At 39.4% G+C, this 288,358-nt stretch overlaps 13 protein-coding genes and 1 long non-coding RNA gene across 26 annotated transcripts; 9 read left to right on the top strand and 5 right to left on the bottom strand.

The window, feature by feature from the left end:
- The first annotated feature begins 32,527 nt into the window (after nt 1-32,527).
- LOC143359791 (peritrophin-1) lies at nt 32,528-50,176 on the top strand. Its single transcript, XM_076798039.1, has 3 exons — nt 32,528-32,758; nt 47,234-47,644; nt 49,866-50,176. Exons 1-3 carry the CDS (start codon nt 32,710-32,712, stop codon nt 50,174-50,176), a joined length of 771 nt encoding a protein of 256 aa, XP_076654154.1. The 5' UTR covers nt 32,528-32,709.
- Nucleotides 50,177-52,536: 2,360 nt separating this feature from the next.
- Cpap3-d (cuticular protein analogous to peritrophins 3-D) lies at nt 52,537-61,176 on the bottom strand. Its single transcript, XM_076798040.1, has 5 exons — nt 60,965-61,176; nt 57,458-57,676; nt 54,356-54,623; nt 52,918-53,052; nt 52,537-52,834 (listed from the first exon to the last, which is right to left on the bottom strand). The coding sequence occupies exons 1-5, from the start codon at nt 61,017-61,019 to the stop codon at nt 52,819-52,821; spliced, it is 693 nt and encodes a 230-aa protein (XP_076654155.1). The 5' UTR covers nt 61,020-61,176; the 3' UTR covers nt 52,537-52,818.
- Nucleotides 61,177-66,247: 5,071 nt separating this feature from the next.
- Nucleotides 66,248-96,011, bottom strand: LOC143359793 (protein obstructor-E). Its single transcript, XM_076798041.1, has 4 exons — nt 95,944-96,011; nt 69,570-70,529; nt 67,077-67,494; nt 66,248-66,368 (listed from the first exon to the last, which is right to left on the bottom strand). Exons 2-4 carry the CDS (start codon nt 69,814-69,816, stop codon nt 66,341-66,343), a joined length of 693 nt encoding a protein of 230 aa, XP_076654156.1. The 5' UTR covers nt 69,817-70,529; nt 95,944-96,011; the 3' UTR covers nt 66,248-66,340.
- On the top strand, nt 77,926-113,346 carry Dsb (scavenger receptor class B member debris buster). Its single transcript, XM_076798034.1, has 11 exons — nt 77,926-78,856; nt 94,591-94,794; nt 95,096-95,392; nt 108,471-108,562; nt 108,723-108,883; nt 109,134-109,272; nt 109,357-109,560; nt 109,990-110,134; nt 110,397-110,651; nt 110,954-111,072; nt 111,376-113,346. Exons 3-11 carry the CDS (start codon nt 95,212-95,214, stop codon nt 111,799-111,801), a joined length of 1,722 nt encoding a protein of 573 aa, XP_076654149.1. The 5' UTR covers nt 77,926-78,856; nt 94,591-94,794; nt 95,096-95,211; the 3' UTR covers nt 111,802-113,346.
- Nucleotides 113,347-118,892: 5,546 nt separating this feature from the next.
- Nucleotides 118,893-122,367, top strand: LOC143359535 (lysosomal acid glucosylceramidase-like). Its single transcript, XM_076797517.1, has 8 exons — nt 118,893-118,995; nt 119,445-119,518; nt 120,032-120,365; nt 120,534-120,796; nt 121,046-121,477; nt 121,554-121,630; nt 121,841-122,115; nt 122,197-122,367. Exons 2-8 carry the CDS (start codon nt 119,473-119,475, stop codon nt 122,297-122,299), a joined length of 1,530 nt encoding a protein of 509 aa, XP_076653632.1. The 5' UTR covers nt 118,893-118,995; nt 119,445-119,472; the 3' UTR covers nt 122,300-122,367.
- Nucleotides 122,368-137,920: 15,553 nt separating this feature from the next.
- Nucleotides 137,921-142,056, top strand: LOC143359556 (lysosomal acid glucosylceramidase-like). The gene is made up of 8 exons (XM_076797548.1): nt 137,921-137,954; nt 139,150-139,223; nt 139,721-140,054; nt 140,223-140,485; nt 140,735-141,166; nt 141,243-141,319; nt 141,530-141,804; nt 141,886-142,056. The coding sequence occupies exons 1-8, from the start codon at nt 137,938-137,940 to the stop codon at nt 141,986-141,988; spliced, it is 1,575 nt and encodes a 524-aa protein (XP_076653663.1). The 5' UTR covers nt 137,921-137,937; the 3' UTR covers nt 141,989-142,056.
- Nucleotides 142,057-157,591: 15,535 nt separating this feature from the next.
- Nucleotides 157,592-161,746, top strand: LOC143359567 (putative glucosylceramidase 2). The gene is made up of 8 exons (XM_076797573.1): nt 157,592-157,643; nt 158,839-158,912; nt 159,410-159,743; nt 159,912-160,174; nt 160,424-160,855; nt 160,926-161,008; nt 161,219-161,493; nt 161,576-161,746. Exons 1-8 carry the CDS (start codon nt 157,627-157,629, stop codon nt 161,676-161,678), a joined length of 1,581 nt encoding a protein of 526 aa, XP_076653688.1. The 5' UTR covers nt 157,592-157,626; the 3' UTR covers nt 161,679-161,746.
- A 4,990-nt stretch (nt 161,747-166,736) lies between these two features.
- On the top strand, nt 166,737-168,594 carry LOC143360024 (enoyl-CoA hydratase domain-containing protein 3, mitochondrial). Its single transcript, XM_076798540.1, has 6 exons — nt 166,737-167,021; nt 167,298-167,384; nt 167,491-167,664; nt 167,765-167,952; nt 168,033-168,193; nt 168,274-168,594. The coding sequence occupies exons 1-6, from the start codon at nt 166,983-166,985 to the stop codon at nt 168,501-168,503; spliced, it is 879 nt and encodes a 292-aa protein (XP_076654655.1). The 5' UTR covers nt 166,737-166,982; the 3' UTR covers nt 168,504-168,594.
- Nucleotides 168,595-170,770: 2,176 nt separating this feature from the next.
- On the top strand, nt 170,771-173,207 carry LOC143359544 (uncharacterized). Its single transcript, XM_076797529.1, has 3 exons — nt 170,771-171,135; nt 171,786-171,938; nt 172,417-173,207. The coding sequence occupies exons 1-3, from the start codon at nt 170,949-170,951 to the stop codon at nt 172,632-172,634; spliced, it is 558 nt and encodes a 185-aa protein (XP_076653644.1). The 5' UTR covers nt 170,771-170,948; the 3' UTR covers nt 172,635-173,207.
- Nucleotides 173,208-173,469: 262 nt separating this feature from the next.
- On the bottom strand, nt 173,470-175,421 carry LOC143359543 (uncharacterized). The gene is made up of 2 exons (XM_076797528.1): nt 174,950-175,421; nt 173,470-174,666 (listed from the first exon to the last, which is right to left on the bottom strand). Exons 1-2 carry the CDS (start codon nt 175,205-175,207, stop codon nt 173,755-173,757), a joined length of 1,170 nt encoding a protein of 389 aa, XP_076653643.1. The 5' UTR covers nt 175,208-175,421; the 3' UTR covers nt 173,470-173,754.
- A 1,288-nt stretch (nt 175,422-176,709) lies between these two features.
- Shi (dynamin-1 shibire) lies at nt 176,710-209,558 on the bottom strand. 12 transcript variants are annotated; one of them, XM_076798618.1, is made up of 20 exons: nt 209,441-209,558; nt 208,556-208,775; nt 207,179-208,099; nt 205,944-206,017; nt 205,351-205,500; nt 205,074-205,277; nt 204,778-204,970; nt 204,484-204,693; nt 203,452-203,666; nt 203,204-203,349; nt 202,971-203,128; nt 200,016-200,042; nt 198,525-198,696; nt 198,204-198,449; nt 197,945-197,956; nt 196,998-197,204; nt 196,304-196,479; nt 195,381-195,569; nt 191,698-191,793; nt 176,710-179,427 (listed from the first exon to the last, which is right to left on the bottom strand). In XM_076798618.1, the coding sequence occupies exons 3-20, from the start codon at nt 207,340-207,342 to the stop codon at nt 179,364-179,366; spliced, it is 2,703 nt and encodes a 900-aa protein (XP_076654733.1). In that variant the 5' UTR covers nt 207,343-208,099; nt 208,556-208,775; nt 209,441-209,558; the 3' UTR covers nt 176,710-179,363. The 12 variants fall into 12 exon arrangements, with proteins under 12 accessions (XP_076654733.1, XP_076654734.1, XP_076654737.1 ...); XM_076798619.1 differs by lacking the exons at nt 197,945-197,956; nt 208,556-208,775; nt 209,441-209,558 and adding an exon at nt 197,515-197,526 and having other exon boundaries at nt 207,179-208,116; XM_076798622.1 differs by lacking the exons at nt 197,945-197,956; nt 208,556-208,775; nt 209,441-209,558 and adding an exon at nt 197,515-197,526 and having other exon boundaries at nt 203,452-203,651; nt 207,179-208,114.
- Nucleotides 191,801-193,349, top strand: LOC143360072 (uncharacterized). Its single transcript, XR_013083204.1, has 2 exons — nt 191,801-191,952; nt 192,197-193,349. It is a non-coding gene; the product is annotated as an uncharacterized LOC143360072 (long non-coding RNA).
- Nucleotides 209,559-210,117: 559 nt separating the features above from the next.
- Nucleotides 210,118-214,503, top strand: Ppv (Protein phosphatase V). Its single transcript, XM_076798630.1, has 7 exons — nt 210,118-210,435; nt 210,582-210,677; nt 210,808-211,015; nt 211,121-211,200; nt 211,280-211,385; nt 211,457-211,618; nt 211,707-214,503. The coding sequence occupies exons 1-7, from the start codon at nt 210,367-210,369 to the stop codon at nt 211,895-211,897; spliced, it is 912 nt and encodes a 303-aa protein (XP_076654745.1). The 5' UTR covers nt 210,118-210,366; the 3' UTR covers nt 211,898-214,503.
- On the bottom strand, nt 213,444-287,570 carry Hr4 (nuclear hormone receptor 4). Of its 2 annotated transcripts, XM_076798617.1 has the most exons (11): nt 287,357-287,570; nt 248,572-248,676; nt 238,323-239,486; nt 237,663-238,209; nt 234,506-234,716; nt 233,556-233,909; nt 225,345-225,479; nt 224,411-224,674; nt 222,947-223,139; nt 221,890-222,017; nt 213,444-221,621 (listed from the first exon to the last, which is right to left on the bottom strand). In XM_076798617.1, exons 2-11 carry the CDS (start codon nt 248,669-248,671, stop codon nt 221,541-221,543), a joined length of 3,177 nt encoding a protein of 1,058 aa, XP_076654732.1. In that variant the 5' UTR covers nt 248,672-248,676; nt 287,357-287,570; the 3' UTR covers nt 213,444-221,540. The 2 variants fall into 2 exon arrangements, with proteins under 2 accessions (XP_076654732.1, XP_076654730.1); XM_076798615.1 differs by lacking the exons at nt 248,572-248,676; nt 287,357-287,570 and adding an exon at nt 243,665-244,017.
- Between the last annotated feature and the right edge of the window lie 788 nt (nt 287,571-288,358).

The following is a 288,358-nucleotide window of genomic DNA, read 5'->3' as shown; positions in this document are numbered from 1 at the left end:
AAAGGATCACACAGCCCACCCCCCACCCCCTCCTTTCTCCCTTCGAAAAAAGACACAGTTATTTTCCCAAAACCGGATTTCCAATCGACGGTTCTAGAGCATACCTCGTCAATATCCGCCCCTGCGCGACTATGTATACATGCGTGTAGTATAGTTTTCTTAGACGGCCGGCTATCGGTGTTGCAAAACCACCGGCAAGGTGACCCAGTTGCGCCTTCGATCGAAGTAGGTTGAAGAACCTCCGGATTTTGTTAAACTCGTTCGTCCCCTTTGTTCTGTCTCCGAGGAGGACGTTGACCGGCTGTTTCAACATCCGAGAGTCGCGAAAATTACCGGTTGCACGCAAAAAATCTCCCCTCAGTCCTCTTGGGCTCGTTAAAAGGAAACTCAAATGAACGAGAAGAAGGTAGGGTAACGATTCGGTACTCAGCTAGGGAACGACATGGCTTATGGCAATTTTAAAACGATTTTGGGCATTTTTCTAATATTTATAATCTGGTCCATAGTTGTCAAAACCATGACGTTTCTTATTGTGAAGCAATTATTCAGTTCATTAAAAGGAAACTTCAATGGAAAACAAGCTATTATAGCACCTATTTTTAAAATTTGTTGCGCGCTAATCAACGGCGGACCTTTAATTTCGAAGCCCTGGGCTAACACTGTTTGGGGGCCTACACCCGAATTAACTCGAGTACCAAATATTGTTGTATAATTTTTTTTTTCTCAAGTTTTTAATTGAAATTGTTTTCGACCTCGAAGGGGGCCCTTCGGCTGAAGGGGGCCCTGGGCTGCAGCCCATAAAGCCCATGCCTTGATCCGCCACTGCGCGGATGATGTGTTTCGTGACATTTTTAGAACAATTTTACGACCTTTCCCAGAATATAATTAATACAAACGAACCAAGTAGAATAATTTCTGATCCAACAGAAAAATATAGTAAAGTCTAATATACTAGAATATAATATAGTAAAGTCTAATGTACTATAATATAATATAGTAAAGTCGAATATACTATAGTAAAGTCAAATGTACTATAATATACTATAGTAAAGTCTAATATACTAGAATATAATATAGTAAAGTCTAATATACTATAATATAATATAGTAAAGTCGAATATACTATAATATAATATAGTAAAGTCTAATGTACTATAATATAATATAGTAAAGTCTAATATACTATAATATAATATAGTAAAGTCGAATATACTATAATATAATATAGTAAAGTCGAATATACTATAATATAATATAGTAAAGTCTAATATACTAGAATATAATATAGTAAAGTCGAATATACTATAGTAAAGTCAAATGTACTATAATATAATATAGTAAAGTCTAATATACTAGAATATAATATAGTAAAGTCTAATATACTATAATATAATATAGTAAAGTCGAATATACTATAATATAATATAGTAAAGTCTAATGTACTATAATATAATATAGTAAAGTCTAATATACTAGAATATAATATAGTAAAGTCTAATGTACTATAATATAATATAGTAAAGTCTAATATACTAGAATATAATATAGTAAAGTCGAATATACTATAGTAAAGTCAAATGTACTATAATATAATATAGTAAAGTCTAATATACTAGAATATAATATAGTAAAGTCTAATATACTATAATATAATATAGTAAAGTCGAATATACTATAATATAATATAGTAAAGTCTAATGTACTATAATATAATATAGTAAAGTCTAATATACTATAATATAATATAGTAAAGTCGAATATACTATAATATAATATAGTAAAGTCTAATATACTATACTGTAATGTAGTAAAGTCTAATAGTATAGAATACTTCGTGCCGCAACTGTTTGCAACGCTGCAGCCGGTCGGCCATTTTACCCCGGCAGCGATGGCAAGGTGGAAAGGTAGGAAGAAAGGAATGGATAAGGAAAGAGGGAATCCGTGGAATTCGAGTCACACCTAGTAACAATGACTTCCAAGAGATATATACCTTTCGAAGGGAAAAAATGCCGCGGCGCGCAATGGCGGCTGCTGGTGGGCGAGGAAACGTAGAGGCGTCTTCATCCGTTTCTTTTTCGTTCCTTTTAGTCCAAGGACTTTCTGAGCCCGCGTGCTGCATGACCGGAGCTACGGGGGAACACGAACGGTCGTATCTCTATGCGCGAAATCTTCGTGTGCAACGTCGGTGTGTCACTCGCTAGAAATGCAGCTAGCCCGCCCACGTGGCTCCAGGCAACTCGGCCCTGAAACAATGTGTGTTCCTCGAGGGGTGCACCACCCAAACACCATGGAAACTGCGGGACTTTATAGCGAAATTTCTCTGGTTTCATTTATGGATATCTCTGCTGTCTCTTTATACTTGGATTTGTTTACAATTTTTTTTTGGCGGAGGAATTTCCGAATTTTTACTACACTCCTACGCGAGCTTCCAAGAATTTTAATTCTGGATAGCTAAGTTATTTTTATTTTAATATAGTATTAATTTAATTTATTTCAATTTAGTATTAATCGTTAGTTTAGAAAATAAGTTAATACTTTGTATTCAATTGTAAATATATTTTATTTTATAGGGAATCTGGATACATGGAATGAGGCAGTTATATTGAGTTTGTTACTTGAATCATTGACAGAATCATTTGGTACTGTAATGTTTAAACAGAAATTCCTTTTCGATCTCAATTTCTTTACATGGCCGAATAAAAAGTGAGGAGTGAAGAATGTTAAACGTAAGTGTTTCATCATCCAATTTATTAACTAGCTAAGGAAAGCTACTTTTACTGTCAACTCTCGTAAGTTTCAGGTTAGATTTATATAATATTCAACGATATAAATTATCCTCGCTAATTGTGCAATAATCTGTATTCGTTCCTGCATACGAATCCTGTTCGATCGAAAGTTTCGATTGATTTGATCGCTGCCGTCGAACCAATTTCTAAATTCGATGTTTCCAAAGATTGGATTAAAAGTTATACCGAGATCGCAGCTCATTGCGTTCATGAAATAGCTCCACATCTTCGTGGATGACAGAATGTTTGTCCAGATGAAAAAATTAATTTTGGCAAATTCTAAAATTGGGCTGGCTAAGTTGTCATAGAAAGCACCATAATTAAAACCAAAAATTCGCACAGAAGGATGGGAATTCGCGGAAGGCATTTTTCTCCAAAATGGCGGTCAGTTGGTCCCAATATTTAATTTTATCTTTTCCGGTAGAATTGCTATGCTCTACAACGTTAGACAAATAGTTCCCCGATAATGTAAGAAGTTGTTCCGATCTATTCTGGCCATGTGTTTGCCATGGTACACGTGAAACGGTTAAGTGACACGTCGATCATGCTCGTTCGAAGGTATGCGAGCGGAACACGTGTCCCTAGTGTGCTCGAATCCACGAATCTCGCACGTTCCCCAGGCCACCACGTAATCTACGCTCGTTTTCAAGCTTAACTGATTCCGAACCGGGAATATTAGTGCGAATTTATAGTCGACCGACACGTAGCTGCCATCACGTAATCAAATCATTGACTTCCTCCTTCTGTTTCGACCGAGAATCGCGCGAACGATGGAAAAATCCTAGCTGAAACTAGCCACCCGTAATTTTCCTCGTAAAACGGCCAATTAAAATGCACGGTTTTAACTTCTAACATAATCAGCGATCCTCTTCCTTTTCGTAATTATCGGCATCATGCGATCCACCGAATACGTGCTAACTGTTCAGATTATTCTCTTTACTCGAGAAATACAGTTTTCACGCTTTGTATAAAAACTTCACCTTCTGGGACCAAAGTTTTTAACTTTTTTTAAATATAATCCTGTCCATCTCGACGAGAAAATGCCAAAAATCGTAGTTTTAATTCGAGGAATTCACTCGTCTTCGGTTCAAAAACCGAAGAAACCCTGTTTTTGACAGGGAGAGGCACCGTCATGTGTTCTGGGCGTCGCGCCGCAAGCACGCGGTGATGTCGATAACGTAGATTTGCAAGCGTGGTCGCTTTCCGAGCCCCGATCATGAGAATCGACTATATTTTGCAATACTCGTGGCTCTATAGAATTTCCCTAGCAAAAGAACGTTGTCCTCAACCAACGATTATTGACGCGAGAGAAAGGAGCTGATGAAATTTCGCAGTGATAACCCGTAATTTTCTAATAGTTCATCCAACCCGGTCTCGTAAAAGTTAATAGACACTCGGTTGGCGCAAAGATCGTACAATGAACATCCTCGAAACATCTCGTTTATCCTCCGAGACGGCGAGGATCGTTCGCCATAAATCGAAAACTTTTCCGGAAAGGTCGAGGCCGTTCGCCGCGTTTCAGCTGTAACATCCTTTTCCGTCTTGGAGCTTCTTTAATAGCATAAACGCACGGTAATGATTGCGTTTTCTCCGCTTCGTGTGGTTACCATGGCACTTTTCCCGTGTTAACAAATAGAGAAAATGGAAGTGTACCCCCGTTTGTTGTATAATTGGTTAATTTACACTACAGCATTTTCTTCTCCATTCCTTTCCAAAGTTTCCAGCATTTGGTAATTTTGCGGTGATTCTACAAATTTTGATTTTTACGCGTGAACATTTACGCAATTCCAGGAACTGAAATTCACAAGAAAATTTCTTTTTTTCCATTAATAATTTTTACTTAACACGTTCACGGACAGTAAAAATTTCAGTGAGCTGCAAAAATAGACAGGCAATTTTTCTTGAAACTAGTTGTACTATCTGAAATCTGATTAGACATAAACAATAATAATAAGTTAACTGTCATCAGTAATGACAGTTGGTCATTACTTTGAAATGCATATTAATTACAAAAACTTGAGGTTATATAAAATTAAATGAATAATAATTGGCTTTAAAATTTGAATGCTATGGCATTCATGTCGTTTTGCATCACTATGAAAATGAATGCTATAGCATTCACGTCCGCGAACGTGTTAAATAAATTATAACGAAATTCATCGCGCTGAAATGGCACCAATGGTAACTTCCTCGAACATTTTGAATTTCTGACTTCCTCGAAGCAGTCGCGTGGATAAGGAAGGTGATTAATTTTCAAAAAAAGATTTTGAAATGCTGTTTCGAAGCGGAGAGTTTCGGTGTGAGATTGCGTTTACGGCGTGGCGGTTTCCTCTCGCGCCAGTTTCGTCCGGCGAATTTTAAGATATGATGCGTCCCGATTTTACGTTCCCGTTTTCTCCTTAATGAGCGAGGTAAAAGCCGTCCAAACTCGTCGGCGCTCGTGTGTATTATACTTCGGTGAGAATATAGTATCTAGTTCTTCGTTTTCGTTTTTTCTCTTCTGGCGGATAGTTAGTATGCACAGGAGGCCGCGCGTTCCGTTCAAGTTCGTACTAAAGTACGGTAGTCGGGCGTGGCACCATGAAAGCCGGGAAAGTGATATCTCTTTACTGTCAGTGTGCTCTGTTCCATTCAGGTACGGATTAACTATTCCGTTGCCCCTGCTGCCTTTTGTCACAGTCCCACGCGTTTGCTATCGTGGCCGTCGAGGTCCGAACACTGTTGCTTTAGAACACAAGGATTTAACTTTAAGTTAGTCAAAGTAAAATTATTTTAATAATTAATTGGCGGTCGGTGTGTTGTACGTCAATGTCTATGTTTATTCACAGAAGAAGGAAGCTCGTCCGAAGCTTTCCTTTACCAGAGGAATATTAATTAATATCTCAATTAATTCATAAGAGACAGAACCTGAGATTTGCAAAAGGGAAATGTGGAATTATTGAAAGCTTCATGTTTTGTAAATAAATTATTAATATCTCAATTCATTCACAAGAGAAGGAAGCTGAGATTTGCAAAAGGAAATGTATGTCTTATTGAACAATATGCTGTACGCTTTGTAAATAAATATATTAATTTAGCTTTGAGTTGTTCAGAATAGAATTATTCCAGAAATTGATCTATCAGTGTTATATATTACACGTGAATAACAAAGTTGATCGATTAAGTTTTCTAAACAAAGGGGCATAGATCTCAGGATGAATGTGGTTATATGTTTAGGAAAATTAATAGATTATCAGGGAACGCATTGATAAAGGGTTACGAAATTTTTAGGCGGTTTCATGAAACGCGAGTGTTTCCATGAACCAGTGATTGATCAACCGTGACATTCCAATTAAGGAGATAGCTTGAAAATGGTTCTGGTGTTTAATCGGAAGTGGCTGCTGACAGTTCTTGCGAGAATATTGTTCAAGGATGAAGAAAGGTTGAGTAAAAGATTATGTAAAAGCTTGAAGAAATCGACCATGCTTTAGCGTCTCAAAATGTATCGCAAGGACAGTGCTAAGAGATCAGTATACATTCTTCTTAATTGTCTTGAATAAAATTTCGTTCATTTTGAAAGACATTTGAACAATTGCGAAGCTTCGATGCAGCAGCTAATTGAACTACAGTATTTTAATTGTATTTGGTGTGCCTCAATTATTTACTTCTTTGCAGTATTTTTATATTGCTCACATGCTGCGAAAAATATTTTTATGATGTCCAATAATTTACTTTCTATTTTGTAAAATAAAGAAATGTTCAATGATTGATTGGAGCTACAAATGATAAATTAATAATTGAAACTGTTTGTTTAATGATCGCCAAAGGATTGTTATTAATTATTGTTAATATATATTGGGTTTAGTTATAAAAGTCATTGTTTATCGTTATTTTAGGGGTACCGTTTTATCAGTTCCGTTCTGGAGAACGTGGAGCTACAGTGTCGCACTCTTACGGTGAAGAACCGAACAGTCCACCATTTTCTCCATACGTCTCTTCGTTACCATCCAGAGGATAAATATTCTCGATCGATTAAAAATTGATATTGTTCTCTTTTATCATACTATATTCCGTTACAAGTGTTTAAGAAAAGAATTGTTCCTATTCAAGGCTTTTTGATTGTCCAGCCCTTTATTCAATTATTTTAAAAATTAGCAGTTTAAAAAGAACGAAAAAAACTCGAATTATCAGACAAGTCGATGCTTTATTTACGTTTAAAAGGTGATCGTACATAGTACAAAGCGTTAAATCTAGGTGACACGTTGATTAGCTGAAAAAGAAAGAGAAAAGAATACATTATTAAGCTGCATAATTTTTCCAAGGTTACAATGTTACAAATAAGTATCGTGGGAAATCTTCAATGTTCGAATTAATAGGAAATAAGAGGACTAAAAAATGAACAAAAATATATCATTGGTAGATCACTAGTCAATAATCTACTGTGTACACATTGACAATCTAAACAACATAATTAATTAATTAACAATTCTATAAAATCTATAATATAATTCTATAATAAATAAATTCTATAATATAAAAAGTAAAACAATTCTATAAAATCTACTACAGCTTCACCTTGTTCCTTCCTTACTAGTAACATGAAATCAACAATGAACTTCAGATTCTCTAAACAAAGTGTCCTCAAAAATTAAAATTTTCGCACTAGTCAACAACCTGTAACAAAATACTGTTGGGACGAGTGTACACACACCAAAGCGAGCGAACTCTCGATAAAGCTGTTTTACAGAGCACCTATGCACTGAGTATAGCCCTAAAAATCAGGTTTCAACATATCCTACTGGGCCCTATGGATTCCCCAAAATTCCTATTTAGAGATTAACAAAACAATAGAAATTACCATTTGGCAACAGAGATAGGTTCGCAAGCGTCCGACGATCTGTCGTACGCAAGTCCAGGCAAGCATTGCACCAGCTGCGGCCTGCCATTCCTACAAACCACCACATTGGTGCACTCATTGTTCAGCCTGTGCAGGTCTCCATTTTCGCAGGGCACCGTCGTCAGGCTCGCAGGAACGTTTTGTATCAAATTCCACGGGTTCTGGGTCTGGAGTTCGGGCTGAGGAGATCGGGCCTGTTGCTGCGAAGTGAACAATTCCTCATCATCATCCTCCTCTTTATCAAGGTCCAATGGCGAGTCCTCGGCTCGTCGCAACCAGGAGTTCTGATAGGAGGGATTAGTGTTGGTTGGGTAGGAGGGATTCGAATTCGTGGGATAGGGATTAGGATTAGAGTTGGTAGGATAGGTGGGGGATTGAGTAGACGAAGTAGCTTGGGCGGTTTGACTTGAAGACGAAGCTGTTGTCGATGTTGGTTTTGGGGTTGCTGCACCCTTGCAGTCCACGTTGTGAGGGTAGTCACACACGTTCACTACCTGCGACAGAGAAAATGCTAGTTTTAGAACATTGTTAAGAGGATTTTCTAAGAGCCAGTTTTTCAAGATTTGAATCTATGGCTTGTGGTAGAGAAATGTAATTTGATTCCTCTTCTTGAACTTATTTGATTATTTAGAAACGAATAAAATACATTTTACATTAGACACTTACATTAGGAATATCAGAAAAACTAAAATGGGTCTACGAAAAATTTCTTTTAAAAATATAATTTAATTGTTACGATGTTGTAATAAGTATAAATGTTATGATTGTGTTTATTCAGATTACGAAGTATCACGCTAGGACCTTTCCAAATTCTGTATTCTCAGATACCTTCGAATGTATAATTTAACTTGATTGTTGCAATTATCGGTAGCGAAGGTTAGCGTAAAGAAATTTTGATTTTAATTTATGAGAGACCTCAGTACACCCGGGTCAATCCACCTGTGTGCTATGAATCCTATGTTTTAGTCATAGCGTGAAGTTAGAGTACTAGAAATAGGCGAAAGATAACGTCGAATTTGATTTCAAGAGACGACGACGGAAGTCGCGGACGCGGCCTTTGACCGCGGACGTAAGTAACGTCACGAGTTCGTCCACGATCGCCGGCAGAGATTTCGCGATTTTAAATTCCACAAGTGTTCCACGGGCAATTTCAGAGTGGGTTTCTTACGTCATTATAGACCAGTCCGCGAGGGCAGCTGAACTTGACGGGCTTTCCGAAAACGCACACGTAGAATTCCGAGCAGTTCGTCGCACTCCTGTACCTGCCGTTCGGATCCGGGCAGAGCGTCGAGCCGTTTGGCAGCGAGGGTTCTGCACAAACAAACCAATTGTTTTAAACTGTCACCAATCTCCAATAATTTCCTTCCTTTTTAACCGTTTGATCATTTTCTTCCTAACTTCGGCATATTTTTCTAAAATATTTAATTTCATATAGAAATTCAGAACAATTTAGTTTCCAGAACATAAAACTTCTTGATGATATAAATGCCGTTAACTGTAATAATCTATAGAATAGTACTATCTGTAACTTCACAAAAATAGAATTCGTATTCGAATTCCAATGGTTTTGTTACTTTGCAATTAAATTCATGAAATTCTGAGCAGACTAAAATTGATTTAAAAAATTCTTGAATTTTTAAGCTGAATGATCGATAAAATTGTTTTGTTGTATTATTTGAATTGGGCTAGACAATGCAATTACTCACTCGACGTCGGCTTGGGTCGGTCACTGCAGTTCACATTGGACTCATAGTCGCAGACCAGAGTGACAGCATTAAACAGCAAACCCACGGGGCAGCTTTGCTCGATCACAACACCGTCCCAGCAATTCAGATAATTGGCGCAGTTCTTCGGGCTTGGGAACTGTCCACGCAAAGCCTGGCACCCTGGCGGTGGGTCAGAAGGCGTTATCGGTTTTATGGTCACTATGGGTCCTGGTAGCTCGTTCGAGTCACCGGGGTTAGTCAGACCCGGATAACTTTGTCTTCCGGTTAGTTTCTTGTTCCAGAAATCTGGGTTGTCCACCTTTTGTAGCTCCAACAGGTCCCACACGTTTCCTATAATAAATTATTAGTATTACGACCTACATTAATACTCCCATGGTTTGTCTGGTTTTGGTTGAACAAATAATATGTCGACTTTGGTCTAATCAAAATCATTCCCATTTCAATTAGAAACAATTATTTATTGTCCTTGAAGTAGATTTTATAATGTTGATTAAATATTATCGTTTCTTATGCAGCTTTCTTGTTGAACATTTTTGTTGGAAGATATTATCAATGTCTAACAAAAATTCTTTAAATAATGTCAGTCTTAGAGACAATGTACAAACTCGTTAAATAACAAGACAAAAATAGAAGAAGTTTTCTAAATTCTAGAAGGAATTAATTGTCCTAGAACGACTAATCCGTGGTGAAGTGGTGTAGTTAAATTGTTATACATAGTAGCCGGGAGACACTTTTATTCGCAAGATTTACTAATTCCAATTTTTGGATTCACATGTACTTAACTTTATACTTCACTTTCCACAATAGGAAAGTTTAAATAAAAATTTCTTACTGGAGCACACTAAACCTCAATAACCAGGATCAAATAAAAATTCCTCAAAGGACCAAGCTAAAATTTAACACAATCTCCAAGACCAAATGAAAATTCCTCAAAGGGCCATGCTAAAATTTTTCACAATTATCAGAATCAAAATAAAAATTCCTCGAAGGATCAAGCTGGACCAAGCCACAAGGATAATATTCAATTAAAATTCCTCAAAGGACCATGCTAGAATTTTTTACAATTAACAGGATTAAAATAAAAATTCCTCGGCGGACCAAGCTAGACTTATAGCCACAAGGATAATATTGAAGTACAAATTCCTGAAAGGACCTTGCTAGAATTTTTTACAATTATCAGGATCGAAATAAAAATTCCTTGGAGGACCAAGCTAGACTTATAGCCACAAGGATAATATTCAATTAAAAATTCCTCAAACGTCCATGCTAGAATTTTTTACAATTTTCAGGATCAAAATAAAAATTCCTTGGAGGACCAAGCTAGACTTATAGCCACAAGGATAATATTCAATTAAAATTCCCCAAAGGACCATGCTAGAATTTTTTACAATTATCAGGATTAAAATAAAAATTCCTCGGCGGAACAAGCTAGACTTATAGCCACAAGGATAATATTGAAGTACAAATTCCTGAAAGGTCCTTGCTAGAATTTTTTACAATTATCAGGATCAAAATAAAAATTCCTTGGAGGACCAAGCTAGACTTATAGCCACAAGGATAATATTCAATTAAAAATTCCTCAAACGTCCATGCTAGAATTTTTTACAATTTTCAGGATCAAAATAAAAATTCCTTGGAGGACCAAGCTAGACTTATAGCCACAAGGATAATATTCAATTAAAATTCCCCAAAGGACCATGCTAGAATTTTTTACAATTATCAGGATTAAAATAAAAATTCCTCGGCGGAACAAGCTAGACTTATAGCCACAAGGATAATATTGAAGTACAAATTCCTGAAAGGTCCTTGCTAGAATTTTTTACAATTATCAGGATCAAAATAAAAATTCCTCGGCGGACCAAGCTAGACTTATAGCCACAATGATAATATTGAAGTACAAATTCCTGAAAGGACCTTGCTAGAATTTTTTACAATTATCAGGATCAAAATAAAAATTCCTCGGCGGACCAAGCTAGACTTATAGCCACAATGATAATATTGAAGTACAAATTCCTGAAAGGACCTTGCTAGAATTTTTTACAATTATCAGGATCAAAATAAAAATTCCTTGGAGGACCAAGCTAGACTTATAGCCACAAGGATAATATTCAATTAAAAATTCCTCAAACGTCCATGCTAGAATTTTTCACAATTACCACGATCGGAGTAAATATTCCTCGAAGGATCAAGTTAAACCTAGCCACAAGGATAGTATTCGATACAAAATACCTCAAAGAACCATACTAGAATTTTTTACAATTGTCAGGATCAAAATAAAATTCCTCGAAGGACCAAGCTGGACCCAGCCACAAGGATAATATTCGATGAAAAATTTCTGAAAGGGCTAAACTGGACCCGGCCTCTAGGACAATATTCGATGAAAAATTTCTGAAAGTAGCTACAACGCCTACACCGAACGAAAAAATTCTGGAAGGACTCACCAGGATGCTGTCCCCGATGTTCGATCTGCCTCCCCTGGACGTCGTAGTCCGTGGCCGGTGTGGTGGACCTCCTGGCAGCGTCTCCCGTGGCTAGCGCGAGGGTCAGGAGTATCAAGATGAACTTCATGATGATCTACGATCGTGGTACAGATGACGTTCCTAGTGCACCGTTCCCTCTCGGCCGAAGATTGAACGTTGAACTCGCGAGGACCACGAGAACGAGACCGAATCACACAACAACGACAACAGAGGACGATGGCTGGGTGAATCCTTGCCCGATGTCTTGATGCTGGATGGTCTGGACCTGGAGGCTCGGGAGCTTACATAGGGCAATCCCCACCATCCAGACCCTCGTAGGGAGTAGCTGTTCTCGCAGGACCCCAATTACACGGGCGCAGGATCCTGCGGCGCTCAGGAAGTGTACGTTTCTGCACCGTGCTCTTCTTGTCTTCCTTTATCCATCCCCTCCATCCTTTGCTAACCTGGGGGAGTACGAGCGGAGGAGCAAGACCAAGAGAACAAGGACAATTCGGCGCGGGACGCGGGACGCGATTATGCTCGCTTATTGGAGGACATTTCGAATGACCGGTCACCAACGCGCACCTAATCCGGCGATGATTAGTCACCGCCAACTGGGACAAAACGCGAGAAAAGGTGGTGGCATGTCAAGGTCCAGATACAGAACCGATGTGCTCGGATATTCCAGATTTTTCGAGGATTATTCGGTAACGGTATAGCGCTGACGATGAACTGTCTTCGAGAGGTTCACGGTCGCACGTGTCCTTATGCAACTCGGGACCAGGCTGTGCGCAGCCGATGCTTGCTCTCTATGGATAGAAGACCCTTGCTTCCGTTTGATGAAGGATCATGTCTATTCGTTTTCTGTCGCTTGGTTCGTGAGGTCGCCTTAGTTTATTGTAAAAAATGAGATTTGGAACGGTTCTGTTGGCCTTTGACTTGCAAGAAATGATCCCGAACCCAGAAATTCAAAAAATTATGAAATATAAATATATGTAAAAATATACATAATAAATTATAAATATATTACGTTATTATTGTATTACGTTATTATTTTTGCTGAGCTAGTTCACTTTAAGGGGATCAAGTCGACCAGCACCGGTGCGAGACTGGTTAGGCGCGTTCCCCGCAACCCGGCGGCCCAGCGTTACAATTTACATTGAATTTCGGTGATTAAAGAAAAATTATATAATAATACTCAACCGTTCTATATAATATAATAATTTATTTAGAAGAGTTTTCTTTGGTTCGCACAATTTTTGAACTTGTCCCCGCAAAAGTTTACGCCGACCGCGGCCCTGGAATCGACCCTTGAAAATTATTTTTCGGTCTTGCGTTGTAACATAATTTCCATAATTTTAGAGAACCCCGCAATGATGGTGCTACATACTATTATCTCGATCATCCTCCATTTACATATTGCCATGAAAAGTAAAAAATGGTCTGTGGATTTTTATGTAAATGCAGATTTCTATGAATCATGATTTTTCCCGTGATATCAAGAATATTAGTCATCGCGTTGACCTCTACTGTGCGCGTAAGGGTCATTGAAATCGGCGAGGCTGCTCCGAATTTCGAAACGATACGTGTCAAATATTTTAAATTTCAGTCAGATCATTTATCAATCTGCATATCGTAGAGGCACAACAGCAGAAAATTCAATTGCAGAAGGTCATCGTTGAAATTTCGGCAGGAATTCAGCGAAAAATTCGCGATCCAGGAAGGATCAGGATTTCTTCGTGCCACGTAATTCAAGGAATCGTTGGTCCCGCGAGATTCAAAGCAGGAATGCGAAGGTAGATGCACTCTGGAGTGGGTTTCTTTCGCAGGACTCTCATTACCGAAATTCATGTTGATATGGGCGGGAGGGAGACCTGGTCCTTGAAAGTCTAAGTTCCCGATTCGTCCCCCGCCCACCCCCTCTCTTTTTCAGCCCTCTTGTTCGAGCGGGGAGGGGAGCATTGCGTGAATTTTATTCGAATTTTACGGTACTGGTTAGGTTGCCGGGTCCGGAGCTGCGAGGATCATCGACTTTTTTATTGTCCGGCAATAAGGAAGAGGTGATCCTTGGGACGCTGGTCGCCGCGAAGGAAAGAGAAAGAAAGGCTGCGGGCAAATTCTCGTAATCCCGAAATTCTGATATCCGGACTCCATAGGCCCCCATGGGTCCCTCGACTGTTTTCGGCAAGAATATCCGCGTACGGACGTGAGTCACGCGTGACCCCACTCACGGGTTTTCCATGCGTGAGACCATTTGCGTTTCGGGACGATACAGTTCAATGAGCTCTGCTTTGTGATTTTGGCGATGATAGCTGTGATTCGGGTTGCTACCCACCTGTTCGTGCTACTTAAATATTTCTCAGCGAGTCTTTTTACGAATTTGAATTTTTCCCGTGGTATTGCGTGGCTATGTGGTTATCTATTTTTATTATCCTTATTTCGTGCTTATCATTCAGGTGTTTCGGAACATTTGTTAAATCAGAAATATTAGTCATACACGACGATTATTGTTTGAAACTGCACTCACAAATTTTGAATCTGTGATTTAATAATTGGAAGATATAGGAAATTTTGCAAAGAATTTCATAGTGCTCTGTCTGCAATAAAAGGGATAACGAAATTATAGAAAATTGTTGGGAACTGTAGAAGTTCTAGCAGAGTCGTACCGCGGTTAGTAAAATGGCCGGGGAGATCTGCGAGCGCTGTCGTGCAGAGATAAAATGTGAAACACTGTACGTACTCGTGACAAGAATTCCCTGGTTGTTAGTCTCGTTTAAGGGTACGTTACATGCCTGTGCGAGTCCCGCTCTCGGAGGTACATCTACTAAACATTATTAACGACGAAGCAAGAAAATGATGTAAGTAAATACAAATACAATTACTTATAGTATCAGATAGGACCCACCTGATGGGATATGCACTGCAGATAAATAATATTTTAAGTGGGTAGATGCAAAAGGAACGGTACTTTTGTTAAAATAATCCAAAGCATTAAATGAAACATTTTAATCTCATCTTTCTACTTTATCAGTAAACTTTAGTACGCTACTAAAAATTTATTTGCTTGTCAAGTCAAACAGAAGCGTTTCAAAATAAAACTATTTTTAATGCTTCCTAAACGAAACACTGTTTTTACTGTTGTTACAACAAATATATTGTATTCTCAAAGTTACGCTTATAACGCATATTATTTAAAATAAAGTAGATCATTTATTTTTAGTCGTATATTAACAATACCTCATCAAATGTCCTCGGCAATTTCATGTAAAAGAAGAAATGCAATTGTAAACATTTTTTAGAGCGAACAGGATGTTTTATTTTTAAAGTAACATTCCTATGAAACATGCACATGTTTGTGAAAATTTCATGTGAAAACTTTGAAACATAAAAAAAAATTAAGATAACTGTGAATTAAAATCAGTTTCGTCGATTGAGGCTTCTAATAAACAATGTACAGACGAAATGTCTACAAAACACAAAAATCCACGGTCTACAAACAATATTATTACGTCGAATAGAATGGACTCTTCGCTTCTAATTGCTTGACATGAAATTGCAGCTAGTACCGCTCGGAAAGAAATTCTTTTCGCAGGATAATGGTATGTTGCCTGGACTCTATGTTTGTTTTATTCAGCTCGCGTCCTATTTGGTCCTTCCCACGTCGTCTCGAAGCCGGGGTCTCGTGGCCGCGCGCTCATATTTCTCTCTCTCCTCCTTATTTTTCGATTTCTTTCGGTTCGGAGGCCACGGGTACAGCTTCGTCCCGATTATCCAGCCTCATCTCTAGGTCTCCCTTGCCGGGCTAAAGGGACTTTTAAGAGGAAACTTGGCCGCGAACAAGAGCAACAGAAAGGACAACGAAGGAGAGAGAAACAGCGTGGCTCGCAGAAGAAGGACTGCTCCCCGGGCCGCAAAATGAAAACGATCGGACAGATTAATCGTGCCGTCGGATAAGTGATTTAACACTGTAAGCGTCCCGGGTACATGTCAGATTAGACCCCGGTGTCAGTTCGAATATTTTTGACCATGATTCTTATTTGGAACACTCGTCGCCGATTTCGGAGCTATATGCTGCGAAAACTATCCCTCGAACAGGGTGGCCTGGAAAGAGGGGAACTATAAGTATACAGAGTGCCCCAAAAATTAATTATTAATTACACTAATTCTTCGAAGACGAGGTTTATTTTTAAAGAAGCTATAGATTAGATAAATAATTTTTTAAAGTAGATTTGTGAAGGTCTCGCATAAAATAATGTTCACAGAATCGCCAAAAAATGTGTAAGTGCATTGTTGCCTGGAATAGCAACGAGCAATTGATTCGTCTGCAAAAATCCCCGATAGTGAATCTCGCATAACCAAGAAAACGATCTTTACCGGCGTGCTATAAAGTCGTGGAACGACTCCAGAAGTGTAGTTACAACGATGGAATCGGAAATTCGGCTCACGGACGCCTACGGTGTCCCAGGACCATAATCTTTTCTCCCCGCACACGGTGGACGTACGATCAGTGTCGCCGGATGAGGGGAGGGAGCACGAATCGAGGGGAAAAAAGTTACCCTCTCTCTGCCGGCGCCGGAGTATGCGCGACAGGGGCGTAACTCGTCACGTGACCCGGCCGCGGCGGAAGCGTGGGGGAATAACGCGGTAGAGGGGGAAGTTGGAGTGGGGGCACGAGTCTTGATTCGGTGACACTGGCGTGTAATTACAAGCGTAAACGAAACCGACGTGCCGCGAACCTGTTTAAACCCGATTCGAAGTAATCTACAACCCCGTTGCAGGTGTAAATCATTTAATCGCGTGTGTGTTGCGCGCTTTTACTTGCTGCATCGTTGCAGTGGTAAATTCGATGCTGCAGAAACTTGCCACTTCCTTGGTTGGACACTTCCACTGTGGACTGTTTGTAGTAAATTAGTTGCACAGAGTAAGAAAACATTAAGCAAGTTGCTAATAGCATTTCATTAGCTAGATTAGTTCATTTACTATGTAACAGCATTGCATTATTTTTTATTTGATAACTAATATTTTTACTTGCGCATACTGTTCACTACGTGTAATAATGACTGGAAAATTTATGTAGTTACTAATTATTTGATTGGGCGCAAGTTTATTGGGTATATTAAATTGAATTTAATTAAATGTCTCTTAAATAAGTACATCTTCCTCGGAGAATTATATTACGAATCAAACTCTTGAACACTGAACAAAAATTAAAAATTCATTATTAACCCTTGTTGATCCCTTGTTCTGCACAAGATTTGCATGGTTGCAGCTTCATCGGTTAAATGCAAAGTCTTCAGAGGGTTGAATTGTGAAATAAAAGTACATTAACTATTTCAGCTGGGAATCCTTCGGGCTAAGAATAAATAAAAGCTATTTATTTGCGCTAGTGGTCGATAAAAAGAAGAATAATTGGAGGTTGCTGGGGTCCAGGCTTCCGTACGATTAATTTCGGTGGCTGATCAGCAAAAGCGGCCAGCTAGATAATTACTGGACTATAAATTCGACGTGACTTAACGAGATCCACCACTCGGAGCCAAACAGGATGGCGATATCTCTCGAGAACGCATACTTAAGCGCACAGTGGTGCGGGTATCCTCTGCGAGAGTCCTTCCAAAGAAGGATGTCGTGATCATTTCATTTCCCGTGACACGTTTGGAAGCGTACTAACGACAAGAAGCAAAAACCGCTCGTTCGTCTCGGCCCTGGGAACTTATTATCGCGTTTAGGGCCTTTTTCTGCACTCGACCTTTGCGTCGTGATTGCTCGCCGAAGCGAGAAGGCAGGAAACAATACTACACATTACAAGGTCTCCTTCGAACATACATTTCTGCACGCCATTTTTCAGAAATTCAAGAATAAAGCGAAATTGGACATACAAAAATATTTAATGATTTTTTGAAAATTTTTACAAGTACACAAAGATGAAGAAACATAATAGTAATTAATATTTGTGTTGCTGAAGGTTTGCAAAGTTAGTGGGAATTATTGTAACAAAATTCCCGTGCTTTGTGCACTTTTGACTTCTACTAAAACGCGATTCAAATTAAATAGAAAAATTGAAAAAATTCCGAGCACTCGAATAATTTTAATAATTTCCCCAATAGAAATTCGCCGTAAGAAGTTCACGGTATGAATAAAGATCCGGAAGAAACCCAATTAAGCGCGCTCGACACGTGCGATTGGTCACAATTAGTCGGTTATTGAAGAATATTTATTTTTCTCGTGCCGGAAAATTCCTCTGATCGATAGGAGAAGTGGAACAGGTATAGTCAGACCACTTTTACCGGTTATGGCATGCCTGTGCTTTACGCTGCCATCGAAATGCGATGCAAATGATTTTTCCCCTTACTATGTAATTGGTGTCCGGTGCGACAGAACTTTAAGAGAAAGTGAAATTACAGTTTTCCTCGTCGAACTTACGTGAAAACTTGAATCTCGTAGGCGTAGGTTGTTGAACCGAGCATTAAAATTAGAAGCTGACGAACAGTATGCTTGCTAATCCAGAAAGAATGCGATTGTGTCGAATTAATTACAATTTTGGACGATCTTGCAGCCTTTTTTAGTAGTCGCAGCAATTTGTGTTTTTGGAATTACATTTTTCGTTGTTCCATTCTGATTATCTAGGATTATTTGATCCTTATTGTTCAATTCATTATTAAATTTAATTGTTACTTCTTAGGATTATTTTACCCCCATTCTTGAATTTATTATTTACTTCTGAACCACAAAAATCAATGCAAATCTTCATTCTTAATTATCGTGTAATTTTCAAAACGGACTTACAATATTTGCAACAATATAATTAATTTTAACGATCCACGGATCTTGCTGTCCTGACAAACCTTCGAATAACAAATATTCATTCAAATATCCAAACGATATTACAATAGATATTTTTATTTTTTATTATGACTAGACTGCGGATCTGTATACAAAATAAAAATGCTCTACATTGATTATAGGAAGCAGCAATTAGATAAAAATTAATTTCATCTTTTAACAGTTTTTATACATGGACAATAACATACCAATATTCTTAGATTTTTCTAATCTATTGTTTTATATTTCACTTTGAAAATTTCTTAAAAAATGCATTAAAATCTGCAGTCTAATCATGACCAAGAACCAATCCTTAGATGGCGGGGGATGGGTCCATATAGACCCAGAGAGTAAAAGTCGCCATTACTGTTCACTTTCAGTTTGAAGATGGTCCGCTATCTGAAGGTAAAAAGCACCGGAATACCACCTGAAAACGCAATGAATGATCCGTTCGGTTCACGAAACGCACTTTCGGCAGCAATTACCGAAAACACTGAGTCACCTGCAGCGATTGCGCTGAGTGCTGCTATCTCCTCTCGCAATTCATCCCCCTCCTGCGACGATGCACCATCAAAACCCCGAAAAAAAGCGAGAAAAACAACAACAACGATGGGTGTCCACCTATTTCATCCTTCCTTCGACCTACGCTTTTACAAGGACCTCTCTCCGGTGAATTTGAACGAGCATTACGGTATCCGGCCGCGGGTCCTGCATTTTCATCGTTCTCGGGCTCACGGTTTAGTCGATTACAAAGGGACAAAACGTCGGACAGCTAGCCCCTCTCGAAAGGGCATCGACATTAATTCCTCCGAAGGCGTCGCGTCGTCCTTCCGCGTGAATAACGACTCACTGCCAAATTCAATGGGCTCCCCGAGAGGAATTTACTTTGAAAACGCGCGTCGGACGTTGGAAATACAATCAATATAAATAACGCGGACGCTAAAAATAAATTTAGACGGATTTATCCGCGCCCGAACTCCAGCCCGAAACAGATCCGCCATTTTTCTTTTGCGGAGACCCGACGCGTTCGCGAGTTTTCGCTCGTTCCGAGCGTGCAACAATCGAGCCACCTTACGGGTTGTTTGAACCCTTCTCTGAAGCCTCGTAAACCTTCTGCGAATTTTTTTCGCGGTCTCAGGCTCGCGGAAGAATGCTGTTGTTGCTGTTTGGCTACCGCCTTTTGCTGTCGGACTCCTTTGTGCGATGCGCGATGGTACGGTGCTTATGGTTGCTCGAGGAAATCGCTCGACCATCTAAAAATCGGCACGGAAGAAAGTCGGTGATTTAGGGAAGTCTTCATTTTAGTTTTGCTCCGACATTAGATAGTTGCAATTTTGAACAGTAACGTTAAACAAACGCAACTTTTTTCTCAAATGAGCACTCATTGATCAAAGAATTCTGTCGATGAATTAGAAGTTTCTTGATTGTATTATATTTATTGAAAATTTCATTTTTCCGAATTGGTCGATGAAAATGTTGCATGCATTTGCAGAAATGTCTGCAACCTAGCCCAACCCACCTAACTCACCCACAGCTCGCAACGGACAACTCGAATATCCTTGAAGGGGAAAGCAAGAAGAAAAAAATGCAGTAACAATTTATCCGGTCTTGTTGTTCCCCTGGCAAGTCAGCGGATCTGTCAGTGGATCGTGTGCGGGGTTTCGGAAAATAAAAGGCAACCCCTTGTTAACAGCTTATTCGCGAGAGGGATTACAAGGTGGGACGCGTGCAAAATTACCGAGAAACACTTCAATTCCGAGAAGACAAACTCTCCCTCGACAGGAGAGCTACATTCCGGAGGTTGCACGTTGCGGTTTCGCCCAGGATCTACGCGCCGCGCCGGGGAGGATCGAGAGAGGATCGAGACAGGATCTCTTTGCTGCGGAACGCTCTGCACACGTTTCCTCTACTCCGCTGCGATTACCTGTGCACGCTTCGATCGCGTCCACGCCTTCCAAGGTTTTCTTACTATCGTCACGCGCCTCTGTACCGTTACCGCGTACGTATTACGCAATGCGTTCGCCGATGCGTTTGCATTGAACAGTGCAGCTCGCTCTGGGCACTCTAAGGGTAGCTGAATGGCAGAGAATTTCTCCCAACTTTGGAAATGTGCGTTTCACATTCGCGTTTCTTGGGAAACTCTTTTTCCCTTCTGGAAAAGTTGTGTCTCCATTTTTGGAAAAATCCTTCAACCCATTTTGTATGGTAAATTTTCTGTTATTATTCTAGAGAATCATTAGGATGATAAATGCTGTTCTAATTAATATCATTTATTCACAATAAGCTGTGGGGAAACAAGTATAAATGTGCATTTACAAGCTGTTAAAATAATTTTGATAACGGAAATGTCTTTAAATTCCTCGCAGGACCAAGCTAGACTTATAGCAAGGATAATATTGAACCACAAATTCCTCAAAGAATCATGCTAGAATTTTCACAATAATCAGGATCAACATAATAATCCCTGGAAGGTCCAAGCTAGACTTGTAACCACAAGGATAATGTTCAATTAAAAATTCCACAAAGGACCATGCTTGAATTTTTCACAATTATCACGACTGAAGTAAAAATTCCTCGAAGGATCAAGTTGAACCTAGCCACCAGGATAGTACGTGGAAAAATCCTTCAACCCTTTTTGTATGGTAAATTTTCTGTTATTATTCTAGAGAGTCATTAGGATGATAAATGCTGTTCTAATTAATATCATTTATTCACAATAATCTGTGGGGAAACAAGTATAAATGTGCATTTACAAGCTGTTAAAATAATTTTGAAAACGGAAATGTCTTTATTTAGTGGACAATAATTTCACACATTTGTACCAAAGCAAAAATAAATAAATTTGAAAATATCCAATCACAGAGAACAGCCAATAGAATTGCAGTAAACAATTTCCAAGCCGTTGAAACACTGTCAAAAATAGCATCGTCTTGATCGGACCCCGCGAGTCTGTTAATGCGAATCAAATTATGTAAATGCAACAAACAATCGAGGCACAATTTTGCAAACGGTGCGAACGAAAGTAAGGAAGGATACAATTCCTGCGAGTATCCGTTCGAAACGTTTAGGAACACCACGCTCGAAACGAGTCCTACGATCCAAGGATCACCATGGACCATGGCCACCATGACCACGGGGCCCCGGGATTTCCCATGGGTCGGTTACACGACCTAATGAAACGAAACGCGTTTTTTGGGCGTCGAGAGCGAGAGTCGGAGAGAGACAGGACAACAGATAAAAACAATTAAAAAGTGAGCGAAAGGACCAACGGGATGAGAGGATGCCGCAGGAGGGTCCGGCCACGGAGAAAAATAAAAGATAACAGCAGAAAATAAGAGGAGAGAAGAAGTGGTGGACTCGAACTCGTCAAGGACCAGAGGTCCTTGCTCTCCGGGTCATAGCTGCCCGCAGACTCACAACACTTTCTGCACATCAGACCGCCTCGGGTGGCTCCTCTTGGGTTTCTTCTATTTCTAACGACTGCGTTGTGCTGTCTGTGGGGCCCCGTGATGCACCGCGATCCTCCGAGGACGTCATCATCGAAATTCAGCCCAAGGACATTTCGATCCTATTTTTCAATTCAATCTTTCCCTCTGGGTTAAATTGTTCTTTCCTGTCGGATGGTGAAAATGGTACGACTTTGTACGACGAATAAAAAATCAGTTTTTGTGTTGCGTACAGAACCAAATTTTGCAATGATGATTTATGAATTTTGTTATTGAATAGTATGCAAAACCGTATTGTAAAAATGGAATGTTGTTTTTATTTGCAATAGACTTGTGTGTAGGAAAGATCTAATTGTCAAGTAGAAAATTCAATAAATTGATCATAGAATAAGTTAACTATTCGATAAATTAAAGACAGAGCAATTTAACGATCCGATGAATTATAAATTTTAATAGAGAACCGGGCAGACTATTTCAGCTGTTTCAACCGTGCCTTTCACGTCGCAAGAAATCCAGTAATGGATGTCTGACGTTTCAATTCAGGTAAATTGAAACGTCATCCTAATACGGAGGCGCCTTTAGGTTCTCCGCCTCTCGGCCGACCGACCGAGATAGCAGGGTGTTGATACATTAATCGCTCAACTGGTACAGAAGTGTGTAATGAAGTCGCCGATAAGGATTTGCCACTGCACTGGCCAGGAATGGTGTCACGACCATACCTCGTTCCGAGTTCATTCGAATCCTGAACCTTCATTCATTTCATTAGCATCTTCTGAAATTGCACAAATTAATTTTAAACACCGACATCAATTTCTGTGAGCTTCTGCAATCCTACAGCACGATATTAGCCATGTTTCCTATTCAACTTCGTTTGCATTTTTTGTATTTAACATTGAAAATAACTTTTTTGTAGTACCTTTAAAAGTTACTACTAAATTGCACTAAAAGAAAAATCTTGTATCTTTGTATTACCTTTCAAAATTGCAGGGTCTTATTTATCCAGATTTTGCCCGATTTCTATTTTAATATCAGAGAACACTAAATGAAAAATCTTGAGCCATTTATTTGGCTTACAGTGTAGAAATATTTAAAGTATTTTAAGTATACATTTTATGAATGTACTTTCTAGAGCAAACAATAATCATTCTGTTTGGCGATACTGTGTCACAGCTCCAACAAACGTGCGGATCGTTCACGCGCTAGAAATCACGTAAACATTTCCGCGATAATTGCCTCTCTCTGCTAATGCGTGTGACTTAATGGTAAACTTAATGATCGCCAGAACTGGATCACGGGAATACACGGTAATTTTTCGCAGAACAACGCGTTCGTGGCTTGTACGAACGATTTTTATTAAACAGTCTTTGTATCCGTTGAATTCGTGTGGAGCAATAGAAATTTTAGAAAATGATACACCTATTGCCTTTCATCTGCGATTCAGTCGATTCAGAGGAAGAAAAAGTTTCGCGAGAATCGTTTCTGCGAGAGCTGCGACCAGTTTTGCGCCGGTGCTCGACGGTTGCCTGCCTCCCAGGCGCGCGGAATTTTATTTTTACTCTTGGCCCCCCCAAAAATGATTTTCGGTGTGTATTTATTTTACCATCGATTACCACCGTTGATTAGTAAAATTGTAATTTACTATTGGAATATACTGCAATATTTTGCCGTTTTGTAAAAGTTCGACTGTTCAATGGATTTTGGATACTTACAATTTAATATAAATATTGCAGGCTGACTCGAAAGCCACTAGACCATATTTTGTTTCAATAATTTCGTTAATTTAATAATACAAAGACGCATATAAAAATTACTACAGTCAAAAGTAACAATTAAACCGCAAATAAAATTTTGCAAATATTTAACTAAAAACGAAACACAAGTCCCGTCGACTTTCTGAAATATTTTCCCTAAAATTTGTTCATAAATCCACAATTTCATAGTTAGCGAGCCACACGCCAAGTGACTTTTCGAAAATGTAGTACACGCGAAAGCATTGGATTAACCCTTTGCACTCGAAGCTATTTTAACTCCAAAACGAAACATTTCTAGAATATTTTCCTTGTATATATATATTTTTCATATTATACATTCGAAAATCGCGCAATTTACTCGTACAATACTGAAGTGTTTAGTAATTTATTAAACACAAACATATTTAATGATGTAAAAAATATTTTGAATAGTGATACAGCAATTTTTAATGGCGCCATTCGAGTGCTAAGGGTTAAAAAGTGTCAATGACGATTCCCGATGAGATCGCCAAGGCCACCGTGAAAGACGACCACCTTCGATCGACGGATTTTGCATAAAGTAAAAATAAGAAAATGAAATGGAAGGAAGATGATTTCGTAAGGAGTCGAACATGCACTTCCCGGAAGGAGGAATGGCTTTCAGACGCGGAGTTCAACAAGGATTTTCACCTTGTCGCCCGCCTTGTGCAAGAAAAGAGAAGGAACCTTGTTACCCAGACGAAGATTTATCACGATGCTCGGTGAGAATGGTCACAAGAGGAAACGAGACGCATAAGAATGAAAACAATGGCCGCCTGGTTTCGAAAGTCTCTCGCGACTAAACACCGACGATCCCTTCGATCTTACCCTCGTTCTGCCAGCTGACAGATAATTGTTCAACTCTTTCGTTCGCCGACAAACGAGCTGAATCGATCCTGACGAGGCCTGCTCTCTGCGAATTCAGTCATCCTTCATTCGCTTCTGCGAATCTTCCACCTAACTCCCTTGTCGGACTGCAACGAAATAAAAAAAAAAATACTACGATGCAGTATTTTGCTGGAATATGCATAATTTATAATTTTCTTCAATATATTTTCTACACTGTATATTTATGTAGAGGCTACTGTACACACTCAAAAACGCTTACAATCGCACAACTTTAAACACACATAACTTTCGGGCCAGTGAATTGCCAACATTAAAACTTGGATTTTCGGCATTTCCTTGTGAAAATCTGCAGGATTACATGAAAAAGAGTTAAAAATTTCTGGTTTCCTAAAGTAAAGTTTAGCTCTCGTGATATTTCTTACAATATTATGCTTGTTACGTTAACATATAAGGTTCACAAATTATAGAATACTTTTAATATGAAGAACTAAGTATTTCTAAATTTTATTAGAACATTTAATAACTTTTAATGAAATCAGAAGAAAATTTCATCGGGTTCTGAGATTAGTTTTTTGCTGAGATAGTAAAAAAGACTTCTGTTTAGCAACGTTTGTAAAATTATTCACTATTCGACATTGTTACAAAACAGTGAATTGCATTGCGATCTAAGGTCGTTAAGGTAGATTTCTGTCTAGAACGGTAAATGAACTTTCTTATCGCAGCAAAACCCGTTACTAGAAGCTTACAGGAGCATGAATTTTGCACCGAAACCTACTGATCGCTTTCAGTCCTCCGGTTTCCCATTTAAAGGGGCAGGTTGTGCAACTAAGTGGCCCGTAAAAGACACTTGCACCGTTTAGTATTATTATTAATTCCACGCGGTGGAATAATAGAGCGGTTTCTCCTTCCTCTCGGTGTGCTGTCCCTACTCTTCCGTTCCTTTCACTCGCTTCCAAACGGGCCTGTGAGAATTTTGCAAAACTTGCAAACAATGCCCACCGCATTATGTATTTCTGCAACTCGGCGAGCTTCGCTGAACAGTGGAAAGCATAATTTAACGTCCAAATTGGTCGACACTTTCGCTGATTTTGCAGTCCGAAATTCATCGACCATAATTGATAGTGATTAACCAACGACGACTCGGAATTTAGAATGATTTGTCAACTGCTTAGAAAGCGACCATACAGCTTGCTTCATAACACGTGACCGTTAATCGATAATTACTTAAAATGCAACGTTACAGTGGGGAAATCCGTTTCATCTGTAGAAAAAAAAACTCTAGGATTTACATTTGCAAAAAGAAAAACAAAACGACACGGACCGTTTAATAGAAAATTGTGCGTAATACTTTACGACTGCTTTCATTTTAATGGGGCTCACGGCGAACCATTTCATTTCCGTTTCGATTCCACGCACTATGGAACAGCCTGTACAAGTATGCGTCGAAAGATCGCAATGTTTAGCATGAGTTTAGCACTTTCGCTGCGGCTAACGGAGAAGAAATTTTTGCGACCAAGGTTACGACTAAACGAAGGTAACACGATCCGCGGAAACTGAAATCTTGGATCATAATCGATCGCGTACAAGAAAATACCGTCCACCGACAACGAAAAACTGGTCCAACTTAAACATTAGTATCAGCACGGAAACTAGGTTTTAATTTACGAGAAAGCAATTACAATCTTTAATAACGTCTCGCGTAGAAAACTTCGCCGGATAATGTCCGGTGAAGTCGCTTTTTAGAAAGATTTACGTTTGAAGAAACGACAAGTGTATACCGGTGCTTTTCTTTATCACTTTTGCGCAGATTGCATAATCGGTTTCGACATGATTGCGGTTAAAGAAGATTAAAAATCCGCGGTCGCAGATCGTTCCGCAATTTGTGCGATGTGAACGCGCTCCAATTTTAAATTAATAGTGCAATCGTAAAGAAATGCATTCCGATTATAATTTATAGAAAGCATACGAAGTTACAAAATATACTATTCCGATTCACCGTTCAGTTTCAAACAGTGTTGTAGCTGTACATACATTTTTAGAGTGAGAAATTAATGATTTATTCCACTCTGTAAAATTATTGTTTTGAATTTAGAAGAAAGAAGCTTGACAAAGTAAAATATTTTCAACTAGTTCAGTGGAAAACAATTTATATTTCTGACGAGATAACATAGAATGGGCTCGACAAATTGTCATTCGCATAAAGACGGGCCGATTAGGAGAAAATTCTATGCTCGCGCATCTCCGGCGCGTTTAGCGCGGACAATGAGCTGGTATTCGCCGTATCGGAGTGATCTTCGATCCAATATCTCGAAGATTTGACGTTATGCAAGATTAACAGCGATCGCATCTCGCCGGCTAACGACTCAGACCGTTTTTCATTCTTTCGAAACGGCCTCAGGGGCGTTCGTATCATTTGCTCGATACGAAGCCGAGATTAGGTTCGCTGGGATCGTTAGAGCGAGATCGGCGAGATCTTTCGAGTGATCCTCGTGCTAATGCTCGGCCAGATGATTTGAATAAGCGTGGCTGTCTCTCTTGACCGAGTCAGCTGGGTCCGATCTTGTTAGAAACGCCGTCGCGAAAGAAGGCCTTCACGGTTTCTTTCACCGGTTCGAGCCGCTTCACGCGATAACTCGGTGAAAATAGTGGTGAAACACGCTCTTGATTACCAGATGAAATCCGCGATCTTCTTCTTCGTGTTTTTCGCACAGCGACAACGTCACGATCCGCGCGCTCTAACGGCGGAAAAATTCACACGACGGGGAAGAGATTAAAAGTGTTTCGATCAAACGTGTTTATTGCTCGCTGCAGGACTTATGGTACATTTGTTCAACTCCATCTTTACCATTTCCATGCTTATCGGATATTTTTAAAAACACACTCGAGCGCACATTCATTTTTCCACGCGAAATTCGCGAGTAGACTGCGGGGCTTTGAGGAAAGTAAACATTTTTCGCGGCGATTGCAAACAATTATTGCTGAAGAAGGAAGTTCGGTAAAAAAGTGTTTCATTTCTTCGTAGTTTGAATGATGTGGAACTAATTTATAATTTTGATTATAATAAATATTATGATGAAACAGTGCTGCTCTAGTACCTATTATAATATTAATCATAGACGCGAGCTTCGAGCGAGGGACGCGGCTTCGGCAGGGAGCGCCGCCATTTTGGTTCACTCGTCGCGCGACAATATGGCGTCCACGAAACTTCACACCTTTGTAGTTTAATTTGCTGCGTACCATCTCGTACAAATTTTATATATGAAATATTGATTACTTACATTAAAATCGCGTACAATTTTGTCCCCGAAAAAATGTTGTCCACGTTAAGAAAATTTGAAAAAGATGCGGAACACTTGAGGAACAAAGGATGCTGTGTCTTCTATGGATTTGTTTCTCGCGAGTCGCGTTTTATTCGCCTGATTTGGTGAACCGGGGGAGAACATGGCGGAGCGAACATAATGGAAAACAGATCCCGGGAGATGACATAGAAAGTAGGAAGGATTTCTGCATACTATGCCCATAAAAGGGAAAGAAAACGGGAGTGAAACACGATCGCGAGCGATGATAGAGTCAACGCAATTTGCTCCCGGCGCGGCGCGGCGCGGCGCGTCGTCGTCGTTACGAAGTATCCGAGCGTGAACTATCGCGCGATAAATTCAATTACCTCGTTGTTAAATCATGCACAATGGAATCGGAACGACGGATCTGCCGTCTCTGTTTTGATTGGGATTGACGGGCATGAACTAATTACGGGTAATTGAACTGTACGGGAGAATTAACACCTCCGATGGTCGATCACCTGAAATTGAAACCGTTGTACTTTACAATCAATCACCCTTATGGACATATTGTTCTGTGACATGTCAGTAAGAATTTAGAAACAAATTTTAGTTGAACCTTCGTGTACCTAATTAATTTGATCCGAAAGAGGCCTTTGCTTTTAATTGCAACTTCTCTTGCAGACGTACACAAATTAATTTGAAGTATTGTATATTCTCTATTTAAGAAATATTTTCTATTTTCTATTTCTATTTAAGTTAAAAAGTCGATTTTGCGCAGAATTAAATGTCAATTGAACAGAGCATTAAGAAAACAGTTAAATAAAAATTATGTTTCAATACTCAAGTTGCAAATTTAAATGGTCCAATTGTCATGAATAAATTGAAATTGGTCTTCGAATGATAAACTATTATTTCCAACAAGAATTATTACAGTTATTATGCAAGTACGATTTTCAAGTTATTATACGATTTCCAATATTGCTTGTCTTTTATTTTTCCCAGTAATTATTTTTACAGACAGTAAATATGTCCTCGCTCAATAAAAACATCAACCGATAAATTAGAATCCTTAAGACTGCCAACACGGATTAATTAAAGTTCATTCAGGTGATGTAGACGCGACGTAATCGTGAAAGATAATTAATTTCCTACAATGTAACATTATCGTAGTAAGAATCGAACCTTCTCGGCATCGATGACAGTCATTTCTCCTTTACAATCACCTTTAACCTTTCGATCGTAAATTGATTGACCAACAACCAAGAAAAATGGCGGTCTAGAATTCCGTCAAGCAAAGACGGAAGCTTATCGCTGCTGGCCGAAGCACAACAAGTTTGCTTCTATCATTCGCACACGACCGACGCATAAATATCGGTCGATCCATTGTCTAATCGTCCGCAGTGTCATTCTTAGCTGGGAAGTCCCAGAGCTGCTCTTTGGGTGCTCCTAAATACGAAAGAAATAAATTAAAAATTGACAATTTTTTAAAAGTGAAGACAAGGTACTTCGTCAATCTGACTACGCGTCTGCCAACCAGACGGGATTGTTTAAACATTTTCTCCGGAGCCTTCCGGCAGCAAGGAATTTCGCTTTAGGGTAACTTTGAAACGTCTCGGATGATCCGAAGTCGTTCAGAAAGATTTGCCTGCAGTTCATCCGTGAAATGCAGCCGCCGCTCTTCCTGTTTGCAGTCAGAAGAAAATGGTAGAGCGGACAGCACCAATTTCCTTAATCAATCGCCGCGATAAATCAATTCTTCAATGGAAATTCCGCTTGTCATCCTGCGCGGATTCCCTGCATACCAAGCAGACAAAGCGGAAGAACGAAGAACGCTGAAGGACTCCACCTGGCGTGCAGTAAAAATAATTTTTTAGCATTTTCGCTGACTTTAAGAAAGCAAAAATTGAGTAAAATTACGTATTTTCACATATTACAGAATTCCATATTTCGTGAAGATTTTGAAGATTTTTAAATGCTATTTTACTTTCCTCGCCGCAATGAAAAATAAAATGTATAGAGTTGAACGATTGCCATGTTCTGTAAAGGTTTCGAAGATTTTTATATGCTACTTTATTTTCCTCGTGCTAGTGAACATTAAAATGTGCAGAATTTGCACCAACCACGAAGTTCGGTCTCCGTTCGCAGGAATCAGCTACGCACCATTTCATTGGTTATACTAATGGGCTGAAAGTTGTGCACGTTTTCTAACGCGAATGGATATCCATAATTGAAGCAATGAAAAGCGGATAGCGAATGACTGTTAAACTATTTCATCTCTTTCTGCCTGACACGCACTATATATCATGTTTAGACTGCGGAACTTTTGCTGCGGAAAAATTGTGGAAAGAATTCAATACAGTTTTTCACTTCATTTGTAGAACGCGCTGGCAATGTCGAAAGAAAATTTCATTCAATTTCCATCCGTTTCGATTCTCCTACGCGTAACACCGTGTACGCTTCCGCCTCCTTATAACAATTTTAACACATGTACAATGAAACGTAAATAGTGAGCTTTATATGAAATTATTTTTATATAAAATATGTGAATTAATTTTTTCAATCTGCGAAGCTTGCTTGCACCAAATAATTTTTGCGATAAGGCTTACTTATTCCATGAAATGGTCGAAAATTGTTAATAAACGTTTCGAACAAAGGATTTTATTTACCTTCTACTATCTGCATATCATAAAGGGATAGTAGAATTCACAGTGATTCAGCAAATGATATAAACATTATTTCTAGTCTTGATCGGGGCCAAATTGATACATTGAGTTCGCATACCACACAAAGGAGTTCGCTTTACAATAGTCATTCTGTGGAGTCATGACTTTCAATAATCGCGGGGGACTGCCCGATATGTAGGTGTGCTCAATTTAAATGGTTCGTTCCAATCAACAGAAGCTTATTAAAAGCTTATTCAAACAAAATTGATTTTTGGGCACACCATTCTATAGGGCTCCCAAAGAAACCCCTCTGTGAAAAGTTTCAAGTCGCTACCCCTACCACAAGGGTAGTCACAGGGTGAGCACGGTTTAACGAATTATGCTCCATTTCTTCTGCTCGGCTGAACAAAAAATTACGAAAAAATTCATGAACATTCTACCTAATAGCACACATGACAGTGAATTATTTCAGAATTTTTGGTTGCGAAACCGATTTTTTAAAAAATCGGGAAGCACAAAATTGCCGATTTTATATCGAAGTTTTCAGCGTACCACGTCTATATTATTATGTTGGTTTTATCGTGATTATTAATGTGTATTTTTTTCATATTTTTCGGACTATGCATGTTCAAAAAAAAATTGGAAGTCTCGAACAGTTCAAAGAAAATGCATATTTCGTACTGAAGTTTTGAAGATACCAGTTTCATAAAAATTCAATAACGTGATATTGTTGAAACCAACGTTCCTAATTTTTAGTCAGAATTTTTAACAAATTGCATCGTCGTTTAAAAAAATCAAAATCACTTTTTTCAATGCCTCTTTACCTTTTTTCGTGCAATAAATTAATTATTGAATTAAAATTTAATAATGTGATACTGTTGAAACCATCGTTCCTAATTGTTAGTCAGAATTTTTTACAAATTGCATCGTCATTTAAAAAAATCAAAATCACTTTTTTCAACGCCTCTTTACCTTTTTCGTGCAATAAATTAATTATTGAATTAAAATTTAATAATGTGATACTGTTGAAACCATCGTTCCTAATTTTTAGTCAGAATATTTTACAAATTGCATCGTCGTTTAAAAAAATCAAAATCAATTTTCCCAATGCCTCTTTACCTTTTTGGTGCAATAAATTAATTATTGAATTAAAATTTAATAATGTGATACTGTTGAAACCATCGTTCCTAATTTTTAGTCAGAATATTTTACAAATTGCATCGTCGTTTAAAAAAATCAAAATCAATTTTCCCAATGCCTCTTTACCTTTTTGGTGCAATAAATTAATTATTGAATTAAAATTTAATAATGTGATACTGTTGAAACCATCGTTCCTAATTGTTAGTCAGAATTTTTTACAAATTGCATCGTCATTTAAAAAAATCAAAATCAATTTTCCCGATGCCTCTTTATCTTTTTGTCGGTGTATTATGTAATGTTATTTTATGTACGCTCTCCGGCTGCGAATATTTTGGCCCTGGACTGAATCCCGCACCTAGTGATTTTTTTTTTGTTCTTTCATAATGAAAACCGTGCGAAGTTGAAGTGAATTCGACCTCCTTCTGGCCTCTACAAGGCTGAGACTGTTATATTTCACAAGTTTTCCGCCGGGTAGGAGGAGTTCAAAATGGAGGCTCCGATTTTGGAATTACCGGGCGAGTTACTCGAGGCGAGTGATCCGCGCAGCATCGGGACCCGCTCACAATACACTTGATCCCATCTCTGGCCGATAGAAGAAAACCAGGTGTGTTCTCCAGGGAGGCCTTCCTATGCGGCAGAGATCGGACCTGCCGGAAGAGTGGGGAGCTCATATAAGACACGAAGACAAACGCCTCTCCCAGTGACCAGTCTCGACACGAAAACTCATCAGCCGAGCTTCTTCGGTTCTTATAAAACAGTCTCTTCACGCTCGACTCGTCTCGTGTTCCTGGACGGTAAAACGGACCAGTTTCCTATCGAAATTCGAGGTAGAATCGAGTCCATCGAATCGGTCTTGGCCCGAAGGCCGTGCCAAACAGTACGCAGACAACGCACGATGCTGTCGCAGGCTCTATCGCTTCTGCTGGTGTTCCTTGCTGTGCACGGTGAGTTTTCGCATCTTTAATCTGTTTTTTTTTTCTTCACGCTGTCTCTTCTATTTTCTTCTTCCCTCGGTTCCCTATTTTTCACGACGCGTCACCGAGCGTCTTCTCCCGCTTTCACGCGCGTTATCCGTCCATTTTTCTTCGAGGTTCTCTTATTTTCCTTCTCCTCCTTCCTCTTCTTCGTTTTTCTATCTTTTTACGTCGTCCTCCCGTAACTTATTCCGCCTTCGTTCCACTCGTTCTCCGCGTCGCGTCATTTTGTTTCTTTCTTCGTTTTTCTATTTCTTTTTCTACGTCGTACGTCGCTCTCCGTTTCCGCCATTTTCTTTCTTCTTCTTCCACCTTTTCTTACCTCGTCCTCTTCCTTCTCTATTTTTCCCTCCGTATCGTCACGCACCGTGTCACCGCTTTTAATTCATTCGACGCGTCCTCCGTGTCACTCCTCATCTCCTCCACTTCGTTACTCTTTTATTTTCTTTCTTCTTCTTTCTTCTTCTTCTTCTTCTTCTTCCTCTTCGTCTCTTCTGATTCAGTGTATTTTTTCCATTTTTCTTGCTCCGCTGTCGCGCGTGTTCTTCGTGTCGCTCTTCGTCCTCTTCTGCTCTTCGAGATGTCCTTTTCGTTCTTTTGCTCCGGGACACCTCGTGACTGCTACGGCTTCTTCGGCGTCCTCTTCGTCCCCGTGTTATCGATGGCGTCTCCTCGCAGGAGATTTGCTATTACACCGCATCGTTACTCGCGAATCTGTTTTGTCGAGTCGTTCGAGAACCTCTTCGGGGTCGTCCGTGTAAATTCCACAATTTCGGGGGCTGGCTGAGGATTAGTCTCGTTGGTAGATGAACTGTTGATGTGTCTGATAGTTTGTTTACTTTTCTGAATGATGGGAGAATTTTTATGGGAATTGAACGTAGATTCTTTTGTGACTCTTCAGGCCCGAGATGGAAAATTGTATAGGAAAAAGTAATCGCAGATGAATATTTTCAAACTGAACACGAAATGATTAAACAATTCCTTCTATTGTTAGTCCTTTGAAATTGGGCTGGGTGTTGAAAATAGAAAATAGTATGAAATTGAAATAATAGTGAAGGATTGTGTCTAGAGGAAGATATCACAAAAATTTGTAAAAATTTTGCTTCGTAAAAATTAATTTGGCAGTCAAACGTGCATTATTTTATTGGTTGTCAACATTTATTTAGTGTGCTTAATGTTTAGTCTGGTGCATTTGTTAACTGCTAGAATATTTGCTATTAAACTATTTATAATGTTAAAATATTAAAAATGTTAAATATTCAAAATATTTATAATTTTAAAATGTTTACTATTATTGTATAGAACAAATTAGAAGCAAATTACATAACAAGAACAAGTAGGGGGAACACGAAACAGTAATTAATCATAGAAGAATTTTCCAACCCATTAAACCAATTAAGAAATGGAATGAATTTCTACTTTGCTCCAGCTTGCTGCGATTCAGGTAGAAATTTTTGTTTCGCCTAAAGATCTTCGGTAGGCTCGTTTGTTACGTTAATTACTGTACAAACTAGTCGAATGCGCCAAGAATCGGCCGACTTTTTCTTTCTAATGGCCGATCGGTCAGCAGTGGTGTAGATCAGGTACAGTGATCGGGCAAATGCAAGCGAAAACGGACTTTCTGTGATCAGACGAGCGCGCGTTTCTTGCGGCGCGGCGGCGGCGGCGGCGGCTGGATCAGAAAAGTGCGCGTTGGCTTACTTTCGCGAATAACCAGTAGCGTCCAGATGATCTCGTGTTCCACGGCGATGCTTCAATTAACAGCCGAAACGTGTCCCCCCTCCCCCCACCTCCCTCCACGCCGCGAAATCGATGGCGATTCACGGCGATCGGATCGAGATCGTTCCGCGATCGATTCGAACCGAATATTCTATTAATACACGCTCGTTCGTTTTCACCCGACCACCAGCAGAGAGAAATGAATTTCACTTTCTAAACTTGACTGGGTACACGTTAGTCGTGGTCCATGCTTGAATCTGCTCGAATTGCATTTCTCGTACACCCGTGATACAAATTTTTAATAAATTGCAAATTTCCTCTTCCGATTCGACGAGTGGTCGAAAAGAAATTTTTCCTATCTTTTGCTTAGGTTTATACCCAATTGTCTATAAAGTCTATATAGTCTATAATTGTAAGGCTATATTAGTTGAATTTCAATTCTCGCGACTCCCCATCAAATTTACAATAAAATAAGCAGCGAATTTTCTCTTCAAATGTCTTCAAATCAATGATCGAAGAGAAATTTTCCTCAGGTGTATAGCCAACTTTATTTCGTTTGATCCACCGATATTTCCCACTACAGTTTTCCTCCGATATAAGACGATGGCTCGGGACCGGCTTTCGCCGTATTTCGGATGAAGAAGAAAAAGGAAGAAGAAGAGGGGATTTTCTTATTTTGAAATAGAAAGCTTCGTCTTATATCGGAATAAAATTGTTCATATCGGCAGTAACAGTACATCGAGTATTACATATACGCCGAGGATCTTTAACTAACGATCGTTTGAAGTCGAGGATCGCTAATGACGATTAAGTCGCGAGTTATTGCTCCAGATTAGAGCTCTAAGGATTTATGAATAATATTTTCATCGGGATTTACCTTGTTACAGTTTTCACTCTCGGGAACGGTTTGAATGCTTAATTGCACGGTATACCGATAACACGCGTGTCCGTTAATTACACGGTAATTGAACACGGCAATTAAGAATTACGAGGCAAAAAGGATACACAAATGCGAAGATGAAACGCTTTTCATCGTGTCTGAATAATTAGGTACAGTCTGTGCTCCGTTGAACGTTAATTACTTGTTCTCTCGTTAGCAGAAAATGCTGCGATACTTGTCTTTCTTATCATGTTCCAAAAATCACGTTAATTAAGTTTATAAATTAAATTCTGATTCGAAGATCAATTCAACGCTCAAAATGTGATCTCAAATTAGTGATCCCGTGGCATTATGGCTTAGACTGCATAGCTTAATGCGAAATAAAAATTGCATTAATTGCGAGACGTAGGAATCGAATAGAAATTTGTTTCTCTCTTCGGTGATTTTACATAAAAAAATCTATTGATATTCTTAAATTCTTTTGATCTTTCGTTTTCAAACGTAATTTCAATTACCCTCGCCTATTTTTGCCATAAGTGTATACAATCTGCGTCCGACTATGTTTGCTGTAAAGAAGTCTCGAATCATATGAGGCTGTAATTAATTAATGCTCGCTGTAAAGAATTTGCAAAGGAAATTAATGCGGACAGAATGTATTAGAGGCTGTCGATTTATCGATCGCGATCTACCCTGCCGGTTTAGACTGGTTACCTACGAAGTACAAGACTCCTCGGCTTTTTTTCCTCATTACACAATCTTCATTAACGTTTGAGCAGCGTGTCCGTAACTTCGAAGAACACCCCCACCCCTGCGATTATTACACACGTCTCTTCGTAAGACAATGACGGCCATTCACCGGGTTTCACACATCTCGAGAACTTTCTCCCGCGTCTCGGGAGTGAAAATATGAAAGTAGCTCAGCAGACATATCTCTCTCTCTCTCTCTCTCTCTCTCCCCGTGGTTCGCGAAGTAAATCCATCTTTCGGTTCCTTGACTCCGAGACAAAATTTTTCCCCTGGATTCGTGAAAATTCGATCAAAAGCGCAGCTAATATTCATTGGTAGACTGAGGAATTTATAATAAAAATGGTCTGATCAAACATACAATCGTAAAACCGTAAAATTGAATGACGTCATATTATTTTCAACTTCCTAAAATTGTTAAAGGAGGAAGTCATTTCATCTTTCTCTTTTCAGTCATTTCCATTTAACTTCTGCATGTAATTAACTTGGACAATCTTTATTTTAGATCCGCAATCTTCTTATTAGATGAACGATCGTAGATTATGCATAATTAGTAACTATTACAAATGCCAATTCAGGTCATGGGAAAGAAACTATACTTTGTTGTTCACTGTACCGCGAATAGTACAAAGCGTGGAGATAAATAATAAATAAAACACAAGAAAAATTTTTTCCTCGGCGGATTGTTTCTAAGATTTTATGATGATATGAATGGGTTTAGAACGTGAGAATTTCAAAGAGATTAAAAGATTGACTATTGCAATATATACTAATGCACAAGTTTTTATTCTACATTAACCCCATTCATTACTCGACTTCAATCTGACTAGTTTAATTTCTTTATTTGAAACAAATCCTGAATGTCTGATGATCTCACAGATAATGAAAATTTCCATTCATACTTTTAGAACATGAGAATGTAGAGACTCGATTACAATCATCGCATAGTGTTCTATACATTTTGTGTAATTTTTTACAACCTACAGAATAACCATACAGAATATACTTCTATATTAATACTTCGACATTTTTAAAACTTCGTCCAGTCTTTTTTGTTAAAAGTGCATAAAATCCATAGTTAACTAATGGGAATTTTAACGAAACACAATAAATGAAACACTGCAAAATATTACAAAATGAATTTCCACGCGTTGGTGGTCAAAGGAAAAACATTTTCACCGTCGCGTTTCCTCCACTTCCGGTCTGTGATCGTAGGCAGCAGCTTTTCCTGCGTATTATGTCAGTCCTTTCGGATCGTCATGGTTGCTGCATGGTTCGTTATCGAGGCAACGGTACCCCGGATCCTTCGCTATCGCAGCGAATTCTGGAGTACTTCCGGTCCTCGCGGGAAAGCGTTTACGGAAACGGGCCCCGACTAAATAAACAATTACGGTATTACGTGGGACACCGGTTATCCGTTGTCGGCGCGAAAAAATAATCTCTATAATAAAACTGTGCGCCGCGGTAGAAAGTAGTATCGCTTACGTAAAACGTGGAACGAGGATCGAAACAGGATAGATGCAGGAGGAGCGAGTCTCTTTCGAGATACGTGACGTCTTAAATCGCGTAACGATCCGGAGCTTCCGAGAACGCGCGAGAGTAAAAGTTATGCTGATGAATATTTTACCAGCTGGACCACGTGTTCCGAGAATCGTTCGATCGCCAGGGTCGATCCGTGGATCCCCAAGGCGATTCATTACAAGCCTCCAAAATGCTAAAAATTTGCTTGAAGCAATTTTGTTCACACATTACCTAGCAATATTAGTAACATGTAATATCGTTAACTGCATACTTGCTAAATAGATCCGTGTCTGGGATTGAGGAGCTTAATAAATTTTTCGAAAAATCTGCAACGGCGTTCTTGACTGTAATAAAACTACAAATCGTTTAAGCGAATTTTGAAACACTCCCATTATGAAACAATGGAACATATTTCGTTTATCGTAGCTCCAGTATGAACGGGCACAGGGTGTCCCAAAATGTTGTACTTGAAACGGGCGACTCCTGAGGTTATTTGAAGTAACTTTTTCCTTTGCGAAAATGTTCTCCGCGGCTTCGTTAAGGAGTTATTAACGAAAAACACGAGCCAATCAGGATGCGGCAGCAGGGGACCGATTCCGGCTCGGCCAATGCCAACGCCACGTTCAGCGGGACCGAGGCGGAATCGGTCCCCTGCTGCCGCGCCCTGATTGGTCCGTGTTTTTCACGAATAACTTCTTAACGAAGCCGCGTAGAACATTTTCGCAAAGGAAAAAGTTACTTCAAATTACCTTAGGAACCACCTCCTTCAAGAAAGTACATTTTTGGGACCCCCTATAAAGTCAAACGTGGCGGGGAAAGGAAGAAATAATATTCAATCTGTTTTCTGTTTCCTGCAATCGATGCTGGCAATTTTTATTTATATAAAGACCTGCAGTTTTTGTCATAAATGCATATAATCCACAATTTACTCATTATGCAATACCAACCTCGTCTGTTAGAACAAAATAGGAAAAACGTCAAATATCATTTTAGCAAAGGACATTAAAGCATCCAAACATTGAGCGTTTTATAAGAACCACTTTACAACAATTCTTAGTAGACAGTCGCAGTCTGTAATGCTGTTTCTATATACCTCCAGGCTTACCGATTTTCTCATTCGACAGGAACAGATTAAAATTCGTTTCTGGCTGGGCGATAGAAAAATGGCACGGGTTCCTTTTCCGGAAAATGGCCGCGGAACCGGCAGCGCGACAAAATGCGAGTTGGAAAAGTGTACAGAAGTCGACAAGTAGAACACGCCGCGGCATAGTGCACGTTCCTTCCTGAACGTGGGAATAGGCGAATATCGGTGTCCTTCCCGGGACCGGTAGAGAGCTGCGAGTCGGCCGATAGTCGTTCGACAGTCGCTTGGATAGTGGGCCCCACCTTTGTCGCGTTCCTTCCGTAAAGTGCAACGTTCCGCGTCAAAAGTCGGCTCATGTAATAAACGTGCCACGCCGTTTACCAGATACGCCTAACTTCCTTTTCTTCCCACCATTTTCTGCACGAAACTGTTGCCAAAAATTATCGCAGCCACCAACATTCGCAATTTACAATGAAAATCCAAAAACCGTTAAAACATAAAATTTCTCACTCTCGAGAAATTGTCGATATTTAACCCGTTGCCGTTTCGTGAAAAACAATCGCAGAACAATAAATCTGGACTCTAAAGCCTGAACAGTCTACTTTCACGATTATTAATTTTCCGCTAAGATATTTTTACGCGATGCAGCAGATGGGAAATTGAAATTTTTGGAAATCAAAGACCCAAATGCAAACGTCTCCAGGAAATTCTGAAAATTTTTTTTTTTTGAATAAATCTTCCTCGGATTGGAAGATTGAAGATTCTTCTTTGCAACGACTCCTCGAAGTACGGTTTTCCTGGATGCATAATTGTCTGAGGAAATTTTTGAAACATTCTCGTCCGCAACGTGAACGTGCCCTAATTCAGCGGTGTTTGAGCATGATTATGGGACGACACTTTGTCGAATAGTTTATCGTTCTCTCGGTGCAGTTCTGCACCGTCGAACTTTCCACTCGTTGAGAACCACACGTATAGCTCGCGAGAAAGATCGCGTTCCCTCCGACCGGCAAAGAATCCACGTAATCGTAACGCAGCAGACGTGAAAACGAACCGGCGCGGCGCGAGAAAGTTTTCTACTTTCGTTCTTTAACTAACTAACCGAACGGTTGCCGGGTGACACGCTTTTTATTGGAGAATTTTTAATAACACTAAAGGAGAAACTGGAGCGAAGAGGGAAAGGAATCGCTGCTCGAAATAATTGGGGCCTCGAGGAAACGGAGAATCGCGAGGACACCGAGTCACTCAAATGATTCTTCTTCAGCGTCTCGGTTGTAAAACGTTCAAGCTTTCTTCGAGAGTTCCGTTTTGCTCTCCTGCGAGTTCTAGACCTACGCCGGAGTCATTTCTGACCCACACATTTCGCTACAGTTTTCATTCGAGACAAGGCGATGGCCCGGGACCGACTTGCGGCGTATTTCGGATGATGAAATGCGTCGTCTTATATCGGAATAGAATTTTCTCGCGGGCCGCGTGCGAATGGACGAGAGGGAGCGAATCGAAAGGCGGGTAACGTAATTAATAATAATTCTCAGAGCGCAGCATGCGGGGGCGTTATCTCGGGGAACGTAAACAATCCGAGAAGGATTTAACGTGGAAACGCTCTCGCGTTCGAATCTTATTGTTAGAAGTAACTGTTGACCTACTGCGAGCACTTAGGCTCTTTACAAGGAGTCGTAAAGGAAGGGAAAGTAACCCGATGCCACGACACTGCTAATAAGAGTCTCTGTTACATAACAGAGCTGCCTAACCGGGGGATGTGTCCACCTACAAAGTTGGCAGGCGACGATGTCTTAACGATTTCGACGCGTTTGGCGACGGCCGAGCTGTCGAACTAACTTATGACACTTCCATCAACTGTAACGACACGTTCGCATCGATCAGAATTTTTATTTGCACAGATCAATTGATTTGTTTCGGTTGACGAGACGTTAATTTTTTTAACTGCGGAAGGAGGCAATTTTAATTTTTTGAAAATGATTTTCTTGAGAGGTCACAGTACAATACAAGATCAAATTTTTTTAACTTCGGAAAGAGGCAATTTTAATTTTTTGGAAATGATCTTCTTGGCCGGACGTAGTACGATTAAAGTTCGAATTTTTTAAACTGCGGAAAGAGCCAATTTTAATTTTTTTTTAATGATCTGCTTGGGATGACACAGTACAATTAAAGGTCAAATTTTTTAAACCGCGGAAAGAGGCAATTTTAATTTTTTGGAAATGATCTTCTTGGGAGGACACAGTACAATTAAAGATCAACATTTTTTTAACTGCGGAAGGAGGCAATTTTAATTTTTTGGAAATGATTTTCTTGGAAGGACGTAGTACGATTAAAGTTCGAATTTTTTAAACTGCAGAAAGAGCCAATTTTTATTTTTTTTTAATGATCTTCTTGAGAGGTCACAATACAATTAAAGATCGAATGTTTTAAACTGCAGAAAGAGGCAATTTTAATTTTTTGGAATTGATTTTCTTGGGAGGTCACAAAAAAGTTCAATTTATAAAGAATTTGAAGACGAAACATTCTTTAATAGCATTTGGAGAAACTGTGTCATAAATTGAACAATAAATAGACTTTTTCAGCTGCAAACATTTAACGTTTGGTTAAAAATCCTCCGGACTGGAAGTAAAATTACAAAATTCATTGAACCGAAAATAAAATGAAAAATGCATTAGATCGAAACTGAAAGTTCATTGTATTGGAACTGAAGTTAAAAATTCGAGTAAAATCGAAACTGTAAATACGTGCATTGGAAAGCCGAAACGTACTGAAACGTAAAAATTCATTGAATCCGAGTGGTAATTAAACATTGATTCAATTAAAACTTCGTTGTACTAAACGTGGAATTAAGAAGGAGAAAGCAGTGGAATTTTCGAGCGATACTGGGCGATGAGGAGTGCGATGAATCGATACTTATTGTGCTTTATAAAAATTTGCATTTTGCGATTCTTGGAGGATTTTCGGAGCGTCTGAACGCACGGAGATCGGCAAAGAAATTATGATTGGAATATTTAGTGGAGGCGTCGACCATTAACCTTCACGCGTCGGCGCACAGAGATATCAATAACAGATACCAATAAATAGAAAAGAAAAGCGTTCGATGCTAGATAATATTGTTCATTCCGGCGCGGCGCTCGGCGTCTCGCTTTCCTTCCCTTATCTATCGGATCCAGTCGAGCGAGTGTGTCGGTCGGCATTTATTGCGTTAGCGTGGCGTTCCTAGATTTTTCGACGAGCAAACGGGGATTGCATACCTGAAGAAAAGCAACGGTAGCACGCCTGCAACTATCCGGAGCCTTTCGAAATGGATCGCCTTTCAGGAGTGCAGAACGGTCTAGATAGAATGCTGTTACCGCCGGGACATTGCTCGATTCGCATGATCGTTTCATTAACCCTCGGACTCCGAGTTCTACGCCTGTGCCCGAGTCATTTCTGACCCAAGCCGATATCTCGCTACAGTTTTCTCTCGATATAAGACGATGGCTCGGGACCAGCTTTCGTCCTATTCCGTATGAAGAAGAAGAAGAGACGATAGCGATTTTCTTATTTCGAGATAAAAAGCGCCGTCTTATATCGGAATAAAATTGTGCACACTGACGGTGGCTCGAACACACAATTCAGAAAGTCATCTTCGATGAGACTTCACATCGTTCCCAAAGAAGATAATGAACAAGTCCTTCCAGAAGATAATTTTTCAACAATCGCGAGGAGTATATCGATTTCTTCGAGTAATTCGATTTTTAAAAATAACCCTAAGAGCTCGACCACCTCGTCTTGTACCCTGACGATCCCCCAGATAAGATTATCCTGTTCTGCATAATTTAAGCCCAGGCATCCTTGACATTCAACGGTCTCCGAAAAACATGTTTTAAAGTAAAAAGGAAAGAAATCCGCACGGTTCATTAAAAAGTTACACTTCGAGACTCATTTGGGAAAATCACTCGACTATATCTGGACTTTCAACTCTCTCTTTCTTTCTCCCTCTCTCTCTCTCAATTTTTTTCTCTTCTATTTTTAAGGCTCGAACGTAGATAGCGACTAGCCCATCGCACCTTTCGCATTCCTAAGGAGGGAGGAAGAAATGCCATTCTTAATAAAACGATGACGCAAAACTCTAAAGACCAGCTTCCAGGAAAACAAATATTCCTCATAAATATCCTTTATAATTAAGCATATTACAAGAATTATATTAAAAACCAGTCGGTTGCACAGATAAGTCTTCCCCAATTTTTGACAATTACACACGTATTTTTATTGTCATTTATAAAATATAGCAGCAACTTTCATCTCTTACATAAAAACAGCACACTGGTATAATTAAAGTAGTTCCGCAATTCTTCATTTTAAAATTAGTAGAAACTTTTCTGTTTACCGCATATGAAAATTATAAAAAACAAATTCATGTGTTCACAGAGTGTTTCACACAGTACAGAATAAAATAAAAACCTTTTGTTTAATTTTCGTTTAAAAATTTCTTCAGGTCGAAATAAGACAAAAATACCATTAATCTTCAGATTAAAATAAAATAAAAATGCCATTAATCTTGATTGGTAAAATCTTTCCGGATTAAAATAAAATAAAAATGCCATTAATCTTGATTGGTAAAATCTTTTCGGATTAAAATAAAATAAAAATGCCATCAATCTTGTCGAGTATGGGCGTGTTTCTTTACAATGTTCATCTGTAGACTTTATTATTACATTATTATTACTTGAGCGTACTTGAGCGTACTTGAGCGTGCTTTCTTCAACTCGTATCGCTGATGGCAGGTCGCAATCGATGCCTCCACGAAGAAAGATGGGAACAACGTCGGATAAAACGTTGTGAATCGAATCTTGGACTTTATGGAGCATGGTAGTACGGAGGAAAGAGGTGCCTTGAAGGTTGCAAGTCAAGGCTAGACACTTTCACTTGGGAGCGAAGCGTGCTCTCTTGGGAGCGGGCTTCTAGCTGGCTTCCCACCTTACTTTACTATTTACTTTTCTACCTGGCCACTCCGAATAGAGACCGAATTACACCCATTAGGAACCCTCTTCCCCCTCCCCCCAAAGATATTACGTGTAACCCCCTGTGGTTAAAACATTGCGCCGCGTCGCGCCATATACAGACACGAGAGAACCCGCCACCATAGAAATTAATATCCTGCTACTCTGTGTTTAGCTCTTCTGGACTACAGTCTTTCTGCCACAATGACGTCAACCTTTCTGACGCGTCGGTTGCCTCGCACGAAGCGGCAATTCATTTAATGAAACAACCCGAGATTTGTTACAACGATCGCTACAGTGAGGATCTTCGTCCGTAGATCTTGTACAATCCAATGAAATGTTCAGGAAAATGTTCATTTTTCTTGGCTATAATTGAACCGCGGATTTCATGGGAAAGTTTATTTTGACTAATGTTTATTTTATCCTGAGGTTTCACGATTTCCGCCGAAACAATTAGAAACACTGGCGGCTATTTCCACTTGATATTATCGACAACATTAACCTCTTAAGCGCTGTACGCCACTATAGTGGCTTCCGTGGGAAGCATCAGTTTGAACGATACGCCACTATAGTGGCTTGCCGTGGAAAGTATCAGTTTGAACGGTAACGCCACTATAGCGGCTTTTATGCATGCGCGGCCAGGCGCGCCGTCCCTGGGAGACAGCGTTGCGGACGAGCGCGCCGTACCTGGGAGATAGAATTCCGGACGAGCGCACAGTGCTTAAGAGGTTAATATAATTAAAAAGTACAAAAGTCTTTGTATGGAACTGTGCGCTTCACAGTTCCAGCGGCGTGCTGTTCGACTGTCGTGCGCGTGCGCACATAAAAAGTTGAAATTTTTCTGGAGCAGCACCCTAATTTCAGCTACCAGTCGCCACTGATTAGAGGAGAAAAATTCTAATTCAAACTGTACCGTGATACGAAAAATCGCGACGAACGCCGAATTGAACGCATAAACGCAGGAACCAGGTTCGAATCATCATGCCCACCGGCTCACAATAAAACTTTCATAACACGTCCGGTCATTCTTGTTTCGCCGATTGTATCATTGTTTTCTCACGGCTCCACGACGATGGTTATAAGGAACATTAACGCCTTTCGAATCGCGGCTCGCGTCTGAGAAAGTATCGCACGGGGAATTGCATTCTGCGTTCGCGGCGGAGTGCATTAGCGCGGCTTGTCTTCGATTAAAACGCGTCTCGATGACGCGATACGGTGCGACGCATAATCATGGCGCAGCGCAGACAATTGAAAAAGGAACATGTATCGCCGCCCGAACAGGCTCGGTAACACAATAAAGAAGATACCGAAGCGATTCTCCTTAACACCTTCTATAATAGCCAGCCGGGAGGGTAATTAGAGTTACTTCATTGTTGAAACGACACCCGAGCCTTAACCTGAATCATTGCAATTTATAGACTATTGTGCGCTTTATTGAGACCTGGTTCGCGTAATTCTTACCGGAAACCGCCATTCCCGTTGGAGATTATACTGGTGCTATGTCGGACCCTGGAAAATTGCACACGGTGCGATTAATTCGAATTAATTAATCTAACATGTTCATCGTACCAAATTTTAGTAAAATTTACAAATTGCAGGACAGAAAAAAAGACAAAACCTTTCAATTTATACATTGAGACTATTTTACATAACTTTATAAAAGTAACAAGAATTGGTTTGTACAAATTTTTAGCCATTTTTTCAATAACATATGGTAATTAGGAACCTAGTAAAGCTAGTGTTAAATAAATTATGTTATGTATAAATGATACGTATAAATTATAAATTTGAGGTTGCAAACTCGCAGTCAAAGCGTCGACAAACTAACAAAATATGCAGCACACTTAGTTCCAATGTTCCTAAATCAATAAAAATTAGTATCTAAAGATCGTCGATCTCATTTTCACTTTCTCGGAAGGAGCACAAATTACCGAAGAAAACCGCGACTACGAACGCGCTATCCGTGATCGATGTGCCAATGAACGATGACTCACCGATCGCTCGATCGGATTCAGCAAGAAATCGTGCTACCGTCGCGTCGCTCATGGTCGTCGGGAATAACGTTCCTGCGGTGTCGGACGGAAAGAACTGTGCAACTTGATATTTAATTGCACAGTTGCCTTTCATAATGAAATTACGTTTAATTTCCTGTTTGCGTTATTCGAGACAGAGAGAGAGAGAGAGAGAGAGAGAGAGAGAGAGAGAGAGAGAGAAAGAAAAAGAACCTTTTAACTCAATCGTGTTCTAGCTGGCAACGAATGTTTGATCTACGGCCAAAGATTTCGTAATTGGCGTTCGTTAGCTGCTCGGGAGCTTGTCGCTCGGACTTCGAGGAAAGAATTTCTGACTGTAAATCACTTTTACGAGCGTTTTTTTTAAATTTTAAACGAGGCCCAATAGATTCTTTGCCAGAATCGACGGTGCTTACAGTTTCGCTTTACTTCGATGGACCTCCTGTTCAATTTTATGGGACCCGTGACGTTTACATTCTTGTAGTGACATTTTTTCCGAGACACTTTTATAAAGACATTTTTACAGTGACGTTTTTATAACGATATTTTTATAGTCACATTTTTACAGCAGCATCTTTCCAGTATGGAGTGCTGATATGTATATTACAATTATTGTTCTAATGTCAAGAATCTCCCTAAAATTGAATTTAAGTAAAATGATGTTGTTATAAAACAACATTGTTGAAGTAAAATCTATATGTATGTCACAATTATTGTTCTAATGTCATTTTTCGAAAATTAGTTGAATTTAAACAAGCTGGTGCTACCAAAAATGACATTATGGAAGATTGTGAAACATTTAGTGAAGTTGGATACTTAAATAAATACTTAAATATTAAATAAATACTTAAATTGGACACTTAAATAAAATTATACTGATATAAAACAACATTATTGACTGTTTAAAAATTTTCTCATAACTATGAAAAATTGACGTATCCTAAAATTTGTTGTATTTGAGAAAAATCACGCCGTGTAACAAATAAAATAATTAAAGATTGACTAATAGAGGTAATTGAAAAAAATTGGTGACTACAATAAAAATGTCCCAGACTAGAATTAAAATTATTGTTCTAATGTCAAGAATCTCCCTAAAATTGAATTTAAGTAAAGTGATGCTGTTATAAAACAACATTGTAGAATTAAAATCTATATGTATGTCACAATTATTGTTCTAATGTCATTTTTCGAAAATTAGTTGAATTTAAACAAGCTGGTGCTACCAAAAATGACAGTATGGGAGATTGTGAAACATTTAGTAAAGTTGGATACTTAAATAAATACTTAAATTCGACACGACATGTAAAACAACATTATTGGAGACTGTTTAAAAATTTTCTCATAACTATGAAAAATTGACGTATCCTAAAATTTGTTGTATTTGAGAAAAATCACGCCGTGTAACAGATAAAATAATTAAAGATTGACTAGTGGAGTGAAAAAAATTGGTGAGTGCAATAAAAATGTCCCAGACCAGAATTAAAATGGCCATCGTTGTTTCAGGTTCGCAGGCTCAGAAGCAGCAGCAGGAGGACCCATGCCAGACAAAATCGCGCGTGGTGGGTGACATAGAATATTGCGATCGTTACTGGGAATGCGTGAACGGTCGTCCAGAGCTGTTCGACTGTCCGAACGGTCTGGTGTTCGCCGGGAAACATAGAGGCGTGACCGAGGGCTGCGATTATCCTTGGAGGGCGAATTACTGCGACGGCAAACGGCAGGCTAACCCTCCGATCCCTGCCGACCATTGCGACTGGCTTTATGGCATTTTCGGACACGAGACGTCCTGCACGAGGTATTGGACATGCTGGAATGGCACCGCCACCGAGCAACTTTGCATCGGCGGCCTCTTGTACAACGAGAGAGCCAGGTCCTGCGACTGGCCCGAGAATGTCGAGGGCTGCCAGAAGCATCGTGAGTAAATTCAATTATTCCACAATGGAATTTGTTCAAAAGAAAATTCAGTTTTAATCTTTTTGATGATCCACTGCAGAATTTTGAGCAGAGATTCTTTCTTGCCCATTCGGGGAACGCTTGCTTAATGAACGAAACTGACGACTACAGTAAAGCCTCGACCTAAGTCGAACGAAGCTACGCGATCTTAGTTAGCCTGTTCGCCTATCCCCTCCACTGGGGGGGGGGGGGGAAGTACCCCGCGAGGGACCGAGAAACTCGAGCTGCCTCTAACTCAATTACAAAACTTCTTTATTTTTTGTAGGACTTTCGCCAACATATTCGTGGCATTTTTCTGATTAAAATGACACAAAACACGATATTTCTTTTCTACGTTCGGAGCGGTCGACGCGATCACAAGAAAATAGTAGCTCTACACGATCTATGTCACAGCTCGGACCCGAGGATTGGGCTTAAATCAAGACTTTACTGTAATCCTCTTTGGTAGTTTTTAAGTAATTTTTCTTCATTGCTTTGCTTAAAAAAAAATTAGAATTTCGTTGGAACCATCGAGCAGCTTTTAGTCGAATTCACGGTGGAGTGAAAGCCTCGAAATTTCCGCTTAGCGATTAATTTTCTGTAAACAGCTGTTCTCCGGAGGACTCTTACGCAAAACGCATTTGCCCCGGAGCTATGTCCGCGATCATTCTCACTTTCGAAAGCGGCCACGCACGGGAAGGAACGTGAACGCGTGTACACGCGGCTTCTCTTCGGCTATTTTTTTTTTCTCTTCTTTTTCGCTGCCAGTGCCGAGAAACCTCGAAGTCATTGCTCCCTGAGAGGAAAAAGAGGCGAGCCGCCTAATTAGCATTCGAAGTGAGCACTCGTCGCGCCCCACGCATTACCAATGGTGATCGAGAGGATGTCTGACTCCTTGACTTGCCATTGATCACTGTGGCTCATGCAATCTTCGCTCTGCGACACTAAACGTCTTCATAGCCGTTCAAAACTATGGTTGTCGGTCTGCGGATCTTCACGTTGAATTTTCTAATTTTTCTTAGCCTTTTTGCTACCTGAAATTGCACATTTTATAACAAGAAAATAATTTTTATTTCAATAAGTACAGCTTTAACAATTGGTGTACTGAAGATTGAAAAATCGTTTTTGTTGAAGCACTGCCTGGTTTTTAAAAAATTTAATTTAGTTGTAAACGTTGCTAGGAGTGTTTATCCTCTGGTTCGTTATCGGACTGTTTGTTATTGTACTTAAAAATATTATTGCTTTTTAAAAGTTCAAAGTTGGTTGGTTTGATTCTATGTGAGATGCGGTAACATTTGATTTGACTCTGGGAATAGCTATCTAGAAAGTATTTATAGTTCATCGTCGATTTGTATTCCCTCGATGCTGAACTTTTCTCGACGCTCGATGAATATTCATTTGACGCAGGAATCGATAAATTATTTATAAACGCCTCTCGGATCATTGAATAAATCATATCAGGTTTCAGGTATCAGAGTCACATTAGCCTTGATGCATTTAATCCCGCATGTGTCCCTGAAGACTGCTTTTTGCGTGTGTTCTTAAAATGAACAAGAATATGAATATTCCTTTAAAAAAAAAACAACACTGCCAATTGAATGCTTAATTTTTACAAAAAAAAAAAAACGTACACACCAGCCGCATCTCGTGTTTCGGTACGGGCAGTGTTAATTAAATTCAAGAAGTGAGGCCTCGGACAAGCTTCAAAATGGCGAGTAATCTTCTGGGTTTCGTTCCTCCCAGTTCCCATTTCGCTTCACTGACCCAGAAGAATGGCTTCTTCGTTCGAACTTAGACACTTCTCTCCAAGTTTAGAATCGTTTCGTAAATTGAACCATAAACCCCTGAGGATCTACTATTCACTGTACATGTTAAGCTATGTCCACACTCAAGCAACATCGAGCAACATTGTCGTCTCTCCAGCATACAGTCCATCCAGCTTGTTAGGATGCAATCGAAATTGTTGGATTACGAATGAAATATTAAACAGTCTCACAGTCTTCAGAACAAGAAGAAGAAGAAGAAGGCGACAAATGGTGCTCGATATTGCTTCGGTGTGTGCATAGCTTCGCTTTTGGGCGAACTCGAGGGCCGACTGGTTCGGGTTCAAGGTCACCGGATCGAACCGGAACCCGAGCCAAGGCTCCACTGTGTCGGTTACATCAAGATATCCGGTTACACGTAATCGAATCTTTCTCGACAGCTCTGTGCAACGACGACGCGAACGGAAACGTCCCGCTGGGCAAGTCCTGCAACCGTTACTGGCAATGTCAAGGTGGTTACCCGCGGCTCCAGAGGTGCCCAGCGATGCTGGTCTTCGACCGAAGGTCGTTGAGGTGCGTGGTCCCGCCCACGGAAGACTGCGACGTGCCCACGACACCGCCGAACCTCGATGGCGACCTTCCGGAAGGCCGAAACGAGCAAGAACCTGAAGAAGAGAACCTGCCGCCCGGTGTACCTCCGCTACCAGCCGGCGCACTGCCGATTCCTCTTCGACCCCGTCCTAGAAACTAGATCCTCCGAGTAGCTAGCAATGGTTCGGAAGCAACGTGATCGAAATCGATTCGATTCACGGGTACAGAAACCGAGAACAGGACCAGCTCGCTGCCAAAAATGTTGGTAGCGTCTCGCCGATCTCGCGAGAGGACTGTCGACGCGTTTCGCAGCCTGACGTTAGCCCCTTTCACTGGAACGAATGTAGCTGGTCATCGTTTCTTTGAGAAGTACAGTGATTTCTCTATATATGTCGCCAAGACCTGGATGGTAAATGTCGCGGAATTATCCCCACTACCTCGGACGCCGAGGAGTGTAAACATAACACGGTGTTGCTGACATATATCGAGAATTCATTGTAGTCTGTGACGAGCTGCAATCGTTGGGAATTTAATGGATACCTCGAATAATGGTCTACGTTGCATGTATTATTATTATTCCATTTATATGTATTGCACATGCAACGTAGACGATTATCCGAAGTGTCCATTCGATTATCGAGGAGCCGTTTAATGCTTGAAGAAAAAATCTATATGTCCCTGAATTGATCACTGCTGTTCCAAATTAACATGATTTGTATCCTAGTGTAGAGCTACAGTCTTTGAAAATTATTGAGGAAGCATATTGAATAACCAATTGCTTGAGGGAACAATCTGAAAGTTTCTAAGTTGCTGTACAGAACCAAGAAAAATTAAATTTGGTGCGAAGACAGTACATATTGCAGTGCGAAGGATTAATATGATTTCATAGCGTAGAGTTACAATCTTTGAAAATTATTGCGGAAGTATATTGAATAACCAATTGTTGAAAGGAACAATCTGAAAGTTTCTAAGTTGCTCTACGGAATCAAGAAAAATTAAATTTGGTGCGAAGAAAGTACATATTTCAGTATGAAGGATTAATATGATTTCATAGCGTAGAGTTACAATCTTTGAAAATTATTGAGGAAGTATATTGAATAACCAATTGTTGAAAGGAACAATCTGAAAGTTTCTAAGTTGCTCTACGGAATCAAGAAAAATTAAATTTGGTGCGAAGACAGTACATATTGCAGTGCGAAGGATTAATATGATTTCATAGCGTAGAGTTACAATCTTTAAAAATTATTGAGGAAGTATATTGAATAACCAATTGTTGAAAGGAACAATCTGAAAGTTTCTAAGTTGCTGTACAGAACCAAAAAAAATTAAATTTGGTGCGAAGACAGTACAATTTGCAGTACGAAGGATTAATATGGTTTCATAGCGTAGGGTTACAATCTTTGAAAATTATTGAGGAAGTATATTAAAAATCCAATTGCTTGAGGGAACAATCTGAAAGTCTCCAAGTTGCTCTACGGAATCAAGAAAAATTAAATTTGGTGCGAAGAAAGTACATATTTCAGTATGAAGGGTTAATATGATTTCATAGCGTAGAGTTACAATCTTTGAAAATTATTGAGGAAGTATATTGAATAACCAATTGCTTGAGGGAACAATCTGAAAGTCTCTAAGTTTCTCTACAGAACGAAGAAAAATTTAATTTGGTGCGAAAACAGTATTTTCTATGAATAAATTGCAGTGCAAGGGATTAATCACCCTGATCTAGAGCTCCGAGTAATATTCCTCAAGCGATTGTCAATCACTGATTGAAGATCAAGACTTTAGAGTATCGAATGATCGTGATCGAGTGACAGGGTTTGCAATCAGAGCGAAACGCGTTGAACCGAGTACAGTGAATTCTCTATATATGTCGCCAAAACCTGGATGATAAACGCCGCGGAATTATCCCCACTACCGCGAGGTCCCCGTGAGGGACCTCGGACTCCGAGGAGCGTAAACATAACACGGCTCGGGTATGTCTCCTGGACGATACACGACGCTGGCAAGACCCGTGTTGTTGACATATATCGAGAACTCACTGTACTCTTCTTTAACGCGTCTTGCATGCCGCTTCGTTACAGCATTTTCGTAGTCGACTGGTCGGGAGGAATATTATTTTGGTCCGTTTCGTTTCTCCTTTTGTACTCTCCTCGGTTGGCTGACCGTTTTGCACGTAGGCTAGGAGGATCTTAATCGTAAGGAACACGTTCTTCTTTTCTCGCGAGGATCGCTTCCCATCACCATCCGTTCTGTATCATTCTTATAGTCGAAGTGTAAATAATACCCTCTACCCCCATCCCCCCTTTTCTTCACCCTTACCCTTCGCTGTTAATCGTAAGACTCTTTTACTATCGGAACGTTCACATATGTACGATTGTAGACTCGTTGAAATAAAGTGTACGTTGTATATGTTTTTTGTTTCGTACTGGGGTGTCCACATTTTATTCGAACTCGTTCGTTTTGTACAGATCGTTGACCTTTTTTTTTTCGTTAAAATAATTTACGTTCCTTTAGAATGAATATTATACCGCTGATATAAATATTATCGATTTTAGTATTTCCGTGTGTATACAGACACATTTTGGTACACAGAATTTGACAAATATACTTTTTGATCAGAATATAACGCGAATATTTCTATCGCTTTTCAGACATACTTTTTGATTCAAGAGAGGATCGTTGTTTGTTGGGTAATCTTGTTTTCCAAGAGAATGTTTAAAATTACCGGTTGAAGAAACTATCGGACTTCCGGGAGCTTACGATTCGATGACGAGAACCGCTCTATTCACTTCCCTATGCTATTTAGAGATCATTGGCACTGAAAAAGAAAATTTTACGTATCGTAATTGTTGGTTTAGGGAACGTTTACGTAAGAGGATGATGGTAAGATTGATTAGGTACCAGTGAGGCAGTTCTTCAGGCTCCAGACAGGCCAGGCTCACAGAGTCGAAGAGTTTTCCGTCGCCGCAGGTCAACAGACGCGGATGACCATCGACGCAGGTGATCAATCTTCCGCAATCACCAGGTACTGGGAATCTGACGAAGAAAAATTGCTTAGTGCTCGTAATATTCATAAGCGAACCTTTCTATTTACACAACTTTCAACGAAGCAATCAATTTTCGCGCAATATTACACAATTTCTTTAGACGCTTGAAATCCAAGATGGCGGCGACACTTACGTACCTAAAACAATCTTCTCCCAAATAAATCCCTCTGTGCGAGCAGTTTTAATTTTATTTAAACTTTTCCAAATATAACACTATTTCTATTGGTTACTTCGTGAAAACCAAGATGGCGACAAGACTTTGGAGCGAGTAGCCAGTAGAAGGACAAAAAATTACCAACGCATTTCCGAATTTGTTGCAAAATGAGCTTAAACACTCATCATCCTCTAGCACGTACCCTAACACACACACGACAGTTGTTTAAAGCCGTGGAAGCGATTGCAAAACTCGTAAACAGTCTCTCAAATAGCGAAATAAATCGCGAGACAAGCCGTCGCTAAATTTACGACAGCAATAACATTTGGACACGGCGTTCGCCGGTTACCGAAACGACAGTATAAAACGAGCGGACAATGCGTTTGTTAAACGATAAATTGGACAAACGGCTGTACGGCAAGACACGTGTCGCCTCCCAGCGGGCGCGCAGTCCTCCAAGATGGTGGACCGGTTTTTAATTTGCGGGCAAACGTAAATCGGCCGATATTTAAGGACTCTCGTGCTCGTTTTGGTTTTTCAGGCGAGCGGTATTTTCGAGCGGTTAGGCTCTTTCACCGGGCACGGTTGTTTATCGAGAAAGGCTCCTCGTCGACTTTCACACGTTTATGCCTTTTTGCCGGCGCGGCGCGGCGGTGCAAGAAGCCGACGATAAAAACCGCGATCTGGCGACCGATCCCGGGAATTCTTAAATGAACCGAGAGCCAGTCTTCCGGCTCTTGCAGTTGATAAAACATGCGATGAGTAGATGCTTCCGACGCGGCTGAATAAAGATTGTCGCGATGAGCCTTTCGGGGGTGGGGGGGTCGAGTTGTTGATTGCTCGGGGGACGCTGCTTATCTCGAGTTAACGAGAAATCTCTTCGTTAACGCTTTTGAAATTCTCAATATTAGAACCTCATGCGAGTCCTCTTCCCACTCCTGGGGCCCCCTACCATGATACTATGGAGTATGGGAGAAGGGGGCGAGGGGTTAGGTACCTATATAGGAGGTTGTCTCCAGGAGAGATCAAAGCACGGTAGGGTTAGTGGCCAGTGGTGGGGGAACCTGTGTACTAATTGTAGGGGTTAACGGCGAGGAAGAATTTGCCCCCTCCCCCCTGGTGTGCATAGTGTACGTACCTAGGGTAAGGCCAGTATTTGGCAGCAGCGCTGTGGGAAGGCACTTTGTGAGGGCATTTGAAGCCAACAATGTCCTCCGGGTTGCAGTAGGGCAACAGTTGATCCGGCCAGACGCAAGTGTGACTCTTTTCCTCGTATACTAAACCAGCATCACATGGGGTTTCCTTAGGAATACCATGGACACACTTGATGTATGTGGTGCTGCACGAGTCGCTGATAGGGTACATGCCGAATTGGTACTCGCAGCCGGGGCTGCTTATTGGAGTGACTGAAAAAGAATTTGCATAATGTTACAGGCGTTTCATTTATTCGCACCGGCACACAGTGCGGACAAGTCGGCACATCTCACAACATTTTTAATTAACGATGCACGAAAATTTCTTTTGGTAGAATTGCATATTAGCAGGAAATTCATATTATTATTCATTTAAAAATCATTTAACAATTTTTTTTATGCATAAAAATAATTTTTTTTTCAACTTATTAATTTTATTGTTAAATTTAATTTTTTGTGGCTAATTACCATTACACATGCATTAGTAACCAAATTTAGATTTTTGTAGAAAAATTTGGCCATGGAGGCACTCTCTAAAGTGCCAAAAATCGAAAAATATTATAGTAACTGTAAATGAGTGTGCAATAATAATTCTGTGTAATGGAAAGTGCTTACCAAGGAATATGCATTCTTTATACATTTAATACAGTAGATTTATTTTTTGTACAAATTTTCAACGGTGGTTTTATTTGTTAATTGCATATAAAACTTCAAATTAACATAAAAGAAAAACGGCAAAATATATCCTGAGATTCATGCATATTCGGATACATTACTTATTATAGTTTAAGAATTTCATAGTTTTGTCTGCGACTTTTTGCGACTCTCAATTTTATAAACTTTTTAAGAAATGTCCATACCTTTCCTTTAGGATTTATCGTGGAAAATTTGTTATTTTCTTTTTAAATGTATTAGTTATATTGTTAAATTTCATTTTCTGTGAATAATTAACAATAAGTATACATTTGTAAACAAATTTGGTTGAAAAAATTTTGCCATTTGTTCGCCACAGTTACAGTGGGGAATTTACTGGGAAAGTTCAATATTCGTGTATATCATGATATGAAATACATTTCTTTTGCAAAACATGCGTATTAGGATGGAAATTGTTAATAATAATCATATAATAATCATTTTTATGCATAATACAATTTTGCAATAATTATATATCAATCATTTTTATGTATTTTTAATTTGTTTTTAATATATGTTTTAAAACTATTGAAAAAGTAATAAGAATGTAAGGGTAGATCGAGATGTGCAAGATCACGAGAGTCAATGATTTTGGGTCGCAATTAAAGTACTGAGAATGACTCGGATAGCGAATAGCGTTTTGTTAAGTTTATTCATTTTATTCACTAGTATTATAATTTGTTTAAGTTTATTATTGTTAATTTTACATATGGCTCATTTATTATTAATTTTATTCCAAACTTGTTAGTTTTTAAAAATAAATTTGTTAATTTTTAATAATAAATTTTTTTTTCTGAAATTTTATTTTTGTTAGAATTATTAACTATATTGGTAAATATAATTGTCTGTAAAATATTTCCTCTATATATACATTAATAACCAAACTACGAGAAGTGCCGAAAACAGGCCTTTTGCCAGCACTGTGCGGCACCGCAAATATGTTTATTGTACCCAATTATTTTTCTGTAGATCTTGAGTGCTACACAATTGAACCAACTGTGCAAATACTATTCAATTATTTTTCGTTTCTTAAATACCATTTTTTTTATTTTTATAAAGAACCATTTAAGTTTTATTAAGATACGGACAAGTTAAATGGGGAGAGTGTAGTATAAATAGTAGGGGTATGCGTGAACCCGAAATATCGTGAACCCGATGGTCGGGGCGAGTCGGGATGAGGTCGGGTCGGGTCGGGTCGGGTCGGGTTCCCGAAAGAATCGGGTTTCCCGAAAATTTCGAGAATATAACATATGACACTCTTGAAAATAATTCGTGATGGACTTTCAATTTACAATAAATAATTATACTTATTATTTAGTTGTGCCCCATTCCTATTCCACATATTCCGAATTGTATAAAATAATAATTAATTAAATAAGTAAAAAGTACAATAACGTAATTTGCCGAAAACACCTACAATAAAATAATCCAAAATCATGAATGTATTCATTAAAACGAATATAAATGGTTAGTGGGTTCTCGGAATTTTCGGAAATCACGATTCTTTAGGGAATCCCGATTATTTCGAGAATCCCGACTCTTTCGGAAATCCCGACTTTTTCGGGAATCCCGACACTTTCGTGAATCTCGAAATTTTCGTGTTCCCGACCCGACCCAATATTTTGGGTTTTCGCACATCCCTAATAAATAGTAACGAAGGCGATGAGGAGCTAATTGACTGCTAATTAACTACAGAAACGAAGCTGTCTGCTATGAAAATACGACACATCGAGGGAACAAATTATTGGAGAAACTAGTTTGCAATCAATCATAATGTGCTTTCGCTTCGAGATGAATGATACAGTCGTGGCACACTGAAGCAAGGTTACCAAAATTGTTCAGTCATGCAACTTTTACTTTCTGGCACACGTGCTACGCGTAGACATAAGTTCCTCAGAGGTCGCTTTCTCGGTACACGAAAACGAAACTTTTACTTCGGACCTCCGACTTCGAAAGATTTACGAAAACACACCTCAAAGTCCAACACATTGTTTTCTACTCTCCTACAAATACACGAATAACAAAAATCAAATAATTCTGACCAGAATTGTTTAAAAAATACGGAAAATTAACGAGCAATGAATTTTTTTGTGATGTAAGAAACCTCATTTTAGCCTTAAAAATTAAAAGACAATGACTAAAATAATTGTGGATGCCTGCGAGTGTTCTCTCGTTATTGATTCAATGTGGGGTATTGAAAATTAGAAGACAATGACTAAAATAGTTGTTATGGATGCTCGCAACTGTTCACTCTCGTTATCGATTCGATGTGTATAAAAATGCATGTTTCCAAGTGAAAGACGAGCCCTCGCACACGTTTGTTATGGCACCGCAATTCGCAACGCGATACTTACGGTCAGGCTTGCGATCCCCGCACTTTACGGCCCAGTTATAGTTGCAGTGTTCATATACAGCTCCGTGGCCGTCGAAAAGCAATCCGTTCTCGCAGTGTTCGAGGGTCAGGGTGCCATTTGTGCAGAGAAAATAGGTGTTGCAGGACTCCGGATGAGGATAAGCGTGGACACCCCATGGGTCTGGGCATGGCGGTGCTCCCAAAAGAGTTGCTGCCTTAGCTGTGTACGAAATTGAACGAAAAAATTAGGCGACCTGGACACTGAACATCGGTTCATTTACAATAAATGGCGCCAACATTCGCCCACGCTTTAATCTGATCTCCGTGTTCATTAACTTTACCAGAAAACCATATAGAGAATTAAGATTAAAATTAAGATTATTGTAACGCTATAAACTGCAGGTCTTTATGCAAAATATTGTAAAATTTGTTGAGCATTATTTATGGAAGCTAAAATTCTTATAAAGGATTCAGTTCAATAAATCAAGTATTTTATAGCTGGCCAAAATATTGAATTTGATGGGACCGTGTTCCTGACATTCGTATTTACTAAAAGTATGTCACACTACTTTATAAAAATAACAAGAATGCATCCTTTAGCCATTTTTTAATGAAAAATAGCCAAAGAAATAAATTTGTTGACTAATCCCCCCTGGGTGCGTCTTCACAATCTCAATATGTATTCATAAATTAAAAATATTAGATCCCGTCGTTTTGACCAGTAAACCTAGCGTCAATATGAACGTGCGCAGTAACAAATTGATATTCAGAGCATGTTGGAAACCCGGAAGGACCGGTCACAAAGTCGAATAAATTTATAAGGACAATAAACCCGAGACAATGGACAATGGAACGCGAATAAAAAGCAATGTCTTCGGCCGGAAGCGTAGCGGCGCCATTTTATTCCGCATGGCGGAGCACGGTCGCAGAAGACGCTGAAAAAAAGTGAATCGCAATGCGTTCATGCACCATCGAATAATCGAACGCTGTCGGTTCTCTGCGCGAAGGAATACCTACGTGCATTGAGCGAAATAGAACGACATAAAAGTCGTCTGTCTTCGATAGCGATGGCGGCCACAATAGAAAGGACGTGGACTAGGAGCGAGGTATAGGGAGAAAGGGAAACCGATCTAGCGTGTTAATAAAAAAGAGAAACTCGTGAACGTAATATTAGTATTCATGACTGGAGGCTTGGACATTTGTTCACACGTAAATTGTTACGGCACTGTAAACATTGCATCGTTCGAACGTATCGAACGCGGCGCTGCTCGACTGCGGGTCTTTGTGCAAATTATTTTATAAAATGCAGGATGTTTTGTAAAAGTCGGAATGAACGGAGAATTTATTTTACAAGGGAAATTACTGCAATAAATAATAAATAGAATAATATTTTAGCACAAGGAAATTTCTTGAAATTAATGAAACATTCTGAAATTAATTGCAGCAGACGTCCATTGCGAAACTGCGCATCGTCGTCGAGATAAACTAGACGCAACCCATTTAATTATCCAAATTATCATAAAAACTGCGGATGCTAGATAACTTTGTTGGTGTTGCAGTTCGCATAACAGATAGATACAATCTGAGCACTTATTGCAAAATTGTATGGCCGATTGTCCTAATCAAGCTGTACGTAAACTATTTAATTAACTGACACGAAAGTTGCTAGATAAATTATGTCGAGCGATGCAAACAAAAAAAAAAAGGGAAAGTATTCTATGATCTAGATAATCAGACATGGTCGAACAGATCTGCGATCCATTGAAACTTGTAAGAGGACCAGGAAACGGCATTGATCACGAAGAAGCAACCGATCCGAGATAAACGAATCTGCGCAGCAAAACTATAAATACTATAGTGGATAATACCGGCGAGATAACAGGTGAGAACGGTAGTCGTAAATAACCATGGCTAATTGAATACAGAAACCACTGTGATCCTCTCGTGTGCAAAATCGTGGAGATCCTGAGGAGGAAGAGGACTTGAATGGGCAATAAATCACATCGGTAGAACAGAGACGTAGTCGTTAACCCTCCGTACACTGTGCCGGAGTCATTCGTGACCCGTAGCGGTGGGGATAAGCTCTAATACGTACAATTTTATTCCGATATAAGACGACGCTTTTTATCTCGAAACAAGAAAATCGCTATCCTCTCTTTTTCTTCTTCTAAAGCCGGTCCCGAGCCATCTAGAAAACTATAGTGAAACATCGGCGTGGGTCAGAAATGACCACACCACGTGGTGCTATTGACAGTAAACAAGTAAACCAGCACGCAGAATTGTACAATACGCGATGAAAAAAGAAATTGTTTATTAAGACGTATGCATTTTATACGTCAGCAATTATGAGATATAAAGTAAGGAGCAAAACTGATTACACACTATTTGAAACAGCATAACTTTTTTCAAATTAGTCCAAATAACTTTAGTATTTTTGAGAAGTTAGAAGAATTAGTTTATTAGACGAGGTGTGAAAAATTTTCCAACTTTTAATCGTTTATAACTCGTAAACGAAGTAACCGATATCGGTGAAATTTTCAGGATGAATATAATTTCAATACAGGCTCAGATAAAAAAAGCTGAAAAAACAACTTTTACTATTTCTTTTGCGATTCTGACCAATTCAAATTTTTTCAAAAATTTTTTACACCTCGTCTAATAAACTAATCCTTCTAACTTCTCAATAACATTCAAGTCATTTGATCTAATTTTAAAAAAGTTATGTTGTTTCAAATCAGTTTTGCTCCTTACTGTATGTACTGCAGAAATTACTCAAGAATATTATACACTGCCACAGAAGATGCGTATGCACAGTAAAACAATTAATAAACAATTTCTGGATGGTGCATCGTTCCAAACTACGGCCCTGGTAAAATTAAAAATTAACATTCGTTTCCGGACAAAATTCTCAGAAACTGATGGTGACGAAGGGACTAGCAACTTTCATGATCACCCCCACACAAACATTACAATCAGCTCCGTCGCCGAGATTGTCGTTAAACATGATCGATAGCATATTTTCCCGAAGCCCGCTAAACAGAGGCGTCGCTCGTCCAATCGGACGCGGTAAAGACGCAATCGAAATCGTCGCAAAGGCCAGCCTAAATCTAACGCGCGAGGAAGGCGTAAACGCCGCGAGTACTGTAGCGAGTACTATCACCGCCATGATATCATAGGTCGCCGCGCCGTAACCATATGGCGCGGAAAGAGCGTATCGCCGGGGCCGTTAGTGAAAGCTATTGAAATTCTGCCACGTGGGTGTCGCAACGGTGTGCACGGTGCACACGAGGTGACAAGAGCCCGAGAGAAAGATGATACGCCTGTCGGGATGCAGCCCGGAGAACGGCGATGCGCCTCGAGCAGACGCGTCGTGGGGGTCGAAAGATGCAACGGTCCCGACGTTAGTCGCGTTCGCGAGGGAGCGCAGAGGATCGACGGCGACGGCTAATGGGGCACGGGTTAGGCGAACGCGGTGGTTGCTGCGCCCATGGGCGGGAAAAAGACTTACCGCAGGCCAGGAAACCAGCCAGGGCCAATAAGGTCGCGATCCTCGGATAGCTCATAGTGCACACGGGGCTTCGGGCCTCTTGATCCGCCACGGGTCGACTCTGACTACTGACACTTAGTTATCGACCTCGGGACACGGAGCTTCTCTCCCTTCACTTGCGCTCTCGGTCTCGGTGCACACCTGGCCGCACGGTCTTTTGCCGTACCCCACCAGGATCACGCGTTCCCCGAGACACCTCGTTCTCGCGACGACGATTCGTGCCCGCTCGGCTACCACGAATAGAGCCGAGCCGCGAGCCGCTTTCCGTTTCTTTTTCGGAGAGATCGGATCGGATCGGATCGGCGGATGTGCATGATTCGCACGACTCTTGCTCGAGGTTTGGCCGCGGAGATGGGCTTGGGATATGCTCGGATTTCGAGATTCTCTTTTGAAGCATGAGAGACTATAACAGGACACGTTCTTTCACGTCTTTAATGATTTTCTCAATTTGAAAAATGTTTCAGATACATGGCAAAAATCCTCACGGGCCACAGACGTTATTTACAGTGACTTAAATTTTTTTTAGGAGTTACAAACAATTGCCCCAGGTTTGGCCGCGGAGATGGGCTCGGGATATGCTCGGATTTCGAGATTCTCTTTTGAAGCATGATAGACCCTAACAGGACACGTTCTTTCACGTCTTTATTGATTTTCTCAATTTGAAAAATGTTTCAGATAGATGGCAAAAATCCTCACGGGCCACAGACGTTATTTAGAGTGACTCCCATTAATATTCGGAGGCTCATAAAAATGGCATAACTTTCTCAATATTGGACTATACTACTTGAATTTTTTTTTAGAAGTTACGACAATTGGATCGCTACATAACCGGAAAAAAATGTTTGAATAAAATTGCAATTGGTCGAAATTGCAAAGAAAATACTGAAAGTTGTATTTTTCAACTTTTTTATCCGCGCTTATATTAAAAATTTAAAAAGTTCGTTTTGTACATCTGTATGAATTACACATATTCTGAATATTTCATCTAAATCGGTCAACGTTGTAATGAGCTACAAACGTTTCCCGATGAAAACTTAACCCTTAGCACTCGAATGGCGACTGTAAGGCGCCACTAAAAATTGCTGTATTATTACTCAAAATATTTTTTACATTATTAAAGTTGTTTTACATTAACAAATTACTAAACACTTCAGTATTGTACAAGTCAATTGCACCATTTTCATATGTATAACTTGAAAAAAAAATATATGGAAGAGAAATAGTCTAGTTCGGAAGAAATGTTTCATTTTGGAGTTAAAATAGCTTCGAGTGCAAAGGGTTAAGGGTGAAAATCACAGAATTTTGGCCTTGTCAGGGAATTTCGCCCTTATGTGATCATTTGGGAACATCTGCAGCTCATTGCAACGTTGACCGATTTTGATGAAATTCCCAGAATATGTATAATTCATACAGATCTACAAACCGTACTTTCTAAATTTTCAATGCAAGTCCGCATAAAAAAGTTGCAAAATACAACTTTTTATATTTTCTCTGTAATTTGGACCAATTGCAATTTTCGTCACAAATTTTTTCACTTTATGTAGCAAACCAAATCTGCTAACTTTTAAAAAAAATCGTAGTCGTATGGTCCAACATTAACAAAGTTATGCGATTTTTAAAAGCGCCCGAATATCAGTGGGAGTCACTGTAGCTCTTTTATTTATTTGTATATTGATTTTATAAAATTGAGGAAAAATTATTAGGTTGTTGTTAGGCTAAAAAATTTGTTTGACGTTCTTCCTCGGTTTCATTTTGTGCGGGTGTAGAAAAATAGTTGAGAGATTTGATCTTTATCTTCCTCGATGCTTATGCAACTCGGTGCGAGCAGAAGAACCCCGTTTTCCTGACATTTTAGAACACGAAAGAAGATCTGTCCGTTGCCCCTACGGTCCGGACAGATTACATAATGAAACGAAAAAGTCTTTTCCCATCACGAATCCCACTATGTAATCGCTCAGTCGATTTAACTTGTTTCATATCGAAGAATCGCATTCCGCGACGATAGTCCCCGATTAGCTGAGCAACCGATAAATGACGTTTTATAATGTAGCCATAAGGATTTCCTTCTAGTCAACATTTCCCGACGCGTCTCTCTCATGTTTACGGACAAGCGGAATTTCAAGTTGCAATTATTCAAATAAACGAGATTTACGTAATCGCTCGGATCATCGGTATTTTAATGGTAATCACAGTGTACGACGAACTATTAACCTGTCTGTAAACACAATTTTTAATAAACCGGGAATTTTTCATTTATCCAATGGACTCTCTGGTATTCGAACTCGACCGTAACCTGTACTCTGTGATAACACCAGTTCTATAAATATTGGGTTAAAAATTGTTTGATTATTGTAATTTTAGATACAACAAGTACCTTTTTCCATTTCTTTTTTTTTGTAATTCTAAGTTTGTTTAATCGATGTTGATACGGTACTCGTTCAAATTTTATTGAAATTAAAATGAGATTGAATGTAACAAATTTCATGAATTTAATTTTCTTTTTTTTTAATTTAATTGTTAATTTCCCGGAAAAGTACCCGATACTTTTTCCACAATTACTGTAACTTTTAGTTTAACGTTCGGTCTCCTGCGAGTTCTAGTCATTTCTGAGGACCACGGTTTTCATTCGATATAAGGCGACGGCTCGGGACCGGCTTTCGTCCTATTTCGGATGAAGAAGAAGAAGAGGGGACAGCGAGTTTCTTATTTCGAGATAAGAAGCGTCGTCTTATATCGGAATAAAATTGTACACGTTGACGGTCGCTCGAGTTTATCCCCACCACTACCTCGACGGGTCACGAATGACTCCGGCATAGGGGGGTTAATCAATTTCAGAATCTGTGCGAAATTTCCATGGAGGTGACGGGCTTTCTTTACAGTCGCTGTAATTTTAGGTTCGCGTGCAGTCAATTTCGATACAGTACCTGCGTGAAGTATAGTTATCCATCGCATAACCGGACTTATGCAACAGTCATTGCAGCTTCGGTCCCGAAGCAGGGAACCAGATCTCCCAGCATGGACAGTGAAAGCCAACGAATACCAACGATCTCGATACCCGCGATCGGTGTATTGTTGGTAGACCAGTCGGACAAACGAAATAAATACGTCACGGTCATATGCGTGTCTGATGGATCGCCGGAGACCCGCCCTCAACGAGACCCGAATCAGAAAATGGCCACGGCGAGCAATTACCGAGAGAAAACACGAGCTGACCTCTTTTTTTTTGCTGCGTTTCTTTCAAAATACTCCGGCAACAATAAATTGGCAATTTTACGATCCGAGTTCTTAATTGCTCGATATATTATTGCAGGTTTTATTCATTCTGCTACGTTGGCGTAATTATTAGCCCGAAGCTGTATCAGCCTGGAAGTTGCACAAACAGTGCACAAATTTTCATAATTAGACAATTTTCTTCTTGTTCAGATAATAATTCGAAGATTGTGGTGTATACATATTCGTACGGTTGCAAATATGTCCTATCTTAATTAGTTGTGACTAGACGTTAGAAGAAGTTAAGAATATTTTTGCATTATTTTCAGCTCTTCAAGATGGCTAAGAGAGAAAATACAATTTCATTTAAATTCGGTTTTTCACAATTGACTTGGACAATTTTTAATTTGCATAAAGATTCGCAATCTATGACCGTGATTAAAGACAACCCACTTAGCGGTCAGGCAACGTATAGTGCGGACCAGTATTTGATTTAAAATGTAGAATTTATTTTGTATTTTGTATAACATGAAAATATTTCATTGAAAATGTAGAATTTATTTTGTATTTTGCATAACACGAAAATATTTCATTTAAAATGTAGAACTTATTTTGTATTTTGTATGACATGAAAATATTTCATATAAAATATAGAATTTATTTTGTATTTTGTATAACATGAAAATATTGATTTAAAATGTAGAATTTATTTTGTATTTTGTTTGACATGAATATATTTCATTTAAAATGTAGAATTTATTTTGTATTTTGTATAGTATGAAAATATTTGATTTAAAATGTAGAATTTATTTTGTATTTTGCATAACACGAAAATATTTCATTTAAAATGTAGAACTTATTTTGTATTTTGTATGACATGAAAATATTTCATATAAAATATAGAATTTATTTTGTATTTTGTATAACATGAAAATATTGATTTAAAATGTAGAATTTATTTTGTATTTTGTTTGACATGAATATATTTCATTTAAAATGTAGAATTTATTTTGTATTTTGTATAGTATGAAAATATTTGATTTAAAATGTAGAATTTATTTTGTATTTTGCATAACACGAAAATATTTCATTTAAAATGTAGAACTTATTTTGTATTTTGTATGATATGAAAATATTTCATATAAAATATAGAATTTATTTTGTATTTTGTATAACATGAAAATATTGATTTAAAATGTAGAATTTATTTTGTATTTTGTTTGACATGAATATATTTCATTTAAAATGTAGAATTTATTTTGTATTTTGTATAGCATGAAAATATTTGATTTAAAATGTAGAATTTATTTTGTATTTTGTATAACATGAAAATATTTGATTTAAAATGTAGAATTTATTTTGTATTTTGTATGACATAAAAATTGACGGAAGGCGAAGTTTAGCGAATTATTGTTGCAGACTGGACGTGTTTTCTTAGCTGTTAAGTATCGAAATGGGCGAGCTAGGCTCGGCCACAATGTAAATCATTGGACAGGGTCGCCAGAGCGCGTTTCATCGAGCACATCGTAAAATTACGTAAAGAGAAAGGTTGCAATCAGGCGAATTAAGTGAAATTGTGTGGCAGCCCGAGGAACCATTACGCGCCGCTTATTGTATTCAAACAAGATCGATTTTTCCCCCGAGATTTACATCAAGAACCGCGATTGTCTCCTACTCGTAGATACCTACTTTCTTTACAATCGAACAGCCAGCATTGTTCTCTGCGGCTTCCATCAATACAACACAAATGATTTGTTCCCTTTTACAATCTGCTTAGTCGTTTCGAGGAGAATTCTTTTTATTTTTCCTGGTTGCACGTCTGGACGTTCACAAAAGAGAAACATAGAAAATTATGTTCATAGATTTAAATGTAAATCGTTCGCTGAGATCTATAACAATTTATATAATGATCCAGAGTTCGCAAAATCCACTGCAGCAACAAAGTTGTCGCCGGTCATATCTGCAACAGTTTACATAAGGGGAAAGGTGTAATTATCGTGGGAGGTGTATGCAAATGCCACTCGTTTACGTAAGTGTATCACGGGTGTTTATTGTTCCTAAGTATAAAAAAAAAACAGAATTAAGCGTTATAGATGCACCGCCCAGCAACTGACATCTTGTCTTTACTTAGTTCTTGTTCTTGTAGTAATCCTCGCTGCAACAAAAACAATACAATTTTTTCTTGCTCTGTCTTTGAATAAATAATTTACAAAACTAAGAATCTTTACAAAAATTCACGCAGTCTGTTTCTAAAGTGACGAGAATGGAAAATCTTACAGAACATAGTAGAAGAATGAAAATTAATTGGAATCTGAATTGAAATTTTTCCTTTCTCTGTCTCTCAATAAATAATTTACAAAACTGAGAATTTTTACAAAAATTCACACAATCTGTTTCCGAAGTGACGAGAATGGAAAATCCTACAGAACATAGTAGAGGAATGAAAATTAATTGGAATCTGAATTGAAATTTTTCCTTGCTCTGTCTCTCAATATATAATTTACAAAACTGAGAATTTTTACTAGAATCCACACAGTCTATGTCCAAAGTGACGAGAATGGAAAATCTTACAGAGCATAATAGAGGAATGAAAATAAATTGGAATCTGAATTGAAATTTTTCCTTGCTCTGTCTCTCAATAAATAATTTGCAAAACTGAGAATTTTTACAAAAATCCACGCAGTCTATGTCCAAAGTGAAGAGAATGGAAAATCTTAAAGAGCATAATAGGAGATCGAAAATTAATTGGAATCTGAATTGAAATTTTTCCTTGCTCTGTCTCTCAATAAGTAATCTACAAAACTAAGAGTTTGTAACCAAGATTTGTAGTTGACATAATGTAAATAAAAAATTGTTAGCTTACCATCCAGGCACATTTTCGGGCTCGGTACATCTGAAGCTGTCCTCGCTGTAAACAGTGCCAGCCTCGCATTGTCCTTTCTGCGGCACGACACCATTTTTGCAGATGTAGAATTTAGCGCAGTCCTCAGGATGAGGATACGTGGGGTGCGGCAGGACCCTGCCGAGGGGTCCTGCGACGTCTCCGTCGGGGCAGACGAAGCCATCGTCGAGGACGTCCCTTTTGACGTTCTCGCAGAGCCTGCTGGCATCCACAGCCCACACGCAGCTCGACATCTTGTCTTCGTAGATCAAACCGGGAGGACAGGGCAGAGTTTGTGCAACACCGTCGATGCAGTTGACGAAACGGTCGCATGCAGTCGGGTCCTCGTGCTTGAAGTAGCCGTTGGCTCGGGGACATCCTTTGCTTGGCTGTGGTTCCTCTGAAGAGACACATGTTCGTGAAGGAATGTACAAGATATGATAATGGTTGTTATTTGTAAATGGTAAAGAAAGATTTAAGATGTGATAGATCAAGTTCTAGGCCTATGCCGGAGTCATTTCTGACCTACACCACGCCGATGTTTCACAACAGTTGTTCTTCCGATATAAGGCAATGGCTCGGGACCGGCTTTCGTCGTATTTCGGATGAAGAAAAAGCGTCACCTTATATCGGAATATAATTGTACATATTGACGGTCGCTCGAGTTTATCCCCACCGCTCCGCTTATAACAAGAATTAATAGATCAAATACAAAATAATAAAAACATTTAAAGAATTTGAAAATACTGGTGTATCACTTCCGACTAATTAAAATTATACAGAGAAGAAATAAATGTTTATGTAGCTCCTATGTCTTGCAATTAAGACAGACAATGTTCATTTTGCATAAACATCCACGGTCGCATGATAAAGAAGCATTTAAGACATGATAGATATAGATGCACTGCTATTTGTAAACAATTAGGGTACACTGTCATTTATAAGCATTCGTCCTCGCATTAATCGTAAGACTTGGGACTTAGGACCCATTTGGGCCCAGGCTTACAAACATTAGCTAAATTTTAATTTTCTAATAGCCATTTTAAATTATTAACAATTTATCTTAGGTTCAAAAATATGAATCTAACCATAGATAATTTCTCAATGAACGAATATAGAATCGCTTGTTAGAGAAAATAAGCTTTGGAAATTGATCTGATACAGATGGACACATCGAGTAAGTAGAAACGGTTGCTGGTGATCAGACACGATAGCTAAATCCTGTTCGATAGCACATACCTAAATCAAATTCGAATTCACTTTTTATGAATTTAATTTAATGGCCCAAGACAAATTATTTCGTAGCAGACGTTTTAAACAATTATTTGTTATGGTGGATATCTTCACAACATTATGATTTTTCAGTGAATTAGGATTATTTAAGCATCCCTAATTCGCGAAAATGAGAATCACAAGAAATCATTGAAAATAGTGATTCATTCAGACTCGATAATGGTTGCATTCCTATCCCTTGTCGAAAAGAATTCTGGGACCTGTGAAAACGAGGGGGATTAGCATATGCAGATTCGTTCTCGGGGAGAAAAAATAATCTCCTCGAGGAAAGTAAAACGGCCGCAGAAAAATCGAAAGGCCCGAAAACGAATTTGGCGAAGAATGCACAAGGGAAACCGGTTTACCCTAATTTATCACATCTTTGCCAACACACCACGACCCGGTCTAATCGTTGCTCTTTGGTCGTGTGTCTGCGAGCAGAGAGACAAGACCAGAATTCCATTTTTAGAACTTCGGGACCGGGTAAACATTTTCTGTGTGTCCCTCTTCTGTCCACTTATGTCAACTAATAGATTAATTAACAGTGTTGACTGTGAATTAAGACTAACACTCTAGACAAAGGTACAACTTCTGCTTCCCTAAAAACCATTAAATAAAAAAGTGTGAGAGGGTTGTTCTTCCTGCATCCAAAGAAAAGAAGAAGAAGAAGTCTTCTGCAGCCCCCTCCCCTAAATCTCAAAGAATCCCGATAATTTGACAAGGTTATTCTCCTTGGAACCAAGAAGAAGAACAAGAAGAGGCCTTCTCCAGCTGTCCAGTAAATGCAACTAATTTCCTAAAATTTGACAAGGTTATTCTCCTTGGAACCAAGAAGAAGAACAAGAAGAGGTCTTCTCCAGCTCTCCAGTAAATGCAACTAATTTCCTAAAATTTAACACTGACATTTCTGCAGAAACCAAGAAGAAGAACAAGGAGAGGTCTTCTGCAGCTCTCCCCTAAGTCCCACAGAGTGCCTAACATTGAACATAGTTATTCTGGCCTGAAACCGAAAAGAAAAGATCTTCTGCAGCCCTCCCCTAAATCCCACAGAAACCCCACAGTTTAACGTAATTATTCTGCCCTGAAGCCAAAAAGAAAAAGAAGAAGAGGTCTCCCGCAAGTCTCCCCTAACCACAATGGAGTCCCTGAAGTTAAGCAGTAACATATTTGCTGAAACCAAGAGGAACGAAACATGTGACTTACGAAGAAGAGTTCTGTCTCCGCAGGGCACATTGGCAGGAATATCGCAGAGCTCCTTCTTAGGGTTGTCGTCCCTGAAGACGAGGCCATCCTTGCAGAGCTTCTCTTCCGCTTTGCCGTCGAGACAGACGTAGTAGAGGTCGCATTGCTCCGGGTCCGGGAAGAAGCCCTTCAGTTCCGGGCACCGAAACTGTGCCCTGCTCAAGGTCACCGCACTGACCAACAAAAGGACGAACACACGATGGAACATGGTCCCTGTATCTTTTTGTAACCCTTAAAACTCGAAACCACAGTCGGCGAGAGAGCACGATGCTTCTTTTTTCTTGTCCCCTGTTGCCCTTTCTCCTCTTCGTCCTCTTCGTCCTTCGCAGTTCCTCTGTTCTTTCGTTCTTCCTCGATGCTCCTCCGAGTTTAGGCTCGTTCTACGGCCGGTTCCTCGACAGCACGCAGGAACGTGGGTATAACGTGAGTGCAGGCCTGAAACTGGTCCTGATTCGTTCTGTCGGCACACCACCACTGCATCCTTCCTTGCATTTCACAACACCCCACCCCCCTTTCGCCGAAACTCCTTTCTCGCTTGCTCTCCTAGCGTTTTCTTCGTGTCGACGCACACACGCGCGCGCGCGCCGTATGCTCGAGAGACTCGACTCGACCCAACTTTCCGTCCACGCGTGTTACGCGCCCGACTCCTTATTTTTCTTCGCTTCTCTCTCTCTCTCTCTCTCTCTCTCCCTCTCTCTTTCTGTCTACCTTTCTCTTTGTCTCGCTCTCTTTGTGGATAATATCGATACCGATATTTCTGCACGCTTCCGGGTCTCGGCGAACCCACCCTCGCCCTCTCCGCGAACGAACTCGACGACTCTTATCGTTCCGCGGTGCTTCCGGTTGAAATTCGTTTCTTTGTTCATCAAGGGAAACTGGACTTTATCAGCGGGTATAAATATTTACCGGGAGCACCACTTTCTGCAATGCAAAAGCCGTTTTGTTGGAAAAGTGCTGATCGGAAGAGTTATTCGCGTTTTGGGGATGTTCAGGGTCGCGGAGCGTATTTCAACTCTTGCCGCATGATTTTCTTCGTAATTAGAACATTTAAAACTTCTTTATCTGCCGATAATTTACTAGACAGGAAAAGGAAGAATAAATGTTTACTAATTTGTCGCAAAAAGGCGGTATAGTTGCAGTATGCGTTTTGGACTGTGGGACTGTTTTAACCGCTTGTATAATTTTTGTACGCGTGTATTTCGTGTGACAGTAAATAGTAAACGTGAAAAAGATTTTCTTAAAATGACAGGATATTAATTTATCAAAGATTCTCAGTCCGTTTATCAGAATGGATGGCTATTAATTGCAAGGTTAATGTTCTCTTGTTTGCCATAAAAGACAGTATAAGGTATTTACATCGGTTTACTCGAGGAATTTACAAAGAATCGCGGTTTCAGTGAAAGGCTCGGCAACATTATTTAATCAATGAAACGGTTGCGTAAATGGATATTATTTAATCAATGAGAGCGAGATACAAAAGCGATAGCCTCATCCACGGACGGAGGACGACTCGACGCCGGATTCGTTGATCGTTGAGAAGTGGATCGGAATACATTATTTAGATCAATCGGGATCGGCGTCTACGATTTCACGCGCGTTTGTGAAATTATATTTGCGCAACGCTTGCGAAAGTGTCCGTGAACGTTAATATCGTTACTTCTGTGCACACGTTCTCTTCCGGGTGCTTTGAATACACGTATCGCTTTCGATCGGGCAACATTTACTCTTCATTTAATATCGGAGAATTTTCTGGTCTCCGAATCGACATTGATCGCTGTTGCTAATCACAGTGTTCACTAGTATTAATTCTGAGTTTCATCACTTGACATTCACGGTTAAATTTATAATTTTATTTATAGTTAAAAATAAGGAGTCCAGATTAAAATAATGTCTATTTTGTCTTTTTTTTTTTTTTTTGACAAATCATTTGGGGAAAATTAGTTGATAATCCGATGATTTATTCTCTATATTTTGCTCAGCAGGGTAGAACATGTTCTACTCTGTTTGGAAGGCCGTATCTTTTGCGGATTAATTAGTAGGCTAAGAGAGGATTAGGGCGCTAGGGTGCGCAGACTTTCGACAACGGTTTGACTTTCGACGATTTGAATAAAAATGCAATTTCACTTTCTTCTTTCATCAAACGATCGTTTTTTAAACGACGCCCGTGACGAATCCACGGGAAAGCAGAACAATTCGGAATCACGTTTGATCGAACATAGCGTGCGTATGCAAATCAAAGAGAAAAGAAGACACGCGACACATGATGTACACGATCGTGTGAATTTTAATGAATTTTTACTGAAATTTTAACGCTTGCTACATTTTCTTCTTTATATATCATAAATCCTTACAACTGTCTTGGTAAAATGCAAGATCCTATATTCTACAAACTGAAAAGTATGTTAATTTTTGCTAGATAGCACGGCAAAAGACAATGTAATAAGATGTAGTTGAACGAAACGCCATATCATGGAATAAAGACGAATATCAAAGGTGAACATTCTGAATTCCTTTTACGTTGGGGTGCATTATGTATTGTTAAAGGTCATAGAACTCCGCCTTCAGAGTACACGAACACTGCAGAGGTAATTTCCTTTGAAATCTTTATGTCGAAAGAAATTAATAAATAATTCTACAATTTACAATTTCTACATGAAACAGAAAAATCGGTACTCATTAGAACCAATTTTCTGTATTTTAGTTTATGCTAGATTATTAAAATGAAATATTGTAGGAACAGCCGATCGCGCGACGTGTCACCGAGCGCCGAAATGTACACGTGTGCTCGGCGGGTGAGATGATGTGGGATCTGATCCAGGCTAAAAGATGATGTGGGATCTGATCCAGGCTAAAAGATGATGTAGGATCTGATCCAAGCCACCGACGAGATATATATAAAGACTGCCAGCCTTACGGGAGAATGTGTCGCTCGAAAAATGCGGTGTTTTCTACCGCCCTCTAGGATAGATTTTGGCTGGAGTAAGAAACAGAAGGCCAACGATGGTATTTCGTCGGTGCAGAAGACCACTAAGGAAATTCTCGTCGGTGAGAAGGTGAATCATCGCGGACCCATATCGATTATCAAATGTTACATTCTCCGACCAGAGTTGGGCAAAATATTTATCTAAATAAAAATTTCGAATAACGAATAAAAGATAAAAAAATTTTTATTTCCTTATTCGAAGGTTCGAATAAAAAAAGTATCTTTATTCGACGAGTATCGAATAAATCATTTTATTCGACGAAAATTTATCCGACGAAAAAAGATAATTTTTTTTATTCGAAGTGGATTTATTCGAACTTCGAATAATTTTTTCATCTTTTATCTGTATTTTCTATTCGAAGGATTCTAATAAATCTTCGAATTACTTTTACCGAGCGCCGAGATTCAAAGACCCAGCGACGACAAACGACATACAGTGTAAGCGGATGAAGAATCGCGCACGAATGAAAGTTTAAACTTTTAGATTTATCAATATATCCTCATAAAATTGTGACGAGCGAATGGAGCGAATTTTTCTGATGAAAATGTGGTCAAATTCGAGTGTAATCGAACAAGTTTCATTGATACGTAATGTTACGATACAAATTATAATTTCATTAAAGACAGTCCAAATGGTGTCGTGTTTGGACTCATTTTGATCGGGATAAGCTCTAAAACTCATTCTGAGACTCGCAGTTTAACACGGGGGCTGGCAGTCTTTATATATATCTCGTCGGTGTCCAAGCTAAAAGATGATATGGATTCTGATCCAGGTTAAAAGATGATGTAGGATCTGATCCAAGCTAACAGATGATATGGATTCTGATCCAGGCTAAAAGATGATGTGGGATCTGATCCAGGCTAAAAATTAGAGTACGGATTTCTAATAGGAGAACATGATACCAAAAGAGGTGGCATGAAATTTCGTGATTTTCGGCAGTCTGAAATATTTGCGCAATTCTCGGATTGCTTTCTGGAGGTGATTTTCGTGGATCTAGTTCCAACATTTATCATTTGACAGTGCAGAGGGCGTAAAAAACGAATTGTGTGAGATACGAAACTCCATATGATAATTGGTCTACTCCTATGCCTCGTCTGTGGTCGGGCCGATCTGGCGGCTAGCCTACACGAACCTAACCCCGTCAAACCTTCACGCAGCTCTGCTTATTGGACGATGTCTGAGCACATACCAATATGGCGGCGCCCTTACCTATCAAAAACGATTAAAACCGGCCAATTTTAAACACGCATAGCTTTTGAACCAGTGAATTCCTAACGTTAAAACTTGGATTTTTGGCATTTTCTCATCTAAATCTACAAGATCATATAAAAAAAGTGAAAATTTTTGGGTCCCGTAAGTGAAGTGCACCCCAATAGTGTACTACTATAATAGTAAGACAAATATAAATGACAATATGATTTTTATTATAATAATTTTATTGTATCCATTATATTATAAAATATACAACTGCTACCCTTCATCAATATTCTTTAGTATAAATTTATGAAGAAAAATAATGAATACTTGGTTCAACTACCTATCCCATAAATTCTTGGAAAAATTTTTCAAGAATTTCTTCAAAATTGTCAGTATATACTCCTAATTTCATTTCAAATATTGAACTTCTTATAAAGAAACGACATAGACAACAGCTTGTTACACAACTTCAAAGTTACACATTTTCTGGTTAAAATTTGACGATTCTTCCACGAAAGGCTTTATTAGGAATACGCCAAAAAATGGCTAATGTTGATTTAAAAAATAATGATGAAATATTTCATGGAAAAACAAGTTTAAAACTGCTTCACCGATAACGAATGGCGTCTTGATTACACATAAATCTTTTGATATATGCACTAAACTATAAAGATGCAATTTATTTTTTGTTTGTACAAGAGTAAAGAATAGTCTACTATTATTTTGTTCGAATTCTTGTTATTTTAATAAATATTGTTTAATGTCAGAACGTGTCTAAATTGCATATACTTTTAATGCAAGGCTTTGTATCTATTATTATAAAATTACAAGTACATACCTTGTATTTAATATACCTTGTAAACACAAACTTGAAAATTTTCCGGGAAACAGATTCTTTATTGCTAAATTACATTACTTTTATGTACCAGATGATGCATTCATTTTCAAAGAAATTCTTCTGCTGACTGTTTCTTTACGAAAAGCTAAAATATTACGGTGACGAATGGGTTTTACGCGCGTATGTACTGACACTTTTGTTGATTCAACAAGTATACACTGGGGTATGGTTATTTAATTAATGCGTGTTTCCGTCATCGAGAGACATTTATGTTTTGAAGAACAAAAAAATAATGTCTTTTGAACAGTAAACATTAAATTTCACAAGTCTCCGACATTCCATTTTATATACGTACGACCTATCTTACTTAACGAAATCAACAGAAAAGAAATAATTTTCAGAAATGCGTCAACCGGACCTCAAAAGAAATATATGTGGTGATAAATAAATTTAAATTTACTCATTTAAATTTTAATGACCATTTGCTTACACTATTGTAATAAAGTAATGGTAGATCTGGATGCACTAATACTAATTAAGCAAGAAAAAGGAGTGATACTTACGGGTCCCCTTCCCCCGAGCGAGTTAGGGAGTCGCCACAACCACGTGTTTCGCGAACTGGGGTTCGCGGGGCCCAGCCGAGCGGCCCTCCGGGAAGGGGGCCACCAGGTGGGTGACCCGTGCGGTGCCCTACTAAATTAGGCATTGGGAGAGGGGAAGCTTTACTTCTCCTGAGGTGTCATTATTGGACAGGGGGGCGGCGAGTTGTCTTCAATACGAGTTCCTCTCCATCTCACGTTAGCTCAGGGAGGTCATCGTGGTGGAGTTAGTGGGTATATCCCTTCGGGGAGGAGTCCCACTTATCCCCCTCTCTCCCCAAGGGAGGGCGAGAAATCCGTAATGGGGAATTCGTAACGGGGAGTCCACCACGTAAAAAAAGAAAAAGAAAGTTCACGGTAGTAACTGGTACAGGGGGGGGGGGCTCCGTCAGCAGAATTTTTATTTCGACGACAACACGACTTCAATACAAGAATGTACAAGTTGGATTTTTCTCTATTATAATAATTGAGAATAAGTTTTCATAAAAAGTGCAGTTATATTTGTTATATTGATCCTAACTCAAACTCAAAATGAAAGCAACAAACTTAAGAAATATTTTGCGAATACGTAAAAAACGAAGGCCGAGCGACGGTAACATTTATAAGGAAAAAGTTTTTCAGAATGATGAACTTAACAACATATTTCAAAGTCATCCAAATTGAAGGGGAACCGCTAATCTGCATAGTTACCGTTACTTTTTATGAACTGTCAAACGCAAACGCAAAAAGTCGCAGGCAAAATATATTAACTTGAACCTGCATAAATGTTCGCTGAACGAAGAAACAACTACTTCGGTTACTTTTTACTGTCTTCTGTTTTTATTAATCAAGAGTCCAATCATTTATTTTCTCGTGCAGTGAAGATATAGACAGTCCTAATCGTTAAGATTTTTTACAGTGAACCGTGTTTCTTGGAAAGTTACCGTAACATTTCGCTAACATTTGCAGATACCAGTTCGAGAAAGCCTTAGATCTCGACTCAAATTAGATTCCTCTATCTCTTGCTTGTATGCGTGTTTCATACAAGTAAGACGTAATATACATATACAAGAAAAGAGACGTCAGACAGAATCGTTGTCATGGTCAGCACTTGTTCCGACCCAAGAAACACCTGTCATTCTTCAGACACGTGGTACTTTACGTTCGGAAAAACCGACATTTTGTTCGATAAGCGAAACGGCAAGCGAGGAGCAATTCACGCATGCACTGCTTTCGATGTACCGTTAGGCTCGTCTCGCAAAGTATTACTGCAGAAACCGCGACCCCTGCCAAACATGTTCGGCAATCTCTGAAGCAACCTTTTAAAATCATTTTTGTAAGTAGGTCGAGAAATTTCGCATCAGATTCCGTGTAAGAAAGATTCGGCCACTGATCGGCACAGTCGATTAATTGTGTATTTCGAAGTTTATGTTTCATAAGGTACACTCCAGGACAGAAAAATAGCACATGCACATTAGGATTTAGATGATTTTAATTTATTTTCACATTGCAACTAAAATTCGTTTCTACATACTATTTCAAGATATGTTCAATAATGTATACACATAAGTGAAATCAAATTGCATTTACCAACCTGTTCAGTTTTATTTGACAGAAATAACATTTCTGCTCAAATCTGCGGGGCAAAATTATTTCGCATCAGGTTCGCCTGAGTCATCCAACCTCCCAGCGGCTCCCTAATAAGTTTCGCACCGGGTTCGTCTGCGCTTGACTTTAATCCTAGAGGCTCCCTGACTTCGCGTGAGGTTCGTCCGTGACGTCTATAATCCTAGCGGTTCCCTAATTTCGCATAAGGTTCGTCCGCGTACCTAACTAACAAATTGAAACCATACTCCTGGGGTAATAACCCTTCGCCGACCTCCCGCTCGCCTATTGAAGCAGACTGCGCACGAATTTTGCGCATCCGCTTGTGTCCAGTACAGGGTGTCCTAAAAATATTGTACTTCCTTGAAAGGAGAGGCTCCTGGGGTCATTCGAAGTAACTTTTTCCTTTGCGAAAATCTCCTCCGCGGCTTCGTTTAGGAGTTATTCACGAAAAACGCGGACCAATCACAGCGCGACTATAGCGGACTGACTCCGGCTCGACCAATGCCAACGTCGCGCTCAGTGGGGCCCACCGCCGAGCCGGAGTCCCTCCGATGTAGCCGCGCTCTGATTGGCCCGTGTTTTTCGTGAATAACTCCTAAACGAAGCCGCGGCGAAGATTTTCGCAAAGGAAAAAGTTGCTTGAAATGGCCCCAACAACCTCCCCTGTCAATAAGGCACAACATTTTTGGGAGACCAAAAGTTGAATGTAATATTGGACATCGAATGTAATTGAATTGTAATGTTTGCGTTGTAGCTACAGATTTACGAAGTATAACAAAATGATCGACATAAAGGAGAAAGTGATAGACTCTCGTAGATCGTTGGCGTGACAGTTGAAGGGTTCGTGATTGAAACATAGTTGAAATGTAGGTTGCCATATCCTACCTAATGGAATTTTCACTGGATATCGGTGGTCATAGTTAGTCGGCAGAGTCGAACGATCAGAGTCATTCATTTTGCGAAAGAGAAGCCAGCGGGAGACGAGAGGAGACGAGACGAGGCGCGGCGAGACGAGGCGAGGTTCGATGCGAGCATACGGACGTTTCTGAGGACGTACGTTTACCTGTGTCCCTACCACTTTCTTTGGCCGGTTGGTGGGTACCGCGTTCTCGTTACCGTGGTCCACGCTGCACTACCGTTCTACTGTCTCCTCATTCACTTCGTGATTCGACAAGACCGAAGAACACGCGCGGATCTGGACTCACCTTCGAGCTCGGTCACTTGAGCTTCCGAGAATGAGCAGACTTCCGTTCGGGCGTAACCCGTGATCCATGGTGCGCGAACATCGATAAAGGCAGCATTGAATTTTTAATTCACTGAATAGCACCGCAGTGATTTTGCTTTTGCTTTTCATTCTGATTTTCATTCGATAATCTGATCAATCGTCCGTACACGGCAGGCGAGTCCTTGAGTAAATCCGTTCAAGTCCTCTCGAAGAAGAGCAGGCGCAGAGGGGTACAGTTCTGAACGTTGTCGAATTATGAACGAGTCTAAACAAATCTGAAAATTAGTCTTCCTCATCGCAAAGTTATCGCTGGGACTTGTCGAGCCGGTCGAGTGTCAGCAACCATCACGCTAGTTGAATGTCCGTTCGTCATTAATATTCGCACGATCGACCACGACTTACGAGGGTGGCAAATTTGTTTGGTTTGGTGCTGATTATTATTGAAAAGACCGCGGTAGATGGTGTGATCCTTTATCGACGTGTACCAGTGATTACCCGCCTATCAAGCGCCGCGGCTAACAGTACCGCAGAGGCCGTATCCCATTGAAACGTGAAAACTACGCAAAGTTGCTGAAGAGGAAATACATACATCAGGGATATCGTGGCCGAGGGAAATGGCGACCACATTCTAATTGCGTACGACCAACAAAATGTGCGTGTAGCACCTTGCCGATAGAGAAACTTGTCTCGCGTGGTTTTCTTCCTTCCATTCGCTCGCCTCCACCAAACTGTTGTGTGTTACATAAAGACGGATTTTACTGGTCAGTTAATGAACCCGGCTGTGCGCGCATATAGGCTACGTCTGTCAGCGACCTTACGTAAGTAAATATGAATAATTTCTTATTTGAAAGCGGCGAGGAATGTGGCCATTGTGCCTAGTTCGAGCTGGAGCAAAGAATACGATCATGCGTGTACGACAACTATCCGTAAATGACACTCGCATCATTTTGTTCTGATTGCTTGGACGTACGTACGTATATCGGCCGCGGTGTCATTATTGCGGTAACATTATTAACCTGAAGAGACTCAATCTTGAGACTGAGCACGCTATCCATATACGACCTGTGCCATTGCTGCTACATTACCCATGATCCTTCATTACCAATCTTGAAAATTTAAACAACAAAAAATTACTCCCTCTAGTTATTCCGGACGATGGAAGCACCTACTACGTTTCTACATTTTGCGACTGATAGTCCACAGAAGTTCTCCTCTTATTGTTAGTTAGTCATCTCAAGATTAATAGAGACGTTGAACAACTAAACGCATTTTTATTCCCATCTCCAGTACGCATTGATTTGTAAGGCATTTAGACTTCCGACTTCCAAAGACCAATTCTTTCCTTTATTTGTATTTATTTTTTCTTCTTTAAACATTTCCTGTTTTGCGAAACGAGTAATCCTATCTGAATTACTTCCCCTTCCTCGAAGGTCAATCGGATGAAACAAATAAATAATGAAATGCAGAGTTCAATATTTAGGTATCAGTTGTCGTATTAAAAAATGGACGTGAAAATGTATAAGATAGGAAGCATTTGTTATATATTTTTTTTTCTATTTTTCGAAATAATTTTCCTCGAATGGTATTTGAATTCGTTTTAACGAGAACAGCGATTAAAAGGAAATATCAAATTCGAAATACTTCAAAGTTTTATCTGGTTTGCTCAAATTAATCTTATTTCGCAACATATCCTAATTTTACAATCCCTAAGTGGTTTGAATTAAAATGTTTCAATGCCTATACCTGTAATTCGATTGGATTCGAAAAATATATTTACGTACAGTATACGATAAATGCGCAAAGCACACCCTACGCGGTGGGCTCAGAACACAAGAAACCTTGTTAAAAAATTTTGAAAGTTGTGGTAGCGGCACCGCTTAACGGGTTCCTCAGTCACTAAAGGGGGAACGTATCCTTAGTGTCAAACTTTCAGTGATCCTGTGAAAGTAGGTGATCACCATGTGTCAGGTCAAACTGATATTAATCGACTCTGATCTTACTACCCTGGCAGCGTGTGTTCAATTAAAATTTTTCATTTTTGACTACGGAATCAGTTGTTTTAGCAATAATAAATTATTTCAAATACTTTACTATTTTTATTCGATAAATAACATGAAAAAGTATTTTTATTTTGTACTTAATTCGAATCAAGTATTTTCAAATATTTTTTATTTCAGACACAACTCAAATAAAATTACAAATAATTTTACATAAAATTTGGTCTTGATTGAATGAATGGTTATGGTAACTTTAACTGATAACCAGTTATGTATGTGTGAGATACTATATCGAGACATCTATATATTTCAGACGCAGTTGATAAGATAGAATTAAAAAGTACTTGAGATTTTATTTGAAAAGATAATGAATCAAATGAACAATAAAATGAAAATTTATTTCCAATAACGAAATGATTTAAAGAAAAATAGTTTGAAAATTATTTCAAATATTATAACATGTTCCCCAATAAAATAATATATTATCTTAACTATTACTCTTTAAATAATTAATTTGGATAATGCCAAATTTGATGCGTTCTAATACATATTTTATGGGGTGATAGAGTAGAAAATATTTTATTTCCATTTTGAAATAACAACACACCACGATGTTCGCATGATTATTTCGATTATTCTAATAATAAGACAAACACACTCAAATGGTCTAGGTCACAATTGTTGACCTAGACCTATGTATCTCGCTGTCAGCTATTCGAGTAAGCGACGTGCGTTTTGCAATGTCTTAGGTTTTCACGAACGGTACATCTGCAACTGTAATAAATAAATACGATTGTTGTGTTGAAGTTTTCAGTCAGGAAATGACAAATATCGTGTATCTCATCATTCTACAGTACGAACTATGTCTCCGCAAAAACATAGAAATACGACATTATGATGGTTTCGAACAAATTATAAGTGAATCATCCTTGAGCAATTTGAAGTTGTTTTAACAAAATAGAGTAATTGTTATTAACTATTATAATCCAAATTAAATTTTGATCTTCATGTATTTGGAACGTAGCAGTTTTAAATAACAGAGAAAAGATAGTGTAAGACTGAAAAGAAGATGTATATAATTATTTTCTTCACTCGTAAAGAAAAGTGTTTTGCGAAAGTACATATGTTCTCCTCGAAATTGATCTACTTCTATAAGATTCGTTCCGCTCTTTTAGGATTGAGCTCTGAATAATGAGTGTTAGGTGCAGATTGAAATATTGTGCTACTGCACACACAGGGGAGACAACCTTTCACCTTATCGAATACCGTATAGTTCAAGTAAAATTTCCTTACGCTTACCTGTTGCGTACATACTTTTCTACTATGCTGTGAAATTCCTGCACTATTGTATTTGCACAGATGTAATGAGAGAACGCTTTAATTCGGATAAGTGCGCTCTCTAAATTGTTCAATCATTGATGTAAGTCTCGAATTGGGAGAGTAATAGAGCTATTAATTTTAAGTGTGCCAATATTGTTTTGATACACTATGTATACCTAAAATAATGCAAAATAGAGTAAACTTTGACGATTTCTTTTTTAGACGACCTTTTTAGTAAAATATCATTGTCATATACGTTGAAGTATGTAATTTATAAATTCTGTAGACCGTATTGAAAAATTAAGAGCACTAAAAGTGTAGATGCAATTTTTCAAAATATTTAATAATAATTTTTCAAAATGCCTCAAATTAATTAAGGAACTATTTTTCTCGCACGAAACATAAGAAATATGAACTTTTCACTTTTTAGCATTTCTATACAGATATAATAATATTTATTAGAAAATGAGCTATGGCGTTAAAAGATTCTGCGAACTCTACTTTGAGAAACATAATAATTCACTCGTCTTATCGATTCTTGGACCGTGTCTAGAATTTCTCGATTTAGTTATTTTTTGCAATTGAGATTGTATCGAATCCATTATAATGATATAATATTTATAACAATTTCTACCGTTTCACTTGTAACAGTACCCGGTGGCGGTAGCGAAACATTATAGTGTTTTGCTCGGATTTTATAAGAAACTATCGAAGCACGCTTTCCTCCTTATTGTTTCACCTGGGCACATTTTGCGCCACTATTATTACACGGTACGTTGAGTCGGACTACTGGAACTATCCTCTGATATTTAGGGCAAGTTCAACTGTTTCCCAATGTTGTTTAGTCACTGTCAATCACTTTAATATCAAAATAAATAGTCGATATTTCAGTTTCGAAATGGTAAAAATGTTTTCAATATCACAGTTTTTCTTACTATTTAGAGTCAATAATAGCAACGTGTGCTTGCTTGTATATCAATTTACAACACAATTTTATTCTGTACAAAGGAACACTTTTCATTCATTCTAATAACAATGTCTAATAAATTTTTCAATTTTATTTTCTTTTTCTACGTTAAATTAGTCGAGACGAGATCGATTAGAAAACAACGATGGCGATAGAGTTATATGAAGCGTTTCAACTCACAATTTTTTAAAGATGCACTTTCTCTTTATAATTTCACCTTAGTCTTTTACGTGTCAAGCAATTTAGAGCAATTACAACTTTTTAATTGTTTTCCTTTTCGTTCGCGTACACTAAAAAGTTGGTAGAATACAGGGACATTGAGTTAGCCAATTATCATGTAGGAGACTACTAACTGGTTCAGTGCTAAATAATAAATGTCATCTCAGAGCTTGCCACAAAAATCTTACTAACAGTGACATTACATAAACAGAGATGGATAATTTTAGAGGTAAAGAAATACATATCCACTCTGACGAAAAAGAAACTAAACTTTCTCTTTATTTTCAAGTATTTCAGCAACGTCCAACATTTTTAGACCTTTCATACTTTGGGACGAAGTGGTTTCTGACATGTTGAAGTACGTTTTTATGTAATCTTGAACACAGAAATGAGTAAGTGATTACTTAGCAGGTGTTTAACATCCGATCGTGTTCTTTTTACAATTCTAGAATTAACGACCACTAAAACTTGTACCCATCACGAAAAATTCGTTTATTGCAATTCTGTACTGATTTCATAATTTCTCATCGAAGCATGTTTACACCATTAATCGTAAAAAATGAAATCAGGCTGAGCCATTTTGTTTCGCCCCGTACTTCAGCGGTCGAGTATGCAAATGATATGGACTTTGTCTACTTTCACACTCACAGAATTTTCAATGAACCAAATAATATAGTTACAAGTCAACCAGCAGACGTGCAATTGCACATGGAAAATTCAATTTGCGACTTAGCAAATATTTATACTGGAAATTAGTATGCACACGGTACAAAGGGTTCGCCATGCTATTGGGACAAACTATATCTCAAATTTGGTCAGAGGCAAGAAAATTATAGACTTCACATTTTGTGTTCTATTTGTTTAGATTTTTGTGGAATAAAAATGGTAAATACTCCGAAATATCTGTAGTAGCTTAGCGGCGTAGATGTAGTAGGAACGGCGTTATTGAGAGATCTTATGAAACGCTTCTGCTTTCTAGAAAAAGACTATTTTGATTGCTATTGCAAATACGCGCAAACGCAGGATCAGCCAAATGAATTACTCACTGATGAAAGAGATCATTGATTATTCTGGAATTTCACAACGTAAGACACAGAAATCGAGTGAAGTAACGGAAATTATGTGACAGTCGAGCAGGTTGATAGATCTCCCCGTTGAAATGAACCTGCTCGAACTGTTTCTATTGTCATTTATAATACAATCAATATTTAATAAGCGTTTCAAAGTAACATTATTCGAAGAGACGTACAACATCGAGGAGACGTCACATTAAATATGACAATATCAAATAGCTCGAAAGAGTATTAAAACCTTTACAACAATCCTTTGCAATAAATTGCGTGATAGTGTCTTATGAATTTTAGTGAAACCACCAGCCTAAAAACAATTTTTCTTTTGATCATATAACAGTACGTGAAAGTATATATTAAATAAGTGATCCTTTACAATGCAATGATAAAATTTATTTCCCGTTTATTCTTGGTATCCTGGAAATTTAACAAAATCAAATATAGTATTATTGCTTTTATATAATTCGAATGATTTCGTGGAATTTGAGCATTCCAGCTTACTAATGATATATTAATAGCTCATATTCCAGCTTCGCGGAGCTGAATTTTTTTGCAAGCACGCAAGAGTTTTCCACGCAGAAAAAAAGCAACGTCCTTCGTCTGTAAATCTATCTTTCATTACTGATTACTCTAACTTGTCAGTCGTAATTACATTGAAACATCATACGGTAATGAAGGTTTTATGAAGAGCACAGATCTGACGTTCCTTGATTTAATTCTGCAAGATCCGATCTATTTAAGATCAAATCCCCAAGCCCCCTAGACTTTAGTCCTCCTAAATCCCTAGATTTTTGTAAGATGCTGTATATTTACAGAAATATTATTATTATCACCGTCGGTATACATTTACAGAAATATTATTAGCGTTCCAAAATATTGCGTACACGTGATTGATATTTAGAGAATTTACCGATATTGCGGTTTGGCAACGAAACCGCAGGGTAAATACTTCCGTATTACTCCTATCCACAATGCATGAAATTCCTATCCCTCCAACCTGAGTTACTTCTGTGTAGTAGCATCGAAGTCGAGTAACATAATGGTTTTATAAAATAACATTGAACTTTCATATTATTAACATAAAACTTTCTTTCTCGCGTGCACATATATAATAACAGTACTAATTGTAAATGTACTAATTCTACAGGAAACTAAAAAATACTTACTACGAATTTATTGAAAGAGTTTCATTTCTTATAATATCTGAATAATAAAGGAGAAAGTTAGTTTTGATAAATTGATTTCTAAATGAATGTTTCTTTGCCGAACGTGTGGAGAAGCTAACATTTCTTATGAATGTTACTTGAATTATTAATTTGAAAGTTTACCTAATTTCAATTTATAATGAATCAAAAAAAAAATCGAATGAATTAGAGATAAATTAAGTTTTCCCTAAATAAATTAGAAGCATTAGTTCTTCATAAACAGAAAAATGTCGTTTACCCGTCCTTAGTTCTAACAAAACTAGTTTACAAAAATAACGTTCCTTATCTGTGTTATTAAATGAATACCCCAATCTTTTCATTATTTTTTTTTTTTAGAATTGTTATGTTTTAGCCATGCGGTTACATGCAAATTCAATAATTTTTCCTCCCAAAAAATATACATATAAATATAACAAATGTAGATATTTGACTTATATTAATATTAAAATTATATAATCTTAAGAAGACTTTAATATAAAAGGCTTTAATATTAAAAAGACACTTGAACTATTTCCACCGATTCATATGTAATGTATGTATAAGATTTATGACATCTATTGCGAGATGCTTTGTACGCCTACTAGAATACAATCAGTTATGGTTTCGAGATATTGAAAGTACCGTATATCGAGATTCATGTAATTTCGTGAGAAGCGATCTATAACGTGCTTTTAGAACGTTTCATTTTTATCGTTTGCGATAGGATTCCGAGTCGCATCAAAGACTGTACCGTAATGTGTACATCAGACCAGATTATTACTGCAACCTGACGTATAATTTACCGCACGGTAGCACGGATGGATGCTAATACGTGATGCAAATTAGATGTCCGATTGGGCCAATAGTCAAGTGAAGAATGCATGACGATATACTAGCTAAGTACGAAATTTGAGAGATCAGCTATTTGCATTGTTAATTTCAAATATCGTCGAAGGATTAAATCTTTCATTCCCTTACAGCCTTTAAATTAATTAAAGATATTTAGTCCTAATATTCTGTTCACATAGATATATAGATACTATTTATACACGTCAAATTTTTTATAGTTCGTCTTATAGTAAGTCAAACAAGAAATTGTAATTTTTTTACTTCCCACAGATTTTCAAAAAAGTCTACTGGACTCTTAATAACACTCTTACAGTTATTTTTTACCTACAGAAAAAATATTCTATAGACTCGCTAAAACTATTCGTGCAATTCCTAAACTAAATAATAATAATAATTCCTTCATTAAATGTCCAAAACGTCACAAATTACTTTATTACATTTTTCGAATGTGTATATAATATGTGTTTTTTATTTTTTATAGAAAATTTCTTTTTCGCTCTCACTCTTTTCTATTACACGTAATTTTCAAATTTTATAAAGAAACTTGAAGTTGCGATATAATGAATACAGGTATAGGAAGTACAGGTAATAAGGAACATTGTAATAAAGAAGCAACGAACTCTAAAGGTAATTATGTATATTAGTTTGCCAGGGGCAATAGACGCCAACAGCTGAGCATCAGGCGAGCATTCGTTATTGAAAGAGAAATGTACATACATACATTTACCCAATAACCACAATGCCTGATTTTAAAATTTTGTCAAAAGTAAAAGAATTTATTTATCTTTTTTAGTAAAACAATTGTACTTACGTTTCAACAAATGTAAATGCTTTGAAGTTATAGTAAAAAAAAAGAAACTGAAAACGTTTTATTCATTTCAATACCACAACTAACAAGTTTTAATTGTAAATGTTCGGGCACACTCCATATTGCGACCCTAGGAAATTACAAATTTCACGAAAGAAACACCTAACGGATCACCTAATTTGATCACCTCAATTACTTTTATTACTAGCGGACCAATCAATATTTTTTTTCTTTGTAAGTTTTTAAGGTCACTTTCAATTTTTTTTTATGTATCACACTATAATTTTCGTGCCCATCAATTAGTAGACAACGAATTCAGCGAATTCGAATAAAAGCATTCTTTTTACCTAATGGAAGGTTACAGCAACAAAAACCTTCAGGCGAAAAGTAGTCCAAGTGAGATTGAAATTTGAGATTGTGAATATGGCATGTCATTCGGTTTGTACAGGGTTTCAACATTTGCACATGTTTTTCTCGCACCTTGCAATGTTTTATTCGAGAAAGGCGTTTTTCAGCAAAACTCTTTAACTAATTTTGAGCAGAATAAGATATCAAAATAAAAAGGATTCCCATTGTTTTCTTAGCAGTTCACCCCAGACCTGTTATACAAGAAGTATTCCATTTCATTAATTCTCATACACTGTTTAGCAATAGTTACAACAATAATATTTAATCTATTTTCGCTTCACATTTGAATTCAAACAGTTATGTTTTATTCATAAAATATTTATATTTTAAATATATTTAATAGCAGAAATCAGTTAGTAAATATTCTTTTTATTTTCTATGATATTAGGTAAACCTTCAATTAATATGTGAACATCTTTCTTCGAGTGCGTAGATTAACAAAGAAAACATAGACCAGAACTTTTATTGTCAATTTGTTAATCTTAGACTTGAGATCCAGGTGGATTAAAAAATGTGAACATTAACGAAACCGAGAAGCTGTATATTTCAATAAACTGTTATTATTGTAAAAGAGCCACATTTGTTTGTAACATACGAAAGCACCGTTTACCTTGACGCTCCGCTGGCATTTTCGATTTGTATTCATTTAATGGTTGAATTTTCTACTTGATCACTTCAGATTACTATACAGATTTGATCTTGTCAGTTACGTTCAGTAAACGGGTCCGTTCCACTTAACGGACAATGATTTCCTCGATAATGTTTACATCGACATTATTTCACCGCTGTATGTTTTCATTGACATTCTGATGTCACCGACATTAGTTTTCATGGACACTATGTTTTCATGGACACTCTGTTTTCATTGACATTCTGATGTCACCAACATTAGTCTTCATCGTCAGTTTGTTGTGATAAACGTGTTCCATTCGTGAACGACTCGTGGAAGTTCTGAAATGTCGGTGACAATAAAGTGTCGGTGAAGACTGATGACTATGAAATCAAAATGTTCTTAAAAAGTAATGTCGGTGACATCAAAATGAAAACCGATGGCGACGAAATTAAGAAGTAGTGTCAATGTAAACATTGTCGAGGAAATTATTGCCTGTTAAACCGAACGGACCCCACTAAACTGAAGCGCCATACTAATTATAAGAAGGTTTATAAGTTTAGTGAAATTACAGCACGAAACGGGTCTTCCGCTTGTGAACATAACCCCACATGATTTCACTTCTTTTGGAAACGTCGAAAGGTTGTGAAAGCACAATGTGGTTTAAGTTCTCGGTGCAGTAATAGCAAGAAATGTGCGTCATACTTGTTTCTATCCCTCCCTCCTGACGCAAATGGAAAGTCTAGAATCACAGTTCCTCCTTCGTAAATGCGCGGCCTGTGAACTCTATGTCGGGCAGTCCATTCGTCCTTGAGGTTATTATGTTTCCGTAAACTCGGGTACTACCGGGGACAAAACAATGCGACTCTAGTCGCAGGGATGTTAGTATGAATGTATAGATTTTTTACGGGATTTCATTCCTTATCTCTGTGAATTAAATGAACCATGAAAAATGATTTATTAAGTCTCCCGACAGCTGAGAGTACAAACAGAACACAAACTATTATAATATACGCACGTATGCCTAATATGTACTCGTTATTATTTCATAGTTTGTATAATAAATTTATTTACTAATAAACGGATGTCTATACGTATAAAAAAAGAAACCATTTTTTGTCCTGTATTAAATTAGTACATATATATTTTTACTTCATTCTTTTGTTTACTGTTTATTTTTGTTTCTGTTCTTTTTATTCCCATTACTTAGAATACAACGATAAATATTTAAGGTAATATATAGTGCGTTTGAGTCAGCAAATATAAACGAAAATGATTGCACAAAATGAGGGTTCTTGCCAAATTTCAGAAATCGTTTACGCTCCAAATACCGAAAAAATGACAGGAGCCAAACGCGTCCATGCGTTACCACTTTCTCTTGAACCTTCGATACGATCAAAGTGAAATAGTATCGGTATCATTTTATAGTGAACCATTATGTATGTCGTGACTTATGCCTGCCGATTGTAAAAATGGACATACGATTCTTGTGTCCGTTAGTATCGTCGACTAACAATTCCACTAGTTTATGAAATTGTCCTTACGCAACGAAGATATTGGAAGGATTACAATCATTACAACACATTAACACATTGCAAAATAATGGCTTTTTAGTAAAATACCAAATTTTTCGCGAATATGTGCAATTTCAGCACTTGCACTCGTATATGTGTTTAATCATGTTTAATTATACTTTTTGATTACTCTTGCGCTGTCTATAATAGGATATACAGTGAATCCTCGATTTATGTCAACAACACGGGTCTTGCCAGCGTCTAGTATCGTGCAGGAGACATACCCGAGCAGTGTTATGGTTCCTCGACGTCCGAAGCCTCTGGAGCTTCGCGGCCCCTCACGGGGTATACCCCGCGGTAGTGGGGATAATTCCGCGACGTTTATCATCCAGGCCTTGGCGACATATATAGAGAAATCAACACAATTTTTCCCGTGTGAAGTGTTTTTAATCACGATGGAAATGTTCCTTCGATTCGGTCTAATATATTCTCCCGTCAAAAAGGCGGGAAGCCCAACGTAAACAGCGTCGCTTTTTGTCATTAATTAAGGGTATGCCATTATTGGATAGATTGACGTAAATATGCTATTATTGATGAAGTGTGCGTCATTACTCTTTTAATCGCTATACGCGCATATATTTTTTCCTTGTCAATTACAGTATTTGTTTTTCCATGTGAAAATTGCCATATAAAACCTGATAGCGAAAGACGAAAGTTTACGTGAAAAATATAGTTACCAATCAATTTTTCTTTCATAACTACAGTTTCTATGCAAACCATTACATTCGCCTAATACAAAAATAAATAATGAAGCTCAGTACGGTTACAGGTGTGGTACTTCTGTTTGTGTCTCTAGCACTTCAGGAAAAAAGAAAACCGCAACAATCAAATGTCAACGTTGATATCGTACGTTGAACGTACGTCATAGTACGAGATCTCGCTTTAGCATTGTCATTCAAAAAATAGCAGATGGTATTTAAAAAAAAATAAATGTGACATCATTGTTAGTGTGAATAATGAAATAGTGCAAAATGTCGGAATTCTTCCGTAGAAAAGTGAACTTGCTGTTCACAAGATCGTAAATGTCACTGAATCTAATAGGAAGATAACATCAGAGTTCAGAAAAACTTTGTTATTATCTAGTTAGTCGGAACCGGGTGTTTTTATAGAGCACAAATCAACGTTTTCAACTCTGACAGATCAAAATAATTAATGCTATACACGTGCCATGCCTGGGAATCGCAAAACAATGCGTTACAGTAAAAATTCTTCTTTATTTATGTATTATTTATACTTCTATTTATACGTTTTTATTCTTCTTTATTTATTTATTCTTAAACTTTTACTGAGTTGAAATTTTGGGAACCATTTGGGAGATAATATACAGAATGATCGATTTCATAACAGTATAAATTAAGTATTTATATATAAGTTAAATATTTATAATGTTGACTTTATTTCACTACCGAATGCTAATTAAAAATAATAATGTTTCATACTGATAAATATTTTACTACAATATAAATAATACTAACAATTAAAATAATAACGTGTATCATTATGTCAAATGAAGCGACAGATGTTCCTGGTAAAGATTTCCAGTTAGGTTTAATTGCGGCTGGAAATCATTCTAAATGTTACTTACAAACTTCTTTCGTGACTTATGACTATTCAAATGGCACGTTAGTATTTGACATTAATTTCGTGTGTTCATTACGTAAATGTCAGTTCTGTTATTTATCTAATATCAATTAAAATTGCTCCTGTTTTATATAAAGGTAATCGTTGTTTAGCTCATGATATGCTTATGCAAATTCAAAGAATTGCACTTTATACGGTGCAATCACTATAGGAACGTGTTGTTTATTCTGCAATGTGATATTTACGTTTCTTCTAACCATAACCATCTTCTGTATGACACATTGACATAAATGTCAGTCTAATAGCAAACGATGTAGAACGAAACAGTCAATAAACATATTATTATTGAATTACAGTTGTAGAATTATTTTAATGTTCTAACGCAAATGTTTTTTTACAGATTTAAACTGAATTATAAGAAACTGTGTTGCATAGAAAACAAACAGCACAATTAGTTTTCTTTTTTATCAATTGGAACAATCCTTGGGGTTGCCGCAAAAAATTGTCTTCGAGAGTAAATAAGAGCTATCGGAGTATAGCTATTAACTACCGGAAAAAGCCCGTGAAGAATCTTAGATCAAATTCTTTTTTTTTTAATGTAGTTCTATTTAATCACCATTGACTTTGATGAGCCGTTTCCAACGTTTCACAAGATAATACATCCCTTTATTGCAAAAATCACAAGTTCTACTCGCAATAAATAAGTTAATTGCCGTTTTGACGTTGGTAATTACAAGGTAACAGATCAGGGCTGTAAAGAGAGTGAAATAAAACTTTCTTCGCTAATGTGTTTCCTATTTTAAACACGTGAAGCGAGAAATCACGAGTTTTTAACTTTTCCCTAGCCATTTTTAACCTCATATAAATAACAGAATTAATAACAGAAAAGTGATCGAAAGTTGTACGTCATGTATAGCGTATTACACCGACATAAATTTTTAGGAAGAGAGTACATAATATTACGTCCAAGAATTTCGAGATTAGTTGCATATCTTTTCGAACAATCAATAGTACTTTCATTTCTAACATAAAACTAAAGGAAGTCAATTTTTAATACATATGAAAGTGTTAACGATGCATAATCGAGGAAACATAAATAAATGCAATGCAAGAGGAATAACATTTATTTCGGAAAAAGATATTATCCAACTCAAGATGTAGTAAATAAATATTATTCAAAATACAAATTCAAGGATGCTTTTATCTTTTATTGGAATCTTTCAGTTTACAGAGAAGAAGCAAAAGGGAAATAAAAAATGCCATTTTTTCGAATTATGCGAGGATGTCTCAAAATGACTTTCCTCAAACAAGATTTGGGACACCATAGGTTCGCTTTGTGTCAGTATAAAAAGAATACGATTCTCCCCATGTAGTAAATGGTATAAATTATTGCACAGTCCAGACACAAACATCGCTGCGTTCCACGAAAGACAGATGATATAGTGACATTTTTTGTTCCGTATTTCGCATAAATTGTAGGATACGTTGAGTGTCAACAATTCTATAGCCAAAAAATTAATATATGTAAAATTGAAATTCATGCAAAAATATAACGGTGAGATAGTTAACATGTACTTTACTTTATATTTTATTCTGATATTCAGCGATAAGGGACGATGCAAAATTTGCAACGTCACAATTCATATTCAAAAATATCTAGATAAAGTTATAAATAACGTAAAGTTTAAAAAAAAATTTTGATGTATTACCTTCAGTTTATTTAAATTATTAATGAAAAAGAAGTTACCGTTTGACACCCATTTATCATAACCGATAAAAACAATTTTAACTTCGTTATGTTCTATTCGTCATGTTCATGACCATGATTAAATCGTGTTGGTTAGCCTTTCGTTTCCTTCTGTAAATCAGCATATCTCGTTGTTTATCTAATAGGAAGAAATGAGCTACTGGGCACTAGTTGTTTGCCGTCCAATATGTGTATGCACATAAGTCCTTGCGGTTTTACGGTGCGTTAATTGTTACCGAGAATAATTTACGAACTCTCCGTTTCTAGTTAGAATTTCTCCTAGCAGTAAATGTAAATAGTGAATGTTATGAAGTGATGGAAAGTTGTTAAATAAATAATAGATCCTTTTTTTTTGTATTCAAGTGTTATTTTTATTACAATATGTGCTTGAATGAAGAGAATTATTTAATAATTTCTAACAGAAGCATCTTTGTAATTTCAATAATTCGAAAGTAGAAATTTGAAACCGGTAATTTGACCAGTCGAGAGAAGATTAGTATTAATGATGTATAATTATTGTTAAGTGGTTACAAATGAACAAGTATTACAGATAAGCCGCGATAACAAATAAATTTAAATGCACAAATGCTAATAGCGTACTTAATGACGCTACTGGAAATAAGTGTGAGCGCATTTAAATTGTAACGTATGGCATACTTATCGTAGTAATAGAATTTTATATTTAAAAGACCCCCGACTCTGCTAATTGCGAAAAGTGACAAAGATAAAAACTGACGTGCTGTAAATGTTTTATGACCAATCATTGTCTCCATTATCCAGTAACGGTTCATTGTAATCAAAATCAGCGACAGGCATGTAGATGTAGGAGAGAAGTACATATATACGTGTATATGTGTATATACTTCTCTCCTAGATATAGACTTTACTGCTATTCGAAAACGAAAACAGTAGCAGTAAAAGCAACTAACCAATGGACGTTGACTATATTTAAATAATGTCTGCATAAATGAGTGAGAGGGGCCTGAACTTGTTCTATGACACTGCAAGGACGTATGCAAAATAGAAAATAACAGTATCACGTGATGAATTAGAATGTGATATTGCTTCATACGGTCATTTATTTTTATTTCGTTCAAATTTGATTGATCAATCCCCCTACAAAATTTTCCAAAGAACAATCAATATTTAAATTAATTGGCTCTGGTATATACCATACATATGTAGGTGCATTAGGGTGGATCTTATTTTCGACTTTTTTACGGCACCCCCAAAATATTACACCCTCGTAAAATAATAATTTTCTGACAGAAATAACTCAATATATTTTTGTATATAAAATATACAATGAAACTAGTTTGAAAAGTAACGACACCAGATTGCGGGCCTCCAAAACCATTTACTTTTTATCTGAACTATTTTTTTATATAACAAGTATTATTCAAGTAATTGTCATTGAAAGATTAAAACCGGTCACCTTGTATATTAATATCCCGGTATATTCAGTATATTGTGATATTATAATATAATCAAGAAAGTAATTTCTGTGACTTTCTCAGATGCGGAACTATCTCCTATGTATGTAGGACGTGAGTAAACACTAAGTACTTGTGCTAATAAGTAGTGAAAGTGTAAGTGCTACCAGTTTTCGTAGTTCGATCTTTTTTGCTTCAAATTCTTCGTGTTATATCGTTTCACTGACCTTTATTCCCGTAACGTCTTTCCAACTAACAAAAAATCGTTTTCATACAGATTTATCACGAAAAAGCTATTACGCTTTTCATGGTTTTACGATTTAAGTTAATTCTTCATATTGTGACGCCACCAGTTGTGGTTGCTTTCAATTAGCATTTTTCTCGTTGAAACTATAATGCCCACAGTAGAAAGTATTTGTCGGATGACTCACAGACGAACCTGATGCGAAATCAGGGAGCTGTAGAATGTGGTCGAACCTGATGCGAAATCAGGGAGCCGATAGGACGGTATAGTTTTCCTGGACGAACCCCATGCGAAATTGGGGAGCCATTAGTTTGGAGAAATCTCAGTTGGACTATGGTATTTCGCGAACGAACCTGATGCGAAGTAAGCTAGTCGCTAGGATGGTTAGTAGGCCTCGTAACAAGTGTAATTTAATTGACACAATCCGAAATTAAATTGATGTTATTGACACAATCACTAGATGAGGATATTGGACAATAATTAAGGATTTTATTGAAATACATATGAAATTCTTAGTATTTCTTTTTTTTTTATGTTTCAGGAATGACAGCCCATTTTGAAAAACCAGCGCACAGGACTTAAACGTATACCATGGGGCATCTTTATAACCGGTGACGTAAGAGAATGAATTATCAGATTTGAGAGAAAACGAGGTGGTAATTGAAAATAAAAATAGAAACTGAAATAAAAGTTTCAATTGCATCAACGACGGGGAAGGAAAATAAAGAAAACTGAAGAATTACTAGTGAGTATTGATTCGATTTGACAGAAAGAACAACGTATGCCCGCTGGCAACGTTTCAAAGATCAGCCCTGTCCATTTCCGAAAACGATGTTCGGAGAAGTGACGTGAGATAACACCTTCCTCGCGTTACACATCGTAGATTATCTACGAGGAGATTTCTACGGTGCGGTGACGACAAACAGAGCTCGAAACGTCCAATGAACTTACATGTCCTGTTTCACCAGGAGAACGCAATTTAAAAGAATAATTGTAATATCGTTCCTATGATCTTGAATATTACGGGTTATCTTAAATCATTGCAGTGTGAATGGTACCGCAGGGCTTTCACAAGAATACGCTTATGAACCAATTAGTCGGTGTACACGTTTGAAGAAAATTGAAAAACTTGCTTGACGACCGAATTCTCAAAAAGTTCACCATGAAGTTCATAGGGTCGTTGTTTGGGATCAGATCGCCCAAGATAATGGGCAAACAGTACATGAAAGTGGGAAGGAACGCTCTTTTCGGTGTAAGGACAGATCAACACGATAGCCTCTGCACGGACAAAGTGCCCAAACCTCTATCATTTCTGCTCACCAAGAATGGGAAGCTCAAGCACGGTAAGATTTCTCTTATTAAGTAAATTTAGTAGTTTTTAGCTCACGCTAAAAATCATCCATTGTTTATAATACATTTGTTTATATAAAATACAGTAAATCTCCGGTCACGGTAAATATGGAATTTGGTGGGAAACAATTATACATATTTGTAACTTTCTGGTGTCTAAAGCAATTCCTTATATATTCACATTCCCAGTATGTAAATACATACATATTCAATAACGTATTTATATGACAAACGTTCGTGATTGGCATTAGGTTACAAAGAATTTTACAAACTCAGGAACGGTAGCACTTTATTATGTTTCCTACGTCGTCGTCTAAATAGTAATACATATTATATGGATAGCAATAAAACAATTGGCATCTTTACTCCCTTCTTGGAGGGGAGTATTGATCTAGGTCCTGGACTCTAGGTTGAGAGGTAACTCACGTCTTACTTAACGTCACCCTCGACTTCGACACTGCACAGCCAGACCCTCCAAGAACAACATCCACACGCGTTAGGCAATATAACGTCGAGCTACTTATCATTCCCAACTTTCACTTACCAGTCTCTTGTAAATATTCACGCGACAACCGATAGTTGGATGACCCGACGTGGTCACCAGCAGCTGAGGGTGGGACTGAAACTTGTGCAGGGAAGTTTATGCACCATCCGCGTCTCATAACGTGACACTTGGGACGGCGCAGGGGCAAGGAGAGCGAAGTTCACCAATGGGAGCGATCCGACATACCTGAAGTTAGGGACATTCATAGAGTAGGGTCGTTTACGTTTCCAGCGTGCACTGTGTAATTCATAGGCAACATTCGGCATGAATCAAAGAATAATTTTTCCTATCCGACCCTCGCCAGAATCGTGTAGTGGACTTGTATAGGGAATTTACGGTGATAAAACTCCTTTTTCAATCGCATAATCCGTACCCTACATTTAGGTTGGTGTACCTGTTCCAATATGAGCCATGCTTCATGCGCACTGACTCGATCTTCAATGTGCACTTGTTGTTCCGCACTCACGTTTGATCCGTACGATGCGCTTTATTTTCATCTGCCGAGGCTTCTTCATTTAGCTCCACCTTTTGTAGCACGTGTTCCAATAACCCTTTACCTTTCAGGGACCATTTCATTTCGATCCTCCAAGATCGATCATTATTTTCCGACAATTTTGTTATTTTTGTGTCGGTTTGTATGCCTACGCTGATCTTGTAGTACGTGTGAGATGCCGTAAGTATTATAGTTGTGGTACGAACCTCATTGCGTTGTCCACCGACTTTCTAGGTTATGTTTCGTTTAGCATCGTGGGCCGATAACCAACGTGACTCGGGAAGGGAGAGAAGGTTATCCTTAATAATTATACATAAAACACTCGGCTACACTTATACATATTATATACTAAATTGATAAGGAAAGAAATACATAATATTCGTTTAACTACGCGGTCCACAAGCAGGAATAATGTAATCAAGTCATCAGAAAACCAAATGACTGGGGCAGAGCGTAGCGCCCTCCGAAAGCGTGGACGAATAGAGGAACTTCCATCGTGTTTCCTACAGGAAAGAATGTAAGCAAGTCTAAAATATACTTTGACTGCGTTGTATTCAATGTGTCAGAAATATTGGACTATTTCGATTTGACGTAATTATTTAGAAATACGGAATTGCAAAGCTAGATAGAAACCATTGTTTTTCGCAAAATCAGACATCAATTGCGATTCATGCTACAATATTGAACGTTGCAATAGCATCAACTATGCGGACGACTTACCATTTACGCTTGCATTTCGAAGAATACGTTAGATTGGAAAGCTTACTACAGGGGGATTATAGGAAATGGAGGGGAACATCGGAATGCGCCGGTGAAACTTAGTTAGCCAAGTGAAGGCGTTAAGGCAATTTCAAGATCCATTCAATTTTTTCAAACGGCACATGGTGCACATTTTCCACAGAAAAGCAGGGCGTAACGAGATGAGGTCAATGTTCTCGTCCGTCCTATGATTTTAAGGTTAAAACGCAACGTTATACCACACACCGCTTGATAAAAGTATTTGGCATAGCAATCGTCTGTCCGCGGTCCAATATTAAAAATGTGATCGTCCTTTTCAAAATGGCCGAATATTACTCTTATTCACTGTATGTACGTGAAATGTGAGTGGAGACGTAAAGCTTTCTATAAAACTTTGTGTCCGTTTCCTCTCTAATCAGAATAATCATACTTCCTTCCTTCTTCCTGCATTGGGATCAGGAAGAAATTCTTAACTCTTCTAGAGAAACTTGTATTATCATAAGAAATTCTCGTTTTCTCTATCCTAAGGAATGCACTTGTTACCTGGTTTCAGCTCTATCTCCGCTCGAACTAATAGGCTTGATTGCCGATATAAAGCATTCTTTCAGTGAACTTGAAATCAACTTTTTCTTTTATCCAATGGTTTGCTATACTATAGAGTTCTTGAAACAGTTAATTTTTCAGCGAATGCGGAACATACGAAAACGCATAACGTACTAGCATTTTAATTGAAACTATTATTTGGGTTATCTAGAATAGATTTTCTATGCTATGAATGCCGCTATTGTAAAATATGTGACTTGTGTGTAAATATAATGCACATTTGGCAAAGACATTAACCTCAAATCGGAATTCATAGTAAAAATATTCTTTATGTATTTTTATATTACAACGTTCAGCTTTCACGGCTTATTAATATGCTACAAAAAAGAAAACAATAACATTTCAAATATATATATATATTTAAATAGTACACAAGTAATTGTCATTTAAAGATTAAAACCGGCCACCCTGTGTATGTGTTTCCATTATTGTAGAACTGGTAGGCTCGAGAGATCCCATGTCGAAGGTTTACCTCTAAGGTTAGTGATACATCCGTGACAAGTTGCCGTATACTAATTCAGCCTCATTGACAAGTGCCAGTTCGAACGATTCCTTCAATGTCGCTGATAAATACCTTTCTACTTCTTCAATCTCACCATACCAGACTGATTAGTCGCAACTATCGCCAAGAGTTTCTCTCGGCTTGGGCGACTTGAAAAGTTTCGAGAGAACGGATGCAATCTCCGTTACCACCTGCGACACTGTATACCCCGTCACTTCGCCGGTGGAAACAGTGATAGTAACCGTGAAGCGTGTTTGTGATAGTAAGGGACCAGCAGGAAAGATGCGCAACGTATAATAGTGGGGTGACCTGCCTTCTACCACCTGTTCTACTAACCCACTGCACTTCAACCCACGTTATCATATATTACTGCCAGATCAAGTATTGTTGGATTGACACGCGTTTCGCCGTTTCACCTACGTAAACTTAAGAAGAAGTCGCATAATCAACCTCTAATGCTACCTCTCCTTTGGTTATATGAGTTAAATTGTAGATAGAGGACTATAATTTTCTTCTACAATGTCAGCCATTTTAGATTTGGATTTTATACTTATAACGACCTTCAACATAATTTAAGTCAATATACAATTTTCTGAGAAAATGGCGCTTATCTAATCGCATTGCAAGGCATTGTTGTTTCTAAACTAATTTGACTTCCGGATAACTTTCTTTTGCCAGGTTTAAGATACATATACAGATTATATTTAATTGGATCTGCCATTAAAAATGTATTTATTCAGCGAAAGTGCTTCAAATATTTTTGTTATTTTTTAAAATCCTTAATGTACCGTGCTTACGGCATTCTGTTCTGACGATTCGAATAATACAGATGAAAGCAACGGTATTAATAATTAATCTAACGAAGAGCAAGCGTTGAAGGAGAACACACCGCAAACATAGGAAGTGAAAAGCCGCACGTCTCTCAAGTTTCATCTCTCAATCCCGTTATCGTTGCGGCCCGAGTGTGGTTGTAATTCAAAATTTTGTTTGTTTTTTTCTTGTGTTTTTTCGCAGAAAATAATTAATGATTTCAAATCTGATATATGTTGTTTCAGGAAATTCAGTATTTTTCTACTAAATTTTGAGCATCCGTGGTGAAAGTTACTTTTAACGATATAAAAGATAACTCCTACAAGAAAAGTTAGACCACTAGACGTATTGAGCTTGGAAAGTTAATATTACAACGTTCGATTTGAAACTGTAAACTACGCGTGTCGATTAGAACTTTCTCTAATATGCGTGTAGCCTCTGATACAGTTTTGCTTGTCTGTTAGTATTCAGAAAATACGTTCCCTTTCAACCATGATTTATTACATTCGATACTGGCGATGTTTAGATACCACCATCCAATTGATTAAGTCAAGATGGGATAATCGACGCAATTACAATTCGCTGAAAAAAAGAAAAAGTATTACGCGTGTGTAAAACTTTAGTGCACGTTAAATATTTTTTGCACTGTCATTTCTGTTGTTTCTGTCGAAACACTATGTTCCTCGATTTTCAAGCGTAATGACTTCCAAGAATGCAGGTTTCGATCTCGCACCTGCTAGAACGCTTGCTTGTTTTCGTAGCGTAATCGTACTTGATGAAGGACAGAAGCGTGCTTTGAGCAAGACAATTATAAAAATATTATAAAAATAATTTTCTTAAAAATAACTAGACTATACAACATATTTTGCAAACTTAACAACATGAAACTGAAAAAGTGTTACTAGTTACTGGTAACAATATAATTAATTACTAGTAGTATATTAATGACTATTCTTTAAGTGTCGTATTTTTCTAAAAGCTGACGGTAACTGTATTCAAAATAGACACGGACCCTGTCTTGTCGCCTCTGTTTCCTCATCACGTGTCTGGGAGATGCGTGTAGTCGCTGTAAAACACTGTGACGTGTCCTCTATTATGAAAGAATTATATAAATATAATTGCTTTAATTAAAATTGCTCGTTATGCGTACAACTTTCATCGCTCAGGGACCTTGTTGAATAGCCGTACTAGTGTTATTAGTGTGTGACCAAGGTTTCATTCGACATTATTTTATTCACTAAGCTACTCTCAAGCGCCCAGGAAAAATTCATGTCAATCTATTAGATATCTCCAAAGTATTGTTCTTTTAACTGTATACGTACACTATTGGTGAAAATACTCTGTACTTCGGTATGTTGTATGGAGTTTCCATTCATTACTGAGAGCTGAGGTAATTAAATCAATGATAAATTGCAAGACTTTTACCAAAACATTTCATTTATTTTTATCTTGCATTTAGTATTAAAATGTAAAGATTGCAGATATTCGAATGCTACTGTTCAGCTTATCTTACTATACTTTCACTCCATTTGTCATTAGTCTACACATACCGACGTACTCGGTTTAGATTTTCTTTTCCCCTATCACTGTGGTCTGAAAACGCGATTTCACTGGCCAAAGGTCAACGATCGAAGATTTTGAAAACCTTTTTGCCATGAAGTAACAATACACTTGAAAGTGTCTCTTTAATTTTGACCACGAATAGCGAGTTTCCAGACCGTATGTGCATAGAATTGAAACCGCCATTTTGAATTTTTGGTGTCAGCTGTTCTATCGACTTTTTTCTTCTTCTTGACAAAACAAGAAATGGAATAGGAAAGAAACGTAATAAATGGACTGAAGCTTTGTTTGCGTACAGTGAGAATTTTAGAAAACTACTTCATGCGATTTAATTACAAGAAACATTTGATTTGAAAAACTGAAACTGCTTGCGCACATGGAGAATTGGTCTTACATTCATGCAAATACGAATGCACGTGCTATAATGAGAGTACGATCTCTATTTACAAGCGAGTGTAACGGCATTAACGACCACCTTTTTTCTTGCAAAGCAAAAATTTCACCTCATTAATCACGGACACTCTCACGACGCTCTCGTACCTGACCGTCGTCGGACCCTTTCGTCGGAATGCAGTCAGGGTTACAAAACCACACCTGTCCAAACATTTTTATCGGTGGTGGATTGCAAAACGTAGAGGCAGTTATTTATGATGTATAACGTTGCGCACACACCGAAACCGAAGGGGCACTCGTGTGTGCGTGCTCAGACAGTTTCGAGATCACTTTCACTCGCAAACGTTCAGAAAAACGCTGGAAGAAGCACGGTCCAGTCTGACGCAGGATTTTTGGCCCGATTCACTGGCTTCGTCGCGTTTTCGATATTACGTGTTCCAATGGCTATTAGGCAATCGTGTCGATGAGATAACATCAGGACCATGCAACATCGACCACCGATGTCCCCTCACCTCGGTGTTATTACATTAACCCTACCCACCTCGTGATTTCGTTAACCCAGCGTGAGTCAAGAGGAGAATATTCCACTCCGGGACAAAAAGTTAGCGCACATCAAGATTTGCATGATTTTAATTCATTTCCATATTGCAAGTGACTCCTTAACACTAGCTGTACAGGACACGTCGAAACAACGGGTTCTAGTATTTTGAATTTACAATTATTAAGATCCTAAAGATACATCCATGAGGAATGATTCAAAAAATTTATTTTCTTCGGTATATGTTATTAAAAAAAAAATGGCTAAAATTTGGACAGCACATTCTTGTCGTTTTTATAAAGTAATGTAGAGTAGTCACTTTTAGTGCTCCGGAAACCTACTGTTAAACATCTCAGCAAAAGGTATTGCGACAACATTTATATGGTTATGAACGAACAAAACAAAGTGTTTAACGAAAAAAAAATCACTAACAAGAAGACATCGCGACCTTCGTAACACCGATGGTGTTGAAACTTTGCACACTTAGAGATCTCGTTCTCCTGTTTACGAATGTATACTTCATTTTAATTTTTTGCTGTTGTTGCCATTTCAAATATTTACGCCAAGACTATTCGAATAAGATTCATTAAGAAATCTGAGTTTAATTCATAGTAGAATTTTAGTGAAAGTTTTATGTCGCGTATTTGTGGGATATAAAGAATTTAATTATAAAGGAAAATTCATACGTAGAAATGACAAAGATATATTGTTAATGTTAACAATATAGTTGAGAAATACTTGAATAAATAACGCAAATGATTAGGCATTTGCGAAAGGAATAAATGTTTTCTGAACAAAAATAAAGAAGATGCAAGATATTTTTATCACATTTTTTTATTGTAGTTTCTCACCCATAACCCAATAACATACTGAACTAATTTTGCGTTCCGATACTTTCTTCAGTCTAATACTGATGCATTGGAACGGAGAGATTGTGGATGCAAGAAATGTGAACATTCACTGATACATATTTAATCATCTCTAAAAGACCTTATCTAAAATCTCGTGATAATCATTAAATTAGTGGTCTTCGAAAACAAAGAAAAATTAAAATATCTTCTCCATTTTAATAGACTTGATTACTGTCAATATTCCTGCTGTTAAATTAGAACATTCGTGCGAAACCGTTATTCGTAATGTTTGTTACCTCTAACGGTGGTTATCGTACTCGATAACACTCTGTCGAATGGAACGCAATGATGATTACCGGTTTTGATTTCACTTCACTACACAGAGTATCGTGAATACGCTGACAATTTAAATTTCTAAAGAAACCTCGCGTATACATGGAACGTGCATTTTTTAAACGAAACTTATCGTAACCTCTAGCAATTAGTATACACTGTGCTCAGTTTAGATATGAAAGTGTGATATCAAGGGGCACATATCATAGTCTCATTTATTTAATCTTGCAATGACCTTGATACGTCCCATGAACACAAATTAAAATGTTTTACTGAAAGCCTGCATTTTTCTGATATCGAGTCGTTTTTAAAGTATTAAAGTATTATATTTAAAGTATTAAATTATTTGTGTCTTGTATATGCTCTATTGTCCAAATATAGTTTACCAATTGTTTTAAAATTTGAAAGGTTTCGTCTCGGCAACAGGTTGTGCAGAATCTATAACAAAATATATATGTTTCCACTTAAAAATTCAATTGCAACCATCGCAAGACGTTTCATGGTTACTTTCTTCGTATCATTCGTGTTTTTCGAAATTAACATATTTGAGCGTTCCGCTTTAAATGGACACTTGCAAGGCTGCAAAGTTGAAAAACAATCGGCATGGTCGGGTTACCGAAGGTCGCTTGCGAGTGATCCAAATGAAATATGTATGCACCGTTGAGTCTTTCGTATTGACGAATAATGAATAAATTATAACGAAAAACATAGAAAGTTTCGTGATTTTCGTTACTGGAATAGTAGTTTTCAGACCGTGAAGAAAAACTAACGCAATCGTGCAGCGTGTGCAAGAACTGACTGCCTGATGCCATTGTGTGCATTTACCCAATTTCTCTTTCCGTTTTGTTCAGTTAATCTTCATCAGCTTCGATAAAAGTAGTTTGGGAAATATTTATTAGACATGAAGAATTTATGTGCTCACGTTTAATTTGGAAAATATCGGTTTTCTAAGAATAAGAATCAAGTACACAGTACTGTGATCATATTGTGCATTTGTACCTTCTACTGACAATTGGAAGATAACTGTACATCTACCTACACAAACAGGAAATGACACATGACCACTTTGAGGATATTTCTCATTACACTTGTTTTGTAGGGAACTACCGACGCAATGGTCATCAGAGTATTATCGAAGTTTCATAACAGTGTACATGTTTGTATATGCTTAATATTTCTTTCATTCATTTTCATCATTCACATTCTTCCGCGTTAAAAATGATTGCACGTGCAATTATCGTATAAACATTATATTGCCACAAATTAATAGTAAAACTAGTTATACATATGTAAAATACGGGCTTCGATTTACTGGAATGAGTACTTAATTAAAGAATTCAATTTATTAGCTCTAAAAGTATTTGGTTTATTTTAAAGGAGCGTATAGCACTCTCTTTGAAAACGCAAGATGAAGATTATTGACATTTTATGGTACAAATTTTCCTTTGAAAATTGCAAAGTGGTACAGTACGTTAAGAAAAACGGGGAGGAAGAGGTAGCGCACGCGAGGGAAAAAGAGAGGGAGAGAGAGAGAGAGAGAGAGAGAGAGAGAGAGAGAGAGAGAGAGAGAGAGATAGAGAAAGGGAGAAAGAGAGGCGAGAGAGGAATTGATTTTTTACAAAGACTACATTCATTCAACGGCTGGGAGGAAAGAATGTGCAAAGAAACATATTAGAGTAACGTAATAGCATTGGTGAAAGTTCACATTAATGACTGTATCGCACAATCAGCTTTCTTCCACCAAAAGTGATTTGATATGTGTACGCGATAATGTGCATGCACCTTCAAAATTAACATAAACATATAGCGAACTTCGATTCTGAAGAATGGAAATGTTAACTTTTCATTATTGAATTAATTGTAAACCTCCTCGGCGTCCAAGGTCTCTCGAGCTTCGTGACCCCACATGAGGTGTACCCCGCGGTGGTGGGGATAATTCCGCGACGTTTATCATCCAGGCCTTGGCGACATATATAGAGAAATCCTTCTGCTAGGAGTCTAGAAGGTTCTCGACCCCGCGGTCTGCTCGAAGGTTCGTTAGTAGAAAATTATTTTCATTTAGATTTTCATACTTAAGAAAAAGTAAACATAACACAATTATTTTGAAAGCCATAGTTTATTTTAGAAACATTATTTCCGTATGTCCAAATATCTTTTCTGCATTATATAAAATCTTCTCCGAAAGACAAATACTAATTGAAGCAACTTCTATAGATACTCCTAGTATATTTAAGGGTGACATAATAAAGTTCGAATGTACTATACGTTTCATTCCTTGGAGATCATTCCCCTTTGCATTATAGGAAAGATGATCGCAATCATAGCTTCCTCTCAGCGAACCTTGACGAGTGAGCAGTTTTTACGAAGCAACGTGATTATTCTCAACTCGAGGGCTATACTCAACTTCTATTCTGTATGCTAACTTTTCATGGAAAAATATTTATACTGTTTGTAAAAATTTTTGGAACAGTCGCTTAAATCCCATGTTTTGGACTTGGGCGATTTTTATTTCAACTATTTTCTCTTTGTGCCCCCAATTTTTTTTTTAAGTTATTACATAAAAGTTCCGATAGTGTGGTATTAAGAAAGTGGGCTTAATTCGCTTGTCAACCAAGGGGCTCAATTATTAATGCATGTGTTGCAATACGAAAAGAAACGATTACACTTGCGATCAACCGTGCATTTCGCAACAGGCTACAAAAATGCATAAGAGCTACAGGTGGACATTTTGAACATGAAACATGAAACACACTGGCAAGATGTCGATTCCTGTTTGTTTGAAAAGTTGTTCGTTTTTGCAACCTTGTATGACCTCAAGGTCATTTCAAAGACGTATGCTGAACTTGTTTTTTGTCTGTACTTTCGTAATATCACAACAAAAATATGGCATTCCATTTGAAAAACACGAAGTGACCCTGAAGTAACCTTGAAAAATAAAGACAACAATTTGATTTCTCACAATGACATTCTATACATAGAAAATTATGATAAAAGTCCCCCTACATCTTTGCTCTATTATCGTATGAGTTTTTTACGTAAAACAAACGGTTTGCGGAAAAATTGAAAAAAATTTCAAACCAAAATCAAAAAATTTTTTGAAATTTGAAAACTGAAGTGTATTTTCATTATCTTTTATCAATAAATTTCTTTTTAACTTGCGGAACTTACTTTTCTTTAATTACATATTGTTTTGCAGGAAATTGCATATTTTTTTTTTGTAAGTCAACAAAATTTTCAGGTTCCACTTTAAAAGAAATAATATTATGTTTCTATTTCGAGATATAATAGTTTTGTTAAAACAGGTATTCGAACATATACTTTCAGTGTGTATGTGTGTCTGGAGTCTGGAGATTACGTTGAATTATTCATATACGTAACAACACTTAGTGACATAATATCGAATTGATAATGAAATTACCAGTATAAGAGAAAGCATGGTAATGAAGTATGTGTAGGTATATGTGTTTCAACCAATATATTCAACGGTTGCATACAACATCTCTGCCATTCTGATCTTGGTAATAACGGTGCATTGACCTACATAAAACCTCAATTTCACTCATGTCCTTCATCTGGTTAACACAAAATTATAAATGCCTAAATATACACAATTCGAAATTGAACTTTCAAATTGTTAAAATATTTTTAAATATTTAAAATCGATCAGAACGAGATTAATTAGAATGTGATGTCAAAATAAGTCAGTTATGTTATTAAAAAATGTGGGTTGGACTGTAGAACAGCTGTGTCCACAGCACAAGTTGTCACAAGTTACAAAAATTTAAAGATGGCGAAAATTCGTGAAAATCGCAGTTCTTCACGATTTTCAACCTGAAACTGCAATCGATCTAAAGATTCTCACATCTTTCGATGCTTGTCTTTCTCGTTTTTATAAATATGCATTACCAAGGATTTAATTAAATGGTTGAATTAGTGATACCGCAAACCATTTTTTATGAATCTATAACGAATGTGCACGAAAGTGAATTTGAATGTGAACCACTGCCAGATTTTCGGTATTCCCACTTATCCGAGGTCACACGAAGAAAGCGAATTTTAACGGAGTTGGTCAGCGCTGATCTCCGAGAAAGGAGAGATCGTAAAATTATGTAATGGGCGTCAGTATAATGCTGATGATTAACGAATATCATTGAACCGCTACTTGCGCAGCAGCAGCATTTCTCCTGAAAAATAATAAGTATTATTTTAAATTAGTCCTTTAGTCAGTAAACATATATTATTTAAAATTTTGTTAGCATCCAACATGCATTTTATCGTGCGAAATATTTTAAAAAGTAGGTCATGTTATTATAGGTTTGCGATATATTTAAATCGCAGTTTCTCAGTTTCTGCCATTTTAATCATTTATGGCACATAACAATGTTAACCAATTTCGATGAAACTTTATTAATTATTTTAATTATTTTAATTTTATTAACTATTTATTAATTAAAAGCACAAAGGAATAACAGTTTTATTATAATGAGCCAAGCTATGACACATCATTTAGTGGAATGTCTGTCTAATGGAGTATTCTTGGTATGATTTGTCAACCGAGATTTCTAAAATATTTCGATCAGATCGATCAAGGCGATATGCTGAAATCCAAGGTCATAAGAGCTTGATAGTATCAAGTTGATACATATGTGTATATATATTCAGAAGAGTGTCAGACTAATTCAGAGAATCACCCAAAACGGGTATCCGGTGACTAAACGTTATATGTCGTATCTCTGTTCTTAGAATTCTGTCCTTCAACCTTGAAGTAAGAGAGAAACTTTCGAAAGATATTTTAAAAAGGGAAACGTACCCAACCGGATTTTTCGTCATGGAGCCACACACATTTTAAAAAATCACACTTTGCATCACGTAATTTGAAAACGATTACGTATACGTGACTTTATTTACAATACATTATTGAAGATACTGATGTCCTTTAAATGTTAAAATTGCATATACATGTTACCGAAAATAAGTAAAAACTTAGGAATTTAACATTAAATTATATAAACAAAATCTTTAATGTAATCTTTGCCAATTATTATTTGTTTCCCTAAAAATATTCTTTTCTTATATCAGATGAAAATTATTTTCATAATTTTAATTATTCCTGGATTATCACCTACATTTGCATCTGTTATAGATATATATGTTAGTTGTCCTCTTTTCCCACTTTAAATTTTAAATGAGCACACAGGGTCAACGTAATTGCATCGACGGATCCTCATTACGTACTTTCTTCGTATCATCCTACTTTACATGCTACATCAATTCGGAATGAACTCTTTCGAGCGTATCCTGTCGTTATCGCGAATCTATTCATTTTGTAATTTTGACACCTATCGTTTGCTTACTTACTTATCAAAGAATTTTATTTCATTGGACATTGGGTACAGATTTTGAAAACCTTCGTGCTTTAGGTATACAAATGAGTAATGCTGATCTTCCCTGGATTTTTCTATTTTGTAATTTTTATATGTATAAGCTGTACCGTTAAACATCACCTTGACAACCCAGACATTTTTAACTTTTCTTTATAGAATACTGTAGATCTCGACGAGAAAATGGCAAAAATCGAAGTTTTAATGCGAGGAATTCACTGGTTCAAAAGTTATGCGTGTTTAAAGTTGAGCGATTTTAACACGTTAAGCGCGGAGCTTGTATCTAACATTTACATTTCATTCGAATTTATTTTCTCTGTTACAGGAAGAATTTCGGCACTCCTTATAGGTATCCTGACGCTAATAATTGGCATTATCTTAAGCAGTATACCTTGGGTGGACTACATTATTTTGAAGGTAAATAAAATCTTTTATATTTGTTTTATGTTAGAGTGATTGGTTTAAAAAAAGTACTGAATGAAGTGAATAATTCATATGTTGATTTTAATTATAGTTCACGACAGTATTTCGCGGTGGATTAAATTAAGCACTGATATGATTGTTTTACTTTTTTCAGCAATTACGGCTATGGAATGGCTCGCTTTCTTTCCAGTATTGGCAAAAACCCGGCGTGGTACGACTAACCAAAGTGTACATATTCAATGTAACGAATACTGAAAACTTTTTGCAATTTCACGAGAAACCAAAATTGCAAGAAGTTGGACCATTCGTTTATAGGTATGTTTCGAAAAAAATGGAAATACCTATATATATATACCACTTATTTGGATACCCAGCACTATATATCCAAATAAGTATCCAAATAAGTAGTATTATATCTAATGTCAATTTAATACGGTATAATTAATTGTAATACATATTAATGTCCTGACACAATCTTTATCTCAAATTCATTCTTTTATTTATTGTTACTGTCAGTGTTTTCTTAAAAAAAAAAAACAATTACTAATATTTTTATATTCTACAGAGAAGATATGGAAAAAGTGAATATTGTGTTTCATACTAATGGTACTGTAAGTTATCAACATAAGAAGATATTAAACTTCGTACCAGAATTGTCACAGGACAAGGACATGCAATTAATGGTACCAAATATTCCATTATTAGTGAGTAACACAATTACGATACTTAATTCATGCATCCGCATTTCTTTCTTTAATTTAACGTATCGATTGTTTCGTATGTTCCAGACTCTTTCAACGCAGAGTAAAGCTCTACCTGGATTTATTACTACAACTTTATCTTTATTTCTACGTGGAATGCACATGAGTTCGTTTGTTCCTGTAACTGCTCAACAACTTGTTTTCGGATATGATGATCCGCTAGTTAGCATCGCACATCAATTTTTTCCAAACACAAGACGGCCTATGAGTCAAATGGGACTTCTTCTTGGAGTAAATAATAGATGACACTACAGTTTGTGATACAGTGAATTCTCGATACATGTCAACAACACGGGTCTTGCCAGCGTTGTGTATCGTTCAGGAGACATAACCGAGCCGTGTTATGTTTACGTCCGAGGCCTCTCGAGCTTCGTGGTCCCTCACAGGGTATACCTCGCTGTAGTGAGGATAATTCGACATATATAATTCTTGGCGACATATATACAGAAGTCACTGTATACATATACATACACATACATATACATATATACATATACATATGTATATATAATATAAGAGATTTATATATTATATAAATATCTATCTTATTATATCTTATATTTATTTATATATCTATTTAGAGAATTTCATTCATCATGCATGCACCAAATCTCTTTTATCTCCAATAATGAACTATAGTAGAATTATCTACAATTACAGAGAAACGGTACGATAAACGAAGTATCTACCATTTTCACAGGCCATACTGATATGAAGGAATTTGGATTGATAAATCGATTAAACGGATTAGATCATTTACCTTATTGGCCGGATGCTCCATGCAACTCTATTCGAGCTTCAGAAGGTAAATATAAGTAGTCTGTATAAGACGTTATAAACATTTATCATTTTTACAAATAATTAATTTCGGTAAGACCGAAAATAAAGAATTTATTATTATTATTATTGGAAGAAGATTCAAGATTATAAATGACTCGTGTTGTTTATTTAATTAATATACATATAGTCTGCGTCCAATTTATGTGTAGTTGCTACTACAGAAAAAAATAATAATAACAATTATTACATTTTTAATGTATTGTTTTCACTGAAACGTTTACTTCTAGGATCTTTCTTTCCACCACGTGAACAAACTGGTGCCGATACCATCCATCTTTGGGACAAGGATATCTGTCGCACTTTGCCTCTACAATATCGCGGACCTACGGAAAAGTCAGGAATTAAGGCGGATTATTATTCTCCTCCTGACATGGTGTTTGGACGACCAAACGAAATAGCCCCAGGAAATAAATGTTTTTGTTCTGATGATATGTCAACATGTCCTTCGGATGGCCTGCAAAATATTAGTCCCTGTCAATATAGTAAGTATGACCTCTATCAATTCTATCAAAGAAAAATTACTATATTACTTCTAATGAAAAGTATTCGATCAAATAGTAGCAAATTAAATATTAGTATAAAAATAAATATATTTATTCCTTCATGAAATACACAATTCAAAATTTCATACTGTTTGAGGGAGTGTCTAATATACTTTATCCTATCCTTTTCGGTAAACTAAACACGACGTATAACGAAAACTGTTTTGCACTACTGAACTAATGTTATATATAGAAAAACAAACTGTAAAGACAATTTTATAGAAATTTTTCGTATTTCACAGCTGCGCCAGTCTATCTCTCCTTTCCACATTTTTATAAAGCGGATCCTAAACTGCTAGACGCGGTTGAAGGTTTGAGCCCAAACCAAAATAAGCATGAAACGTACTTCAAGATTCAATCGGTATGTATAGTTTCAGGGAAAAATTTTAAACATTTTTTCAAAATAAGCATATGTTGCATGTACATTGATAAATATTTAATAATTCAGTATCTGAGTAAGAAAATAGTTCCAATAAGTTTGATAGCACTCAGAAGAAGAATTTTTCTACTATATTTAAATTAGCACTATGCAGAAGAATTTTTCTACTATATTTCAATTAGCGCTCTGCAGAAGAATTTTTATACTATATTTAAATTAGCACTCTGCAGAAGAATTTTTATACTATGTTTAAAATAATATTTATCGTTTTGTCGTGTTCCATAGAAACTTGGAGTGCCGTTAGAAGGAAAAGTTCGTCTACAATTAAATTTGAAAGTTGAGCATCAGCCAAATATCGGCGTGGTGTCGAAATTTCCGGACATCGTTTTCCCAATTATGTGGGTGGAAGAAGGCATCGAGGAACTAACACCTCCAATCCGCAGGTGGATCTACTTAGCAACGACATTCAGCGATATTGCTGTGCCTTGTACCTCTTATGGATTAATTCTAGTCGGTATAATAATCATAATTACCGTTTGTGCGAAAGTTTACAACAACACTGTATTCACACACGAAGCGATAGAACTAGGCAAACGAACAATCAGAAGGGGTTCGATGTTGCTGGTGAATGGACAACACAGATTAATAGTGACGCGAGATACGTACGTGTTGCTGAATAACAGTAGCAACGAAGAGAGGATAAGGGTATAGGTCTCTTAGTGATTATTTTTACAAATAATACCTGAGATACATACATTAAAGCGTGTACATTAAAGTGTGTTGCGCAACGACGAATCATCTCACATAGTTTTTACTCGTCTTAATACCGTACACCAAAGTTGCTTTTCCAATTACCTGAAGAGAGATGATTTCGCGTAACAGTTCATAATGTCATGTATCTGGCGGAATTTCGAGTATTTCCTACATGAATCACGTTCGATGTGGCTGAATTTCTACTCTTAACTGTGATTTCACCTGTAATGACTTATATCATCAATATACAGCGAATTCTCGATATATGTCAACAACACGGGTCTCGCCAGCGTCGTGTATCATCCAAGAGACATGCCCGAGCCGTGTTATGTTTACTCTCCTCGGCGTCCAAGGCCTCACAAGCTTCGCGGTCCCTCACGGGGTATAACCCGCGGTAGTGGGGATAATTCCACGACGTTTATCATCCAGACCTTGGCGACATATATAGAGAAATCACTGTAATTGCAGTGCGACATAGATCGTGCTTGGACAAACAGAAACGGGTAATTGATGATCAAAGACAATAAAAAACATATCCCAACATAATAAAAATTTCTTCCTTTTGCAACATGTGGTATATACCGTGTGCCCCAAACTTAAACCTTACTTACACCTAAAAAGCATAACGAGTAACTTTCTTTTTTTTTTAGACGTACATTAAGCCCTCGCAGTTTTGTCGTTCACGTTTGAGGCACCCTGTGCATTATGGCGGCTTTTATTTAGTTTTTACTCCACCCCTCTGGATTGTTCAATTAATAAAAACAATCTGTGCAAAGTCTGAGCTGGATCGAATAACGGGAAAACGTACCCCCGGGCCCTTAAACATTAAAATAATTGATTAAATACTCATAAAATTGTTTTTATCGAATATCTTTGAAAATATTGACTGTATCAAAATTTTTTTTATTAAATAGAACAATTTTGAAAGGTGGCGTAAAACAAAATTCAAATGTCGAAAAGGAGAGCCACTATACTGTGCATGGTATACGGACATTATTACTCATTGTTGCTCTATGGACAGTTCATACACGATCGAAATCTAGCGCAATGTTAATCCTACATGTATATTAGGTATTAATACGAATGATTTCCAAGCAAAATGATAGCTGTAATTTAATGTTTGTAATTTGTGTCTAAAGGTCGCATTTATACTCTTAGAACGAAACTTGGTGAAGTTTTCGAGTGAAGCCTGTCTTATATCATATCGAGTACTCCAAGTTTGGTGACCACTAAACTCTACTCAGGATATTTAATACTAAATATAAAAACAAGTTAATTCCTCTATTTTTTAGTATATCTTTTAGGAGCTAAACGTTAATTAAAATTTTTATATTGATAAAGTGCGTTGATTGTGGTATTTGATTACGATTAGATTGATATAACATTTAATGTTTATACATATGAAGTTTATAATAAAAACAATCATTCTACTCAAAAAATGTATTTCAAAAGATTTTATGTATAACGAGAAAATGATTAAATTGAGCAGTGTGATGTCTAGTAGATTATGACAGTACGCTCATTTTGCGTCTCCATAGATTTTAACATTCATTGTATGATAAGGAGGTAATTATAGCTGATAATAAAATTGAATGCTGAAACATGTTGGATAACTAGCTCTTTGTATTTTCATTAACTTGTTTCCTGTATAATGTTCACTATCTACGAAGCGAGTTGCCTCTTTTATCATTATTGTCAGTCCGGCGTGTATCTCAAAATAACCTGTACTTTCTCTCTTTAGTATTCATATTAACTTATAAAAATTAGGTAAATTTAGAGCTCTCAAGATTTCCACATTAAGAAATCATATGGTATTGCCACTGGATCATGCTTTGTGCCGGCTGCATCCAGCTGGGGCACAGTCATCCCTTCTATAAACAAAGTCGTCGATTAGGGCGTTTATACTCGTTATAGGTTATGTGGTGATATGACCAGATGAGCTCCGGGAGGGCACAGGGGCAAGAGGGGACTTCGCTAGCATCCAATGGTTAGGCTTGACGTCACACATTTTAGCCAGTACAGTAAATTCTCGATATATGTCAACAACACGGGTCTTGCCCGCGTCATGTATCGTCCAGGAACCATACCGGAGCTGTGTTATGTTTACACTCCTCGGCGCCCGAGGCCTCTCGAGCTGCGTGGCCCCACACGAGGTATACCCCGCGGTGGTGGGGATAATTCCGCGACGGTTATCATCTAGGCCTTGGCGACATATATAGAGAAATTACTGTAATTGCAGTACGACATAGATCGTGCTTGAACAATCAGAAACGGGTAATTAATGATCAAAGACAATAAAAAACATATCCCAACATAATAAAAATGTCCTCCGTTTGCAACATGTGGTATATCCAGCGTGCCCCAAACTTAAATGGGTCTTCATGTTCAAAATAAAAATTATCTGCATCGATTGCAAGAAACAGAAGCAAAATAGAAATTACATTCTTATTATTCATTTCTTTCTCCTCGAATTCTTTTAATCTCTCCGCAGTTTCCAATTTCACCGACTCACTTTTGTCGCAAGTGCATAAAATCCGCAATGTAGAGGTTTTCAAGTTCCTTACCTCTTAACCGTCGCGTCGAAATGAATTATTTTCTGTCAACAATACATCTGAAAAATGTGTTCCACAGTCGTTTCATATGCATAGCGATATGCATGACTTGTCATGTTTCGCATAAGGCAAGTAAAATTAATTCTGTACACGCTGCAATTTAAAATTATAATATTTACACAGAATTTATGGTTCTTTCTTGTCCTTGTAATTATATCGAATATTAAACATTTTTTTATTCAATCGATTGTTTAAGTGGACTCAAGTGTTCGATAAGACTCGAGTCGAGTAAATTTTCTGGCACATGGATAAATCGATAGCAATAAATAATCTGTGTAAATGTATATGCAAATTACCGCTTTCACAAATCATTTTCTAAAAATCAGACTCAGCGTACAATTTGCTCCTCGTGTTGGAGGAACCTAATTGAAATGCAATAAAATTCACAATTCATTGCGATCGATAGAGACGCATCTTTGTACATACTTTCCGAATGCAAACATCACGAGTGAACAAAGATCCGCGTTTCAGCAATAATGACACATCGTTGCTTATCAATATGTCATTTGGAGTATTAAACTTGAACGCGGGCCACGTTTTGTCATAATCGAACGTGTGCGAATATAAGTAATAGTTATTGAACATGTATTCTTATTCGTTATCGTGGGTACGTTGACAACAGGGTTTACGTATCTACGCAAAAAGAGTATCATCTGAATATGTATATGTACAAAAATATGTATATAAGTATTTATCTAAAAATATTATTGCCGCATGTGTCAATGAACAAATTATAACAAGGGCTAGAAAATCCTTTTAAAATTGTTTACACAAAGGTATCGATGTCAATAGACACGCTTTTGCACATTTCTTATAAAAACAATGTCATCTTTCATTTAGACAAATGTTTGGGAGCCCTGCTTATTCCTTTGGCAATTAGCCTGAACAAAACTATCTGCACACTAAATGCCTCCTAGGAGATTCAATTTCCTAAACAAAAAAAAAACGAAGTCAATGTCTTCATCAGATTTTAAGAAAACAACTTGCTGCGCTTTCTTTTCTGCAACCTGCAAATACAGTGAATTCTCGATTTATGTCAACAACGTGGGTCTTGCCAGCGACTAGTATCGTCTAGGAGATATACCCGACTTACCCGAGCCGTGTTATGTTTACACTCCTCGGCGTCCGAGACCTCTCGAGCTTCGAGGCTCCTCACAGGGAATACCCCGCGGTAGTGGAGATAATTCCGCGACGTTTATCCTGGATGATCCAGACCTTGGCGACATATATAGGGAAATCACTGTACTTTTGCAGCATCAGCCGTATCGGTACACGAATCAGTCGGAATAAAGCATTAACCCCTTAACGCACAGTTTTTTTTTTTAAAACCGTCCAAAAAAAATCAATTTTTGATATACTGCGCTTTTGTTCCATGGAAAAAGGCTATATTTTATTCTTGAATAAATAAGTGTTATAGCTTACAATCCCATGTAAACGATAAATATAAATTAAACGATTTTTTTTTCTTTGCTTTCACATTGTTATTTTCAATTCTCGATTATATTCGACTGTGAAAAATTATAGCAGCATAAAATACAACGCCTCTCTAATTATCTCGAGTGTGCACAATTTGGCCTGTTTAGCGCGCCCGAATTAAGTCGAGCGTACAAGTTACGGGGTTAATGTTAATAAATGTGCTGCTTCGTTCGATGTCAGGACTTTCAATTTTACCAGAGTGATTGGCAATTGTGCAGAATCTTTACACTCGAAAAATGCAAACATCCGTCTCGTAACGCTTGCGACGCATTTACCTTAGGCCTTAGATAATACGGTCGATCCATTAATTGCATCGTCAACAGTACGCTTCTACCTGAAACGTGTAATTCCGGGGAGAGGTATTATACATATATACATACGTAATGCACAACAGAGCAAACTGCGAATGCGTTTACTAAAGAAGTAAACGCCCTCCTTTGCTGAATAACGCGAAGGGAGTGTCTGATCTCGCGGCATAACAGCTAAATCAAACATTCTTATCTGCGTTGTTTAAATATTGAAAAATGGCGAGCGCCCAGAGCGCTTTACTGAACGACAGGTATCGCCCAGGATTCTCCGAATTAAGAAAAAAATAATCTGTGCAAAGTTTGAGCTCGCTCGGGTGACGGGAGAACGTGCCCCCGGGCCCTTAAACATTAAAGTAACTGATTAAACGCACACAAAATCGTTTTATCTTCTAAATTAATTACTGTATCGAAAAATATGTTAATCAAAACCTGTAGATCTGGACAGCCTACGTCTTTTATGTAGGATAAAATTTAGAAAAATGTCGGAACAAAATCAAACTATTTTTCCTGAAATTTGAAAACTGAAGTGTTTTCATTATGTTTTACAAATAAATGTTAATGAAAAATGCGTTTTTGTTTGGGCTTGTGGAATTTACTTTTTTTTAATTGCATATTATTTTGAAGGAAATTGCATATATTTCCTTTATGTCGCGATTTGCGGAAAAATCTATTTCTAAATCTGGACAATACTGTCCAATCTGTTTAATACAGTTTATTAATGGAAACGAGTGACGCGGTTATTTACATACTATGAAAAGAAAAATGAGATTTTTTTAATACCTGTTTGCGCAGCAGTAACACATTTATAGTGTAATTTCTACACTGTAGCACAATCGAATCACTTCCCTCGAGATTAAAAGAACGCAACAATAAGCCTCCGTTATTTATCAGACTATCATTCATTGACAACTTGGTATGTTACGCATCTAAAGTGTCTTTCTAAGGTTTTCTTAATAAACTCATTAATAGCAACAGCAATATCAGTCTCGAGTCAACAAACATTACCTAGTAACACAATCTAGCAGTCTATTCTTGGATTATTATCTTAAAAAAGATTTTGAAGCTTCTTGTTGACATTCGACCGTCATTCAAAATACACCAAGGTAAACACCATGATTATCATGTTTACCAAACTTGCAAATAAATTTTTCAAGTGTCCATAACAAGCGTCTACGCTAATTTTCATTGCTAAAAAATCAACTGATTTCGATCGATGACTAACTTTAAACTAATAAAAAAATATAAGCAAATTATTAAGATCAAGTGTAACAAATCCCAAGGGATACCAGTTTATCATTTATTACAATCATATAATATGCTGATTCTTAATTTTTTCTTATTTTGAGCCGTACTATCTCTATGACAGACTGCAGAAGTTTATGCACGATAAATATGTAACATGCATTTGACATTTATGCACGAAAAATATGCAAAATATGCAAAGTACATAGGTATGTATAAAATGTAGTATAAGTAATATATTAGTATGTTACAGAATATTCACTATATACACATATATAAAATACTTTTCACAATTATTCCGATACATTATAGTTCGCGTGACAATAAACTAAGAGCATAAGCAATAAATAAATACGAGCAATTATAAGTTATTATAATTTGTACCATCAATCGAGGCCCACTGTGTACATTTTAATAACGACAACGTTTAACAGCGGCATGAATGACCGTCTACATAACAGTGAATATGTAAAATCAAAATTCAATTCTTTCACCTGGTTAGTGGAATCACATCTGTCGAATAGACACACTCGTTAGAGGATTGACGTGGGTCCTAAGCGCGTCTGGACGCAGTGTTTTGCGATCCTGGGGCCTTTTATACTGAATTCGTGAAACTTCGTCAGAAGCATGCGACTGCGTCTTGGTTTTCCTAAGCGCGTCTGCGTCTAGGCGTTTTCTTTTCTCTTCTCCAGTGGGGGCTCGTGGCTAAAATTAGTGGGGGTGCTGCTCCAGAAATTTTCAGCTTCCTATTTGCGCATGCGTACAACAGTCAAACACCACGCCGCTGGAACTGTGAAGCGCATAGTTCCATGCAAAGATTTTTCTATCTTTTTATTATATTAAATGTTATCGATAACATCAAGTGGAAATAGGGGGTGCTGCAGTTCCACAGTGCCTATACGCGAGCCGCCATTCATTGGCACGTCTCTGGCACGTTATCTAGATTCAGGTAATTGTAAGTGCACCAACCGTCATTCAGTTGGCTGGCTTGGAAAATCAATACGCCTTGTACTATGGATGGTATTAATTATTAACCTTCAGACCCTGTCCAGAAGAGACGTTTTACGCGCGTAATACTCCTCATCGGGACAGGGTCTTACTGTACACTCGGAGTGCACGACACCCCAACAACAGTTTAGGTTATAAACTGACACCCCAAAACAGTTTAAGCGTCCTCTTATTTCAGAATGTCTAAAGAATCTACCACAATAATTTATCAAATTCTAAACATTCGAACGGGATGATTTATGATATGCACTGTCGAAAAGACATGTAAAAATATGCACAAATGTGCATAAATGCACTGCTATCTCGGTTCAGTTTGCTCTATTAGTCGCCCCATTTGTAACCAAGGTTAGATAATTCCACGAATGACGTTATCGCGGAATATTTCAATGCATATATACGTTCGTAATACCCGACCGAATGCTGTTAAGAATAACAGTGCTCTCCTAGCCGAGTAGTCAATCATTAGTATCATCTCATAGTGGTTGAGCGACGTTGGGTTCCATCGAGTGAGTAGCCGGATGTTGTATAGTGTTGCAGTAATGTGCACCGAAACATCGTTAACCTCTAGACCGCCGGAATTTTTCCATTAAAAATATAATATATTTTTCCGGAATATTTCTACATAAATCAGTTTATTTCGGTCGTCTAACGTCTAAAGCGACTAGTTCGAAGACACTTGTTCGACTCTACATCGCGGACAGTTCCCGGAAAATTGGAAGTCTATCAATCATAGCCATTCGCTATATATTCATCGTACACTCCAAATAGTGGAGCAAGCATAAATTATGTAAAATGGCTGACCGCACCAATAAGAATGCCAACTTTCTCGTTATCGCCGACGATGATGGATAAGTGTCCGGGCGGAGCGTGTTAGCCATCCTCGCGATATAATCGGATATAAATAGAGTGCGTGCACAGTTGGCTGCCAGAAATACTGACACAATCGTTGTTACAGGTGCCGCTGTAAAGCGATTCGTCTAGTTATGTGGAAGATTGTACTGTTCTTTGGCTTCCTTCTCCTGGCCGAAGGTATGTATCAGCGTTTTCTTATGTATTTCAAACAGTAGAGTAGACCGGAGGAAGTTGATACAAAGAAATTATCTGGACACTGAAGACAAGGGATATTGTATCATACTTTTTGCTACGTAATTGATTCAAACAAGAATTGCACAAATGAAAAACTGAAAAATATACAATAAATTCTTGATATAAGTCCACTACACGGTTAGTATTGGTCTCCTGGTCTCACACCGACATACCCGACCGTGTTAAGTTACTCTCCTCGGCGGTGGCGGCCTCTCACGGTGTGTACCTCGCGGCTGTGTGGGTAGTTCAGGGACCTTTAAACGTTAGGCTTGTAGGGACTTATATCGAATTTACTGTATTTCCATTTCAAAACTTCGCGCTCAATGTGCCGCGCCTGGAACGCGCATGTTCAAAATGTCATAGTTAATAAGGTAAAGATAAGGTCCACGCTAATGTACACACGAGGGAGGGAACAAATGAGAATGGTTGATATTTATGCAGAAGTGTGAATCATAGGTCAGTCGGACGGCTGCGTTCCTAAAAGTTATGGTCACGATAAGATAGTGTGCGTTTGCAATGCAACCTACTGTGACGAGACGCCGGAACAAAATCCAAAGGTGCCGGTGCACGGAAGCTTCTACTGGTATGTTTCGGCGAAGGACGGCCGACGAATGAGCTTCTCGGAAAAACAATTCGGCGATTGCCCAAATACACTATTTGGCCCGCTCACCTTGAACGTGGACAGCTCGGAACAATATCAGAAGATCCTAGGGTTTGGCGGCGCGTTCACTGACTCTGTTGGCATCCAACTCAAGAAGCTGTCGCAGCCTGTTGTGGACAAACTGTTGTGGTAAGTTGCACAGCGGAGTAATAAGCGTTTAATCGGTCAAAATAAAGCGAAGTACAGTAGAACCTTGTTCCCTGCGTACAGTCAGTCTTGTAATTCACAACACTCAATTTAAATCAGAATAAGTTTTTTACAAATGATAAAGATACTGAATTGGTTAACTGTTTGCAGTGCATACTACTGCAAAGAAGGAAGCAGATACTCGTTGGGTCGCTTGCCGATCGGCGGTACCGATTTTTCGACGAAACCCTACACGTACGACGACCACGACAACGACCTTACTCTGAAGCAGTTTTCCCTTGCACCCGAAGATTACAATTACAAAATACCATTCATTCAGCAAGCTCAAAAGTTGAATCCTGAGTTGTTATTGGTTAGCGCCGCGTGGTCCGCTCCAGCATGGATGAAGAGCAACGATAAGATTAACGGACACGGTGAGAATATCCCTATACAGTTTTCTTTAATAAATAAGACGAGGATGTATTTTTTTATAACAAGAAAATCTTTACCCCGCTCCTTCTTTTGAAGTTGCCCTTTCTCTGCCATTACCCTATTAGTCACGCGACATTGTGACACATGAACCTGCGTGGGGGAATAGCGTCGTAGAAGGAGAAGGGTAGAGCTATGATCCTGCGATGTCGAGAAGACATGCAAATAACAATGGTTTTTCAATGATTCGTCAGGTTTCTTGAAGACTGAGTATTACGATCTCTACGCCGATTACATATTGAAATTTTTGGATGCGTACTACAAGAATGGTATCAATGTATGGGCAGTGTCGACTGGAAACGAACCAATCAACTCCTACATACCGTTCGACCCGCTGAACAGCATGGGATGGACGTCAAAAACCGTTGGTGCCTGGGTTGGCAACAATTTAGGACCAAAGTTGGCAGCGTCTTCGCGCAACAATACAAAGATCCTGCTTCTCGACGACCAAAGGATTTTCCTGCCTTGGTTCATCGAAAAAGTTTTTACTAACGAAATGGCGTTACATTACGCCGCTGGTGTAGCTGTCCACTTTTACGCCGATATTATTTCCTCGCCCAATGTCTTAACCCAAACGCACAACGCTTTCCCGGACAAATTCATTCTGATGACCGAAGCATGCACAGGTACAAACGTCGATCACTGCGTTACCAGATCGAGGGATTTCTCAGATAAATAACACACTTAATTTAATATGAATAGGAACTGGACCGTTTAATAAACACGTTGACCTGGGATCGTGGGATCGAGGAGAGAGATATATGTCGAGCATATTGGATGTGCGTAGCACTATAGTACATAAATATATTATAATAAATGAAAAGTTTTTGGCATTCTTACAATATTGCATTCTAAATTTTCGTTATCTTGTTTTCACGGCGTAATTTATCATGTTAAAGAGCAATTGGAACTAATTGAAATTTGGACCGGAAATATGAAATAACGTCGACTGCAAAGAATTAATATTTGTATACCATGAACTTTTTCAGTATGTGAACAACTGGTCGGTTGGTTGGATTGATTGGAACCTAGCGTTGGACGAGACCGGTGGACCGAACTGGATCCACAATTACGTCGACTCGCCCATTATAATAAACGCGACATCCGGCGAGTTCTACAAGCAGCCAATGTATTACGCTCTGCATCACTTCAGCAGATTCCTCGAGAGAGGTTCGACCAGGATTGCCATCACCGATGACATCCAGGTGAAATCCACGGCGTTCGTTACGCCCTCGAACGAGATTGTCGTCGTGCTTTTCAACACGTAATGTTTCATAAGCTCTAACCTGGTATTCTCTGTGAAATTTGCCGAACTGTATTTTATCGTACTTCCCATGCGTTACAGATGGGATATTCCGAGGAACGTTGTCGTCAACGACAGGAAGAAAGGGAAGCTATGCGTGGAACTTCCGCCACGGTCTATGCACACTATTATCTATGGGAATTGAAACTGTTACTGACCATTCTATACTAAACATATAGAATACAGCTTAGAGCAGACGTCATATATTAAAAATTGTGCATTTTTATCCCATCCACTTTCTTTGCGCTTTCACGTCTTATTCGAGACATTTCTGGATTATTATGAGACCATAAATGATTATGCAAATTCCCATTATCGTAGCAATATGCCTCTGAATTTCGACAGCTCTGGAAAACAGGAAAGAAACCGCTCGAACGCTTTCGATGCGAGCATCGACGGTTTTTGTATGAATATAATGTGACAACATTGCACTTATAAAGCTGACAACGCTGTGAAATCACAGACGAGGTACAAGAGTAGACCAATCACCCAATGTATTTTTTTGTCTCACGTCCGCGGGGCTCTAGAGCCCCCTTACCATTTTTGTGTCACATCCTACCGTATCGGTCGGAACTAATATTGTGGAACTAATGTCACAGACGAGATGTAGGAATAGGCCAGTTCAGTCTTTCCATCTTTTGCTGTTTCGTGTCGCACGACATGAAATACCGTGAGAATGTTCATGGTTTACAAGTTATTCTGTACCTTGAATTCTATTACCTACCTTTTCTAAGAAATTAGATGGCAACATGGTCAAAGGAGTGATTGTCGGCATCATTGAAAAAAGAAGTTGTTGTAAACATTACACAGCGAGAAATAAGAAATTTATCAGTCTATTGTGCTCGATAATTTAATGCGTGCGAATATTAATGGTTCAAAATTTATTCTATATCTTAAGTTCTATTTGTAGCGGCTAGCTGGGCGCCGGAAGAGAAATCTTCAGCGCACCAGCGCCAAGAAAGATTTATGGTTTGCACAGCATAAGACGCTATTTGTGAGAAAACGTCTTTAACGTTTTTGGCCATTTAGCGGACAGATGTGTCCTTGTAGTTCCTAGCGACGAACTCAATAGCGCAAGTGGACGCCATAAATTTTGGGTAGTCTAAGGGTCTCCAGCCTAGAGTGTCCCAGCGACCCGTGCCTGGTTTCTATCACCCGGGAAAGCTGGGCCCGTTGACGTAAGCCAGCAGTCACGTACCGCACTTGGCACGGGGCCCGGAATACACCCCGCTGCATCACCAAAATTAGTTTTTAACAAAACGACGCGCTCACCCTTCTCACGCACGAGAGGCGTGGAACGGGGGCGTGTTATGCAAAATGCACGGATTGGTGAAAGTTCCTCGCAAGGACTTCCACCAATCAGCCGACAAGCATTTTCGAGGATATAAGGCAGCAGACTACCGACGCGAGCAGTCAGTCACGAAGTCTAGACACAGCCGATTATCCGCCGAGTCACTTAGAGTCTAGTCCGGTCGTTGCTAAGTCGCAATAACAGTTCAACCGCGAGTCGAAGTGAATCGCCTGTTTTAGTTGAACCACGCCGGACGCTCTCGCGACATCACTCCTATTGCTAAATAAACGACTCAGCCACGAACCTGATTTTGAACACTTATTCTAAGGCACACGCCTTACATATCCCTGTTCCTTCATATTAATTATTTTTTCTAAATAATTAGATGGTAAGGTGGTCAAGGGAGTGCTTATTGATATCATTACCAAAAGAAATTGTTATAAACATTAAACAGCCAGAAATAACAAATTTATTTATAATTACTCCCGGCGATCGAGATCTACCGAAATGAATAGGGGTGGGAGAGTTGCGCACCGCGCACCGCGCAACTGATCTCGGCGGCCGCGCTCAGTCAGTCAGTCGAGGTGCGCACTCAGAAGGGAGTGGAAGTGCTGCGGGACCAGAAGGGCGTAGGACCTTGGAGCTGCCCTGGCCCACCCTGACCACGCCGGCCTACTCTTGCCTACCTTCCAGTTGACCAGGGATTTTCCAGAGCTGCACTGGACATCACTGGCCAGCCTTGATCTACCTTTATCTAGCTTAAGGTGGACCAAGGGTCATTTAACACTTCCCTGGTCCACCTTAAGCTAGCTCGGGGTAGGCTTCTTGAAAGCGGCGAGGTTCTTAGAAGCTTTCACCGCTCACCTTGGTTAACTTTCAGCAGCGCTTTGTAAATAACAATTCAAATATACACTTTCTGTTTTGGAATTCGTGTTCATTCAACAAACGTCGTCAATTATTATTTCTGTGTTTCTAATTCGAATTTGCGCGCGTCGAGACATTTCAAAAGTTTCTCTCCTTGAAATTATATTATATTTTATTTTTGACATAAAATTGATATTCCTCCGATCGGAGGTCCCCCAGGGGCTCACTCACGGGTACGTCCCGTGGGTGAGTACGGGTATTGGCGAACCCGGGGCGCCCCGAGCCTGTACGTCGTTGCGTCCCAATTTCGCTTGATTTATTTTTTATTGGAATTGTTCATCTTTCCAATTGAAAATTACTTCTGAACTTTCACAAGTTCCTATTCCAAAATTTTTAAATCTGATTTAAAATTGGTTTTCCTCCGAACGGAGGTCCCTCGGGGGCTCACTCACGGATGGGGCCGTGGGTGAGTACGGGTATTGGCGAACCCGAAGCGTCATTTCAGTAGTTTGAAGTTCTGACTTCAACTACTCTTGTTGAATTCTTGTCTCTCTTGGCTCTCGTGAGCTGGATAGATTTCGCACTCTTGTGCATGTTAGGTAGGCCGCACTCGTGTGCGGGGTTTAGAGTTGTTTCCGAAAGTATTTTCATCGTCATCGTTTGGACTTCTTCTCGTTGTCTTCTTTTATTTTTGTACCTCTATGGAATTGTGACTAATTATGATTTGTCTGCTTCAGCTGGAGTACGATAGCTCATCATCTTTGTCATCGACGGAGGACAACACATCGACCGAAGACATCAACAATATCGACAACGAACGAAGACATCAACAACATCGTGTCCAATTATTGTTAGTCTGTTTCAGCTGAAATCCAACAGCTGTGAGCATCTTGGTCGTCGAACGAAGAGACTACATCAAACAACACATCGACGAAGACATCGAAATAATTGCAAGTTAGAATTAGTTTAATTCTTAAGATCGTCGTTGTAAATATGTCGAGTAACTATTGCCCTAACTTCACTTTGCTCGACCCGATTGTTAACTCCGACACAGCAGAAGGCTGTGTCGGACCTTGTTTGGAAGTTTTGAACCGGTCGACGTTGCGATAATCGGCGTGGATGCACTGGGAAATGATGGTCAGGGAGCAGTACTCGCCAGGTAGGACCCTTCCTTCGTAAAATGTCTGCCTAAGTCATGTCAACGCTGGCGTGGCTCGCGCCGGGAGCAGGGGTTTCATTCCCCATCAGTCTCTTCGTCGCCTTGTTGCGTCAGCGTTGCTCGTGGCGAGTAGTTGGGGTTAGGTTGATCTACCAAAAGGTGGAGGCGTCCCTGGTCATCATTCTCCGTGTGGAGCGTCGGGTATCGTATACTGGTCAGCAGAAAGCTCTGCAAACATTGTACGCATCGCGCCACCCTCGAACCAGAGTCTTCTGCTCTGGTTCGGTTTTGTTTCTCTCTTTGAAAGAATCAGAGCCTTCTGCTTGATTCGATTTTGATACCTTTTGCCCCGCAATAATTTCTCGACATACGCTAAATGGAAAAGCGAACTTTTCTTTCTGTGGAAAAGTGACCTTTTTCATCTAGCGATCTGCGAAATTTAGTTTATAAGATTGTAAATCGTCGTTGTAAGATAGGGAGTCAGAAGGAGGCGTATTGAATTCCTTCTGGTTTCCTTTCGGGTCTCTTGTGCAGCAACCTCCTCATGGGGAGACCTGGGCAATCGGTATTATTCTCTATTTGTAAGAACTTCAAGTAATCTTACCAATAGAGAATAATATCGAGCTAATAGCTGCTTATTTATAATTTCCGATAATAGAATTTAAGACTTACTAATTATAAAAACTTTTAGTTAGTTGTTTGAAGTTCTGACTTCTTCTACTCTTGTTGAATTCTTGTTGGTTAGGCCGCACTCGTGTGCGGGGTTATTAGCTTGGCTCTCGTGAGCTGGGGTTAGGTTTTGCTTAAAGTTGTTATTCTTCCGTTCGGAGGTCCCTCCATTTATTATAGATATATGGTCTAAGCTTCTCGTGGATCTAGTTGCAACATTTATCGTTCGTCAGCGTAGAAGGCGTAAGAAATCTAGTTGTTGTTAACGATGTCGGTATTTCAGATCGTGAGACACGAAACCCCATATGGTGATTGGTTTACTCCTATACCTCATCTGTGGTGAAATCTGGCTTCCTTAGACACACACTTTTTGTGTTCCAACGTCATGTAGTTCACTAGCTGACTGTTCCAGGTCGACAGAGTCACCGACGAGATATATGTATATAAAGACTGCCAGCCCCCGTGTCAGACTTGCGAGTCTCAAAGTGGTTCCCAGGTGGGTACTGGGAGCGGTCGGTAACGGCCCCAATGTCGAGATAGTCTCGTCGGTTGTGGAACTAAGAACGTGGAACTATCACTGATCTCAAATACCAACATCGCTAAACATGCCGCGCTCGCTACCTAAATAGAACATTTGCTCGTGTATTACGGAAGAAACGTCAGTGACATAGGCAATAAATAAACGTATAATGCGTAGAATGAAAATAATTATTTTTTATTGTATAATTTCATTACACTGTTATTGCCTTCTTATTTTCCATATTATTCACCATTGTAATCATTATTTTATAATCGATAGTTTATAGGTGTAATTAATTAATTTGGAACTTATTGCGATATTTATAAAATAATGATTATTCAACAAAATATATTCTGTAATAGTTATAGAATTAAAAAAAAAGAATAAATACAATATTCAAGAAATGACAAAATTCAATCGTTCTTATTGTGATCCGTAGTAAAAAACAGAAAATTAATTTTTTTACTTATTTAACCGATAATACCACTTCTAATGCTGGACTGCAATTATTCAAGTAAAGGTAGTAACGAAATAAAAGTGTTATGTAATGAAACTAACTTTCGACGGATCTTATCCATATAAAGCTATTTGGTGGCAGTATTATTGCTATTTGTACAAACACACAGATACACAGATTCTTATATCTTGCAATGCACGTTGTTTTTTTCTCCGTCAACCGATTTCGATGAAATTTCAGTTTGTGTATCACTAACATAGAGGTAGAGATAAAAGTTTTGAAAAGTGTCTGTCATTTTAAGTTTTAATTATAATTGTATTGTTTGCTATTTTTTATACTGTCACGGGTCCCTGGTTTTCCGACCCGTCCGACGGAAGAAGACCGGGGCCACGACGGGTTAGGCACGTTCGGCCGCGCGGAACGTGTTTCGCCCGGTGACAAACGGTATCCCGTAGGTTCGACTTTTTCCCCGACGGAAGACTTTACCAGGTTCGGGACTCAAAACGGGCGCCAGACACTCGCAAGTGTCACACGAACAATTTCGAAGATTACGCGAGACGCTAATTATTCTGCCGAACCTACGAGAACCGCGCGAGGGCCTGAATAGCGGCAGCCAGGATTCTACGCGGAGGGAATGCGGGACGTTTCCCGCGGCGGAAAGGTTTCTCACGAAAGAAAGATAGACGAGAATGGGCTTCGACTTTACATTTATTAATCTTGCTGATTACAGAAGGCTGCCGGGGCGACCCGGCAGCGATGGAAACGAAGCCCGCGCGGTATTGTACAATGATTCGACAGTTGGACGGTCGCTCGCGCTTATTTCTCCCGATTCTACTTTCCTACGCGTCGAACCCGATCGTAGGCGCGATGTACGGCAGCTACGAGTGGCAATTAGCCGGTCGAGGAGCGACCGGGTTCCGATGGTATACGCGGCAGCAAATTCGAAATGACTGTGGCCGTCGGAATTAGCCGGAAACAGCGATACGGTTTTCGTCGCGTCGTCCCACCGTGGGACGTCCCCAGATTGGATTCGCCAAAAATCGGTAACGATACGGGCCCCCCGTCCGTTCACCGACCGACGGCCTCACCCCCTTCTCGATTCTATTCTGATCGCGATTCACGGCGAGCGAGGTTACGTCTTAAATTCGACTCGAAGTCCGGCCGATTCGCAAAAACGCTACCGAGCCAACGCGAAAATTATAATGGTGCGGATAAACCTGGTCGGCACTTACCACGCGGCACGTGGCTTCCTAGTCGCTTCGCTCTCTCTGGACGGCAGCTCTGGGCTCCCTAGCGGCTTGTATTCTCCGGAATTCGGCAGCTCTTTCAATGCCTACCCTCGGCAGCGGTGACGATGTTCGAAAGTACTTTGTAATCGACGCACTGGTAAAGTGACTAACCCGGACTAGATTCGGCAGCACAGTGCCCTACTTCGCGAAGACTCGCCAACGCGGAAGCGAGGCGTCCCCCACTATCCTACTCTTCCCTGCTCCCGCGCGACGCTCGAACCTATCGCTAGCTTTCGCGCGTCAGGGCCGCGTCCGGCGGTACGGGGCCCTCGGCTACGGATCTATCGGCTAACGCTTTCTTGGTGACGCGCGTTGATTGGCCGCTTCCCTTGGAGACAGACCGCGTGCCATTCCCTCGACGGGTGCGTGTAGCTTTTCGGGACGAGGCGGCGACGAGGTCGAGAAGATGTACGCTTCAGACCCGTAATTCCTCGGCGGCGCCTCCGGGTTGGTAGGCCCGGGCTCGGTGTCCTTCTCGTTGGCTTTCTGCAGGGCGTCCTCCGTAGCCGTCCCCTGAACAGTTTCCCTCCGGATTTTCCGCGTTCCTGTGAGCTGGGAAAAGGATCCGGGATGCCCCCTGGGACCCGGCCACGGTCCTGCAACTTCGTGTCGCGCCAAGTGGCGCGGCATTCAAACCGCGTCAATATCCGATCTGGGATCTCGGACGCTCCCAGGGAGACCGATCACGACCACCGTTATCGCGGTGGTGCTGCCAAAGGGCGGCCCGGTCTTTCGATCTCCGATCTGAGGGACGTGGACAATTTTGCCACGTCACAACTCCTCCTCCCCCCCCCCCCCCGGGGAAGACCGGGCCATGCCGGTGGCAGCCACCGACCAGGCTTCCGCAGGCTCGGCAGCGCAATCTCAATCTGGGAGTGTCCGCTGGTTCACACAAAAAAAAAATGAATCGTCACAGACAAATACCCATCACCAATACTATCTATGACAAATACTTACGAAACAGATCACAAAGAGTCGGGCGAGACTCCCGCTTCCGGCCGGCATCTCCTTAGTTCTGTTCGCGCTAAATCGGGTCGCGAAAGGGGGGAGTTCGAGGGGTTATTTTCGCGCAAAATTGAACAGTCGAGTTTGTGGTTATGTTCGAAATATTGCTTTTATTATTCCGGGGAACGTTTGTGCCCCCGGCAGCCTTATAATCTCTTTGGTATCGTAGTGGTTCTATCACGGCAACTGACTTACTAACTAACTTAACCTAAATTCTATTCTGCTTCTCGCGCTTTCACACCTTTCTCACCCGGCAGCCACTCACGCACTCACCCATACTTTAAAGAAAAAAATATATATATCCGCTTGATGTTTGGCGCTCTGCCCTTAATCTATAGCTCAAAATAATGTCTGTTGCCCTTTGGCGTAAATTCTGGTTCCTTTGGCCTTCTGGGCTTTTGGGGTATTTTTATCGGCAGCGAAGACAAGGGGAAAAAAAACAAAACCTATCCCTTATAGGGACCACTTCTGATTGTAACCCTTGGCAATTTGGTGGGGCGGGGTGAGGGTGGATACGTCCTCCCCAACCGGTTCGGCAGCGATGGTGATAGGAGGGCCCCTCGCTCGCTCTGGACCGCGATTTTCCGCGTGGGTGGCGAGGGACTATAGGCACTGGCCCCGGCAGCTCGGAAATGCGAGGGGTTTACCCCCGTGGCTCCTTGTAACCCCAAGGATGGTGTGGCCCGCCTGCCTTCCACGTCTGACCACACTTCGGGCACGATTTTATCGTATACCCCAGGCGGCCACACCGGAAGCAGTATGTTGTTTCCGGGCCCGGGCAATACCGATGTTTGTGGTCCCGGGCACTACATCGCCAACAGCCGTTCTGCCGGTCTTTGACACAGGCGTCCCACGGGCCGGCCCTTTTTTGTACGGCAGCTGGTGGGGGAGTCACTTTCGGCAGCTCTAACAATGTTGCCATCCGAAGCGGCTCTGCGGGGAAAACGTAGGGGCGCGGTTCCTTAGGGGCCTCTGCCAGGCTCCTCCGGCGTCTCTCCGCGGCCTCCTCTTCAGCCTGCCGGCGCTGGAAACGCTCCAGCGCAAATCGATGTTGCTCCTCAAAGCGAGCGGTCCCCGAATTCTCTCGGGCGGGGGTGGTCGAGGGTCCGGCAGCTTTCTCGTTATCGTTATAATGGGGTCCACGGCAGTACTGAAATAGAACCTTTCCTGTTAGGTTTAGTCCGTGCATTCTCGTGATGGAATGAACGCCTTTAGATCGCTGACGTGGACTTTGCCCAGATCCTTGCCGGTTTCCGTCGCTACGTAATATACTACCGGCGAGACCTTTTTCGTTACTATTACTGGCCCTACGTATTTCGGAACTAGTTTCGCCGCAATATGCTGTGCTGCCGATGATAAAACGCGTTGCCGTTTTAGAACTCTATCCCCCACCTCGAACTCCCGATCGCGGTGTCGCAAATTGTAATGACGCGACTGTCGGTTGTACGCGTCCTCTAAATTTTCGATTACCCAGCTCCTCAACGTCGGCAGCTGGGCAACTCGCTCTTTCCACTTCGTCGTGGAGCCTACCTCGAAGTCGATAGGCGGTTCCGCTTTCGCTCGCACGCATTTTGCCGGTCGCGGTTCTCGCCCGAAGTTTAAAAAGGCTGGGGAAGCCTGTAGCACTGAATGTCGTGCCGTGTTATACGCGAATCGAAACTGCGACAAATTCACGTCCCACTCTCTATGGTCGCTTCCGATATAGGCTACAATCATTGTTTTTAATACTCTATTGACGCGTTCCACCGGGTTCGCTTGCGGGTGGTACGGGGGTGTTGTAGTAAGTCGGATTCCGTACTCTTTGGCGAGGTCGCGCAAACATTTATTCGCGAATTCCGTGCCGTTGTCTGTCAATAGCACGTCGGGGGTTCCCCATCGGGAAAATACCATCCCCTCGAGAACCTCGGCAATTTTTGGACCGGTCGCACTACAGGATGGGAGAGTACGAAGCAATGGTATCGGACGCCCAGCAGCCCAAGAGAGGACAGGGGTTGCACCTGGACGCCCTCGGGATACATGGGAGAGGACGGCCATGAAGGCCGGCCGCCCGCCGAGAGGAAAGAACAGGGTAGCTTCCTGGCCGCCTGAGAGTAGGGACGCCTGGTTTCTCTGTACGTTTCGGAGAGGACAGCCATGAAGGCAGGCCGCTGATCGGACATGAGAAAACCGGCGAAAACGCGCCGTCGTCGTATTCCCAGAGGGAGAGTACGGTTGAAATAAACCGGACGCCCGATGGTGTGGTATCGCGTATTATATAAAATCTTTTCTTAAATTATTCGTTGCTAGCTTTTTCTCTCACTCTCTTGAAAGAATCTATTTTATAACAAAACCTATCTCTCATCGTTTGTACTAACATTTTTGAAAAATATATTCTATGTCTCCAGATATTCCAACTCCTGTCATTCCACAACCACCGCAATCCTTTACGTTACAATATTTAAATTAGCACTCTGCAGAAGAATTTTTATACTATGTTTAAATTAGCACTCCGCGGAAGAATTTTTATACTATATTTAAATTAGCACTCTGCAGAAGAATTTTTATACTATGTTTAAAATAATATTTATCGTTTTGTCATGTTCCATACAAACTTGGAGTGCCGTTAGAAGTGAAAGTTCGTCTACAATTAAATTTGAAAGTTGAGCACCAGCCAAATATCGGCGTGGTGTCGAAATTTCCGGACATCGTTTTCCCAATTATGTGGGTGGAAGAAGGCATCGAGGAACTAACACCTCCAATCCGCAGGTGGATCTACTTAGCAACGACATTCAGCGATATTGCTGTGCCTTGTACCTCTTATGGATTAATTCTAGTCGGTATAATAATCATAATTACCGTTTGTGCGAAAGTTTACAACAACACTGTATTCACACACGAAGCGATAGAACTAGGCAAACGAACAATCAGAAGGGGTTCGATGTTGCTGGTGAATGGACAACACAGATTAATAGTGACGCGAGGTACGTACGTGTTGCTGAATAACAGTATCAACGAAGAGAGGATAAGGGTATAGGTTTTTTAGTAATTATTTTTATAAATAATACCTGAGATACGTACATTAAAGTGTGTTGCGCAACGACAAATCATCTCACATAGTTTTTACTCGTCTTAATACCGTACACCAAAGTTGCTTTTCCAATTACCTGAAGAGAGATGATTTCGCGTAACAGTTCATAATATCATATATCTGGCGGAATTTCGAGTATTTCCTACATGAATCACGTTCGATGTGGCTGAATTTCTACTCTCAACTGTGATTTCACCTGTAACGACTTATATCATCAATATACAACGAATTCTCGATTCTTGTCAACAACACGGGTCTTGCCAGCGTCGTGTATCATCCAAGAGACATGCCCGAGCCGTGTTATGTTTACACTCCTCAACGTTCAAGGCCTTTCGAGCTTCGCGGCCCCTCACAGGGTATACTCCGTGGTAGTGGGGATAATTCCACGACGTTTATCATACAGACATTGGCGACATACATAGAGAAATCACTGTAATTGCAGTGCGACAAAGATCGTGCTTGGACAAACAGAAACGGGTAATTGATGATCAAAGACAATAAAAAACATATCCCAACATAATAAAAATTTCTTCCTTTTGCAACATGTGGTATATACCGTGTGCCCCAAACTTAAACCTTACTTACACCTAAAAACCATAACGAATAACTTTCTTTTTTTTTAGACGTACATTAAGCCCTCGCAGTTTTGTCGTTCACGTTTGAGGCACCCTGTGCATTATGGCGGCTTTTATTTAGTTTTTACTCCACCCCTCTGGATTGTTCAATTAATAAAAACAATCTGTGCAAAGTCTGAGCTGGATCGAATAACGGGAAAACGTACCCCGGGCCCTTAAACATTACAATAATTGATTAAATACTCATAAAATTGTTTTTATCGAATATCTTTGAAAATATTGACTGTATCAAAATTTTTTTTATTAAATAGAACAATTTTGAAAGGTGGCGTAAAACGAAATTCAAATGTCGAAAAGGAGAGCCACTATACTGTGCATGGTATACGGACATTATTACCCATTGTTGCTCTATGGACAGTTAATACACGATCGAAATCTAGCGCAATGTTAATCCTACATGTATATTAGGTATTAATACGAATGATTTCCAAGCAAAATGATAGCTGTAATTTAATGATTGTAATCTGTGTCTAAAGATCGCATTTATACTCTTAGAACGAAACTTGGTGAAGTTTTCGAGTGAAGCCTGTCTTATATCATATCGAGCACTCCAAGTTTGGTGACCACTAAACTCTACTCAGGATATTTAATACTACATATAAAAACAAGTTAATTCCTCTATTTTTTAGTATATCATTTAGGAGCTAAACGTTAATTAAAATTTTTATATTGATAAAGTGCGTTGATTGCGGTATTTGATTACGATTAGATTGATATAACATTTAATGTTTATACATACGAAGTTTATAATAAAAACAATCATTCTACTCAAAAAATGTATTTCAAAAGATTTTATGTATAACGAGAAAATGATTAAATTGAGCAGTGTGATGTCTAGTAGATTATGACAGTACGCTCATTTTGCGTCTCCATAGATTTTAACATTCATTGTATGATAAGGAGGTAATTATAACTGATAATAAAATTGAATGCTGAAACATTAAATGCTATGTTGGATAACTAGCTCTTTGTATTTTCATTAACTTGTTTCCTGTATAATGTTCACTATCTACGAAGCGAGTTGCCTCTTTTATCATTATTGTCAGTCCGGCGTGTATCTCAAAATAACCTGTACTTTCTCTCTTTAGTATTCATATTAACTTATAAAAATTAGGTAAATTTAGAGCTCTCAAAATTTCCACATTAAGAAATCATATGGTATTGCCACTGGATCATGCTTTGTGCCGGCTGCATCCAGCTGGGGCACAGTCATCCCTTCTATAAACAAAGTCGTCGATTAGGGCGTTTATACTCGTTATAGGTTATGTGGTGATATGACCTGATGAGCTCCGGGAGGGCACGGGGGCAAGAGGGGACCTCGCTAGCAACCAATGGTTAGGCTTGACGTCACACATTTTAGCCAGTACAGTAAATTCTCGATTTTGATCAACAACACGGGTCTTGCCCGCGTCATGTATCGTCCAGGAGACATACCGGAGCTGTGTTATGTTTACACTCCTCCGCGCCCGAGGCCTCACGAGCTGCGTGGCCCCACACGAGGTATACCCCGCGGTGGTGGGGATAATTCCGCAACATTTATCCTGGATGACCCAGGCCTTGGCGACATATATAGGGAAATCACTGTACTTTTGCAGCATCAGCCGTATCGATACAGGAATCAGTCGGAATAAAGCATTAACCCCTTAACGCATAGTTTTCTTTTAAAAACCGGCCAAAAAAATCAATTTTTGATATACTGCGCTTTTGTTCCATGAAAAAAGGCTATATTTTATTCTTGAATAAATAAGTGTTATAGCTTACAATCCCATGTAAACGATAAATATCAATTAAACGATTTTTTTTCTTTGCTTTCACATTGTTATTTTCAATTCTCGATTATATTCGACTGTGAAAAATTATAGCAGCATAAAATACAACGCCTCTCTAATTATCTCGAGTGTGCACAATTTGGCCTGTTTAGCGCGCCCGAATTAAGTCGAGCGTACAAGTTAAGGGGTTAATGTTAATAAATGTGCTGCTTCGTTCGATGTCAGGACTTTCAATTTTACCAGAGTAATTGGCAATTGTGCAGAATCTTTACACTCGAAAAATGCAAACATCCGTCTCGTAACGCTTGCGACGCATTTACCTTAGGCCTTAGATAATACGGTCGATCCATTAATTGCATCGTCAACAGTACGCTTCTACCTGAAACGTGTAATTCCGGGGAGAGGTATTATACATATATACATACGTAATGCACAACAGAGCAAACTGCGAATGCGTTTACTAAAGAGGTAAACGCCCTCCTTTGCTGAATAACGCGAAGGGAGTGTCTGCTCTCGCGGCATAACAGCTAAATCAAACATTCTTATCTGCGTTGTTTAAATATTGAAGAATGGCGAGCGCCCAGAGCGCTTTACTGAACGACAGGTATCGCCCAGGATTCTCCGAATTAAGAAAAAAATAATCTGTGCAAAGTTTGAGCTCGCTCGGGTAACGGGAGAACGTGCTCCCGGGCCCTTAAACATTAAAGTAACTGATTAAACGCACACAAAATCGTTTTATCTTCTAAATTAATTACTGCATCGAAAAATATGTTAAACAAAACCTGTAGATCTGGACAGCCTGCGTCTTTTATGTAGGATAAAATTTAGAAAAATGTCGGAACAAAATCAAACTATTTTTCCTGAAATTTGAAAACTGAAGTGTTTTCATTATGTTTTACAAATAAATGTTAATGAAAAATGCGTTTTTGTTTGGGCTTGCGGAATTTACTTTTTTTTAATTGCATATTATTTTGAAGGAAATTGCATATATTTCCTTTAAGTCGCGATTTGCGGGAAATCTATTTTTAAATCTGGACAATACAGTCCAATCTGTTTAATACAGTTTATTAATGGAAACGAGTGACGCGGTTATTTACGTACTATGAATAGAAAAATGAGATTTTTTAATCCATGTTTGCGCAGCAGTAACACATTTATAGTGTAATTTCTACACTGTAGCACAATCGAATCACTTCCCTCGAGATTAAAAAAACGTAACAATAAGCCTCCGTTAATTATCAGACTATCATTCATTGACCACTTGGTATGTTACGCATCTAAAGTGTTTTTCTAAGGTTTTCTTAATGAACTTATTAATAGCAACGGCAATATCAGTCTCGAGTCAACAAACATTACCTAGTAACACGATCTAGCAGTCTATTCTTGGATTATTATCTTAAAAAAGATTTTGAAGCTTCTTGTTGATATTCGACCGTCATTCAAAATACACCAAGGTAAACACCATGATTATCATGTTTACCAAACTTGCAAATAAATTTTTCAAGTGTCCATAACAAGCGTCTACGCTAATCTTCATTGCTAAAAAATCAACTGATTTCGATCGACGACTAACTTTAAACTAATAAAAAAATATAAAATACTGATTCTTAATTTTTTCTTATTTTGAGCCATACTATCTCTATGACGTAGACTGCAGAAGTTTATGCACGATAAATATGTAACATGCATTTGACATTTATGCACGAAAAATATGCAAAATATGCAAAGTATATAGGTATGTATAAAATGTAGTATAATAAGTAATATATTAGTATGTTACAGAATATTCACTCTATACACATATATAAAATACTTTTCACAATTATTCCGATACATTATAGATCGCGTGACAATAAACTAAGATCATAAGCAATAAATAAATACGAGCAATTATAAGTTATTATAATTTGTACCATCAATCGAGGCCCACTGTGTACATTTTAATAACGACAACGTTTTACAGCAGCATGAATGACCGTCTACATAACAGTGAATATGTAAAATCAAAATTCAATTCTTTCAGCTGGTTAGTGGAATCACACCTGTCGAATAGACACACTCGTTACAGGATTGACGTGGGTCCTAAACGCGTCTGGACGCAGCGTTTTGCGATCCTGGGGCCTTTTATACTCCATTCGTGAAACTTCGTCAGAAGTATGCGACTGCATCTTGGTTTTTCTAAGCGCGTCTGCGTCTAGGCGTTTTCTTTTCTCTTCTGCAGTGGCGGCTCGTGGCTAAAACTAGTGGGGGTGCTGCTCCAGAAATTTTCAGCTTCCTATTTGCGCATGCGTACAACAGTCAAACACCACGCCGCTGAAACTGTGAAGCGCACAGTTCCATGCAAAGAATTTTCCATGTTTTTATTATATTAAATGTTATCGATAACATCAAGTGGAAATAGGGGGTGCTGCAGTTCCACAGTGCCTATACGCGAGCCGCCATTCATTGGCACGTCTCTGGCACGTCATCTAGATTCATCATTAGACCGTCATTCAGTTGGCTGGCTTGGAAAATCAATACGCCTTGTACTATGGATGGTATTAATTATTAACCTTCAGACCCTGTCCAGAAGAGTCCTCATCGGGACGGGGTCTTACTGTACACTCGGAGTGCACGGCACCCCAACAACAGTTTAGGTTGTTGTAAACTGACACCCCAAAACAGTTTAAATAAATAACATCTCGCGTCCTCTTATTTCAGAATGTCTAAAGAATATTCAGCAGTTCTATAGACCCGAAACAAAGATGCTTCCAATCTATCACAATAATTTATCAAATTCTAAACATTCGAACGGGATAATAGATTTATGATATGCACTGTGGAAAAGACATGTAAAAATATGCACAAATGTGCATAAATGCACTGCTGTCCCGGTTCATTTTGCTCTGTTAGTCTCCCCATTTGTAACCAAGGTTAGACAATTCTACGCGAATGACGTTACCACGGAATATTTCAATGCGTGTATACGTTTATAATACTCGACCGAGTGCTGTTAAGAATAACAGTGCTCCCCTAGCCGAGTAGTCAGTTATTAGTATCATCTCATAGTGGTTGAGCGATGTTGGGTTCCATCGAGTGAGTAGCCGGCTGTTGTATAGTGTTGCAGTAATGTGCACCGAAACATCGTTAACCTTTAGACAGTCGGAATTTTTCCATTAAAAATATAATATATTTTCCCGGAATATTTCTACATAAATCAGTTTATTTCGGTCGTCTAACGTCTAAAGCGACTAGTTCGAAGACACTTGTTCGACTCTAGATCGCTGACAGTTCCCCGAAAATTGGAAGTCTATTAACCCTTTCGTTACGGGTTCCGACTCTAGTCGGCGTTCGCGAGACAACCTGTGTGTACAGGTGCCGACTATAATCGGTACAAAATGTACATACAAGACAATCACAAAGTAGCGTTGAAAGACATAAGTCCGAACATCGAAATATACCGACATGCAAAGTGTACACTTCGCGGGACGGTGACCCGTTCAGTGGCGTCACTCCAGCGGAGCGGGCTGCCGCACAGTGGGCAATTTGGACGAAATCGGATTCAAAATCAAAGAACTTTCGATAGAAATGAGGTAGAGCGATGAAATTTTTTTTAAATTAAAGCTGCAACTTTGTAGAATATGGGAAAAATAGAAAGATTATTACCATCCATTCATTTCAACTAAAAAATGACTTCATTAGTTTTTGTCACAAAAATCTATTTTTTGCAAAATCCTGAGGTCGTAGACAAATTTTGAGACCAGATTTGAAATCAGCGTGAAAAAATCTATGGGAAATGATGTATAGCATGTTATAAAAAAATTTTTTCCGCGCGTGGTATTGGAAAAACTAAAATTTTCTTGAATTTGTGCGCGTTTAACGAATTTTCTCGAGGTTGAAAAGCGTTCGTACCACAATCTCTCTATTTTTCCCATATTCTACAAAGTTGCAGCTTTCATTTAAAAAAAATTTCATTGCTCTACCTCATTCCTATCGAAAGTTCCTTGATTTTGAATCCGATTTTGTCCAAATTGCCCACTGTGTGCCGTAAGGAAAGAGTTAACCATAGCCATTCGCTATTTATTCTTCGTAGACTCCAAATAGTGGAGCAAGCATGAATTATGTAAAACAACTGACCGCGCCAATAAGAATTCCAACTTTCTCGTTACTGCTGACGATGATGGATAAGTGTCCGGGCGGAGCGTGTTATCCATCCTCGCGATATAATCGGATATGAATAAAGTGCGTGCACAGTTGGCTGCCAGAAAAACTGACACAATCCTGGTTACAGGTGCCGCTGTAAAGCGATTCGTCTAGTAATGTGGAAGACTGTACTGTTCTTTGGCTTCATTCTCCTGGCCGAAGGTATGTATCAGCGTTTTCTTATGCATTTCAAACAATAGAGTAGATCGGAGGAAGTTGACACAAAGAAATTATCTGGACACTGAAGACAAGGGATATTTTATCATACTTTTTGCTACGTAATTGATTCAAACAAGAATTGCACAAATGAAAAACTGAAAGATATACAGTAAATTCTCGATATAAGTCCACTACACGGTTCTGGCGATATGAGTTGGTTACTGGATTAGTAGTGGTCTACTGGCCTCACACCGGCTACCCGACTGTGTTATGTTACACTCCTCGGCGGTGGCGGCCTCTCACGGTGTGTACCTCGCGGCTGTGTGGACACAATTTACTGTATTTCCATTTCAAAACTTCGCGCTCAATGTGCCGCGCCTGGAACGCGCATGTTCAAAATGTCATAGTTGATAAGGTAAAGATAAGGTCCACGCTAATGTACACACGAGGGAGGGAACAAATGAGAATGGTTGATATTTATGCAGAAGTGTGAATCATAGGTCAGTCGGACGGCTGCGTTCCTAAAAGTTATGGTCACGATAAGATAGTGTGCGTTTGCAATGCAACCTACTGTGACGAGACGCCGGAACAAAATCCAAAGGTGCCGGTGCACGGAAGCTTCTACTGGTATGTTTCGGCGAAGGACGGCCGACGAATGAGCTTCTCGGAAAAACAATACGGCGATTGCCCAAATACACTATTTGGCCCGCTCACCTTGAACGTGGACAGCTCGGAACAATATCAGAAGATCCTAGGGTTTGGCGGCGCGTTCACTGACTCTGCTGGCATCAACCTCAAGAAGCTGTCGAAGCCTGTTGTGGACAAACTGTTGTGGTAAGTTGCACAGCGGAGTAATAAGCGTTCAATCGGTCAAAATAAAGCGAAGTACAGTAGAACCTTGATCCCTGCGTACAGTCAGTCTTGTAAGTCACGACACTCAATTTAAATCAGAATAAGTTTTTTACAAATGATAAAGATACTGAATTGGTTAACTGTTTGCAGTGCATACTACTGCAAAGAAGGAAGCAGATACTCGTTGGGTCGCTTGCCGATCGGCGGTACCGATTTTTCGACGAAACCCTACACGTACGACGACCACGACAACGACCTTACTCTGAAGCAGTTTTCCCTTGCACCCGAAGATTACAATTACAAAATACCATTCATTCAGCAAGCTCAAAAGTTGAATCCTGAGTTGTTATTGGTTAGCGCCGCGTGGTCCGCTCCAGCATGGATGAAGAGCAACGATAAGATTAACGGACACGGTGAGAATATCCCTATACAGTTTTCTTTAATAAATAAGACGAGGATGTATTTTTTTATAACAAGAAAATCTTTACCCCGCTCCTTCTTTTGAAGTTGCCCTTTCTCTGCCATTACCCTATTAGTCACGCGACATTGTGACACATGAACCTGCGTGGGGGAATAGCGTCGTAGAAGGAGAAGGGTAGAGCTATGATCCTGCGATGTCGAGAAGACATGCAAATAACAATGGTTTTTCAATGATTCGTCAGGTTTCTTGAAGACTGAGTATTACGATCTCTACGCCGATTACATATTGAAATTTTTGGATGCGTACTACAAGAATGGTATCAATGTATGGGCAGTGTCGACTGGAAACGAACCAATCAACTCCTACATACCGTTCGACCCGCTGAACAGCATGGGATGGACGTCAAAAACCGTTGGTGCCTGGGTTGGCAACAATTTAGGACCAAAGTTGGCAGCGTCTTCGCGCAACAATACAAAGATCCTGCTTCTCGACGACCAAAGGATTTTCCTGCCTTGGTTCATCGAAAAAGTTTTTACTAACGAAATGGCGTTACATTACGCCGCTGGTGTAGCTGTCCACTTTTACGCCGATATTATTTCCTCGCCCAATGTCTTAACCCAAACGCACAACGCTTTCCCGGACAAATTCATTCTGATGACCGAAGCATGCACAGGTACAAACGTCGATCACTGCGTTACCAGATCGAGGGATTTCTCAGATAAATAACACACTTAATTTAATATGAATAGGAACTGGACCGTTTAATAAACACGTTGACCTGGGATCGTGGGATCGAGGAGAGAGATATATGTCGAGCATATTGGATGTGCGTAGCACTATAGTACATAAATATATTATAATAAATGAAAAGTTTTTGGCATTCTTACAATATTGCATTCTAAATTTTCGTTATCTTGTTTTCACGGCGTAATTTATCATGTTAAAGAGCAATTGGAACTAATTGAAATTTGGACCGGAAATATGAAATAACGTCGACTGCAAAGAATTAATATTTGTATACCATGAACTTTTTCAGTATGTGAACAACTGGTCGGTTGGTTGGATTGATTGGAACCTAGCGTTGGACGAGACCGGTGGACCGAACTGGATCCACAATTACGTCGACTCGCCCATTATAATAAACGCGACATCCGGCGAGTTCTACAAGCAGCCAATGTATTACGCTCTGCATCACTTCAGCAGATTCCTCGAGAGAGGTTCGACCAGGATTGCCATCACCGATGACATCCAGGTGAAATCCACGGCGTTCGTTACGCCCTCGAACGAGATTGTCGTCGTGCTTTTCAACACGTAATGTTTCATAAGCTCTAACCTGGTATTCTCTGTGAAATTTGCCGAACTGTATTTTATCGTACTTCCCATGCGTTACAGATGGGATATTCCGAGGAACGTTGTCGTCAACGACAGGAAGAAAGGGAAGCTATGCGTGGAACTTCCGCCACGGTCTATGCACACTATTATCTATGGGAATTGAAACTGTTACTGACCATTCTATACTAAACATATAGAATACAGCTTAGAGCAGACGTCATATATTAAAAATTGTGCATTTTTATCCCATCCACTTTCTTTGCGCTTTCACGTCTTATTCGAGACATTTCTGGATTATTATGAGACCATAAATGATTATGCAAATTCCCATTATCGTAGCAATATGCCTCTGAATTTCGACAGCTCTGGAAAACAGGAAAGAAACCGCTCGAACGCTTTCGATGCGAGCATCGACGGTTTTTGTATGAATATAATGTGACAACATTGCACTTATAAAGCTGACAACGCTGTGAAATCACAGACGAGGTACAAGAGTAGACCAATCACCCAATGTATTTTTTTGTCTCACGTCCGCGGGGCTCTAGAGCCCCCTTACCATTTTTGTGTCACATCCTACCGTATCGGTCGGAACTAATATTGTGGAACTAATGTCACAGACGAGATGTAGGAATAGGCCAGTTCAGTCTTTCCATCTTTTGCTGTTTCGTGTCGCACGACATGAAATACCGTGAGAATGTTCATGGTTTACAAGTTATTCTGTACCTTGAATTCTATTACCTACCTTTTCTAAGAAATTAGATGGCAACATGGTCAAAGGAGTGATTGTCGGCATCATTGAAAAAAGAAGTTGTTGTAAACATTACACAGCGAGAAATAAGAAATTTATCAGTCTATTGTGCTCGATAATTTAATGCGTGCGAATATTAATGGTTCAAAATTTATTCTATATCTTAAGTTCTATTTGTAGCGGCTAGCTGGGCGCCGGAAGAGAAATCTTCAGCGCACCAGCGCCAAGAAAGATTTATGGTTTGCACAGCATAAGACGCTATTTGTGAGAAAACGTCTTTAACGTTTTTGGCCATTTAGCGGACAGATGTGTCCTTGTAGTTCCTAGCGACGAACTCAATAGCGCAAGTGGACGCCATAAATTTTGGGTAGTCTAAGGGTCTCCAGCCTAGAGTGTCCCAGCGACCCGTGCCTGGTTTCTATCACCCGGGAAAGCTGGGCCCGTTGACGTAAGCCAGCAGTCACGTACCGCACTTGGCACGGGGCCCGGAATACACCCCGCTGCATCACCAAAATTAGTTTTTAACAAAACGACGCGCTCACCCTTCTCACGCACGAGAGGCGTGGAACGGGGGCGTGTTATGCAAAATGCACGGATTGGTGAAAGTTCCTCGCAAGGACTTCCACCAATCAGCCGACAAGCATTTTCGAGGATATAAGGCAGCAGACTACCGACGCGAGCAGTCAGTCACGAAGTCTAGACACAGCCGATTATCCGCCGAGTCACTTAGAGTCTAGTCCGGTCGTTGCTAAGTCGCAATAACAGTTCAACCGCGAGTCGAAGTGAATCGCCTGTTTTAGTTGAACCACGCCGGACGCTCTCGCGACATCACTCCTATTGCTAAATAAACGACTCAGCCACGAACCTGATTTTGAACACTTATTCTAAGGCACACGCCTTACATATCCCTGTTCCTTCATATTAATTATTTTTTCTAAATAATTAGATGGTAAGGTGGTCAAGGGAGTGCTTATTGATATCATTACCAAAAGAAATTGTTATAAACATTAAACAGCCAGAAATAACAAATTTATTTATAATTACTCCCGGCGATCGAGATCTACCGAAATGAATAGGGGTGGGAGAGTTGCGCACCGCGCACCGCGCAACTGATCTCGGCGGCCGCGCTCAGTCAGTCAGTCGAGGTGCGCACTCAGAAGGGAGTGGAAGTGCTGCGGGACCAGAAGGGCGTAGGACCTTGGAGCTGCCCTGGCCCACCCTGACCACGCCGGCCTACTCTTGCCTACCTTCCAGTTGACCAGGGATTTTCCAGAGCTGCACTGGACATCACTGGCCAGCCTTGATCTACCTTTATCTAGCTTAAGGTGGACCAAGGGTCATTTAACACTTCCCTGGTCCACCTTAAGCTAGCTCGGGGTAGGCTTCTTGAAAGCGGCGAGGTTCTTAGAAGCTTTCACCGCTCACCTTGGTTAACTTTCAGCAGCGCTTTGTAAATAACAATTCAAATATACACTTTCTGTTTTGGAATTCGTGTTCATTCAACAAACGTCGTCAATTATTATTTCTGTGTTTCTAATTCGAATTTGCGCGCGTCGAGACATTTCAAAAGTTTCTCTCCTTGAAATTATATTATATTTTATTTTTGACATAAAATTGATATTCCTCCGATCGGAGGTCCCCCAGGGGCTCACTCACGGGTACGTCCCGTGGGTGAGTACGGGTATTGGCGAACCCGGGGCGCCCCGAGCCTGTACGTCGTTGCGTCCCAATTTCGCTTGATTTATTTTTTATTGGAATTGTTCATCTTTCCAATTGAAAATTACTTCTGAACTTTCACAAGTTCCTATTCCAAAATTTTTAAATCTGATTTAAAATTGGTTTTCCTCCGAACGGAGGTCCCTCGGGGGCTCACTCACGGATGGGGCCGTGGGTGAGTACGGGTATTGGCGAACCCGAAGCGTCATTTCAGTAGTTTGAAGTTCTGACTTCAACTACTCTTGTTGAATTCTTGTCTCTCTTGGCTCTCGTGAGCTGGATAGATTTCGCACTCTTGTGCATGTTAGGTAGGCCGCACTCGTGTGCGGGGTTTAGAGTTGTTTCCGAAAGTATTTTCATCGTCATCGTTTGGACTTCTTCTCGTTGTCTTCTTTTATTTTTGTACCTCTATGGAATTGTGACTAATTATGATTTGTCTGCTTCAGCTGGAGTACGATAGCTCATCATCTTTGTCATCGACGGAGGACAACACATCGACCGAAGACATCAACAATATCGACAACGAACGAAGACATCAACAACATCGTGTCCAATTATTGTTAGTCTGTTTCAGCTGAAATCCAACAGCTGTGAGCATCTTGGTCGTCGAACGAAGAGACTACATCAAACAACACATCGACGAAGACATCGAAATAATTGCAAGTTAGAATTAGTTTAATTCTTAAGATCGTCGTTGTAAATATGTCGAGTAACTATTGCCCTAACTTCACTTTGCTCGACCCGATTGTTAACTCCGACACAGCAGAAGGCTGTGTCGGACCTTGTTTGGAAGTTTTGAACCGGTCGACGTTGCGATAATCGGCGTGGATGCACTGGGAAATGATGGTCAGGGAGCAGTACTCGCCAGGTAGGACCCTTCCTTCGTAAAATGTCTGCCTAAGTCATGTCAACGCTGGCGTGGCTCGCGCCGGGAGCAGGGGTTTCATTCCCCATCAGTCTCTTCGTCGCCTTGTTGCGTCAGCGTTGCTCGTGGCGAGTAGTTGGGGTTAGGTTGATCTACCAAAAGGTGGAGGCGTCCCTGGTCATCATTCTCCGTGTGGAGCGTCGGGTATCGTATACTGGTCAGCAGAAAGCTCTGCAAACATTGTACGCATCGCGCCACCCTCGAACCAGAGTCTTCTGCTCTGGTTCGGTTTTGTTTCTCTCTTTGAAAGAATCAGAGCCTTCTGCTTGATTCGATTTTGATACCTTTTGCCCCGCAATAATTTCTCGACATACGCTAAATGGAAAAGCGAACTTTTCTTTCTGTGGAAAAGTGACCTTTTTCATCTAGCGATCTGCGAAATTTAGTTTATAAGATTGTAAATCGTCGTTGTAAGATAGGGAGTCAGAAGGAGGCGTATTGAATTCCTTCTGGTTTCCTTTCGGGTCTCTTGTGCAGCAACCTCCTCATGGGGAGACCTGGGCAATCGGTATTATTCTCTATTTGTAAGAACTTCAAGTAATCTTACCAATAGAGAATAATATCGAGCTAATAGCTGCTTATTTATAATTTCCGATAATAGAATTTAAGACTTACTAATTATAAAAACTTTTAGTTAGTTGTTTGAAGTTCTGACTTCTTCTACTCTTGTTGAATTCTTGTTGGTTAGGCCGCACTCGTGTGCGGGGTTATTAGCTTGGCTCTCGTGAGCTGGGGTTAGGTTTTGCTTAAAGTTGTTATTCTTCCGTTCGGAGGTCCCTCCATTTATTATAGATATATGGTCTAAGCTTCTCGTGGATCTAGTTGCAACATTTATCGTTCGTCAGCGTAGAAGGCGTAAGAAATCTAGTTGTTGTTAACGATGTCGGTATTTCAGATCGTGAGACACGAAACCCCATATGGTGATTGGTTTACTCCTATACCTCATCTGTGGTGAAATCTGGCTTCCTTAGACACACACTTTTTGTGTTCCAACGTCATGTAGTTCACTAGCTGACTGTTCCAGGTCGACAGAGTCACCGACGAGATATATGTATATAAAGACTGCCAGCCCCCGTGTCAGACTTGCGAGTCTCAAAGTGGTTCCCAGGTGGGTACTGGGAGCGGTCGGTAACGGCCCCAATGTCGAGATAGTCTCGTCGGTTGTGGAACTAAGAACGTGGAACTATCACTGATCTCAAATACCAACATCGCTAAACATGCCGCGCTCGCTACCTAAATAGAACATTTGCTCGTGTATTACGGAAGAAACGTCAGTGACATAGGCAATAAATAAACGTATAATGCGTAGAATGAAAATAATTATTTTTTATTGTATAATTTCATTACACTGTTATTGCCTTCTTATTTTCCATATTATTCACCATTGTAATCATTATTTTATAATCGATAGTTTATAGGTGTAATTAATTAATTTGGAACTTATTGCGATATTTATAAAATAATGATTATTCAACAAAATATATTCTGTAATAGTTATAGAATTAAAAAAAAAGAATAAATACAATATTCAAGAAATGACAAAATTCAATCGTTCTTATTGTGATCCGTAGTAAAAAACAGAAAATTAATTTTTTTACTTATTTAACCGATAATACCACTTCTAATGCTGGACTGCAATTATTCAAGTAAAGGTAGTAACGAAATAAAAGTGTTATGTAATGAAACTAACTTTCGACGGATCTTATCCATATAAAGCTATTTGGTGGCAGTATTATTGCTATTTGTACAAACACACAGATACACAGATTCTTATATCTTGCAATGCACGTTGTTTTTTTCTCCGTCAACCGATTTCGATGAAATTTCAGTTTGTGTATCACTAACATAGAGGTAGAGATAAAAGTTTTGAAAAGTGTCTGTCATTTTAAGTTTTAATTATAATTGTATTGTTTGCTATTTTTTATACTGTCACGGGTCCCTGGTTTTCCGACCCGTCCGACGGAAGAAGACCGGGGCCACGACGGGTTAGGCACGTTCGGCCGCGCGGAACGTGTTTCGCCCGGTGACAAACGGTATCCCGTAGGTTCGACTTTTTCCCCGACGGAAGACTTTACCAGGTTCGGGACTCAAAACGGGCGCCAGACACTCGCAAGTGTCACACGAACAATTTCGAAGATTACGCGAGACGCTAATTATTCTGCCGAACCTACGAGAACCGCGCGAGGGCCTGAATAGCGGCAGCCAGGATTCTACGCGGAGGGAATGCGGGACGTTTCCCGCGGCGGAAAGGTTTCTCACGAAAGAAAGATAGACGAGAATGGGCTTCGACTTTACATTTATTAATCTTGCTGATTACAGAAGGCTGCCGGGGCGACCCGGCAGCGATGGAAACGAAGCCCGCGCGGTATTGTACAATGATTCGACAGTTGGACGGTCGCTCGCGCTTATTTCTCCCGATTCTACTTTCCTACGCGTCGAACCCGATCGTAGGCGCGATGTACGGCAGCTACGAGTGGCAATTAGCCGGTCGAGGAGCGACCGGGTTCCGATGGTATACGCGGCAGCAAATTCGAAATGACTGTGGCCGTCGGAATTAGCCGGAAACAGCGATACGGTTTTCGTCGCGTCGTCCCACCGTGGGACGTCCCCAGATTGGATTCGCCAAAAATCGGTAACGATACGGGCCCCCCGTCCGTTCACCGACCGACGGCCTCACCCCCTTCTCGATTCTATTCTGATCGCGATTCACGGCGAGCGAGGTTACGTCTTAAATTCGACTCGAAGTCCGGCCGATTCGCAAAAACGCTACCGAGCCAACGCGAAAATTATAATGGTGCGGATAAACCTGGTCGGCACTTACCACGCGGCACGTGGCTTCCTAGTCGCTTCGCTCTCTCTGGACGGCAGCTCTGGGCTCCCTAGCGGCTTGTATTCTCCGGAATTCGGCAGCTCTTTCAATGCCTACCCTCGGCAGCGGTGACGATGTTCGAAAGTACTTTGTAATCGACGCACTGGTAAAGTGACTAACCCGGACTAGATTCGGCAGCACAGTGCCCTACTTCGCGAAGACTCGCCAACGCGGAAGCGAGGCGTCCCCCACTATCCTACTCTTCCCTGCTCCCGCGCGACGCTCGAACCTATCGCTAGCTTTCGCGCGTCAGGGCCGCGTCCGGCGGTACGGGGCCCTCGGCTACGGATCTATCGGCTAACGCTTTCTTGGTGACGCGCGTTGATTGGCCGCTTCCCTTGGAGACAGACCGCGTGCCATTCCCTCGACGGGTGCGTGTAGCTTTTCGGGACGAGGCGGCGACGAGGTCGAGAAGATGTACGCTTCAGACCCGTAATTCCTCGGCGGCGCCTCCGGGTTGGTAGGCCCGGGCTCGGTGTCCTTCTCGTTGGCTTTCTGCAGGGCGTCCTCCGTAGCCGTCCCCTGAACAGTTTCCCTCCGGATTTTCCGCGTTCCTGTGAGCTGGGAAAAGGATCCGGGATGCCCCCTGGGACCCGGCCACGGTCCTGCAACTTCGTGTCGCGCCAAGTGGCGCGGCATTCAAACCGCGTCAATATCCGATCTGGGATCTCGGACGCTCCCAGGGAGACCGATCACGACCACCGTTATCGCGGTGGTGCTGCCAAAGGGCGGCCCGGTCTTTCGATCTCCGATCTGAGGGACGTGGACAATTTTGCCACGTCACAACTCCTCCTCCCCCCCCCCCCCCGGGGAAGACCGGGCCATGCCGGTGGCAGCCACCGACCAGGCTTCCGCAGGCTCGGCAGCGCAATCTCAATCTGGGAGTGTCCGCTGGTTCACACAAAAAAAAAATGAATCGTCACAGACAAATACCCATCACCAATACTATCTATGACAAATACTTACGAAACAGATCACAAAGAGTCGGGCGAGACTCCCGCTTCCGGCCGGCATCTCCTTAGTTCTGTTCGCGCTAAATCGGGTCGCGAAAGGGGGGAGTTCGAGGGGTTATTTTCGCGCAAAATTGAACAGTCGAGTTTGTGGTTATGTTCGAAATATTGCTTTTATTATTCCGGGGAACGTTTGTGCCCCCGGCAGCCTTATAATCTCTTTGGTATCGTAGTGGTTCTATCACGGCAACTGACTTACTAACTAACTTAACCTAAATTCTATTCTGCTTCTCGCGCTTTCACACCTTTCTCACCCGGCAGCCACTCACGCACTCACCCATACTTTAAAGAAAAAAATATATATATCCGCTTGATGTTTGGCGCTCTGCCCTTAATCTATAGCTCAAAATAATGTCTGTTGCCCTTTGGCGTAAATTCTGGTTCCTTTGGCCTTCTGGGCTTTTGGGGTATTTTTATCGGCAGCGAAGACAAGGGGAAAAAAAACAAAACCTATCCCTTATAGGGACCACTTCTGATTGTAACCCTTGGCAATTTGGTGGGGCGGGGTGAGGGTGGATACGTCCTCCCCAACCGGTTCGGCAGCGATGGTGATAGGAGGGCCCCTCGCTCGCTCTGGACCGCGATTTTCCGCGTGGGTGGCGAGGGACTATAGGCACTGGCCCCGGCAGCTCGGAAATGCGAGGGGTTTACCCCCGTGGCTCCTTGTAACCCCAAGGATGGTGTGGCCCGCCTGCCTTCCACGTCTGACCACACTTCGGGCACGATTTTATCGTATACCCCAGGCGGCCACACCGGAAGCAGTATGTTGTTTCCGGGCCCGGGCAATACCGATGTTTGTGGTCCCGGGCACTACATCGCCAACAGCCGTTCTGCCGGTCTTTGACACAGGCGTCCCACGGGCCGGCCCTTTTTTGTACGGCAGCTGGTGGGGGAGTCACTTTCGGCAGCTCTAACAATGTTGCCATCCGAAGCGGCTCTGCGGGGAAAACGTAGGGGCGCGGTTCCTTAGGGGCCTCTGCCAGGCTCCTCCGGCGTCTCTCCGCGGCCTCCTCTTCAGCCTGCCGGCGCTGGAAACGCTCCAGCGCAAATCGATGTTGCTCCTCAAAGCGAGCGGTCCCCGAATTCTCTCGGGCGGGGGTGGTCGAGGGTCCGGCAGCTTTCTCGTTATCGTTATAATGGGGTCCACGGCAGTACTGAAATAGAACCTTTCCTGTTAGGTTTAGTCCGTGCATTCTCGTGATGGAATGAACGCCTTTAGATCGCTGACGTGGACTTTGCCCAGATCCTTGCCGGTTTCCGTCGCTACGTAATATACTACCGGCGAGACCTTTTTCGTTACTATTACTGGCCCTACGTATTTCGGAACTAGTTTCGCCGCAATATGCTGTGCTGCCGATGATAAAACGCGTTGCCGTTTTAGAACTCTATCCCCCACCTCGAACTCCCGATCGCGGTGTCGCAAATTGTAATGACGCGACTGTCGGTTGTACGCGTCCTCTAAATTTTCGATTACCCAGCTCCTCAACGTCGGCAGCTGGGCAACTCGCTCTTTCCACTTCGTCGTGGAGCCTACCTCGAAGTCGATAGGCGGTTCCGCTTTCGCTCGCACGCATTTTGCCGGTCGCGGTTCTCGCCCGAAGTTTAAAAAGGCTGGGGAAGCCTGTAGCACTGAATGTCGTGCCGTGTTATACGCGAATCGAAACTGCGACAAATTCACGTCCCACTCTCTATGGTCGCTTCCGATATAGGCTACAATCATTGTTTTTAATACTCTATTGACGCGTTCCACCGGGTTCGCTTGCGGGTGGTACGGGGGTGTTGTAGTAAGTCGGATTCCGTACTCTTTGGCGAGGTCGCGCAAACATTTATTCGCGAATTCCGTGCCGTTGTCTGTCAATAGCACGTCGGGGGTTCCCCATCGGGAAAATACCATCCCCTCGAGAACCTCGGCAATTTTTGGACCGGTCGCACTACAGGATGGGAGAGTACGAAGCAATGGTATCGGACGCCCAGCAGCCCAAGAGAGGACAGGGGTTGCACCTGGACGCCCTCGGGATACATGGGAGAGGACGGCCATGAAGGCCGGCCGCCCGCCGAGAGGAAAGAACAGGGTAGCTTCCTGGCCGCCTGAGAGTAGGGACGCCTGGTTTCTCTGTACGTTTCGGAGAGGACAGCCATGAAGGCAGGCCGCTGATCGGACATGAGAAAACCGGCGAAAACGCGCCGTCGTCGTATTCCCAGAGGGAGAGTACGGTTGAAATAAACCGGACGCCCGATGGTGTGGTATCGCGTATTATATAAAATCTTTTCTTAAATTATTCGTTGCTAGCTTTTTCTCTCACTCTCTTGAAAGAATCTATTTTATAACAAAACCTATCTCTCATCGTTTGTACTAACATTTTTGAAAAATATATTCTATGTCTCCAGATATTCCAACTCCTGTCATTCCACAACCACCGCAATCCTTTACGTTACAATATTTAAATTAGCACTCTGCAGAAGAATTTTTATACTATGTTTAAATTAGCACTCCGCGGAAGAATTTTTATACTATATTTAAATTAGCACTCTGCAGAAGAATTTTTATACTATGTTTAAAATAATATTTATCGTTTTGTCATGTTCCATACAAACTTGGAGTGCCGTTAGAAGTGAAAGTTCGTCTACAATTAAATTTGAAAGTTGAGCACCAGCCAAATATCGGCGTGGTGTCGAAATTTCCGGACATCGTTTTCCCAATTATGTGGGTGGAAGAAGGCATCGAGGAACTAACACCTCCAATCCGCAGGTGGATCTACTTAGCAACGACATTCAGCGATATTGCTGTGCCTTGTACCTCTTATGGATTAATTCTAGTCGGTATAATAATCATAATTACCGTTTGTGCGAAAGTTTACAACAACACTGTATTCACACACGAAGCGATAGAACTAGGCAAACGAACAATCAGAAGGGGTTCGATGTTGCTGGTGAATGGACAACACAGATTAATAGTGACGCGAGGTACGTACGTGTTGCTGAATAACAGTATCAACGAAGAGAGGATAAGGGTATAGGTTTTTTAGTAATTATTTTTATAAATAATACCTGAGATACGTACATTAAAGTGTGTTGCGCAACGACAAATCATCTCACATAGTTTTTACTCGTCTTAATACCGTACACCAAAGTTGCTTTTCCAATTACCTGAAGAGAGATGATTTCGCGTAACAGTTCATAATATCATATATCTGGCGGAATTTCGAGTATTTCCTACATGAATCACGTTCGATGTGGCTGAATTTCTACTCTCAACTGTGATTTCACCTGTAACGACTTATATCATCAATATACAACGAATTCTCGATTCTTGTCAACAACACGGGTCTTGCCAGCGTCGTGTATCATCCAAGAGACATGCCCGAGCCGTGTTATGTTTACACTCCTCAACGTTCAAGGCCTTTCGAGCTTCGCGGCCCCTCACAGGGTATACTCCGTGGTAGTGGGGATAATTCCACGACGTTTATCATACAGACATTGGCGACATACATAGAGAAATCACTGTAATTGCAGTGCGACAAAGATCGTGCTTGGACAAACAGAAACGGGTAATTGATGATCAAAGACAATAAAAAACATATCCCAACATAATAAAAATTTCTTCCTTTTGCAACATGTGGTATATACCGTGTGCCCCAAACTTAAACCTTACTTACACCTAAAAACCATAACGAATAACTTTCTTTTTTTTTAGACGTACATTAAGCCCTCGCAGTTTTGTCGTTCACGTTTGAGGCACCCTGTGCATTATGGCGGCTTTTATTTAGTTTTTACTCCACCCCTCTGGATTGTTCAATTAATAAAAACAATCTGTGCAAAGTCTGAGCTGGATCGAATAACGGGAAAACGTACCCCGGGCCCTTAAACATTACAATAATTGATTAAATACTCATAAAATTGTTTTTATCGAATATCTTTGAAAATATTGACTGTATCAAAATTTTTTTTATTAAATAGAACAATTTTGAAAGGTGGCGTAAAACGAAATTCAAATGTCGAAAAGGAGAGCCACTATACTGTGCATGGTATACGGACATTATTACCCATTGTTGCTCTATGGACAGTTAATACACGATCGAAATCTAGCGCAATGTTAATCCTACATGTATATTAGGTATTAATACGAATGATTTCCAAGCAAAATGATAGCTGTAATTTAATGATTGTAATCTGTGTCTAAAGATCGCATTTATACTCTTAGAACGAAACTTGGTGAAGTTTTCGAGTGAAGCCTGTCTTATATCATATCGAGCACTCCAAGTTTGGTGACCACTAAACTCTACTCAGGATATTTAATACTACATATAAAAACAAGTTAATTCCTCTATTTTTTAGTATATCATTTAGGAGCTAAACGTTAATTAAAATTTTTATATTGATAAAGTGCGTTGATTGCGGTATTTGATTACGATTAGATTGATATAACATTTAATGTTTATACATACGAAGTTTATAATAAAAACAATCATTCTACTCAAAAAATGTATTTCAAAAGATTTTATGTATAACGAGAAAATGATTAAATTGAGCAGTGTGATGTCTAGTAGATTATGACAGTACGCTCATTTTGCGTCTCCATAGATTTTAACATTCATTGTATGATAAGGAGGTAATTATAACTGATAATAAAATTGAATGCTGAAACATTAAATGCTATGTTGGATAACTAGCTCTTTGTATTTTCATTAACTTGTTTCCTGTATAATGTTCACTATCTACGAAGCGAGTTGCCTCTTTTATCATTATTGTCAGTCCGGCGTGTATCTCAAAATAACCTGTACTTTCTCTCTTTAGTATTCATATTAACTTATAAAAATTAGGTAAATTTAGAGCTCTCAAAATTTCCACATTAAGAAATCATATGGTATTGCCACTGGATCATGCTTTGTGCCGGCTGCATCCAGCTGGGGCACAGTCATCCCTTCTATAAACAAAGTCGTCGATTAGGGCGTTTATACTCGTTATAGGTTATGTGGTGATATGACCTGATGAGCTCCGGGAGGGCACGGGGGCAAGAGGGGACCTCGCTAGCAACCAATGGTTAGGCTTGACGTCACACATTTTAGCCAGTACAGTAAATTCTCGATTTTGATCAACAACACGGGTCTTGCCCGCGTCATGTATCGTCCAGGAGACATACCGGAGCTGTGTTATGTTTACACTCCTCCGCGCCCGAGGCCTCACGAGCTGCGTGGCCCCACACGAGGTATACCCCGCGGTGGTGGGGATAATTCCGCAACATTTATCCTGGATGACCCAGGCCTTGGCGACATATATAGGGAAATCACTGTACTTTTGCAGCATCAGCCGTATCGATACAGGAATCAGTCGGAATAAAGCATTAACCCCTTAACGCATAGTTTTCTTTTAAAAACCGGCCAAAAAAATCAATTTTTGATATACTGCGCTTTTGTTCCATGAAAAAAGGCTATATTTTATTCTTGAATAAATAAGTGTTATAGCTTACAATCCCATGTAAACGATAAATATCAATTAAACGATTTTTTTTCTTTGCTTTCACATTGTTATTTTCAATTCTCGATTATATTCGACTGTGAAAAATTATAGCAGCATAAAATACAACGCCTCTCTAATTATCTCGAGTGTGCACAATTTGGCCTGTTTAGCGCGCCCGAATTAAGTCGAGCGTACAAGTTAAGGGGTTAATGTTAATAAATGTGCTGCTTCGTTCGATGTCAGGACTTTCAATTTTACCAGAGTAATTGGCAATTGTGCAGAATCTTTACACTCGAAAAATGCAAACATCCGTCTCGTAACGCTTGCGACGCATTTACCTTAGGCCTTAGATAATACGGTCGATCCATTAATTGCATCGTCAACAGTACGCTTCTACCTGAAACGTGTAATTCCGGGGAGAGGTATTATACATATATACATACGTAATGCACAACAGAGCAAACTGCGAATGCGTTTACTAAAGAGGTAAACGCCCTCCTTTGCTGAATAACGCGAAGGGAGTGTCTGCTCTCGCGGCATAACAGCTAAATCAAACATTCTTATCTGCGTTGTTTAAATATTGAAGAATGGCGAGCGCCCAGAGCGCTTTACTGAACGACAGGTATCGCCCAGGATTCTCCGAATTAAGAAAAAAATAATCTGTGCAAAGTTTGAGCTCGCTCGGGTAACGGGAGAACGTGCTCCCGGGCCCTTAAACATTAAAGTAACTGATTAAACGCACACAAAATCGTTTTATCTTCTAAATTAATTACTGCATCGAAAAATATGTTAAACAAAACCTGTAGATCTGGACAGCCTGCGTCTTTTATGTAGGATAAAATTTAGAAAAATGTCGGAACAAAATCAAACTATTTTTCCTGAAATTTGAAAACTGAAGTGTTTTCATTATGTTTTACAAATAAATGTTAATGAAAAATGCGTTTTTGTTTGGGCTTGCGGAATTTACTTTTTTTTAATTGCATATTATTTTGAAGGAAATTGCATATATTTCCTTTAAGTCGCGATTTGCGGGAAATCTATTTTTAAATCTGGACAATACAGTCCAATCTGTTTAATACAGTTTATTAATGGAAACGAGTGACGCGGTTATTTACGTACTATGAATAGAAAAATGAGATTTTTTAATCCATGTTTGCGCAGCAGTAACACATTTATAGTGTAATTTCTACACTGTAGCACAATCGAATCACTTCCCTCGAGATTAAAAAAACGTAACAATAAGCCTCCGTTAATTATCAGACTATCATTCATTGACCACTTGGTATGTTACGCATCTAAAGTGTTTTTCTAAGGTTTTCTTAATGAACTTATTAATAGCAACGGCAATATCAGTCTCGAGTCAACAAACATTACCTAGTAACACGATCTAGCAGTCTATTCTTGGATTATTATCTTAAAAAAGATTTTGAAGCTTCTTGTTGATATTCGACCGTCATTCAAAATACACCAAGGTAAACACCATGATTATCATGTTTACCAAACTTGCAAATAAATTTTTCAAGTGTCCATAACAAGCGTCTACGCTAATCTTCATTGCTAAAAAATCAACTGATTTCGATCGACGACTAACTTTAAACTAATAAAAAAATATAAAATACTGATTCTTAATTTTTTCTTATTTTGAGCCATACTATCTCTATGACGTAGACTGCAGAAGTTTATGCACGATAAATATGTAACATGCATTTGACATTTATGCACGAAAAATATGCAAAATATGCAAAGTATATAGGTATGTATAAAATGTAGTATAATAAGTAATATATTAGTATGTTACAGAATATTCACTCTATACACATATATAAAATACTTTTCACAATTATTCCGATACATTATAGATCGCGTGACAATAAACTAAGATCATAAGCAATAAATAAATACGAGCAATTATAAGTTATTATAATTTGTACCATCAATCGAGGCCCACTGTGTACATTTTAATAACGACAACGTTTTACAGCAGCATGAATGACCGTCTACATAACAGTGAATATGTAAAATCAAAATTCAATTCTTTCAGCTGGTTAGTGGAATCACACCTGTCGAATAGACACACTCGTTACAGGATTGACGTGGGTCCTAAACGCGTCTGGACGCAGCGTTTTGCGATCCTGGGGCCTTTTATACTCCATTCGTGAAACTTCGTCAGAAGTATGCGACTGCATCTTGGTTTTTCTAAGCGCGTCTGCGTCTAGGCGTTTTCTTTTCTCTTCTGCAGTGGCGGCTCGTGGCTAAAACTAGTGGGGGTGCTGCTCCAGAAATTTTCAGCTTCCTATTTGCGCATGCGTACAACAGTCAAACACCACGCCGCTGAAACTGTGAAGCGCACAGTTCCATGCAAAGAATTTTCCATGTTTTTATTATATTAAATGTTATCGATAACATCAAGTGGAAATAGGGGGTGCTGCAGTTCCACAGTGCCTATACGCGAGCCGCCATTCATTGGCACGTCTCTGGCACGTCATCTAGATTCATCATTAGACCGTCATTCAGTTGGCTGGCTTGGAAAATCAATACGCCTTGTACTATGGATGGTATTAATTATTAACCTTCAGACCCTGTCCAGAAGAGTCCTCATCGGGACGGGGTCTTACTGTACACTCGGAGTGCACGGCACCCCAACAACAGTTTAGGTTGTTGTAAACTGACACCCCAAAACAGTTTAAATAAATAACATCTCGCGTCCTCTTATTTCAGAATGTCTAAAGAATATTCAGCAGTTCTATAGACCCGAAACAAAGATGCTTCCAATCTATCACAATAATTTATCAAATTCTAAACATTCGAACGGGATAATAGATTTATGATATGCACTGTGGAAAAGACATGTAAAAATATGCACAAATGTGCATAAATGCACTGCTGTCCCGGTTCATTTTGCTCTGTTAGTCTCCCCATTTGTAACCAAGGTTAGACAATTCTACGCGAATGACGTTACCACGGAATATTTCAATGCGTGTATACGTTTATAATACTCGACCGAGTGCTGTTAAGAATAACAGTGCTCCCCTAGCCGAGTAGTCAGTTATTAGTATCATCTCATAGTGGTTGAGCGATGTTGGGTTCCATCGAGTGAGTAGCCGGCTGTTGTATAGTGTTGCAGTAATGTGCACCGAAACATCGTTAACCTTTAGACAGTCGGAATTTTTCCATTAAAAATATAATATATTTTCCCGGAATATTTCTACATAAATCAGTTTATTTCGGTCGTCTAACGTCTAAAGCGACTAGTTCGAAGACACTTGTTCGACTCTAGATCGCTGACAGTTCCCCGAAAATTGGAAGTCTATTAACCCTTTCGTTACGGGTTCCGACTCTAGTCGGCGTTCGCGAGACAACCTGTGTGTACAGGTGCCGACTATAATCGGTACAAAATGTACATACAAGACAATCACAAAGTAGCGTTGAAAGACATAAGTCCGAACATCGAAATATACCGACATGCAAAGTGTACACTTCGCGGGACGGTGACCCGTTCAGTGGCGTCACTCCAGCGGAGCGGGCTGCCGCACAGTGGGCAATTTGGACGAAATCGGATTCAAAATCAAAGAACTTTCGATAGAAATGAGGTAGAGCGATGAAATTTTTTTTAAATTAAAGCTGCAACTTTGTAGAATATGGGAAAAATAGAAAGATTATTACCATCCATTCATTTCAACTAAAAAATGACTTCATTAGTTTTTGTCACAAAAATCTATTTTTTGCAAAATCCTGAGGTCGTAGACAAATTTTGAGACCAGATTTGAAATCAGCGTGAAAAAATCTATGGGAAATGATGTATAGCATGTTATAAAAAAATTTTTTCCGCGCGTGGTATTGGAAAAACTAAAATTTTCTTGAATTTGTGCGCGTTTAACGAATTTTCTCGAGGTTGAAAAGCGTTCGTACCACAATCTCTCTATTTTTCCCATATTCTACAAAGTTGCAGCTTTCATTTAAAAAAAATTTCATTGCTCTACCTCATTCCTATCGAAAGTTCCTTGATTTTGAATCCGATTTTGTCCAAATTGCCCACTGTGTGCCGTAAGGAAAGAGTTAACCATAGCCATTCGCTATTTATTCTTCGTAGACTCCAAATAGTGGAGCAAGCATGAATTATGTAAAACAACTGACCGCGCCAATAAGAATTCCAACTTTCTCGTTACTGCTGACGATGATGGATAAGTGTCCGGGCGGAGCGTGTTATCCATCCTCGCGATATAATCGGATATGAATAAAGTGCGTGCACAGTTGGCTGCCAGAAAAACTGACACAATCCTGGTTACAGGTGCCGCTGTAAAGCGATTCGTCTAGTAATGTGGAAGACTGTACTGTTCTTTGGCTTCATTCTCCTGGCCGAAGGTATGTATCAGCGTTTTCTTATGCATTTCAAACAATAGAGTAGATCGGAGGAAGTTGACACAAAGAAATTATCTGGACACTGAAGACAAGGGATATTTTATCATACTTTTTGCTACGTAATTGATTCAAACAAGAATTGCACAAATGAAAAACTGAAAGATATACAGTAAATTCTCGATATAAGTCCACTACACGGTTCTGGCGATATGAGTTGGTTACTGGATTAGTAGTGGTCTACTGGCCTCACACCGGCTACCCGACTGTGTTATGTTACACTCCTCGGCGGTGGCGGCCTCTCACGGTGTGTACCTCGCGGCTGTGTGGACACAATTTACTGTATTTCCATTTCAAAACTTCGCGCTCAATGTGCCGCGCCTGGAACGCGCATGTTCAAAATGTCATAGTTGATAAGGTAAAGATAAGGTCCACGCTAATGTACACACGAGGGAGGGAACAAATGAGAATGGTTGATATTTATGCAGAAGTGTGAATCATAGGTCAGTCGGACGGCTGCGTTCCTAAAAGTTATGGTCACGATAAGATAGTGTGCGTTTGCAATGCAACCTACTGTGACGAGACGCCGGAACAAAATCCAAAGGTGCCGGTGCACGGAAGCTTCTACTGGTATGTTTCGGCGAAGGACGGCCGACGAATGAGCTTCTCGGAAAAACAATACGGCGATTGCCCAAATACACTATTTGGCCCGCTCACCTTGAACGTGGACAGCTCGGAACAATATCAGAAGATCCTAGGGTTTGGCGGCGCGTTCACTGACTCTGCTGGCATCAACCTCAAGAAGCTGTCGAAGCCTGTTGTGGACAAACTGTTGTGGTAAGTTGCACAGCGGAGTAATAAGCGTTCAATCGGTCAAAATAAAGCGAAGTACAGTAGAACCTTGATCCCTGCGTACAGTCAGTCTTGTAAGTCACGACACTCAATTTAAATCAGAATAAGTTTTTTACAAATGATAAAGATACTGAATTGGTTAACTGTTTGCAGTGCATACTACTGCAAAGAAGGAAGCAGATACTCGTTGGGTCGCTTGCCGATCGGCGGTACCGATTTTTCGACGAAACCCTACACGTACGACGACCACGACAACGACCTTACTCTGAAGCAGTTTTCCCTTGCACCCGAAGATTACAATTACAAAATACCATTCATTCAGCAAGCTCAAAAGTTGAATCCTGAGTTGTTATTGGTTAGCGCCGCGTGGTCCGCTCCACCATGGATGAAGACCAACCATAAGATTAACGGATACGGTGAGAATATCCCTATACAGTTTTCTTTAATAAATAAGACGAGTATGTATTTTTTTGCAACAAGAAAATCTTTACCCCGCTCCTTCTTTTGAAGTTGCCCTCTCTCTGCCATTACCCTATTAGTCACGCGACATTGTGACACATGAACCTGCGTGGGGGAATAGCGTCGTAGAAGGAGAAGGGTAGAGCTATGATCCTGCGATGTCGAGAAGACATGCAAATAACAATGGTTTTTCAATGATTCGTCAGGTTTCTTGAAGACTGAGTATTATGATCTCTACGCCGATTACATATTAAAATTTTTGGAGGAGTACTACAAGAATGGTATCAATGTATGGGCGGTGTCGACTGGAAACGAACCACTCACCTCCTACATACTGTTCGGCCAGCTGAACAGCATGGAATGGACGTCAAAAACCGTTGCTGCCTGGGTTGGCAACAATTTAGGACCAAAGTTGGCAGCGTCCTCGCGCAACAATACAAAGATCCTGCTTCTCGAAGACCAAAGGATTTTCCTGCCTTGGTTCATCCAAGAAGTTCTCACTAACAAAATGGCGTTACATTACGCCGCTGGTGTAGCTGTCCACCATTACGCCGATTTTATGTCCTCGGCCAATGTCTTAACCCAAACGCACAACTCTTTCCCGGACAAATTCATTCTGATGACCGAAGCATGCACAGGTACCAACGTCGATCACTGCGTTCCCAGATCGAGGGATTTCTCAGATAAATAACACACTTAATTTAATAGGAATGGGAACCGGACCGTTTATTAAACCGGTTGACCTGGGATCGTGGGATCGAGGAGAGACATATATGTCGAGCATATTGGATGTGCGTAGCACTGTAGTACATAAATATATTATAATAAATGAAAAGTTTTTGGCATTCTTACAATATTGCATTCTAAATTTTCGTTATCTTGTTTCCACGGCGTAATTTATCATGTTAAAGAGCAATTGGAACTAATTGAAATTTGGACCGGAAATATGAAATAACGTCGACTGCAAAGAATTAATATTTGTATACCATGAACTTTTTCAGTATGTGAACAACTGGTCGGTTGGTTGGATTGATTGGAACCTAGCGTTGGACGAGACCGGTGGACCGAACTGGATCCACAATTACGCCGACTCGCCCATTATAATAAACGCGACGTCCGGCGAGTTCTACAAGCAGGCAATGTATTACGCTCTGCATCACTTCAGCAGATTCCTCGAGAGAGGTTCGACCAGGATTGCCATCACCGATGACATCCAGGTGAAATCCACGGCGTTCGTTACGCCCTCGAACGAGATTGTCGTCGTGCTTTTCAACACGTAATGTTTCATAAGCTCTAACCTGGTATTCTCTGTGAAATTTGCCGAACTGTATTTTAATCGTACTTCCCATGCGTTACAGATGGGATATTCCGATCAACGTTGTCGTCAACGACAAGAAGAAAGGGAAGCTATGCGTGGAACTTCCGCCACGGTCTATGCACACTATTATCTATGGGAATTGAAACTGTTACTGACCATTCTATACTAAACATATAGAATACAGCTTAGAGCAGACGTCATATATTAAAAATTGTGCATTTTTATCCCATCCACTTTCTTTGCGCTTTCACGTCTTATTCGAGACATTTCTGGATTATTATGAGACCATAAATGATTATGCAAATTCCCATTATCGTAGCAATATGCCTCTGAATTTCGACAGCTCTGGAAAACAGGAAAGAAACCGCTCGAACGCTTTCGATGCGAGCATCGACGGTTTTTGTATGAATATAATGTGACAACATTGCACTTATAAAGCTGACAACGCTGTGAAATCACAGACGAGGTACAAGAGTAGACCAATCACCCAATGTATTTTTTTGTCTCACGTCCGCGGGGCTCTAGAGCCCCCTTACCATTTTTGTGTCACATCCTACCGTATCGGTCGGAACTAATATGGTGGAACTGATGTCACAGACGAGATGTAGGAATAGGCCAGTTCAGTCTTTCCATCTTTTGCTGTTTCGTGTCGCACGACATGAAATACCGTGAGAATGTTCATGGTTTACAAGTTATTCTGTACCTTGAATTCTATTACCTACCTTTTCTAAGAAATTAGATGGCAACATGGTCAAAGGAGTGATTGTCGGCATCATTGAAAAAAGAAGTTGTTGTAAACATTACACAGCGAGAAATAAGAAATTTATCAGTCTATTGTGCTCGATAATTTAATGCGTGCGAATATTAATGGTTCAAAATTTATTCTATATCTTAAGTTCTATTTGTAGCGGCTAGCTGGGCGCCGGAAGAGAAATCTTCAGCGCACCAGCGCCAAGAAAGATTTATGGTTTGCACAGCATAAGACGCTATTTGTGAGAAAACGTCTTTAAGGGGGCCGGCAGGCATTTGGCCTTGACTGTCACGCTATGTTATGCTATGCCTTTTTTTCTAGACATTTTACGTCTTAAATAAGTAAGTAATCAATGAAAAATGCGTACCACCGTGTTTGTACAAGTCTTTGCTATGCCTGTATAGAGCCCTTTTTTCGATACGAACACTAAATCTCGCGAAATTAAGAGAATCTCTCAGCGGCAGCCATCTTGTGACGTCATACTTGCTTCAGAATTCGAATTTTCTGCCAAATATTACAAATTACTCCACGGTGAGGTAGAAATTCGCAATTTGGGCTCTATACAGACATAAATTGGACTTTTAGGAAACACAATTGACCACTTCTAAACTGCTCATTGCAATATTGAAGCGATAGTTTGAAAAGGTTTTGACCCATGCATACGTATATGGATTTCAAACCCTGCCGGCCCCCTTAACGTTTTTGGCCACTTAGCGGACAGATGTGTCCTTGTAGTTCCTAGCGACGAACTCAATAGCGCAAGTGGACGCCATAAATTTTGGGTAGTCTAAGGGTCTCCAGCCTAGAGTGTCCCAGCGACGCGTGCCTGGTTTCTATCACCCGGGAAAGCTGGGCCCGTTGACGTAAGCCAGCAGTCACGTACCGCACTTGGCACGGGGCCCGGAATACACCCCGCTGCATCACCCAAATTAGTTTTTAACAAAACGACGCGCTCACCCTTCTCACGCACGAGAGGCGTGGAACGGGGGCGTGTTATGCAAAATGCACGGATTGGTGAAAGTTCCTCGCAAGGACTTCCACCAATCAGCCGACAAGCATTTTCGAGGATATAAGGCAGCAGACTACCGACGCGAGCAGTCAGTCACGAAGTCTAGACACAGCCGATTATCCGCCGAGTCACTTAGAGTCTAGTTCGGTCGTTGCTAAGTCGCAATAACAGTTCAACCGCGAGTCGAAGTGAATCGCCTGTTTTAGTTGAACCACGCTGGACGCTCTCGCGACATCACTCCTATTGCTAAATAAACGACTCAGCGACGAACCTGATTTTGAACACTTATTCTAAGGCACCCGCCTTACATATCCCTGTTCCTTCATATTAATTATTTTTTCTAAATAATTAGATGGTAAGGTGGTCAAGGGAGTGCTTATTTATATCATTACCAAAAGAAATTGTTATAAACATTAAACAGCAAGAAATAACAAATTTATTTATAATTACTCCCGGCGATCGAGATCTACCGAAATGAATAGGGGTGGGAGAGTTGCGCACCGCGCACCGCGCAACTGATCTCGGCGGCCGCGCTCAGTCAGTCAGTCGAGGTGCGCACTCAAAAGGGAGTGGAAGTGCTGCGGGACCAGAAGGGCGTAGGACCTTGGAGCTGCCCTGGCCCACCCTGACCACGCCGGCCTACTCTTGCCTACCTTCCAGTTGACCAGGGATTTTCCAGAGCTGCACTGGACATCACTGGCCAGCCTTGATCTACCTTTATCTAGCTTAAGGTGGACCAAGGGTCATTTAACACTTCCCTGGTCCACCTTAAGCTAGCTCGGGGTAGGCTTCTTGAAAGCGGCGAGGTTCTTAGAAGCTTTCACCGCTCACCTTGGTCAACTTTCAGCAGCGCTTTGTAAGTAACAATTCAAATATACACTTTCTGTTTTGGAATTCGTGTTCATTCAACGAACGTCGTCAATTATTATTTCTGTGTTTCTAATTCGAATTTGCGTCGAGACTTTTCAAAAGTTTCTCTCCTTGAAATTATATTATATTTTATTTTTGACATAAAATTGATATTCCTCCGATCGGAGGTCCCCCAGGGGCTCACTCACGGGTACGTCCCGTGGGTGAGTACGGGTATTGGCGAACCCGGGGCGCCCCGAGCCCGTACGTCGTTGCGTCCCAATTTCGGTTGATTTATTTTTGATTGGAATTGTTCATCTCTCCAATTGAAAATTACTTCTGAACTTTCACAAGTTCCTATTCCAAAATTTTTAAATCTGATTTAAAATTGGTTTTCCTCCGAACGGAGGTCCCTCGGGGGCTCACTCACGGATGGGGCCGTGGGTGAGTACGGGTATTGGCGAACCCGAAGCGTCATTTCAGTAGTTTGAAGTTCTGACTTCAACTACTCTTGTTGAATTCTTGTCTCTCTTGGCTCTCGTGAGCTGGATAGATTTCGCACTCTTGTGCATGTTAGGTAGGCCGCACTCGTGTGCGGGGTTTAGAGTTGTTTCCGAAAGTATTTTCATCGTCATCGTTTGGACTTCTTCTCGTCGTCTTCTTTTATTTTTGTACCTCTATGGAATTGTGACTAATTATGATTTGTCTGCTTCAACTGGAGTACGATAGCTCATCATCTTTGTCATCGACGGAGGACAACACATCGACCGAAGACGTCAACAATATCGACAACGAACGAAGACGTCAACAACATCGTGTCCAATTATTGTTAGTCTGTTTCAGCTGAAATCCAACAGCTGTGAGCATCTTGGTCGTCGAACGAAGAGACTACATCAAACAACGCATCGACGAAGACATCGAAATAATTGTAAATTAGAATTAGTTTAATTCTTAAGATCGTCGTTGTAAATATGTCGAGTAACTACTGCCCTAACTTCACTTTGCTCGACTCGATTGTTAACTCCGACACAGCAGAAGGCTGTGTCGGACCTTGTTTGCAAGTTTTAAACCGGTCCACGTTGCGATAATCGGCGTGGATGCACTGGGAAATGATGGTCAGGGAGCAGTACTCGCCAGGTAGAACCCTTCCTTCGTAAAATGTCTGCCTAAGTCATGTCAACGCTGGCGTGGTTCGCGCCGGGAGCAGGGGTTTCATTCCCCATCAGTCTCTTCGTCGCCTTGTTGCGTCAGCGATGCTCGTGGCGGGTAGTTGGGGTTAGGTTGATCTACCAAAAGGTGGAGGCGTCCCTGGTCATCATTCTCCGTGTGGAGCATCGGGTATCGTATACTGGTCGGCAGAAAGGTCTGCAAACATTGTACGCATCGCGCCACCCTCGAACCAGAGTCTTCTGTTCTGGTTCGGTTTTGTTTCTCTCTTTGAAAGAATCAGAGCCTTCTGCTTGATTCGATTTTGATACCTTTTGCCCCGCAATAATTTCTCGACATACGCTAAATGGAAAAGCGAACTTTTCTTTCTGTGGAAAAGTGACCTTTTTCGTCTAGCAATCTGCGAAATTTAGTTTATAAGATTGTAAATCGTCGTTGTAAGATAGGGAGTCAGAAGGAGGCGTATTGAATTCCTTCTGGTTTCCTTTCGGGTCTCTTGTGCAGCAACCTCCTCGTGGTGAGACCTGGGCAGTCGGTATTATTCTCTATTTGTAAGAACTTCAAGTAATCTTACCAATAGAGAATAATATCGAGCTAATAGCTGCTTATTTATAATTTCCGATAATAGAATTTAAGACTTACTAATTATAAAAACTTTTAGTTAGTTGTTTGAAGTTCTGACTTCTTCTACTCTTGTTGAATTCTTGTTGGTTAGGCCGCACTCGTGTGCGGGGTTATTAGCTTGGCTCTCGTGAGCTGGGGTTAGGTTTTGCTTAAAGTTGTTATTCTTCCGTTCGGAGGTCCCTCCATTTATTATAGATATATGGTCTAAGCTTCTCGTGGATCTAGTTGCAACATTTATCGTTCGTCAGCGTAGAAGGCGTAAGAAATCTAGTTGTCGTTAACGATGTCGGTATTTCAGATCGTGAGACACGAAACCCCATATGGTGATTGGTTTCCTCCTATACCTCGTCTGTGGTGAAATCTGGCTTCTTTAGACACACACTTTTTGTGTTCCAACGTCATGTAGTTCACTAGCTGACTGTTCCAGTTCGACAGAGTCCGCTATCATACCAGAGCATTTCCTACAGAGTCGGTAATTCAGAACCGTAGACACAAAAATGTATTGCATGTAATGTTTCCTTACGATGTAGGATCTGATCCAGGCTAAAAAGATGATGTGGAATCTGTTCCAGGCTAAGTAGATGATGTGGGATCTGATCCATGCTAATAATTAGACTAGAGAGCAGCACTACCAAATCCTAACAAATTTTGCGAAATTATGCGGAGTGACCAAGCTACCCCAGTTTAACCAATCTTATTACTTTACTGTCGTCAAAATCGTCGCGCATGCGCGAGAAAAACCGTCCAATGTCAATGCCCTATGGTGCCCTACCATCAATGCCCTGTGGCATAGACAAAAAACCCATAAGATGCAATATCTGTGCCCTAGATAATAAATTCAATGAATGTATCATTCAATTCATTAATTTGTAATTACATTCTACTTTTAAAAACTGCAATGAAGAAATACAAATAATACTTATAAATATGTATTACAGTAATATAGTACATATTTATGTAATATAGCCAGCTTGAAAAATTAGATTAAAAAGTGTGCAAAATTTAGTCATTGGAGTTTATACAATAAAATATTGAACATTTCATACGATGAGATTCTTGATGACAAATGTGTTTGCTTATTCGCAGGTATTCTATTTGTCTATTTTATTACGTAAATATGTTACAAATAAAATGTGAATAATATAACCTATAACTTTTAATGGTTTTATATAGATGTACTCCTTTTTTTTTTAGAAAGGAATCTGCCTTTAGTTTATTTTTCTTTATACATACATTAAAATAACTTGAACGCTATTGATGATACAATATTTTGAAGAACAATCGAAATTTCACAATTAAGATCAAGGATAAGCCGCGCGACATTTAATGCATCATTTGTCGATTTACTTATAAATGTTTCAGGTCATACAATGTATTACAAGAACCTTTTCAACTAACAGGATGTTGTCCTCGGATGAGAAATATTTAGATGTAACGGAAAATAATGGTGTAAGTTATAAGCAATGAAACTTTTGTAATTCAATAAATTTTGCACACCAACTTTTGTACGTATATCTCATATAGAATACTAATCCATTTTAATCTTTATACTTAGGTGCGAACATTGACATTAAATCACCCTGCAACACGTAATTCTTTATCCATGGATATGTTAAAGTCTCTCTACGAAAATATTAAAAATGGTGAAAATGACAAAAATCTCAGGTCTATTATTATCAGAGCTGCTCCAGGGAATGTATTTTCAGGTGGACATAACTTGAAAGAATTGGTTAGTTTGTAAACCAAGAACCAGACACCATAAGGGTATTTGTTAATGTAGTAAGGATTTTACGTTCATCACAGAGAAATGATTGGCTTGCGTCGTTTAGACTGCTAATAATGAGAAGCTCCACAAGGAAATCTTTGAAACGTGCTCAGGATTGATGAATTCGATTATGGAGAGTCCAGTGCCTGTGATAGCTGCTGTTGATGGTTTAGCTACTGCAGCTGGTTGTCAATTGGTAGCTGCATGCGATGTTGCTGTTTGTACCGAAAGGAGTTCATTTGCTACACCAGGGTATGCCTCTCTACAGACTCTCTACGTGCCTCTCTTTTTTTCATTGCTTAAACTTTGATTTTGTTACAATTATTTTTTAGTGCCAATCTTGGAATATTTTGTTCTACTCCGGGCATTCCATTGGTTCGAAATGTACCCAGAAAGATAGCAATGTATATGCTTTTCACAGGTTTCTCCATTAGTGGAAGAGAAGCATACGAAGTAGGTCTTGTGAGCAAGGTAGTGCCTAATGATAAACTTGGTGAGTCATCACAAGATTTAGTTACGGAAATATTTTGTAATTATAAATTAATATGATTGTATATGTTATTCTAAATACAGAAGAAGAAATTAATAAAATTACCGCGGCCATAAACTCAACAAGTCGCTCAGTAATACACATTGGAAAAACGTTTTTGTATGAACAAATGGACCTCGACATGTCGACTGCATATTTTCTGGGAACTGAGAAAATGGTCAATAATTTGAAGATGAAGGATGCCCAAGAGGGAATCAAAAGCTTTATCGAAAAAAGAAAGCCCGTTTGGAATCATGATTACGATAAAGACTAATTTACATTGTGTAAGATAATTTTTATACCAGTTGCTATCAGCAATCCTATTGTCTTCCATTTGTATATTAAATAACTGTTGTTTATTAAAAGGGACTTTTCATTGATAAAAACATTACCTTTCCTGTTACTAGAATTAATAATTGATTGAAAATTCAATTTAGTCTCTCAAATGATATTTTAATCTACAATATTTGAGAGTAGTTAAATTACTTTATACCAAATAGACGAAATTTGATCAATTAGTATTGTAATTTTTAGTAAGATCTCTAGATTTATATAAGACTGTTTCAGTTAGGCATGTGTACGTGGTATAAAGCATGAATTCAGATCACACTAAATCGTAACGCCCATGCATCATAATGTGTAATCAGGTTAAAGTATGTTATCGTATGACGAAGTTCACTCACTAAATGGAGGTTTAATAGATAACCTTTCGAAATAAAAATATGCGAATAACACTCTCTGTGCTTAAGAGGACCTGTGTACACTTGAAAAATTTTCACACGCAGCACGAACACATGGTTGCACATGCAATCGTTAATAATCTACAATTAAACATCTTTTACATTATAGAAAACAACCAAATCATTTCAGGTCGTGTAGTATGAAATGTCGGATTTCTAATCATTCTGCTCATCAGAGTGTAGGAAAGTTTATTTGTTCGAGTTTGAAAATTCGGCGAACATGCAGGCTATTGACTAGGAATCGTCCGACGTGTCTGATCATGACCTACTCATTCTACTTCTTACAAATGTTAGGCATGAATACTTGACGGATCTTCAAAGTCGATTTTCTCGAAAACAAAGCCTCAAACGAAAAAAATTTATTCCGTATTTTCGACTCCGCCAGGGTCTACCATCAATACTAGGACACTCTGTATTAAAGTTTCTTTAATATAATCGCATCAACTCATTTTTGTCATAAACGCATCAAATCCGCAATTCGTTCATTATTGTCCCTTACCATTCATTTTTACATCTCTATATTCTCTCTGTTCTTTGTGCTTATTCTCCACTCTTATCCTTGTACTCAATAGCTCAATGTCTTTTGTTTGCAGATTGCACTCCACCCTACCTTTTATTACTCTCACTGCCTCTGACAGTGATTACTCATCTAAACTCTCTCTCATGACGACCTGAAAATGAAAAGTTTCCGGGACAGATATCGCCATGACCTCTTTCAACATATTCTCCAATTTTTACGACATTCTGTTCTATACTTCTCTAATCTTTTCCATTTGGTAAATATTTGGTCGTCTCTGGTCTTCTATTTTTCCGATTTTTATTAACTATTTATACGCTTTTACTTTGACCTCTATCACCAAGTCTATATGTCTTGTTTCTAGTTACTGTACTGCGAATGCTGTGCGTCTATGGCAAAAATTAGTAGGTGAAATATAAAATGACGAATAGATATTAAAAGAACTTAAGAGTATCAACATATTTGTTACTGCCGTGGACAATAGGCTGGCCCTTAGCTGTAGGGATCAAAATTTTGTGTACAATATGGCGGCGCCCTTACCTGTCAAAAACACATAAAATCGCTTAACTTTTGAACTAGTGAATTCCTAACATTAAAACTTGGATTTTCGGCATTTTTCGCCAAAATCTACAGGATTGCATAAAAATAAGTTAAAAATTTCTGATTTACTCAGGAAAAGTTTAGCCTATTTAATGATATTTCATAACATATAATTCAATGTAATGTATAATTCATTTTTCCGTATTTCATATTTCCTTTTACTGGTATAATTTGCATTGGAACGACACTTTTATAACAAATACATCGTCGATGAACTACTGAACAATGGTCGCACCAATGACCTTGAAGAGACGCTTCCTTATTTCCACTTGGTCCAAACTTGGTCGCGCGATAAAAAAAAGAAATTATATCTTAGAATTCCTCATGCATCATCAATTTCGTAATTAACCAAATACTTTTATCGCCGGTTGACTAATGTTTACATGCCGACAGTCAATTTGTTAAATAACCTAGATATTTTCTAACTGGAAAAATGTATCGAAGAGACGCGGAGATATTGTGCCTTCGCGCCGTGTGGGTTATCTACAACACATGTGCAGATATCCCCTTACAAAGGAGACGCGTATACTGCCATGTACGTTTTGAATCTGGAAGGTCTAGCCAGATAAGAGAGTCGTGGTGGTCGTCACCGATATCACTTGTCCCGTCAGAAAAATCTTCTCTTTTTTTTCTCCTATTCTCGTTTTGTTTGCGGTCGAACCTATCTCCCCACTCGCTGGTCAGCCGAGTTTATATAAATTCGAACCAATATTACAACGTAGAATCAGTGTAACGCTGTTATTCTACGCGACGAACACGCGACACGCAAGAATCAGTGAAAAATCGGTTTTTCGTGTTTCCGAAATTTGAGCTGCTCAAGAACGAACAATCTCGACAGAGATTTGCTATTTGGATCCGTTTGATGACAATTCTGCACGACTCTGATCGCGGCTGTATGAGGTTTCGGGCAACCAGACACCAAACTCGAAGATCCAAAAGGCTTGGTAGCGAAGCTCGACTACGGGCAGCCGAAACCATTAGCGTTGCAAAGACGAAAAACATCATCACCAAAAGGGAAATCGCTGAGTTGCTCTTCGAAACCTGTACTGGTTCGTGTTTTTCTAAACTCTATCGTCGTTGAGGATTTGTGTTAATAAAATTATTCCATCGTGTCCATCCTCGCACTTTTTAAGACTCGATAAAGAGTCGGCGAACAAGAAGACTGTTACGTCACAAACATTCGCGTTAGTCTGCCGAGCTCCATTGTTTCTCGTACCTTCATTCTGTCTCCATTCATTCCTCCTCCTTCTCTTTATAACGTTCAACTACTTCATCCAGGCCTCCCCCCTCTATCATCCCTCTTCCTAGATTTTCATTGACAGAGCTCTACACCAATTTTCTTCTCCTCATCTCGCATTTCCCTTTTCCTTCCTGGAATCGATATCTTTCCCCTCCTGCTTAGTTTCTTAATCAAAGTGCAGCTGCACTAATTCCTCCTTCATGTGGCCCCTAATTGTTTCTTGTTAGATCTTGTCGTATCACCTCCATATTTCACCCCCTTTAACATCTTCGATCTCTTTTAGCATGTTTCGTACCTTCGCATCGAAGAATCTTCCAATTTGTATATCTTCATGTCAATAATGCCCAATTATCTCTGCAAACAATATCTTTCTTAGCATTTGCAATTATTGTATTTCTTTTTCTCCTATAGTTATATCATTCTGAGAAAAATTTCTAAGTCCAGAAAGTTCTGTTGCAGACTGTAAAAAGATGGCCGCCATACCGCAAGGTGCATTCACAGCGTGCAAAGTTCGATGCAATCTCGAACGGGACAGTATGATAACCCACTCGATGGACCAGAAAGAGAAAGCGGGCAAAGAAGCCCTGTTCAACGCAAGACTCTCCGAAGAAGGTATTTATACTATAATTATCGCAGTTACATAAGATGCATTTTTATTTTTAGAATTGATAAATTTGTTGATAAGATCCACGCTTATCAATTTACTATAAATAGTCTCTTAATGTGCTTTGCACAAAGATATGCTAAAATAGTATCAGGCTGAAACATAAAATTAGAAATTTAATCAAATTAAATGAAAAGTAACTCCTTAATAAAACCGCGGAGAACATTTTCGCAAAGGAAAAAGTTACTTCAAATGATCTCAGGAACTATCCCTTTCAAGGAAGTGCAACAATTTTGGGACACCCTGTATATTTTCCAAATGCATTTTCACCTTGTGCACAGTTTGTTCAGACGTGAAAGATTAATCGTATTAGTAGTATTACCTAATATTTTGTGTACAACTAGTTCGATGTAGGGAATTAGTTTGTGTTGAAATTTACCACTTTTTCGGTTTTCATGAACTTTGTGATAACAATTGATTTTGCAGGTAGAGAGCCAACGCCGATGAAGTACAGCAGCAAACTAATGAACAGCATCTGGGGACTTTACAATCGTTATTCTGTGCACAACTTTAAGAAGAACACCGATGCCAACGACGACGGGGTGCTTCGATCGTTCGTGGCGGTTTTGGGTGCAGCTTTCGACAGCCACGCACCCGCCGCGAACAAAATGGCTGCAGCTGCAGTCGCCAAGAGTAATTCTTAAAGAAGAGAAACCAAAGACCGATTTACAATTAAGCTTTCTTCTGTTTTATCCATTTGTCGATTATTTCGGACTAACGAATGTCAATCGGAATATATATAGAATGATCAATGATGGCACGGAGGCTTGAAGATTTTTATTAAAAAGTATTGTTGGCAATACTTATTGCTAGACCGCGATGTTTAAGCGCGTGATAATATACAGAACACAGTGGGATGTAAATCTTAATAAAGACGAGCACAGACTCTATTTTAACAAGCTGCATACATAGCAGATAAGAGTCGGTTACTTTGATTCAGGTCTCTGTGCAACATAGCGAGACGTTGAATTTGCGTAAACATTCGCGGTCTACTCGTTAAGTTTACTATCTTTCAGGCATTTTTTCGCCGCGAAGATAACGAGGAGAACATATTATTTGAACACGAAACGACTGAAACGATATTCGTTAATTAAATGAACTGTTAAAGATAATCTAAAGACGTCTTTCACGAATGAGAAAGTATATTTTATATTCTACGATACTGTCCAACGAACTTGGAAATGAAATGAGCGTAATAAAATGCTATAGATATATCATATCGTGTGTTTTCATTTTAAACGTTAAGTAACGGCCAAACATATTCCGAACTGCTGTACACGTTGAAGAATTTTTTAACTCTCTACAGTCAGAATTTTAGTTACGTTAAATAATTTATGTAACTTGAAAACAGCAAGTGTTTTCCTTTAGACACAAGATGTATGTATGATTCATTGTCGTATAATTTTCTTCACAGTTATAATGACTAATAGACAGCGGATTTGATTGGAAAATACTAATTTTGCATGACGAACCGCTATCTAATAATTAAAATATTTTGATTGCTGATAATATTGTAGAAGAAAAAGATACTTTGTATTTTGTCGTGTGTCTACTTTTACTTAATTACATAAATATTCTTGTACAATGTCTGGAACATAGATGGGTACTTTATTTATTCTCAAATTGAATTCACAGTTTTAAAAAAATATTGAAAGTACTCTGACGCTTGTTTTTTTTTTTGATATTGTAGATAAAAATAATATTAGACCGAAAGATACGGACACATTAGCACACGATTTGAAAATTGCATGGAGCTACAGAGGGTTAAGCTGACAAGCCGTGCGAGGACAAAGTTAAACCGGAAGTCTGGTCTACGTAAGGTGTTTTTTCATAGCGACTGTTCTGAGTATGTTTCCCGGACGGTTTTCTTATCGTGTATGTTCTTGGTTTCCTCTGTGGATGATATTCTTCGAGTTTACCGGAACTATCGGAAACGTCTACTTCCAAATTCAAGGAAATGGACGTCGAGGACGTTACTTCCGATTCTTCTTCAGTGGTGGAATTCTCTTCTACGTGGTTCTCGATCAGAGGCAACTTATTTCTCAGTCTTCGAACGTCGTTATTTAAAACGAAACTATTTTCACGACTGATCGCTTCGATGTTATCATTTCCCTTCGTTCTGAAAGAGTCCCCGTAATTTTGTTTGTTTAAATCAGGATAATTTTCGAGAACAACTCTTCCACAGACCGTGAACGTGCTTTCACTTGGGTTTCGAATAATTTTCTTTGTGATCACAGCGTTCTTAATTTTCGAGAAATAAAAATTTGGGCGTTTCGAATAGAAATTGAAACTCTTGCGGTTTCTTCTTGGCGTTTGCGAGTCGGTCTGTGTGCACACGGTTGTCAATGATTTGTCATCGTCTAATAAACATAGTTCTTTGCCTTGTGCGCTGTTTTTCGCTCGAACAGCACGCACGTCTAACGTGGAATCTATCACGTGCGTATCTAGTTCGCAACTGATTTCGGAAAAATTTCGATAATCGTTTAGCTGCTTTTGGGGGGATGTTGTCTTGTCGAGTCTACGCGAGGAATTATTTTTATTGGATAATTGATCTGTTTGACTGCTCCCATCTTTCGAATATGGAATTTGTAGAGCTTCTTTCTTTTTTCCAAAATGGAACATGTATTTCAGAGTGGAAAATAATGATGCCTCCTGGATTGAATGATGACAGGAAATCTGTTGATAAAATGTTAATGAAGTAGCACACAACGATAATTTAAAACAGCTATAATTAATCCAGCTACGGTCATTAAGACGATAAACGTTTAGAAAAAATTAGGGATTTTAAATGCACGTCAAGTAGTAAGTGATTTCATAAAAAAATTTACAATATAAATATTTATTTATCTAAGCCATAAAAGATTGTAATTAACTATTTTTTAAAATATTTCTTAAAAATTAAACGAAAGTGAAAACTACTCAGCTTATAGTGTAATAAATAATATATATGTATAAATACCTCTGTTTCCTTTGCGGGTCTTTTCCCATTTCCTGGGAAAGTTAGTCCAGTTGTTTTTATAGATTTTCCTAATTTATATAAAATATATGGTCTTTCTATTTTCTTCTTGGTCAATGTTTTCTCATTATTCGCAAGATAATTATTTCGTAGCGTGCCAATTTCCTCTCGCAAATCATCCAAATTGTTGGCGAGCACTTTGATCTGATCGATCACTTGCATCATTTTTCGTTGATCGCGTGCACACGTTTGAATCGACATACTAATTCATCTGATTTACCAAATTTTTTGTCAGTTATTACTAATTTGTGTTACAGTTGATTACACTATAAACGTTTAGCGTTACAATTTATTTTCGAAAGAGGGTAAAACAATAATCGGCTTTTTAAATTGCAGTTTTATAAGCGAAATTGTTTTAGATTGATTGTAGATGGCGATACACGATACTGGAAATATTGATTATTATTTTATATAGTAAAGTAACGAATTTGTTATTGAAATGTCTTGTAGTTTTCTGGTTATATTGAATAAACGTTATGATTTCAGTGTGAAAATGAATACACAAATTTTATTATAACAATCTAAACTATGCAATAATGCTGGACCGAGTATATTTGTTAACTGCAATTAACCCTATACGCTGATCAGAAATACTTGCATACAAAATCCTGGAATAATATTTCAAATAGCGTTCCATTTTAAAGAAATACATCTCACAACACATACAGGAACATATCAATCATTTTTAAAAAATCGATTATTCTTTTACCCAATTTTGAAAATAACAATTTGGAACGTTAGCAGGAACATCACATAATACAATGTTACATAACCAAAAACAAGAATTTACGTCGTAAAAAACTCGATTCACACTGAATTTTCATTAATAGAGAATTTCAAGGCGATAACCAATTTTTGGATGTGCAATATCTCAATTAGAAAACCGCAATTTAAACAAAAACAAAATAATAAATCCGAAACCACAATAATCCATAAATTCATAATTATCCGTAACTATTATTTATTCACGAAATAATTATCTGTAACTTGCAATTAAATAACATCATTATATTTATCTCACGTAAAGACGAAACACGTCAGTGTTATTCTGCGAAACACAACACTTTTAGAAAACATACATTGGCGTTTTGATAAGCGTACCGACTTTTCGAGACCGCGACAGTTCTTGGCTAAATCGTTTCAATTTTGCCACTTTTTAACAGCATTCATTTCGAAGATAGATTAATATAATGTATTAAAAAATGCATGCAAAGTCGCTCATGTCGTTAGCATGCATTCAATTTTTTCATCAAATAGAGCGTGTTGGAAAAAAATTTGCATCGATTACTTCGTCAAGGATTGTAACACTGAAATAATAATTTCAGAAAACAATCTTAAAAATACTGAACATTAAGAAACTGTGTTTCTTATTTGTATCACAGATACATCCGACATAAACAATACTTGTAATATTTTTCAATTAAAAAAATCACCTTTCATGGTAAATTTATCAAAACGCTTAAACTAACAGATTAAAACTTGAAAAAGACGATTGTACCTTTTCAACAAATTGGTTTTCTTATTTGAAACATTGATACATATGATATAAGTATTATTTGTAATGTTTTTCAATTATCTTTCGTGCTAAATTTAGGAATCGTTCAACCCAACCGATTGAAACCTAAAAGTAAACGAAAAAGTCGAAAAGAACGACATTTTGTTTTCGAAAGTTCCGAGGATGTCGGGGGAATCACACGGGGAGATTGTATTAAATATCATTTATTTCGTCAGTCGGTGTCGCGTATCATAGCAGATTGGCTATCAGCGTGTGAAGTTTGGTAATACAAAAAGAAGTCCTTCCCTCCAAGCACGTACATCGACACATAATACTATACTCGTATTTGATTTTTTTTTATGTACACATTACAACATTGGTTTCCGTTTTTGTTAAAATAATTATCATCCTTCCGAGGGACATTCGCAGATATCGGGCTCGCCGGTCCCTCCGGTGAAAGCGTTTTTCCTATCACAACGGCTAAACAGATTTTTCGTTGATCATGCAGAAATGTGACCGTGAAAACCGATAAAAATGAAACAACACGCCGCGCCGGCGCGTTTATTTTTACACACCGATACAGAATTTTTTCGGTTTCTCGCTCGCGTGTTTACGTGACAGAAACACCGTGTGTGTGTGTGTGTGTGTGTGTGTGTGTGTGTGTGTGTGTGTGTGTGTGTGTGTGTGTGTGTGTGTGTGTGTGTGTGTGTGTGTGTGTGTGTGTGTGTGTGTGTGTGTGTGTGTGTGTGTGTGTGTGTGTGTGTGTGTGTGTGTGTGTGTGTGTGTGTGCGCGCGCGCGTCTGCGCGGGCCATCGAATTTCGTCCTATCTATATTCGTTGTTCGATCATCAAATTTCGTTTCTTACAAAACCCGAGCTGTAAAATGGCATCGTTCATCGTACTTGAATAAATTACTCGTACAAAAGAAGGGGGGGTAGCGTTTCACGACGAACCGTCGCAGAATCGTACTTCCGGTTTTCGCGGACAAGCGGTTTCTGGAATGCTGTTGTCGGTCGCGTGCGTGTTTGTGTGTGTGTGCATGTGTATGTATATGTGTATGCGTGTGTGCACCGGCTCTAAAACGTTAGGGCAGGCCACGTACTTTTGATCTAGTAAGTTCTTCTAAAATCGAGGTAATCGGGTTGTATTGTGGCGGCACCAGCTCGCCATCAGGGAGCTTGCGACCGGATGACACTACCATTTTCGCAAGTACCCGATCCGTTATCGATCACTATACCGTCCTCTTCCGATATTCCAGCGTCTAAGGCAAGCATTACCGACAAGTCCTCTAGCAGACCCCGGACACGAAACGCTACTTTTCTTTTGCCTCCTCTCACAGATTACAGACCCCCATGTGATTGTATACCTTTCCATAGCTCAGATGAAAGCTTGCATGAAACAAATGTTCAGCCTCTGAAGTTGCTGCGGACCCCTGTCCTCAGCTATCTCTACAGCTGTATATGGTCTATATGCTCAAACTCAAACTATACTGGAATTACATTGTATCGCTTCAGAATACTTGAGACACCACCTTGAGTGGAGGAAAAATAACGGGAGCGTTACGTGTCCTGGATCTACTAGAGGACTCAGTGGAGCCATCTAGCCAAGCCTGCCAAACGCTGAGATATCGGAAGACGATTCAGCAGGGTATACAGTGTTTACTCTATATATGTCCCAAATGCCTAGTCGATGAAAGTCCCAGAACTATCCCCAAGAAGCTCGAGAGACGTCGATCGCCTTTAGAGCTTCGCTGTCCTTTCCTACGTTCGACGTGGATCAAAGAATAGTATCTCCTGGCCGATATATGTCTCTGGCTAGACCCGTGTTTCGGACATACATCGAGTAAACACTGTATACAAGGATCGGTGACGGGTCGGGTGGTTGCGAGAAAAGTAGTGTCACCTTGATATAAGACCCCTGGTGGCGAGAGTGTAGAGATGCCGCCACAGTATAATATATACCGTCCACGAATCTCGCTCCAACAATATCATATAGACACGAGTCTTCGGACAAGAAGTCGGGTTCCAGTGGCTACCGAGCAATTTTCAAGTTCAACACGGCTACTCGAAATGTTAGCGTCCAACGAATCGAAACGATAGGAACAGCAAGCTTTCTAAGCTGAACGAAGCTGCACGTGCACCGTCGTGATATCTCCCCTCTTTACCTATAATACTGACAGCTCTAAACGAAATCGAAATTTGCCGAGAACAACACTAGCCACGCGATTCCTGTCGGAAGACCCATCTTATCACCGAATACGAGCTAACGAATGAATCCGTTCCTCCGGAGTTGATCGCGCGCATCCAGCGGCGTTGAACGTTTAATACTTAGCAGCTAAACGTAACTAAACGCGTTTAACGAATTATATAAATAACATAGAAGACGAAAGTATGTCGGAGAAAGAAGAAGTTAGAAGTGACTGATTGAATCTCTGGCTGCTGGTCGTCGAGACACAGACTAGACCCCCGGTTGCTGGTCGCGTCTCATCGTCTGCCCTTGTTTCTTGGTCCCTCTTTCTCTTCCGTTTTTATGTTTTCTGGCACAGCCTTGTTCCTCCTGCTCCATGGATCGTCCCGTTCGCGATCCGCGAGGATGATAAATCGACGCGATCTCCGCGCACCTTCAGAGGCGGGGGCGTGGGTGGGGTCGTTGCGGATCCGAAGCTGACTCGTCCTGGTCCTGGAGAGGATTCCCACCCGGGCAATCCGATGCTGCCCAGGTGACGGATGATCGTGTTCCTGTTTTGTCCCCCAGAGCTCTTCGTGTCCCGGCTCCCGGTCATCGGCTTGTTTCGCAACGAATTTCTTCGAACAGTCTCGGGCGTGGTTGCGCACAGGTGTCGTGTGCTTTCCGTGGACTAGCTCAGTTTAATCGGCCGTAGTACGGTCTGTCGGGAATTCGGGGAGGAATATTGGGTACGGGACGCCTATAACATACACAGTGATTAAATACTTGGTGATTTTGTCAGTCGCGACGATTGGACGCGCCGAGATAAAGAAAGAAAAAGCGGCGGTGACGCTTGTGTGCGTGTGCGAGCTTTACCAACCTTCCGATACGAAACGGAAACGAGCTTTCAACGAATTTCAACAGTTTCTTTTCTGCTGGTTTTCGAAAACAGACAAAACTACTTCTTGGGGCCAGAAATTATTTTCTCTGTAAAATAATATTCGGTATCAACCGACGGAAATAGAATTATATTCTATGCATTAGAGATTTGAAAAATGAGTATAATTTTAGAATTTTTGTTCTTCGAAATTTATATCTCGTTGCATAGAAGGAATTAATGATACAGCGTTTTCTCGATATATGTCAACAATACGGGTCTTGCCAGCGACAAATATCGCCTAAGAGATACGATTCTTTGATCCACGCTGAACGTTGTTGTTATGGTTATACTCGAGGCTTCTCAAGCTCCGCGGCCCCTCGCGGCGCATACCCCGCGTTAGTGGGGATAGTTCTGCGACTTTTATTGGCCAGGTATTTGCGACATATATCGAGAAAAGACTGTAACTGAATTGGTGTGTATTAGTGTTTCGTATCCGAAGGGTGAAACATGAGATGATATTCCGACGTCCAATTAAACTTCAGTCGACTATACCGCATTCTGAACTCGACTTCGGTATAATCAATTTCAACTTGAGAAATATCTTCATCGCGCGAAGCATGTATCTTCGGGAAAGAAAGAGAAACTTAATTGAACCCCGCGAGCACTTAATTTATCCATTGGATAATGAACATGACAAATGAGTACAATAAAACGGAATATCTCTTCATTGATGTCACATTTCTAACGAGGAAATGTAATAATAGTAACATCAAGTACGTGAAAAGTGACGAGTGAAATTGCCTTAGCTATACGAAAAGAGATAGACTGCGGAGTTCATACAATTTGTGGAAGATGAAATATTCCGGAGCTCTAAATTTTCATAGTCCGATTCTTCTAATTTATCAACTAGAATCTAGAGCGAAGTATGTGCGTAAATATCGTTTGACGATGATTTCTATTTGCATAAATATCCGCAGTCCGAATTTCTATAACGAACAATAGCGATGATATGAGGTGAAGTGCGTGTGTAATAGAAAAATACATATATAGATATATAAATGAACAAAAAGAGTAACACAACAAAAGGAACGCGGATATGGGACGATGAACTGCCAAGGAAATTCAAACAGATTTGCAACAACATGCTCAAGCGGTAGCGAAAAAAAAAACACATGCACAAATGAACGTACGGAAAGCACACGCTCGAACCTTTCACGCCTGAACCTAACCCATTTGTTTCGCGGCATGAGAACAATACTGTAGAAACAATATGTATATCGAAAGTTTCGAGCGTGTTTCGAGCGCACGGTAAATATGGTAAATTTGATTGACATTACTTTACAAGTAAAATCCTGGACACGTGGCGGTGGTAGGATAGTAAAGGTCAGCGTTGTGGTTCGTTCAAAGAAAAAAAGAACGCAGAAACGCGAATACGCATTCCAGCGTGCGGGGAAAATCAGATTTTCCCGCGTTCCCAATTAAAACAAAAACGAAAATAAACGTTATAATCACACGCAAGGTTAAACGAAAGCAAAACCAGACTGAATTAGTGTGGAAGGTTAAACGACCAGTGTGTAGGTACAGCAACGTCTCGATATTTGTGGCGACTTCAGAAATGCCATTGTTTACAGGCAATATTCTTTAATATTTTTAAAATTATTTATTTATGATACTTGTAGCAACACAGTCGTGGGATTATTCTGATTGAAACGACACCAAACACGACACTGCTTGGATCCGATTTACTCGTTTAATCCGCGATACAGTGGAACCTCGATTATCCGAACTCACCAGTGGAATCATATTAAACTACAGTGTTAGTTAGATTTATATAGATTTCTTGCTATTTTACTGTCGTATACGGATTGGTTTAGACTGAATTCTGTGCATTTGAAATACGTGCTCGGATACAATGGAGAGTTCGGATAATCGAAGTTCCACAACATAGTGAATTAAACGAGTACACGTGATCCTAACGGTATCGTGTTTGGACTCATTTTAATCAGAAAAACATGGCGAATGCGACGGTCAAAGTTTCACAAAGAAATAATTAAAAATAAAAGAGTATCGTCATTGGACTAGTATTGTCTCGCCAGTATATCTAATCCTGGCGTTCCATTACACATTTCTGCGATCGATAATGACGCGAAGTAAATGATCCACAAATATTAGACATTACTGTATGTATATAATCAACAATCGAGATCGTTTAGCAACACAGGGATCCGACCAGCGAGATATTTCGCTGGCAAAAAAAAAAAGATAGTCCCCGGTGCGGAAATGCGTTTCCGGTCGTCAGATAGCTGCAGGCTTTCTCTCGAATTCTCATTCTTTTATATATAGAGATATATATATTTATAATCTATAACATGTTATTCCCTATATACACATTTATATTGCAGCAAAACAGTGTTACGTGGTGTTTACCGTAAATCGTCGTTTACGATAGTACAACGGTGTGTGAATCGTGTGTGAGGTGCATAATCCGAAAAGTGGATTCTCCGGCGAGCGAACCCCGTCAAACAACTGGCAACAATGCATATTCCGGCAAGAGCGAACGCTCCTCCCCTCTCCGCGAAAAGGGAATTCTCGGTTGTTATAAAAATCATACGGTTAAATAAGTATCAAAAAGAATCATCTCGGAACGATTCTACGCAGCTAACGAATCGGAACAGTGACGTTGCCGAACAACGTGTTAGGGTACTCCTTTTTTTCAGTTTGCCGAGGGTGTTTTGCTCTCGTCTCGCTTTCACCTTTCGGATCGCCCTTGGGTTGTCCGGTTTCGACGTCGGCGTCGGGCTCTTAACACTTTATCTACCGGAAGCCTCGGCTTTTCAATAATTGTGCTATACCAAGTGGGAGCTTACAAATCTTCTTTTACACAATAATTCCAAACGAAATTATTATATTACGCTATTGAGGGTGAGTTGCTGGTTCATGATAGAAGTTTCTGATGCTCTAGAAGGATCTATTTAGAAGATCCTCAGCCATGGGCCACAGACTTCCAAAATTATGGAATAATCGGCCCGGAGATAATGTGTTAATAATAATGAATCAACTATCCGGGCGCGACGTCGACGCCAAATCCCGACGAGAGAGTCGTGGTGGTCTCCGTTGGGTTTCAGCTTATTGTTACATTATTCGTCGACCTCTTTCGCCCTGTCTGTCGTCGTTCAAGGTTCGCGCGTGTGTCTTCGTCGGTCATCGGCCCCGCGCGCAAAACAGGATGTGATGGTCGCACGTGTACGTGTATGTATGTATGTGTGTGTGTGTGTGTCGCTCGGTTTTCTCTTGCGTTACACAGTCTGCAAGCTTCGGTAACTAGGGCTCTTTTTCGTTCGCTAGAGTTAAGGCTTGTAGATGGAAGCATGCGTGTTAATGATCGCAAAAACGACGCGTCACGCGGCCACGTGTTTCCGGTCGCGCGCTCGGTTTCTCTTGCTCTAGCGGAATGCAACTGACTGCAGGACTCTGATGTTCGAGGGACTTGTAAAAAGAAATATATATAAATAAATAAACGTCGCTGGTTCTCCTTTCAAAACGCAATTCCTAGGGAACTCGAGGCGCCCGCTGGGTTACAATACGGGGACACTTGAGGGAGAGGCTCGTGTCTAAAAATCAACCTTTTGTCTTTCACTTTCGCAATTTTGTATCTTTAGAACGTTTCAAAATATAGTGTTTACTCTATACATGTCCGAGATGCCTCGCCGATAAAAGTCCTGGAACTGTCCCCACTCTAACTTCGGCGTGGATCAAAGAATCATATGTCCTCGCCGATATATGTAGCGTGTTTTGGACATATATCGAGTAAACACTGTATTCCGAGAATCGCGATTTACCGATCGAATTGAATAATTTCGTGTAAATTCTGAAAGTTATCAGTAGACTGCGGATCACTTTTATAGTTATATTAAATTGTGAAAATGTGTTGTCAAATTCTCCCACTGTTATATAAATTACAGCCACCCGTTCTTGTCATAAATTCACAAAATCCGCAGTCCAGTTATCAGTTTTCTTGGGAAAAGTTGTGAAATCATTGACATACTTTATTTCCTGACACGAAGTAGCCCCCATCAAGCACGAACTAATTAACCGCGATGCCATTCCCGTTGCCACAAAGTGGAAAGTACAACGACAACGGTACTTCCAACATTCGCGAGAGAATCGACCATCGTTCCGTTCGCAAGATCAGGATGCATACCCACGGAAAGCCAAGTGTGTTTGCCTATCGAAGATCAAATTTAGGCTCGCCGCGCGAGTGTTGTTGCTGATCGCACGGTACAAGTACAAAAACAAACTGTTGCGAGGGGCTCTTTTCCGGAACGAAACGTTAGTTAATCGGTTTAATTGACGGGCATGAAAGCGATGTACTTGTCGAAAATGTCTCGCGATTCAGCGAGCACCGTTTAATTCGCTAATTACCTTTCGTTGTAACATTTGTGACGCGGATATTCCACCCGGACTAAACCGTTCGACGGTTCCTAAAAGTTTTGTTCTTTTCTCTCTCTCGGCGTTAATTGGATGTAAAAATCGAATTGCGTACAGAGTGTCCTTAACGAGCAAACAAGAAATGCGAAACGATCCACGTTGAGACTTTTTTAGCACGACTGTTGACGTTTAGAAAGTAGTAACAGAAAGAACTAAAATTTGATTGGCAATGTTATATAAATTTCGTTTATTATTCAATAGTAAAACTGTTTGCCTAAATAATAATAAACGATGTACCCGTATTCACGAGCGGTGGAGATTCTACAATCGTTTCCCGAAACTATACGCATGCATGAAATAAAATTGAAATCATTGTGGAAGGGTCAGGCACCCTTCCAGAAGGAACAGCCTGCATACTTGAATAATGAATTTCGCGATTCAGAGTTCTCGCGGTGATCTAAGGAGCAAGGAACCGAGGTTGTGCAAAAATGTCGAAGGGTGGAACCACCGGAACGCTCTCGACGAGCATCATCAAATTGTCTGGACACACCTCGAGAGAACGATCGTCTTCTGCTAGTGTAGGTATTCGCTACTTTGATATGCCCAGTTGTTGGGACAACGCTACGCCTCGCAGAATGTTCGTACACCTACGCTTACATAACTATTCTTCGTCGCCTCTGTTTCTTTTTTTCGCGACAACGACGAGCACCGTCATCGAAACGGACAAGGCTGAAACGGTCGCCTTCGCGAAAACCGAAAAAGTTGCTCACGACCTACCGAACATGGAACATTACGGCGCTACCAAACAAACAACGTCTCCTTACGCCCTATACAGTATATCTAAATATAATTAATAATTCCCATTAATCATAATGTAACGATAATACCGTAATCGTAATTAGTTCAACGCAGAATCTATTCACCAAAATTCTGGCGTTTTACGGGTGCATAAAATGATTAGCACGTGTGGTTGTATACGTACATACGTATGTATATGTATATATATATAGATATACATAGATCTGTACAATAACATTACAACAATACTACCTTTTGGCTTGTTCGCGAGTTTTTCCTAAACCAGCGATGGGCACGGATGTCTGCCGCAGACAATGCGCTTCCCCCACCAACGTCGTTTTCGTGCAGCGCGCATCTTCGCTGCGCAGCGGGGCACGAAAGAGACGTTGGTGGGGGAAGCGGGCAGCTTAGGGGCCCCTACCGTGCCCATCGCTGTCCTAAACAGTACAAGCGACGTGCACGGTTGTTTCTTTCGGTTCTCATTTCGGTGGAACAACTATATAATATTGGATCTGCGACCACGATCGCGACCGTAACCGCGAAACACGGTGTTCGCGTTCAGTATGAACAATGAGCGACTCTGTTCGTCTCGCGGGAGCGACGCGCGTTCGCGAGAGAAATACCTAATCTCGCACCGTTGTCTCCGGGAAACGTATCCACCGAGACGCGGATACAGCGAAACCATAAAATTCATTTCTCACAGGAACTCAAAAAAGTTCCCAGGATCGCCGTAGAAAAAATGGTCTCGATTCAATCACTATTCAGCCAGTTTAAAAAATTGTACAATGCGGCAATCGTTAGACCGCGAATTTTATACATTTATAAGAAAAATGGATAGATCGGGTATAAAACTGAGAAGTCGTTGGAAGGATCGCATTATCTTCGACCTTTGAAGATGATTGAAAAATAAAAATTTTCATTTAACTTCCCCGTTTCTTACAATCGACTTGGACAATTGTTGCACAAAGATCCGCAGTCTACCGATTGTTATTACAACGTCGTAGATTGTTGCTTTTCGTTTCGCTGTATCGCCTGTACACCAGATTGATTCGACGCAAAGCGACCACCGCAGAAATGATCAAACATTTGAGGAAGCAAATAGAACGTCCGGGAATCGATAGAATTTACAGTCTTTCCTCGATATATGTCCGAGATATCTAGCCGATAAAAATCCCAGATCTATCCCCACTGCCGCGAAGTGTACCCCGTGAGGGGCCAAGAAGCTTCGCTGTCCTTATCAAAGTATAGTATCTTCTAGCGGATATATGTGGGTAGACACGTGTTGCGGACATATATCGAGTAAACACTGTATTTAGTAAGGTTTAGGCCTTCGAGACATCGGAACGCGGAAACCGGGGTGGACACACGGTTCGTTCAATTTCAAAAAGCACTGTCCTTGGAACTTGACCTTCGGGACGACCTTTTGCGAGAGCACCAATCATTTGACTTTTTCGAGAGCCGAGAAGGGAAAGCGACGTGGATGCTCGAGGGTATTACAAGCACCTGAGAGGGTACTTTCCGATGCAGGCAACCGGAGAGAGGGGACCCGTTATGAAGTGCTGTATACATACCTGTGGCAATATGCCAAGGCAAGAGGGTCGAAAGGGAGATGGTTCTGACGGGGACATAACTCTATTTTCAATTTGTTGTAGGAAATAATTGGAAATTTTGTTCATACATCCACAAGGCACAGTGCATGCACATCAATGCATTCTTCAGCAGCGAAGAAATTCGAGGAAAAGCGTTTCTGGAGCACACACGATGGTGACTCACGTTGACGTAAGAATCCAGTGACCTCGTTACACTTAATTATGCCTCTGGCGAGGCTCATGGATCTACCCAAAGATCATCTCCAGCGAAGGCAAGAATATAGAAGATGGTTTCCACTGGTACCGAGTATGCAGTTTGGCTGAACATGGGAAACTGGAAATGTGATCTTACTTGAACATCTATTTCTGGTGAATGTTACAGGAAAATGGGTACATGTAACCGGAACAGTATCGTTGCCCTTGGCTACAAATATCAGACCGATCCAAGAGTTATACGCATCGATCATGTGTACGCGACCGGAAGAGGGTCGTTGCTCTTGGTTACAAACGTTGCGTCGATCGAAGAGATCTGGATTATGCATATGCGACCAGGAGAAGATTGTTGTCCTAGAATATGGAAGTTAGGCTGATTAGGTTGTAGCCTTGTCATCAGAGAAATTCTAGCTCTCAGTTACAGTTGTAAAACTGAGAAGGGGGTTAGAATTGTTACCCTACATCACCGTGCTACTACCGAGAAGAACATTGACGTGATAGAAATCTGGGGCATTTTGTCGTTTCAAAAGTCAGGATTTAAACCGAACCGTATCTCCTCCAGATATCTGAGAACAATCAAACCAGCAAACCAACTAGGAAAAATGACTGAAAGTTGAAAATACAGTGTTTACTCTAGATATGTACCGAATGCCTAGCCGATAAAAGTCCCAGAACTATCCCCACTGCCGTATCCTTTTCTACGTTCGGCGCGGATCAAAGAATAGTATCTCCTCGCCGATATATGTCCCTGACTGGACCCGTGTTTTGGACATATATCGAGTAAACACTGTATAAATTAGGCCCTGCCCGACACCGCGTTCTAGGCCAGAGGACAGTTTCTCAATAACGAAGGGCAGTCATTCTTCGCAGAATCGTCGACAGAAACCAACGGTGGAGATTACACACGCTCACTCTAATAGCAAAATTGTTGTAAATGTTCCAAGACTGACCAGGTAGAACCGTCAACTCGCCTGGGTCGAGTTTTCCGATCATCGTCTCGTCTTTGACTGTCTTTTTTTCATTCTTTTCTCTTTCTCTCTCTCTCTCTCTCTCTCTCTCTCTCTCTCTCTCTCTCTCTCTCTCGTGTGATCGAGCGATCGATAGGGAACGAACACGAAGGCGCGCAGTGACACGGGAAATGCGAGTCCATCGTCGTCGATGCTCTTCTAAAGCGATTATCTACCCAGGGAGATCTTCGACGGTTTGCTGTAACGAAAAATAATATTTTCTTTTTGTAATTGCACTTCGATCATTGCCCTCGATCTTCCGCGCGTCACTGCGCAGAGGCATTCGACGAATCAAACCTCGAGTTCTCTCGCGTAGTATCGCTTTTGCCGCGACCGTTTTAATTGCGCGAACCCCGTCGTCGCCTTCCGATTAACGATCATCATAATTATAGAACCGTTCGTCGGGGCAACAGATACGGGGACGCTCTGCAGGGAAATCGTGGTGGAAACGGAGCGCAAACTCGAGCTCTATCTTTTGCTTCGGCGCGACCAGATTTTGCGGATTGATCTGCGTTTTTATTAGACAAGATACCGATTCGATGTGACCCTCTTGCGAGACATCGGGGTCACCATATTTCTAGACTGCTCATGTTTGTACAAATTCAAATCTTTAGACCGTGATTCAAGCAAACAAAAATTATCATTTAGTTTCACGTACTTCAACGAGAGACGAATATTCTTATTAAACGTTATAACAAATTTTTAGAACATCATGTTTCGTATGAACTACCTTTATGTATAATTAAAAAGACTGAACACATATTTTATCACTTAAAACATTGTAAGAGATTCTCAATAGAAGATCAATTGTAAGAGATACTCATAAAACATTCAATATTTACTAAATAAACGTATGGAAGAGGAATGCATTATATATATATAAAATTATAAAAAATTAATTATTATCATGTACTTATAGAGAATTCATGTAAAAATATTTTAGATGCTGAAAGCTGTATTATAAAATTAGTTCTAAAGTAAAAATCATACGTGATCTCTAAAAGAATACAATAAATTATAAATCTAAATGGAAGTTATATTTTCATATTATCTCCAATGTTTCCTAACCATTATTACAAGAAATAGTTCTTATTCTTGTTAAATAGTCTACAGAAATCTAAATTTGCATAAAAATGCGGAGTCTAGGAATAATTGTCACCGTTTGTTTGGATCGTATAAATAATACAATATAAAAAAGAATGTACACGTTTCTAAGCATTTTATAAATCAAATTTCATTTATATGCATGTACTTTTATATTCTTCTTAATTATTTTTCTTAGATTAATTTACTAATTGATAAGTAAAAAGCATATAAATACTGTCAAATTAATCTCGAATTTTTAGTATTAGAATTCTGGTTATCGTGCATTTCAACTGTGCTGCCCTTCATGCAATTTCTCTAATTGAATTCGCCGATGCGTATTCGTCTTTTGCAGCTTTCGTAAGAACGTCTTTATAATTTCATTACTGTTGTTGCTCATAGAATACGGATTAGCGAGTATGGGCTTTCTCTTGACGGTTTTCTCAGAGGAATTTTGTACGTGACCGGTTTTATGCGATAGCTATAGTTTTTTTCGTCGGTGGAGAGATTTTAAGAGAAACAAAATAAAAATTTAGTCCGTATAAATCAGTCCGTTTTAGTCGACTTTCAGTTTCAGTTCGAACACCACTTCAGCTTGAATTTTGTTTAAAGATGTACAGTGTTTACTCTATATATATCCGAAATGCCTAGACGATAAATGATAAAATGAGGGACCCTGAACCGAGGCCTCTAGAGCGAGAATATTATCTCCTGGCCGATATATGTCCCTGGATAAACCCATGTTTGGATTTGGAAATTACATCGAGTAAACACTGTATTTCGAATACTGTTTCTCACATGTAATAGTAGATAAGCTGTCAATTTCAATAACGTTAATGTTTAGTGCCATTTACGGTATAACACAATTCATCAGTAGAACCTGATTCGTGTAAAATTGAATGACAACAGGAGTTCGTAGATGCATGCCTACTTCATACATAGCATCCAAATACAAGAAACTAAAGGGACGTTCCTTTAAAAAATTCTACGGAATTTCACCAAAAATATCACAACTTTTCCATAACCAATCTCAACAATTAACAAAAAATATACTAACCCATACGTTGTGTTAGCCACACGAAAATAACTAACTACTCCGTCTCCCGCCAAGTTCCCTTACAAACAATCTTATCTAAAATAATATATTCACACATTAACGAAACCTACTTATACATAATTATATAATACACAACGGTAAGTCGACGTGGGTGTACTACGCGAAATCGGAAGCCCGTCGCTCCGCGAGACGTGGGAACGCGTTCGATTAGCAAAAAACGTGATCGATACGTATCGCATAATCTTTCGTTATGTATACAGACAGTCAACTAACTATAAACCGCCCAAATACGGCCACGGAGCCTATGAAGCAACGAAGTATCTCAAAATCGGTATACAATTAGTGCTCCCGAACGGCCGCCGCGTGATATACACTCATTACACACTGTTTAACGATACACGATTAACTAATTAAAATTACTCCGACCCGATCTTTCTCCTTAAAATTACTCACGATCTGATTCTTTCTTTAATTTTCTTTGTTTCGTTTGTTAGACCTATTCAGAGATAGATAGATAGATAGATAGAGAGACAGAGATAGAGAGATAGGGAGAGAGAGAGAGAAAGAAAGAGAGCGAAAAAAGATGGTTCGCGACTCAGGATTTTCATGCAAAATCCTCGAAGCATATCTACGCTATATCACATCCTATGTCTGAGCACGTGTTTCTTATTTTCTTGCTGTTTGCTGTCGTTAATTATTCTGTTAGGTAATTTAACTATTTTATATATATATATTTATTTATTTATATTTAATACGGTGGCTTTAATAGGTCTAGAACGGAACTAAAACACGGTGAACATCTTAAGAGGTAGAGAAACAGTGACTCGGTACTCGGCGTTACTTAAAAATAATTATTCGGTCGCATCGAACGCATTGCTGGCCCGAATATCATTGTATTCTCGAATTCGATAATCGATTAAACGAAACGAGCGTTCGACTATATCCCAACAGCATGACATTTCTCTTTTTGTCTCAAGAACAAACGGATTCTCAAGCGTTGGCCGATATGGAAGATATCACCATCAACGTTCTCGTCGCGATTGTACAAAATTCATTTCTCTCTCTCAACAATCCGACGCTCCCGATAATCGAAACACCATTTTCTTTTTGTTGTTCTTTTCTCGATCGCATTGCAGGGTTGCTTTTCTATTTTTGGTAGACTTTCCAGGACAGATTCGCTGGATTCGATCTAGGGGAGGGGGGGTGGATAACGTTCCATACGTTTCTTTACACGGGGGTCTAGACGGCAAGAAGATGGCGCGCGTCTTCGGGCGCGGAACGAGAGGGATCAGACACCGCGTTGTGTCTCTTTTGTACACCGTACATATAAAATATCATACTCGTCGTAAAACTCGACACGGCGGAGAAGCATGGTCTCGCCTATCTCATTAACGCGCTCTACTACAACAATATATGCGCCTGTTGCCGACTGCATTGCTTTGTCTTACAAATATACAGAGTTATATCCTTAATCACCTACGGTGGGCGTTATGCAACACAAGCGCGCGCGTACCAACACGTGCGCACACGGTACACGTGTCCGTTCGATTGCTTCTGTATTATGTGCAGGGTATTTATGTTCAATAATATATCATCTTCAAAGGCATCATCGCTGTTAATTCAATTTTCTCGGACCATGCAAGAGAGATATATAGATATACATAGAGAGAGAGAGAGAGAGAGAGAGAGAGAGAGAGAGAGAGAGAGAGAGAGAGAAAAGAGTGAAAGGAAAATACACAACGACCACGCGGAACAATGTTGTTATTCCAAACGTTCTATTATCCGGGTAGGGAAAACAGTAAAGACATCGAATTAGTGTTCATTCGCAACCCTGAACAGTCTACCGATCTACTTGCGCAACTTAACAAGGAGTTACCAATCGAATAAATCGCAAATCGTGGTTAGAAGAGCGAAGGACGTGTGTAAAGATATATGCCGGTCATAGAAAAGTATGGACAGCTATGGTTTTGTTTACTTGATCTTGAATGCATCCATCAGCTCGTTCACGGCGGCATTTGCAGCGGCCTGTGTCGCGGCTTGCGTAATCCTCTGCTGCAGACCACCCCCGCGACTAAACATACACCACGGACACTCTCATTTCATCGCTGATTTCGCTGCGTTATGCGTTATGCGTACCGTACGCTTTCTCGTTTAGAAAACTGGACGATTCGATTCGTACGACCCTTGAACCACACCGTGGTGCACGGTACATAAGGTTTCGAGCTTCGAGGTTTAACCCTTTGCACTCGAAGCCATTTTAACTCCAAAACGAAACATTTTTTCCGACCTTGAATATTTCCCTTCTATATATATGCTTTCATGCTATACATACGAAAATGGTGCAATTTACTCGTACAGTACTGAAATATTTAGTAATTTATTAAATGCAAACTAATTTAATAATGTAAAAAATATTTTGAATAATAATACAGCAATTTTTAGTGGCGCCTTACAGTCGCCATTCGAGTGCTGAGGGTTAATCGCCTCCTTTCTTAACGCGATTATTGCTTGCAGAGACTTATTGCCTTCTTACGATAGTTTGCTGATTGATTTCCACGTCTCCTCAACCCCTCGACATACAAATCAACACTGGGGACTACCTAAACGCAACCGATGCGTGATCCACTCGTTTGCCAAATCGATTCACTCCACGATAACAAGCAGAGACAATTGAGGAGGCAGTATACAGTGTTCACTCTATATATGTCCCAAATGCCTAGCCGATAAAAGTCCCAGAACTATCCCCACTGCCGCGGGGCGTACCCCGCGAGGGGCCAAGAAGCTCGAGAGACCTCGGTCGCCGATATACTCGATATATGTCCCCGGTTAGACCCGTGTTTTGGACATATATCGAGTAAACACTGTATTTTTAAAAGTTCTTTAAACCCTTGCGATGGTATTAAGCCTAATTATTAAAGAAATTTATTCTGGGCGTAAAATGTTAACCCCGCGCAAGGAGAGCTTGAAACATTGCTCATGAAAACATTTTTATGGTGCCGATAATTGTAAAAAAAAAAGATCTGGCAAACAATATTTTACTTCACTTTGTACAATGGCATAACAATAACATAACAGTCCCGAGACGTCTTTGTATGTCGAGGGATTAAGTATATAGAAATTGAGTTTCGTTCAGGGACATTTTTTTACAGAAATTCTGTTCGAACTTGTACACTTTGTTAAAAAATAATTCCAAGGGTAACATTTCTTCCGAACAGATACTTTTTTATTTTTTTGTAAATGGTCTCGAGGAACAGATAGATTAGAATCAATATGCGTAATAAACATTCTGTGAAAACAGATTACTTTGAAATGCTTATTTAAAAAAGTACCATGAGAGAAACACAAATATGCTTTGAACTGTGAACTATCTACGGAAATCTTCAATATTTCTTAACATTGATGGAGAACTCTTTTAAATTTTACGAACTTTTAGAAAAGCTGTCTCAATAACAACAGAATTTCCAAAATTACACTGTTTCCATAAGAAAAGTTGCCTAAAAGAACAATGCTCCATTAAAAGTATCGGGCAAGAAAATCCTTGCAAGTAATAAGCTTTGAAAAAATGTATATTTAACAACGCCTCGATAAGAATTACATTTCCAAAACCGAACATACCATACATCGTTTTTTAAAAAAACGGAATGGAACGCGTACCACGTGGTAGTACAATGAAATTTCAATTGAAAAAAGAAATTGAATAAAACAAGATGAATATATTTTTAATGCAGGCACCGACACATCCGTCCGTAATTAACTATTCACAAGATTCGAAATGATTTTGTGGAGAGTTCATAGAACAAACGAAAATAGAAAAGCAACGGTGATAGAGAAGAAGCTTACGGCTGTAAAACGTGTTGCAAGATCATCGTGTGTTTCGTATAATTACAACATTCTCATAGAACATTTGAAACGACTGTTCCGAGAAACACTTGGGAAACGCATTTCACAAGTGGCTGTTTTACTTCGTTATCTTTCTTCGATTAAAAATGTCATGCTGTTAGTAAGCGAATAAATACTTATCCACCTGTGATAAGAACCCAGGACCACTTTATTTTACAACGTTTTTAGTTGTATATACAAGCGTCATGTACAATTCCGTCGAACTAATTTACAATGAAAGAAATATATTCACTCTACCTATGTTATATATACTCATTTTTCGTTTACGAACGAGCGTAATCCGTATAATATATCTAATTTATTTCTCATGATTTTTGATCGATCGTAGACAATTAGGATTTTTTAATTAGGGATGTGCAAAGCTGATCGTGCAAGCTGCCCTCGCGTATATTCCGTGTACGAACACCGAAACTTAGTATAATAATATTAGTTAGAGAGTTTCAGTTTGAAGAGCGCAAACGATTCGCGAGAAACGATATTCTTGGTCGTTCTTATAAAATAATTGGACCGCTCGAAAATAAACGTGGATATGATAGTAATCGCTGGGCCAATAGTCGTCGAATTACCCGTTTCTACCCGACCGCTAAACTAAATGACTCGAATTAATGACGCGCGTGCTCGCACACCCCTAATTAACAGTGATCACGTAATTTGTAATATATCCAGACAGAAACATATAGCATTAGGAAATTGTATTTCGTGTAAAATGTACACTGAGTAGATGTATCGATATATTATATATGTATATTGATTAGTAGGGAATAGGCGAGTTAGTGCGAAGACTTATTGTCGGCGCCTGCAATAGAAAGTGATGTTAGCACCAAAGCCCCGGTTCACACAAAGCTATAGAGACAAGCGACTGCAAACTTCCATGTCTGATAACTCTTTTGCTTTATTTTTCTTTTCTTTTTGTCTTTAGGTTAAAGATTACAAAATTAAAAAAAAGGACCTTCACCTCGTTACACAGAAACATAGAAGACTGTTTCGGACACAAACTGACAGAACGTTGTGCAAAACTTCTTAAATGTGAGACTTGACAATTCAAAGGTACACTTGATAGTACAAAGTGCCTCCAATTTTGCATGTTCTTAATGTTTTATGTATTTCAACCCGACAAGTTCAAAAAGGAGCCTGGTATCACGTGCTTATAATGCAGGGTGTGCTATGTGTAGATAATACATAGATATAGTAATGTGAGTAAAATGGAATTGAGATCTTTGAACACATGTGCTGGGAGCTACCTACATTGTATCTTCTTCGCTCGAAGAACCAAATAATATTCAAATTTAATAAATGTAATTTAAACTATATGCAACTTGTACGTCTCAATATAATAAGTGAGAAGTTAAAAAGATCCTGTAAAGGAATATACACAACCAATGCACTACATCAAAATTTACACGAGATCTATTTCAGCAAGATATTTGAAACATATTTTTCCATTCCTCCAATATGGACAATGACTAACGAAAAAAGAATATGTGTCAAATATTTTTCCAAAAGCTGGCTCTCACGTAAATATTGTATGGGTGTGCGAGTACTGGCGAAGGAAATTAAAAATGTGTCCATTCATTTCTTTTCAGGACAAATATTTACAGCAAAGGGTACAAACTCTCCTCAAGTATAAACTCTATGTAAATTTAGAAATATGTAAGAAGTTCACCATCATGATTCATTAGAGGTCCCTTTTCACTTGTCGGGTTATACAGAGTAAATATTACTGGTAAAAATAATCCATGTGATTAATGTTGTACTTACGATGGTATTAGTGGAGGCGGTAGGCCAGGTGTAGCACGGGTCGGTGGTGGTCCACCAGGTCCAGGTCGGTTGGGAATGGCCGGTGCTGGTCGGCCACCAGCTGGAACCGGTGGAGGTGCTCGAGAACTAGAAAGAGGTGGTGGCTGTGTCACTCCACGTCTGGGACCACCAGGAGATGGTGGTGATAACCTGTAACAAATGGAAGTCAAAGTTAATCAAAGTTATTAAACCAATCCACAGTTGTTTAGGTAGCAGTAGACAGACCTACCTAAACAATTAACACATCAGTATGTTTCAAACATTGACCCAATGATACGAAAATAATTAAACAGTTATATCTTTGAACATCTGAGATTGCACCCAACGCAAGCATAGAGAGACTGATAATTTCAAAGTTATATACTAAAAATTTCATATCCATATCTACATTTGTGAGTTAACGTTTGTACTATTTACACATGAAACTGCTCTTTCAATAAAGTTTTAAAATTCCCTTGAAGTATATTATTCGAAAGGTAGTACCTGAATCCCAAAATGTTCGCTCTCAGAGGCTCATATAAACATTACGATTAAGAGGAAATGTGGAAGACGTTTGCAGCGTGTAAAAGATTAAATAATATTTTAATAAAGAAGTAAGTGTAGAAGATAGACGCCGTGAAAGCTCGGATAGGCTTCGTTGGAATGGAAATTAAAAGATATGAAGCATTTCAGTTAGTGTATATACAGACGAAATAATTAGACTTCATCTTTAGACTTGAAAATAATAGAAGAAAAGAATATACTTAGTAGAATCGTTGTAGCTCTTACCCAAGACTGTTTCAATGGTGTTCAAGTATATGTGGCAAAAGCAGGCAGTACAAGATTGAAATATACCGAATTAGTTAAATGCATAAGCGACAATGAAAATAATAACATAAATTTACCTTGGATTCTCGCCAGACGCCAGCCAGTCGTTCTTCACCGGTGGTGGCACCGGGGTGGTGACCGTAGCCATCGAGACGTCTCCAATGATGCGCAGCGCTTCCTTGCATGCGTGGTACATGCGCAGCATTTCTTCTCGCTTTTGTGCTTCCTCGGGCGATTCTTCCATCATCGAAGCCTGCAGTTATACAATAAGTCATTTAGTTACAACTTAACAAATATAACACTATATCATGAAAGAAATTCGAAAGAATCGGGATTAATGTTATATAAAAGACTGATCAAATTTAACACGTTCACTGCCGTCATCAATGTATGATGATCGTAAAGCAAAATCAAGTTAACTATATCACGTCGTTATGTAACCTTCTGCTCTTTGAGGTCACCTCTGACGCGATACCGCTATTTTTTTTTTAACTCTTAAGTCACATCTGGCGTGACATCATTATTATACCGTGACTCTTGAGTCACCTTTAGCATGACAACATTATTGTTCTACAGAACTCTAGTAGGCAGAAAAACTAATTATAACTTGTTTTAGACAATATTTTTTCGTATTTTGTAAGAGAATACGCTGCATTTAATAGAATGTTCGAATTATAAAGGCCGCTATCCTAACAAACGCCGACAGTAAAGGTGTTAATGAATTTAGCAAGAAAATGGAATTGATTAAGATATTTTTTCGAAAATACTTACCTGATCGCCGCTCGCATACAAGTGTGCCAACAGCTCCCCGTTAATGAAATCCTTTGCGTTGTTAATGATCAAATGCATAATTGTCTTTGGAACCAGATCACGGGTAGTTTTTGTAACAATCTTCATGTATGAATCTACTAAATTCCTAATAGTCTCCACTTGGCGCTCCAATTGAGGATCCATAGATGATTGAGCTTCTGATCCGCCCTATAAATGCGAAAATTATAAATTTCACGTGCTAATGGTTGCAGTAATAAGAATTAAGTTTCATATTATATTTAAACAGAAGAAAATAAAACCTATTAAAAAAATATCACTGCTATAATAAACGTGTTATTGATTTCATGTATAAATGCAAATGCTGTTAGTAACAGAAAAAAAATCTTTACAAAAAGACGCGAAATATCTCAATGGCGTATTTGTATTCGCAATCGAAGCAGAACTGGGTGGAGGTGTACTATACTTGTGTAGGTGTTGTGTATCTTGCATGTCTATAACATTCTATAATCGTACCAACCTCGTATCCTTCCTTTAGTTGATTAGAGGCAAGAAACATTCAATAATTGTAATGCGATGTAAGAATTTAATTAAATTCTGAAGAAAGCTAAAAACGCTATCTGCACTTGACTTAAGAGAGAACGATATTAAAATTAGTGGACCTATTATTCTTTAAATATAATCATTCTATTGCATTACGGAATTAATAATTATGTGGTAATAAGCTCAAATTTCTTTACATTATGAGATTCAAATTGAATGAGTTCTTTCTTAAATATAAATCCTCACTAATCAAACCACATTTCAAGTATCACATCACACTAGTAGAAGTATAATATTTACTAAATATGTTAGAAATATTTTCTACCATCAAAGATTGTACCACACCACCACACAATTAAAAATCTAATATAAAACACATTCTGTTTATATTTTCGGTACTAACTCACCCGCTGCTTATCCTAAAATAAATCAAAACAAGTTTTTTCTAATAAACATAACAAAATGTATCGACTTACAATAATTATCTATCTTCGTATTAACATAAGTAAAAATATAATTTACTATTAAATAAAAATTAGAACAGATATGTAAATTTGAAATAATATTATTTTACCATTCCATATTGTGTCGTCAATTAAAATACGTTACACGTGGTACACGTATACGTAATAGGTTAAACTTGATAATTATTGTATAATAGCTTACCTCTCCTTCTCCATTTGTTTGCTCCGTTGATTTTTCGGGATATACGCCAGCTCTAAGGAACGATGCCTTCCAGGAGTCAACATCATCCTGTGTTTCGCAACTCAATTCAAGCTGTTTGTAATCCTTATATACATTTCTGCCTTCTGGATTGAACAATGCAAACAAATGGCGCCGAGACATAAATCCTTGTTCCAAATCACGCAACTTCAAGCCGTCTAATGGTAGCATGTACTTCTTTTCACGTTCCTAAAAACGGGGACAACATATGTGAATTATATCGCTTCGCTATTAAGTGGTACGTTTCGATAATAAAATATTTACTTCTTCATCTTTGAACCAGGAAATGCTCTCTGATGTTAAAACAAACCAATAATCTCTAGATCCACCTTTCATTATACCAAGATTATGAATGCACATGTATCCCTTGCGTATCACCTGATTGCCTAAAGTATGGCGTCCCGATTTAACAGCATTTTCTGATGATTGTTGGGCACTGTAACACAAGGAATAATATATAATGAAATGCCAATTAGAAAAGAACATTTCAATACCCATGTACAAAAAATTCATTATAACAACTTGCCACAAAAATCTGTTAGTTCATCATATAAAAAATATCTAGCAGGGTAAAAACCTAGCAACTTCTTTTGAACTTATTCAGACGTTCACACAAGTTTCATAAATTGAATCTTTCGCTAGAAATAAAAACTGGTAAATCATATTAAATAAGTATTTTTCTCAAAAATGTGTGCACTTACAATAGAAAATCAGTAAAAAAAAAAGAAACATGAGACATGACAAAAGAATAACAATATAGAGAGGATAATTACATGGGCAATATATCTTTTGTTTTATCTGTCATAATAAGAGTCCAATAGAATTGAAAAAAAAATATAATTTTACCTTTTGAACTGTATTAATTTATATGTGAAAACTATAACATACAGCCACAACAACTCCATGCATATACTCTTTCATACAGCTTTAAATGTCACGCTTGTATATTTCTGGGTATGCACACCATTTGTAACACGAAGATACACACAACGTTAGTACTACTAAATCAACACTGTAGAAATTTTGCAGGTCATAATGCACAAAAAGATGCATAAGCACATTTTACATTCATCGTGAAGAAACAGTGAAAAATGGTGAAACTAAGATTCAATGGTGCTGTATGAAATATACAATTTGGAGCATTTACGAATGATTTAAGCAATGAATGATTGATTCATTTGGTAGTATATTCGTTTTGTGCAAATATATACAAAAGATTGAAGCAATTTAATCTTCAACAAATTTTGGCTGTATTCTACTACTCTATATAAAACTATGTATAGAAATATGTAGCCGAAAGAAACTCAACAATTCATATTTAATAATTTATAATATTTAATTGTATTTCTATTCGTTTTCATTAAGTATACTTCTATTTCTGGTATTGTACATTTATTAAAGCTGTATTTACTTTGTCATATCAAGTTAAATAAATAATACATAAGTTATAATTATAATGTAGAAAAATACAATATTAAAAACGTATCATAAAATCGTAAATTTCGACTTAATGTATAACAAATTAAAAAGGCGCTAAACGGAACATCACATATCTGTCATTGTGCGAAATATAAAAACGAATTGAAAATTCTTATATGTTATGGATTATCTTGTTTGTTATATAAAAATTATAAAAACCGAATGCTAGGGAAAATTAAATAAAAAAGTAAGCACAAAAGAATAAAGAGCGTGATAATGGAAAAGGAAGAAAAATGTAGTGTAAATCATTGTTTCAATGTACTTTATAATTCTTACCTTGCATTATGGCTACTGGCTGCCGCGCTGCCGATATAATTAAATTATTTCTTTAATTGTGAAGTATAAAGAATTAATGAATGGAAACAAATGTCAGGAGATGTGTATATGCTATGTAATTCAAGGAAAGACATACATGAAGTTCGTACGACACAGAGTTAATGAAGACAGTGTTAATAATGTACAAACACCACAAGAATTAATGGTACACAAGAGCTGCAGCTGATTATACGGGACAGTTTCTAATAGTATGTCTTGCCTTTAACAATACAAGAGGTAGCGTTGTAGTGGAAGTTATAATATTCTTATTGTTTGTTCGAGATATTCTTAATTACACAGTAATATGAGAAATAAAGTTATACAAATATACTTCTAAGATTCACGTACACTTTCAGAAATGAAAGTCGTAGGGAAATATTGCTGTACAATTAAATGCCAACAAATCAAATCTACGAAAATGAAATAATTTCACCGATAAAATTGATTTTTGCACTCAATTCATTTTCATATAAATTTTAAATACTTATCAAGTGTTGAGTAAGTAGAAATATATTGAAATGAGGGAAAATATGAGATACAATTTTATATGACTATGTATATGACACAAAGTGTCATACAAATATACATGAAATAGACAGAACAGCAGTAAATTCTACTATTTGCTAATGATACAAAGAATATATGTACCTGAGCTTTGAAGAGCAAAATGAAATAACAATATTCGCTAAATTGAAGCTTGCTATGTGAACTGACGTTAGCAAAGCATGCACAATTGTAATATACCGTATGGGCCTGATCGTGGAAAGTACATCGTTATATTCGGTAATTATTTACGAAAGGGTACTCCGCTCTGATTTTGAAATATATTGTCAGGGACAACAGCTCCCTATACGTATAGTTACCGTCGCTAAGTCTTAGTCTTCGAGATAATGGCAAAAAAACTAAGACTTAGCGACGAACCTAATCCAAACTTAACAAAAATTCGTTTAAAATGCGGTGGATCTAACAGTTTTTTTTACAAATATCTTGGAAAATAAGGCCGAGCGACGATAATACGGTAATAGATATGTAAGTTTCAACGAAATCAGAGAGGAGTACCCTTTCGTAAATAATTACCTTATTTTCTTAACATTGAATTCCATTTTACTTTTCAACTATTCTTATATTTTTCTAATACTTTAATATTTTTCAGGAAAATACGGTATAAATATGTATTATAATATGTATACATAATTGATATACAGGGTGTCCTAAAATGAATAATACAACCGAGGAGGAGATGGTTCTACGTGCAAACACAAATCGAAACCGCAGAATAAAAGTTTCGGGTACGAAGCTTCGTTTTGGAGAAAATAAAAATTTCATCGAACATGCTTGCATTTGGATTAGATTATTCAATGTGTCTATGTGTTACTCGTTATTTCTACTTGTAATACGCACTTATAACGCCATGGTGTTTTCGCAATAATTGGAATGATTTTTCGAATGTTAATTGAAGCTATGTAAATTGCATTATTATAAAAATACCACCCTCATTCTTTCACAAACAATAAGGCATTTACAATCGTAAGCGTACTAGTTGGCTCACCACTGATTGGCCATCAACGTTATAAGAATACTGCTATACGCCATATAAATTATCTAGCGATATTGGTTCTACTGTTTGACGTATTTCTTACAGTTTCAATTATTACTGAACAACTTATATCGCCAATCGTCACAAGTGACAAAGATCTCATAGAATAAAGTGGATGTAAATCATTAGGCAAAACATCTTGGTAACTGCATCAAACGCACACCAAAAGAGATAGACAATTTGTATTTATATTGTTATCATGTAATAAATTACAACTACACAGGGTGTCTAAAAAGAAAAAAAAACACTTGTGTAATAGTGCTACGCGTGAAGTGCAAAATTCACGAAACGCGTGGGCCACTAAAGCATGGAGAGCGTAGTCGTTGTAAAGGTTAATGTAAATAAAAATAACCAGTATTGGAAAGACAAGTTAAATCTAGCTCAAATGCACGCAGATTAGATGAACTTTTAAATTCGCTTCCCTCCAAGACGGAGCTTCATTCGGAAAAAAACTTCATTCTACCTTTTAATTTATGTTTTGCATGTCGAATCACCTCTTCCTCGTTCATACTACTAATTATGGGACACCCTGTATAGCCAAATATATATTAACATAAATAACGGAATTGGCGTAAACAAAAGTGGAACAAGCAGACTAATGTAACTAACTGTATATATGCGACCTGTCTGTTTTCGTATTTTTGTATTTTCACAATTTTTAATAAACCCGAATGAAATTTTCACAATAAAACCATAATTTTAAACAGTATAAGTGTTTGTTTTAGTAAAGCATATTGTCATTATGTGAACTATACTATGTGTTGAATTTACATTAGTCATGCAATATAGAATTCATTACTGCAAGTGAGAGAATCTTTTTTTGTCTAAAGTAACTCACTCGAGATAGAACGCTTAAATATTTTAAATGCCATTAGAGATACAAGTCAATATTCACACGATGAATTCGAATGTAAATATATGATATATCTTTAATGGTAAAAGAAATGTGAAGGTGTTCTATTTCCGATGAATTCCACCGTATCGGTATTACGCACTTTTCATTTCGAATTACGATTCAATAGAAACAGAAGTAACTCATATTCGTATGACATTTTATTCCTATATGGTAAGCAATATAGCTACTTTTAGTATTTTATTAAGTTGAGTCACATTTTTTTTAGAGGTAGAGAGAGAGAACTACCAAAATTAATGTATACAAGTACATTGAAAACTATAGCTGCAGTCATGAATGTAATAAGAACAACATATAGCGCTAGATGTGCGGTTTATAAAAATAAAAATTGTTGATCATATTATTTACTTTTTTGACTTTGCTGAATAACTACGAGAATATATAATTAAATATAGGAATAACTTACTTGGCAAAACCAATAAAATCTTCGTGGTTCGTGTTCATGTACGCCAGTTCACAGTCCACCAAAAGTACCAACTGCTCCTTGCACATCTGCTCGCGTTGCCTAACATGAGAGGTAATGATACGTTCCGTTTCTTCCCTCAATCTAGGATAACGGTTCATCTGCCATTCAAAACAAAAGTGGGTTTTAGTATATTGTAAAGTTTACAAATAATAGACAAAAAACAATTTACCTACCCTATCTGTACAAATGCGTACAACATTACTGAGTTCCTGTACAACTAAGTCTACGCATTTTAGACTGGGTTCTTTGAGTCTATTGATTTGTTTCTTCACTATTGCCTCAAATGCCATGTCAGGAGTAAACAATCCCACTCTGATACCTATGACATTACACAGCGATTTAGTAAATATTTTTAAACACAGCAGCGCCCGGCACGCAATATTTTTATAATAAAATTAAGAACAGCGTAACAATAATTTACCATGAATGTTTCTAATAGCAAATGCTATTTCTCGTCTCAATTCTTTTTCATCAAATTCCATTTTAACTATTTCGAATGGAAAACGTTCGTGGAATAATCGATTAATTTTAGCACCACCACTAAGTTCCATTGTATTGATTTGTGCAGATCCAGAGCCTTCAATAGTCCTTTCAAAATCTGATTGAAGTTGCTGTATCATCCTTAAAAATGTTTTTCTTTCAATCAATGCATAGAAGAGCACTAAACGTTCATATTAATTATATGGGCAGAGAGTCACAACATTTAATGCTGCAATAGGTAATTTTGCAATGTTTCATCGCTATGTTAAAGTTCATGTTGTTAGTTAAAACAATTGTTATGATTCACTCTTCAGTTACATAAGTGATATTAAAATGCATAACAATTTGCATGCAGACTATGCACACATTGTTAAAAACAAAGGAAAACTGTAATACCTACATATACAATTGTATAGATCTGAAAAATAAAAGAATGCTCTAAATGTCAAGACCCTCCACCCATAGTATACATTAAAAGAAAACGATGAAAGGTAAGTTTAGATTAAAAAAAGAAAAAATTACATTTGTGAACATACATTACAAGGTGTGAGACATTTAATATAAACTTAGTTATCTATTATTATACATTTATATTTTCTGTTTGTAAATCTGTAATTTTAATCTTGAAGTAATCAAAATTACTACATCAGTACTACAGTTTCCTTTCGGTATAAGACGATGATGTTTCTTTCAAAATAAGAAAATCTCTATCCCCTCTTTTTCTTTTAAAAGTTGTTCGCTAGACACCGTTTAGTGCCAGAACGAGAGGGTACATCATATTCTATCCTATTCCAACGAAAGACATCGCTGCTCGGCCGACAACTTTATGGTCTCTGTGCTCTCCTTCTCTCTCTACCCATTCGAGAACAAAGTCAAGCCACGTAGGTACCCTCATCCGATATACGACAAAAGCTGTCCAGAGCGTTCGTCTTATATCAAAAGAAAACTGTGAAATTACTACAAATGTACTTACTGCAACATAGCTTTTGTCTTTATGGCAGGATCATCGGGTCTAAAATGTTTATATTGTTCCACGTCCTTTTCCAATGCAAGTAACTGTTTCTGTAATCTGTCTCTTAATGCTGGTAAAGTATCCCTGATATGATTGGTTAACTGTTGATTCAAGACTCGTTGCAAGTATGGTGTTCCTAATCTATCTGCTAAATGCCGATAAGATGGATGGCTAACAAATAAAAAGACATTATATGTGTAATTTGTTCAAGTATTTTAACTTATATGGCAGCATACAACAATTAATTGTTTATACCTCAGGAAAAACTTTCTTTCCGCTGCCAAAGCATTTTTAATGTCTTTTCTACCTTCTATATCTTTCTGACTTCTGTTAACAACACCTATGTAACCACGTCTCAAGGGTAGTAATTTGTTTTCCAAAATATCCCTTGCATCAGTTCCATCATCCATAAGATCCAATTTTGTAATAACACCAATTGTACGTACACCTTAAAAAGATAACATTATAAAAATATCTATCTATAAGATTAGAAAGATTATGATAGAAAAATATCTATCTATACGTAATATCAAACATGATTTAAATTGTACCTTCAGGGTCTACTTCTTTAGCAAGTTTCAGAGCATCACTGTTCGCCAAATCAGTGTTTGCTGGAGTGACCGCTAATATGAGGCAATTCTCTCTTTTGATAAATTGAAAAATCATGGCTTTAATTTGAGCTTCGATATCTGCTGGTTGATCCCCAATTGGTACTTTTGTCAGACCAGGTAAATCGATTAGCGTCAAGTTTAGAACTGGTAAGGAAAAATATAAGGATTCAATATGCTTGCATAGTTTAATATAAATTACAGTCAAAAATAAATTTACCATTTGGTGAATATACTCTTAAATTAATGGGTATGTTGGATATACCCTTGTTGCCACCTGTTACTCTATCAGTTTCAGCTTCAATTTCTTTCCGTACTTCATCAAAATCCACAAACTTCTTACCCTTACAATGTAGAAATTCGGCAAATTCTATAGTAAAATAAAACAAATGATATATAGAATAAATCTTTTTCAAAAGATATTACAGTAAAATCTGAGATTGATGTTTGTAATGGAATTAACAATGCATTCAACTTTCTAGTTATCAAAAGTTCATTGTCGTAGGAAATGAGATAGATAACAGTTCAAAGATACTGCCATCACGCTTACATGATAGCTACTAAAGAATCTCTGTAAAGTATATAGTTAGTACGATGTGCACAAGGGAAAAATGAATATTTTATTGAAAAAAATTATTATATGTTTCAAATGAAAGAAATGAGGAAACACATTTAAGTTGAGCAGGTTAATCTAATCTTTGAATGAAAAGAATTTTGTTTACAATTATGATAGCTGTTGTATATTTTTCAGATACTAAACATCCTCTAACTCCATAGTATGAAAGATTGATAATCAATTTATCTATGACTCACCAGTTGGACTGTTAATCAATTGCAAGATAAGCGGTCTTCTGGTTACAATGCCAGATCCTCTGGGTAAGAAATCTCTGAAAAGAACGTCATTATAAATTTTATCATTATGATAATTCCAGAGTGTTCTTTTTGCATAACAACGTATACTTCATGAATTACATTTAAAAGCAAGACACCGATTAAATACTTTCGTTAAATATGAGATCTAACAAAGTAAAACAAATATATATTTTATTGGTTATACTTCCGAAAACTGGTCACATCCGATTTGGCTGAAATTCTGAAAATAGGTTCTTTTTAGATAAAAACAATATTCGCGAGAAGAATCTTTGATCTGAGTTAGATCCGAGTTAGGTTTGGGTTTTTTTAAATTTTAGATCATAATTTTCGAATCGCCAAAAATCGTTCTCGTAAACATCGTTTTTATACAAAATGAGACTATCTTTAAGATTTCAGCTATATCAGACGTGATCGGTTTTCGGAAATTTCGCCGTTTTCATAAAAAAATCTGTATTATTATGGACTATATTTCTTTATTTGAAGACTGGAGTATTTTTTACATTTTTAACTATAAAATGGTTACCAAATAAAAAATATATATAACCAAATTTAGCACACATGGTGTGCCAGTAACATTGAAAGATAGAAAGTGATCAATTAATAGCCTCTAATAAACAATGTTCAGTAGAAAAAATTTGTTTTCATAATTTAAGAAATTATGTCCTACAAAGAGTCGAGACATTTATAAATTTATATATTTTGTATAATAATAATGGTAAACAGTTCTATTAAATGTTTAGTAAGTTAAAATGAAAAACATGATATTATGAAGTAACATGAAACGAGCCATGAGCAATTAAACTGATCGTTTAGTATAATAAAAAATATCTGATCCGAATAATTCATTGAAAGATCAGATATCGGAAAATATAAGGAAGAGGAACGCTTTGACAGGTCGCTATGTAGGCGGCCTCTCATCATTAAAGATATGTATATGTAGTTGATTTTCATATCACGATCGATAGAGATTAAAATAGTTAACCTAAAGGGGCACAGGGAACAGGAGCATAGAAAAATGAAAATAACCAATGACGGATATTGAAATTATAACGTGGCGTAATTCGCCACGCCTTTCATCAAATGTCTGGATATTCCACTGGCTAGGATGAGTAACTCGTCGGTGATGTTTCATGGAAAAAAGTCGGTGAAACGATTGTGAAACGAGGTATACTTACTTCCCGACAAAGTTCTCGAGAACGGAACTTTTCCCAGCGCTCTGACCACCTACCACAGCGATTTGTGGTAGATCAAGTTGCATATGCACCCCAAGTTGTGTGAATGCATCTTGCAGCTTGTTCACGATCGGGATCAATTGTTCCATACCCGTGTTTCCTGCCATTTTGTCGAGGCTGTGTGCTCACTGACCCAAGAACACGATCGTTTTCAGTTTTACGGCTGTGTCCTGTGGGCGACACCGAGCTGCCACCACTTCCACGCACAACCGTCGAGGGTAGCTGCCAGAAGTTATCCTATCCGTTTTTCGTGGTAAAATGCGCACTATCAAAATGGCCGATTTCGAGAAGGCACGTCGGTCTACATCGAATTTCACCGCATTTTCTCCGAAAACCGTGACTGTGCACAGGATCACAAACGAAAGATGTCAGCCGCTGGCTCTACTGCGAGAGGAAAGTCACACCACAAACCTCCACAACCACTGCCGTTCACATAAATGAGATCCAGCGTACAGACCAAGGCACGTAACGTTTCAATCGATAATCGAAGCGTGCGCACAGGCGCCTTCGTTGTGACCCACTTTTCGCCGCGAGATAAAATCCATATCGTTCTCCTGCTGCTGACCTTTTTCCACTTCCCACCGTAATTTGCTATCGAAGGAAGCTGGAACTACACACCTTTTGTCTGTTTCTCGATCTTATCGCGATTAACAGTTGTCCTCTTCTTTTAACCGCAACCCATTGATTTTCGAACGATACGCGGCAAAATACTTTTACTGGCGCGGAACGTTTGTAATCATTGAGAAAGTAGGCGGTGACCAATGAGAATACCACTTTCTTGTTACTACATTTGTAAAAACGATTGTTTCATTGGCTGATGCTTAATGCATAAGCATTTGGATAAATATGCGAAGAGAGCCACTTCTGCTTTTAATTACCTTAAAATATGTTGTCAAGATCATTATTTCGAACAACTTTTTCCTATACATATAATGAGGGCTCCCTCTCAGTTTTTGAGATATTTGAAATAAAGTTAGAGATTTAATCGGATTAGGAATTTAATGTAATAGCACTGCCTACAGTAGGCAGTGGTAATAGGAACTTAATATATTAGAGATTCAACCTAAAGGGGATGTTTTAAATTGTTTTCCGCGTTCGAGACCCAACCCAGACCTAATGCCGTAGATTTACGTTACATGAGTACATCACAAAAAAAACTATTATATTACTGTTAATGTATTCAGTTAGGTCTGCGAATTAGGTTTGCTTTAGGTCAAGATTAAGTCTGAAATAAAGAAACTATTGTAATATTGCTTTTTTATTCGTTTATATTTTTACTAATGGAATATATCAGTAACAACCTGAATATTGTAAACTAACCTCAAACTAAATATTTGGACAGTTGGTAACACTGTTAGTTTTTGTCCGCAAAACGCTGAGAATCTCCAAGTGTTCGAGTTTTATACTTTCAACCACTGTATCTATAACCCAAACCATCGATCATTATAATTTCGGATCTCGTGCTGACGCATTTGCCATCATGGACGCATAGATATACGCACGATGCATTGTAGTAGTAGCAATAGTTCATCGAAAATATCTCAGATACCAAAAGAGAGCGCCTATTATATGTATAGAAAAAGGTTCTTCAGAATAATGACCTTGAAAATATATTTCAAGGTCATTGAAATCAGAGGTGGCTCCCTTAAACTATATTTTTGCTTATAGTCGAAATAAGTGAAGAGAATTTATTTGATTGAAAAATATGATCCTTATAATCGACAAACAAACTTTCTCAAAGTTCCTCTTTTTAAGGTATCAAGGTTATTTACATTTTTTTACAAAATGAGACTCATTTTACTAAGAAGCACACGTTACATTGAAAGATTATACCTTTATAACCTTCAACTGACCTTGATCATCGAAAAATCATAGTTTTATGTATTTGAATACATCCTTTAAATAAAAAGCACATGAGTAATTTCGTTCGTAGTATTAAAATAAATGCTTCAAGATCTTGCCCTGGATCTGAATATTTGGGATATCAGATACTGATCAGATATCCAAGGAATGCTAGTGTATATTTTCCTTAGAGGCTATTTCCGTTGTACGTCAGCTATTACCTTAGCGTCTCCGAAAATATTTAGAAATCAAGAGCAATTACGAGCACTTGTTGTAATACAAATGTGGAGGAGGGATGTTGAAAGGTGTCCTGTCATGCATACCACACACCCTTTTGGATCGAACAATTCGGGAAAAACTTACCCCCAAAAATAGTGTAATTATTTTAGGTGCAAAACTGTGCAAAAGACAAACGGCCTATGTAAACTATGACTTATTTCCCTAGACGTTCTATTTCTACTTTTATTATAACAAATTGACATTGTATGATGCTTACAGCGTTTCTTAATTGATACAGTTATTTACGTTATATACGAACTATTTGATATATACACGTAAAATTAACATTATTTCGATATTTCGTCCTAAAGGCTAGAATAGGAATTACAGATTCTGTCAGGAACTTCGATTAGAGCTCTGCTTCAATTAAACATTCAATAGTCGATATACTGGTACGTTATATATTTCACAGAAATTTTAATTAGAATATTAAAAAATTAAGATATAGCTCAGATCGTGTGATGCAATTGTTATGCAAATATGTTTGTAAAATTTGACAATATTTACTAAAGATAAAATAAAAGTTCCTATGTGTTTAATAATATTATTGGCCGACATAATACTTCTAGGAAAATGTAATATTTTATTTTAAAACCGAAGGATAGCAATATCGATGTTTATATGAGCAATAGTAGAATAAAGAGTTTGAAAATTTGCGTTATAATACATTTTTGACTTCCACGTGTAATTTCACTTTATAGAATAAAAAAACTGCTAGCCAATAAGATGAAAGGGTTATTGAGAATTGAAGTTGGTCGTTATTAATCTTACGCTGCTGCACGCTGCTGTGAGTTGTGATGCGCCTTACACGATGGAAAAGATAATTCTCCGTAATTCTACAATAAATAAAGCTCATAAAACCTTGTGTTTAAGATGAATGAAAACTGTGGGATTCGTTCAAACTAATTCAGTGAAATAGTTCTTAAAAATACAAATCAACTATAAATTCTGCACACATATATGTAGTGAGTGAGGGCGCGATCAGTATTTTCCTACAATACGATTCCAAAATGTCAGACATCGATAAATGGATAGAAATTGCAAAAGAGTGCAAATACCTTCCAGAAAATGATCTTAAGGTAAATAACGTGTGTAAAGCATTATTTCTCAGTATATCAATTATAATATATTTATACGACTTGTTGTATAAGGTATTAAATGCACGCGCATAGGTTACTTATACTCACTGTATTTCCTTTCCGATAATTAGATTAATTTTGTTTAGAAACTTTGTGACATAGTATGTGACTTATTAGTAGAAGAATCTAATATCCAACCAGTGTCCACTCCCGTCACCGTGTGCGGAGATATTCATGGCCAGGTAAGATTCATACTTTTGGCCTAACCTCAACATGACATCGATATCTGTAGTAGATAATGATAATTATTTCGATAGAAAAAGTATGAAGTACCTTCGTATATACTGATTAAAATCGTTTATCTGTTTTTAGTTTTATGATTTAGAAGAATTATTTCGAAATGGAGGCGCTGTGCCTGATACAAATTATATATTCATGGGAGATTTTGTAGATAGAGGGTATTATAGTTTAGAAACATTTACCCGCCTACTCACCCTTAAAGCTAAATGGTCTGATAGAATAACATTGCTTCGCGGAAATCACGAATCCAGGCAAATTACTCATGTTTATGGTTTTTATGGTCAGTATACATTTTATTATAAAAATATGATATGTTCAAAATGTTGAAATACAATTTATTGCACGTGCATACATATTAATAATTATTTATATATATTCCATACAGATGAATGTCAGAATAAATATGGCAATGCTAACGCATGGAAACACTGCTGTAGGGTTTTCGACTTGCTCACAGTTGCTGCCGTTAGTACTTTCAAATATATGTGTAACCATTTATATTTGTTTCCATGTTTTATAATTACGAATATCTTTTTTTTTATAGTTAATTGATGAACAAGTACTATGTGTACACGGTGGATTATCCCCAGCCATTAGAACATTAGATCAAATTAGAACGATCGAGAGGAATCAAGAAATTCCACATAAAGGTACTTACATTATTACAGTATCATAATACATGTATTATGTTTATCTATAATAAACGATTTTATATTTGTAGGTGCTTTTTGTGATTTGGTCTGGTCTGATCCAGAAGACGTAGATGCATGGACCATTAGTCCACGTGGAGCTGGTTGGTTATTTGGCAGTAAAGTGACATACAAATTCATGGAAATCAACGACCTTAAACTCATTTGTAGAGCTCATCAATTGGTTAATGAAGGTACATATATTTTCGTACAGTGTCAACACAATTACAATGCGGCGAAATAAGACATTATTAATTTTTGTTTTTTTCGCTTTATTTACAGGGTATAGATACATGTTTAATGATAAACTTGTAACAGTATGGTCAGCTCCAAATTATTGTTATCGTTGTGGTAACATAGCTAGTATTTTACAGTTTACAACTGTCGATTCAAGACGCCCAGTGCTATTCGAAGCAGTGCCTGATTTTGAAAGAGTAATTCCACCAGTAGTCCCTACACCGTACTTTTTGTGATCTCACTCTGTGGTCTATTTGTTTGGATGCAGAGAGATGGTATCTGCGTTTAGGCTTTACGGGATTACATGACTGTTTCTTCACGTTGATGGACACAGGCTGGTACCATGACAGAGCATAAAATTTTCAAAAAAAAAAAAAATAAATAAATAAAATTAAAATACATCACAAGATAATGGATTATTCGGAATTCCATGCGAAACCAAAATGTTTCTTTATGTTCTTCATAGGAGAATCGTTTGAGAATCTGAACTGACATGTGGTTGTCTGTTCAGGGAAGATGTGTATTAAAGAAATTTTTTAAGGAAATATATATATATCGATTTTTATATGTTGGAATGTTAACTTTTTTATACATAGCGCGCCTGCCATTGCATCAGCCTGATTTCTCTAGTTTGTAAAGTATTTTGCATTGAAACAAGTGTGAACATTCTGTGGTCTAGACGCTTTTGCTGTCTACTGTGTACATTCTGTAGAGCATTCGCATCTCAGAGCAGTATTGTGAATGCATCATGCTAAGGAGCTCTGAGTTTTTAAACAAGTTACGAACGTGAACAACAAGTGATTCATTAGAGTATGAATGAATAAATGGAAAAGAAAACATTTAAACATTCCGGCAAAGGGAGAGTCTCTGAGTATAGTGAATGCTTAATTGATATTACGATCGTTGTGCGTAGAATTCAGGTTTATTAAAGCGTGAGCATATATACTACTGTTAAGGTCTTCCTGAGTATGTAATTAATCTGTTCTGGTTTAGATACTGTGTGTGCTGCGTGCAATTCTTTTTATTCTAGATGAGCAAATCGGTGTTCTTAGCAGCATAAATTCGGCAATTCTGCCGAGGTACAAATAGTATGTAGCAGTAGCCAAAGTTTTCCTGCCTAGGTAAGGAAATTCAGTAGGAACAATTGTATTATATACTAGAAGTTTTGTTATTATTTCTATGCATATGACAGTTCTTATGTTATATTCCGTGTGATTTTATTACGAGCTCAACGTAAACACCATGCAAAAAAGTCGAATAGTATTGAAACAAAATTTTCCTTTCAGTGTATCGGCCTTTTCAGTCACGTATCACTATTATGCGTACTAAGCAATAATTTGATTATTATTATTACTATTACTATTATTATTATTATTGTATTATTATTATTCTCGGAATCTTTGTACAGTTTCCACATTATATGCCAAATCGCTGTCGTACTGAATAATTGTAATAACTAGATTGTCATAAGTTCATTAATGTAGGGAGCAATTTTTAAGAACCGAGACCTTTAGCAATGTGCCTCTAAATTAATAAGCGTTTGTGTAATATAATGATATGATATTGATACATAATTAACGGGAGTGCACTGGCCATTGCGTATCATAAGCCTGAATTCTGACCATCGATTTGTTAGCTCATGATATTCCTAATCGATCACAGACCCGACAAATACGACATTGGCATTGGCATTGGCATTGGCATTGGCTGTCGAAGTTAAAAACTACTCTATTTTGAATTTTGTGATATAGTTCGAGCGGGGCATGTGAAAATATGCGTCGACGTTTGTAACGATTTTCCATGTCGAGATCGTTTTGAGGATGTTTTGAAGACTTGTTATTTCAAGAAGTATAGTCAACTTTTGAACAGTGCCTTCAGAACTATAACACGACGGTCTATTAGAAGTAAATACTTTCTACCGACAGATAATCATAGACGAACCAGGGGACGGATCATATAAATAACAGAGAGCTTAACAAAGGGCGTGTGTAAGGAACTTTCTTCAAACCTTTTTACAATTCTTGGGACTATATCATGAATAATCTCCCTTTATATTATATTCCGACTTCATTAATCATGTAAGATATTTCGGCGTACAATTCGATTGCTTTACATATGAATACTTTCTACATTTTTTGATAAAGAACAAACGAAAAAAAAAATAGACGGTGAGGAGAGAGAGACAGACAGAAAGAGAGGGAGAGAGAGAGAGAGAGAGAGAGAGAGAGAGAGAGAGAGAGAGAGAGAGGAGGAAGGATGGAGGGGATGGATGAAGATGAAGAAATACGATTTATATATATCCAGATTGTTACGATATGCAATTACACGATTTTACATTAATCACTGCTTTTATATTTACATTATTGATACTGTATTAGATAGATCATTACGCGACGCAAGACACGGAGTTTACGTTACAAACTCGACTCGTCGGTTTTGCAGCCTCTTGTACCGTGAAATGGAGGTGATTCATGAGAATGCCTGTGTAGTACGGACATCCTAGGAAACGTAAAAGTATTAGCTTCTGTGCCTACCTAGGTATTCGCGGCAATCACCTTTTAAATGCCTCTGTCTGTGATCGCTTTAATCTTATCGAAGTGTCCAAGCGCTTGCGATCATTCTAGATCGGTAGGATCCAAGGAACAGGAGATATAAAGACAATGACGTTAATACGACGAGACTAATTTAGCTTAATGTTCTGTGCAGGAGCTTGAACACTGCGCATAATCCTTAAAGATCTCACAGGTAGACAACATTTTAACGAACATGTACCTTGAAAGTATAGACTTTGTTATGTTGATGTAACGAGACGTCTGTAATAAAAGTGCGCAAAAATTGCAAACGACATTATCAATACAACAACAAAGACAACAACAACAACAATAAAAACAAAAAGAACTCCCGACGCTGTTAATTGTGATAAATAAAGTACAATACGCGTATACACGTGTGTACACAATGCATACAGTACATTAAGAGCCGTCGACACGAGAACGAAACAAGACGAAACAACAAAAATAGCAAAAAAAAATAAAATAAAATAAAAATACCAACCGTTCATGTAGGGTGTGGGCATGGAATAATAAAGATTTCATAAAGATCTGCTTTCATCTTTAATTAGTTTATTTACTTGTAATAATATTATTTTCATCGTATATATATATATAATAATTCTATTTACTCCTTACTATTTATATATAATAATATAGTATATTTATGTTCACTATGTATAATATATTATCTACATTTATAATCCCTATGAAAGGCATCTCCAAACAGACTTCAGATTTACGTTTTTTTTTAAAATATTTTATTTATTCATAAAAATACAGGGGGTTTACGCGCCACCTGTGAAATCTAGCCTGTTTTGCCCGGAACCGACAGCCATACCGATTTTATTGGTCGGATTAATAACAATGCTATACCATACGATCCTTAATCCTTGCAATAACAACGAATTTATTGTTCCTCGATATCGTCGTCTATGTACACGCAACTCACGATAAGCAAGTCCTAAAAAGATTTTACGCTCTGTTCAAGGTTTGTAGCGCGCCCTCCTCTACTTCTCGTTGTAACGCGTAATCCTTTACAATTAGTAACATTCACTCGCCACTGGGGTAAAACAATTAAAAAAAAAAGCAAAAAACGAAAAAAAAAAATGAAAGAGAGAGATAGAGCGACTGAGAAAATTATGAAGAGAAGATCAAACGATTCCGAGAGCTTCGAATACAAAGAACGAAATGCAAATGAAAATGCAACGGACAAGCTCGATGAAAGATCCGTGTAATCGTCGGCGGCGATTGAAAAATAAATTAATAACTAGAATATGCGAATTTTCTCTTTACAATAAGACGTATATACACATACACACATATATATGTATTCTCTTCTCCACCGACTAGAGTGTTTGGCTCGAGACACGCGTTCAAGAAAAATCGATTCGCAATACGCGCGTTCCTCTTTCTTCCGATAGATTGTCGCGATCAAAATACTAATAAACTTCTCTCGGTCCGACAAAAAAAATTCTGATTCGTGCTCACGTCAAGCACAACCTGTTCATACGGGTATTTCGGGAATCGAAGAGATTACGAAAAGACAAAAAAAAAAAAAAGAAAAGGAAAGAAAAGCAAGAAAAACATAGAAAACGTAACGAAATGCATGAACGAAATTCCCAGTGGAATAACAATGGTTCCCTGTTGCGACACGTGCTCGCCAACGGCGATCGTGATATCACGGCGAAACGACAAAAGCGATCCGATCGAGCACGATTCGCGAGCATCGCCGAAAAGAAATCCGCCAACGAGAATTTCGCAATTTCGCGCGCGCGCACCCCCGTGCAAGAAGAAACAAATTGTTGGTGGCGAAAACGCAGCATCCGGTTCCCGGCAGAGCGGCGATTCACACGGCGCCCAAATCTCAGTTACAAAAGGAATAGTCGAAGGTAAACAAGACGATAAAAATGTACTTCCTAAACGTAGGTAGAAATTGGTAACTTTGACTCACTCATTGAAAAAGTATCTTTTTTTTTTCTCTCTCTCTTTATCATCATCGTTTCGCTGCCAATCCGGCATTCGTGCTTCCATTCTGCCCGTCGTTTCTGGGTTAACGTTTGCATTTCGCGCTTCTTTCGCTGCACCGTGACAAGCGGCGCGCTCTGTGGAACGGCGCGCGTTCAAAATTTTCTCGAAACTCGCGAGAGTCTCGCGAGAAGCTAATTTAAAATCGGATGTGAACGATGGCGCGTCGAATTTGATTTTCGAACGATACAATTTGGTTTCTCGATGTTCGCCGAATGTCCGCAAGTATTTGTCCAGTTACGTGTGACCGCCTGGCGTTTAATATTAATTTTCAATTGTTTCTAACGATTTCAGCCGAGTGAAAATAGAAAAGATTTGCTGAACGCGCGATCTCGGTAACACAGTGCCGCTCGACGCTGTGCAAGAGCAGGTATAACACGGAATTATACAAAGAGACAGGACTAGTACTTTCAACATAGTTATTATTAAACCTTTCGTACAATATGTACAAAGTAAAACCCACAAACGAGAGGCATATGTGTTTGTTTGTTTGTTTGTTTTTTTTTTATTTTCTTAAATTTCTTATCTTTTCTTTCTTTTTTTACTTTTGCTCAAATAGACTCTCACTCGCACTTAAATATTAAAGGTTGGGCATGATAATACTCGCGGTAGTATAATGCCCTAAGTCTTGCTGATCCATCGCGTAGCTCTCCCGTAAGCAGCTACTGTACTCCCAGACATCGATGCACAGTTTCATTATTTTTTTTTTCTTGCTTTTATACAATATACATATTTATATTTATATATTTATATTTATATACTTATATATATTTATTTAATGTAATATAAAGACAGTCCAACTCGGTGCTTATATTCTGGTATATTCGTTTTTCTTTTTCATTTTTTCTTCCCGTTCGATTCAAACCCGATGCTCTTGTTCTCTGTTCTCTATCCTTTCGTTCTTTCGCGACCGACGACACTGCCACTCGTATGTACAACATTAACAATAAATAGGGCGCGACGAGAAAAAAGTTCTTCGCGGGAAGTACATAATCTTTACGAACTAACGAGAATAAAGGGGGGGGGGGCGTAGGAGGGGTTTCGGGGAGGGGAGGTGGTTTAAACGGTTCGTAGAAGAACAAAGGGGAGAATCGGGGGTGGGGGGGGGGGGTGTCGAGGGTGTAGAGTATCCACGAAGATAGGAGACAGAAGGAAGAGAGCCAAAAAGGAACGAACGTATCCCCTAAATACCATACGTTGCTTCCCCTCTGTATTGCACAATATACAAACGGTAACTTCAAAAGCAAAAATTTGATCACGCGTGCGCGCGCGCGCGAGCGCAAAATTACGGCAACTCATGGTGAACACTTAGCGCACAAAAGGAAGAAGTTAAACGTCCACGAAAACCGCGTTGGCCAATGGTCAATGATCCCTACAACGTAATCTTTTTTTTTTTAGCGAGGTTCTTCTCTCATCTCGGTTTCATAAATACGCTGTTCTGTTATCTCTTCGTTTTCTCTCTCTCTCTCTCTCTCTCTCTCTTGCACTGTTGCGACCTCATCGACCGTCACAATTGAACACAGACAAGTGTACGATGATGTCCGGGGAATACAGGAACCGTTACCCCCAGTTCCTTAACCTCGAATAATATACATGTTTTTTTTCATTTTTTTTTTACCGTATGAAGTATCCCATCGTTAGTTAAGTCTTATAGTATGGACAAGTATCCCTAGGCTATTAGGCCCAAGGTCTGCGAATAGTTCGTGTTGATTCATTTTCGTGTGTACGTGTGTGTTTCATTTTTCGACGCCCGACCGGCCATAAGTTCGACGGCTAACTGTCCCGCGGGGTTGGAAAAAGGCAGAACGGGCTTGGGGGAGGGGGAAGTCCCTTATAGTGAAAAAACGTTCGCGGAACACCTTGAGCAGAAATTCGGTTGGTGGTTTGTTACACCTCGAGATCGCGAGACGCGCGAATGATCGAGATCGACGAGAACGGACAAGATAAATGCAACGACCGGAGGATTTCGAACGATTACGGATCCTCGGATGATAGAAAGAAGGGACGACGGTTCGGAGATCACGCGTTTCCGTCGTGCTGGTGGCCGGGGGGCTTGTCGACGATTAGCGCGCGTATTTTACGAATTAACTTCTATGGAGGCAAGATGAAACAATGTATGTACGTTGCGATAGAACGTGCGCCGATTAACCATTGCGTATGCGTATACAAGGAGCGATTATTTTGTTCTTTCTTTGTTTTCTTCTTTTTCCTCTCTTTCTCTCTCTCTCTCGAAGGGACACGAACGACGCTTTCGACTGGCGCCAGCCACCGGTTTTGTGTTTTTTTTTCTGTTCTTTTCTTTACCTCTATCGTTTCACCTGCGTTTTTTTTCGCTTTTTTATTTTCGGTTTAATTTCTCCTACAACGCGTTTTTTCCGCTATCTTAAATAATTGAGCCAATCCGGAGAACCTGGTATTTCCGGGTCACGAAGAAACCAAATATCACACGTGTCGATGACACACATACATATACACATATGTATATCTACATATTTGCTAAATGTGAGAACTCGTTCAGCTCGAACTCTTATTCATTTCTGTTTGTTTGTTTTTTTTCGCATTTATATATATATATATTTATATTTATAATTATAGTATATACGCTTCTCCGCGAGAGAGAAATACCAAGTCCCTCGCGTAGTTCGTGTTTTTTCTTTTTCTGTGTTTTTTCTTTTTCTTTTCTCTTTTTCCCCGGTGATATTCCATCCTACACGTTTCATCATTTCGTTTCTTTTCTCTTGTTATTATAATACTATGAAATTATCGCAGTCGTTTCAGCGAGGAATCATACAAAAAAAAAAAAAAAGAAACAATCTTTCGCCGCGGATCAATGACGAACGCACGGTACTTTGTTAACGAAGAGAAACCGAAGTTCGCGCACGCGCGCGCGCGCGTTTATGTGTGTTCGGCACGGTCCGATCCTCGCCTCGATTCCCGTAGGAATTATCGTTAATTAGAACGGTTGTAAAAAGACACCGGAAGGGTTCCCGAATCCGAGATCGAAAAATCAATTTTTACTAACACTTTTACTAAGCCGCGACAAAAGGAACAACTCCTTCCGTTTCTTCCTGTCTAATTCATCTTTCCGCCTCTTAATAAAACCACATTCGTAACCGTAAAGACAACCCCCCTCTGTGAACGCGTCCCACGATCCGAAACGAGGATCAAATCGTCCGAAATAGAGTAGCTACGAACAAGAACATGTCTTCGACCGGTGAATGATGCACGTTTAACGCGTAGAAATTACGTCGATGGCGATAAAGTGAAAATTAACAAAACGGTGAATATACACACACATATATATATATATACATATTTATGTATATATATATATATACATATACATATGTATATATACAATATAGTCTTCTTTGTTGCGCGCTTGGACCTTGATTCGGAGTGTGGAGCGATGACGAGGACGACGATAACAACGAGGACGACAACGAGCCCCATCCGAAATCTTTCCTGTGTTTCCTCTTTCCCGTTATTTTCCTTGTTCCATTCCTTTTTCTGCGGTACCGCCGTGTTTCACCCCGTAACACGTGCCACGCGTGCGAGATACAGTTCCGTTTTGGTCTTCGTTCGTCTCGTGAAACAACGGCCACGCGAACGTCGTGTCTCCGTTTTGATTACCAAAAGTTGCCGTTCCGAGCTCCCGGCGACGACGTTTCCCGTTGACAATTCGTATTGTTCTGTGTGTGTCCTCTCGTATCGATTGGTAACCGAAATATATCACACTTTCGCCGCTCGTAATTCGTGAAACGACAACGACGATCGCTGCTGCTTAAAGAGGGTGGGGTCGTAGAATCACGTGGATACATCGATGAGAAGGGCTGAAGTATGCAGGCGTTTTACAGTTCTATCAGTCGAGGATGCGTACTCGTGTCTGCACACGTATGCGACTTCTATCCGTATTATTTAAAGATAATTACATTGTGTGCTTGTACGTAAAAATCCGTAATAGAGACGTGTGTGTTCGTGTGTTCCTGTGTGTGTGTGTGTGTGTGTGTGGGGTATGTTATGTGGCGGTCGATGTTTCGCTGATCGATCGTTTTGTGCCATTGCTCGTGATCCGTCCGTTGATCTATACCATCATCATCATCATCATCGTCAGCGTTATCATCATCATCATCGTTATTATTACGATCATCATTATCATCATCGGTCGACTGATCTTTCGATCGTTTTGGTAGTCTGCTATTTTAGTTGATAGTGGTGGAGAGTAGTAGTAATAGTAGCAGCAGTAGTAGTAGTAGTAGCGGTAGTAGTAGTAGTAGTAGTAGTAAGTAGTAGTAGTAGTAGTAGTAGTAGTAGTAGTAGTAGTAGTAGTAGTGGTAGTAGTAGTAAGTAGTAGTAGTAGTAGTAGTAGTAGTAGTAGTAGTAGTAGTAAGTAGTAGTAGTAGTAGTAGTAGTAGTAGTAGTAGTAGTAGTAGTAGTAGTAGTAGTAGTAGTAGTAATAGTAGTAGTAGTAGGTGGTAGTAGATGGCCTACAGTGAGCGTACGTAACGAGAGTCTTATTATCGATCGGATTATGCAACGTGAACACACAATGACGTAGTTGCGCGGTACTGCGTACAGAAATATATTATTATAGTCTTTTAGTTTCGATAAAAAAGTTCAGTTCCCTCCTCGATTGATCTCTCATCTCGAGGTGGCGCGCTTTCTCTCTCTATATCTCTCACTCGCCCTCTCTTTCTCTCCCGCTCTCTCGCTCACACGCTCTTTCTCTCTCTCCCTTTCGAACTTTAATATTTCTTTCATTTAATTATTCTCTCAAATTTTCTTATTTAAAGCATTCGCTCCCCTCATCACGAGTTCTCATATCCCTTTCTCGCCGTCTTTCCCGTTCTCTCTTTCTCTTGTTTGTCTTCTCTGTCCTTAACAACTTCTCCCTTGTCCTTTGTTTGTTTCTTTCTTTCTTTTCTTTTATCACGTTTCACACGGTTCTTCCGTTCCCTCCTTAAACCCTCTTCCGTTTGTACAATGCAACGAACACACAGATTTATATTATTTATATGTATACTTTTATATAATTATCATACATACGGCAAACAAAGCCTGTTTCACGAGCTCGCTCCCGTTTTCTCTGCGACTCTGTTTGCTCTTGTTCGTTTCGGTTTCTATTACTTCCTTTTTCTTTCTCTCCTCTGTGTTGTAAATTTATATATTATATTATACATATACATAAATATATACATAGATACATCTGCGTATGTATGTACATATATATTTATCTGTTTGTATGTATAGTATGTATATAGGTATTCAGCTTCGTTTATCGTCAGTTGGGCTCGTTTATTTACTATCTTTGAATTGCTGAGTTCAATAGGAAAGGAACGTAGAACATTTTACTCTCGAGTAGAAGAGCCGCCGCCGATTGTACCTGGAATTCAGCAAGAAAACAGATTCGTCTGTTAGGCCGGGCGATTCTTTCAATGTGATCGTAAAGATCGAATAGGATGTTTCCGGATCAACGTACTCGAATTATTTGATTCACCGTTTACGAAATTATTTGTTTCTGATCAATTATCTTTTGCTTTTGTTTTGTTTTGTTTAAAGACTTGTGAAGGTTCGACGCGACCTTCCGGATAATTGCAACGCGATCGCAAGCGGAGAACAATGATCGGAAATTTCTCCTTTCTTCAACTTACTTCCGGCAACCTGACGAGAAGATCGTGAAACCGACTCGGCTGTTGGGGCGCGCTGTGCTCGACAAAACTTCGCAGACAGCTCATGTACCGTTCTTGTATTTGTTCTAATTCCATTGTACCTCCACGTGCTAAGAGAAGACAGACACAAAAGCGAACGGTGAGTATGCGTTACGGTAGACTCTTTAATCGACTCGCCTCGTGTTTGGTTCAGCAACAAGTTCGTTCACGGTTTTTTTTTGTAGAATTTATTTTGATTTTTGTTTGCGAACCATTGGGAAATAAAATGGTGGGATGAATTATAAATGTTTGTGTAGATGGTATATTTTTCTAGGGAAGATTATAACTTGACTGCGAATTTTATGCGTATACAGACGGGCACGAGATGATTCTACGCGTAAAAATAAGTCGAAAAAACGGAATAACATTTTTTTGTTTGACGCCTCGTTTTCGAGAAAATCGAGTTTGAAAATGCGGTGAATACGCGCGCTATTAGACGGGAATCGCCCGACGCGTCTGACCATGGCCAACCAATTCTACTTACTGCATAGAGCTTTAAACTCGATTTTCTCGGGAACGAGGCGTCAAACGAAAAAATGTTATTCCGTTTTTTCGACTTATTTTTACATGTAGAATCGCCCCATGGACAGTTGTACCACCATATCACCCCATACCCTGTATAACAAAAATCAATAGGCGACGTACAAAATTGTGACGACGTTAGTAGAATTTAAAAATATCGTCGCTCTTTTTACCATGACCAATCTTTAAGAAGGAACTTGTTACTTGATTCAGAATCGAGATAAATATACAAATAAAATGAAGCACGAATTTTTCTTTGCGAATAATTTTTTGAATAATCGCGAGTACTTTCGCATGAACAATAGTAGAAGTAGTAGTATACTTGATATGAATTTGCGAACTTACATTTTGCATCTCCAATTGCAGCATTGTCAAAAAGTGCAAAGTTTCTTTATATTTTTCGATTCTCAACGTAACAGTGATTAGAAGTTGGTCTAATTAAATAATTGTGGAATAGCCGTTAGGTGAAAATACTTACCTTGTGAGAGCATGGTGATTACTTTCAGACAGACATATTCCTCCATCCGTAGCCTCACCCTCCTGAACATTAGTGTGACGTACGTGATTTTTTCCACCATGAGCCCTACGTCTTGCCGTAATTGGTCCATGGTTATCGGCCGGCCCATCATGCTGGTCAGGCACGTTTGTAGCGTATACATGTTGTTCGAAACCTGTACAGAAACAAAATCATTGTATCAAATCCATAGAACATTGCTTAAAAGCTTCTTTGTTTATATTCTCAAAAATTAATCCAAATCTGACTGCTAAATTTTTCAAATTAAAATCAAACCCACAGAATACTACTCTAAAGCTTCTTCGATCATTTAAAGCTTAATTCAAACCTTAAGTTTTTATACAAATTTATATTTTTATAGGCAAAAGTCGCAAAACTGAGGTCAGCTAAATTTCCTTACTTAATTCATTATTCCTCATTGAATTTTGTGCGCAGGTAAATAAATATCTTTTTTTCTCTAATAATTTTAATAAATTGACAAGAATTGTATGTATGCATTGAAGTTCTTTTAATGTTTTTACTGTTTCATATTTCATTTACTTATTTTACTTTCCAATACTCCACATTGTGTATACCAACCACAAGGTTGATTTAAATGACAGGAATATAAATTGCACACGTCATGGTTTAATATTACATGCACTAAATTTAGCTTTTTGAGGCAGTCCACCTGTTGATCCAATATTTCTTGCGGATAATTCGAAATAAGTTCTGAAATATGAGAAACTGCAGCTGTTCAAAGCTTGCTGCACTGTGTATGCATATAATATAACTTGCATAAATAATATAATGGAGGACTTATTAATATCGTTTTAAGAATCTCGAATTAACTTAAACTTTGTATTTTTGCCTCAGTAGCTATGCCAAGAAGATCAATTGATCAATATTATTGATTTTAAGAAACTAAATACTTTTTAACGTCTATTATTAACGACAAAATATTTACGATTTCAGTGAGATTTATCGGGTTTAATTTGACTAGTATTTCCCTAATACCCTAAACCCTTTCAGACCTGGAACTAATTCAGTCAGAATTTTATGGAATTTTCGTTATAAATATACACCCCTAACTAAGAACGTTTCACGAAATATATTCATGCAAGGGTTGCTGAGAACCGCTCCCATACATATGCATACTCGACAGTTAAAGAATAGCAGTTTACCAGTCCTAGCCGATATATGTCCCTGTCCGTGTTTTGGACATATATCGAGTAAACACTGTACTTAAAGTCTATAAAATAAAATAGAATGATTCGTGTACGGAGCCATTCGCGGGGCACCGTAGACGGTTTTCGTCTCTATTCTCTGGTAAATGGCCACTCGAAGACTATTTCTGGCGGGTCTCAAAGTGAAAGTTTCGAATCCCTGAATCGGCGACGACAGCACCGAAGTGAGCTGAACGCCGGGATAGAAAGAGACAGTAATTACTTCTTGCATAAAATCCGCTCCCGTCCCGTCGGAACCGACGTTGGTGAACTTGTGCTGACCATGCATCGCTTGGTAGGCGGAGGTGGTCAGCACCAGGAGTTCGTGCCACTTGTGGGTAAGCAACCTTGTGTGAACTTCGACCGGCAACTCAAGGTAAAACGGTAACCTTTTGGTCCACTGCACCAACTTGTACACTATGCTGTCTCCTATCTGACACAGCTTCTCACTTAAGTCTGATTTATGGTCCAGCAGCTCGTCCAAGTTCTGCAATCAGAGTGGGAGAAGTTTTGTGAGTAAGATCGATCGTGAAGATATCTACCTCCTTGCGGGGACTCGATCTCGAATTTCAAGTAGCCCGTGGATCCAAGGGGCATCGAATAAAACTCGAAAATAAAGATTAAGTGTACTTTCTACTGGGTTTCATATTTTCCAAAGTGTAGAAACACCTTAACGTTGTTGATGACGTTTCAGAGGCGTCAGGCTTGATTATTTTTACCTTTCCATCGTAAACTAACGTATGTAACAAATCAAATGCAATAGTATGTTTTAATCTTGCAATTAAATTTCAAGGCAAGGAGCTGATATGTGGAACTTGATAAAAAATGTTTAGTTCAAAGACAAAAATCAGATCACATTGAAAACCGTGAAATATATCAAGAATTCAGAAGAGAATTGAAAAACTTAAAAATACAAAACAGTGGGAATATTCCAATAATTTAAGATTATTATTATTAAGTAAAGAAATAAATGTAGATGTGGCCCGCGTATCTTGTAACGAATGCAGGGAAGTTTTATGTTGCATAAAAATCCGCGATCCACTTATCACACAACCGTCATACTTACTTGGAGGAAAAAAAAGTAGTTTTGAACGGAATGATTGATGGTCGGTAACGGACGAGGAAGTGGTTGGGAAATATAAAGCATTCGAACGTACCCTCAACGTGGCGATATCTTGGAACTCGTCGCAGTCTATAAGGGTTTGGATCATGGCTAGGGTCGTGTCCAAAGGGAATGCTCGATCCCTCGAACTGCTCACAGCGTTGTCTAGCCTCTGCCTTAAATGTACCACCTTGAACAGAAAATAGTTCTTCCTTAGTATCTCCTTCTTTTCCCTTTCCACGTTACTATTTCGCTGCACTATTTCCTGTCTTCGTACGCTAAAGTACTATTTTCCCAGCCACCGTATACACTCGCTTTAAAATGATCTAAAATAAACTAAACGGTGTCCTATTCGAAAAGAACGCGAATTATAAATTCTTAATGAAAATCACAAACGCGTCGACCGTCCCCCGCGCGATAGTCATACGCCATTTCCGGTAGAAGAACCGACAGAAAAAAGAAACTAGACTTGAATGAACCGAGTCCCGATGATCGGTCCCCGAGTGCATCGATCAGCCGGAAAGTTCAAGACAAAAGCGTTCGAAACCTTTAGAAAGTTTCGCGACCTCGCGGGTCGTGTCGGGGACCGTGTTGTCGTCGCGGTTCAATAATTTCGATCCATCGATCGGAGCGGTGGGGATCGGCGCGCTTCCTACGTAAATCCGATCCGGCCTTTCACTGACCTTTCAGACCTCGATGTACTTCCTCGAGGTCGGTATTCGTCGGTTGGAGACACTCGACAAGAGAGGGAGAGCCGGCTATCGGTGATACCTTCGGCGAAAGCTGCAATTCTCGGGGTATACCCTTAAGTTTCGTCCACACCGGCGGAAAACGTCGAACCGTGGGACACGCTTGTCGCTGAAGGCGATCGCCGATACTCGGTGGAGGGATCGGAGGTGTTGGAAGGAGGAAGAGAAGGAGGTAGGGTGAGGTCAGTGTCCCTTGTGCAGACTTTCACGAGTTACAAAACCGTCGGAGAACTGCCCGTCCTTGGCACCGGCTGTCGCTGATTTTTTATTGTCCCTACCTCCGAGACCACGTCGTCGTCGTCAACGTCGTCGTCGTCGTCGCACTGTTTCACTCGGGCACTTTTCGATCCGACGTCGTGACGATTTTTATCGGACCCCGCCGAATTTTCAGTCTTTACCTCTATATTGGACTATATTGGATATCCTGATCTTCCACTTGTTCGTTTACATGCTATTGTTCTTGTTCATTAGTTTTACCGGGGAACGACCGATTTCTGATGGCTGTCTTATGACTGTATTTAACTGAGCACTTTAACACTGTCAGAAGCCTATTAACACATTCACTGCCGTGCCATCCACGTATAGGTGACGGAAAGTATTTATCCAAATTGAAAAATAAAATTTTTCGCTGATATATTCATTGCATTCAATTTGGTTAAGATCCGGAAAATTTTTGTTTCATGAAGAAACCTAAGATAGGTTATTGCCCTCATGGCACCGATTTTGTACTTATTGTTGCTTAGCTTGGAACGGTTAAATCATGTAGGTTCAATGTAGGTATAAGGATAATAATTTATAAACAATATTTGATCCACAAGAATTTTTAATTCTAGGTTTAAAATAAATTTAACTGTATTTATTTGCAAATACTATTGAACCTTCGTCAAAGTGTATGTAGCAAGCACGTGATCTTGAACAAACAATTAAGCTACCTCCTGCATAAAATGCACCTATATTTACCATACAGTTTCACTTTCATCAGAAATCTGGATCAACTTCCAAAAGATACTCTCCGTTTATTACCCCTCGAAGAGATTGCCCGAAAGAATCTTAATGCAGAGGAATCGTTAACGCAATTCGCAGCACATAAACGAACAATTAAACCGTGCAATTATGTCCAATTACAATCCCGATCAATTAACTCATAAAGATCGGCTTGCCGGCAGCCGTCGAAAATGTGTTCCGGCTGATTACACGGCGCGCCGTAAAATGTTGCAATTCCTGTTTCGAAAGGACCGTACCGATCCGAATCTTCCTGTATCCAGCAACTTTCGCTAGTCCATATTTGTCCCAGGCGCGAGAGCTATAACTTTTGAAAATTCGCGAGTGTGCTGCATCGGGCACGCAACGATCCGCCCGGAGATGGAAAGTGACCTCCTTAATGGAGCCCCCACGGGCAATACTTATCCCGGCGATCGAGTCATCGATTTCACTTTTGGCAATGGCCTCTACCGGGCCGAATGTTCCCGGTGTAATTCTTGTCGTTGTTTGCATGCCTCGTACATACACGCGGCCGTCGATCGTAACGCGGCTCGAATATTCCCGATAACCGCTCCACGCTTGTCGCACACACTAACTCCGGTCGATCCGTCAACGAATTAGAACAACCTGATTACAGGACTGTCCCGATACAAGTGACGAAGATGTACGCGACGTATATGACAAATTTATTCGAGGCCCAAAAGCTCTGTTGCCGGGAAGTGTAACATGACACGAGATCAGTTTGAACAGTAACAATAATTTTTTCTGTTTGTGATTATTTTTTTTTTTTTTGTGAATCTTTTATCAATCCGTGACATTTTTCTGGTTAAAATGAGTCCAAACACGACACAATTTGGATCTCATTTACCCATTTAATTCAGGATATAGTGGAATCTCTGTTATCCGAACTGACGACGCCTGAATTCTCCATTATCCGTATACGTGTTTTATATGTAAACGTACAAATTAGTAAAGATGCAATCTGCCACTGTAACTAAAATGACCCGTTGCCTATGTTCCACCTTATTAGTTCGGATAACAGAGGTACCACTGTATCGTCAATTAAGCGAATAAGTATAATCGAAATGGTGTCGTGTTTGGTATCATTTTAATCAGAGAAATGTGACGGATATGTTGCTTAAAGTTTCGTAAAGAAAAATTTATATTCAAAATAAAAATGTTTCGTGATCGGCTTAGTTTCATTGTCCTTTCAAATTAGAGGTCAAAGAACAGTGTTTACACTTTACAACGATTGTGTACATGATATGAGTGACACTTCGCTCTAGATGTTTTTTTATATGTATCGAGACATTAATCGCGTTCGATTTCCGCGTTACACGCGGACGTTCGAGCGCGAACGATCGTGAAAACCGTTCTATCAAATAGTGATGGGACTAGTTCAGTATGATCAACGACTTCCCGTATCCTACTCATGAATATCAATCAATTCAACATTTAAGATTCATCGCGTCGCAGTCGATTAGTATTCATAAAAACGAGTGCTCCGCACGGTATACTTGTGTATACTTGTCGCTAATGTGTTCTCGAAATTCATGACGAGTGCGCGGAAATTGTACTCGCTGGCAGTGTGGTCATAACACGTTTCTTTCTAACAGCGTTTTCAATAAATTTTTGCTGACCAACATAAACACAAAAACAAACACCGAAGACGAACTTCCCTTTCTCGTGAAATATATAACATTAACAAGTTATATATAATGGAACAAGTTGACTAACAATAAGATTTAACGTGATTTTTGTTCTGATGTCTTTCAACTACCCATTTCACATTCATGTCAAGGTTCATATTAAACATTTAGATTAAAACGTCTGCTTCTCTAGATTATCTTCTAAATAACAGATATATCGGAGATTAATATTAATACTGCTTTTCCTGGTTATCTCTCAAAGATACCGGCGACTGTGTAGATGTAAATTGACGTTGGATATTATTAAAAAAACCAAAAGTTTTACAGATCACATTCGTATGAATTAATTATTTCCGTTAATCTCGCGAGACAAAGTGAAAAGTGAAAAACAGGGTCTTTTATGCCGCTGTTATCAGTAGGGAATGAGGGTTGACAATGGCCCTCGTACAATGCGTGAACAATTAACGCAAAAGACCATTAAGCAGCCTCGAGCGAATAGAGTTCAAGCTGACTCGCCAATATACGTACCGCGGCATCGAGAGAGTTCAGTAACAGCGTTTAGAAATTTCTGAGAAAAATCCGCGTCGCTAATACATTCACTTTGACAAGAACCAGCGCATTGCCAGGCCGGTGTATGCAACATTTGCGCAGCGCTCGGTCCCATCGCTGGCAGATAATATCGCATCGATGTTATCCAACAACATCAGCGCCGCTACTAACCGTAATCTACTGTTACAGTTGCATCATGTCGGGAAAATTCAATTATCGGCGCGAGGAAGAATATTCTGTTGCGACGAGTCAACCCCCGCGAGGATTAATTTTCGTCGTCGAACGACTCGCATGGCAGCTAACACTGCTCGGCTCCGGCGGGGTTTCACCACCAAGTAGGAAACACTTTCACGATGTAGAAGATAATGCTCTGCGTTTAGACAGCTAGGAAAAGGCACGCGAGACGACGACGACGACGACGACAACAACGACGAGACCAGCCAGGTTCTCGAGAGCCGCTTGCTCGTTGAATCTATCGGCTTTCGTAATGTGGGAAACCTTGAGGCTTGCGCAAGCAGAGTCGTAAGAAAGTGAAATTGCAACGGAGAGTTCATTCATTTCAGGATCGGCCAGTCGAAGACCGATCGAAACGCTTTGAATTCGATGCTACTGCGCAGCCTTTTTAGCCTTAGCGACCGGTCGGCTGCTTCCTACTTAAACTCGCGAAAGGAAGGGACTTCTTTTCACTTTTGTACTTCTTTCGGTTCGCTGTAGCTGGCCGACTCCTTGCAATCGGTCAACGTTATTTCTCGCTGTTTTGTCTCCGGCTAATTCTAGCTCGTTCTTGTCAAACGAGATAGCAGTCCGCCGCCATCTTGGCTTTCACAAGCGAAGATGTAATATACATACCTACGCTGTCAACTATTATCTTTCTTCTCACTGAAAACACTAAGCAGGTTAACATTACCGTCCTCCGCCAAATCGATCAGTTTCGCATTTTTGATTTCACAATAAGCCCAGAAGATATCGCCGAGTCACTCGTGACTTTTGTTGCACAATTTTCCAGAACAATTTCCATCGCTTCTTTCAGTGTTCGTTTCTTCAGCGGTGTTTCAAAGCGTTTTGCAATAATTGTGTACCCATTTGTTTCCGCAAATGCCCGATGCATTTCCATCTTTATCCATCATTATTTCCATGTCTATGTCGCTTAAAGTTTCACAAAAAGACGAATCAAAAAGTATTAATGTGCGCACATGGAAGTGCAAGCATCGTGCTCATCTCTCGCGCTATACTGCAAGTCCAGCAAACGGAATAGTGAAAGCGTCGAATCCTGTTGTATATGGATCGCTCCAGATTCAACTGTTTGCTTTCAGATACCGTCGGTTCGGATAGTCGAGGTTGAATCTACGTCTTCCAACGTGTTAACAGAGCAACGTTTGCATTTTACGACGACCTCCTCGATACCGTTTTCCTCCCGAATCGGAGGACGTCGATGACGCAACCGGCGCACAGTGCGGACAAACGGCCTGTTTTCGTAGAGGAAATTTTTTACAGACAATTATATTTACCAATATAGTTAATAATTTTAACAAAAAAAATAATTTTTAGAAAAAAAAATTTATTATTAAAAATTAAGAAATTTATTTTTAAAAACTAACAAGTTTAGAACAAAATTAATAATAAATGAACCATACGTAATATTAACAATAATAAACTTAAACAAATTATAATACTAGTGAATAAAATGAATAAACTTAACAAAACGCTATTCGCTATCCGAGTCATTCTCAGTACTTTGATTGCGACCCAAAATCATTGACTCTCGTGATCTTGCACATCTCGATCTATCCTTACATTCTTATTACTTTATCAATAGTTATAAAACATATATTAAAAACAAATTAAAAATATATAAAAATGATTGATATATAATTATTGCAAAATTGTATTATGCATAAAAATGGTTATTATATGATTATTATTAACAATTTCCATCCTAATACGCATGTTTTGCAAGAGAAATGTATTTCATATCGTGATATACACGAATGTTTTACAATCAAATTTGTTTACAAACGTATACTTATTGTTAATTATTCACAGAAAATGAAATTTAACAATATAACTAATACATTTAAAAAGAAAATAACAAATTTTCCACGATAGATCCTAAAGGAAAGGTATGGACACTTCTTAAAAAGTTTATAAAATTGAGAGTCGCAAAAAGTCGCAGACAAAACTATGAAATTCTTAAACTATAATAAGTAATGTATCCGAATATGCATGAATCTTAGGATATATTTTGCCGTTTTTGCTTTATGTTAATTTGAAGTTTTATATGCAATTAACAAATAAAACCACCGTTGAAAATTTGTACAAAAAATAAATCTACTTTATTAAATGTATAAAGAATGCATATTCCTTGGTAAGAACTTTCCATTACACAGAATTATTATTGCACACTCATTTACAGTTAATATAACATTTTTCGGTTTTTGGCACTTTAGAGAGTGCCTCCACGGCCAAATTTTTTTACAAAAATCTAAATTTGGTTACTAATGCATATGCAATGGTAATTAGTCACAAAAAATAAAATTTAACAATAAAATTAATAAGTTGAAAAAAAAATGATTTTTATGCATAAAAAAAATTGTTAAATGATTTTTAAATGAATAATAATGTGCATTTCCTGCTAATAAAGAGTTCTGCCAAAGGAAATTTTCGTGCATCGTCAAATAAAAATGTAGTGAGCTGTGCCGACTTGTCCGCACTGTGCGGCGGCGCGATGGCGGCACGATTCATTTCTCGGATCGAAGCGTCTCGAAGCGACGAAAGGTTCCCGCTCGCGAATTTCACTCTGTGTTCCGGCGTTTGTTCGCGAGCTCGGGCACGATCTCGCGGATCTCTCGCATATTTTATCGCGTCCGACTAATCGTGGTTGCAATGAGGCGGGGGGAGGGGGGGGGGCAGATCAAAAAAAGAGTCCCCGGAGCAGGAAAGATTTCGAGCGAGCATGTGATCCGATCGCGTGCAGCTGCCTCGAAAGTGAAAGTGAAGATGCCTCCGGGACGTTCTCATCAGAGCACTGTATTCTCTGTCTCTCTTTATCTATCTCCGTTGCTCCGTAGCGTCTGTGTGTTTCGCGGGAGATCAACTTTTGTCGACCCGGCGCGGCGTTCGATTTCTAACGAGCCGCGTCGAATAAATCACTCGGATCGCTCCGCAACAGACGTTGATCTATACGCGGCTACCTAACCGGTGCCCCGGGAACGTCTCAACAAAAGGCTAATTAATGTTTCGCGCGTAGAATCGGCTTGTTAGATAATCGGCCCTCGAACGGCCCGCTGATAGAGAAATCCCGGGGAATCTGTTACAAACCGTGCATCCCGCCGCGCCGCGGTGCGGCATCGAATTATCACGCAGAAAGATCGCGTGAAATCGAACGCGCGCATGTTGCCGTCACGCTTTATGAGCTCGTGTAGAAATGCTCCGAGCCGCGTAAAAAATCGCCGCGAAAATTACCATACTCGATGGACTCCCAAGAGCGGCCTGGGCTTTGTTTTCAGCACGGTAATCCCGTTTCCTCGCCGATCGATCTGCGAGTTTCAATTCTCGAACGGAATCGGATTACCTCTTGCGTCGGACGTTGTTCCCGTTTGTCTGGCGCGCGCGGAAGGTGTTCGAATCGTTGTAAGAATTTTGTTAATTACGTACTCGAGGCGAGAGTCGAATCAGAGCTTTCGTTTTGTTTGTTGCTATCCGATGTTATCCTTTTGTTAAACGCGGACGATACTTTCGTTGATTGTGAATGCGAATGGAGAACGAAGCAGTTCGTGTTTTGCAAAGTGAAAGTGTTCATGTAGAAATGTCTTTGCACGAAGAATAAGAAGACTGAAGACCGTTTCCGGTTTCCGATTATTTCTTAGTGCTGAAGAGTTTCTTCAGCGATCTCGATTTAAATCATCTTGATAAGCTTTTTCAATTTATCACTTTTTCCGTTCTATTCTACCGTTATATTCTGAAGACACTTGATACTTTCAGGTATAGATAGAAGAAATACTTATAACGCAGCCTGGGCAACTTCTTCCCCCACTACCAGTGTACCGGTTCCCCACCACTGGCCACTTCATATTACCCTACCGTGCTTTATAGCTCTGCTTCTAGCTCCTCACCCCCTGCTCCCACTCTCCATGGAATGCTGGTGAGGGGGCTGGGGAGTGGGAGGAGGAGTCGCATGTGGCTCGCGAGCCACCAGTTGCCCAGGCCTGTTATAACGCGTTTCGATTGGCGCAGCTCCGAATATAGTGGCGAAAATTAGAAATTTTATGAGGCTGAGACCCCAGGACACTACTGCAGAGTTGAAAATGTTTTTAACGATGAAAAATGGTGGTGACTTACTTCGGAGGGGTTGGTGAGTGCCGTCTTCAAGATCGTCCCGTTGACGAGATGACCCGAATGCGCGGGGTGACTCGGATGACTGGGGGTAGGTTGTGAGTTGAGCGGGTCGCCCGACGAAATTTTGTGATGATGAAGGAAACCACCAGCCAGCTGAGCGTGTTGCTGTTGGCTATGATGCGCGGCCGCGGCCGCGGCCATGTGTTTGTCCAACATCGTCGAGCCCATGGTGCCTTTGGTACCACCGAGGGATCCCGACCCGTTCACACCGCCAACGTTACCGCCGCCACCCATGCCACCCATACTTCCGCCCACTCCGCTAGTTTTATTACTTTTCTTGTGCTTTTTGTACTTCACCTACGAACAAACCCGTCGGAGGACTCGTTATCGTAAACGTAACTGTAAAACAAACCACCCACCTAGTTTTCTCAACACGGTTATCGTCGCTTTTATTAATTTCATTGTGAAACAGCAGTTCCTTGGTTTTCTTAGAAAGTGCGATACAGCGTTTACTCTATATATGTCCCAAACGCCTAGCCGATAAAAGTTACAGAACTATCCCAACTGCCATGAACCGAGACTTGTAACGACCTTTTCTGCGTTCGGCGTGGATCAAGGAATAGCATTTCCTGCTCGATGTATGTTCCTGGCTGGACCCGTGTTTTGGACATGTATCGAGTAAACACTGTACTCTTTAGTTTCATTCTACGTATTACTATTTAATCCTTCTTCGTATATGAATAATTATTCTAGAGATTTCGTGAACGTGTATGAATTTAGTAAACTTTCTATATTTAGAAAAAAGTTTGAAGTTTACGTGCACAGTTTTCGAACTCCAAGGACACGTGAACTAGACGCGGACGATGGTACGTAAATGTTTAGGTGGGAATTTTAGGTGGACCAAGAAATCGATTTCAGGAATAATTGGGATAATGAGTGAAGTTTATACGAACCTTGTAAAGGTTATACACAGCACCAGAATTTCTACCGCCAGGCATCCGATCTTCTCGAACAGCCTGGAGGACCATACCCTGTTCAATGCACTTTTTGAAGCGACAGTATTGACACCTGTTTCTTTGGGCTTTTGTGATTTCGCAGCCACCCTCTGCCACACAGGTGTACACCCGCCTATTTTGAACGGTTCTCTTGAAGAACCCTTTACACCTGCGCATAAATTAGTAAAACCACTTTACGCGAAACGTATTATTAGACATTTAAGTTTTCGACTTGATCGAGTATATGCAACCTTATTAAGGGCCCGGGATAGTCACGTGACTTTTTCAGAATCAGCAGGTCGGTAACTGTTATGTAATTTTCATTCACAGACTTAAGATCCGTCTTAGTCTTGATCCGACGGGACTTAAGTCTGTGACTAAACTTGTCACATTTTTTGCTCTGTATTATCGATATTATGAATTCTGACGCCCGAAACGTGCTTCAAGTTTTTGGCTTTACTTCGGAGAGAATCAAGACAAAATATAATTCAATTTCTAGCTCGAGATATTTTCTAGCGTGTGCTAGTAATCGCATAAAAATGCTTGGATTCCACGGCATGCACATCGTTAATTTTTGGCCTGATTCTATCGCTTATATTACCAAATATCTGCATAATTTCGTCAGCTCATGACCAGCGCGCGCTAGATTGAACCTTCCTCTTTTGAATGAGCCCTTACCCAGCGAAAAATATTCTCATATAAGGACGAAAAGTTGAGGCACGTAAAACCAGTTTTCGCCTATTTTTGTCGGTAACGTGGTCACTCTACCTTATCGCGAATCTATGAAGACCGGGCCCTTAACCTCTTAAGCGACTACGACGGATATAATCGTCATCGCTATATGCATTACAGAATGCCCATGACGTATATATTCGCGTGAGATTAAACAATGTAAAACACTATGCCCAAGGCTAATATATTCGCTTGCAATAATAATATTAATAACTATGATAGTTTTCTTTTTAATTTTATTTTAGAACTCAATAAAGTCAAGGTGTAGGTAGTTGAAGAAACTTTTGATTTTATTTAGAAAAAGTCGATTGCATGATTACAGGAGAAATCTTCGAGTTTACGCTCTTTTTGCTTACTTTATGAAACTGTGAGACTGTGAGTTCGCCTAAATGAAGATAGTCGAATTATTAATAACATTTCGTTTGATAGACTAACTTTTGAATGTACGTCTACTCCTCACTCCTCGAGAGAGTGTCCTGCTACTTTAACCTAGAGACAGATTAAAGATTCATGACTGTTGAATTACGGTTATACCGGGATGCATAGGGGGGCACGTTGGAGGACTTTTACCAAGTAATTTGCCGGGTTCGTCCGGCAGGACAATAGACATCGGATAAACAAGTATGAAAGCGTGTAACGGCACCCCGAGGTAACTTTAGGGACTAATCAGCCATGGTGCAGGATATAGTGGTATGGCAGCCACCTTGAAGTACAGGTTTCATTTTACCTTGTTACTTTTGCCTATGTCACCTTCAAAATGTTACACGAAGTTCGTCTTTGAAAAACGAATTATCAAGTTTCTGCCGATATAATAACACGAAAGAAACTCATACTTTCAATCAATTATAAAAAATCTCGCTAGGAAAATTTACTTTTTCATTCTGCCAATAGTCCCGCTAGGATGTAGCAAACTCTCAATACTGTGAAGCTAATTTTATAAAATCATTTGTTATATTGTGGAATTTCTAAGTTTGATTAAAATAAAAAAAAAAGAAGAAGAACAATATCTTTGTGTCTAAATAAAGAGTATATTACATGAGTCTTGAAATTCGAGTTATTACTTTTTTGCAAACTATATTTACTTTTTAATGCTAAAGAATAGACATATCAATTAGTCAACAGATATAGTCTATGTTATATTAAATTAATGCTTTAGAATATATTTTCTAGAAAGAGATTATTGTACCCAGAAATAAATCGAAATTCCGGATTTACCGTTCGAGCGTAAACAATTCAGAATACACAGATTGATCGTGGCGATAGGATTCGATGAAGCAAGAAAAGGTAATTGAAAAAGAAAACGAAATAGGAGAAACAAATAGTCGTGTCACGAAAAAGGCAAAGGATGATGAACACGGCTGCGTAGGCCTTGTCTTTCCGCCTTAGGTTTTATTTTATCTACGCGTTTATAGCTGCCCGGTGACGCACTGTCTTCGAAGAAGCTAGCAATTGAGTGTATTTCTGAGTTTCTAGAAGCCACGTATCAACTGGGGACACCCAAAGGTCAGAGTTCGCCGCGAGGTACCCTTAGGATTACGACTAGCGTGGTCCTAGCTTTCCGCGCATAGTTCTCTGTAATTATCTCTAATTAAGAGGGGCATCTGATCCTCTACCGTGTCCTGTGCCGGCGAAAGCTAGGTATTCGAGCTGAAACGTTCCGAGATATGTAGGTGTATTACACTTTGTTAAACGTTTGATCCGCTTATTACATTTCGGTTGTTACTAGAGCATTGTCGAGGATCTTGCCAGGATTTATTTGCTGTTTCTATAAATAGGAGGTCTGGCGACTTTAGGAAATTCTAGTTAAATATAGATATTAGATCAAGTGAATTGTCAATTCATTGAAATGTCAATGCGAAAATTTAACAGAAATCTCAATGGTACGTGTTGCGCTTCTTTTTACATTGAAAATTATATTAGAAACCTTTGCCATGATTTTATTTCATTGGCCCGTAGTATAAATACATTATCTCCAACAGCATCTCTCACTTGTTAACAAAGTATAGAATTACAGTGAATTAATTATAAAATCATTGAGTATAAGTGGCTCTCTACTTCTCAAGCAGTACCAATAAAAAAATTCGTGCGCAACGATATTTGTTAAAATGCCATTGGGCGGTTTGAGGTGTCTTCGCCCACAGCAAAACGGAAATGACATATGACTCGACCATCGGATCATCAACAGAGAGAGAGAGAGAAAGAGAGAGAGAGAGAGAGAGAGAGAGAGAGAGAGAGAGAGAGAGAGAGAAAGAAACGAACCAGCTAATTAACAATTCAAGTCAGCCGCCAGAAGGTGGAAGGCTAGACGAAGCCATAGAAGGGCCTATTGAAAACAGACGTCGGCCAAAGGGTTGTCGCAGGAAAACCGAAGGCTCTGACTCACCCTTCGCACGTGATGATCCCGTAGTGAAGACCGGTGGCCTTGTCCTCGCAGATCATGCATATCATAGGCGTCTCATCCTCCTCGTGTTCCTGAGGTGGCATCGGCGGCGCGGGCGGCGCGACGGACATCGATTGCGACGCCGACTCGGATTTCACGACCCCTCCGTTTCTTACCCACGTCTGACTGGAACCGGAAGCGGTCAGATTCAGCGCCTGCATCTGCTGCGCGGCCGGTAATTGCGTCATGTCGCCGGCCCATAACCTCTCCATGTTGAGGGGAGGGCCGGACGAATAGGAAACGGAGGGTGGTTTGCCCCTGGACTCCTGACCCAGGTTCAGGAGCAGCTGGGCGGCCGATTCTTCCGACGAAGAACAGGAGGCCGCCGCGGCGGTGGTGGTCCACGACGCCGCTGGCGGTGGTACGGGGTCCAAGGGCGGCGCGGACCATATCATGGTCCGAACGCCCCCTATCTCCCCCATGATGACCGTGGGCGGCGGTCTAGGGGGTGCCGGCGCTGGCCTTTGCGCCGGGGGTTTCATCGTTTCACCTGGAAAACAAAATCCTCTATTGTACAAAGTGTCCAAATCTTAAATACCACTGTACAAACTGTAAATACAAAAGCCATTGGCAAGAACAACATAGCACCGAAAGAGGACTTACACGTGGACGCAGTGGTAGTAGCGCACGCGTTCCCGGAAGCAGGTCCGTTGCCGCCGCTGCCAGCGTTGCTGGTCATGTTGGTGTTCCCGCTGCTGGTGGAGACGACGGCGACGTTCTGTCCATAGTTGACGGCGCTGCTGATGACTCCGTTAAGTAGCCTTTGCGTGGCGAATCCCTGTACACCGGAGTTCTGCGACCAAAACTGGTGATGAGCCAGTAGATGCGGTGGCACCGATGGCGCCCTCGGCCTGGGCGGCGTCGGCGGGGTTGGCGGTTGTTGTTGCTGTTGCTGCTGTTGTTGCTGCTGTTGCTGTTGAGCACCGTGCGGCGTGTTCGCGTTGGGACTCATGCTCTGGTTCGAATTGTATTGCGACGAGGGGCTGCTCCGATGACTGGGCTGACTGGAGGTCTCGGAGCGTCCACCGCCGCCGCTACCGGTACTGCTGCCACCTCCTCCGTCGAAGACCGAGTTGTCGGACTCCTCTTTCGTCTGGGCGGAGGACAGGTCGCCCTTGTCCGGGCTGTCGCTCCTGGAGGTTGGTTCCTGGGGCATGGGAGTCGTGGAGACCGCCTGGATTGGCGAGTAAGGCGACGATCTGGCTGGTGCTGGGGTACCGGAACGTTGTTGCTGGTGCTGTTGGTGTGGGTGTTGCTGCTGCTGCTGTTGTTGTTGCTGCTGCTGCTGCTGATGGTGGTGGTGCTGCTGTTGCTGTTGCTGCTGCTGCTGCTGCTGCTGCTGCTGCTGCTGCTGCTGCTGCTGCTGCTGCTGCTGCTGCTGTTGCTGCTGCTGCTGTTGCTGCTGCTGCTGTTGCTGGTGCTGTTGCTCCTCGACGACTCTGAAGCTGACCATCGATGTGGCGTCCGGGAAGACTGAATCGGGCGACGCACGGTCCGAGCAACCTGTATCCCGAGTCTCCAGGCCAACCGTCGCACCACCACCACGAAGAGGATCTCGAGGTGTCCCCGGACTCGGGATGCCTAGCAGATACTCGCTTTTCACTTTGACCACGGGGCAGCCCGGCGAGCCCGGCATGTTAGCCTCCGGCGACAGGGTCGAGGTGTCGGCCATGCTCTCTCCTGGAGCAGGAAAGTTTATGGGTGAAGGAGCGTCCGCCGGCTGGATCCCGAGCGGCGAGCCTGCTGATCCGAGGGATACCGGGGAGTCTGAGAAATAAGGCGTTGATCTCACGTTTAGAACCGGCGCTACTATACGAAAGGGGCTTTAACTTCCGGCCTGGCCGGGATTTTTTACGATCTTGATTCGCGGACACGACTTTCGGCTTATGAATGAGGATGAGCGTGATGATGATGATGATGATGATGATGATGATGACGATGATCGTGCCGCCGCCCTGCTGCTCGAGTCCCGGACGACTAGCTTGATTTTCACGGGCTTTACCGTTGGTTAGACACACGTTGGGATCATGAGTGAAAGAGCTGATGACGTGGTTTTCGAGTGCTTTGTAAGGAGATAGGTCTGGCGGGAGAAAGTTAAGAGGCGTTCCGTGTTTCCGTGATTGAGAACTGGAATATGCTGTGCGCAGTTTTGACGCTATGGCAGATGCTTGATCAAGCTGTCGGGACATTTTCTTTTGGCTAGGGTGTACTAGGTTTCACTTGTGAGGTACTTGGGCACAGACCTTTGCTAAACATGCGGATATATTGAGGTTGTATTTCGAGACAAGTCAAGATGTGCTTCAACAATTCATAAAGAACGACAACCATAGCACATTTATTTTGAATATCTCGTGGTAAGAATATCTAGTAGCATACTGTAATGTAGCACATCATAGTTTTAGTTCAACGCAACTTTTTAGCAAAGGATATAATTTGTGTACTTTTCAGTATCTGTGTACTTTAATTACCAGATTACACGGAACAGAAACAGAAAATCCCTCTTCATTTATGAGAATCTGCTCTTTTAATGCCTAAATTAGCAGTCTATGGTTACTTTCTAAATCAACAACATTTTTGTATTAAATAGTTTTGATATTTTTCAATCCTCAGTCTGTTCGATAAACCGTTCACAAAATGATCAGGCTATTCATCGATAATTTTCCACAAACATCTTTGTAAATTGTTTTGACAAGAGACAGTTTCAATTTCTTTATTTATCTCGGAGCTAGTCTCGAGATCGATGCGTAATGCTTCCTTTAGAACATCGTCTGGCTGTTGCAAATTGTCTTGGCAAGCGTTTCAACGCGAAAGTAGCGAAGTACGGAATCGCCGAACGGACGATTCGCCATAACGAATCGGCCCTACCTATTTCAGTTTGTTCTAATGGCGACGAAACACGTTATTTGCATTCCGTTACGATGCTCCTGCGGCATCGTTGTAACGCATTGTCCGTCCGTGTATTCTCGTTGCGCAACCGAGGGGGGGTTTCACCGAGCATTAATAACAATTAACTCCCGCGCGATATTACGAAAGTAAACGCGAGACGAAAATTGTGCTCGTCCGTTCATCGGTTCGAGACCGTCCGGTTCAACGATCGCGTAACCATCTTGAACGCCGATGTTCCCGTTAACGGGCTTGGTCTTCGTCGGTTTCAGCCGTTGTGAAAATGTTATTAATCATCGTGCACATAAGCGCGCCGGTGGTCTATCACAATGATTAATGGCATTTATCGCGGACCGATGCCAATCCGGTGTTTTATTACGTTGACAGCCCCGGATTTCGAAAGAAGCGCCGCATGCTTTACTTGCTCGTGGCTGTCGGTGAATCGAACGGGATTACTATGGTCTTTTACGTTTATGCATTATGCGTTTCGCTGGGATCGTTGTGATAAAGTTTAAGGTTCGAGCTGACTCGTCGAGACGCCACGGATCACGCCACGGTACATTAATATGTTCATAGTTACAATATTAAGTGCAATGTATCCTCTTGCAAAATATGAAAGAGAATATTTTCACGGAGAACTTGCAAATTCTCTGAATATTATATCTATTATAATTTTACACGCAGGTCTTTATGCAAAATAAAAATCTTCTGCATCGATTGTGGGAAACAGGAATTAAATAAAAATTCTTAGGTGTTTCTAATCTTCTATTGTTTCATATTTCACTCGGTCAATTTCTTTGTAAATGCATAAAAAATCCCCGGTCCAATTATAATTTTAAATAACGACACAAAATTAGCCCTCCCAAGCCAAAATTTTTGTTATGAATGTAAAGTGCTTTATGCAATCTGAAAACTTGAAATAAATTAAGATAATCTATGACCATTAACAAAATCATAATTTATTAGAAAATATAAGAAAGCCGAACAAAAAAAAAATATCGGTCTGGTACAAGCCTAATTTTATAAAAATCTTTCAGACTACCTTAGGAGTATCTAAACGATCACCGCGAACGAATTGTAATTAATCGGGGTGTTGAATGAAAACGGCGGACCAGTAGCAATCGAATTAAAATGCAGTCGCCATAACTGATTGCTTCTAGCATTTACCGACAGATCAATTGGTGGGTAACGGTGATCGCGAGTAAGGGCGTTATTGGTCTTTTCGAGTCGGCACGGCGAACTCCTAGGCAACTTCCGGAATCAGTTTACGTCCCGGACGCGGTAAAAGGCGATAAAGTGATATGATCCTAATGCGAGTTAACAGCGCCGGTTTGAGTGTCTCCGAAGTTAGTTTTCCCGGGTAAAAGTTCTTGGGAAACGGCAACCGCTGAGCCGTGTAGTATTACTTTAAGATTGTTCGGACGTGGACGCGCTTTTCCCCGGTTTTGTACCGGACGCAGTTCTGTAGATCGCACGCGCGCGTTGTTAGAGTGTCTAGCAACGAGACCGAGAGTAATTTACGCGGCCGACGCGAAAGCGTAATACTCGTACGGAGCGGTCGGGTCGTGGAAAAGGATGTGAGACCACGGCTGCCTCGTGTAGGTCAAGGAAGGAATGCAGTTGACAAGGCCGAGTTGTGATTGTAGGTACCTAGGTTCCAGTTTCCAAGCTATTAATAGCGCGAATATCGGTTCCCGCGGATTATTCGTTTACCGTTTGCGATAGTCTGCTCACCGATCATCCCTTGCACCGATCCCCTATATTCATGTAACTCTAACTCGCGATATTTTCATCTCTGCGAAGGTTATGTCAACTTTAGCTCAGGAAACCAGATATTTTTAACTTCTTTCTACGTAATCCTGTAGATCTTGATCAGAAAATACCGAAAATTCAAGTTTCAAGCCTAGGAGATCACTAGTTCAAAAGTTATAGGTGTGTAAAGATTTTTAGCGTTTTTTAAAGGGCCGCCGGTCATATTGGTATGTATATTTTCTGAAAATTGATGATCGAGATTAATGTTGACTTTACATAAATATTCAAGGTTGATAGATCACGGTGTATAGCGTGATCGACAGCAGTTCATTCATCGATCGAAGATTAACAAGCGATGTCAGCGGTGAGTAACTAGTCGCGTGATCAACAGGATGATTGCGATGACGATTACTAAGCCGATTATGAGGATGATTGCTTGTTTTTATTGCGGCGCCTTGGTTCGCAAAGATGGAACTGTGTGAGTTTGTGGCGTGTCTCGGAACAACTACACTGTTCCTTCCTTATTAGGTTAATTTCTTCTTTGTTGTGTTCTTTGTATCTTATTTGTTTCATCTCCTCCGCATTGTAATTTATTGTTATTCGTCTCTGAACTTATCGGAATGGTATGCAATTATTGGACACGTTGAAACATTCTATAGCAGATCCAATATTTTACGAATTATTTTACAATGTTATCTATAAACTTGTTTCTTCAAGTTTTGAATTTGTTACAAGTGCATTCTAAAAGTTGTTCGTTCATGAAAACTTTTGATATAAAATTAAATGTCGAATAATTTACTCATTTATGCGACTCTTTGAAATATTCCAGTAAGAAATTTGCATGAGATAAATGAGTTACGAACATGTTCGATCACCTTCTGGATTATGTAAATCAATATTGTAATCGAATTAATCGAAACAATTAAATTACATGCATTTATTTTTTTAGCCGTTGCTTATACCTAAAATATTCATACATTCTCATGTTTTTCATTATAGATTATCAAATAATTATATCACGATGAGTTCAAGAATATTTGCAGCAATTTCGGAACATTCCAGTTCGTTTATCAATAGATTCGATTAAACAATTACTCCTTCAATTGCTCACTATGAAAAAACTAGTCATTATTTTTAAATTTTATATCTAAAATATTCATGCATTCTTTTGCATCCTAGATTGTCAAATAATTGTATCATAATATATGAAAAAATATTTGTATTAATTTTGAAACATTTCAGTTCGTTCATCAATAGATTCTGTTAATAATTATTCTTACAATTGTTTACTATTATATGGAATTATTTACCAAACAGAGACGAGCACATGTGCTTCGAACCGTAGCAGCAGAACCGATGATCGAACGATCTATAAGGATTCAGCGTCAGCCTCGATCGGATGTAACGATGAAAATCAAGATAGTTCTGATACGCCGACATTGAGAAGTTGTTATAAGGATGGTACAGGAACGAGTACGCCGCAAAGTTAGGCTGGATCGTCCTTAGATCCATGTTCAAGGAATGCCAACTCTCCATCCAGGCGAACATATTGTTTTTCAATGGAAAATTCATTGTTCCTCTATCAATATTCCAATATCTTCTAGGTATCGATCTACTCGATCTACAATTGTCGCTAGTATATCACAAGTTGTTCGTTAAGCTCGAATCTCTTGTCGATTGTCTGAGGTATCGTTGCACTTGTTCATCCTCCATTTTCTCGTACTTGTCGGTTACTTATTACTTTAGTAGCTCCTTATGAAAAATCTCAAAAACTAGTCGTCCTTATACATCTATAGTATTCGTGCATTTCAGAAGATTTCGCTTGAAAATAAAATATTACAACTCATCTGTGTTCTCACATCTACGCTCTCTTCAGAGCAACAGCTCTAATTCTCCATCAATTACAAAATTAAACATCATCGGTGTTCAGTTCGTGTAATTCATTCACATCTGTGCTGGTTCACCAAGAATCAGAAAATTAAATATCATCCATGTTCAATTCGTGCATGTCGATTCAACAATGACAAAATTAAAAATCATCTTCGTTCAATTAATTTACATGTTCAGTTCCAATTCCCCATCGATTACAAAATTAAACATCATCCCACGTTAATTCATTCGCATCGATAATCTCTTTAAAGCAACCGATTCTCCATCAAATACAAAATTGAATATCCTGTACGTCCCGATTCGCCTAAGTTCACCGATGCCTCCACGCCGAGCCGGGTGAAAACAAGTAGTCGAACCCGTCACTGGTCAGACGCGGCGAAAACTATCCACACCTTCCATAGTCCTTTCGTACGCGAACAGAAACCGATCGCTGGGGGTAAACCGACCGATCCAAAACTCCATCGGTCGTCCCCTTAACTGCCACAACGGGAAAGGTAACCTCCTCGCGCACGATCGTGCCGGTACGGTCGCGCCATGTCGCAACAAGTCGCGGCACCCGCGAGCATAATGGGGTACGGTGAATCAGAGGATCCGGTGGTTCGTCGAAACGCGATCTAATCGGTCGTTTGTGTTCCGCGTGCGAACCGATTGTCACTGTTGTTGATCGTCGCTCGTCCCGAAGCGATCCTGTCGCGACTCGCCTGATATTCCCATATTGTTGCATTCACGAGGACCGGCTGGGTCCCCGGTCGGGAGCCACTGTCGTCAGCGAGTGAATTGCGTCGTGCACGCGTCTTCAAAGTATGACGTTGTTCGCGTGGCGGCTCCAGGGGAGGGGGGCGAAAGATCAATGATTCTCGGCGCTGCTCGCTGATCCCGGAACCCGCGTCCCGCGAGAAAAAACTCATTCATGCCTTGGGAAGTGCGAAGCATGGGTGTCTCACGGCTCCGAGAGAGGCACCGACGCTTCTACCACGGTTCGAGATCGAATACTGGCGACTCTCTCTCTCTCTTTCTCTCTCTCTCTCTCTTGGCCAGTGACAGCTGAGCCGAGGACTATAGTGACTGCGCGCCTGCTCGTTCCCCAGGTATCTCCTGCCTCGCGTCGCTTCCGGCATGACAACAATCCAGGTTCAGCGTCGTTGCCATCGATTCGGCTTCCCGCCAACGCCAGTCTCTGACCTTTAATCGCCAGTAGGTCGAGGGTCATTGGTATCGGCTGCGTTCTCGTATGCAACCTTCTCGAAAAATCGATGCAGCCTGAATGGTCGACGCTGGTTCTCGCCTCCGTCAGGATCGACTTATTCGTGTTCCGGTATTTCTGGTAAGAGGTCCCTGGCTGATCAAGATCGCAAACGAACACTCGCCAGGTCTCCCAGTCCGCGTGTTCTCGCGAGTTCAGATGAACTAGCTCAGGGTGCACGTCCCGGAGACCGCGTGGGCGATCTTCTACCCTGCACCGTCCCCAGCAACCACCATCCCCGCCATTTCTCCAGTTACCTTCCTCCGTTCCAGCTGCGAACTTACATATATCTCTCTCTATCGCTTCTTCTCTGTTAGAGTCAGCGACGTATCGGACCCCGGATTTTATGGCACCCCTCATCGAGGACTACTTTCTTGCACCATCGTCTACCCCCAAAATCTGACGGCTAACACTTTCGATTCCGGAGACAATAGACTGCTATCAAACGCTCGAGGACGTTGGGTCCCCCGCCCTGAACTTAAAAGGGTTTTCCACCCTTGCGAAGGGCACTGCCCTCCGAGTAAAGAAAATTCTGATTGGGCATCACTTTCTTGTATTTCAGTGCGATCTTACAAGGTCGTTCGGATAATAGAAGTTTGTTGTTTCCTTATACAGAAGGTGACGCGACTGTCCTTTGTTGGAATTTACGAAATTAATTGTCGAAATTAAAAAATAGTAAAATAGTACACTGGAGTGTTGTTCGTATGATAGAGGCTCGGTTAAGGCTTCGTATGGACGGGGTGTAGCATTAATTGATTCGGATAATCGAGGCTCTACTGTACTGTACTCTCGCGACACATTTGTACTGATAAAGTGGCATGTAGAACTACGCGAGTTGGCACTGTCGTGCAATATTCTCATGCCTCTCTTAACGTTCTCGCGTTAGGCTACCCTCATGGTAACCGATCCGTCCTAGCCGATCAGTACCACGCTCAAGACACAATAAGGGGGCGAGAAACGGGTGCTGTGAAGTGGCTCAGGGCCGGGTCCCCCCCGAGGCACTTATCGAAACACACCGATCCAGGATCAGGATTTCCAGGGGAAAAGCTTAAGATACACAGTTTTATCGGCGGACGAGGTCGCTTAAGGTGTTACGCCGCGGAGAGGTCTTGCGAAAGGAGTTCGAGCTGCCTCGAGTGGCCCGAGATGGGGTTTAAGTAGAACGGGTACGCGATAATGGAGCCGCGCGACCACCGTTGCTCTTTCATTGTTTCGCGGAATCGACTGTACCATGGAACAGAGTTCGGGCAAGTGTAATTTAACCGGGGCCGAGTAACGTTTACAGCGGAACTATTGCAAACGGTGTTTAAAATTTCAAATTGTTAAAATCATAGTTTGAATAAAAAAAAATAAATTCTTAGCATGCCAAATTATTTCACCCTCAGATTAAGATGAATTACAATCAATATCAATCGATATTGCATAGTTCAATAAAATCAATGTAGCAAAGGAATAAATAGACAAAATTGTAAATTCCTTCATTCAATTTTACAGGTTAAAATTGCTCGGATAAAATCGATGCAGTAAAAAGTAAAATCTAATTTGTAAATTCTTTTATAGTATCGAATAGAATGGAGTAGTTATGTAATTATTTAATTGTTTTCTCCGTGAATTGAGAGAAGGGACGGTCGCGTGTCGCGGGAGACAGAAGACTAGCGGTTACGGGGTGAAGTTAATCGCGCAGGTGGTCTAAAATAACGCTGTGATTCGCGGGATAGAAATACTTGGGGACAGTGGGACGGGAGATGTCTCGGTAGACCGAACGCGAAACTACTTTGTTGACACCGTTATCTAAATAAACTCCCATCGGTTGCGTTAATGGTAGACCCTCGTCTCATTGGAGAGGAGTCAAGAATCCTAGTAGACGCGTAGAACCGATGCGACGGGATGACGCGTGTATAATAAATTCCCGCGCCGTTGCAAACTCTTTAGACCGGCCGCGTTTGAATGTTGTGGTTCCTCTAATGATAGCGTTCGAGCGTTCCGCGACTCGCAAAGCGGAACAGATGAAACATGATTGATGCTCGGGGGCTCTTTTCGTTCGTTCCGAGCGTCGCTCGTAATACGCGCGGCTCGTGAAAATCGGCGCAATAAGAGTATCAAATGCGGCATTATGGGCGGCAACTAATCATTACGGTTGCGCTGACCACTTTCGCGATACTCGTTCCGGCCACTCCGAATAAGAAAAGATTGCCTACACGCTCCACAAGCCAGACAATGATATACGATCCCCTCGAGAAGACATAATTACGACGGCGAGACCCCGCGTACAGTATTGTTTCGTTTCTTTCGTCGTTAAGGATTCCTTGCCTAGATAATTGCCAGACGATATTGGAAGCACGGCAACGATCGGAGATGCCCGAGTTCATTGTCTACCCAAGAAGATTTCCTACGAACAATGAGAAACGAACGGCTCTGCTCGTTGCAAGACAAACGTACGCGAGATTCTCCATTTTGAGATCGAGATATTAAATTGTTTCTGGATGCATCGAAACAGCTGTTCGTTGTAGCATGACATTTACACGCTGCTTATTGTCACTGGGCTTTGAATGAAATTGTTGGTTGCGGTGTCTAGATGAAGGTCGTGATTTTTTGAAAAATGAACGGGAGACGTGAAATTTTTTTCTGTCCACGGATGGATGGCTGCCTAATGGATTTCTACAGTTGTTTGTTTAGCACATGCGAAAGCCAATGATTAATGTGAATGATTAATGGTTGGTAGAATGTGGAGATGATTAGACTGTGGATTTTTTGCGTTTGTAACAAGATGGATAGGTGAAATGTGAAATAGTAACAACATTAGAGTATTTAACACGTTCCGTGCCAAGCCGTTTTTGCTTGACTTGTCGTTCAGGCTATTTAATGTTTGGGCATTAACTAAATATGTCTGTGTGTACAACCGATGGTACACGGGGCACGGAACGTGTTAAGAGTATCATAATATTATTGTTAGTTTATGAAAATTATTTAGAGTCGAAATGCTATAGGTCCACAGTTTATAGGTGATGTACAGGTTGTCCCGAAATGTTACGTTTGTCAACGTTGGAGAAGCTAGAAAATTGTAGAAAAATTGTAGATTCTCACCGTCACTACTACATCGGGAGTCGACCTTTCTCCTTTTCAACTTGAGGTCTTGAAACAAGCTCATGTTGTCTAGCTCACACGGGCTGCTCGTAAGGGTCATAATTCCTGAAAACAGAATTACGAAAAAATTAATACCACATCTATATCGTAACGAACAGTTCATTATACATACGAATTTTGTATAGACGATAGAAAGAGTTCAATATACAAGGACAATCATCAAGTTCAACGTAAACTTGATGAAACCTTGAACTTTGTGAAGGCACTAAATAAACATCAAAGTTCAATAAATTCAAAATTTATAATTATACGCGCTGTAATTTGAGTAAATAAAATTGATGAAATAGAGTGCATTCATTTCTAGAAGCTCTTTCAGTGTTTGTCGTTCAGTGGTATAAAGCCTAATTATTAGGAAAATTAATTCTAAGTGGAAAAAGTTCAGCATGGAAAGGTTATTAACCCATTTGTCCCACGAACGGCTCAAATGCGTGCAACTATAGCAAACGATATGTATTTTCTCGAGACGCGGCAGATGTTGCAATATTTCCGAACAGTTCTGCCACACGATTGCAAATTCACTGAAAATAGAATTATATGCATCGACCAGTAGAAAATTGACCCAAATTGATGTCGCCAGCACGTGTTAAATAGTTCCACGAAACAATAAAGCACACTTCTATTAACTAGTCTTCAATCTAGTCGCATAGGCTCGAATAACGTGCACTTCGATCCGCAGTAGCAATTTGCAAATATATATATTCTGCAGCTAAAAATCGAAAACGAAATTCCATTCGACAGGAATCTATAAACTATTCGCTAGCCAGAATGAATTAGGTTAATTGGATTCCTAGGGTAGCTTACATTCGTTGTGATCATTGAATTCTGAATTCTAACTTGCAAATTGAAGTTAGGGAACAGTTTCGAAGAGAGCTTTGTCTGACTTAATCCTAAGAATATTCAATTAATTTCTTAACTTTGCCTTACCGTTTCAGGAGACAATTATACTTTCAATAAATTATACATACGATAAAACTACATTAAATTCTATTTTTAAAGTCTTGCTATGCTTGGATAATTTTTGTGTATCGTATAATTATAGTCTATTTTTTTTTTAAGGAACGGTATCAGGAATTGCGACAGCCAATAATTATTTACCTCACCCCCACGCCCACGCGTTAGAAACTTGAAAGGATTATAGTGGGAAGAGAAAGGTTTTTTGAGAATAAACAAGACCCGGTCATTTGACTTTCTGATTCTTCTACGTTAATTGATACGATTCTACTCTCACCTAAGCTTATCAGAGTTATTCAATGAATTCATCTCGAGCGTTTTAAATCGAACAATGATTCTCTCAAAAGTAGACTAATCGGTTTCTTGCGTCGGTCCTTCATCGGTGCCATATCGCCGGGAAAATAGAAACTCAATAAAATTAGATTGTTTAAATTCGCGCCTCGCCTCCTACGAACCGAATCATTGGATCTCTAATCGATCTCGCGCACGAGAGTCGCTTCTCGGATAATAGTTGGAAGTCATCTTGTTCGGTCGAGGATATCGGCTATCGCAAAAGAGAACGGACTGAATGTGAAAGTACATACGTGTGTTGCACGCACGCGTTCGCGATTACGGCGAACGCATAGTTCGCCATTAACCCCTCTTTAGCCAATAGCATACAATTGGATCGTTGCGTGGCAGTATCTTTCAGCGGTGGACCGCGCGAAACCATGCTATTCGATGGGGCACGAGCTCGTCTTAGGATCACGATCCTCTATGAAAGCTTCACGGAATCTTCCTGCGTTGCGCTGTGATAGGATAATTAGAGGCATGATCCGCCGGAGATGTTCCCTAACTGCGGAATCGCTTTTGCACCACCCCCGTAAATTAACATCGATTCTACATTTCGATATCCAGCGCGTAAACTCGAATCCGAAAATCCGTTGCTCCGTCGTTCCGTGTTTTTGAGAAATTTCATTTTGAAACGCAGATGTCGCATTCTCGACTTTGAGAATTTTTTCTGATTTCTAAGTCACCTTTGATCTATTTTCTTTGCTGCTGGTGAAGACTTTTCAGACACAAGAATGATTTGTTCTATTAAATATTTTTTTGTACTAGCCGTATGAAGGGTTTCAGACCGGTGCACCAGATCAGTTTGATAACGACCACTCGCCGGAGCGTTCTGATAATGATAAGTCGCGTCTTATCGTCGGACGCCGGTTGCGTGTAATTAACGGCGAAAGAAGAGGCGACAGAGAAACGTTGGTTTAATGATCGTGACGCGGGACTAGGCGGTCTATGACACACCATCGGTCGTTTTAATAAACACAATGTGGCGGATAGTACAGGCCAATCGCGTGCGATCGCTTGGAAGCAACTAGATTTGCATGTTGCGAGGCTTTCGGTCCCGCTGGTTTTAAGTTTCATGGTGGTGGACGATCGATCTACCGCATTGTTAATTTTGTCGGAACGGCGGCCAGTGAGATCTTAAATGATTTAGGACACCAATCCGAATTTCACTTACCGACCCGTGATTTTGTTACTAGTTATGCAGGATGAAAATCGAAAAACTTTGAAGCTACTTTAAGTAAGTACATCTTAAAGTTTAAATTAATTGATAATTATTGAAGTTAAAATTGAGCAGTGGGAAGCGTGTCGAAGAAAATTTGACTGTTCATACGTCATGATTAGATGTTATCGCACTGGTAGCATTGGTACTGTTGCGACGTTTATCAATCGTTTAAGGAACACGCCTGTTCGGTTAATTGGAACCTCGGGTTCAACGCAGAACCAGGATCATTATTACTCCAGTTCGTTTATCTTTAACTTTGCAGAAGTTTAAATTCGGCTGCAGCCACTTTGTGCCAATAAATCGCCGATATTGGTCTACAACCAACTCGAAGTCCTCCCGGGTTGAGTGGTAAGAAAATGTTTACAAATCGTGGCAAAACTTTCTCAATTACATCGAACGCTTTTAATTCGCTGATTTCTCTTTAATACGGCCAACGGCGTCAAACACTTTTCCTCACGTTCTGGACGTGCCTCGTCTATTATCTAATGCTGTGGCTTCCTTCTAGCGTTACGTAAAACCATCTTGACTTTTTACCTTCTATTTCTCTGAACAAAAATGTGGTGTATTTGCTTTGTGTTTAACGCGTCGACCGCTGCGTCGGGTGCCCGTGAAAGTCACAGAATGTCACATATTACAGATGGAATATGATATGAGTAATGAATAAAGTATCATAGAGTAGGATAAAATATCATACATCATACATGGAGTATGATAGAATACCATACAGTCATACATAGAGTAGGATAGAATATCGTGTATCATACACAGAATATGATAGACTATCATACATCATACATGGAGTATGATAGAATACCATACAGGCATACATACAGTAGGATAGAGTATCGTACATCATGCATGTAGTATGATAGAATATCATACATGACGAATAGAGTATCATACATCTCTTCGGAGTATCATACATCTCAAATAAAGTAAGATGGAATATTATAAATGATGGAAATAGTATTGTACATTTCAGATACAGTATGATAGAATGTGACTCGCAATAAATAGAGTGTGATAAAATATCATACATGACGAATAGAGTATCATACATCATGGACAAAATAAGATGGAGTATTATACATTTCATATACAGTATGATAGAATATGACTCGCAATAAATAGAGTATGATATTCTATTATACATGACGAGTAGAGTATCATACATCATGGACAAAATAAGATGGAATATTATACTTGATGAAAAGAGTGTTACACATTTCAGACACAGTATTATAGAATATGACTCGGAATAAATAGAGTATGATATTCTATCATACATGACGAGTCGAGTATCATACATCATGGACAAAATAAGATGGAGTATTATACATTTCAGATACAGTATGATAGAATAAGACTCGCAATAAATAGAGTATGATATTCTATTATACATGACGAGTAGGGTATCATACATCATGGACAAAATAAGATGGAATATTATACTTGATGAAAAGAGTGTTACACATTTCAGACACAGTATTATAGAATATGACTCGGAATAAATAGAGTATGATATTCTATTATACATGACGAGTAGAGTATCATACATCATGGACAAAATAAGATGGAGTATTGTACATTTCAGATACAGAATTATAGAATATGACTCGCAATAAATAGAGTATGATATTCTATCATACATGACGAGTAGAGTATCATACATCATAGACAAAATAAGATGGAATTGGTATTGTATATGTATGTGTGACTCGTAATAAATAGAGTATGATATTCTATCATACATGATGTGCAGAGTATAATACATCTTAGACAAAGTAAGATGGAGTATTATACATTTCAGATACAGTATTATAGAATATGACTCGCAATAAACAGAGTATGATAGAATATCAGACACGATGAAGTGTGACGAGAATGTCCCACGTAATGAACAGAGTATCATACAGCCTATCGTACTCAGAGAGAAAGAGTAGCATTCAGCTCGCGCTAACAATAAGTATCATACACCTTGGCATCTCTGACCCGCATGCATTCCGATTCCTCTTTGATCGAATAAATTACTGTGACTCGACGAATCTTTTTCTTAAGCATTTCAATGAAAGAAAAAGCTGTCAGACCGTCTTCAACGATGCAAAGAAGCACGATTGGGGTGCTTGGTGGGCCGCGCGGCCATTCAAAGATTAAGAAAGAAAAATCCGGTGGCAGCGGCCCCCGCCGGCCTAACGAAAACACCCCGCGCGGCTCGGCTCGGCTCGGCTCGGCTCGGCACTCTCATTGTCAGTCAAGTGCATCAAGTGTCTCCGCGTGTGAAAGTGGCTTAAGCCGGCTGCGGAGCAGAGCCAGCCACGTGGGCGAGCGCGCTGTTGCGTTGGTGATGGTGAGCGACGCCAGATGGCGGCTACGTGCACCAACACAGTCTCGCGGCGCATCCAAAGTGTCGGTGCGGGGGGAGGGTGGTTGTCGCGCGTGCGCGGCCGTGCGCGCACTAACACACAGGGGTGCTCTCGCGAGCACAGCACGCATGCACCGCCGGTGTGTGCATACACTCTCGCTGCTCTCGGCACTGGGAGAGCCCCGCGAGCGTGCATATACGTGGTGCACCGGGGTCCTTGCTCCCTGCCGTATGTGGGTCACCAGTCTCACACACACCACCGTTCTTGCGTAACCAACGCATGCATACTAGCGGCCTGCACATGCACACACCGAGACGGAAAGTGCAGCCAATGCACTAACCTACGGTCTCTTCTTGAGAGGCCGTCGCCGAGCCCCGTCTCGTGTGTACACACGCGTGTCCGTGTATATCCACTGTGCGCCACGGCTCAAAGCAAACTACTCGCTATCTTGGCCAAGCTTTTTCGAGGCCTGCGATTCACCCTCCTGCATAGAACCCACCCGCGTGTTATTTGCTCCATTAAAGAGACGCTTCCGCTCGAACCGGCTTTTCGGCCGATTCCCGGCAATCAGGCCTGTCTGAATATTTCAGATACGATGGGATATCGAGATCGCAACGGGCACACTCGCACCGACGTCTTTTGCGGATTTTCGAACAATGAAACCGTTATCCGAACGGGCGTCTGGTAGACCGGTTACGTTTCATGAAATTTCGATCGACGCAACCAGTTGTCTTTTGTTTCTAATCAAACAATTCTGGTCGAACCTTGCACTTGTTACCGAATTTTTTTTTTTTTAATTTATTTGTTTATACAGGTCGCATCAACAACTAGGTCATTAGCGACCACAGATATTATATCATAATATTACATTATTATGTCTTTGTACTTAACATATAAGTCACTTATAAGTATACTGAGGAGAACAAATTTTGTAATTGTTATATGCACACAATATTACAAAGTGTGGAATTCCCGAATTTTTGTGAAACAAAATGTTGTCATGTACTTCAGAATCTGTATAGTCAAACCTCCGTGGGCAACCGGAGTTGTCCTCGCCCTTACGAGCAATGTCGTTGCGAGGAGGAAGAGGAATCGAGATCCCTCTTCTTTTCTTCCAACGTTACGCTCCCCCCCTCCCGTGTTTCTAATCGAACCTCGGACGTCGCTCGATAATTGTGACGTTGTGTAACCAGTTGTTACCGTGTTTTAGATGCGTTACGAGCACCGGGAACGAGATTAAACGAGCTATTTCTACCAGTAATTTCAAACCTGAGAAATAGATTTTCATGAATTTCTAAACGCCTTTTGGTGTGAATGTTATGCGCATTAAATTAGTATTGTACGTCGCAGACAGTCGCACAGTAATAATTGTACATTCATTATTCTTCCCCATTGTTTCAATAACGTTATCGACCGACCGTACGAGAGCAGATCCTGCAATTAATGAAAGAGGTGTATATTATCGTGCAAATATTCAGAGAAATCGTTTTTTTAAATCATTAGCAATTACATGTGATCAATTATATTAATGAATCCCAGCCGAAGCTCAGTTTACGTAACCATTGATTTGTACGTGTCTTCTCAAATTAGTCTGAAGGAATACTTGACTCCTCCATTCATTATGAAATTTGATTTATAATTTTTTACTGGTACTGTGAACTTTCGCACACGGTTATTAAAACCAATGTGCTCCTCGAATTAGTTTTATGATTGTAGTGCATAATTATATATTATAGAATGTAGTCAACGAGATATTAAGAAATTTTGACACCAGACCTTAATGAAAAATAACTCAGTGGTAGCAAACACATCGCACTACACTGTTTACTCGATATACATATAAAACACGGGTCTAGCCACGGACATATATCGGCCAGGACATACTATTCTTTGATCCACGCGACCTTACACTTCTTGGACTCTCACGGAGTATACCCAACGGCAGTGGGGATAGTTCTGGGACTTTTATCGGCTAGGAATATGGGACATATATAGAGTAAACACTGCATTAGTTTAAATCGTTCTCACAATAATGCATTTTCCGTTTACTGTCGTGGAATTTGCGACGATGCTAGGACGATAAAATCTGTCGCAACTATTTTATATAATATACATATACTATTATAAATGTACAAAATTCTATTTCTCAAAGGAGAATTTTCTTGAGAATCCTCGAACCACTCGCATAATGTCAACAAACACGAATAGCACGTCGATGTTTCCAACATTCAGTTCCGCGAGTACACTGATTACATAAGGAAACGAAAGGTTAGAGACTTAATTTTATATAACAAGAAAGTAGAGTTTTCTATTACCGGCGTTACCTAGGGTAAGCGGTTATTGCGACATTTTCAATCGTATGAATATTATTTTTTCCCCTACGCGACAGACAAACAACCTAATTATTTTTCAAATACACTTTCAGACGCTGAGCTGGCATGATAATTATCACAACAGGAAATCGCGTTACGCAATTCATTCAGCGGTAAGTGAAAATCATCAATAATTTATTAAAGACTTATTAATGCAACGCATCGATCAACGGAGTAGAGCAGTAAAATCAATTTTTTAATAAGCTGGCCTAATTTGTCAAACTAGTAGGTATTCTCATCATAATTCAAATACTGTTACCTACGAAATAATTGGTATCACTGGTTGATACATTCGCCTGAAATTTCATTAATGAAAGTGTTATCAAGCTTTACTTCTTTAAACAATAAAATTGTTTGTAGTATGCTTAAAAATTACGTATGTTCTCGGTTTCATGATAGATAAATTCACGAGACAATTCTATTTTGTAGCATTATAAAAATTCCATATCCAGCCATTACGCGAAGTATGCGTGTTTCATTATACCTCTGCAGAACAATATTTTCCTTCTTCGTTAGCAGGGAGACCTAATATTTACCTCGCAACTCATTAACACCAAACCTACCGAGCACCAACAGTGACTGGCATGCGTTACCTGATAAAAATGACAAGACTGAATTTATTTAGATTCTGCGCGATTTTTGTTATACCACTTGATTAAACAAAAATTTAAAAACGTTTTTCTAAAACACCCTTCTGTCATAAATTCTAACGAGCACGGTCCAACAAATTGTTAGAAGCACTTTTTTCTTTCTACTTTCCATAAATATTCTATAATAATATTTTAGTAGTATAAGAACGAGTCAGATTATAATAGGATAGAATAAAAGGGTTAAAGAATTTCCTAAGGGTAAAATTTTCAAAAAGTTCCACGCGAAAATTTCTTAAACAAGAAACAGAGAAATTGGAACATATTTTCTACGAAACGGAAGACAACTGTTTATTTCGATGTCGGCTTTATAAGCTCGATTTCTATCGCGCGAAAGGCATTGTCACTTTCAAGCGAAGGAAGAAGTCGGCGAATTTTGTTGTCCAACTTCTGCGAACTAGAAAACCTGGTGAATTCAACGTGACATATTTCCGTCAGGTCGGTACCATCATCGCGAATCGATTGTAACAGAACGCGTAATTTTCTGTGCCATGTAGATTTTACCGCTATAGGGGCCGGCGACGGTGAAAGTGACTCTCCCACGCCATGACATCCTAGGTCTACTTCCCTCCCACCATGAGCGAGTCTAACCTCTGTCTCTCTCTCTTTCTCTCTCTCTCTCTCTCTCTCTCTCTGTCTTTGTTCTTCTCTGTTCCACCTGGTCTTCCTCGTTTTTGTACCCCGGGCTCCTGTGTTCGACCGCGCACGATCCGATCTCGCGTCGTGCAAGAGGAAACGAATTCTTGACAATGGTAATGAGCCGCGGATAAAATAATGGCTCCTCGAGCGACCAGGAAACTTCGTGGCGTAATTTAAACGCTGCCCGCAAGATTGAGGGCCTCGAGCGTAAAAGGATGCCCCCGGGGCGAGCGTCAAAATTACAAACCGCGGGGAAAGTGAATTAACGGAGATTAATCTGCGGTGGAATCCAATGCCGACAGATTTTTACCATGCAATTATCGAATACGGCGTTTCTGGGCACCTGCCAGAATTTTAGCGACACGGGAAAGACTTTCGTTTTGACTCAGCATTACTGAGAAATCGTTCAGACTCTTCGATGCGAAATGACAATTGGGGATTTTCCAATTGAGAAGAAATTTTCTACTGCTTTTATCACTCAATTTTTCACTAATTTAAAATAGTTTAGTATTTTTGTGAATCAATATTCAATTTCTATATCGATTTTTCAACTTATGAGAACATTTTTGTTAAATTTAGTCAAGTAATATTAAAGCCCCTCTATTTTAATGTCGATTTTTTAATTTATCAGAAATTTTGTATTAAATTTGTTCTTCGTATTTAATTTTTTGTTCGGTGACATTTTTTTTCTAATTTTAGTGAATCGATATTAGTACCCCTCAATTTTAATTTCGATTTTTCAACGTAGGAGAAATTTGCTATTAAATTAATATGTGCTTTATTAAAATGTGCTCACACAATAAATGTGTATTATTCATTTCTTTTAAATCGAAATAGAATTTAAATTTAAAAACCAAAGAATCCGTAGTCTTCCAGGAAATGATTAAAGACAACGAAATTCTAAACTAAAAATCAGTCAATGAATCACAAATCTGACACAAAAAGTTTAAGTTTGTACATTGTCGTTATTTTGGAGTATCGTTCAGACTCTTCGATGTGAAATGAAAATTGGGAAAGTGAGAATTCGTTTTAAAATCCTCAAATCCTATATCGATTTTCCAATTGGGAAGAAATTTTCTACTGCTTTTATCACTCAATTTTTCACTAATTTAAAATAGTTTAGTATTTTCGTGAATCAATATTCAATTTCAGTATCGATTTTTCAACTTATGAGAACATTTTTGTTAAATTTAGTCAAGTAATATTAAAGCCCCTCTATTTTAATGTCGATTTTTTAATTTATCAGAAATTTTGTATTAAATTTGTTCTTCGTATTTAATTTTTTGTTCGGTGACATTTTTTTTCTAATTTTAGTGAATCGATATTAGTACCCCTCAATTTTAATTTCGATTTTTCAATGTAGGAGAAATTTGCTATTAAATTAATATGTGCTTTATTAAAATGTGCTCACACAATAAATGTGTATTATTCATTTCTTTTAAATCGAAATAGAATTTAAATAAAAAAAAAAAAGAATCCGTAGTCTTCCAGGAAACGAAATTCTAAACTAAAAATCTGACAGAAAAAGTTTAAGTTCGTGCATTGTCGTTATTTTGGTGAATCGCAACTGCAGCAACTTTTCCCGGGCTCCCATCGATAAAACTTTCACTCTCGTGTTAATCGGTAGTTGAAACTCGGTTTATAAAAGCCGAGCGCTTACCGTTTCCGCGGTAAAGAGATTAACCGTGCCGACATTAACTCAAGAATTATGGATGTACTTAACATGGTGGATAATTCGCGTTATCGTGCGCTCGTGAGACGGTTCGAGCGAGCTTCGCACGCTTTATCTCCTCGCGCGGTACCGTTATTTGAAAAGCCGCGTTATCGCTTATCTGGGCCGTCTTCGCGGATGCGTGACAGTTCTATTTTTCACGTCTCCACCTTCGAATTGACTTATCAGCGGAAACGGCGAATAGCCGCCCGGTGAATGTTAATTAAGCGACTAAACGGTCGCGTACCGAAACTATCTTTTTTCCAGAACGGTGTGGTTCGTAAAAAAAGGTAATGAACGAGGATGTCAAAAAACAAGTTTGTTATTGAATCAACTGTTTTATGTAGTACATCTCGGATCATACCATCATATTCCTATGACTGTACAGGAGTGACTATAAATTATTTACTTCACTTCGACCGTTTCTGCATGAACGTGTATTTTCTTCAATAGGTCATTGCATAATTACTCCTGCATCGAAATCATTCGTATTTCAGGATTCCGTTCAAACACCACTAAGCTGAGAATATTTGTATATTTATAACGCAAAAGATCTTTCGAAAAAAGTCCAAGGATCTTGCAAACACAAACTCTGTTGAAATTAAATACAGTTGCAGTTTGTTCCTAATTTATTGAAACCTATAACGAAGATATATTTGAATTTTGTTTTTTTTTTAATATTTCTGGTAGAACGCAACTTCGTAGTTGCTACTCGTTATTATTGCGGACACCAGTGAGTCAACCGAACAGCTTTGTGTTAATTTACATTTTTAAAGACTGGTGTTAATATAAATATTCAACTCGAGTTCAATTTTGTTATCTTCTATTACCGTGATAGACGTATACCTTTCATTAGAAGCCTAGGACAAAGGCTAAAAAAAGAAAAATTAATCGTATATTAATTTTTAGGGGGCCATTGTAATGGAGTAGCTCAAAAAAAATTTTTTCTTTCCATTAAACGTATTGAGGAAGAAGACAAATTTCTAATTCGCTAGAATTTGTTGCAATCTTGGTAGAAAATTTTTATTTTACATGAAGAACCGTTGTAAATGCATAAAGGGAGAGAAGAGTGATAAGTAGACTGCTGACCTTTATTCATTTAAGGCTTATGAAAATGTTCAAAAAATACCAGAATATAAATATCTACAGAATTTAATAAAATTTTCAATGATTTTGGATCTACAAAGGTTGTTCCCACTGATAATAGGATTTTATTTGATTCCACTTTCTCAAAATTTGTCTATGAAAATTACATAAACATCCTCAGTCTGGTGATAAGTAATTTTCCCACCCGCGGCAGCAACTCGTCCGGCAGGAAATCTCGGGGCTAGGATCAACGACAATAGGTCGCCGTTTACAGGCCGTTAGGTGGGTTACAAGAGAGGAAAAGAGAGCTCGGTATGGTAGGACAAGGTAGGAAGGAAGAAAGGTGGTAAAGGCGGAGGAAGGAAGGAAGGAAGGAAGGAAGGAAGGAAAGAAGAGGGTCGGCTTACCCACGCACAACGAGAAAATTTCTCCGGCGAGCGGTGCGCGCGACAATGGGGCAACGTTATAAATATTCCCTCTTAATTCGTCTTACGTGTCGGCACGCGGCGAGGAAGAGGGAAAAGGCTTCCTCGAGTGCCGAGCAGACACGGGAGAATCGTGTCTTTCGGATGCTCGATACACACGAGTCGGGCCAACCAGTGAGAACGGCCAGTGAGAGTCGCCGCTCGGTACGTTGAACCTCCGCAGTGAAAGTTTCTATTATACCACTGGCCTTACCTTACTTTTCCTATGGCAAGCTCTGCCATGTTGTGTCATAAGCCGACGAGCGGCGTGGAAACATCGAATTTCGCGTCGCGTCGTCGCGCACGCCGTCGCTTATGCGAAAATATTCGCACACCCTTTCGCAGTCTAATATCGTCAAATGTAAATTCTATCCACACGAATTCATTTCAATGGATTCACGATCGTTCTTTTAGAGTTTTAGAGCGTCGTCGTGACAATTAACCCCTTTGTCCCACGATTTATTTCACTGGCACGACGAATAAAACTTTTATTCGATATACTCTGCTCCAAATATATTCGTCTCCAGTCTGACTCGCCATTATAAAGCAAGGGATGCACTTCCTTGAAATGGATGATTCCTTAGGTCATTTGAAAAAACTTTTTCCTTTGCGAAAATATTCTCCGCGGCTTCGTTGAGGAGTTATTAACGAGAAACACGGACCAATCAGGGCGCGGCAACAGCGGACTGATCGGCGTCACGCCCCGCTGAGCGTGACGTTGTCATTGGCCAAGGCGGAGTCCGTCCGCTGTAGCCGCGCTCGGATTGGTCCCCGTTTTTCGTTAATAACTCTTTAAAGAAGCAGTGGAGAACATTTTCGCAAAGGAAAAAGTTTCTTCAAATGACCTCGGGAATTACCTCTTTCAAGGAAATACAACTCTTCGGGAATTATTGAAATTTAACTGTAACGATTATTTAAAATTCTTTTTCTTAGGCTCTTCGAGGATTGTAGTTTGCCACATTGGCGAACTAAAAGTCGTAAATAAAGGAATTAATGTTATTGGTTAGTGGAATTGAATATATGGGCGAAGTGTTGAGGTTACGAAGAAGAAATTAATTGTGTATGCTACTTTATCGCGACAACTGGGGACAGCAAGGTGATTTCTCAGCTGGGGGACGCACCTGCTCGCACAGCTTCCTCTACAAAAAGTGGTTTGAAGAATTCCGAATCAATTTATTACCATCTACAACGAGTCTCGACCTAAACCCTTTCGAGAATCTATAGTGTATTCTAGCATGATTCGGGGAAACCAAGAAATTCAAAATGAACTTGAAAATGTACGAAACGTTGAAACGTCTAATCGACAATATTCCTAAGATTATTTGAAATAATAATAAGAAAGCGAGGAAAATGCTTCGAATAAAAACCTTCAATTTTCGTCAAGCAAAAAGAATTGAGAAAAGATTCTTGATTCAAAAATTAGCTTTTCGTCTTCATAAAGAACCTATAAATTTTGAGACAAATCAACGCAGCAGTTTTTGCAATATTTTGTATTGCAATTGGCCCAGAAGAAAATCAGTTCAGCTAAGAAAGATTCATTGCAGATGGAAGAGCTAATTCTTGTTTCATTAAAAGACTGATTTTGCACGAGTGAAATCCTTAAAAACCCGAGAACCACTTTTGATAGTATAATAAATTTGTGCCCAACGTATAGAATTATAGGTGAAAGCCCCCGGTAGTCTAATGAACGGCTGCATGACCAGTTTTGCTCATCTATGAAAGACGCTAATTGGGTCGGAAGGGATTGAGTGGAAGTTTTATACAGTGTGAGTCAAAAGCACGAGACCCGAAACGCACGATTAATGAAACAGGATGATATTATTTTACGATTGTATAGTGAAACTTCTGGAGTCAGTAACTATAAGAACTATGTCTGCCTCATTCTAGGATGAGTTTTCTAGAATCAGTTTTATCGAGCTTTTACCAAATAATATTTCTCATAATTATTGTTTTTTATTTTCTTTTCACGTTTACAATTTGTGATTTTACCTGGTTTTCGACTTATTAACCCTTTGCCCAACAATATCGAGTCGGATAATAAACATGTATGTTATTAATTTCCTGTAAATCGAAATAAAATTCTATTTTGTTGTAGTTGATATATATTTCCCGTAGAGAAAACATAGGCATACGATAAATATAAACTATTTTTTTTTCTATGAAATTCTGAACGATGAAAAATTTCTAATCATTATAATCACAAAATAAATAGTAGTGCAAGGGGTTAAAACTACTAATAATGAAAATCTATTTAACCCTTACTGGTTGCAGTTGAGGTAGGGAATTCTCTATCAATTTATTTCATAACAGATACCTGTTACTGACTGATCAAGATGCGCGCATAAAAAGCTCAGGGTTGATCGATAAAGTGCGAAACACATTCGTAAAATACGAACATAGTTATGTCCGAGAATTCTCCAATTTACCTAAAAACTATTTCGAATTGAAACATTCGTAGAAATTAATTGGAACGATCAAATCGCTAGAATTGATCTCATTTTCACAGTGAATGAAGGCTTCGAACAAGAGTGCAAGAAAAGATAAGGTTCTTATTCATCTCTTTCTATAAAACGGTCGGATAGACTGAAAATATGTTGACAGATCTAAGGTTAGTGTCCGCCCCGATATTCCATGGTCAGTTCCGGCGATTAGCGTATCGGGGAAAAAGCGATTTCGCCGGGTCAGCGCATAGCTGGCTCCGACTGTTGCAACAGGAATCGGCTAGTGACGAAATTGCGCGAAGCCCGTAGAACAATCCTCGGCCCCCTCGTTCTACAAAACCGTTCTGATATTTCGATCGAAGAAAATCCCCGTGAAGTTCACCGGCCACGATAGACGGTGCGCGCACACCGAGGTCCCCGGCACAGCCTCGAATCTGTTGCAATCTGGAGCAAAAGTCCACGTTGTTGCGAAGCACGAACGACGAACCACGCCGGGTTCCAGGTTTTCTATCGTTTACGCAATCGACCGTGCTCCGACCACGACGCGATCGCTCGCGATCCGCCGAGAAAATATTGTAGCAAATCACGCTGGCCGCCACTTCCGCGCGATAAAAGCTCCAGTTTCATATCCCCCGATGAAATACAATCGACCGGCTGTTATGGGTGTCATCGTTCAGCGAATTTTATGCATCGCTAAAGCGATTTTCCTCCTATACTTCCGTAAACTACAATTTCGTGCTTGATTTACAGGCGAACATCGCCGGACCACTTTTACACTTTTATATATGAAAAACCTGTTACGCTGCTTTCGTTTGCAACGCTGCTTTTTGGAAAGCAGTCCTCAGAAAATCTTCACTAAAGCACGTATTTTTATATTCATATTTTACAGCGAAATAAAATATATCGTAATCACTAGACTGCGGATTACATGCATTTATCACAAACATGAGTGGGCATAATTTAAAACAGCGAAAACTTTAAAAGAATTTAAAAATACTGTTATATTATTTCCGAATTATTAAACGTATTAACCCTTTGCACTCGGCGCTATTCTCATTCTAAAACTACATTTTTCTTTCGTCTTGGAATATTTTCATTTTATTCATGCGAAACTGATCCGATTTCCACATATAATATGTAAATGTTTAGTAATCTGTTAAATACAAATTTTGTAATGTAGCAAATACATTGTAATACTTTTTGTAATTTCTTTGAAATAATGCCACAACAATTTCTAGTGGTGCTTCAGAGTCACCACTCGAGTGCAAAGGGTTAAGAAAGAAAATGATTTCACTCCGGTTTGTTGCAATTCAGGCAGAAAATTTTTATTTTGCTTAAACATCCGCGAATAAACGTGTATAATTTCATATATATTTGGGACGAAATTTCTTATTTCAGTTTTTTGAATATAACTTGAGCACTACTATAAATGTGTCATTTATTTGTAATTTCGAAATACTTTAACGTTTTATTAACCTAACACTATCATACGCTTGTGCATAATGGCTTGCGGGTCGTCGACTTTCAGCGAAAAATAAAAATTGATCAACAATAGTAATCTTTAGGTGAACAGACAGAGAAAAGCGATTAAAATAGTTTGTGAAAAATTGCCTAGAAGGTATCAGAAATCCGAGTATTATAAATTTGTGATAAATAGTCTAAAGTGACAAATCGATTTGATCTCTCTGAGGGACTGATTTAATTTAGCAATAAGAATCGCTCGCAAAATGCGGAACTAAGCGAAGACGAGCGAGCGGCCGTTAACAACAACTGTCTCCGAACAACCCGGCGGAAAATCGCACGGAGTCTAAAACGACGAATGTAGCACAATCTCGCGGTTTTAATTCGGCGGTAGTTAAATCATGATTGCGACAATCGCTGCCGCCTTCCGCGAACAATTTCTATTTCGCGTCTCCGATGCGAGTTAGATAGAGAGTAACTCCCGGGAATATTCTGCGCCAGTGCGCATTCGGTCGCGTCGCGGAGTCGCAATTGTGATTTGCAATTAGCCAAGCGTGCAATTGTGAAATCGCGACGCGGTGTTATTGACCTGGAGGACACGCCGACAAACCGACACCTCGTTGCACCACGGGAAACCGATTCCGCGGAACTTCTTCGCGCCGCGGAACTTCTTCTCGGCGAAGAAAACAGAAAAAAGAAAAAGGAAAAAGAAACGAAAAACCCGCCGAGAAACTTCGACCGGGGAATAATTTAATTTTCCGTCATTGGAGCGAAGTGAAAGTCGACGAACCGTTTGAGAGAATCGTGGCTAATCCAATGAAACTGATATGCGGCCCGGAGAATCTCAATGTAGTCCACCGCTTCGCAATTAATCGTTTTCTCTTTTATACTTGATTTTTCTCTGGGAATATGTGTATCTAGAATTATTGCTCTTCGGCAATGACGAAATTAGATCGTTGTATCGTGACTTTGAAACTGATATACGTCCAGGAGAATTTTCGTGTTGTTCTTGCTTAGCAGTTAATATTAGGTCTCGTCTTCTTTGGAAATATATTTATAATTTTTGGTTTTCAGTAGGTTAGAAGTTAGACTGCTGTGTTACTTTTAAATTCGGACAGTTTATTTCTAATTTATGTTGCACTTTATTTATTTCTCTCGTTTTTAATTTTCGTTTTTCGTCTAACCGACTTCTAGATCGTTAGCGACATGTCAGGTTCAGTTTGACGATTTGTAAATTATTTTTGTAGCGGAAAGAACTGTCGCGTTCGAATATTTCGAGTACGCAGTCACGTCACAGAGAGCCACTGTTCGCGAGATAGTTTCACGTATCTGAAGAGCGAAGGCTGCTCCAAATTCCCCAGCTAAATCGAAATCCCCATTTTCCCCCAATATTGGCCACGGGTCGTAATGTTACACGATCACTCGGGTTGTTAGCACGTGCTAAATTCAGTTTAAAATAGACCTCCTACCTATGTGACGACCTTGCAGCACACTCATCTTCGCGCACATGGTATGTCACAGTTTCGAAGCTTTCGAACCGCTATGTATCCAAAAAAAGAAGAAGAAGACGCCACCGTTCCTTTCCTAGGGACTTTTCCAGTGGGTTCACGGTCGAGGTCACGTTGGATCACATGGTCCGCGATGATTGTCGAACAGGACACGATTGTATCACCAAAGGTGCACGCAAAACTGGGATCCGCATGTAGATCGTCACTTTGGTCTAACACTGAAGATCGTCGCGTCGATCGGTAGCCTGGTTGACACTCGACGATCCATTATCCGGGATTCGATGATCGCGAGGGTGTCCGGGAACGGTTCGGTTACTTCCGCGATCGGTCGGACGGTTAAAGATCGACTGCCGGAAGAAACGCGTTCGAAACGGTTCGCGCGGAGCAGTCGAAGTGAACGCCTCGCACAGCCCAAAGTTTTTGGGCCACGCGATCCACCGAAGTCGTGGATCCACGGTGCTTGGTGGTGGTGGCACCAGTGACCTCGATACCAACCGAGACCCTCCAATCCCAACGCCCAATGCCAAAAACACGACACGCGTGGACGCCGGGAACTTTTACTCTCTCGGGCTCCTCCGCGTGATAGCGCGTCCGAGAGGAAACGCGAGATCGACAGGACATTCCGAGTAATTCACCTTGGACTAATGCCGGAATAATGCATCCGAGACGCGAGATAGTCTTTGCGAGCTGAGCTGGCTGTGGGAATCGAACGATCGAGCTGATCACGGAGATCCAGGACGGATAAAGTTGGGTCCGCTGCTGGTAACGAGACCTTGGCAAACGATACGCGGCCATTCTAACGGCAGTTTCGAAAAATGTTTACTAGACAGACTTTTTCAGTTTCACTTCCGTGACCATTCGCCTTCGAATTTTGACATACTTCCAATCTGATTTTTACTTTAATTTTCGGTTCCCAGAAAGGACAAAAGGTATAGCGCTGCAGATGCCAAAATGATAGGCTTCAAGTTTTTTAAATTAATGATTATTGAAATGGTACAGTTGCATTCACAATAAACTTTTGTTCAATACAAAATTACGATTATTAAAATTTTTTAAGTAAAATTGTATTTTTTTTTTAATCGATTGATAGAGCTTCATATGCTTCAGTATTAGGGGTTTCAGATAAAAAATTAAATTAGTTTAGGAGTTATTAATTTTGTTTCAAAATCTCCTACAGTACAATCTCCTAAAGGTAGCCTAAAAATCATTAAAAAATGTAGAAAATCTACGAGAGCTAAAGACTGTAAGCCTACGAAGAACCACCACCCACGCTTCGAAAATCCCCTAAATCACAATTCCCTGCAACCAATAAATCCACAGCCGGTCGCATAAAAATCGCACAAGTCACGAATCTACGAACGATCGCTGCGCGGTCCGTGCTTACTTTCACTCGAAGATCCAGAGCGAAGATCGATGAAGGGGAACGAAGAATACCCGCTGGAAATGTGCAGATGGATCTATACCAAGGAATTGTACGGCTTAGAGATCGGCCGGTCGAGACGAGAGTTAGTATAATATAATAGTCGTCCGATGATGGAGCGTCTCGCTCGGTGTCGAGAGGATTTAATTAGCCCGTCTAATTGCGACGGGAAAATCGTCGGTTACGAAATGTGTCGGCGGCGATACCGATGCGGAAGAGTCTCTCGTAAATCGGCCGATCAACCCCGGCCGTTGGTTACGTAATGGCATAAGCCTCTCGCACATGCACGCGTGAAATGATGAAAAAAATCGTGCGCCAAATAAGGAACGGGAGAAGGCGACGCGACGCGCGCGTCACCTTTTCTTCGCCGATTTCACTTTCGATGTCGCCGGTTCGGCTCGGTTCCCGATCGCAGTAGTGCTCACCTCAATTCGCAAACGTTGGGAACCGGAAGTCAAATTCTAGCGTTGCAGGGTAGTGTTTCTCTTCCAGGAATTCACTCGATCACAGTTCGACGAAGAGAACAGATGTAGCGAGAGAAAGTGAAGCAGTTCATCGAACATCGACGCTCGAGGTGTGACTTGTAATAAAAAAATTTCAAATTCAGTTATGTTTGTTTTACACTTTCGAACGTAGTGACAATGGATTGTCGAGAGTCTCCCGATTAAAATGAGCCCAAACACGACCTAAATCGGTCGACTTTTACAAACTTCGTACATAGGGATCATACGTATGTCCTCCATTTTGTTGTTCACATGATGCGTGAAACTAGTCCGATATACGTCATGTTTGGACTCGTTTTAATCAGAAAAATCTCAAGAATCCACCGGTGGTATGCTTGAAGTGGTAAGATGAAAGTGATTGAATTTGAAATGTTCTTTATTGCGTGATTATCTTTTAGCTGTTCGAGGTACGTCTGTCTTTTCTTCTCTAGTAATTTTATTATCTTGTCTACCGAGATAGGGCCCCGCTGAGCTCGGGGTACTGAGTGGTGGGGGAAGAGTCTCTCGAAAGGATTAGATGACATCACGTGCCAATTGTCCCCTGAATAGTGGACGTGCCTAGCGGTGTCACGATCCGTACCCTAAGATCGCGATAAGATCCCCATCCTCAGCACGAATCGCGACGTCACTGGGCTAGACTACACTATAGCTTCGTGACGTCACTCCGGCTCCGACTGAAGCATCCCCCCCCCCCCCCCCCAGTATTATTAGTAGCTGGTTGCGGATTCGGTCAAATTCGAGTGAGCACTACTGAGATCGTGTCGGGGCCCGTTCTCTGCGTCATCTTCGAACTGGAGTGAAAGAACCGGTGTGTTTCACTCTCCGATAAGAAAGTGAGGAAAGTGGCCTTTCGGATGAAAGTTTTTCGGCGGCGGGCGTGCAGCGGCCGATTTCGATCGTTCTCGTCCCGCACGCCGGTCTTTTCTGTCTTCACCCTGCGTATTTATTTAACGAAAGTAAAAGTGGCGGGGGACCTTGCCGTCCGCGGATCGTCGTCATCGTGCATGACATCGAATCCTCCTTATGCGACTCTGCCCCCCACCCTCTCCCGATCGAAACGGGGTGGGGTGGGGTGGGGGGAGAGGGGGGCATCCGAGGATTTCGCCTTCGTCGGCATACCGGTTTTCGGGTGAAACGATACCATCTTACAGGAAGATCGAACCCGGTGAAAACCGCGGCCTTCGGGGAACAGGGTTACGTTACGTCACACGTGTCACGGGATCGCTGTATGTACATCCTTCGCCGCGCTTCTACGTAACTTCGAGGAGACCAGAAGCTTCTGGTGCATTGAAGTCGCTGGGATGTCGTGGACGATCTTTTCTAGCCCCACAGGGATCATGGCCGATTGTTGTGCTCGTTCTGCAAATCTCTCAATCCTAAAAATCGATGAAGCTTGCAACAGGCAATTTTTGCTAATCGTTTAGGGACGATGCAGTATCAGATCGGCAGGTGATTTAGACTTTCTGATACTTTTCATAGCTGTCTTTCAATTCTGGGTGCTAAGCAATACCTTTCAGCACCATTGCTGGTCCACTGGTAATTCGAAGGCAAATGGTCCAAAGCGTTCGCAACCTATAATACATTCGCGTAATCGCTGTTCGACTTTAGATTCAAGGGACACTTTATGGAAACTTGGACAATGCAAATGAAAACGAATTTTACATTTACGCACCTTGGACGCGACGAGAACGAGTCGTATTTAAGCGTATGTTAATATCGCCGCTGTATCCTTTAAACGACTAGAGATTTATTCATTAACGTCCACAATTGCCCGAAGTCATGAAATCTTGCACGCACCGGGCGTCAAGTTTTGTATTTAATAATCAGAACCCGGGGTACATCGAAAGTCGCCAATTTTATGGATCGTTACAGCGAGCCGATGGGGATTGTACGCTCGTTATGTAACGACGCAAACGATGAACTTTTACATTTAACGGTGTAGCAGTTTTGCGCGTAGGAATGTTGACCGAGTGCAAACCGGCTCGCGTTGTATGTAAAGGAATTTAAATTTCTTACAATGTAGCTTTGCGCCGAGTGAATGGACGCGAACTTGGTCTCAATAATGCATATGGGAAGTCCTACTTCAAACATATTCATTCTAATCCTTGTGCTGGTGTTATTTCACAAGCCGGTCGCAAAGCAATGGAAATACTCTCTGCTCGTTCTTGATACAAGAATTAATATCGTTACCTAAGATCGGTAATTTCACACTTCCATTGAGAATTCTACCACGAAGTATTTAGTAATATCTTTTAGTTTCCGATATGTACAATTCCGTTTTTCAATTATCCTGTAGTTAGATACTCGCGAAGCGACAGAAATATACTTCTGATTCATTCTTGATCCAAGAATTAACATTGTTAGCTACCATCGGTAACTTCAAGCGAGATTACAAACTTCCATTGAGAATTCTAACACGAACTCTATTGGCGTTAATTTGCAAATCATCCTATTATTCATAAAGCAATGGAAATAAAAATGATTGTTAATCGGCCATTTTTATGTGTACCTACCGGTTAAATAACAGATTTCAGGTATTTTATTTTACGATTATTAAAAAATGAAGATGTTTTTCGGGGATGCGAATAAATTTCAGGAACCTAACGAGTTATGAGCCCAAATTCAATAATTAGGACCTAAATAGGATCACTCCGCTTCTCAATTTAAGACAGATCGTTACAACGCAACAGAACACAGTGGTCTCGTAAAAAATAATCGGGTTACACGATAAAATTCTGGAATGTCGAACGTCCATGATTCAGGGACTACACTGATTCATTTTGGGCCTTGACAGTTGGCCACAAGGATTTCCAGTTAGAAAATAATAGAACTACAATCTACTATCGACGTTCCTGAATAGCCTACATTTACTAGTCCCGATCAAAATGGTGGCCTCAATAAAAATTTCTAGTTTCACAGATGAAATTCTAGTTTCATTAGTACAATAAAAGACTTTCTAATGCAACAAAAAACCCTGAAAAATCATCCACAGAATCGTCAAAATTCAATTTTCTAAGGGTTGAACGATCAGGCAAACGGACACCCAACAGTACACGCCTAACAAGGATCTGTTAGTCGATCGGCAACGGGCGTCACCAAGAAAGTCGCTGTGTTTGTTCTACGATTCCACCACCACCTGTTATACCTCTTCGCCGGTTGCATAACCAGTTGGTTGTTGCGTTCCGAAAAAACCGTCGAAACAAGCAGGATCGAGAAGACGAGGGAAAGAGAAAGAGGATCCGCGAGGAGTGGTCTTGTGATTTCCCTAGCCGCGCGGATCCGCAGGATCGTTCCGCAGCGGAAACGCGTCGGCGGCAGGATTTTCTCGGCTGGTTTTTCTAGGCAGCCTAGACGAACGGCGTTCTTGGAGGCAGAGCGAGAGAGCTCTGTTGTGTTCGTGACAGTGTGTACGTGACAGAGTGTGGGCAGTGCTGCAGTCGATCGTACCAGCACGTTGCGAGCGGTCGGCCATGGCATACTTACCGATGTCAATCACACCGGCAGGCATGCACCGCTCGAACGTGTGTCGGTGGCACACCAACGGAAAGACAGCCGCAGAAGGACAGTGTGTGCTGGCGCGTACACAAGCCTCGAAGACGCTTCGCCCGCCATCGAATCTCCTAGCCTTTTGCTCTTTAACCCGTGCAATTTTCTCGACCATTGATATCGGCTCGCAGCTGCACACTCCGCATTCACGACCGCTCCGCTCTGAACTTGGCGATCCTCGCCACCGATATCGCCCCGAAAAAACGAAAGGAAACCGGACCGTGACCGTCGCTGATCACTTACACACCGATTTCCGATCGGTTAATTTTACTGCGATTTCGCGCGACCACCGGAAGTACTCTTCGATCCTCGCCTTTTAACCCTCGGCACTCCACACCAACCGAAGCGAAGCTCCAGAGGACATTTTATTCCGATGTGAGAAAATTGGAAATTTTTGTGAATTTATTTACTCTGGCCTTTTCTATTAATTCACTTTTATTTTGTATATAACGACAGTACTGCTGCGATTATTATTAATTATTTACCCGTAGCACACTAAACATTCTGCGACTCCATCAGCAACCCCAATTGGGGAAGATGAGAAAATTGGAAATTTGGTGAATTTATTTACTCTGACCTTTTCTATTAACTTACTTCATTTTATTTTGTATATAACGACAGTACTGCTGCGGTTATTATTAATTATTAACCCGTAGCACACTAAACATTCTGTGATCCCATCAGCAGCCCCGATTGATGAAAATGAGAAAATTGGAAATTTTTGTGAATTTATTTACTCTGACTTCTTCTATTGATTTACTTTATTTTATTTTGTATATTGCTGCTGTTATTATTAGGCACCGCAGAAAAACGAAAGTAAAGCGGACCGTGACCTTCAAAGATGACTCGTACAGTATATTCTGAGCGTTTAATTTTATTCCGATTTTGTGCCCTTACCGGACGCCCTCTGCAACCCTCTCCAACCCCTAAGTGGTCGACTAGATCTGCCGTGGTCCTTCATGCTTTCAATCGCACTGTCCAACACCATGAGATTATGAAGGTCCAAAGGTCAATGTGTACTGGTGCAATTGTTTGAACGGTAATGCAACAGTAGCAAAAGAAAGAAAACGTTATCGAACGGCGAAGGTAAATTAGACCGCAAGGTATACTAAAGTTCGGAAAATTTATACGTGCGTTTACATCTAGGCCATGCGCCCCTTTTGCAATTACTATCGCGCTCGATCGCGCGACGGGTGTTATTTTCAAAGCCGACCGTCATCAATCGTCACTTTTCTTTATCCGATAGGCCTGAAAAGTACAAGCGCTACCGCCTGATACGATATCGCAGCGCAAACGTTTCTAGCATGTTTGATTAGTCTATTCTGTATGAACGAGCGACTTCCACCATTGTGCTCGAGGTAGCGATGCAATAATCACTGACTTTCCTATTTCGAAATATTTGTTTTCAGCTGTTTATCGCAGTCTAAGGACAAATTCGTAAGGTTTCGTGGAATTGCCCTCGAAGAGACTGATCTAAAAAAACGAATAGATCCGCCGGTTTCGCTGATAGAAGATACCAGAACGTAACGGAAAAGAAGGAAGGTCGCGAGACGAGACGTCATACGAATTAACACGTTGTGGACTTGTGTTCGCATGCTTTTGCGATTCACTAAACAGACAACACACCTTTTAGAGACCGTTTTACTTCGCAATCTAATTAATACGTGAAACAAGCTCAAACTCGAAATAGTACATCATGAGAATAAAAATTCAATAATTAATTTCTCCGAAGTTTCATACTTTTGATAAATACTTTTTGTAGTTTCACAGGTCAATTCTTTTGTAGGCTAAAGCGGTATATACAGTGTTTACTCTATATATGTCGCAAATGCCTAGCCGATAAAAGTCACAGAACTATCCCCACTGCCGCGGGGTATGCCCCGTGAGGGGTCATGACCAGAGGCCTCTAGTTGTCTTTTTCTACGTTCCTAGCCGATATATGTCCCTGGCTAGACCCGCGTTTTGGACATGTATCGAGTAAACACTGTAATACATAAATAAATATATAAAATGTAAATGCGTGTAAAATTGCATAAGATAAAATAGAGAGAGAGAGAGAGTTTGTTAAGTCTATTAGCTCAACAATAAGTAGCGTTCGGTTTATTGATTGAATGTTTGTCGTTTATTTAAACGCTTAAACTTGTTTTTAAACCGATCAGTATAAATAGTAACACAAATACACGTTCCCCGACGGGTTTGCTTTTCAAGTAGAATTGATTCCTTCCAGGAGGGTCGACTAATAGCCATCGTTCAGTCACGTTTGCTACTGACGCTTGGCGCCATGATTACTGCTAGTTGGCAGAACCTATGTAAACAAGATGGTCGGTTTCGGTAAATAGTTATTGATAGTGCCCAGCTATTCGGCATTTCGACTTCTCGAACGAAGGCTGTGCCAAATAAAATTTGCCACAATGTGCCGACGTCAGCCCTGTTTGAGCAGCTGTATCATTTTTTCTTATTTTCAATTATAATTACCTGAATCCCCTAACACTTTTTCCCGTATATTTACATACTTTTCACTATAAATATCGCAATAAAGCATAATAAGATTATGTAACAATACATTTTGCATTTATTTTTAACTGTCAAGGTTCAATATCGATTTTTGCTGTCATATAATAATTACCATACTGAAAGCATTACTGTAAATTTACATTTTTATGGGCAAACTTAGAAGAACTGTATTTACATGTATTTATATATTTATATTTATTCAATTATGGGACAAAATATTCTTTTACAGAATTATGAATTACAAAGACAAGATCCATACAAATGATCCTTGTAAATTGTGGTTATTTAAACGAGCTTAATTGATCACCCTATCTTATCTATAGAATCTCTAGAAGCTATACACATTTGACATAACGAGATTGAAAAATTCAAATAAAATTAATTTTAAAGAAATGAAAATAAAATTGCATTCTGTGAACTCAGTGTCAAATTCTGTTAAAGATTTAAAAGCACAGTTCTCCTAAAGTGTTCTACATTTTTAGGATGTATTTTACAAGAATGATTCGGAATCATGTTGCATTTTGAGTAACCGTGCTTATAAAACTTATTAATAAAAACAATATGTCTATTAACAGTCTCCCAGGCACTTCGTATCTGTCCCAATAGTTCCGTTCAGACGCGACGGACGAACCTCATTAAAATTCCTCATTAAACGAGACGCGGGGTGTCCATGATCTTGATGGAATTTCCTTTGGTCGAAGACGATCAGTCGCGCTCGATCACGACTTTTATCGCGAGATGTTGGTACCGGCGGTGCTCGCGAGCTATAACAAGTTTGAAGCTATAAGGCCAGCCAACGTCCATGAGCGACGACCTCAAACTAGTCGCGACGCACCGTGATCATTATGCGTACGTTATTTCTGACGGACGACTTCGCGACGAGCAAACACTGTTCTCACGTGGAAACCGAAAGTCAATCGTTTTCGCTCGTTAGGAAAATTCAGAGTGATTCGGATTCAATTAAAAAGAAGAGGAATTCAAAATAAGATAATTCTACATGTCAGTAGGTAAGCAGGTATATTTAGAATGAAATTTTTCATTCATACGATAAACTTCGTTAACATTTTCGTTGACAAATTGCAAAATTATTGTAGATTTTTTCGAAAGTCTTTATGTGTATTGAACTTTTAATTTTTAATTTCTATCGGGTGTATATATTGCTGAATACTTGGTTAGCGTGTCTGTCTATGATTTGCCGTTTCTACTTACTATAGACCAGTTTCTATTTACTGCCTGTGCACTTTGATTTATTTTTTATCATTGACTACACGTGATTTATGAACGTTTTCTGTGAAATCATTATATGGGTCGATTGATTTGTTAACTTTGTCTACGTTTTTTGTTGACATGTTTTTTGCTAATAGTGCGTACATATAAGTATACATTATCTTTCACTTATTCCTTTTCCAAGAAAAATTGCTATCCACCGATCTGTCATAATTTTGCAAAAAATAAAAAAAGCTTAGAGAGACACATTAAATAAAATAAATTAATGTTAGCATGGCTCAAGGAATTAGTGACATGTGCATTGGGATAAAAAGACACACTTTCACGTACCTAGGAGAAATAAAGCAATATTTATGTATTATTTGACGCTTTACCAATCAAATAATGGAACTAATTAATTTCAAAGAACAAAAGCGACAAGAATGATTCAGAATTTTTCATAATGTCCAGAGATAATTCATTCTGAACCAGTCAACTGATTTGTGAGACTATAAGCGCGACTGTAATCCGGTTTCATGGTAAGTGACATTTATTAATGTGTCAATGCAGGAGAATAAATGTTTAAGTTCCGTCTATGCCAAGTTCTAAGAAATTTTATTACAGTTTTGTTCCTTCATAGGGAGTTCAAAGGTTTGTTCGCATATTTCGTGTCACAGAATATTGCGTATTGCAAAACTTCTTTCTATCTGTGTGTAAAATGCGACGTTACAAATGAAGCATAAATTCCTCTTTCTATTTTTTTCACCTGTCGATTCCCTACATTTTCCTCGAGCATCCACCTGCTTCAATTGCCAACCACGAACAGGGTTTTAATCAATGACCTTTCGTTTTTGATGATGAAAATGATGATGAGGAAAAAAATTTGCATTTGCTATTAAATAAAATTTAATAGAGCGGTATGAGTGTATAAAGAGTGTGTAAGCATACAGGTGCACGTTCTAAAAACGAAGCAAAACAGTGAACAGGTTAAAAACGTTTAAAATTACGATTAAAGTGACTATTAAAAAATTTCTAGTAAATAGACTGCGAAGACATTAGAATTAAAAAATGTTATTCTTGACGTATTGGAATTGTTGGAGGAGGAAACACATTTTTACCTAGCTTCCATTTCTAACGATCGACCTAGAAAGTATTTATTAATGTTTATTTTGCATTAAATATTTAAAGTCTTGAGCACCTTGAAAGTTCCTTGAAAAATCTGACTATATTTTCCTCGAGCGTCCAGTCGCTTGCCAACTACCAACAGTGTCTGCTGCTCGATGACCTTTCGCAAAAATCGTGCGAGCTGGCCGTTTCGATTGCTGCGTTCCTTGGTTATAGTCACGGACGTATGGCAGTGTCATGCACCTTTCGAGCGCGTTTCTCTCGTAACGAATGGAGCCGGGTACCCGCGCTCGAATACCGGTACTCGCCGACTACGCGTGTCAGGGTCAAATGACATCATTCCGACGCAAGGATACTCGACGCGGCGGTGCTTTGTCGTTGTTCGCGTCGCCATAACTCATCCCCGTCAATCGTTCCCGCTTCTGGTAGCCGGGAGGAACACGTCGGAATCTTTTCGATCACTTCGCCAAAGAATTCCGCGAAATGTCGTACCCGGATTTATCTCTCTTCGCCATTTTCTCCGCGATCCTCTCTTCGTTACGACTATTCTTTCGCTGATGAGTACAAGACGCGAGGAACGCGGAACGGAACCGGATGACTTCCGGTTTCCGCGCGCGCTCGCGGATTAAACATGGCGGACGCAAAAGAGAACATTGGCGAAATGTTGTATTATGAACGGGCGTAGTTGTTTCCTCGAATGCAAATTTTATTATCAAATTATCTCGCACAATAAAATTCAGAGGAACTTTTATTTCATAGTGGAATCGTTCATTTTTCATATGCAGTACTCGCAATCGAGAAAATTTGAAGTTATTGTTCTAAATGTTGGTCCTCCTCTACATTAGTAAATATTTATTTTGCATTATTTTGAATGCAAATATGCGAATACATGCGAATACATGAATACATTTTAAATATTTTTTACCATTTCTCGCAAAGAACACAAAGAACGCAAAGTTGAAAAAAGCTAACTATGAAAAAGTTACGAGCATAATGTGTGAATGCTATTTTTCTTGTGATGCGAACATAATTTTGTTTACAGAGACGTTTCAAATAGTCCGCCCTTTTGCTGTATTTCTGTCACCGAGTCGGATTCAGTTTCAGAGTGCAGCTCGTAATCCGCAGCCGCCAGTCCCGTTGCATTCGTTAATGAGTCACTATAAGGTCGACCACTCGTTCAGCTCACGATGTTATTTTTTTTCCACGTGCCGAAGCAACATTATCATCTGCGATTTTTTCTCACGATGTATCAATCGTAATTGCCGACGTATATTACCAGCCTTTTTTCCAGCTCGTTGTAGCGTTATGCTACTTTGTCCGCGGGCTTACGTAGCTTCGCGCGGTGCGTAAATCGTTGTAGATGATGAAATAACAGTCGCGTTCTTCGTAAGAACATTTTTCGCGAAACTACCGAACACCGTTAGACCATGAGTCCTGCGAATGGCAGGAAAATTGGTAAAGTGCGCAGTGATTTTGAAATGGATGACTCAATTTTATTAATTTGACAATAATATAATATTAACCGTAAATTTTTCTGATGCTTTCACTATTCCATATTTCAATTACACGCTTTTGTTATAAATGCATAAAATCTGCAGTACAATTAATTTGTATGAGAGCTGGGACCAGAAATACTAGTATTTACATTGGAGCTCCTTTAGAATTTCAGCGAAATGACAGAGTGACCTCTTAAGTTAAAAAATAATAATAAAAGCTTCCTATTTTTCATACTACTTTTCATTTCATTTGCTAATGCAAATTCTTATTCCGCGTAGGAATTAATTTGCAGATATAAAAGAAGAATTTTTTCTTGTTAAACTCCTTGCACGTGTGAGAGCAGTGCTAACGTGAAAATAATTGCTAATGACTATCATTTCTCCATTTATGCTTTACAAAAGATTACAAATTCTCATAAAGAGTCCTTTGAGATAGTCACTGTACTGCAGACACTAATTAAATCTTCTATATTGACAAAATGTAATGAAGATCATAATCCACAGTGTTTTGCATGAAACTTGTACCAACATATTTGTGACGTTTTCCTGATTAAAATGACTCCAAACACGACACAGTTTGTACCATATTTACTCGCTTAATTCACGATACAGTGGAACCTCGATTATCCGAACTAATCGGTGGCCCATGGACGAGTGTTCGGATAATAGAACAGTTACTTAGCTACACTGCTAGAATAAATCTTTACTGGTTTGTACAATGCTTTAGATTGAGCTGTTTACACGTGAAACATTTATTCGAGGTGTTCGGATAATCGAGGTTCTACTAAATCGTTAATTAAACAAGCAAACATGCTCCGAACTAAGTCATGTTTGGACTCGTTCGAATCAGAAAAATGTAACAAAAGTGTAGACAAAAGTTCCGCAAGAAAATAATAAAAAGTAACAAAGTGCACATATAAGAATGCAAGTATCGTGCACATGTCTAACACATCTATCGAGGCACTACCGTAATTCCTGACAAACGGGAAAGCGTCGGGTTCTCTATTTTGGCAGCGGTGCTGCGCGACGATTTCCATCAGTGGAGGATCAGTTGCTGTTGGAAAATCGACGTTCCTATTAGCCGTCAATCGGAAAAACATGAATCGACGGGGTTCGTTATTCTGGCCGAGTTATGCTCGGTTGATCGTTGAACGGCATTAGACGGCGTCAGATAGCGTTAGCGCAGCGGAGATACGATAGACATGGCGGAGTTCGTGAACGCAATGCCGCGATTACTGGCGGGTATATTTAGTTTCAGATTGGCATAGGTCGCGAAGAGTCTGCTAGCTGTTATCTGTTTTCTACGCACGTGGCCTCCATAGGCCGGAGTCTAGCCTGTTATAATCGGTGACACGCTACTGCCGAAATTTCACTGGACCACGGATCTAAATAAAAATTCATTTCTCAATCATTTAACACGCTCCTCAAAAATGGTTGTACAACAACCCCTGTACTTTTCATCTATTCTCGTTTCACGATTTAATTCGACGTGTTTTATTCGTAGTCTCATACTTTGAACGAATTTACGAAACTGTAACATGGTCATAGAAAAATTAACAAATTTTGCAATATCTGAAACAGAAAATTGGGAGGAGGCTATTTTGTAGAATTCGGAGTGAAGAAAAATGAAATTTTGTCAATCGGAAAAATTCTTATGACAAAGCTAAAGTAGAAGTGCTATTAAATTAAGTTAAGGTTAATATTATCCTTGTATTTGTGAAATTATTATTTGATGTAAAAGTGTAAATTTTTGCTAGTGGTTTCAATAATTTAACGACCTAATACTTATTTGATCACTCAGCTTACGCAGCTATCACGCAGCTACCCTTAGGTGAACCACCCTGATCCTAATTTTCCGAAAAAAAAACGGCTCATAATCGCGAAGAAAAGTCCCGAAGACTGTAGAGTCGTCGGATCAGCTGAAAACGGCGATGAATAATTGCCGCCGGTGTCAGAGGATCGTAGTACGGTCGTCGTTCGACTATAGCGGAGCAGCACCGGGTCTCTGTACGTAACATGCATTCGTACGGACGTTTGTACCCGACCTATCTCAAGCTCCGTCATCGGGAGAGGGCGCTTGTCGGGTACAGGCCGAGAGGTTAGGCTAGGTTAGGGACGTCACCGGCTACTGCGCTCATCCGCCAGAATAACTTTAAGTGGGGTTGCACAACTCTAGTTCCCGCGACGTGCTGCCGCGTGCTCCTTACTTAGCGTGCCTTTAACGTGGCTAACAGCCGCTTCGCATAAATACCTTCTGTTGGATATTTATAGCCGGCCGGGGTGAAGGGGAGGCCCTCGAAAATTCGGATCGATCGCCGTTACCACCCCTTCTATCGTTCATTTATTATTAGGCCTGTCATCGTTCCTGCCCAACCACTTTTCACCCGTACCGAAATCCGTACGTTCCGCTGCGATCCGCTTCAACCCCTCGCCGACACTTTCCGCCATATCAACAAAAATTAATGTAAATACAAATTTATATAAATGAGCCGTTTATTTTGACAGTTGCCCAAGTCCATTTGTCAATTATTTCTTGTTGCCCGTAATTACGTGTACAACTTCAAATTAGCTGTCATAAACAACATTCGCGGTTAAGTATATTCAGAGTATATACGATAATTTTGGACACATCAGTTTTCGCAGTTAGTTCAATTATTAAAACCATCACTTTGAAAGTGGCCTAAGTCCAATCCATTATTGATAATGTTCGAAGGACATTATTTTTGGAGGACGCAATTTTTAAAAGGGTAAAGAATTCTAACGGAGAGACAATAAATTGGTTAAAAATATGCTGGATGCGCTTTTTGAGAGATGAATCGTATACAATTTTTTATAAGATATCAATGGATGAGAATGCAAAGTTTAAAATTCCGAATTTATTACCACGTCGGGGTAGACCACTTTATAAAAATACAGGACGAATTACAACAGCGAAATACAAGGACATGATGGACTTACTACGATACCACCACCACCATGACTTCTTCAAATCCCTCTCGCATACACAAAATGTAGATGGGCAGTAAATTGTTATGTAATTTATGTAGTTAGAAAATGTCCTGAATTGCATAAATTGTGTTTCTGAAGTGTTGTAAAGATATATAAAGTAAATTGAGTTTTGTTTTTTCAATTTGAAGCATTTTAAATTATGTCGAATGGACTTGGGCTCTTTCAAATTTTATAACGAATCTGGTTGTTAACTTTGAAAGTGGCTTAACTCCATTTTTGGTAAGAAAACAGATATTATTCACTTAATAATTGCTATTATTTTAATAGGAACTGTAAATTTAACTCTTTTAGATACACTTAAGCAATATGACGCATTGGTATCTTATACGTATATTTTTAATTTTATTGAAACACAAACCCTTAAATATTTCAATTTAATTATAAGTGGACTTAGGTCACTTTCAAAATAAACGGCTCAAATAATATACCGAGAATTTTGCTTTTTATTTCACAGTGACTGCGAGAATTCGTTTGTAATTCTTTGAAAAGACTGTGTTATTATTAACACTGAATAAATCGCGAAAGGGGGTTGCTCTGCATAATAACAAGTCGAAAATGAAGTAGAATAAAATTTGTTCATACGAGGAAAATACTTCGTTATCGGGAAAATCGAGCTTGACAATTTTGCCAACACGCGTCTCATTGAATACGGATCGTCTGACGCGTCTGCTTCATGACGTACCGATTCTACTTCTTACAAATGCAATTCACGCGAACTTGACGGATTTCCAAGGTCGATTTTCTCGAAATAAAAGCCTCGTATGAAAAAATTTTCTTCTACATTTTCGACTGATTTTTTCATACAAAATCACTCCCTTTTCGATTGTTGAAAAACGATTACCGTAAAAATGATATTCGACAAGTTTTTATCAAACACATCTTTTCCTTCTTTTAATTCCTACATTTTTTCCTCATTACTACATAGTCTTGTTTTCTATTAAATGAGTGTATACAGGGTGACAAAAAAGAAAGGAGAGGAGTAAAATTAATTTTTATTATTTAGTAGGGTTCCACAAAATGATCATATTATTACTTCTCTTATTGTTAGAAAGGTTATTAGGGTTTTTTTACTGTTCAAGGTTGCAAACTCAAGTTTGTAGTACAAATTCAATTCAATTTCACAGCCCGTTAAATTTCCCAGAAAATTCGACGTCGAGAGTGTCCTCAGGATAGTCTTCGGCGACTGTAGAGCGCAACGCAGCAATTCTACATTGTCGTAAATAGTTCGAGCGTCATAGGATGGTAATGAATTTGTCGGCTGATATTTGGTTTATTCAAGTGTTCGTACAAAGCGCATTGTTTGGTTCGAGCCTGTCATCAAAAGTGCGGAACGTCGTCATCCGCGGAACATGTATAGTTCGTGATGGGAACGTCTCCGACCGACGAAGCTAACTTCTGGCGCATTTACATGTGCCAGGCTTTGTTAACTTCGGGATACTATCGCGCAGATTATCAAGACAACGGGGCTCAGAAGTGGGGCAATTGGATTTCACGCAAACTGTTGAAGACACGAACGTCGATATACACCTTCGTTCTCCACCTGAGGATCTGTTTTCTTACCCACCACCGGCAACCTTTCGCCTACTAAATTATTTACATCATTCCTCGTGATTAAACCGACGAGGGAAGTCGTGCAAGTGACGCGCGCACACACACGCGCCGATCCCGATGCGCTTTCACCATTATAGACCGTGATACTTTCTGCGAGTTCGCAGTTTTAGTATATAAAAGGATTTTGATGAAATTTCGTTTTATACTTGCTAATCGGTTCAGGGAATGGAAAATTAAACGAAATTGTATGAAATTTCGATTAACCGGACGTTTTGTATGTTTTTGAAGATTTGAGCACGCTATAAACGCGGAAAGGCCGCACGGTGATATAGCGCGCAATTATTACCGCTGCAAATTGTTTTATGTGCTTCGGTGGACTCGACCGTTGCGAACATATTAATATCTCCAAGTATACTGTATCCAGGGTGTGCTTAAAATGTTCGCGATTATTTTGGTAATCGGGACTTTGGTATAACTGTCGAACATTAAAATACCTGCGCGTTCTGCACGCGATAATAATATTTACTGCGAGGAAAAAAATTTAAAAATCCATAAAATTTCATAAAACAAAAGTGCGCGAACATCTACCACCTTTTAACGTATCCTTTAAACGTCTTATTAAATATCTCATGAAACTAAGTTCTCGAATTAAAAATACATGCAAATAAAAAAGATTAAAAAATTGATTTTAATATTAAGTAAAAATTAAATTAAAAATTTTAATAATTACATTAATTATTCAATTATTTTGAAATTGTAAAAATCCTGTTTCTGAAGACTTCCCAGGATAAAACTAAAAGGTTCAGTCAAATTAAATTCTGTTTTACGAAGATTGCAAATATTTCAGTGTATCCAGGACAGTGCGAAAACCGTTAAAAATTTTATCGCAAAGTATGCTTTATCCAGGATCGTCGGATAAAAAGAATAGAGTCGCGGACAGTTGTTCATGAATTAACAAAGGAATGAACAAGGGGAGAGGAGGTATTTTAAAAGCGGAATTTGATGTCCTGTGACAACAAAAGAAAACTACGGCACGAAACATGTTTGCACACGGAGTCCCGTTATCGCAAGAATTCAATTTGATAATACGAAAGCACGTGTGCGTTTGTGCACCACTTGTCTCACGTGTCTGTTCACTATAGGCCGCTTCCATTTCTATCAACGTTAATCCACATTTGCAACCAGGTTTCGCAATAAAATTCATTAATATACATCAGTCGGAAATATTTAGATCAATGGAAGACTGGTAACGCGCTTGTGAATGTTTAGTTCCAATTAGAAATGGTAATACGCGCGTTGGTCAACAATGTACAAAATCATCAGTGTCCTAAGGAGATATCGACGAGAAAATGGTACTTTTACAGAATTTATTTTCGCGCGTCACGTTTCATTTTCTCTCGGCTTGCGTCGCTAATTGCGGAGCGATTCTGCATAAAGAAAGAAACGATCCTTTCTTTGGACAATGAACACGGGATGTGCACAGCAATGCGTAACGCCTCTAATTCCACCGCGAACGTCATAAACGCTATCGTTTACGCAACGCTGTCGTTTGAAAAGTAATTTATTGAAGGGCAGGGTATTTCACGCTTTTTTTCGTCACGCGATCGACACCGTTGAATCTTTACGTAATTAGCGGGAAGCGTCTGGACGGGACGTTTGCGATCGCTGACCATCAATTTTTTCCCCCATATGCGCGAAACACTGGACAAACCACCGCAAATTCGCGAAATTCTCCAAAATTTCACCAAGACTATTTTTATGTTCCCTAGGATCTTTTTTTTTTACTAAGGACCGTTCACAAAGTACAGTACTGCCTCGACATATGTGAGAGAGATGCTCTCGATATTTGTGACAAGTTTACTCCTACTGCTGCAACGTGTCTTCAATGGCCCAGAAGCTCGATCGGTAGGCAATACTAATTAAAAGCTTTCCAGTTTTTAATTATTCGTTTACGAAAAGTGTATGGACATATTCCTGACATTTTCCTGAAAAATATGAGACCAAACACGGTACAATTTGGATCATATTTTCCTGATTAATTCGCATTCTAGTAGAACCTCGATTATCCGAACTGATGATATCTAAATTAAGATCTTATTATCACAATGATTACAAACGATTAGCCAACTAATTTTATAAATTAGCCGCGTCTCATTCGCTGTACCTAGGCGTGCGAATTATTGGATGCAAGCAGCGAAAGGAGCAAGAGAAACAAAAGTTTTCTTCAAATGACATTTCACGTACAAGTTCTGCGTAGCATTTTTACGCCCGCGGGGTATTTCTCTGTTTTCACTCGGTGAATTAATAGTATTCCGTATGTCGCATACAATACGTATTTTCGCAACATGACGTGTAACATTTTTCTTTTTTTTTTCTTTCCCAGAAAAAGAAAATCTTTGTCGCGTTGTCATACGCGAATTAAGCTTTCAGTGTGCTTAAATACTGCGAGACTGCCACGGGGCTTCGACTAAGCTCGACGAAACGAGAGACGCGCACATCAAACGAAGGAACACAGATAAATATCTTGACTGCTCGACGCAGATGGAAACAAAAGCACAAAGATTTCTTTTTCGTTTAATTGCTGGTATCTCCGATTTGATGATACATTTACAATATCGTATTATTGCTCGCCGATACTTTTTCTGTGACGGCAGGACGTTTTAACAGGAAGCTTGTAAAATGTCAGAAGATTGCAATGATTCTTGTTTGCACGTGTCGTACGTCGTAATTGCAAATAATACAATTATTGAAAAAAAATCAGTGGAAAGATTCCTGCTTTGAAGCAGGCATTACAATGCTTTCTAAAACAAAAATTTATTGTATCGTCACGATCACTTTACTCATCACAAAAATCCACTATGTGAAGAATCCAATTTTCGAAATCTCATAAAACTAAGAAAGCGGAAACACCAATGATATTAACAATTGATATCCATCGAACGTATATTGTTTTATTTATCAGCAAATCCTGGTTGTAACAAATTATTTACACTTTAGCACGATCAGCGAATGATACATTCGATTCAGGCGTACGTGTCTGTCTACTGTTTACCACTTCTACTAGTTCCCTGATTCAACGTCGATTTTCTCGAAAACAAAGGCTCGGACGGAGTAATGTTATTCCACATTTTTGACTGGTTTTTCCGCGAAGAATGAATACACTGAATGGTTTGCGCCATTGTTGCAGCCGCACCTTTATAATACGTGCGTCTCGTTGTCTTAGCAGCACTAAACGCTCGGGCAACGTAGTCGACCGAGTATCAGTTCGTCTCGCGTATTTATAGATAGCAGAGAAACCGTACCGTCCTATCGTGAACAAGCGATCGTGCAAATTGATCTACGATGATCCTGAGAATAGATAGGAGCCAATTAAACGGAAACAATAGGCGCGGAGAACGAGAACGCGTACGTTGGCGGATTAACAGAGTCGGACGGGAAAGATCATGCGGCTTTTCTCGAACTCGCGAAGGTAATCTTTAAACGGCGAACAAAATCTCCGCGGTTCAAGGCAGCGTACTGTCCCACATAAGTGTCGGGTTTTGCTCCGATAGAACCAAGTTCAATATGCGCTCCTCAGAATGTCGATCAATTCGACGCTTAACGTTCATTACGATTCTACTAATAATTAGCGAGATAGCCCACTCTTGTAAAGAAATGTCGGTTTAACTATTTACGGATCTGAATTTATTAACAAATTCTCTGCCGTATCTCCTATGTGTGGGTGACGTAATTATTTTAAATATCAATTTCTATGCTAATATATTCACTGTACCGGTTAAGATCTAAAATATGTAAAAAGGGATTTATCATACTATTACTATTGTTATATTACGACATTGTGTGTAGTCAATTTCCGACGAGTTGACTGCGACGTTCTAATTACTCATATACGCACAGTGAATTTTTATTTAATCCGTTTTCCTTTCCTATTTTTATTCCATGAAATAATTTCATGAAAAATTTCACTCGAATAGAGTTGCAGCACACAGTGTGTCAATTTTGTCTATCGCGTTTTAATCAGTTCCGCGAATAAGAAATGTGAGGATTATCTTCAGCAAAAAAGTCCTTTCTCTGATTCTTCACAGCCTTCAAGGTTGGAGGATTTCGTTTAAAAAATGTATTTTCGTATCATTGACGGTTGCATCAGCGTCGACCATCCCGTTTTGCCTTCGGAGAGTTTCTTCCGGGTTGAATATATACACCGTGTCCATCAATTAAATATGCAAGTAAGAATTAAGTAACTTCGCGTGTAAAAATTTTGAATGTCAAGATAAAGAAAAAATATAAACGTTTTGTTCGTAGAATCGTCACGAAAAAATCGAAATTTAAAAATGTCAGTGTGCTGTGTTGTTCCACAACATTTTCAGCGATTGTATACATGTATTGTACGAATACTCGTCACTGAAACACACATACGAATCGAGTAGCAGTCAATTAAATTTTATTCACGCTTTTGTATTGTATTTTTGAGTTTCCGTGAAGTGTAGAATGATTTCTTGCACGATTGTGTTCGCTTTTTGCTGGACCCCGTGTATTTTAGGTAGGGGAAGGTTAGGTTTGTACAACAAATTCTCACGGATTTCGGTGAGCAGGAAGGCGAGCCGTTACTAGCCGAACGACCTAGACCTTTCGACTTGTCCGAAACCTGTACACCGGATTTGCATCAATTATCGATTATTGTCCCTTTCTTTCCTGTTCTTTCTTCCTTCTTCCCTCTAGTCTCGCTTTGGAGAATGACAAACCCATTACCAATTAGTCAAGCCACTGGCAATACGTAATTAGCTGCTGCTTTTTTGCGTGAGAATTATTGGACCAGAATATTCCAATCTTATCAATACTCTGTCAAAGTTTACACGATATTAATAAATGATCACTTTTCAAAATTTCCTAAAACCAACAAACCTTCAAGACGATTTCAAAATTCTAAATTAAGTTTAAAATTAAATTACCATAAGAATCCCTCTAAATTAGATTACTATAAAAACAGACCCTTTTAGTACACCGTAAACCTGGCGTTAATCAACAGCGTGCAACCATTCAACTAAATTTCATTAATTGACGTATACATTAACAACAAAAAGCAAAGGTAAAACTCCAATTGTTTCCTGTTGCCCCCGCAGTAGGGGTTCCGAAGGAAAAATCTGTGGGGTGCAGACTTACATCTTTTTCCGTTTATGACTTCCAAAATACGAAACTTGTTGGGCGGTTGCGAGGTGTTTCCGAAATCCCGCCGACAAGCAGTCGGTGCAGTATGCGAACAAGGTCACCGACGTCCCGACGACGTTGGATTGTCGATCAGGTGTCAAGGGGAGGTTCGTCGTGTTACGTCAGCGTTTATACACTGGTGGCGCGCTGGCGCGTTCTTGCATCCACACGCGTGTGCATCTATACGTACGAACACCGGGACGAACACGCGTGTACACAGGTGCACACAAAGAGAAGAAGAGAGGAAAAGATAGAGATAGATAGAGAGAGAGAGAGAGAGAGAGAGGGAGAGAGAGAGAGAGAGAGAGAGAGAGAGAGAGAGAGAGAGAGAGAGAGAGAGAGAGAGAGAGAGCAGGACAGATATCACCGAACGTCACTGGTAGCCGGGTCGCCTAACCGAAAACCCGCGTTGCTCGATGTCTCCGACGTCTGGTCCGTTTTCTCAAGCACGTGCACTTGTTCCTCATTTGCTCGACGGCCCCGAAAGTGTGTTCAGTGTCCTGCGGGCCGCGATTAAACAAAGGAGAGATCGACGGTCAGCTAACGCTCAGTCGGATCGCCGAGAAGGATCGATGCTCGATCCCGAGTGTCTCGGCGAGCAGTAAACAGTATAGGATTCAATAAAAATCAGTCGAGTCGATGTCGAAATCGATTAGAAAATACGTTTTCACAGTTGGCGCGCTCGGCGGAGGGCAGCCCCGTCGGGATCGTTTAAATATCGATCGGTTTTAAGTATCGGAGTGGCCAAAACGACGATAGACCGAGACAACCACGACCCAGTTGCACGTGTAAGCTCCTCGCCCTCGGAACTGGGTTATCCTTTGTCCAAACAGAAAACCGTCGGTCGTGCGTCCTCGTCTTTCCGGTTCCTCCGCGTCACGACCAATAACGGTCCTCGCCTCCCCAGCTCGCTCGCCTATTTGTTTCTCCGTAGCCACGCCAAGTCCTTTTGTATCC

This window comes from Halictus rubicundus, chromosome 12 (genome assembly GCF_050948215.1).
Source record: "Halictus rubicundus isolate RS-2024b chromosome 12, iyHalRubi1_principal, whole genome shotgun sequence".
In the NCBI taxonomy this organism is placed as follows: domain Eukaryota; kingdom Metazoa; phylum Arthropoda; class Insecta; order Hymenoptera; family Halictidae; genus Halictus; species Halictus rubicundus.
The sequence above is the reverse complement of the archived record's forward strand: the minus strand, read 5'-3'. Positions and strand labels throughout refer to the sequence as shown.

What these genes read in the sequence shown, in the direction of transcription:
- LOC143359791 (XM_076798039.1), top strand. Translation starts at nt 32,710, where the DNA reads ATGCTGTCGCAGGCTCTATCGCTTCTGCTGGTGTTCCTTGCTGTGCAC. An exon ending in GGTGTTCCTTGCTGTGCACG is followed by an intron (nt 32,759 to 47,233) that starts GTGAGTTTTCGC and finishes TCGTTGTTTCAG; the next exon opens with GTTCGCAGGCTCAGAAGCAG. An exon ending in CGAGGGCTGCCAGAAGCATC is followed by an intron (nt 47,645 to 49,865) that starts GTGAGTAAATTC and finishes CTTTCTCGACAG; the next exon opens with CTCTGTGCAACGACGACGCG.
- Cpap3-d (XM_076798040.1), bottom strand. Translation starts at nt 61,019, where the DNA reads ATGAGCTATCCGAGGATCGCGACCTTATTGGCCCTGGCTGGTTTCCTG. An exon ending in CGGGGATCGCAAGCCTGACC is followed by an intron (nt 54,624 to 57,457) that starts GTAAGTATCGCG and finishes ATTCTTTTTCAG; the next exon opens with TCACTCCAATAAGCAGCCCC. An exon ending in AAATACTGGCCTTACCCTAG is followed by an intron (nt 53,053 to 54,355) that starts GTACGTACACTA and finishes TTTCTTCGTCAG; the next exon opens with ATTCCCAGTACCTGGTGATT.
- LOC143359793 (XM_076798041.1), bottom strand. Translation starts at nt 69,816, where the DNA reads ATGTTCCATCGTGTGTTCGTCCTTTTGTTGGTCAGTGCGGTGACCTTG. An exon ending in CGGAGACAGAACTCTTCTTC is followed by an intron (nt 67,495 to 69,569) that starts GTAAGTCACATG and finishes GTGTCTCTTCAG; the next exon opens with AGGAACCACAGCCAAGCAAA. An exon ending in CCCGAAAATGTGCCTGGATG is followed by an intron (nt 66,369 to 67,076) that starts GTAAGCTAACAA and finishes TTTTTGTTGCAG; the next exon opens with CGAGGATTACTACAAGAACA.
- Dsb (XM_076798034.1), top strand. Translation starts at nt 95,212, where the DNA reads ATGAAGTTCATAGGGTCGTTGTTTGGGATCAGATCGCCCAAGATAATG. An exon ending in TGGACTACATTATTTTGAAG is followed by an intron (nt 108,563 to 108,722) that starts GTAAATAAAATC and finishes TACTTTTTTCAG; the next exon opens with CAATTACGGCTATGGAATGG. An exon ending in GTTGGACCATTCGTTTATAG is followed by an intron (nt 108,884 to 109,133) that starts GTATGTTTCGAA and finishes TATATTCTACAG; the next exon opens with AGAAGATATGGAAAAAGTGA.
- LOC143359535 (XM_076797517.1), top strand. Translation starts at nt 119,473, where the DNA reads ATGTGGAAGATTGTACTGTTCTTTGGCTTCCTTCTCCTGGCCGAAG. An exon ending in CTTCCTTCTCCTGGCCGAAG is followed by an intron (nt 119,519 to 120,031) that starts GTATGTATCAGC and finishes TGTGAATCATAG; the next exon opens with GTCAGTCGGACGGCTGCGTT. An exon ending in GTCGTCGTGCTTTTCAACAC is followed by an intron (nt 122,116 to 122,196) that starts GTAATGTTTCAT and finishes CATGCGTTACAG; the next exon opens with ATGGGATATTCCGAGGAACG.
- LOC143359556 (XM_076797548.1), top strand. An exon ending in GTTGTGGACAAACTGTTGTG is followed by an intron (nt 140,055 to 140,222) that starts GTAAGTTGCACA and finishes AACTGTTTGCAG; the next exon opens with TGCATACTACTGCAAAGAAG. An exon ending in CGATAAGATTAACGGACACG is followed by an intron (nt 140,486 to 140,734) that starts GTGAGAATATCC and finishes ATGATTCGTCAG; the next exon opens with GTTTCTTGAAGACTGAGTAT.
- LOC143359567 (XM_076797573.1), top strand. An exon ending in GTTGTGGACAAACTGTTGTG is followed by an intron (nt 159,744 to 159,911) that starts GTAAGTTGCACA and finishes AACTGTTTGCAG; the next exon opens with TGCATACTACTGCAAAGAAG. An exon ending in CCATAAGATTAACGGATACG is followed by an intron (nt 160,175 to 160,423) that starts GTGAGAATATCC and finishes ATGATTCGTCAG; the next exon opens with GTTTCTTGAAGACTGAGTAT.
- LOC143360024 (XM_076798540.1), top strand. Translation starts at nt 166,983, where the DNA reads ATGAGATTCTTGATGACAAATGTGTTTGCTTATTCGCAG. An exon ending in ATGTGTTTGCTTATTCGCAG is followed by an intron (nt 167,022 to 167,297) that starts GTATTCTATTTG and finishes TAAATGTTTCAG; the next exon opens with GTCATACAATGTATTACAAG. An exon ending in AGTGCCTAATGATAAACTTG is followed by an intron (nt 168,194 to 168,273) that starts GTGAGTCATCAC and finishes TTCTAAATACAG; the next exon opens with AAGAAGAAATTAATAAAATT.
- LOC143359544 (XM_076797529.1), top strand. Translation starts at nt 170,949, where the DNA reads ATGACAATTCTGCACGACTCTGATCGCGGCTGTATGAGGTTTCGGGCA. An exon ending in GCTCTTCGAAACCTGTACTG is followed by an intron (nt 171,136 to 171,785) that starts GTTCGTGTTTTT and finishes GTTCTGTTGCAG; the next exon opens with ACTGTAAAAAGATGGCCGCC. An exon ending in CGCAAGACTCTCCGAAGAAG is followed by an intron (nt 171,939 to 172,416) that starts GTATTTATACTA and finishes TTGATTTTGCAG; the next exon opens with GTAGAGAGCCAACGCCGATG.
- LOC143359543 (XM_076797528.1), bottom strand. Translation starts at nt 175,207, where the DNA reads ATGTCGATTCAAACGTGTGCACGCGATCAACGAAAAATGATGCAAGTG. An exon ending in GACCCGCAAAGGAAACAGAG is followed by an intron (nt 174,667 to 174,949) that starts GTATTTATACAT and finishes TTTTATCAACAG; the next exon opens with ATTTCCTGTCATCATTCAAT.
- Shi (XM_076798618.1), bottom strand. Translation starts at nt 207,342, where the DNA reads ATGGCAGGAAACACGGGTATGGAACAATTGATCCCGATCGTGAACAAG. An exon ending in TGCTATTAGAAACATTCATG is followed by an intron (nt 203,350 to 203,451) that starts GTAAATTATTGT and finishes GTAATGTCATAG; the next exon opens with GTATCAGAGTGGGATTGTTT. An exon ending in GATTTTATTGGTTTTGCCAA is followed by an intron (nt 200,043 to 202,970) that starts GTAAGTTATTCC and finishes TTATATCGGCAG; the next exon opens with CGCGGCAGCCAGTAGCCATA.
- Ppv (XM_076798630.1), top strand. Translation starts at nt 210,367, where the DNA reads ATGTCAGACATCGATAAATGGATAGAAATTGCAAAAGAGTGCAAATAC. An exon ending in TCATGTTTATGGTTTTTATG is followed by an intron (nt 211,016 to 211,120) that starts GTCAGTATACAT and finishes TATTCCATACAG; the next exon opens with ATGAATGTCAGAATAAATAT. An exon ending in TCAAGAAATTCCACATAAAG is followed by an intron (nt 211,386 to 211,456) that starts GTACTTACATTA and finishes TTATATTTGTAG; the next exon opens with GTGCTTTTTGTGATTTGGTC.
- Hr4 (XM_076798615.1), bottom strand. Translation starts at nt 243,926, where the DNA reads ATGAATTTTCCATTGAAAAACAATATGTTCGCCTGGATGGAGAGTTGG. An exon ending in TACTACCACTGCGTCCACGT is followed by an intron (nt 238,210 to 238,322) that starts GTAAGTCCTCTT and finishes TTTGTTTTCCAG; the next exon opens with GTGAAACGATGAAACCCCCG. An exon ending in CTGTGTATAACCTTTACAAG is followed by an intron (nt 233,910 to 234,505) that starts GTTCGTATAAAC and finishes GTTTGTTCGTAG; the next exon opens with GTGAAGTACAAAAAGCACAA.